Here is a 288,358-nt window from a genome sequence, read left to right on the forward strand (position 1 = left end):
TTAACCTCACTAACACCTTTTTCAGCAGAGCTGTTTTCCTTCTTACCTACACTGACAACCCTCTGCTTTAGCAACATAACACTCTTAAACTTGGAAAAGAAATTCTAATTCTAAAATTTCTCTTCAATAAGGCAAATACCACTTATGTCTTAAACATCTTTTCCAGTCACCAGCTCACTGTCACTTGAGTCCATTCTAACCAAGTCTTTCCATTAATACCAGTGGCCCTGGTTTGAATATTGTCATTAGTAAAGCTTTAGTATTATCCTTAGATATAATGCAAATTGTAGAAACAAATAAAATATAACAATATACAAGAAGTATATAGTTTAAACAATATGTTACTACAGTGCTATCATCTAATAGTTGCAAATTATAACTTGTAAACCTGTGATACACAGAGGTCCCTCCGAACAAAATTGTTAGAGCTCATTAATAAACATAACTGAGTGCCCATCTGTAAACAAGTACACAAATCAAACAACCTTGTCCTTTTCCTTTGTTTGCCAAATTTAAAATTCTTACATCCTTCATGCCTTTTCAATACCTTTTTTCCAAAGGAAAGCTTCTATACACAGTACCTTCATATTGCTATATGACTAATAAACTCTTTTTGCCACTTTACACATATAAATAAATTTAAACTATACTTCATACATTTATGTGTCTCTTTGAAATGAAAACTGAAAATTATTCCCCTCCACTTTATGTTGAAACTGACTTTTTTTTCCTCTTTTGTTTGTCTGTTTGTTTGTTTGGGGTTTTTTTGTTTCTAGAAACAATTCTGCTTGAAACACTCAAAGCACAAGGCTGTTTTCAATACAGACAGAAGCTTTGGGGAAAATTCTCTACATTTACTGAAGCCTGGTAGGGCTGGCAAAAGAAATAAGGAGCAGCTGCAAAAATTACTAATGCAGAAGGAGGCAATACATATTAAAACAATGAAGTCAAATACCTCTTCAAATTGTAGAAGTTGAGGTGAGGCAGTGATTTACCTGCACCTCCTCCAAACCAGCTCTGAGAAGTTGTGAGGGCATCACAGTCACACTGACCTGAGCTGGTAAGAAACCAGAGAGGGATGAGAGACATGAGGCTATGAAAGGGAAGCATTATCACTTTTCACTCTAGTCAAAGCACAGTCTCAAGGTGTTTAGTTACAGTAAAAAAGGTGCCAGATCATCAGAGGGAACAGACTATGATGAAAGCCATAAATTTATTTAGATTAACTGAAATTTTCAGCATTTGGCTTCAAACAGAAGAACTAAATATTTTTTCTTACAACTAATTTGTTTTGACTCTATGAAAAACATTTTCATTGCAATGAAGTTATTAAAGTCTTAGCACTTACTGTTTTGTAGTTAATATAGGAACTTTTTTCTCTCCCCCTGCTAGTTTCTCCGCAATAAATTTCTTTACACAGGTCGGCTCTTCACTCTCGTTCTCTTATTACTTCATTTAAGAGAATGATTTATTTTAAACCCCAAACCAAACATAGGATTGAAGAGTAGAGGTTAAGAAATGAAATAAAAAGAAAACAGACCTTCACCTTTCATTATGCTTGTCTTAAGTATCCGCTTTATTAAACTTACTCAGTGTTTAAGTCTGGTTTATTAAAAACCATCAATGTTTAGCTTATGCTATTTTTAAAGCAGTCTGCACTGTGTAATATTTAATAGGTTGTCCAAAACCAGTTTTTTTTTCTTGTTGTTTCAAAAGCAAACAAAGTTAGAATGCTCCAAGATATCCATTTGTATTAATTAGTTAACATTCACATAAAGCTTAACCAATATCATATCAAGTTAATTTTATAAACCAAAATCTGAAGTGTGTTTATTATATCTAATATAGCTACTCATTAAAGATATAATCTAGTTCTCTATTAGAAATCTCAGCATAGATTGACACTTACATCAGCGTTTAACCACACTTTTTATCCGTATGAAAATCTCCTTATGCTGCCAAGATCACATAAAGAATTATCTGTCAGTAGTAACCTGATTTTCTGTTCCACCCCTAAAATCTCAGCTCTTACATCAAGAATCACTTTTAATCAGCTTCACTTTAATATTTATAAAAAATATATAATATAATTATATATATATTGCACTTGTTACAATCAGTGGGAATACTGTTAAGGACTTAGTTGAGAGGAAGGTTGACTTACAGTGAATTTAGAACCAGGATTCAGCAGCAGACACTACATTTAAAATGTTACCTCTGAGCCATTGCTCCCATGATATCCACAGGGAATGCTATCATTTTGGTTATCAAGTGCTATTAGTTCTGAATCAGTGTAATCATAGCATCTCCACTGCATCATCATTTTTAGAAACAGGGAGTTTGGTATGAATCATGTGCATCTCTTATTTGGTATTGTTTTTCCCTATTTCTTAGCATGATGCAGTTTGGAAAGCTGCAGCAAGACACATGCTTCAATCCAGCCAGGAAAGTCCTGTTTTCTCTAGTCCTTATAAAATAAGAAGACTGCTTAACACATGATAAGAGCAGCTACATTTGATACAAGCAGGTCTTTCTCAGCCGTGAATAGCCAGCAGCTATGACTGTAAATACAATGGATAGCACAGGATAAATTTATTTGTCTAAACACAGCACTCTTTTAGATGCTGTAAGACATGGCTTTACTGCAGTCTGACCAAAAGCAGAGACCAATGTTTTAAACCATTGGCCCTGTTGAAGAGATACCTCAAAGAGCAGTGTCAGTCCCAGCTGAAACCTGTATCTTTGGAAGCCTGACAGCTCCTCCTGTCCTGGAGACAAGTCCCCTTAACTGCTCTCAGCCTGGAGCAGGGACCAGTCAGTCCAGTATCTGTCAGGACCCTATGGGAATTCACCAGGGTGACCACCAAGTCATCACTTGGTTCCCTGCAGCTATCCTACCTCCACCCTCAGCCACAGTCAGTCCATTGCCTACTCATTTCCCAGCTCCCAAGGGAGACCAGCAGACCCACGGCGTGGGTGGCTTGCGGCCCACACAGCTTCTCCTTCCCCAATCTGATTTAGGCTTGGCTGTGTCCAGCATCTCCATTTTGCAGGACAACTTGGTCACACAGCGACACTTCACCAAGGGCAGGGGGTTTGGGACCCACCTGAAGGACCCTCTACAGCCACCAGCAAGGACCAACACTGTCATCAGGGACAGCCAGGGGCACGATGCATGTACAGGCAAGCCCATGCACTGTCCTGTCCTGTAACTCAGCCTAATGAAGCACAGCTCGCTGAAAGTCCATTTCCCTTCCCTGTAAAAATATATCGGTATTTTGCAAAAGCAAACAAAAAAGCCCCCAAATTTGTTCCATGTCAGAATGAAAAGTGGACATTTTTAAATTCCCAGTAGATAAAGCCGTGTTTGAGCAAACCCAAATTTCTGGACCTCACAAGTTGCCACACAGCAGAGTTGTTGTTGCCCTTCAGTCAGCTCTAATTATGAACTAATTGAATGAGTTTTTGCCTCAGACATTGCTGCAAACAGCCTTGAACTACAGAGTCATAGCCAAACATCTTCATTTGAAAAGCTGCTCCTGATTCTATACTCAAACATATTGCACATCCATTTGGAATGCCCTGGAAAGCAGGTAAATAATTGAAAATTTGTAGCTCTCAAGCTTATCCTGAATCTAATGTTTAGCATCTTATAGAAATAACAGAGAAAGGAAATAAATGCAAGAAGGAGAAGTCATAAAAACAAAGCTCTAGGAGGTTCCCATGTAAGGGCACCAGAGGAGTTGAGAGGGTTGTTTTTCTTCTTCCTAATAGAGGAGCCTAAATTTAATCTCTCTTTTCATTTTCTACTTTAGTCTGTTCTTTTCCTCTCAACCTCCGTCCTCCTCCTCCTCCTTTCTTTTCCTCTAGTCTGAAATTCCATTCCCAGCCATATGTTTCTCATTGTGGTCCACCTTCCATTTTTGGTCATATAGCAAAATGTGGTTTGAAGATCCAAGAAAGTCAGAGCATGTTGACACAAGGACGTTGGATTCTAGGTTTTGTCAACACTGAGCTGAAGAGCTTTGGGCCTTGAATCAATTTTAGCCTCCTTGACCAAGGAAACCCTGCAGAGAGTCAGACTAAGATCAACGAGAACAGATTTCCAAGTGAACAGAGCCATATAAGTATATCTTGCTCAACAGGGGAGTGTTTTTTATTTTCTGTATGATCTGCCCTTGCTCCAATATTAAATTCAAACACAACTCAATTTTGCTTGGCATGCAGCTCTTTGCAACGAGACCCAAGTTTTCTTGTAGGTGATAGACAGTAATAAGACCCTTAAGACAAATTTGACTTTCAAACATCAGATGGCTTTTTCCTAGAAATTGAGATAAATAATAAACCCAAAACAACTCCAGGTTCTCTAGGTGATTTATTCCAAAAGCAACAGGGCTGGCAAGTGACAGTGTCTCACTCTTTTCCCAGATGACCTAGGGAATTTCCTGTTGAATTACTGTACTCCTAGACATCTGGGCATGTGAAGTGGGTCCACCAGCTAAAAGTCCATCCCCAACCACAGGATTCAACTGAAAACATGTGTATAAGGCTGGGTAATGGAAGAGAGTGCAGGGGAAGGAGAATTAAACTGATGTTGACATTATTTGAAATGTGCTTTAATTCATGCTCTGCCAGATAGCTGAAGATTAATCTCAAACTGTTTATTTTAATGTATCATATTTCTGACTTCCAGCTAGTTATCAGCTGGTGTAATATAAGCTTTAATTTTGGCACCACCAAGTCTTCATTGTGTTTACATTTTCACTCACACTTTCTTTGGTTCTATCATAAGCAATTTCATGATTTAATGGCACTTACTTTCCTGAATAAGAGCCGGTGTAGTTAATTTTTGGAGGCGGAAGAGGGACTTTTTATAAACTACCTATTGTCCATGTGCAGTTGCTTGCAACATTGAGAGTTTGAAAGATCCCTTAGTCATACGTCCACTTCTGAGGGAAAGTGAAAATGAAACAGAGGATTATCTGTTTTTAAATTCTGGATTAAGGATCAGGCTGATCTGAACAAATCTGAAAAGTTTTCATCATTTTTCTAGCTAACACTCCAAACTCCACATTGAAAATATGACACTTTCATTTGGCTCAAACAGAGCTATATTTTAATGCAGAAAGAACCAGGAAAACCCTGTCAATATAAAATCATAGCAACTAGAAAACAAAAAAAAAGGTATTTCGCTGAACAGAGTTACTCTAGCACAATCCAGTCTAGGAAAGAACCAGGATTGATTTATTTGATTCAAATATTTTTAATCACTTAAAAATATTGCTCCTTTAAATTAGCGTACACTTAGAAAGGCAGACCCTTGCAGATCCTGATGGCCATGGATAGGAAGTGCTCATTGCTGTCGCCTCATTGGCGGCATAGTCAAGAGCTGCATTCCCGTGTTTCCTGGGGTAGGACTGGCTTCTTGCTCCCTTCATCCTGCCAAAGGATGAGCCCAACTCTGTACTGAATTTACAACTGATGGTCTGTTTTTAGGATCTGTGGCAGGTTTCCAAGATGACATATTGGTGTGTTCAGATGCCTCTAATGAGCGGCAGCGACATGTCTAAGAGGAATTTTTATAAAACACATGTACATAAAGCTCAAGGAGTCATGTTTTACATGAGGCAGCACAGTCTGAAGATTCAGTCTTTATAACCAGGGCAATAACGCCGAAAAGTCCCAAACTACGCTCCAAGTATTACAACTTGCAAAACACTGCAGGACCTCACAAGTGTGCAGACACATAAGCAGGAGGCAAAATACATCACGACTTCTAGCCAGCTTTCTTGGCTTGAGAAAATTTCCCAGCTAGAGAAAGTTACTCTGATTCTGGAGCACACTAGAGAAATTCAAACAGGAACCATACATCTTGAAGATGCATGAAACTATAAAAGTATAGACAAAACTTTTTGTACCTATGTCTACAGATTTTATCCTCTTGGGACAATTCTCATATAGCATCTGTGGGAGAAAATGAACTGTGTAGAGGTAGTGAAAACAGAGAATGAGAAATTATAAAGAAGGCAATAAAACGAAAAGAATAGGAGACGACTCTTAGACCTCACACAGCCTCCGTTAAACAATGGGGATAAAAATCTTCCAGGAATTCAGTAAGATTTGAGAAGAAATAGAGGGACTGCTGGAACAAATGGTTGCTGGCTCCAGTTCCATTGAATGACCTTGACTGTGCACATTAGAGCTAGTTGTTACATCAGGCACTGAAATAGAGAACAGACCATAAAAACCCCTGAACATTTCCTCCCATAAGATTCCTTTGTTATAGGGCTCTTTTGTAACATTTAGTAATAATTTCCTCTCTGACAAATGTTCTTGTGCAAATTATAATGCCATTATGTTCTGATGCGAGCTTTTCCCTCGTTTCTTAGTTAATTCATCTTTATGGAAGCTCTTCAGCTGCCAGCCAGTACTGGAAAGTTATTAATTCCAAGTGACTTTAATAATGCATGGGAGCTGAGGAGAAGCTGAACAAACTCTCAAAATATTTCTTTACCAACACTTGAATGAATATTATATTTGTCCTCCAATTTCTATTCTTTGCTGGAAAACCTTCACCTGGATCTCTGCCATAGTTCATGGGTTTTTCAGCTCTGACAAGGTAGGTTGCCAGTAGGAAGCATAGGAAAGATGGGGAGTGAGTCGGCTCTTTATTCGCCATTTACATGCTAGGTTGATCATAGAAGTACTGCAAAACCTCTCCTCTGCTCTTTTCTGCACAAAAAGTGATTTTTGTTACACGTATAGCAGGGTCAAGGAAATCAGACAAAGCAAGTGAGACACAGGTGGTTGGCCACCATCAGCTATCAAAGTAAAGGGGTTTCAAGACAGCATGAACTTACAGCTCAGTTATTAAATTTCTTCTGATTGTCTAGATTACTGCTCTCACACTTTCTTCCTCTATTCTCTGGTATGTCCATAAGCCCTAGTTCACCCTCTAGGTTGCAGTTTAGTGGTGCCAAAACCTTCATAAATTATTATTCTCTCTGCTTCACTGGCCGATAACCTGTGCTTAGTCTGACTAAAAACTTGGCAAAAGGTTGTAAAATGACTGATGCACCAGAAAGACTGACCTTGGGAATACCTTTAATACGCACACAAAATGAGGTAAAAAATGTTTATAAAGTAATTTGTAGGAAAATCAGATTGCAGGAGTTACCAGATTTTTGCTTTAGATTATCTGACATTCAGTACCTGGCACCCACTCATCTGATCAAGAAGAAAGATACACTCTCATTCTGAACAACCTCAGAGGAACCCCACAACCTTACTCACCCTAAAGACAGTTTTCTGGGGAAGGGAATATTTCACTCTTTTGTAAGTTTCCAGAAAGATTCTTCTGCCTGGCTGTGAAAATCAGCATGATCTCTCTTTTCTTCTGTTTAGCTTTGTTCAAGTTTAACACAAAAAGCTTAAATTCTGTGTGGTTACTGGAACAAAATATACTGCCAAGGACTGAAACTATTAAATCTTTTCTTTTATCTGTTCCTCATGGATATCACATGCCCAGACAAATTAGATTGTTCATAACAGTCTGAGCTTAATAATATTTTCATTGTTAAAAGGAAAATACTTGTGATAACATATGTAGAGATGAACCTCTCCACAGTGATTTTATAGCATTTTTTTCCAATGAGGCTAATGAAACAGAGTTATAAAGCTGAATACTTTTAGTCTTGCAAGACATATGCATTTGCAGTGATACTATGTTTAGAAGCTTGCTCAGGCACTTCAAATCATAAAATGATGTATTTTCTTTTCAAAAAATTAATTACACCTGAGGACAGTTTTGGATGGCTGGAGACCTGTTCAATAACATGATCAGGCAAGTGTTGCCCACTTAGTCATGCTAGAATTAATAGTCTAAGTGATAGGGTTACTACTTCTTCACGAACAGGGGCCATTACATTCAGCATCCACAAGGAACAAATAAAGCATCCCACGTGTGAAAGAGTGGGAGATGTCCCTGCCCATGGTATGGGGTTTGGAACTAGACAATTTTTAAGGCTGCTTCCAACCCAAAACATTCTATGATTCTATGTTGCATGAGCAACATGGGAATCTAATCCAGCACTTTATCTTGCTGAAGGGCAAGGACAAAACCCAGAGCATCTCAGGATCTGCTGGAATGAAGCTGTCTCTGAGGCTGCATGGCTCAGTGCCAGAAAACACAGGACCGTGTCCAAACAGATCCAATGCATTCCTTTGCAGTAAACCAACCCCACATGAAGTTCAAGCTGGACCACAGACATTCCTTGTTGGGATGTCTGAGGAAATAGGCACAGTCTTAGTAGTAGAGTAGACATAGCCTTAGTTCCGTGAGCAAGCAGAACCCTCACAAGAGGTACTATTGAAGACTAGTCAAGGACCAGCAAGTAAGAGTGGAAACGTGGTTCTTATGCAAAACTTTCCTCTGCCTGTCTCCACAGGCATCCTTCAATGCTTCTTCTCTGGCTTCTCTTCCCTTCTTTGAGCTGGCAGGAGCAATAGGAAGGAAAATGCTATTTTGTGTAACACTGTCAGCAAAGATAACCTTGTTTGTCAGCACAGGGAATTACAGCAAGTGTCTGTAACCACAGGCTGTGAACTGAAACAGCAATGAAGTGTCTGGGTTCCTGTGGCTGTGTCTCTCGTGCTCAAAACACATCTGATTGCTGCCATTGGTCATGGTGGGTGGGTAGGAAGGCAAGGTGTCCCCTCCAACAAACAAAGAACATATTGGACAGGATCACAAACGGTGGCCAGATTGAGCAGAGGACAAGACTGCAGTGTCACGCGGTGTTTCTCACCAAAATGGAGTTACATCATTAAGGTATGAATAAACTAGGTGTCTAAAGTATAACTAAAAATTGATCAAGTATGAAAAGGAAATAAGATGTTATGTTGAATTCATAGTGCATTTTAATAGATGAGACCCAAGCTGTTTTGTTTTATTTTTTCAGAGGTCCAAATAATTCAGAGAAAAATACAGTGCCTAAATGACAGGTTTTGATGAGGAGACCAGGAAGGCAGAGGGAGGAAACTAAAATGAGAAAACTTGAAATAAAATAGGTGCAAGCCACTAAAAAACATGCACTATAAGAGGTTCATATGGAATACCAAAAGCTCAAAGCTTGCCTCTCAGTTGAATTATAGTTCAATTTGGTTGACTAAAGACCACTTCTGTGTACAATTACTCCATGACTGCTGTTTGTAAGATGTCAGTGGCTGCTAGACTCCATTAGTGTGGTCTTGAAAACCTAAAGGAAAAATAATAATTGTCTTTAACATTTCTGCTATTAAACAAGCTAATAATTCAGATTCTTTTAGTAGCCATCACTCCAGCCAACTGACTAAGTTTTCTGCTGTCTTATTTGTGCAGACATGAAAACCTTCACAGCCTTACAAGAAGCAGCAGCCCTCAATCCTCAGTCACACCACAGCTAAGCAATAGCCTGACACACTGATCTATTCTTTCCTCACTGCAAACTGTGATAAGAAAGGACCATCTTGCAGTTTCTTGCTGTTTCTCTTTTTGTACAAGAAAAAAAGCCTGCCATCAACCTGCTCTCTGCTGGCAACCCAGGAGTGTAAGAGACATCTTTCTAGCAGGAGAGCTATAGTTTTTAACAATTAATACATCAGAGTGTAAATCTGAATACTCTGAAGCCACAGCCAAACAGAAAGTCTGTTTATGATATTTTCTGTGTGACATAGGAGAATTCAGGCAAATCCCAGATATATTTACAAGTTACACGAGGTTGTATCACAAGGTAACTTTGGGTTACACAAGGTTTGTTTGTCATAGTGGTATCAGCTCTTGTGCTTGGATTCATCCAATTTTTTCCATGCCATTTTAGAGTTAGAAAATCATTCCAGCATGCCGAATGATTTCATGAGGTCAGAGCAAACAAACCTCAGAGTGTAGCCACCCAAAGGAGGGAGGGAGCAGATCTACTGATGAAGAGGGTAAACTGCTCCCTCTTACCTCAAATCACAGCAACATTTGAAGCTCTGCTAGTGACCCCTGTGCCCAACATACTTTGAAAACCTTTCAATGGCAAAGTTGCTGATTGGGATCATTTTAGGATGAGTTTTATGGTATCTGGAGCAGAGAAAATACCTGTTGCCCTTGTTTAATTTTGTAATTATTTTTTTTATTAAAGCTCTAACTTTATATAGAGTTTAATATTTATAATTTAGCATTTATCTTTTAATATTTTTGAAGGGTTTCATTAAAATTTCTAAAAGACCACTTACTTTTGCTGCATAAATTAGCATGAAATTCGTTAGCTTTCCTAAAAAAAATGAAAAAATTAAAGTGTTAAATTGCATACAATAACAATTAAGTTATTTCATATCCACAAAATTACACTTTCCTAAACAAAAGGATATTTACCAGAGTAAACTCTAATTCCTTTCAAGAAAAACTAGTAACAACAACAAAAGAGATTGATGCAAATATTTTAGTAGCAGCGATATTGTTGCAGCTGTAGTGGTCTAAGGGCATAGGAGAGGAATCATTAGTAAGATGCAATATCTTTTTATTAGACTGACTGACACAGCTGTAAAACACTGACAAATCTTGGACAAAGAACACATAGCTCAGAAGAAAAAGAAAATCCAAAAATATGGTAAATCAAACATAGATGTCCTCATGCCTCATAGAGGACTTCTTCAGACAGAGCTCCACTGGGGCTTCCAGTACCGTAAGGTTTCACCCCTGCTGGGGTTCAGACATTGCACAGAACGGTGTGACAGCAGGGATCTAACTAAATACAGCTGTACCTGGGCATGCTTATCATTTTAAAAGAAACACATTGATATGTCTGTTAGAAGAGGTTATACATCAGAGCCAGGATAATGAGCTCCAGGGAACAGGCTAAGAGATGTCACTCAATGTGATTTGTTCTCCTGGAATTTTATTTATGACTGCTGTACTTAAAAGCACACTGAAGTTCTGGCCAAAGGCAGACTTAAATCTAAATTTGGATTAACCCTGACTAAAGTTTATCCTGAAGAGGATGACTTTGTATTTATACCCAAGACTCGAGTAAACTGTTTTCTCTCTCATCCTATCACTGCACTTGAGCCATGTGGAAGAAACTGAAATTTACTCATCTGCTAAGGAAGGAAAATATGTTGCAGTGATTTATATTCAGACACTCCCATTCACTTGTAATGAAATGTAGGTGCTTATTAGTGACAAAATTTTAAACCTGAAACTAAGTTCCATGCATTACGGGCATATCCAGCAGCTCAAGCACTTTGCACACTAAATCAAGGTGGCATACTACAAAACAGCAGCCAAAATCAGGACTCATTTCAGAAGAAAAATGTGATGAGGGATCACTAGTCCATCAGTTCCATCTAACATTACAGAATGTCTATTTTTGACTGGCCTTTCCTTCCTACACGTGCTTCTAGCAGGACTTGACTCCCAGTTCTCATGAGTTTTCCAGTCAGCTTGAGACACATAAATTTGTGTGTGTAAACATACAAATCCCACAATTCACATGTCATATGTTCAAAACAATTTGTTAATTTCACTTTCTTATATACATAGATACAAAAACCTCCCTATCCTGTTTACCAAAATGCTAAATTATACAGCTGCAGAGTCATTGATACAACTACATTTCTGCATTTGATTCGGACAAAGATGACAGAAGAAACAAAAGAAAAGAGTATTCTCCTGTGAAAGAGCCAAATGAAAGAAACACTTCTGAATACTAGAATTAATTTAACCCTACTTGTTTGAAATGCTCTTCACAAGCATCACAATGTTGTTTCCAAAGAAACAAACAGAATTTAGATGTTGCCCTGAAGCACATTTTTTTTCAAGTTACAAAACCAGAAGTTATTGAATGCAATTGAATGTGTAAGCTGGTCACCATGAAGACAATAGAAACCCAAAATCAGGCTAGAAATTGGGAATTCAGTTGGGAAATTCATCAACCACCCATTTCCATATAAGAAAGGAGATTCCAGAAAAGTATTTGTTAGAATATAAGCTAGATTTAGTCACAATATAAAGAGTTCTTTTAACACCATATTTCTACATTTCTTGTTGAATTGGTGAAGATAGTGTTGAACAGGAGCAGTGTCCAAGAATAAACCACTCCTCTAGAAATGCCAGGTGCTGAAATCAGCCTTTATATGTATTGACATCGAGGCAGCTTTTCAGACCACTTGACACCATGAGTGGTAAGAAAGGGTAGAATATTAAGTCTCTGATTTTTTTTTTTTTTGGTTTGGGTTTTTCTTCCAAGTTAAATAGAAAGAACAGAAAAAAAACTATTTTAAGAGAGGGAAAGAAAACATTTCCCCCCAGTTGAAAATATTTGAGCAGTATATATGACTGAAGCATTTTGACTCACATTTTGTTTTGTTGTAGTGGCCACTCAGTTGAAGAAAAATTACTTTTGTAATTTGTCAGATCATCACAAGTTTTGAAGTTTTCATCATAAAGGTGTGTATTGAAATAAGAAACTGTTCTTTTCTCTCCCCTGCCTTAGCAGGTTTAAGTACATCACAAATCTTTTTTTATTATAAAATGCTATGTCAGGGGAGAGAAAACAACAGAGGATAAACAAATAGCATCTCAATTTTGTACACACAGGTGGTTTTATATTTCAGCTGTAATATATATTAATGTAGTTTCTGTAAAGCAACATCTTAAGCATTAACAGAACTTTTCTAACAGCCTTTTCTGTCAAATAACTACAGCTGTAGTAACTTTAGGTTTTATTGTTCATGACTATGCAAAGTATGCCTGACCATCCGATAAATCTTCCTTTTTAGACTTTTGAGTTACAAAAGAAATGGTTTAACTCTGTTACCTTCTTCTTTCCTACTGAATATGTTGTAAAATACTTCAAAATGAATTATTGTGTAACTTCTCAAGCTGAAGTTTTTATGTAAATAGTCCACACACAATTTATAGCATTACTGTTTGTGTAACATTCTAGCTTATTGGCATTTGTCCTATGAATATACTGTTTTGGAAATTATGCACTAGGGTTATAAAACATTGTTTTCCCAATACACCATTTAAAAAAAATAAAACCTAAAAATCAGTCTTGAAAGACTTGTCTGGTAAAATATTTTAAATTTAAAGATCAGGGTGAACATGTACTTTCATGAGGTAAGGAAACACTAGCTCCTTATTAGAGTAATAACCTTTGCAATTGTATAGGTATCCAGTGAAGGCCACAAGGCTTTGGGACAGTAATGAATATTATTTATATTACAGAGACCTTGGAAGTATTGACCAGCTCATACTGACAGGAAAAATAGCCATGGTCTGAATAAATACAATCCAAGACAGAAAAAAATGGGCGTTGAAGGAAGCTGGACAAAGTGATGGGAATTGTCCCCACCTGCCTAACTTGCCAAGGAGAACAGACAACATCCAAATCCCAGAACAGGGTAATTGTCCTGCATACTGTTGATGCTGAGCCTTTAGTGTTTTTCATGTTGACGCATAGGAGTGTTTGATCCAAACGAGCAAACACACACAAAGCAAAAACACACGCAGAATAAAAGTTAAAAAAACCAGAAATCTTGCTTGCATGGTAACCACTAAAGGATGTTATTGCACTTCAAATCAGTCAAGCATGATTCCTTCAAATTAGCCATGAATTCGTTGTGCACTTAGTGCACACACAGCTTAAATATTTGCAACTTGTTTGAGTAGAAGCACACAGCATGTAAACATGCTCAGTAAAATATTGAATACAATTCAGAAAAAAGAGTGCTGTCTTCAGAGTGCTGTCTGTGCTCAAGAAGAGCAGAAGGCTTCTTCATTCATACAATGGCCACTTTTTTGTTTAATCCCTGAATCTTTCTTTCTCTGCATTCCCTCAAGCGTAGCTAAGGCCCCAGAAGATGAAAAATACCAGCAGTCATGCCTTCCCTCAGGAGGAGGAGGTTGTCCTTCTACTAATTCAAACCTGGACATAAAGCAATAAGAATTAAATGATTCTATATACCCAGAACAACAGGGGACTCATTTTTGTTCTGCAGCATTGTGATTTGGCCACAGACTCTGAGTGGATTGGGAAGAGATAGTGTTTTATCTTCCCAATATGTTAAAACACATATATATGACTTAAAAACACAAAAATAAATTCCAACAAACAGCGTAAATAATGGGCGCAAGAGGAGCAAAAGAAAGAGAGAAGCAACAAAAAGGCTAAACTAAACTCTACAGTAATTACAAAGGTCATTACTACCCATAAATAACTTATTAGTTTCAAAGTCATATCAATCTCATGATTATTAATGCAAGCTTTTAAAATATCAGTGATGTGGTATCACTAATTTCCATTTGTTGACTGTGTTGGACTTTTGCTTTAAATGCTCAGTACAGTCTTGATTCTGCAATGGCAACAACAAACTAGAGAAACTTTCTTCTCATTCTTAACTCCCTCCCTCCCATATCTACATTCCAGTGAAGATGGAAAGTGTCAATTTGGATTAGGTGTTTTTCTCACTACAGGATATAAATTTCATCATGACACCAGAGAACCCTATAAAACAATGAAACCATTGAAACATGTAATTCTTTAGATCCTTACTAGTAACATGTAACTTAAGCAACTTGGGCAGTGATTTTGAGCAACGTTAGAAGTCATGTGCTGAACAGAGGCTTCTTAAAACCCTTTGGCTCCAGTGACACTTTACCATCTGCACAAGGCTAGGAGGGATCAGGATTTAATTAGGAGTACAGTAGACATCAAGCCAGCATTTTAAAAGCCTTCAGGCTCTAGGCTTCCTTCGATCACCTTTCCCCCTCCAAATCTAATCCTTATGTCTCAAATTTCACAAATGCTGACACTGCATTTTCCATATCCAATAGGTCATTACACTCTCTTCACACTGTTGCTTACCTGAAATTCATAAAGAAGAGCTGCTAAGAGGATGCTACATGAAAGAGAATTACGTGATCATGTAATGAAGGAGATATAACACACAGGCATTGGAGGGAGAGTGTGTTTTTATATCATTAGGTGTCCCCAGAACACTAATTTGAATTTCTTTTGCAGCTTTCACACTATAGTGGGGAAAGATAACCTATATAAACACCAACAGAAAACAAATAATCTGAAGTAAGACTTAGAAAATCAAGTAGACTCTGCTTTACAGAATAACAATCAGCTTGTGATTCCGGTAGTAGAGGGAAAATGTTTCCCCTTGTACACTACATCAGAAACCATATTCTTTGGGATTAGATCTGTAGAAGAATCTTCAATTTTAATCCCAACCTAGCTGCATCTATTTACATTAAAAACAATTGTACTTGGTGCTCTTAAACACTTGAAGTTATCTGGCTTCTACTGATCATTGATTTATTGCATCAATACTGGCTAGGATTTCACATTTTTCTGAGACTTCGAGTGTTGAAACATTAACTGTACTTTCTGAGCAAAGCAAAGCCATCAAAGTGTCTCCAGCATCTTTAAATACTAAGTTACTCTAGGAAGTCAATTTTAAAATTTCACCATCAGACCCCCTTGTACCATATACCATACCCATGAATTCCCATTCCTCCCTGGATCTCCTAGGTGTTCTCCTACCCACACTGTGACCATCACCTCTCACCACTTTCAGCATGTCCCTGTGCCCTGTAGTATTGACTGACATGTCTGGTGCTCAGCTCAGGAGGGAAGTGATCCCAGGGTACCAAACTTATCAAAAACTAAGTCTGACCTCCTGCAACTCTTCTTGCGTCTGCCTTCATTCTCCTAGGTAAAACATGTTCTTCAGATTATACTCTTTATAGGTATCACAGAATCATAGAATGGTTTGGGTAGGAAGGGACCTTAAAGCTCATCCAATTCCAACCCCCCCTGCCATGGGCAGGGACACCTTCCACTAGACCAGGTTGCTCAGAGCCCCTTCCAGCCTGATCTCGAACACTTTCGAGGATGGGGCATCCCCAGCTTTTCTGGACATTCTTTCAAATGTGAATCTTAAGACTCTCCCAGCCTGCTGTCCTGCGTTAAAGGACTGTTTTTACAAACCCTTGCCCAGCAGCGTGGGGATTAGGCACGGGAGGCAGGAGGGCAGACAGCAGCACATCAGGCATGGCACAGCACAGCTTTCTGCTCTCTTGCTCTGCTCAGCAGGCATGTTACAGAAGCTTGCTCAAAGGCTTCTGCCTAAAAGAAAGCCACAATCAAGGTTTTTCTCTCTTTCAAAGTCAGCTGTTCTTGCTGAATCCAGACTACATGGCCTTATGCTTTCTTTGTGAGTTTTCTGTGATGGGATGCAGCCATGTAGTGCCTTCTCTGTTCACCTCTCAGAGCTTAACATCCAAATAAGCAAATTAAAGAAGTCTTCATTCTTCCCAGACATCAGAAAAAATGATATCACCTCGAGCCCACATGTAAACAGATTTCTCAAATCTTTTCAGAAATTAATCAGAATCAGTAAACACTTCATTTCCTCCCTTTAGAGAAGCCCTCTATCTTAGACTAGCAATGCTACTTCCAGTAGGAAAGGCAGCCAAACATTTTCTTGGGTTTAGTTTTTTTACTATTTTGTCTACTGAAACAGCATCCGGATGGTTTGCTCTCTCCCAGTTCAGGAATAGCAGCTCTGGTAACTGCCACAGCCCTGAGCTGCAGATTAGATACAGCCAGAGCTACTGCTACAGCAGCAGCCAAAGCAAGCTGTGCACATCCCTCAGACGTGCTTCAAGGTGCTGACTTTGAAGCAAGTGTCTGATGTGTTTTACTCACTCCAGGAGATGGGCAGAGACACAAGAGAGACAGCCTATGGGTCACATATACACAGCCCTTTCCCCTCCCACCTTCATCTCTGCAGGCAGAAATGGGGCTGGGATCAAACAGGAATAGTTCAGCTGCTAAAAATGTTGCTACAGGAGAGTTCAACAGGTATGACTGCATCTACATCTCTGAATGAGAGTTAGATTCCTAAAGAATTTACATGTTTCATTCTGATTCATGTCAGTCATTAGATTTAGTGTAAAGATATAAAAGGTGATAAACTGTGATAAGCAGAATTACACGTAAAATCTGCATGATTTCTAAAAGCTTAGCTGAGTTAGAAAAAGTAGGTTATCTGTTATTTACAGCTGTCAGCAGGAAACACAGAGCAAGATATGTGCTTGTAAACTCCTACCCTAACCATTTAAGTGCAGTGTCTTACCAGCACCTTTGTTTGAATTGACAAAGACACAATAACCTTAGTAACTTAGATTAAACACAAGCTTAGCTTAAGTCAGATACCATGTAAGATTACAGTTATGCTCCTGTTCAAATATTCCCTTGGCCAAATTACAGAGGTAAAAATTCTTTTTTTTTAACTTGTTACAAAAATCCCAAAAGGCATTCTGAAAGAGAGGAAAGAAACAAAGAGGAAAAAATGCTGAAGTTTAAGAAAATCCTTAAAGTGGAAGTAAGCAAAAGATACATTTATGAGAAGAAGAAATAATAAAATAATAATGATATTATCAATAATAATACCTCATTCCTTACAAAACCTTTACATGAGCATCCCCCTTTCAAGGTCCTCCTGGCTCAACTTCACAATCTCTGTGGAGTTGAAGCTTTTTGACACTTCTCAGAAGAGCCACTGACCTTCATCACCATCTCCCTCCCATGCTGATGGGCTGCAGGTGGCTCAGACCTCTGCAACAGGCAGTTGTTGCAAAGGGAATTTCCCTGGGAAGAGCTCATTTTTTAACCCTGCCAGATCCTTCTGCAAAGGAATTTGACCCACCACTTCCTTAGATAAGTCATACACACCTGGAGAGCACTTAAAGGGCACACAGAAACTGCAATCAAGCACCTTTCAGTGTTTATGCCACTCTCCTTAGCAGCAAGGCCAGCAATTGACAAAAAAATGACCAAAAAATGGCTTTAAACTGAAAGGGGATGGGTTTACATTAGATATTAGGAACCAATATATTACTGCGAGTGTGGTGAGACACTGGCACAGGTTGTCCAGAGAAGCTGTGGATGCCCTGGAAGTGTTCAAGGTCAGGTGGGATGGGACTTTGAGCAACCTGGTTTACTCTCTTGGGACCATGAGGAGCCCCTGGCCTGAGCTATGCCCACACAGGGTACAGGGAGAGCACTGAAGCCAAGAGATGCTGCCTTCAAAGCCAAATCTTGCTCTGCCTGAGCTCAAAACTGGCTCCATGTAACCAACAGATGTAGATGCAGTTCATGTCCCCTCTCTGACACTGACCAGCTCAGGCACTGACACAGGGCTACACTGCTGAGCAGGGACTGTGAGGGGTCCAGCTGGCTGGAGGTGTCAGCCAGCTCATAGACTGGTTTTAAATTTGGCCATGCCACATACCAGCACTTGAGCATCCTGACATCCGTCCAGGACTCCGAATCCTGTTATAATTTAGAGGCTTGTGCTGGCTCTTAGAGGGGTGAATTAAGCCAAGCTATTTTTCATTTAGAAAAATAAGGCAGCTGTGCCCATTTTCCCTTTTCTCCATTAATAAGAAGCTCCCATCCAGCTTATGAAACACCTAGGCAAATTTATGCTTCTGCTTTCCTAGACCTCCTGATTTTGGTAACAGCCTTTTTGATAATATGCAGCCCTTTAAATCTGGTCACAGCCAGGAGCAATGGTGCAATCGATGACAGATTTTCAGGAGTCAGCTGAACATGTACATGCATCCCAATATTCTTCCCATAGCTTACCACCAACAGCTTATCTGTTGCTTTCACACTGAGCCACTGGAAATTGGGACAGAACAAGGCCCTTCCACTTTACATGGAAATAATTACACAACCAGAGGATGGAGTGCAGCTCTATAAAGCAGGTGCCTGAAGGGTAGATCTAGGTTTCAATCCCTAACTCCAGTGTTTATTTTTATGTTTTTAGTATTCAAAATTCATAGGGTGAGGTATGCTGCAGCAGCAGCTCCTGACTGGATGTTAGAAAAAATCAATATGTCTTATTAGGACCAGAGTAACAGGTCACGCTTGTGAGCATCATTTCAGGTATATTTAGTAATTTAGGCATGGAGTCCTGGCTAAATACAAACCCATGTAATTTACAGTGTCTGTAAGCCAAATGAAATTTTCAAAACTCTGTTCGAGGTGGATTAAAAATCCAGTTTTTAATAAAAAAGATGTTTGCTTTTACAGAACTGGGCTCTTGGTGACTATTTCTCTGCAGCTTTCGCATGTGTGCTGAAGCAATTGGGGGGATCATGAAGCTTTCAGCAAAGTCCCTGCCACTTGTTGGCAGCTTTGCTGTGCTGGTACAAGTGCTCCAGGGCAACTAGAGGAGGAGACTCATTCAGGAAAATCAGTATTGCCTTGAGGGATCTGCTCAGGCTGTGGCACTAGATCTTAATATAAAACCCAATATATTGGAATTGCAGTGAAGGGGACTGGACTTTGGGAACTTTTGCTAGAGCAGAGTCCTGATGTAGGTTCTCCCACTCTTGTCCAAGTCAGAAGAGTGGAGAGTGGGAGAAATCTCTTGTATATAAGCATAGAAATTTCCATACTGATTTAAAGTTGTGATCTGCTTTGTCCTTTCTCTCAGATGATAGCCAGTGGGAGAGGTCTCAAAAACAAAATAAAAGTGGAAAAAAATGTCCCTGGGCAAAACACTGTGAATTAATAGCCATCAAACAAAGCAAGAAGATTTCTTATTCTTTTTCTCTTTTCAGTCCCACACTACTTTTTAATCCTGCATAACACAGCTGGGAATTTACAAAAATGCCTTAATTTCTCAATTCCTGTGAGATCCTTTTTATCGGGAATGACTTCTGAGAACATCTTTCACATACTTGTTACAACCTGCCAATACATATGAGTGTGTTCATGTGTGCATATTTTCTAAGTTTTTTAAGTGCTGTCATTGTGTTTTGTGGGATTCTGTTAAATAAGCCAAGAAAAACAGAAATAGCAGAAACCAGCTATTTAAGGACAGAATAGAAAAAAAACATCATTGATACATAAATTTGAAAAACAAGGGGAAAGGATTTATAGTTTTCTGCTGCAACTTACAGAGTCATGCACCTTGTAAGGAATATAAATATTAATATTATTAATATATTATTAATATAAATATTAATGCCACTCTTTCAGCAGAAAAATATCCCTCCCTTTACCTGTTCCTCTGGTGACTGATTGGCCACCTCCTCTCATTGCACTGTTTTAAAACTTGGGTACACTGGACACAGCCAAAGCCATAGAAAATTACCCGCATTTACTTTTCACCTGTCAAATTCTGAAAAGCAGGAACTTCGGCAGGTTCCTTCTCAACACCCATGTGGGACCACAACAACATCTCTATTTCTGAATGCAGACAGTTTCTCCCTTGTTAGAGACAATTCCTTCCTGCTATTCTTGAACAGTGGTTGAAGCCTGGGACTTGAGTATTTTATCAGCTTAAAAGTATTTTAAGGCCTACTTTTTCTTATGCTTTTGGGGGATTGTTACTGAAAAATCCTTTGCCAGGTTAAATATTTGTGTTTGGGTTTGTGAGGCCAGAGACCCAATTTGCTAATGTTTAATATTAATCCAACTCCCATAACCAAACAGAGATTAGATTGAGACACCCTCTCAGAAGTATCACAAAAATTTGCTTGTGTTTTATCTTCTTCTGTTATCATTGAGGATCATTTTCTCATACAAATTAAGACGACCAAAAAACCCCACTTGAATTTGCTGTGCTTGAATAATTTCTATAGAAAAGCCAATGTTACCCCTGAGCATTGATCAGAGAGCTCCGATGGGACTGGCAACAGTCACTGCTCTCTGTCTACTGGGAAGTTAATGCCAGATGAAAGCTTTTCTTTATCCAAAGCTCAGATGTTCAGTTAAATCATTACATATGTACATTATATTACCTATTACACACGACACAAAATATTCGCCTGATTTTAATTAGAGCCATGTTATTTGACTATCAGGGGGAAACCAGAATTAGATCAGAGTACAAAAAAGAACAGGTAACATTTAAACAACATCAGAGTTTGGCTGTAATAAGTGCCTGTCTCAGTGGTAGCGTGTAGGTCCATCCTTAATAACTTCCAGCAATTTTCACATTAAATTTCCTTACTCTAAAGAAGAAACAGTGGTAAAAAAACCCTCCAAACTGCTTTGTTTAAAATGGAACTAGACAAGCTCAAGAAACAGTATCAGTATATCAACCTTATGATAACCCATTCCATGGCTTGAGGATGTCTCATATAGATATATATACACATAGCATAAGCCAGGCTGGTTTTGCTGAAACCAATGGGCTTGCTAGAGTCACAGCAGGAAAAAAAAAAAAAGCCACATACTTTTTCTAGCTGCCAGGTGTTAAACCATCCAACAGCAACTCAGTTTCTGGATTCAGGCATTGATTATCAAAATTTTATTAATATATTTTTATATTGTGAAATAATTACTTATTCAATATCTCCCATGAGGGAAACAGCTTTCTTTTTGTTTGTACTGCCTCAGTCTGATCTCAGCCCATTTTGAAGTCAACAAGCACAGAGACTTTCATCCAATGATTGCCAAAGTGACTTTCAATCACCAGAAAAATATGTTCCCAGATTTACCTGTCTACTGCAGGGATTCCTGCTACATTTGATGTAGGGTGTGCTTTTCTTTTCCCCTACAGGTTACAGTCATTTTCATTCTGTTTAGAATTGAAGTGGTGACCAGCAATAAGTGCTAAACAATGAAGGATTACTTTTGTTAGACTGGGGATTCACAGAAAATTGTTTTACACTGCTCTGTGGAGAGCCTCAATTGAAGAAGATGAGCTGGCTTGGAAGGAAGAACATGAGAGTTAGGAGCATTTGAGCTGTTGACACCTTTTGCCTCTTCTCCTTTCTTGCTCTTTTTCCTCTTGCTTTAAAGCTCCTTCTGCAGAAGATCAAAGCGCCAACAACTGAGTTGATGTTAATGGGTTAGGCCATACCTTAAAAAATCCCTGAAATCTTTACCTCTTTTTTTCCCTGAGAAGAGTGCCCAGCTGAAAGTGTATTTGACACTATTAGCAGAAATTCCATCTGTTTTCCTAGGAAAACACTTTTCTAGCAAACCCACTACAGTATTTGTGAAATGGCCACCAAACACCACATTACACAATATCTTTGATCCTATTGCAGAGTAGGTACTCCAAAGTAGGAACTTTCCACAGGATTAAAGTAATATTGGAGACATTAGGAGTTAGTGTTTGAGTCCATCTGTAACCCTCCAGCACCAGAGCCCCTCTGCCAGCAACAACCAGACCAAACCCAGCTTTGATTTCCTGCTTTTTTTTCATTCTTATTAGGCTATAACATCATTAGATTATGTTTCTTGTCTCTAATTTGATGGACAAAGACAAGCCCAAAAAAAGAAGCAGAGCTAAGTGAAACAGGGAAACCGCTCAGGGGTCAGGACACATACAGGGAACAGCTGGATCGTGAACATGACTAGGCTGTGAGTGAGCTCATGCAGCTGTGGCTGGGGAAAGACAGCTCTGAGGCTGCCCAAAATGTCACTGCAAACAAACTCTCTCTATTCCCAGCTGAATCACAGCTGTGTGGTTAGAGCCTGTGGTGGAAATACAAGGGAATACACCAAAATGAATAGCTATGGTCATGAAATCACTGCAGCACATCCAGTTCCCCCCCACTGGAGAATACCTCAGCACTGCATCCAGAGATATTGCACATGCAGTGGGTAAACCTCTGAGTGATTTATCAAAACTTTAAGTGTTACATTTGTTTATAGAAAGGGGTAAATACTTGAAAGTTTGCAAATTCTTTCCAGTCTTATCTGAATCATCATAAACTTCCTTAAAAGGTAAGTTTGGGACTACATTTTCATGATGGGTTTCTGGGATTTTACAATCTATTCTGTTTGGAAAGGCTCAACAGCTTTGGGCCATGCTGAGACACACCTTTTCTCACTTTATTTCAAGTATTTTCAATAATTCCAAGTAATGATGTCTTGCCAGAACCTTAAATCACTGTAAATGATCAAGAAGCAAGCCCATGCCTATGTGGAATGTATATACATATAGATAAATGTACAGTTATTTGTCTTTAAAATATGTTCACCTACTTAGCAAAAGTAGATTTTCAAAATGAAAGAATAACATTTGGTGTTCTGGTTTTAAACACTTTTTATTTCCTTCAAATTAGCTGTTTTCTTCTGATGTTATTCAATGAACACAGAACCAAAACAGCTCAAATTTTACTTGTAGGATAACTAAAGGCTTTTGACTCACTTTCATGATTCCGTTACTGAATTGTTATTTTTGTTTCACTGTTAATCAGATTCTGCTCCTGGTTACCACTGAGCATGTCTGAGATAGCGCAGCCCAAGACACTCAGAACTACAGAAGTCAGGTTTGAACCCCAGCAAAGCCCACACGGGGAAAATTTGGCTGTCAGCAGATAGATTTTGGAGCTGCCATGGAGCACACTGAGAGTGCCTGGCTTGCTGTGACACACTGACTCTCTCGGGTTACAGTTCTTCTGCCCCCTCCAGACTCTGCTGATTTTCTCTCCGATTAAAATGCAATCAGTGTAACTGAAGTATTTAGGGGAAAAAAATTGAGGGATGGCAAAACCTCAGTAGTGTTGGGTCATATTTAACTGGTACTGACTGAGAGAAGTCAACGAATCTCTGCAGCGCAAATAGTATTGAAAGAAACGTAGGGAGAAACTGAGCCTCTGTCACTTTTAAATTAATAACTTTTCGTTATTAATTATGAAAACGAGCTTGGCTGCTGAGCGAACATGTCATTTGGAGAAATAGGGCTTGAAGGACTGGCAGTGCAGTTTGTCTGTAGATAAAAACAGTTTGCAGTTTGTCTGATAGACTAAAACACAGCATAAATAACCACGGCAATGCCAGCCTTCAGCACCATCACAAACTATTTATCAGCAAACTGCATTTAACTGAATGAGCAGTTTTTCTTGTGGATAGGCCACCTCTCAAAGCAGAGACTAATTCTGCTGATGGATTTTCCCTACCTCTGCAAAAAAGGCATTATATGCTTGATGGTGATACCCAGCACACCAGCGGAGTGTCGAATGATGCAAAACGTGTCAGTGCTTTGCTCCTCTTTTGCAGGCAGGGTACCTGGGTCCCAGATAGTGCTGCCAAGCACTGGCTTATTGGCAGCCCAGCAAAATACAGCATTTTCTGAGCTATTTTCACAGGATGTCACACCACTGTACGCACAAAAGGTTTCGATACATTTTGCATCTGATTCTGAGCTCAGTTATCTCAGTGTCAATTGGAAATAACTCCCATGAAGGCAATGGAGTTCCACTAATGTAAAAATAATGAGAATGGAGACTCGAGCTGAATTCTCCCTCTCCCTTATTTTCTGCCAATTACTGCCTTCTATTGGGGCATATTCTACCTTATGAGGATACAAGTTTGAGGTGGATTTCATAAACCAGCACTGCTGTGTTTTGTCTGTCACTGAGAGCAGTAGTGTGGCTCTGCAGCCCCAGCCCCATCATTCCTGCTCACCACACCAAGGTGGTATTGACTAGGGAACTCCTGGAAATTAATGGTATCAGCTGGAGAACATCTAGAAATCAATATCACCTCACACCATTCAGATAATTCGGCCTAAGAAAAAAACCCGCATACACTTTTTCCAAAGCACTGAGGTCTGGGTAAATTGTTCCCTTCACTCAGTGCTGCTCTCAGTTTGTCCCTCTGAAAAGGATTTCTCCATTTTTTTTGTGTTTCAAGACTATAGAAACGTAAAGCACTTTGGAATGAGGTTTTAGCTTGATTATCTCCCTCCTGAAAAATGTAACCAAGTGTTCTGTGGCCTGATGTGATAACAATAGATGCCACATAAGTTAAAAGGAAAAAAGGAAATAGGAGAGGAGAAAGTCACAAAAAATAAAGGGAAAATGGGAAAGAAAGGGACCATATGAACAAACTGACTGCAGTTTGCTAGTTCCTCGACAGACAAAACCAGCTTCAGCAAATACTACTTTGGATGGTTCAGTACTGTTTTCTCTCACCAGCATTTTCTGGAATGATTCTAGTGGAGTTTTACTGGTCAGACTGTCAATATATACAATGCTAATACAATAATAAACATCCAGAGTCATGACTCCAGAGCCAGGCTTTGAAAGAGGAAAGCTTTGGAAACACAATGGTTTACTGAGGGTAGTCCCCCTCCCACCTAATCCCAGTAAGCTTATTTATTTTTTCAGGGTCTTCTTATCATGGAGTATTAAAAACAACCCTTCCCCTCCAAAAAAAAAGAACCACCCAGCAACACAAAGAGGAGTGTTCTTGTAAAGACAATGTGCAGATAGCAAGAATAATATTGCTATTTTTTGCTGCTTTAAGGTCGAATGTTTGTTTCCAGCTAATCCATAATAAGTCTATTCCAATGAACTCATTCACCACATAAATGCCAGGAGACTCTTCCAACAGCATTTATGGAAATAGACCACTTTGACAATGCTCTGCTATGCTTCCTGTTATTATGAAAGCAAAATAAAGTAATTACTAAAAGCAATTAAGCCTTGATAACTCCATATTTTGGAATCACTGGATGCTTAGTTTTTTGATTTTATAGAAAAGTTTAGCCAGGAACTATATAACTGATAAGATATGGAAGTGTCCTGCTTAATGTAAGAAGAAGCTATGGGTGCCCTATCCCTGGAATTGTTCAAGGCCAGGTTGGATGGGGCTTTGAGTAACCTGGTGTAGTGGAAGTGCAGGGGGTAAGAACTTGATGGTCTTTAATGCCCCTTCCAACCCAAACTGTTCTGTGATTCTCTGAAGGGCCCATGTGAACAGAGTGTAGAGTTAAGGTGAGGCTGCTTTGAGAGGGTTAAATTTCTGTTTGGCTGTCCCTCCATCAGCCCTTTGATAAGTGCTACATGTTCTCTGAAGTTTTTCCTAGATTTAGAGCTTCTAGCTATAATTGATCAGCCATATAAAGATCACAAAAACTGCTAAAAGAAGTGTGGTATAAACAAGGGAGGAAAGTCATCCAAGACCGGGAAAGTCAGAACAACAAAATGTAGATCAATCAGCCCAGTTTTTTGCAGACTGTGGAACTAGGAAATGGGCATAAATGCTGCCCATATACCATTGCTTATATCTAGGATTTGGAAGATAATTCTTTAATTTGAGGAGGAACCAGAAAGGTGTCTTGAAAGGGCTGTATAGCCTGAGTTCCTCTAGGTGAGATTTGCTCTGGCAAACAGTGCTACATCCTCCTGATATATTACTGACATGAGGTTAAAATGAGGTAGATTTGGTAGTTTTTTAAGTGTCAGGAACTAATAATTCTCTTTGGTTTGGTAATGGAGTTTTCAGCAAGAATGTAGCACTTTTTAAGTAGGGAAAGGACGGGAGGAGAGGAAAAAACACAGCTGGTGTCCTTAGGGAAAAAAAACAGATAGTGGCAAATTTGCAGTGGGGAACTCCTTATGATGTTCTTTCATGTGGTTCTGAATCAGACAAACTCATTTACTCAGCTACTTCAGCATTTTTGGTTAGTGGGTGACCAGATCATTATGATGTAAAACATAGTTTAAGTATGTATTTCTCTTTGTTCATGATTCTTGACCCCAAATCTCACTGGACCAGGTAAAAGCTAACTCAACACATCCCAGAGAGGCAGATCTCGATAGAGCAGGTTTGTGGAAAAATCAGAATTTTCATTAAGGTAAAAAGCAATAGCATCTGTTTTGTTTTTTTTTGTTTGGTTGGTTGGTTGGTTGGTTGGTTGTTTTTTAAAAAAAAAACAAAAAAACCCAAAAGTTCTTCTCTGTGTGTTTTGCACGTGCATGTTATCTTATGCACACAAACCTGGAGCACAGCGTTTGACAGAGCTCTCTTTATAGCAGCTGCTTATGGAGAAATAGCACCAAATGAAAACCAGCACACAAAGACACCCATTAGCTCGTTCTGCAAGATTGAGAGTCCAAAAGAGACATTTGCTAAACATGGTGTGTGTTTCAGCACAGGCCTGGTGGAAACATTAAAACTGGGATCAGCAACTACCATAAACATGAGTTCCTTTAAAGCATCTGAAGACAAGCAGTTTGTTTGCTGTCAGTCCCAATGCTGGAGGTCTTTCCACAGACACGGTGTAATGCTGTGTGCTTAGATTTTGGGATAGCAGATAACTCTGAACTGCAAGAACATTGTGTCAGGATCTGGCACCGAACGAGATGCCCGTGGAGTCTGTGCCCATCAGGTAGTTTTACTGCCTTATTGTGCAGCGGCCTCACCTCTCCTTTATTTCTCTTCTTGTTTTGCTCTGGGTACATCCAGCAGCAATGTCCCTGCTGTGCTGTGGCTCTCACACTAATACAGCCCCCCTCCTTCCACCAAGCTGGTGCCCCTTGCACTGCTCTGAGATCACATACGACTCTGGGAAGTCCCGGCCTGGGAACGAGGAGTCCTGCTAGATCTAGTCTGTGAGCTCCACTGAACACCCAGGGGCATACAAGAAGCCAGGTTTGGTTCTCTTCTGCTTGATTAGCTTCTGGGAAGCCAGCTGGGAAACAGAGATGGCTCCAAGTGGGTTGTGAGCATAAAAAGTCCTGTGTTGGTTCCAAAGCATCACAGAGGTTCTGGATAATTGGTGGTTGGACGCAAACTATCAGGGATAACCTAAATCACCTGACTGGCTCACAGAAGCTCAAAGACCTAAACGTTTGGGATGCACATAGTTTGGAAATTATCAGAACCACAGAACATCCTCACAACATAGCATGGCTTCACTAGACCCTCACATCTTACTTCACCAGCAGGGGACCTCACAGCTTGGCTTGTGCTTATTGTTTTATTATTATTAACTTTATTATTACTAATATTAATTTTGTTATCATTCCTTTTATTATTATTACCTTTAATTCTGTGATGAGCAAGCAGGTATGGAGTTTATACTGCCAGCAGAAGAGCTGCAAGGTGATCCCTGAGTTCCAGGAGCACCCAGTTGTACTCCAAAGGGCCATTTCCCTGCTATAAATGCCAGAAATCAGGGGTAAAGAGGAAGGAATTTGTCCTACCACAGCAGCTCCCAGGGCAGCAATCCTCAGTGACGTACGGAGTGGAAAATATGTCAAAGCAGTTTAGCAGGAAAGCAAAAAATCATCATGAAGAGAAGGGCGGCTGAGTGACAAAAGAGTCATGAAACAAACATCCAACCACAAATAATTTGTTGGTTTTATTTGTTCATATTATCCTGCTGACACGGCATATTTTTCCCTGCTGACTGCGCTTGCCATATCAGCGCTGAAGGCTGGCAAATTTCGAGGCTCCTTTTTGTGTAACAAAAGTGATTATAATTAATAGCAATTCCTTGTGTGTCACCCATGTCTAAATGTGACATCAGTATAACGAAGAAAAAGGGACCATGAGATTAAGTAAAAAGATTAAACAAAAAAGTCTGTGTGACAGTTGACTGCATCAAATTTGGTCTAGAACAAAGAAAAGCAAAAGAAAAGGCTCACACTGGAAGCTGCATCCTGGTGCCTTTCAAAGGTGGACAAGGATTTCTCTCCTCCATGTGGGTTTTGTCTGGTATGGAAGGTCATCTGGAAGTCATGTGTGATCCTCTCAATCACTTTTTAGTCCTGGATAAGCAGGGGAAAGAACCCACTAGGATGAAGTAAAGCACAATAAAGCAATTAAGACCATAAAGGGCCATTTAAAAAGAACCTTAAAAGTTTTGTTCCACAGAACTCTTAGAGTTTACAAAAATGTAAAGGACCCCTTGAAAACATTAGGTTGCCTGCTGCTTTTTGTTTAGGAATCTCCATCCAGCCATCACAGGAAAGATACACAGCCTCTTGGACGTCTCCCTAACAATTCTCATTTTAGGTAATGTAAATAACATTTTTTACATTAACATCTTATTTATGTAGAATCTTCTGTCAAAGCAGATGTCCTACAGCTGTAGGTGTATAAAATACAAAGCAGGGCCGGGGGTGGGAGGGGAGGATTAATCTCTTCCTTGTACTCAGGCAACTAAGGAGGCAATTCAGTGGTGCTTTGGAAGTGTTATCAGTTAATATCACACAAGCCGGATATCGGACCCAGAGCTGAAGCTCTGTTTGCTTAAGACACAGTTTGTATCACCCATTGTCCTGCATATCATATTTTTAAGTCAAAGATGTAGAAGTCTAATTATTTTTAGAGAAGCAAAATCTTTTTTAAGGTAGAATCATAGAATCACAGAATAGTTTGGCTTGGAAGGGACCATGAAGATCATCTTCTCCCAAACCCCCTGCCATGGGCAGGGAAAATGACACTAGACCAGGTTGCTCAAAGCCTCATCAAACCTGGCCTTGAACATTTCCAGGGATGGGGCATCCACAGGTGCTCTGGACAACCTGTGCCAGTACCTCCAACCTCACAGGGAAGAATTTTTTCTACTAATGCAGATTTCCCCTACTCTGCTGCCTCTACTCACAGATGTCTGGGGACCTGTACTGCTGCTCTTAACTAACCACAGAGAATCAGCTCTTCAGCTGCTCTAAATCAGCCAAGTGCCATTGTTTCCAGCAAAAATAGGATAGTTTTGCCCCAGGACTAATAACCCTTCAGAGCAAAAAAGGCATTATGAAGCAGTTAAACCCAGGAATCTGCACTATTTAATCTTACTGAAACCATTTATTAAAGGCAGATTTTAGCTCCACAACCTGTTGCTTGTTGTGCAGGAACCCTACAGTTTCTCTCACTGCCTTTTTTTTCCAGGCACTACAGACTCTGCAGCTTTGTTTTTCACCAAGTGACAGTGTCTCCTGCCAAAGGGCAGAGAAGTGCTGATGAGACAAATTGGAAAAGGTTCTCTTAGTTGTCATACCACAGCTTTTCTCTTGTCACTGACATTTGCCAGATTAAAAACTCTCAGTGGTCTACAAGAGTAATTTATAAGTGTAAAAAAATCCCAGTTCTAAACTAGCTACAGGGAAACCCTATTAAAAATCCAGGACAAAGTGTACTGCATGAGCAGAACAGTTAGATATGTGCATGCCTGGCTATTTCATGGATGGAAAAAGAAAAATTGACCCAATTACAGACTTGTCATACTCCACTTCTTTCTTCAGAGTATTGAATGTCACTTAAACCAAACCAAACAGCCAGGCTCATTTCCCGTGACAAACATCCAGGGACATCTTAAAGTCAAAACAGAAGCAACCAAAATCAGAAGGCAGAGGAAACTTTGACAAAGCTTCAGAACCTTGTCAGATGCAATTATTCAGTGACTGCACTCAAATCAATGAAAAAGAAGGGCCCCCTTTGCCACAAACAGCATTGAAAAGTTTCACAGGAGATGCTATTTGCAGCAATAGCTTAATAAAAAGCTGCCCTAGGTTTTCATGCTAAGAACAGGTGAACAAAAGCAATACTGCAAAAACCAAATGGGGTACAGAACAGCAAAATACCAACAGAAACTCTGCTAACACTAGGAAAAGACTCAAAGTGAACGGAATTTAATATCATCTCCCTCGTAATAAACTCCACTTTACTGCAATTAAAAGCTGCAAAAATCAGTTCTGTTAAAGTAATGAGAGTATTTCTTACCTTTTTCACATGGCTCCAGCTGCAAACTACTTTGGGAAAAAAAATGGACCAAACCCCTAAATATAAGGGGATTAGAAAAGCCCCAAGTGACACCCACACATAGTGCATGATTTACCCTAGCTGGAAAGTAATTTCCTAATCATCATTAGTGCATCACTGGCACTTACCAGGAATGATCTCCTTCAGGAGAAGTAGAGAACAATTCTCATCCTCTGGGACCTGTTTGTTTCACCAGGATCTCTTTTCTACTTGCTGTTCTCCGAGTGATTGGGTGGTGCTGTAAGTGTAGCCAGGGCACTAGAGATTCTGTGGATAATTTTAATAGAAGTATATTTGATAGGAATAAAATAATCTGGTTATTTGGATTTTTTCGTCATTTCTGGGAAGCCAGAATTTTATGCAATTTTATAAAACAGTTGCTGAAATGTTGGGGTGCTCCTGTAGATTAGATACATTCATTTTTGGCTTTTAAAGGATTGCATTCTTACATGCTGTTATGTTTAAGTGCTTTCAGCCTTGATTAAATCTCAAACAAAAGTAGTTTCCAGTCTGTGTTACCTATATGGTCTCTAACTCAAAACCAGAACAGCAGTCAGATGAAACTGTACAGAGATGACATTGTGGATAGCCCATCCCTGGAAGTGTTCAAGGCCAAGTTAAACAGGGCTTTGAGCAACCTTGTCTAGTGGAAGGTATCCATGCCCTTGGCAGGGGGGTTGGAACTGGGTGATTTTTAAGGTCCCTTCCAACTCAAAGCTTTCTATGGTTTCATGTGGAACATCTTCTGAAGATGTGAAGTCCTGGCACAGAAGCATACAGCAACCTAGAACCACCTCTGTCTGCTTCCATAGCCTCCTTTACTTCCTTCCGAAGATATTTGAGTTGAGTTTCCTAAAGAAAATGAATATTTGCTGTTGGTTGTCAGTGCTTCTGCAGTCCATCATTAGAAAATATGCTTTTTTTTCTGCCCTCCCGAAGTATTATGTGCATGAGGATATAGTAACTTTATTTATAACATATTGATTATAACCCCCTTCGGCAAAGCAAGAAGGTGTTATCATCGCAGAAATGACATTCCCTGACACATGGTGTTATGTGGCTCTACAAAGTCCAGCCTGTTTTGATGGTTGCAATGAATTCTACAGGAGTAAAAAAATATCAAAACATTATTAATTTTCCTTTTTAATATGCTTACCATCAGTTGTTTTATGAGACAAGCCATTCCAGTTCTCACTTAGCTTTCTACAAACTACAAGGAATTCTTATAAAACAATGCTGTCACATAGTGTCTTCGCCAAGGCTTTACAAACTGTTTTAATAAAGACTTGAATTATTAAGAGGGAGTTATGTTTTAAAGGAAATTATAATGCATATTTGTAAAGATTCTAGATCATTGCACCAGTGTGCTTTTTGAATGACTCAACAATATCCATTTCTCATCCCATATGTGTTCTTCTATATTAATGTTTGTTTTCTATATATAATGTTTATTTCTTATTCCCTAATTTGCTGTTTTACCTAATTGCACAAGATATGCAAGAAGAAACACTAATTACTAAATCAGACTCTGGCTTTTAAAAGGTTCTGGGGAAATAAACCAACAAATGGGAAGACAGGGACCTGTTTATTTTCCCTGCTCCTTGTCTGACGTGCTGCACAAAGAGTCCCAGTGTTGTAAGGGAACGTACAGAATCACATGGAACAGTGGCTCGGGCTTTTATTACTGGGGGAAGGGAGGTTGCTAATCTGTTTTCCAAACATGGAGTCTTGACAGGGAATTTGAAAGGTATTAATTGCCATATGGAAAGCACGTTCATGAATGTCTAAGAATGCTGTTGCTATGTGTACACATCATAGACTCATTTAGGTTGGAAAAGCCCTCTAAGATCATCGAGTCCAATCATTAACCCAGCACTGCCAAGTCTACCACTAAACCATCTCCCCAACTGCCACATCTACACAATTTTTTGAACGCTTCCAGGGATGATGATTCCACCACTTCCCTGGGCAGCCTGTCCTAATGCCTGTTCCACTTTTTTCTCTTGACAATTTTAATACAGTAGATGACACAACATGTGAGTTATCTGAAATATCACGCGTCATCCTTGGGACTCAGTCTGGAAAGACTGAAATGTTTTTAATCCCTTTGCTGTTGATTTGTCCTGACCGACAATTCTCTAATGTGGGGTTTCTGTCTTCATTTTCTTCTAGTTGACACTGTTTGATGACTCCCTGAAAATGCTCCCTCTAAAAGGATCTGAAGTTAAATGAATTTACTTTAGCATTCATGTTTCCCAGTGGTTAGGAGGAGCCATTTCTACTCATTTTCCATCTACTTTCAAGTGTGCTCTCCAGTTTTAAGGTGGTGGTGGGGAACCAACACCTTGTGGGATCCTTGTTTTGTCCTACACTGAAAGCAGAGGAGTGGAAAGACTGTGTAATACAGGGATGAAGTTGAGCTCCATCCAGCCACAGTGTAATCCGTATCAATGCCAAAGAACAGGCAGAGCATGCTGCCATTCGACTGCCACAATGCATCATGCAGGGTCTTCCTCTAACCAGCCATTTGGGGGCTCTCAGCTGAAAAAGGGCTTGGTGGAAACTTTGGAAAATCGTAGAAAATTTCTGAACATATTTCCTTGGAACCACAGATTGAGAGTCTTTTCTTCCCCAACAGTAAATAGCAAATTGGAAGAACAGACATTGGTTATTCATGCGGGGAATTATCCAAAGCAGCCCCTGGAAACCAGTCCTTCAGTTTGGTCTGAGGTGAAAGATACGATTATTTTTGAACTTGCCCTCAGCTCAGGCTCTTGAACAACTCCAAGCACAAGATGGCTTCTACACAGTCTCTACTGAGGACATCTCATCATTAGCTAGTTAAACATCAAGTTCTTGTCATCATTAGTGGCAGACACTCTCCCAGTGGAGAGTGCAATCAATAATGCCCTGTGGTTTTGTTTCAGCAGGATGCCAAACTTTCTGGCACTGTTTTTATAGACTCTTCCCCTTATGTTTAGAAGTTGTTGAGAAATTGCCTGCTGCTATCACTATTTTTTATTTGGGTTTTTTTGTACATGCTCATTAATATGTGGCCCTAATATTGAAGAGCAATTCTCTTGAGGATTTACTTGGTGAAGGCCAGAGATAAAGGTACTGTTAAGCTCAAAATTCAACTTAGAAAGACCCTATCCACTGCTGATCATCTCAGTACAGAAGAATGATGAAACTCGGAAGCCACTGGAAAAAGGCTGTGAAAACTGCTAAGAATACAATGGTATTTGATTGCTGGAAAAAGCTCTTGTAAGGTGTCAGAAGGTGAGGTTCATGCAAAATACAGGAAAGGCCAATAGTGCAAATATCTAATTTTTTAAAAAAGGCTGTGATACTCCCTGGCAACCTAAACACATGCTGTCAGTCATCCCATTAACTGATACACTTCAAGTGAGCACATTGGGATGAACAAAGCACTGACTTCACCAAGCAGAGGGAAAGATGGTGGAATAAATACATAGATGGACAGGGAAAAGGATAAAATGGTGAACAGTAAAACACTAGGATGAGAAAGCAGAGAGATCAATGTTTTCCTTTTCTTCTTCCCTCAGTACTCCTTCAAAAAAATAGCAAGCTTTTCTCTTAATCATCTTTTTCTCCTCATTCCCCTTCCCAATTTCAAAAGATTCATAATTAGGAGTCTCTTACAGATTTCAGTTAAGGAAGTGCCCTTTACACATCTGTACACTGAAGGATATTATTTGAATTTTATACTTCAGAAATACAATCTACGATACAATAAAACACACAGTACTCAAAAAGTGGCACAGGAGGTGATCAGTAAAAGCACAAAATATATCAGCTCAAGGTCACCTCTGATTATCTTGAGCTGGTTGGCAAAAATTCAATAGGATTCACGTTACACAGAAGGAATAAATGAAATTCAGTAAATTGCTGCAGTGAATAGACTGCTTTGCTGGCATCACCTCATGTGTTCTCTGCACTCCTCACTTGGATGGAAAGATCTTCCCAGGCCAGCACATCTCACTCACTTCTTTCTGTAACAATGGAAAGGGCAAATGGAGGATTCTGGACACCCCTGGAATGACAGGATTGTTCAATTGGAAGAGACTGCCTGAGGACATGTGGCACAGCCACCTAAGAAGTTAGATAAGGTTAAACAGTATGTTGTCCAAGCAAGTTTTTAGTATTTCCAGGGACAGGAATGCTGTACCACCTCAGGGCAGTGTCTTCCAGCACCTACCCACTCCTATTGCCAGGACAGCTTCCCTCACATCCAATGGCAATTTACCTTACGAACACTGGCGGTTCTAGTCCTTTTGCTGTGTGAGGAGTGTCTGGCTCCATCTTCTGTTTTTGAGGACATCAGCGAGATCTGCACCCCCTTCCCACTCCAAGCCTTCTCATTTCCAGACTGCAGTAATGTGGCCCCAGCTGGATTTTGCACTGCTAACTGATACTCCCTGACATAGGTTGTGGTCTGCAGCACAGACTCATAGTCTGACTCTTGATGGAGGGTTTTCATCAAAATGTGGGACTTTATGTTACTTTTCAATGCAGCATGCCTTTCTATTAATTTTATGGTTTTGAAGTTATACACCTTTTAGGAAAAATACTGGAAGGTCTTGACTTAGATAAATTTAGATTTCACTTCTTTTATTACTTTATTCCTCTACTACAAATCACAGTATTCCTCTATTTTCCTTTTCATAGGTAAACAAGAGAATGCCAAGTAAACCTGCCATTTCCCTGTCTGTTTTCATCTTATTAGTGACATCATGAGGAGAAAACATCTCCATCTGAGATGGCAACAACAGTTCAGCAATCTACCAGCTGAAAGACAGGTCACAGACAAATTGCTGACATGAGATGTGGTTGGAGGCTCCTGTGCACGACAGTGAGCAGTGCAGACTATTTTTCTTTCCACATATTTATGACTTATAATATGTCCTAGATCTTGAAGCAGGACCGTGTAGTTCTGCTGATGAACCAGGGAAATAATGCAGCTCCCTCCCTCACAACTAGTAATTTTGGATGTTTGCTTCGCATGATTCACTTGGAACTCTTTGCTGATCCTCATCATGAAAGAATTATAAAAAAAAAAAGGCAGAAATGGATCATATGTTTAAGTGTCAAAAACATTTCTACGCTTTCAGAAACAGAGAAACAAGGAAACCAGTAAAAGACACATTTGTCTACCATAAAGTGTCAAAATTTAGACAAATGCACTACAACTCGATAAACTGTAAACTCCGTTGAAGTTATGAAATAAATTTTGTGTAAGTCAACATTGCATATTATTTTCCTTTAGCAAAAGTTTTTGATAATTTCAGAGTGCTTTACTGGCATAACGCAGCTCTCAGTGTGTTTGGCATTACATTTGAAAGTTTTCATTTGTTAAAGTTTTCATGTGTTATTAAAATCACTGCTTAGATGTGGTACAGTTTGTATTAAAGGATAATATTCAAGCTAAACATACAGCTTTTTAACAGATGTTTAATTACAGCAGCTTCTCAAACTCTGAAATCACTTGTGGATCTCATGTTATTTCAGATGAAACTACTTACATACCAATGTGGCTACTTTGGCCCAGTATCTTCTCACTTTTTTGGGGCATGATGAAGTCAGCAGCACTTTTAGCCAAAAAGAGCTGGTTCCTTATTGCCAGTTTTGAGACAAGCTGACCAAAATAAACTCTAAACCAAGTGGGTAACAGATAAAACGCCCTCAAATTTTTATACTTTTTCTAAGTTCTTTACACAAAATATCACCAATTCAAAGTATAACCTCAGAACTCACCTCTTGCCTGCAGCCTTAACTTTTTCACTCTCTGCATACTCCAACAAGTTGTCCAAGTATGATTTACTCTCTTATAAATATACAAGAATGCAGTTATTTATTGTTCAACTGCTGCTTTATTATAGAAAGCTCTTGTTCTCACACTCCTCACTATCTATGTATGGGAAAGCTTCAGCTTGGAGCAGAGGTGGAAATCTTGGTTAAAAAATGTAAAATCAGTTGCTCCTAATAAACCCTTATGCACTGAAATACAGTTTTTATAATGTTATCAGGAATATCAAAGTGGATTTGGTACTTTTTGACATTATCTTAGGCTTAACAACCTCTCGTTACCAACTGTTCTCCATCTTCCTGAGATAGGTGAAGCCAAATCATAGTGAGATCAGCCATGAAACAGAAGAGGGATGGGCCAAAAGCTCCTCTCACCCTTGGTCAAATCCATCCCTTTGCAAGGAACAACCGCACTGGACTCAGTGGGACTTCCTGAAGTGCACTGGGTTCATGCTGCCCCTCTGCAGGGAGAGTAATTTAATTTCCACAGTGATACTAGTGCTGCCTTCACTGTGAATGAACCCCAAATGTGTAATTTTACATCATCACCTTGATTCTCAAAGCCTATTTTCTGGATAAAAAGATTATATATCTTAAAAAGCTTTTAACTTAAACCCCAAAAGTGAAGATGAAGGAGTGAAGAGTAGAGAGAGAGAGAAAAGACAAAAGGTTACCAATAACACACACTAAGGATTTTAAATAAATATTTTAATTCTATTATTGGCATTTACAGGTAGAAAGCATACAGTATGTTACAATTTTATCAAAATGTGAAAAATATGGATGTTACATAAGTAACAAATGTAAAAAAAGTATTTTTCTTACCTTCCCTGAAAGTAAGAAAACTATTCAGCATAGGAAAATATTGATATAAAAACACAGCTTAGGTAAAAAAAAAAATTGAAGTTTTTACACAGTACAATAGGTTCATCAGATCTGCATGAAGATGTAAAGACTTTGTGGGGTTCTATTTTACCTAAAACTTTAGGGAACTGGGGGCAACTGGTAAGCTACATTAATGAATCTACAAGTAGTTTTCCCTCATATCTGCTCCAAAATGCTAGAGTGCAGTAATTTTCTATACAATAAATAATTCTTCAAAGTTTCCATCACAGAAAATCATAGAATGTAGAAAATGCCACTCCAAGGTCACAAAGGCAAGGCAGTGCTTTAATAATAATTATGATAATACTTATTATAGTGCTTTATAATGTCGAAGCACTTCAGATGAGTTAAACTAATTAGTCCTCACACCACCCCTGTGAGGTAGGGGAGTAAGTGTTGTTCCTACCTTTCCATAGTACAGATGGGAAACCAGAATCAGGGGAGAAGCACGGACTGCAGCAGCAGCACAGTCGAGATGAGAGGCCAAGAAATGTGGGAATTGAGAGGTTTTTCCCTTGCTCTTGCTGCTGCGAGCCAGGGTGCTGGGCTGGGCTGACAAATGCCCATCACTCCCCTCCCATGGGAAGCACTGAGGGGGGCAGGAAGGGACCAGGGTTAAGTAAGCATCCCCAAAAATTCATAGAGATTCAGAAGCTCTCACACAACTTTGTCAAAAAACCAAAACAAACAAAAAAAAAAGGAAAAAGAAAAAAGAAAAAGAAACAAACAAACAAATAGACGAACTGAAAAGGAAAAAAACTCCTAAAGTGCTGACTGGCTTGAGCTGCTTCTAGCACCTCTTGTATGGAATAAGACTTACAGCACTGTTGCCAGCAATTATTCAAGCTGCTTTCATCCATAAAGTCACATGTGAGCAACTGCAGGATATGGTAACTACATTTTCTGAGACACCTTACTACTGTTATTCCTTCATTCACCATCTTTCTTCCACACACTTCTTAAGGAAAATTAAATCCTCAATACTCTTGCATCGTAAAACATGTTAGTATTTGGAGACAATATGCACATCCTTCACAATTAAAACAAAAAAAATTAGTTCATTTTCAGAACAAAGCATTATTAATTTAAGAATCACGAACCAAACAATGGGAAACAGGAAACCCCTTCCAAAGGCTGCATGCCGAATATCTGGTTTGCAAATACAATGCATGCAGGAGAAATAAATTCATCCAAGCATAATTAAATTAAAAATGTTTTTAAGTCTCTTTCAGCAGCATAATGGTTATTATTTTTAAAGTCTCCTCCATCCAAACTGGCCTGGGGTTCAGATGCTGACCTTGGCTTTTCTACAACCATATAATGGTTTGACCAGCCCCTGTGGCTTTGCACTGTGGCAATACCAGGAGATAAAGCCTATACATATTGTTCTGCTTCCCCCTCCTTGGAAACAGGCTTTATTGTACCACCTTTGCCGTCTTCACTCGCTGCTGCTGCTGCTTTTTCAGGAAGCGATGCCAAATCTTTGAAAACATCCACGTAATGCCCAAAGCCTGGGCCCCAGTTCAAGAGGTTGTCCCAGTTGAAGTTTCCTGCTTGCTGCCCCAGCTTCACGGGCAGGGAGCTCTCCCCGGCCCCGGCTGCCTGTGCCCCCACAGGCCCCCCCTCACCGCGGCGGCCGGGGTAGCGCCGGGGTTTCAGCCTGGAGCCGTAGTTGTCCTCGTCATCTGCATCAGACTCATTGACCTGGGATAACTTGGGCATTCTGGAGGTGTACGTCACAGGCTTATCCCTGTCGTACTCCATCTCCGAGCAGGTGAAGGACTCATGGGAGTCGCTGTCGGAGGAGGACTCGGGTGCGGGAATTCCATCGGCCGGGTTCCTCGTCCGGGACAGAGGCCTTCTGCAGTCCTCCTCTGAAGAGGACCGGCCGTGGTCTGCACTGCAGATGCTGGGGTTTCTGGGGCGAGGCGTGTTAAGTCTCTCCACCTCTTCAATGGACAGCCCCACCGGAGGAACAGTCTCCAGAGGGATCTGCCCAATGGGCTGCTTCAGGCGACTTCCTGGTCGGGAGCTGTGGCTCGCCATGGTCTGTGGACTCTTACTTCTCCTTCCCAGTCGAGTGGCATAGTTAAAAATGCCAGGCTGGCAGACATCGTTGTGCATCTCCAGTGGGCTCCCTTCCCTTATGGCGAGGTGCAGTTCCCTCGCTGGGCTGTGCCTGTAGAACGTTGATGATTTGGAGAAGGGTGCGGGGCTGTGCCGTGACAGGGGGTTGGGAGTAGGGCATGCTGAGTGGCTTAAAGATGTTGTCCTCAAGCCCTGCCCGTAGGCGGGCTGGTAGGTCAAGCTGCTGGCTCCCAGGGGCATGGGGGACTGCCGTGCAAAGCCCAGTGGGCTGTGCCTCTGGATGGAGAACTTGGGCGTGTGGCTCCGAAACTGCTTGTAGTGCTGGATGATGTCGGCGTCCGAGGGGGCGATGCTGCTGGCATTGTCAATGTCGTAGTGCTCGATCTCGGGCTCGGGGGATGCCAGCGGGGCGCTGGGGATCGTCTCCGTGGCGTGTGGGATGTCGGTTTCATCATAGATGAGATATGGGTTTTCTCTTTCGATGATATCGGGTTTCGGGTTCCCTTCAGGCTGTTTCCTGACAGTCATATCATCACCGTAGGGTGGGATGTTGTCAGGGTCATCAAAAGCCACGTTCTCACTCCCTTTTTTCTTCTTCTGCTTTGTTTTCTTCTCCTCTTTAGGCCCTTTTGACTTCTTTCCTCGGCACTGGTTGCAGAGGATGAGGCTGAGGACCAGCAGTGCCAGGACCGTCGCGCAGCTGCCCACGATGGCCGGCACGGCCCAGAGAGGAAGGGACAGCTCAGTGGGGTGTGGGGACGGGAGGCAGATGTGGCCACCATTGATCCCTGCTCTGCACTCGTGGCCAGGGGCACACGAGACCCCCAGGCAGGCCACCACCGTCTCGCACGTCCGTCCTGCGTATGCCTCGGGGCAGCTGCAGGTGAAGCTGGCGTGTGCTGCAGGCTCACAGCTGCCTCCGTTATGGCAGGGGCTGGAGGCACAAGCTCCCGGTGGGACGCACTGGTAGGCGTACCAGCGGTTGATGCACATCAGGTCACCCCAGCAGGGACTGCTGGCACAGATATTGGGGCCGCGGCAGCCGATCTTGACCGAGGGGTCTGTTTTGGAGAGGGTGGCGAGGCTGTGCTTGCCAGCGAAGGGAAGGCTCTCCCCGCCATACTTGATGTAGGAAATGCAGCCATCAAAGCCTAGGAGAAAAAGTAACAGTCATGTCAGGACCTGAAGACTGAATGTGCACTGTCAACAGTGCAGTACAGGCTCCACTGTTCACCAAACAAGCCAAGAATTCAAATGGTTACCAGAGAAAAACATCTAGTCTAATAGTACTTAATGTCTTGAAATTGAATTTGAACAAATATGCCTTCTAGTGACTTCATTCAATATACTGAAATGCCTTTGTTTCCTAATTTTCCCATATTTCTAAAACTTCCTATCATCTCCACAGAGAAATCTGTGTGCAGCTGGCTCGGCTGTGCTAGTACCCAACATTATCTGGATGCTTCAGCTAAACCTCCTGCCTTACTGTCTCCTACATTCATGACGATACTTTTGTGTCTCTGAATCTCAAGTGACCTTTTCCCAAACTTCCCATACCCCGGTTGTTGTGCTACTCTACAACGAATTTTAGTGCTGTGAGACCTCAGGGAGATGGAATTATCCCCAGGCTCTCCGGGGTGGTTGCATGTGAGGTCTCAGGAAAATCCAGCCTTTTGCCAATCCCATAATTCTCTGTGTTCTCCAGACTTAATTCTTTCTTCAAGGGTTTTAAGGCAGTGATACCTTATGCTGATCTCTGCTTGGACCTGTGGCAAAATGGTACACAGAGACGGGTTCCACGGGTTTACTCTGTCATGAAATAGCACACTAGAGTCATATGAGATGATATTAAAGGTTTATAATCTTCAGAATTGAAGATTTAGGTTCATGCGGGAGCCAAAGCAAAAATGATGATCACCCTGCTGCACAGTTGGTGATCCCTTGCAGCAGTGATTTGATAAACAGCAATGAGGAATTCAGCAGGTCTACCCAGGTTTGAAAATGTTATTGGACACACAGCTTCACAGCCCTGGAACTGTAACCCACGTATGTTTTTGTCTGCCTTTAACGGTACTGCAGATATTTTTGACTCTGAGTTCATGCAGAGTTTTATACCACCCCTTGTAAATCCTTGGTATGTCGTACACAATGTAATCCAATATTAAAATAAAATCAAATCATATGAATATGACATTTTGGATTGTGTGTTCTTAATGGAAGCCAGACATTCCTAATTTGTCTGCCACAGCGTTGGGCAGTGGTGAGAAGTTAGTGTCCTCAATTTTCTTTGTTCCAGCTTTCCTACAAGCCTCTGATTTTTCCATGCACATGTTGCTCATAAAACATACATGTAAAAAGGATAAAGGTCATCTCAGCATCCATATGATTTCATAACACATTTCAGACAAATTCACAATACACAAGTGTAAAGTGTGAATTTGCTCCACTCAAAAATACTTTATCTGGTCACAAATCATGAAGCCAGGAACATTTTTTGATATAAAAACTCTGTGAAATCTACATCTACATTGTCTGGACTATCTCATGTTTTGCAGCTAAAAATCACTTCCATCTTTACTTAGCACTGGGGGAATGATATCAAATATGTGTTATTGACTTCTTTTGCCAGGGTTTAAGACAGTTGCTTTAACTCTTAAGGGAGACTGATTTACTTCTTAACAGCTAGATGTTGGTCAGAGGGTGATTCCTTATTGTCCTTGTTTTCTGTTGCTCAGAAATAAATCCTATTCTTCACTTGACAACAGGATAAAGCAGGAGGAAGGTGGAGTTTCAGAAAATATTTCAGTCATAATAATAACAGGCTAAATCCTACTGTACTTACCAAACCCCTATGGAGACAAAATTTCCATTTAGCATTTTTGCCTAAATGAAAGCTTTGCCTTGGTTTTCCAGATTCTGACCCAGGTAAAGAATAGATTCTTTTTCTTCTCCATTAGGATAGTAAAATTATAGCAACTGATGTACAGACAAGCAACCAAAGCCACCTCCCCATTTCCAAAAAGCCCTGCAGATGGAGTGCCTGCTTTTGGAAACAACAAGCCTGCAGTCTGTAACCCTTACTCATTCAATTTGCAGTTTTTCTGGCAAAGGATGGATGTATACTAATTACTGATGAAGAATTATAGTACTTTGGGTAACCTTAAAGCAAACAGAGACTCTTTGTTCAAATGTGCTTATGTGCACTATATTAAAAAATCAGGTGGAACAAAAATTACCTGCAACTGTGCTCTTGAAAGGTTGGCTTGATGGAATTCCTCCCAAAGAAATGGTAAGGACATTTAGGCCCCCAAAGTCCTGAGTGGCATGGAGAATGTCTCGGCTGTGGGTCTTGTCGACTGACAGGATGGTGGCAGACCCGTTCTTCTCAAGGAGGACCGAGTGCCACTGACCATCTGCAGTGTACACCTCGGGGATGTTCCGTTCCACCTTCCCAGCAACTCCAGCATCCGATATGTAATGCACCTTCCCACCTTTTATCTGAGCAGAAGAACACATAATGGATAATTTTAACATCATATCACATAACAACTCCTATACACACATCACCATCAATACAGCTGCATGTGGCTTTGGTGTAATAGAAAGCTGGGGTGTATTTTCCTCCAAAGAATTGTTTTGTACTAAAAATGCATTAATCATTTAGTATATTTGGCCAGAATTAAATACATCACATGTAGAAACCTCTGCAGAAATATTCCAGCTATATCTTACACTCATTCCCTGCCTAATATCATAAGAGAAAAACCTATTGAGAAGCCAGCTATAGGACATGCACATGACAAAACATTTTAACCAATAAACTAATAATTCTTCCTCCTCCTTCAAGGCAAGTGTGGAAAATGCTTTGCAGAGTGAGCAGATTGTCCTTGCCCAAAAATCTTGCATCTAGTTTTCATTATGACACAATAGGAATGTATAAGGCATGGCAGGGCTTGAGTAAGAATCCCAATTAATATCTGTTTTTACTGCTAATTTGTATTTTGCAGAAAACCACTTGTATTTCAGAAAACTTCCTGAAAAGCTGCAAAGTGCCTTATTTTGGGCAAATTTTCAAATGGTGCTTACTTGAGCAAATGGCTTTAAAACTTGTGAGCTGTTAGGAAAAAAAAAGAACATTTTGGCTTTTCATCTAGGAATGACGCCTCGCAATTCTACTGAATCATGAGATGCAGGATTTCAAACCTCTTATTATAATCCCAAAATGAGATCAGTGCAAATTCTGCATTTAAGATATAGGAGCTTAAAAAGAATCCCTAAAATCCAAGCCTGCCAGTTTCTCAAATATTGCATAAATTTGGGTATGTCAGCTGATGTCCTAAGGGTGTACAGACTTGTGCAAGCTCATACACGGTGGCTCCTGTTGCAAGTTTCCTTCCATGTTCTGCATGTTAAATAAAACAACTGCTTTCCACCCTGTGTTCCTCACTGCAGCTCTGTCAGTGTGTGACCTGTAACACGAGTGTGCAGAACGTGCACACACACAGTCCAGCAAAGCCCCAGGTTTGCTGAAAGCTCTCAAAGCCTTGCATCCTTTGTTCCAGGAAAAATAATGTTCACCTGGGAAGAACTGTGAGGTGACACACCGGCTCCAAGAATGCTGCTCTCTTTTCCAGAAACTGTTAAATGTTCTGGATTCACTTCTTTAGTGATGCAAGCTGAGCACTTTGTTCATACACTTCTGAGCACTTTGTTCATACACCAGCTTTAATACAGCTGTAAGACCACGCTCATGTCTTGGCAGCAGCCTGAATGAATGCATCTAGCACGTATTCATTTATGAACACAATAATTTGGATTATTTGAAAATGGATTCTTTGAGGGCCTCTTTGACAAAGCTGCCCTCAGAGACGATGCTTTTGTTACTGGCAAACACAAGTGGCATATGTTAAACTATCACACATCCCAAAGGAAATCCTACATTTCGAAATGCAGCAACAAAGATTATTGTAAAATATTAAACACTGTTTTCCATAATCATTTATAAAAAGATTAACTGAGTCGAATATATACACATATTTATGTCTGCAGCCTGTAACTGGATCGTTAGTCTTATCTTGTCTTTTATGCTCCATAAAAATACCTCCTTGTATTTTGGTCTTTATGTAAACAGAAAGAAATACACCATATCAGACAACACCCTCCAAGTTTAAGGGAAGACTGAGCACAGCATGGCAACTTTTAATTCCACTTTAGAAAAGAACTGTAGAATTATTTACCTGTCAACAACTGATATTTTCCATACTGATTTATGACTCTTGATTTCTGTTTCTTTAAAATTGCATGTGACTAAGGCTAACAGACTCACAAATAACATACGAGGGGCATTTGGAAAAGAAAATTTCCAGAGACAGGACTGGTCCATAAATTCTTCGAGCAGGAAAAAATAAGGAATGTTCTTCTTGGTTCCTTGAAGCAGAACATATTTCTAAATTTGAAACAAATGCTGATAGTATTGAGAAACACCCATTTCTGGGTTTTATTTAAATGGCTGAGCAACTGAAAAGTAAAATATAATGAAAAGAACGAACCACTAAAGCAAACATATTCCTAACTACAAGGATGATTCGGCTGTACTAATATTCCAAGTCCCATTTACTGAACAAATTGTTTTTCATTTGTCTTAAAACTGAGCACTATCCCTTACAGATCTATAGCTCACTGAATGAGATATCACTTAAAAGGGTTATGTTCTCATTAATTCCTGCAACTTGATATGTGCATAGAACCACAGAATGGCTTAGGTTGGAAGGGACCTTAAAGATCATCCAGTTCCATCTCCTCTGCCATAAGCAGGGACACCTTCCACTAGACCAGGTTGCTCAGAGCTCCATCCAACCTGGACTTGAATACCTCCAGCAATGGGGCATCCACAATTTCTTGGGACAATCTGTGCCAGTGTCTCACCACTCTCACATATGAGTATGTTAGCTGTAATCTGTAATCCACATTCTCTACCCTTACAATTCATAGATTTTAGAACTCCATTTATGCTAATTTAATCTGATTTCAGATGAGATTTCCAGATAAAGTAAGACAGGCAATTTCACCTTTAACCTGCTGTATTTATCCCATTATTTCTAATTGAATTACCTACAATGTGTATTTGTAGGAAAATAAGACGTGACAAGGAGCTTTAGTAATAAGGAAACCCCCACATTCTTCCTTGCTGAGGGTTTTGGAGGAAGCATTTTCCACCTGCATTTGACCATTATTAATGTAACCTGCAAAGGTTTGTATCTGTCTTGCATTAAGGATCCTTTTATATCATAAGGCCCTCTGTTGGGTTCTTTGTGAGGAGTTTATATCCATCATTTAGTGACTCAAGTGCTCACAGTCTCAGTGGGTCTCATTTATTATCACTTCTCTGATTTTACCCCAATCCCAGCTACACCAAAACTAATTAACTACAAGAGGAAAAATGTGGAGGCATGGAAGCAGCTACAGAACTTGTAGCTTTTCCCTAGCACAATTTAATATCAAAACCACATGGTAGGTCTTCTCTGAGTGCTCATACTGTGGATAATAAGCGTATTAAAAGACCCAAAACCCAAGTGATAAAATTATCTGTTTTGAAGACTGACAAGAGCTGTAAACAGAAGCCTCTAAAGGTCAACTTTTGTGCCAGAGGTGGACTGAGATGTCATGGAGATCTTCATGTGGGGTGGCTTCACTGGTGTCTTCGGCCACCACTGAGCAAAGTACTTGTTGTGATACCTACTCGGGGTACAAACAGCAGTGCAGAAGCCACACTGTACTAACTACAGTTAAATTACTACAGTTTTACTAACTAGCATCATCTAGGATTTTTTTGGCAATAACCAGCACGCTGATGTTACCTCTCCTTCCTCAAACTTCTGCATCTGTTACGAGGCAAACTTCTGCTCTTTGCCCTTGCACAGCTGGGTCTGGGACTTGACACCCTCTGTTTGCTTGTATAACTTCACCAATATTAACAATGATCAGAGTGTTTGCATAAACACAGCACTAGTGCTTTCAGACAGGAAAGGTAACTCTCTTTTTTTTTTAATAATGCTTATAGAGCTCACCTAGCAAATGCTACTGGGAGAAAAAGGTTTTTTGTCTCCAAAACTCAGAATAATGAGATCTTATCTGCTAATATGACCGAGGCAGAAAATTCTTATGAAATGATGTGGTAAAAGCGTATGCCAGAGAAGTAGTGCAGACTTGCTTCTTAAACAGAGCCGATGTGTGAGGAAAGCTCCGTACCTCTGATCAGGCAGGTAGAGAATATCCATGGGGCTGCAGCTTAGAAAGTGTGAATTTCTGTATGAATTTCTTTAGAAGTCCGGGAAAAAAAAACTTGGAAAGCCTTAGAGCAGTCAAGGAAACTTGGAGCTTACACCAACCCAATAAAGGGGCTTGCCAACATCACTGCTGTACTCATTTAGAGTTATGAGTAAATGGACTGAGTCATAGCCAGGAACTGAACCATCGCTTTCTCTTGAGAAAGGTAACTCGTGCAGCAATAAGCTCTTTGATAGAAAAAAAAAAAAAGCAAACCAAAACAGTGTGGCATTTGAAGCATTAATTCAGCTATGTATCTCAAAATAATTTGATATTGACACTGGTCTATGAGTAACCTCATGAATTCAAGTTATCCTTCACTTCCTAATTTGATAAGCATGAGCCATGTTAGTAGGAATTAATGAAAACTTTTTGGCAATTGTTTGCTAGCTTAAGGAGGGCCTGGGTTCAAGGCTCAAAAAGTCAGATGATAAAAGGCCAATAGTGAAATGATTTGTTCTGTAAAGTGTAATGATGATAATAACCATGGCAATGAGTAACATTCTTGCTGCCTTAAAATGGTCACTATTTGGAGTCTAGACAAAACTGATTAGACACAAAACCATCAAGATCTTCTGATACCTTGGCAAATAGCAAGGGAATTGTTGAGAAGATGAATGATACTGGAGCAGTGCCGAGACTCAGTTAAAGGCCCAATATTTTTTAAAAGAAACAGCAAGAGAAATGGAAAAACACGATTTTGATCCCTCTGCATGAGGCAGGCCAATTAAACCAAACTCAGCATTAGCCGTAATCTTACCTTCAGGGTAGTGAAGTTGCTGCTTTCTTGGACGTGAAGTAAAACACCGTTCTCACTTCTTGTCCTGAACTTCACTTCCAAGTGTTCCACATTCGGGGGTCCCACACCGGTGCCTCGAGCTCCCAGTCTCATCACGTAGTCTCGCTTCTTATTTGGGCTCATGTGGTAGTCGAGTCGTCCTTTGCCTTCCAGTGATAAGGCAGTGTCAGCAGTGATATCTGGGATAAGGACAGGGACGTACTGAGTATGCAGCTCATTACAGCTCTAGCCATCCTGCCTCGTAATGACCATTTTGTCTCAGAGCACAGATCAAGTTCAGAGCAGGTCAGGTGGGAGAGCAGGACTGAATGGCAATTGCAGCCCCTCTGTTCTTTGGCTTCAACCAGAATGTGTATTTGAGAGTGGGAGTGTGCGAGTAATTTACTGCTGCTATCAGTCAATAGTAAATTAAAACTCGCTAGGGAACAAGTGAGGGAGTAGGGAAAAAAATCTGGCTCTCGGAACTGCAATTCCTTCCCAGGGATGTTACTGTTTCCATTACTGCAAGTAGAGTTTCATGATATATTGAACTCTAAGCTCTTCAGGGCAGAGATAATAACTTTCTATTTGTTATGGCATAAAAAAGTGAATAAAAAATGGCAGAGCATTGACTACCAAATGCTGCTAAAATTATGGCTGAATTCTTTTGTAAAACGGCATAATAAAAACATATAAATCAGCTAAACAACAATGGGACATGTAAGAAAACAAAGCCCAGTCATTATACTACAACTACACGGAAATAAATCTCTTTGCTCTCCTAGACGATCTCATACTGATTTACAGAGCTATTCCTACGAGAGTTAATAACCCTAGAGTGTAAATGCCTTGTTTTCATTTACATTTACAATATTTTCTTGCATATAATCTATGGTCGATTTGATTAAAAGGACTTTAGTTTGGAGAGGCCATAAGCATATGAACACAACATTTACATGAAGGGGTTTTCACTTACCCTCTTACCTCCCCCTAGCAGACAAATCCCTCCTATGGGATACCTTTATTTTAGTTACGAATTATACATTATTGGGAACCAGTAGTTTTAAATGAGTGCAAGTTACCTTGAAATGTGATATACAGACCAGAAAAAAATATGCATTTAAATTGCTGCTATTTTTAGTTCGTGAAAGGACAATAGTCCATTGTGGACTTTTCCTTCAAAATTATTTAAGAGGCTAGCATGCTGCTTGTTTCCATTCTTTTATAAAATTCATTATCCCATGGCCCTGAAAAGAAACTCCTAACGGCATTTGGTTAAGTCATAGTTAGGTGTACATTTAAGAGGAAGACAGTAAAGCCTCCTCCGTACATTTTTCACAGTGCTTTCCTGTCAGTCCATCCTTGCAGTGACACTGCTGCCACGACCAATGATCGACACAGGTACCACCATGTTGGCAGGGACTGGTTGTGCAAGCACCTTCCAGTCTGGGACACCTGAAAGAAATCAGAGAAGTAGATGTTGAAGAATATGTGCATAAACTAGCAGAGAAAACATGCTGGGAAGCATCCTGCATTTGAATGGTACTCCTTTTCTTCCCCCCAGAGATGCAAAAATCGCTCTTTCCCCCATCCCTGGAAGTGTTCAAGGTCATGTTGGATGGGACTGTGAGCAATCTGGTCTAGTGGAAGGTGTCCCTGCCTATGACAGTGGAGTTGGAATGAGATGATCTTTAAGGTTCCTTCCAACCCACACCATTCTGTGATTCCAAGAATCTCCACAGACAGTTCCTGTTTCAAAGCAGATCCCAATTTTCAGTTTCAAGTTGTAACAGTCTTACAAAAGAGAAAAGAATTCATTGACAGCCAAACTCCTGTTTCTGTTATGCCAGAGAGCAGAACCTCTTTTAGGTGCTTTTTATGCTGCAGACTGCCAGAGACTCTGTTTCACAATGAGCAGCACAAACCTGGGTGTTGAAAGAGGAAGGGTGAGCTAGGAAATTTGGACGGAGGACTGACATTATTGCTACGACTGTGACTTCAAACACTGCACTGGAAAAAACAATAGAATCAGATAGTTCATCATTTATGAAAAACTACTCTGAGGATATGAGAGAAATTCAGTGATACTTGAGAGGCAAAGTGGTAGAACAGACATTGTGGATTAAAAGGAAATAAAGGGGACTAGAAAGTTAGCAAACAGTATGAGTACAGTCAAAACCAGGTGGAATTTATAAAGAAACCCAAGAACAGGGTTACTCAATTTCAGCCTGCAAAGCAACTTTAATAATCACTGGCAATAGAAATGTAATGATGTTGCTTTTTTGAAGCCTCTGTAATCTTTTGTGAACCTTTCATCCAAATTCCCTTTCTTCCTATATTTTTCCCACTTCACAATATATTCTACAGTAATTTTTTTTACAAGAATCTCTGACAGTGGCTGAATGGGATAGCATCTGACTTTCATGACAGCTTCCTTTATTGTAAACATGGTCCATTTGATACCACATATAGCAGACGTACTGATCTAAGATTCCTTGAGCTGCCAGAGCCTGGCTGGGCTCCAGGGGACGTCCGTTGACTGCAAACTCCATTATACAGCCCACAAAATCATGGCTTTCCACCTGTCCTCTCCTTTGAAGGATGGGCTCTATGGACCTGATGCCACCAACAGTAACTCGATTTGGTTGTACATCCAGAGTCCTATAAAAGAGTTGGAAAAATAACTAATCAGTATCAGACATTAAGACAGCGATGACAACCCATAAACTGCAACCATCAGCTACAGTCTGAGAATAAAGTTCCTCTTCCAAAATTTCTATTTTACACTTAGAAGTGGACACAGAGAGATCAAAAGCACTTGAACTAACAGTTGAAATAGATATGACTCCAAATTCACATTCAGTTATTGCAAGTCAAAATTTCTATTTCAAGTACATAATAACAGTGTGCTTGAGATCATAATGAATAAAGCTTTTTACCCAATTATCATTTAGATTGTAGATGATATTGAAATAGCTGGAAGAAAGACTCATTGTTTTACAAAGATATAGCACCTCTGCTAGCAGGGAAAACGTGTGTGACAGAAAATATGATTGTGATTATTGTAAGAAATTAGCCAAAGTGATTGGGATAGAAGTTATTGTTATCACCAAAGATGCAACAGAAAGGCTATGTAATTAGTTACAATAAACACCAGAAAAAAAGTTTGGTTTTTTACTGACAAGTGTTTGCAAACTGAAAACTGTAAAAGACAACACCTGGAAATTACTGAAAACAATGACAAAGTAACTACTCCCAGTATTTTTTTAAAGACAGCAGTAATCATGTGATATTGTTTCTTACAACTCTATAAGAAATGAGAGGTGAAGTTTAAAAAAAGAAATAAATACATGACCCCAAATCATTAGGCAATAGATCTTACTCCCTTTTACACCACAGTGCAGACTACCCATGCCCACACATTTCTTGAGTGCCACCACAGCCTGGGGACAGAGATGGAGTCAAGAACTGAGGATTTCTGAGCAAACCCTTTGTTATGATCAAACTCCATGCAGAAATGTAGCCTGAACCAGCAAGCAGCAGCACACAAAGAAAATTTAATTTGCTTCTGCAAAGATGGAAGAAAATGACACTTGGGAGCCTTATCATTACTCCAAATTTCTCTGGCTTTACAGGGAGATTTCTTTTTAATTTTACTTTTAATTTTACTAAAAAAAAATCCAAAAACCAAACTAACCCCACAAAATGAAGAATTATTTACCAGTCAGTTGAAACAGCAACATTGCTAACAGTGCAGTAGCCTGGTTCCTGATCCTCAGAGCAGGAATCCACAGTCAGGGATGCTGCCTGCAAAAGGCACACACACAAATATGCTGAATATTATACAGTTGTAGTCCCCAACCACAATAAATATTTATGCTTAAAGATGTTATATCAGGGACTTGGCTAGAACGGAGCACTTGTACCAGCACAGCAAACACCGAGGTGTGGATTACTAACAGAGAGGGTGCCAATGTCTGCTTCATACAGACAGTCAACCAAAAACCAAGTTTTCAGATTTGGGTAGAGTTTCTTTGGTATTTGTTTGCTTTACTCCTTGAAACTGCAGTTATTTTGGCTCGAACCATATCCTACTCTTGATATGGTTAAGATAATCTGAACAGAAAGCTGCTCCCTCCAAACACAAAGGGCGTTCCTTCAGGGGTCTGACCGTGACATTAAACATATTGCTTGAACTTGATAAGAAGCATGTTCCAAAAGCTGGGAGTACAAACACTGAGGTTACTCGTTAAAAATAATAACCTACCACTCAAGAGAACTCAAAAACTAACACAAAGTGGACCGGGGTAAGGTAACCCTTAGGCTGACAGGTCATGAGGGACGAGGGATCTCCACTTTGATAATGGAGAAGCATTTGGACACCCACAGTGGGACCAAGTTGATGTTTAGAGAAGTACCAGGCATCATCAGTGCTTAGAGCAGTCTTACTCTATATTACTATTATTATTATCATCTCCAAGCCATCAAGTCCCAAACAATGAAGTCGCCTCAATCTGTTCCTAGGGGAAGGTGTCCCTTCCCATGGCAGGAGTTGGAATGAGATGATCTTTAAGGTTTCTTCCAAGCCAAACCATTCTATGATTCTATGATTCTATGATTACCTATCTAAATCATTTACAATAAAGCTACTCATGGTACATCTATTTGTAATCTCTATAAGTCTAACTAAAGCTGTCACTAAAATCATGAAATAACTCCTGTTGATTTAAAAAGAAGTTTTTATTTTATTCCTTATTTAGCAAAGAATTGTCTCCACAGTGATTTATTAATAACAGATGCTCTGAAAAAAGAACAAAAACCAACCCTGAAGGTTAGTTATTCCTTAAAACAAATTTGTAGAAAAATAAACATAATCTCCAAATTGTACTTATCAGCTCCTCATGTTTCAACTAGATGTGTGGTACCGTTTTACAGCAAATTTAAATCAAACGCCACCTTTAAAAATGCCTGGGTTTGTATTTTGCTTTAGATTACTCTATAGGAGCTGAGCAAGCAGCAATAGCTATCAGTATGTCATTACTCTGCAGAGGTTTTTTCTACTGCCTGCAACGAAGTTCATTAACAACAGCCTGTTGAAATCCCCACAGATTGTCCATGCTATTTCCAAATACACACTGCAGGCTGACACACTGTATTGACCAACTAAATTCATAGCTCTTAGCCCTAAATCATGCCCTACAGGACGCCTAAATTGTTCAATTTGCTATTTTTAATGAAAGCTTATCTTGAATTTCTTTCCATACATAACGAGCAAACTGCTTCTCCCAAGAAATGTCAGTCTGCAATTCCAAAGCAGATTATAGCCCTGTATAAATGAAACAATTCACGGAAAGAATAATAAGCTGGCTGCTCTGTATGCCATCACATGCATACATATTTTCCTTCAGAACATCAACAACAAAAACTGAAATGAGTTTTTTGTTCTTAGCTCAATCAGCGTAATCTCCCTAACTTACATCGCTATGCGCTGTGCAAGCCAAGCTCCAACCCCAGCTGAAGGGCAGGATATTTGAGAATATATTTTCCTTGGACCAGAGTTCATACAATTTATTTTCTAATGTTAGTCAAATGTTCCTGCTTGTTACTTAAGCATTACTCTACAGTTACCTTGCTGCATTATGAAACTTTCTATCCCGTCACTCTGCAATAGCTCAGGACTGACAACTTAATGATTTTACCAGTTTCCGATAAAATCCCACTGTGCTGTAGGAAATGACAGATTTGGAATCCTGAAGGGGGGGCTATTTTATACGGTTTTGGACACCTGGGAGACATTTTTCCTGCAGCAGAAATATCTACGACAAAGGTGATTCTTTTCACATACTGTGTTTGTAAACAGTTGACATTACTGAAAAGGTTTAAACATTAAAAAAGAACCCAACAGACAAAGATACGGATTGTCTTAAATGTTTTCTTTCAGCCTGAAGGATTCATAGCTGAAATTTTCTGTAAATAGACCTGTTTATGTTATCTCTTCTTCTATAGTCCTCTGGCATATTGACAAGTAAAACATTTTCCTGCTCTATTTTTTTCTTAAGTCTACTTTATTTATTTGCTGCAATTTTTCCTGTGTGCTCCTATACTTAGGCACTTAAATCCTATTTATAGAAATATCAGGCTACTTTAGTTACTAAAACAGGAACCTGGTGCTTTTCAAGATTAAGGTGCACCTTTGGGCTTTACCACTTGGAACCTGGGATACAAATTAAGTATCTGATACCAAGGCACATTAAACCAAAGTCATTGCTCAACATCTCAATTATCCTTCATCTTGTTTGGATACATAACTCCTACAAACATAAAAAAATTGGATTCGCAAATCCAGCTGAAGACTGGATTCCGTAGAATCCTTTATGTTGGAAAAGACCTTTAAGAGTCCAACTGTTAACCCAGCACTGTCAAGTCCACCACTAAACCATGTCCCTAAATGCCACATCTACACATCTTTTGAATACCTCCAGGGATGGTGACTCAACCACTTCCCTGGACAGACTGTTCCAATGCCTGACAACCCTTTTGGGGAAGAACTTTTTCCCAATAACCAATCTAAACCTCCCCTGCTGCAACTTGAGGCCATTTCCTCTTGTCTTGTTGCTTGTTACTTGGGAGAAGAGACCAACACCCACAATAAATGGCAATTTCGGGTCTTGCACTATGAAATGAAATGCAGTTTCAGGCTCAAGATTCTTTTATGAGAGAACAAAAAAATCATCATGTAGGAAGGTCATGAGACAACCCTGGCCCTACAAAGAAACCCAGACCACAAGGAAATACATCCCTCTGCTGTTCTTGGGACATTTGTACCAATGGACATCTCACCCTGGACCTGAAGCTCTTCGGCAACAGCACCTTTTTCTGCAGCAGTTCCTGATGGGAAGTCACTACAAGGACTTAGGGGGAGCCATGCTGGCTAGAACAGTTTATTGTTTTTTATTCCCTACATCACTTCTAGCTTGAAATATATAAAACAAAAAGTGGAGCCCCAGTCATATATTACTCTTATATGACTTTAAATTCAAACATGGGAAGAATATGGGATTCCATTTCTGTCTGAGAAGGGAACTGTTGGGCAATAGTTAGTGATTATGGATGGCAAATAGATTTGGTTTCATTTCTAACTCAAACACTGTGAAGTCAAAAAGCTTGGCTTGAATTCAAAGAGCATTTGGTTTATGTTCTGTTTTGGAAATATTAAAAAAATCAGAGAAAAGGAATAGAAAACATTTACTGGAGAAAAAACGAAGGCAGGAGAGGGGTCAGAGTACTAGGCATATGGCAATCAGTTGTCCCAGTCCAGTTTTTGGCAGAGTTTCCTCCCCTCAGATACTTTCGGGGGGACAAAAAGAAAAGTAACTTCCCTCCTTCCCCCAAAAAAATTCTCATAACATAGCACCTTTTAACTTTGTACACATATGCTACAGAGGAAAACCAGGTTTTCAGTCTGATGAGATTGCTAAAATCTCTGAATTAGCTCAAGGAGGTCAGGGAAGCCTGGAATTTTAAGTTTGTCTGCTTCTATTTTCCAAATGTGGAGAAAAATTATTTTGAGGTTTTTTGTAGTTACTATGGTTAATTAGCATTCCCTGATAATCATCCCTGTAATCTGCACCAGTTAATTAGCCTCATGCGTCGTCATCTATTTCATTAATTATTCCTAGTTCTCATTTTTCACACTGAGAGGTAAGGGCACTGCACATGTTTTTTTAATTATACTTTATCTTCATCATACTAAACAAACACCGTAGGGCTTTGAGTCAGCTAGAATAAGACAGAAAGGAGGGAAGTTTATCCCAAAGCTGGAGGTTCTGCTAGCAGACACAACGTTACTGATTTTACGTTCCTTGAGTGCACAGAGAAGCCAAAGTGATTTGGCTGAACTTGTCTTAAATCCTCATTTTAGCATTTCTTACCATTCCAGCCCTCCTGGCAATGACCGTGTGGAATTGTCCATCAGACACCCTCTTAGCTGTGGTAAGCTTGTATGTGCCACTGCCAAGGTTGTAGGAAAATCTCAGCCTTTCTTCTACTATTTCCAGGGCCAGAAACTCTGCCTTCTCTCCAGTTTGGTTATCGTAGTTATACAACAACAAGGCATTACTTTTTATAGTGGCAAACTTTATATAGATGTAATTATTGTTTGGATCCATACTGGGAAACTCCATGTACGACAACTCTTCAAATCCATAGCTGTTCAGTTCACAATGATTACCAAAAACACCTGTAAAATAAAAAGCAAAATCTGGAATCAGAGGGTTTTTTCCATCACTAAGCATTCTCCCAGGAACAAAGTATAGATGTGCTCTCAACATGGTTGTGATACACAACTACTTTAAGGAACTCCAATGTATGATTAAAAACATACACTTTGAACAGAAGAATGCTGTTATCCAGAGGTGGGTGTTGACGTACATATATTAAACTTAAAAATCAAGCTACAAAGGACAGATACGTCTACTGAAAAGCAAAGTACATTTCACTGAGTTCTCTGGTTTCTTTAGAAATCAACAAAACAAGTCAGTTTGACAGTTATGTCAGACATGTTAATTACAATCAGGCATTTATTAATCCAGTTATGGAAATGAATTTGCAAATTGAGTTTATTTTTCTTTCTCCAGCTGTTATCTGAACTGTTTTCTCACTGGATGGTTCATTTTTTAGACTTCCGATAAAAGCATATGCGTGATTTAAACATTATGCCTTCTTATGTTTTTATTGATGTAAAGATTTTGGTGCATTCTACATCTTTCTTTTCAGATCTCTGTCACATAATTTCCCTTGATTTTTTTTTACTGCAGTAACAATAAGAAAAAAATCCTGATTTAATTTATGAATATTAGCTACATTTACAATGAACTCAGGAAATTAATAAACCCTGAGGAAGTGTAAAATAAAGGAAATAAAAGAGAATAAAGAAGTTATTCCACATGTTAATAGAAAAACTTATCCAGCATTAGCTACAAATGCATATTGAGAACGATATGTTTTTGAGAGGGTTTTCAACAACCTTAAAACACTGTAAAAGATTTCTCAGGTTTCTCTGTTTTTTTTATTAATCTGTTGCATTTACTTTCATACTTTTCCATATGAGCAATGAAAATTCTGGATTAATCTGCATTCAGAATCAATCTTGTTGCAGTTGTATCACGATACCTTAAAATATCTGTGTTGCCTTATGTTTTAGTTGGGTTCATTCCACAAACCAAATCTGGGATAATTAAATTCTAAAAATTATTAAACTATTTTGGCACTACTACATGCTTCTCCGATGGAAAATACTGACATTATATACAGCGGTCTTACTCTTCAGCTCTCCTAAAAATGTCTGTTATTCATCAGGAGAGCTTTGTTATCATCATACCTCCTCCTTCAGACTGAACTTTGGGATATCCTTGGTGGGAAGGTCCTTTAGCCCCGATCAAACTGTGGCTGAGCTAAGTTCCTCCTTTAGGAAGTCACTGGTCTTGATTTAAAGATTTGAAGCACCCATTCTGCTTTTGGTCAGTTATCTGTCTCTATCTATCTATCTATCTATCTATCTATCTATCTATCTATCTATCTATCTATCTATCTATCCATCTATCTCTCCTTTCTTATTTTTAGGCACTGAGTAGTTTGGCTGGATCTTGTTATGTTTCTGTGTCAGAGGGAAAGAAGCCATTACTAGCAATGACAAAATAAATACTTGTAGCGATCACATCACTTTCTAATTTCCTTTTAAAGACAAGTGAGTTAATCAAACCTATACATGCAGTTTTTCCAAACCTTGAATCATTTCCAAACCAGAAATCATTTATGCGGGTAAAAATAAATAGCAATTTGAGAAATATGAATAGGGCAAGGGGAGATGAAGAGGAGAGAAGGAGGAAGGTACTCACCAAATGGGCAGTGGCAGTAATACCCCTCCAACCCACTTTGGCAGGACCCACCATTGAAACAGGGGTTGCACTCACAGTAGTTGACAGTGGAGTCACACGTTTTCCCTGTGATTAGGGAATAAAAGCAATTTCCAGGTCAGAGTATTCAGGGCAATAGGGAAGTCAGGCTGGTATGTAGGTCACAAGGTTATGAACCAATCCTGAACATATGGCCAGGAGAGAAGGTGCCAAAGACTGGCTGTGGGATGGAGAGACGAAACACAGACAGGATGCTGGGCTGCTCCCAGCCCAGGCACAGGCATAATATGTGGGTTGGAGATACTTACTTTACTTTTCAAGTGTCTCATTGTAATTATATCATATAGGTGTATTGTTTTTCTAACTGAATTCAATTTTTTTTTTTTATCAACTGGTGTCCATAAAAGAGAGATCACGACATTAAAGGCAATGCTGAACTAAAAAATTGTAAAAATGTATCTTTTTTTCTCCCTGTTGAGTGCAAGGTACTCATTAGTGCAAAGGAGATAGAGAGCCCTTGTTGGACACTCTACAGGGCATGCTGAATACAGGCTGCTATTGTACATTACATGATTTTTCTTATTTTCCCCCATCAATTAAAATCTCCTTCCTGACTTGGAGGGGGAACAGTTCTCTGGAGCTAAAACAAGCTCTCCTGGACACAGTCCTTTCCTAAGCAGACATTGTCGCATGCGGTAAATATTATTCCTCAGAGAATAAACTGAAATCACATAATTCATTTCAGCAAGGAAGGGAAACAAGAGAAAAAGTGAAGATTTTAACAGATGCCGAATACGGGTACAGGGATTCTTTGTATAAAAATAAAATCTTCTTTGTATGGAAACATTAACTACAAAATTATTGATCTTCATTTCTAAGGTTTTCATTGCTTGGTTTTGATCAGTTTAGCAGCACTTCCACTACATCTCACTCTTGGAACCCATCTCCCTTCTGTCAACAGTGCCTGTGCTCAGCAAAAACTTCAAAATATCATCATGTTTCTCCCTCCTGTTTAACTGCAAAAACTGGCAAAACCAGTTAAACTCTTTCAGACCTGTCCTTGAACTTCCTCTCAGCCAGGATATATATATAAAGCAAGGGCTAAGACTGCCTTAACATTCTTATTGCATTGATAATGAATTATTTTATTTCTTACATTATATATATATGTTTAAGTTAAAAGTACAAGATGAGCTTGCATAGAGGGTGTCCATCCTTATATGTCACATACGTCTTATAATTTTACATCTTACATGACAGGAATGCACAATATGCAGTCCTTAAGCATTGCTGGTCCCTGAAACTGTAGAAAATCAGGACTGTGCTATATGCACTCTGCTATCTTTTTCAGAATTTCACAACTTGAGCCACCTAATAAAGAAAACTTCTTTTTTTACCCTTCCTTTACTTTTCTGCTTAACCTACAGTTTGCAAGCAGTTCTTCCGTGTGAGCAGCAGCTCTCCATGTGTGACTGCAAGTGGGATGGAAATGGAGCACTGGAGGATTCCTGTGGTTAATACGTAACTTGTAGATTCACCATAAATCCAGGAAACTTTTCCAGTGTCTGAATCTAATTATGCTTTGGGGGTATTTATTTATATTTTATTCTCTAATGGGCATGACTGAAGGATGAGCTAACTTTTTATGTTAGATTTTGCTGTTCTCTTTGTTTTAAAATTATGGTCCACAGTACAGCTCTTTGACTTACTGAGGAGAACACACTGCAGGAGTTAGGAAGACGTGCTTAAAATACTCAGTGATGTTGCTTAATTTTCACAAAAATCAAGTGTAGCTCATAAGGCTTACTGATATTTTTGCAGTTCAATCTAACTAAGTACTCTTCTTTTTCTCAGCTAACATTAAAGCTGACACATTTGCTGAGTCAGCAAGAGAATATGGATGTTTATTTTAGTTGCACATATTTTAACCAGTGAATAAGAGCATCTTCATCATGTTTAACTATTGTTTAAAGAATTCATGAAACCAATAAAAGTGAGTTTAGAATAACAGAATTATAGAACCATAGAATGGTTTGGGTTGGAAGGGACCTTAAAGATCATCCAGTTGCTGCCTCCTGCCACGGGCAGGGACATCTTCCATCAGACCAGGTTGCTCAGAGCTCCATCCAACCTGGCCTCGAACCCTTCCAGGGATGGGGCATCTACAGCTTCTCTGGGCAACTTGTGCCAGTGTCTCACTATCCCCGTTGTAATAAAATTCCTTCTTTTATATAGTCTAAATCTGCCCTCTTTTAGTTTAAAACCATTAACCCTTGTCCTGTTGCTACAGGTCCTGTTTGCATTTATTCCTACTGTTTTGATGCAGGAGAAGATGAATACTCTGGTTTTATTTGGACAGCATAAAGAATTAGGCTAATCATATATGCTTGATTAGTGTTTTAGTGTATCCAATCAAGCAAGGTGAAGGAAACATCTCAGTCCATGTTTTGGGAACCAGGGAGATCCCAAACCAGGGTCACTCCATAGCCCTCCAGTTCAGATGAAAATTGCATTAGTTGAGTTTATAGATTGCTTCTCAGCTGAAATGCTGAAAGATACAGGATATTTACTTCTGTGTCAAAAAGATCTTTTTCTGAAGACCTTGAAAATTAGGAGAATGCTGGATAATTGATAACAGACAGCATTCAACCTTTATCATTCATCACCTCCAGCTGATGATATCATATGCAGGGCTTATGCAAAAATCTAATTTCCTCAGATTTTTTTTTTAATTTAAAAAAATCTAATTTCCTCAGATTTTTTTTTTTTATTTAAAAATGCACTAGGAACAGATACCAGCTGAATGCTCTTGGGTTAAATTTCAGCTGATTTGAGAATTTTAGTTTTTGTGGTTTTCTGTGTCCATCTTTTAAAGTGGTTGTTCTAATATTCTAATCTCGCATTTGAAACAACTTCACAAACCTACATTCCTTCATCTTAATGAATCTTGGAAAACAGGAAATGAAGGGTTCAAAGGAAGGGCAGACAACTACTGTAAATCACAAAGCATATTCCCTCCAGAAAGTGATTATTTTAAAAACAAAACCTGATCATCATTAAGAGATGTAATTATAACAGATTGCTTAAACCCTAATGATGTTGCTCTGAGGTAATCAGTCTTTATAATCCTATCCAGTGAAAAGAATGACATTACCTTTGCAGTATGATGAAGTCAAATGCAGCTGACAAAACATAATAAATCAAGGTTTTCCTTGACTCTCAGTTTTCAGGTACGCCATTATAAAGGTCTACAGCTCATGTACTCTAATTTACAGTGAACAGAAAGTCTGTCTCAGAAAATACTAATTTCTACTTGTATATAGTACCATGTAAATATTATTTTTTTTACCGACCATGAAAATTCAATTATGTGACCGTGTTTTCATTCCAAGAGAAGCAGCAAAGCTATGTATATGGTGAAGTGAATTAAAAATCTCTTTTTTTTTTTAAATTTGTTGTTGTTGAGGCACTCAGGGTTTATAATAATGAAGAAACAGTTTCAGGCTTTATTTTTACATTCACTGTGGTTATCTTTAATCATATATGAATCAGGATTAAGAGCCCAAGCAGCCGTGTTCTAATTCTGTTGGCAGGATAATAATGACATAATAGCCTCTATGTCAAGCATTCTCAAACAATGTGTATTCTGACATTTGTTTGCAGAAGCTATTGAATATTAAATTTGCAGAATTTCAAATATGCTTTTGCAGAACATAAATGTCTAAACATACTGCATGCTAATTGTGATCTTTTCTAATAAGCTCCGTTGATACTAAACTCCAAAGATATTTTGGTTTTTAATTACACTGGTGCCATTTCTTTTCCGTCTTGATCAATTAGTCTCAGGACACTTTAATAAATCTTGATTCTGTAATATCCAACCGATTAAAAAAGATCTGACTCCCAAATAGAAATGTCTGCCCCGGTGGCAGTCTATTTTAAGGTTATCTGTGTTGACAAGGAGTTTAAGAAAGCTCCTATCAGATGCCACATTTAATTCACAGCGTGAAAGAAATCCAGCACTTCAAACTCTAAATCTCTCATCACATTTTCTTGGTAAAAATATTCATCTTTTTTTTGAGCTTGTCACACGTAGATCTTGATTTTTTGCTGACATAAGGGTTGGACATTAAGATATGAGCTTTAATACCAAAAGAAATCAGCTGGATGTTTCATTAATGTTTTAAATTATAGTCTAGAGGCATATACTGTAGTATGCTGCTGGAGATAATGAAGTATTTGGCTTCATTGCAACAGCAAACATATGCCCATGTAATCTCCAGTGCTAATGACCTACAGAGTTAGAGGGCATAGGTGCCCTTAGAATTTTTTTGCCAAGCTCTTGGCAAAGTAATTTGATGCACTAATACAATATGAGATAAAATTCTGGATTGGTAACTTAATCAGAACTGCTTGTTAATTAACAGCAATTGCTCCTGACCTGAGGCTCAGGAGTACAATTTGTGAGGTTCATGCGAAAGATCATCAATGTCCTTGATATTGCACTATGTACCCACTGCTGTAGCTGTGATTTAAATTAAGTATTTAAACATTTATTTTGAAATCGATTAACTTTCTTCTCCACATTATATCCTGTACTGATCTGGTTTAAGGAAAAAAAACCCAAAGGGACAATGGATACTCTGATCACTCCATGGGCTACAGGTGAGTTTTGGTGGCATTGGTGGCAAGCCCCAACACCCACACCATAATGAATCCAGCTGTGTTGCCCTGGGGCATCTGCAATACAGAAATATTCCTTTGAAAAAGCATAAGTAATCTCTGGTTAGATTTTTTTTCTGACTTCTACAAAAAGTGGCCATAACACTGGTTAAGATTGTTCAGACCTTCCTTAAATATCATACTCATGGCAGAAGCAAAGACCAGCCTGTTTTTACAATGCTGCTGTGTTTGAGTTTATTAAATATTAGAGAAAAAATACTTGGAAGAGGTAGAAATGCCACAGATATTTCTGTGTTTAGCGAAAAAAAAATAACAAAGAGACATTTACGGAACATACGGGTTGATCATTTTGCCTGAATTCTGGTTTTTCCTATATCCTTCATCTGTTTTCTGTCATGTATGACTGTAAGCAATTTCAGGAAGAGGCTGTTTTCTTGCTTACAACACTTCTAGCAGATTTGAAATTCTAACACAACATGCATAACAATAACATGAACAGAAAAATCATACTTAAGCACTGGAAATGGTTTCTACACATTTAATAAATTTAAATAGCTCTTGTAAAATCCTTTCTGTTCCAATGCATATCAGGTAAGCGTGATTTGCCTGAGGACAGAGCTAAAATAAAATAATACTGTGAGCACCTGGTCTTCTGCGTTTTCATAGCTATTAATACACCATTTTGCATGACCTCTTCATCTACTGGGGATGCTCATATTCAGAAAAACTTGTGCTAAAAAGGTGCATTTCCACCCTCTTTCCAACCCTTCCGGCTTGTAAGGTATACAGAAGTAAAAGCGTACCTGTATATCCGGTTTTACAAACGCAGTTGAAGCTTCCTGGGAAGTTCTGGCAGGCGGCACCATTTTTGCACGGGTTGGAAAGGCACTCGTTAACATCCCTCTCACAAGCCATGCCAGTGAACCCCTCTGGGCAGCTGCATGAGAAGCCTCCCACCAAGTTGTGGCACGTCCCATCGTTGTGGCAGGGGGAAGGGAGGCACTCATTGATGTCGGTCTCACACAGACTCCCATCGTACCCCGGCATGCACCGGCACACAAAGGGCCGGAGGGGCTCGTTGGCCACAATGATGACGGGGATGCTCTCGTGGGTCTTCAGAGCTGGGCCCACTGCCAGCCTCCTCAGGCAGCTCCCTCCATTCTGGCAGGGGCTCTGCAGGCACCAGTCGTGGTCCACAGCCTCAACCCGCACCCCGCTCTGGCGGAAGAGGACATCCTTGATGCTCTCAAAGAAAGTGGCCACGCCGCTGGGATTCACGTACTGGTTGTTGCCACGCTTGATGGCTGCCATCAGGAAGGTGTGGTTGCTCTCCTCGTAGAGCCCATAGAGCTGGATGGCAGTGCCCAGCCCCGTCAGCTGGGAGCTGGCAATGCGCAGGAAGTGGAGGTAGTGGTTTGTCAGGAAGTCCCGCACGCTGTGGGCGCTCAGGCGAAGGAGGATGCTGTTCTCAATGGTGGTGTTGCTGAAACCCGTGAAGAAGATCCGGACGCTGCTGGTGACAGCACCATGTAACCCATCATTGCTGAGGACAGCCAGGTCAAATGTGCCATCTGTGGACCTTGCCTGCGAGTGCAGCTCACAGGTACCTCCGGGAATGCTGAAGAGGCTGGTGACTCCTGAGGTGAGGGAGCACTGGAAGCTGTCTAGCACATCTGGATCCTGTGGCTTTACGTTGCCCAAAATTCCACCCGGGAAGAGGTTGCCGTAATAGTGAACAAAGATTTCTACCGTTCTGGGCTGAGATGGGTTGTCGTTTTGGTCTATTACCTTGATATGCACAGTTCCCGTGGAAGACATTTGAGGGACACCAGAGTCTCTCGTAATCACTGACAGGTAGAAATCGCTGATTTGCTCCCTGTCAATCTCCCTTGTCGTTGTCAGAACGCCAGCAGTGCTGAGGCTGAAGTAGCTGGTTGCAGGACCAGTGCTGAGCAAGTAATACGTAAAAGGACCTTGGTTGGGAGGAAGATCAGGGTCTGATGACTGAAGCGTCATCACAAGAGTTCCTGCACGGTTATTCTCCATGACTTCTCCTTGGCTGGCGGACAAGGTAGGGCCGTTGTCGTTGATATCTTCCAAAGTTACCAACAGTGAGGCACTTCCTGTAGCAGACGGTGTTCCCGAATCAATGGCCAGCACAGACAGGTTGTAGACAGGCAGCGTTTCTCGATCCAGCTCTGCGGTGACTGTCACCTGTCCCGTCTGTGGGTTGATGGAAAAGGCGCTGTTGTCATTGCCAGAGCCAATGAAATAGGAAAACCTGCTCCAGCTAGGGACAGAATCTGAATCAAAGGCACTAACAAACGTGACATGGGTGCCTGGAGGAACACCCTCGCTGATTTGTATATTGTAGGTTCCTAAGGTAAAAACAGGAGGATCGTTGGCATCCAGTATAGTGATATTAACAGTTACTTCATCTATGTCTGCACCACGAATGCTCCCCAAATTTTTTGCAAGGACTTTCAAAGAGATTCGTTCTTCTTTTTCTCTGTCAAGAGGTCCTGAAACATATATCTGGCCACTCTTCTTATCTATTTGGAAGCCCTTCTTTCTGCTGTTGCCAAAGATAAGGTAGTGGACTTCTCCATCAGTTCCCATATCACGATCACTTGCAAAAACTTCACCTATGACAGTACCTTTGGAGGCTGCCTCTGAAACCTCGAAATAATAAAGCTTGGACACAAAACGGGGCACATATTCATTTGTCCCTTCTAACTGGATGTTGACACTAGCAAAGCTGCACCTCTCTTCATCTGGAACATTGAAAGCCTTTACTGTTAAATGGTAACTCTGCTTTGTTTCATAATCTAAAAATCCCTGGGTGGTGATTGTTCCCGTATTGGGGTCAATGACAAAGAGGTCACTGTCTGAGGACTGAATGGCATATGCAATCACAGCGTTAGGTCCAGAGTCAGCATCAGTGGCGTTTAAACAAATAACAGTTGTCCCACTGGGGGCATTTTCTAACACGTTGGGAAAGTAGTCCTCAGGGCTGAATGCTGGAGAATTATCATTCACATCAATGACATTAACAGTGACACTGCAGTAGCCTGTTCTGGACACCCATCCTCCATCCATGGCAGTAACAACCAGCTCATGCTTTTGGCATAACTCAAAATCAAGTGGTTTTGCTAGTGTCAGTGTACCGGTAGTTGTATTGATAGCAAAGAGTCCAGCTTCATTTCCAGAGGAAATATTATATCTAACTAATCCATTCATAGCAGCATCTCTGTCTCGTGCTGAAACTGTCCTGATCACCGTTCCAACAGAGTGACTCTCTGGGACAGTAACACTCATACGGCTCTGGGAAAACTCAGGTGTATGGTAATTTTCTTCTGTTACTACTATTTCAACAGATACCTCGGATGAGAGTGGAGGATTACCTTTGTCCTTGGCTTTCACTTTAAACAGGAAGTTTTTGTTCAAATCAGCCATTAGTGAAGATGACACAGAAATCCATCCTGTACTCCTGTCCAGCCTGAATTTATTAGTTTTGCCCTCCTCAGAGATAAAGTACTCCACCTCAGAATTCAAGCCAAAGTCCTTGTCATCCACGGCAGTAACTTTGATTAAGTTTGTGCCAACCCTCACATTCTTAGTAACAGGAGTGAAATATTTCTGAGCAAGGAACAGCGGTGCGTTGTCATTGCTGTCCACTACGTTAATGGTGACAGTTGTCTCACTCATTAATGGGGGACTGCCTCGATCTGAAGATGTAACGATGAAGCTGTGCCTATTGATGTTGACGTTGCTTGAACGGCTGGAGTTTTGGTACCTTAAGTACTGCTTGTTGAAAATTTCCCCCGTGGTTGCATTAATGCGGAAAAACTCAGACTGGGATTTTATGAAGTAGAACACTTGGCCATTTGACCCTTCATCTGGATCAGTGGCTGAAACTTGGGTGACCTTTAACCCAATCCCAGGAAGCTCGGGGCACTCCAGGTAATAGGATGGCTTTGTAAATCGTGGGGCATTGTCATTGACATCCATGACAAATATGGTGACATCCGTGCTCACAGTCCACCCAGAGTCATGTGCAGAGACCCTGATCCTGTAGCGGTCAGTGTCCTCCCTGTTCAGTGGTCTGCTGATGGTGATGTCCCCAGTGCTGGGATTTATGGTAAATGGGAGACTCGTATCCCTTATGGAGTACCTACTGATAGCATTCACCCCAATGTCTTCATCTGATGTTGTGACCCGGGTTACTGTAAAACCCAGAGGTGCATTTTCAGGGACAGAAGCAGTGAATATCTGGGAAAACCTTGGAGCATTGTCATTTTCATCCAAAATATTAATGATAACTTTGACAGTTGTGCTCTGGAGCGGAGTGCCTTTATCTGAAGCTTTTATGGTTAGTATGTATTGAGACAGCTTCTCCCTGTCCAAGGGTCTGACACTCCTGATCTCACCAGTGGCTCGATTGATACTGAAGCTATTTTCAGTATTGCCCTCAATTATTTCATAATTAAGCTGTCCATTTAGACCACTGTCCCTGTCCACAGCAGCCACTGTCAGTATCTTCCGTGGGGACAGGTTCTCCACTATTTCTGCAATGAAGGGATCTTGCTCAAACTCTGGCGCGTTATCATTGACGTCTATCACCGTTACTTCCAATTTTTTGTATGAGGAAAAGGGAGGAAAGCCCATATCTCTGGCCTCAATCCACATCACGTATTTCTGTATGGCTTCAAAATCCAAAGCCCGCCTGACAGAAAGCTGTCCTGTCACCTGGTCGACCAGGAAAGTGCTGCCCAGGTTACCACTGGCGATGTAGTAAGACAAGGAACCTCCTCTGGCTGAAGATCCGGAGATAGTGGTGACAACTGTACCAACTGCTTGGTTTTCAGGGAATGTTAAGGTCTCCTGATCCGCCTGAACATGAGGGAATTCAGCTTTGTTCACGAACCTCACAGTGACAGTGGTAGAGTCTGTCTTGGGGTACCGGCCGCCATCCCTCACGTGAACAGAAATGGTGACTTCGGACTCTCCCTCCAGTGGGTTTGCAGCCAGGATTGCCCCCCTCACTGAATCAATGTGGAATTTCTCTGAGTTTTTCCCAACAAGGGAATAATGGAGCTCGGCATTGGATCCGACATCTGCATCAGTGACAGTCACAGCAAACACAAAGGAACCTGAAATGGAGAACAAAGCTAGGTCAGTCCTTTAATGAATGCACCGATTGCGGGAAATGTGATGCCAGATTTTCTCTGGAAGCATATCCTGGAGCAGCATGCTCTTCCTTACACTGCTCCAAAAATGAACTTCCTTTTTCACAAGATGGTAAGTTCAACAAGGGGCAGGTGATTTTTTGAGTGTGCAAGACACGCAAGCAAGCAAAAAATGTGGGTTCAAAAAACAGGACTCTGCATTCAGACAGATGGATGTACTGATCTCAGTGACTGCACTCGAAAATGAACCTGCAACCTTTTGGAAGCCTATCATCCTACTACTTCTAGAACACTGACACTACGAAAGCCATAAACCTAATAAGATTTAATGCTACTTTGATTTTTTTGTATTATTCATATTTTATTTATCCATGCAAAAAAACCCCACCAAAACTGGAATTCAAGGACTATTAAGGTTACATGAGTGAGCAGGTAGACATTTATCCTACACACCCGCCTTCCCTTGTAGTCCCTTCTCTTCCTATTCCCCAGGTGCTGGTCCTTTCTCCCCACTAGCCTCTTACTTCTAAGGGTATTCCAAGGACAGCAACTAACAGCACTGCACTTTTAAAAGCATGCTGGCCCTCTGAGAAAGGGGTAAAATAGAAATACAAAACTATTGCACACGGTTACAGTAACATGAATACATTCAGACATTTCAGGTCTTCTGAATTTTTGCTTCACAATGAGCTTGACTATATTGGCACCATTTGCATTAACCTCTCCATTTGTCCATCTGCAAGGAGAATCCAGAGTGTCCTTTCTCACTGGACTTCACAGATCTAATGCACAGCACACCTTTCAAATTTGACACTGTCCAACCAATTGGCACAACACTCTGTTGATGCTTTACTGGTCCTATAATTTAGAAATTACTCACTCCTGTATAAAAATCATGTTATTTTCAACCTCTTAAGGCAAAATCATTTACAGACAGGAATGACTTTGACAGCACCCCTTTAAACCACACTTCATGTCACTATTTGTCATGTGCAGTGATTTGCACTTCAGGGGCAGGAATATTTAGACAAGAACAGTATTCAAACCCATGTGAGAAATGAGACAGGAAGAAATGAAGATTTGTTGCTTCAGTTATGTAAATTATATTATTAATTATTATTACTAGTTTCCCCTTTTAAACTCGATTAAAAAAATAACAAGGAAATGAAGATTTTTCTTTCAAAATTTACACAAGATATTCTGTGATTGGAATAAAAGCAAAAGTCATGGTCAAGTTATGTGAGTTTGCTCTTTTTTTTTTTCTGAGAAAGGTATTTCAGATGCTACATTCAACTGCACTAAAGATGTTGTTTGGGCTTTAGTGGATGCCATGCCTGCTAGCAACACCATTATCAACAGCCTCTCAAAATAATGTGAAAAGATATTAATATTTCCTTTTAAAAGAATAAAAAAGTGCATTTATCCCTAGATTTCTGCTAAGTTAATAATAGAGTAAACATAGCTTAGGCTTTCTATATGTTTCTAGTTATGAGAGATTTCATACAAAAAGTATCCAAAAAGATATGGCCAGAAAACATCACTTCAACCTATGTGTACTCCTCACTACAAGCATTTTAAGAAACATCCCAAAAAGAACCAGACAAAGGCACTGTGCCCTATTCAGAATACGCAAAGATTCACCAGTGCAATAATAAAATAATTTCATAATGTTGTTCTGGAAACAGGGAAGAATTGTAAACAAATTCATTCTTCCATAAAAAGGAGAAGTATTTGCAATTGTTTTAAATTTAGAGAGAAAACCAAGACATGGAAATAAGCCTTTTTTTTTTCTTTTAAAGGAAAATTTGTTTTGTAAACCATTTGTCTTGGAATCCTCTTTGCAGGCATCACATATCCATGTATGTGTAAGCACGTGAAAACACAACGTTGCCAACTTCCACAGTCAACCTCTCCAACTGCAATTGGGTGAATTTGTGGCAATAAAGTGATAAGATTATAAAATCCTTTTACTGTTCCGAGATAGTAGAGGTCCTGGTATTAGTTCATTTTAAACCTTGGAAAAAATTCGCAAAATAGGAGAATCTTTCACTAAATTCTCTCCATCTTCCTGCAAATATACATATTCTCCTTTCTTTCCTCTTGAAATGCCAATTCAGCAAATAGAAAATATTAGTATTTTTGACTTACCCATTGGTAATGTATTTATTTATTAGGCTTGTTTAAATATAAACTAAATCAGAAATTAACTGTTGAGTGAAGTCACGTTAATTTGTGTGTAGGCTTCATAAAAGGAAGGTTTCTGCGTGGCTTCACTTTTATTTTATTTTACCTCACCGCTTGGCTCAAGCGAAAGCAACATAGTTAACATCTGTGATACAGACACAGCCTTTCTAAAAGAAGTTGTCAAAATCCTCTTTAAAAATTTCTCAGGGCAGAAAAAGAACATCAACACACAGAAGAGACTTTCTGAAATAAAAAGAGGCCATAGTCTTCCTAACCCTGGTAAAATAATTTAATCACTTGTTAGAGTGGGTGCTCATTTACACTATATCTGCTTTACATAACTATAGGAACATAACTGAATTTAGACGGCAGGAACACACTAAAAAAAGATTGCTAAAATGTAGGTGATATATTGAGCCTTGATATTCCTCTTTTCCCATGCAAGATGAAGATAATACCAGGAAAACAGTTGCAGAGGAACATCTCAGAAACATACCCTGTGGCACAACTTTGCATTTCATTAACATGTTGCCCAGAGAAGTTATGGATGCCCCACCTCTGGAAGTGTTCAAGGCCAGGTTGGATGGGGCAACCTGGTCTTGTGGAAGGTGTCCCTGCCCATGGCAGGGCAGTTGGAATGAGATGATCTTCAAGGTCCCTGCCAACCCAAACCATTCTATATTTACACAATCTGAAGTATCCCAAGCAGTGCCACTCATCAGGTTACCTGAGGTGGTAGGTGATGGGATGTGGGTGACGTAGGGATGGTGTTGAAATTTGGGTGGGTTGTCGTTCACATCAGCAACAGAGACGAGCACACTGGTGGAACTGGAGAGAGCCCTGGGGAAGCCCCCATCACTCGCCACCACCACCAAAGTGTAGTTCTCCCTTGTCTCTCGATCGAGGAGGGCACTGGTGATGATTTGTCCTGTAGATGGGTTGATTGTGAATTGTGAATTGCCACCAGAAAGCCTATAGCTGTTTGAAAGGAAAAACAAGGAAGAAAAATTTGATTATTATTTCAAAGTAACCATTTGCTATATTCTTCAGACCACCATGCTGATGGGCATCAATAGACAGTCAGATTTGCTTCTGACTGTGTATCTGTCTTCACTTTTTTACTCTTCCATATTTCAAGGCCTGTCAGAAATGACATTTCTGGGGATTTCCAAGCATAGTGCTTAACACAGATTTCTAATACATAAGTAGCTGATTGGGTCCTTTGATATTTGGAGATATCATCAGACGGATTCTCAAAACTGCCTGCTGGAGTACTGATTTCCCCGAGCTAACGCAGTAAGCGTTACTCCAAACAGCTGACACACCTCTTAACTGAATCTGCAGCGTGTAACTAGAAAAAATATTATTTTCTGAAATGAAAGTATGACAGTTTTACAAAATAAAATGAGGATTTAAAATTCATATTGTTTCCTGATACTAAGCCAAGTTTTGCTGTTCAATATTTCAATGTTAATTCATAGTAATACATTGCAAATTACTAACAGAGCTACATTAATAGAGACTAACTGGGATAAGAATTTAACCCTTGGCTGGTGTATATGTATGTGCCCACATCCTTGAGTGCGTGCAACAGTGTGATTTGACAAGAACTGACTGTGTGCTTATTGCAGGGCTATCTCTGGCTTCCTAGCACAGCGAGTTTGTTCCTTCTCTTGGAATGCTTATCCAGTTTTTGTTCATACAGAATGAATCTCAAAGATATGGTGGAGCAGTGGGCTGTATTTTTAAAGGTAATTGATTAATATTACATTTTTTTATTAATTCAGATAACAGATTTTTGACAAAACAATGGAAACAAAAAATAGCTGAAATGAACAATTCTCACATTCAACATCATAACCCAACACAGCTGTGGTTTGCATTGCTCCTTCAGAGAAGCACAGTAGCAACTTTTTTGAGGTATATGATTCTATGAAAGATTCAGAAGAAAGTGGCTTTAATGAAAGAGATTAATATTCCTATCTTCACCTCTTTAAAATCAGCACAGGTTATGACAGCAATAACACAGCACAGAAGCTGTACCAAGAGGATTGAGAGCCAGCCTGTGTAATAAGCTGTGGCAACTTCTCATGTTCAGTCATTAATCTCTGCACAATGCCACGAGCATACTTTAATTGCCTAATTATGATATTATATGATGGCCATATGTAATTATTCTCCAGCCATAGCAATGTGCATCTAAAATGGAAAGAATGTGCACAAAGCCTAAAGCACCACTTAAATCTCCCTAAATAGCAGCAGCACAGGCACATTTCATCTGTGATTTGCAATGATTTAACCCTGCATGAGGTGTTACAGAAGACAGAGACTTTCTCTTCTGTATTTCCACATATATATAATGGCTGAAACTTCAGCACGGGAAAGATACTATGAAAATCTTTAAAAAACCCCAAAGAAATAATAAAGAAACTAAATTTTTCATAAGATATTCTGAATTATATCTGAGTATGACTGCATGCAAACCAACTGGACACTGTGTGTCTCAATAAAACTAGAAAAAAAATCCAAACTCTACCCAAAAAAACCCAACCCAAACCAAAAACTGCCTGCAACTCTAATGGTGACAACAGGTATAAAAGGAATTTGATCTAAGCACTTAAATTCTGGCCTTTTGACTATTTGTCTGTGCTGACCCCTCTTATCTACACTATCTTTAACAAGACAGCTCAAGTGTGCATTGCCATTCACAACCTCATCACCCTCCTTTCATGACTCCACAGGTTATCACCAGAAATAAGAGGAAAAGAGTCAGTATATATGGACAGGTAACAGTTTTGCACATTAACCACTTCTTGCAAAACACAGAACATTTTTTGACTTTACATGAAAATATTAGCTAAGGATTGTGCACTCTTGGAAACCAAAGGTTTCATTTTGAAACAGAGTCTAAAAAGACTGAAAAGGAATTCTAAATGTTCAACACCTCTGACAAGATGACCTTATGTTCTGGTTCTTCTGGCTTTCACCAGTTTTGTAATACCAGTCATATTTTAAGATCTACTTTAAATGCTGAATCTGGACAAATTCTGTCCAAGAAAAACAAAGTCTATTCCTGAGTCGAAAGAGTGTAAAACAAAACCTGAAAACAATTTTTTAATAGCTACTTATGAAGGGAAAAAGTATTTTTATCAACTAATTCTATGATGAGGTACTGAGTGAATGACAAAGACTAATGGTAGAGATACTAAAGAAATTCAAGCACAGTAAAGAAATCTGAGAGCACTCTGATAATTTCTGATTACGGGACACAATCATTACAATCATTCATGCTTTGCACGGAATTCTTTTTTCTAAAGGAGCTGCCAGAAATAGTTTCTTAGACTAAGATGGAATAAAATTAAAAGCTTCATTGTTTCACAATTTAAAAAATGGTAATTCTGGATGATTTTCAAATTATCTAAAGATTCCTAAACATCAAGTTTCTATTTTTGGCTTGTAACTAGTTTGAAAGAAAATATTAGAGTATTTTATAGACATTGCTTTGCCATAACATAGTTCTGTTTTATTTTACTTCCTTTCTTTAGGGGAAAAGTGACAACCACAGTGGCATTCTTATGCTCTTTGAAGAATGAACTCAGGTGAACTAACAAAAAAGTAAATACAGAATCTGCTTTTATATCCTGTTTTGTAAGTTTGGAATCAGTGATGTTTGCAGCCACAACAGTTAAATGTGATAAGGTTACCTATGTGTCCTTCTGATTAATAACTAATACAAATCTGCTTTGCATTCCATTTTGCAACATATCAGTCCTCAGTGGAAAAATCTTAGGTTTGTCACTGCCACTCAGTATCCTCATTACTGTTGTCTGTGACACTGGGAATGGCCAGTGTTCAGCCCAGCGCCCAGCTAAGTTCCATCAACTGAGCTCAGCAAAAGAGCTGGAATTTAGAGCAAAAATGCCAAATTCTAGCTTTTTACTGTTTTTCTGAATGTCATATGCCTCACCGTGTGCAATTTTCATGTTAAACTGAAGACATTAGTTGACCAAAAATTTACTCAAGGAGCCTGTTGGTTTTTAGTGAAAATTGTTCACTACATGAAAAGGTGTGAATGCAGCAGCAAGGCAGGTAGTGGGTGCAGGTGCTAGTTAAGCTCGTTTGCTTTTCACTTAGTAAAAAATTAAAATAACCCTGCAACTCTACTTGTGCTTAATATAATTCTAAAAGCCTAAACAATAAAAAGACAGATTTGCCAAAATAATTTAGTTACACATATACATCCGTTCTACTGTGTCTTACAGCTTTAAGGCATGTTGGTGTTAGACACCTACCTAATAACAGCATTTGTAGAAGCATCAGCATCCGAGGAGTTTACGAGCAAAATATCTGTCCCTGTAGGAGCATCCTCCAGAACAGTGGCAGAGTACATGTTAAAGGCGAACGTGGGGACATTGTCATTGACATCATCCACTGTGACAGCAATGGTTCCAGTGCCAGTGAGGGCAGGAGATCCTGCGGGAAATGGGGATAAAAGTGCCAGAGGTTACAAATACCAGCATGCTAATCGAAGGTCTGCCAGCCCTGATTTAGAGCTGAGCACTCGAGCATGTCACAGTTCACAGAGCAAGAAAGTCAGTTCACCATAGAGGACAGGGTCAGGTTTGTTTCAAAGTCATCTTGACATAAAGTACAAGTTGTGAAAGATGAAAAAAAAAGTTGTTATTCTTCTTGCTCCATCTAATTTCAGAAATATTTTGTAATACAAGCTCAGTGGAAAAAGATGGTCTTGGAACTGCTCAGCAGCCTTCCTGTAACAATTAGGACCAGTTTGAAGATGTGGTTGACTTTCCTATTTCTCTGCGAGAAGACCTTCAAAGGTGGCACACTGACAGATGTGAAGATTCCAGCCCTCAATTTATTTATCCGCAGAACAAATAGAGTGGAAACTGTGGCAAAACACAGATTTCCGCACGGCTTTTCCACTGCCGGTTGCACCCCTGACCCGGGGAGACCTTTTCGGAGTGGGTGAGAGGGTTGCACAGTCTCCAGCCCTGTTCAGACTCATTTTCTCCATAGAAGCAACCATCTATAGCAGCAAATAATGCTCACTCTGATGGGATACTGGCTTACGGGAAATTGGACTGAACTTATTTAACCTACGGCTTTCATCCTCCTCGTTATTCTAAACTTAACTCCGATGAGCAGCAATGAGCAAGAAATAGCATGTTTATTCATGTGCAATCTCTCTGTATTTATTCTCTTAAGCTTTTCCTTTGTCAAATCCAAAAAAAGACAATGAAGAGTTTTACAAGTTCATGTTAGTTTTGTCAGTCCATTACATTTCTTTTCAGCCAAGAATCAGAAAGACATCTTTTGCTAACCAAATTCTTCACTGAGGGTCCCTGAAAAAAAGAGACTATTCCTTTCTTTAATACATGGGAAGGAGAAGGAACAAGTGATAGCAGAGAATAAACGCATGAGTTATGGCCCCTTTTACTCAAAAGACAGATGATGACCATGCCTGTTTTACCCAAAATTGCATCTCTTTCCCCTTCAATCTCAAACCAGATACAATTTAACATTTGCTGGACTGGGAAAAAAGAGACAATAATGAAATGCTTTGGGCCAGATAGTGGTCGAGTCCTTGCTGTGAGGCAAACATATTACATGGAGCTGTCATTTGACGGAACACAGGCAGCCCTGTGTGACCGCCCTCGTCCTTCCAACCCAGCAGATGATTGGGTCACTGCTATCCAAGGTTATTGCTGGACCCAACCTTCGGGCTGGGAAGGAGGCAGGCTCTGCTCTTGGGTCTCATCTGCTCCTGGCAAGGGCTCCAAACACAAAACTCTTATATAAAAGAAGAAATAACGACCCATTTTCCCACATGTTAACCCTTGCAGGTTGAAGAAGCACCACACTGCATTGCTGGGAAGAAGTTGTGAGCAGCTTCTGCATGGGAAGGAGGCTTTCCACCACAAAATGCTTCACAGCAACTTGGTTTAATGTGCAAATGGGCTGAATGACAGAGCTTCCAATTGAAAGGTGTTATAAATATCACCAGGCTGAATTTGAAGCATGCCGATCAGACGGGAAAGATCGCGATGCCGAGGAAAGAGTGCGCGAGCCACAAGTGTAGGTTTCACATCATGGCCGCACACAATAGAGGCCTTTCTCTGCTCGAGTCTGAGGTAATTCATTCTGCCAATTAATACACTTTCAGCCAGGAGGGTTACATTAAGGCAATAAGTCTGACTCATTTTTTAGCCCTTTTTTTTTCCCCTCCCCATTTTGTCATTTAGCCAAACACATATAGATAGAAAATCCTGCAGAAGTTTTCCTGATTGCTGAAATATTGCCTGTGAAGTGTTTATTATTACTGCACTAAACGAAAGAGAGTCCTCGGCGGTGTTTGCTGCGTGTGTCATCAAGCTCTGGCCTTCCAAACACATTTTACTGACATTCATCTCAGAGTTAATGAAATGAAAGGTTGAAGGCTGTTAAGTTTCACAGGTGATTAAACAATTTATACATAATTCAGAAATTAATCTTGGGTAAGTCACATTCAAAGAGCATCAGTAATGCAATTCAGTCTGGAAAAGAAAGCTAGCTCACAGCTAAAACCTGAAACTCCTTGTTTTAAATGTATTTGCTGTGACAAAGCCAATGCTGGAAAATTCACGCTATCAATTTAGTCACAAAAATGAATGGAAGTGGCAGCAACTCCATAGGTAACCCAAGGCTGGGGTGATGGGACTGGCTCCAGCACAGCTCTGCAGGCTGACCCAGAGCTTGGGCTTGGTGCTGCACCAGCTACGCTCACAGGGCTGATGGAAAGGGGAGAATGGGAAGAACATGTTCACATCTGCTGGCAAAGTACCGTGTGGACAGACATCAACAGCAAAATGCTGGGTTTGTTCTTCCTTCTGCATGGCTACTGAATCTTTGGTCAGTTAATGAAAACAGCCAAAAGAGATGCCAGATGTAATAGCTCCTTGTGGACTATAGATATTATCCTGCTCAGGATCACACTGACATTAGCAGCTTTTGACCCAACTATTTGACTCCCACCAGCCCTGGCTCTCTTTCCTCTTCAAGGAATCTGAATTTGAAGGGTACCAAACAAACAAACACTCCAAGCGTCAAACCCCAGCCCTTGCCTCAGCCCCCTATATATTCCATGCCCTCATTCTCCGATTCCACTTCCTGCCTGGAAGTGTCTACAAGGCACCATATAGTGCAGTATGGGCACATATGTATCAGCCTCAAAGTGAATAAACCAGCCATGGTTGAGTGCCATACTAACAAAATTAGCTGGGGTAACATAAGTAACCCAGATCTCATTCAATGCTAGCTTGTGGCTGCATAGTGCTCACAGAAACATTCCGCAAGTCCTATATAAATTCAGCTGTTTGTAACATCCCAAGACACTGCTCTCCAATTCAAACCCCCAAACCTTTCTCATCTTACTTAGATGGAAAAACTCACGTATTTACACTGGTTTCCTGTCTGTGTAGTTATCCAAATACGCTTTTTTTCCCCTTAAGTAAAATATCACGTCCACAAATTTACCCCTTTATTCTATTACACCAAAAAATAAAGTTGCAATTTTACAGAGAGTCCTCAAAGTTTTTATTCACTTGAAATTAAAAGACTAGCTCACATTTCTGCAGTTACTGAGAAATATAAGAAGAGGAAATTACAAATGAATAATTTCAAATGGAAAAGAAATAGCTCAGCGCCAAATTCTACCATCCTCAGTGAACTTCCAGTGAAAGTTGTGCTTGCATAAGGACCACAGAATTTGGCCCTTGGTAATAAGCAGGTTTCATAAAATGTACATGTCATATTTGTGGTGAGAGAACTAGTTTCCATGGTCAGGCTGAGTTCCCAGATTTCTTAGTTATGCTTCGATAGCAAATCTTCCCCAAGTCAGTTATCTTATTATGCTACAGCATCAGCCCTTATTTTCTTCAAACTGCACTTAATATTTTGCATAAATAAGTGTGGTAAATTTTGTGTAAATTCTGCAATATTAGCCAAACACTCAAGATGACCCCAAACTGTTTTTACTAAACCAGGCATGTTACAACCTATCTAAAATTGTTGTACACAGCCACACAAGCCTTTGAGTACTCTTACAAACAGCCCTGAGAGCTAAAGCCACAAAGAAACATACACTTTTCCCTTAGTGAACTTGCATTAAAATTTCTATAATCTTTCATGATAGTCTGAACTATTTCTCAGAAGCAGCAACTATTTCTTTGTCAGACACTCCTCATTTAGAGTATTTCTGTAGTGCAATACTACTAGTAGGTTTTTTTTTCCAGATCCCAAAATACCATATCTCACAGAGGGTCAGGATACACGTTGGAAAAAAAAAAATTCTAGAAGGACGGAGGAGTGAAAGAACCATCAAATGATGAATAACTAGAGACCATAAAGTTAACTACATGAACTAAATGGGAGAGATCAGATTGACTGTTTCTGTTCAGTGCATATCAAACCTTTAAAATTTAAAAGACTATGACATTAATGCATTTTTATTATTACGAATATCCCATCTCTGTGTAGAGTGGTCTGTTTCTGTGAACTGAACAGCTTATTTTCTAGGTGACAGCAGTACATATATATTAAGCAGACGGTCCTACAAATGTCCAAATGTCATTGTTGACATAAAGATTAACCTGGGATAGTGTCAAAATAGTAACACTGAGTTCAGGAGGAAAATTGCTTCCCACGGATGTTCTTCCAAAAATTTCAGCTTTTTTGCTTACATCTGCAAGTAAACATGTGTCTGGGGATGAAGAGAAGGAGCAGACCTTGGGAGCCTGCTCCCCAGAGGCCCACGGTGGAGGGTGAGTTACAGGGGGAGGTTATGAGAGGCCACCTTAGGCTTGGCCAGTGCTGGGCTGTGGTCCCTGTCTCTGCACAGGACATTTGAGGAAGTGACATGAAGAAACAGCATGGGGAACATGGGTCAGGCAGGCAGGAGTACGGGGCAGGATCTCTCTTGTCCCAGCAAGATGGGACTGGCAAAGAACTATGAGCAGGTTTCCTACCCCATTCACCAATGCTTGTTTGTGGCTTATCACCACAGAAAATATTATGATATTTGTAATTTGTCAGTTTAGAAGTTATAACAAGCCCTTTCAATGTTTTTCTCTCTCCGTCCAGGAGAAGGGGGACGAAAAATAATGGCCATGTGCAGCAACACAAGTAGAAGAAAGGAAACAAAATGCAGGAAGGTGAGAGAGAGAGGGAGGGAGAAATACCATTTAAACTGACAATTTGTACTTTTCCGCATCTGGATAACCAGCAAAGAGAGGACAATAAACCTTTTTGGATGAACTCATCGTAAGTCACTCATTCCCCTAACTGGTGCTAATGCTTCCAAGCTACAAAGTCTTCCACAAGGGATGCAAAGACTGCTTTCACTTTCACCTTGGTCTACACATGCACCTTGGAAGAAGAGAGCACCACGTGCTACCTTCATCCACCTTGTCCCGAGGAATGGGGAAGGTAAGATGTTTTGGCTGCCTGTAATCCCAAACACATGGCACCGTCTGCTCCGGTACATGTTCAGCTCTCCACACTGCAGTAGGACACCAGGATGAGTGGGGAATGATCAGAGTACATAGACTGAAGTAGTAAGAGAAAACCATGGAAGGAAACTTGCGAAGGAACTTAGGTTTTTCAACAAAGCTCAGGAAAAGATGATGCTATTGGAAATTATCTCGGCTGTGTGGTACTGTGTGGCTCACAGCAGAAATTAGAAATAGGAGAACGTGTTCAGCACACCATCCACATATTGTTTGAAGCTTTAATGGCTTCTGGGTCCTGTCTGCACCATGGTTAGCAGAGCAGATAGTAAAATGATCATTCAGAAAACAGGAACTCAAAGGCTTTCACCAGCATTAAAATATCAAAATTATATGCTAGAAAACTAACAACAAACTTAAGCAAAAAACCCAGATACACTTCACCAAAATGAAAAAAAAAAAGGATTAAAATTAAATAAAATGAATCTAAATGACTAATCAAGACTCATACTGCAGGCAGTTTACCATGTTTTGCGGTAAATTAAACACATCATTATCCCGAAAATTGGAAACGATTTAACAGAAATGGAATTTTTGCCTCACTGAAACGTGTTGCTTTGCAACAAAGCGGATTTCACTTCTCCAGTCAAACACTCAGTGAATGAGTCCCAGGACTAGGAGTTGTATGTGTTATTACAGAGCATTAACTTTTTCCCTCAAGTAAACAAGGCCTTTCTCACAATAAAGTGGCCAATCTTTCTAAATGCATTTAAATGCAAACAGAGTGTGCTGAGCCTCACACAACTGGTGAGTTTTAAAATAAATATGAGGCTAGATTAAATGAAAATGCAACTAGCTTCCATTACACTTTGAATTTTTAGTGCACACGAGGCTTGATTTGGAACATGGCTGACTTTAACTTATTTTCTAAGAATACAAAAGTAACTGTGCATGTGAAATGAGAAAAAGAAGTAGTTCTTTTTACAAGATTGCACCACAAATATTCATCCTGGCTGGGTATGTTGACTGTGCTTTGTTTTCTTCTTACTCAATTTTTCACCACAGGCTTCCATGTTAAGTCTTAAAAAAACTGGTGAGTCTAGATTATTTTGAGACAAAAGCTGAAATAAGTAGCTAATAAAAAAAGATAATAACAAGTTTAGAAGAAAGCCCTGCTCTCTCAGTTCAGTAGGTGACTGGTGAATGAGACCATGCAGGAACTCAGATTTTCAAAATTTCTGAGTGTGTCAAATCAGAGTTTTTCTCATATTTAGGTACAAAGTAGCAGTTGTTGCCAAAGGTGATTTAACAGAACTTCTACTTCAAACCCCAAGGGAATAGATAGACAACTGGGACAGATCTGTACTTTTGCAAGGACTATATAACAAGAAAAAAAAAAGGATTTTCCATACTGCACCAGATATTATAAAAGTCAGTATCATCCCTCATCCGGCAGTCTAACTAAGCTGGGAGAAAGCAGAACTAGATTTGAGAACATAAAACATCAAAAGTAAAGAAAAAATAAAACTAATCACTAGACCGGAGTTCAACTTTGCTCAAGCAATGACATGTCCACTCTGATGCACGTGCACAAACACAGATGCTCACACCTGTTTGGAGAGTGTAAAAGAAAACCTTGTCCCAAATAGTGATGCAAGATTGGATCTCTCATCTGGTTTTATCCACATGGGTTTTAAATTTGGATACCAAAATACTGGCTTCATCCTATGAATTCATTAAGCTCTGGAGCTTCACAACAGGGACAACATTACATTGGAGTACATTTAATATGCTGTTGAAAGGATGGGACTTGCAGGCACACAGAGGCAGTTTCAAGTCCTCTGGTGTATATATACATTTTCCTATCCTCGTTCTCTTCCTCTGACCAGGAGGAGTTACCTGCAGCTGTTTACCCAGAGAGAGGAAAAAAATGCTGTAGCACTGTTACAGAGCTGGACTTACTGTAAGGAGACACAGACTGAGAACAAAACACATGCAATAAAGCAAAAGTATAGTATATATTTATCACAACTTCAGGCTGTTCCACATAATAATCTCTTGGCACATACGTGTTATCATAAATATCATTTACACATCTGAAAGGTGGTAGGTAATATATTCCTCCTGTTCATAATTTTTTCCCAGGGTTGCTTTTGTCTAGTAAATTTTAAAATGTACAAAGGAAAGGTTTAGAAGATGCCTGCTCTGCTGCTCATGGTGTAAGCTGGATACAGGGATGCTGACATAAGCAGATGGCAGTGAGAGCCTCATGGCCTTCAGGTTTCCTTCTCCTTCCACGAAAAGCACAAGCATTAATTCCAGGTGCCATAAACCCCTTGACACACACTTGTCATCTATTAACATCAAAGGTACAGGTCATCAGAGATGGTGCTCAGAAATGACACACAGGTACCACAGGTTTCTTAGCCAGAAATGCATTTATTTCCAGAGCAAGAAGTTGCCTTCTACCAAATACATTTCAAAAAAAGAACATTTACAGAAAACGCTGAATATAATGTTCATACCAACACCTAGCAAATGACTGGTTATAACAGTGCAAAGAAGAAATTCTTTCCTATGAGGGTGGTGAGACACTGGCACAGGTTGTCCAGAAAAGTTGTAGATTCCTCATCCCTGGAAGTGTGCAAGGCCAGTTTGGATGGGGCTTGGAGCAACCTGGTCTAGTGGAAGGTGTCCCTGCTTGATGAGCCTTAAGGTCCCTTCCAACCCAAACCATTTTATGATCTGTGCCCATGTGGGAGGGTGGGCATAGCCACGTGCTCCACCAAGGCCTCTTGTGAGCCAAGTGAGATTTCAAGAAAGAGGAACTGCAACCTAAAAGAAAGGCAGAGCCATTTAAGAAAATATTTTCTTAAAACCACAAAATTACTCCTCCTTGTTATAAGTTATTGCTGTAAACAAAAAAAAAAACAGAAAAGCTGGCTCCTGCAGGGACTGCTGACTACGGCAAATTTTTGACGGCTTGTGACTCCTGAATATCCCACAGCGAAATTCCTGTAATGCACAATTTTGAATTACGCTTTAAAAACACCCTGTATAAATAGAGAAGATTAACCAGCAGGATAACTGCTCAGACCATATGTGCATGTTTTACTTGTTTTATCCTTGCAATTAAGGCTTCCTGAAATTGTATTTGAAGATTGAGTTAGTAGGCTTACAATTTATAAGGTGTAACACTTAATTTAAAAAATGGTTTAAGATCACCAAGACTGGGAAAATCTCAGTATTTCTCAAAGGCTGATGAACTGCACAGCATAACAACTACTCTAGGTATTCTTCTGCAAAAGAGATTACATTCAGTCAAATCATTAGCACCTTCAAAAGGGAATTTCATAGAAAAAAGATGTAGGCAAAAGGACAGTAATTTAAAATTAATTTTCATTTAAAAGTTCCAAACTAATCAGAGAAAGAGGGATGAATGAAGAAATAAGAGAGAAAGTGTAACACCTGAAAATTTACAAACAGAAAATCTTTTCTTCTCTGAAAATTTTGATTGTTTACCAAATCTTACATATTAAGCATTATTTTCTAGTTTGTCTCCCAAACATGAATAAATGTATCTGAACCTTTTTTTCCAAAGACATATACCTCCCAAACTAGTTTGACTTGGTTTAAAAGCTGAAGTTCTATGCATTATTTTAACCTGACTGAAAATCTTTCATTGTTTTCACAGTTATTTCAACTTGAGCTGGCCAACCTGAGCCCTTTGCCAACCTTTCACTTGGATTTAGTCCAGAGACTCTCACTGGACTATTTTGAAAATAGTGATCTAATAATGAAAGTTTAAGACCAAACAGAAGACTAAATCCCTGAAATGGTATTCTGGGGTTGTATTGTGCATCTCATAGGGCAGTTCTCTGAAGGGATGGGCTAAAGTCCTGTTGCCGTGGTATTTTGGTGCTGAAAAAAATCTCCGGAGCAGTTAATTAGGGGTGAGATAAGAAAGGGTTTATTATCCCAAGGCAAAGATGTTACAAGACACACACAGGCCGTGCCTGAGATGTTACATTTTATAATACCATCCATCCAATCCCAGATGTGTCCACCCTGTGGCTTTTACTCTGGTCTGCCCCAGGTCCACCCCCTGAAAATGGGCCTGGGGTGCATTTCGGGACCCTCTGTTCATCCCCTCAGAGCACAAAGGGTACATAGTTACCTAATTCTTGACCCTGTTCTGTGGTTTAGGCCCTGATATGCTGTTCTGCCTACAAATCTGGGCCTTGCCTTGACAAAAGACTAAACAGTTCTACTGGTTTCAGGAGTAGGATTGATATAGGGAGCATAGAATGGGGTAAGAGGGTTAAGGAATGTGTAAACAAGGGTGCTAGAGGGAAAGGGAAAGGGACAAGGGACAAAGGGGGGGGGGTTGCTGCTTTTAAAACCTACTTATAAAACTTAAAAGGCTTACCAATATTAGAAAAATAAAAAAACCATTAGGGGCTTAAGGCATCAGTCCTCATCTCCTTTGGGGAGTAAATGTGTCATATCATATAGACATAGATACACTCTCTTCCCTGACAATTACTCTTTAGGGGACATCAGACTGACTTTGACATAAACCCAGTGTTTGGAGCTTTTGCCTTCTAGAGAAAAATTTATCAGTGCTAACAGTTTCTAGGCTCTGTGGTAGGGTAAGACCCTGCTATTAGATTCCCACAACATGCCACCCTCAATTCTCCTCTTTCCTGATTTTAGATGACGGTAAGACAACATGAACACTATGAACTCATTGATGAGTGTCGCCATTTCAGTTCTCCTGCTGCACGATTTAGAAATTAATTAAGAAGTCATGCAGAACTACTAAAACAATAGTTTTAGGACCAGTATTAAAAGAGCAAAAATAATAAAACTAGTAAAATAGCAAACCAGTAAAACTAGTCTCAAATAGATAGCACTGACATGAGGAAGAGCTTTCATAAGGACAAGGAAATAAATGGAGCTGGGACAGAACCCAAAATTCATTTTGAAACAGCTGTGCCATAAAACAAGACCATAGAAGAGAGTAATCATTCTGTAAACTGCTAAGCAGCAAGGTAAGCACACATCAGCTTCATTTAGCTCACTGAAGCCTGAAGTGATGGGTATATTTAGACATTGTACAGACAGCATGGAGGACAGGATACTTCTAACTGAAATTTGTGAGTTGCTTGTTTGTTTTGACAGTACCAAAATTTAACAAGAGCTAAATTAGTTTTAAAAATAATAATCATTCTTTTCAGGCAACATTTTTTTACACTGTAGACTCCATGTTAAGCAGACATACAGTGTCTGCTAAGAAAACAGGATGAGTACAAATGTCTTCAAGCCAGTCACATAAATCTCACATAGTGTTGAGTCTCAAGACTTTCTTAACATTACGAAAAAATACAGCTGTCCTTTAGTTGTCACCCCAAACAGGGAAACATTTTCAAATGTGTTAAAAAACAATACAGCTACATTGTCAGGTTTCATTTGATTTTAGGATTGAAGGGAACCAAAAGCCTAGCTCAGAAGAGAATTCCTGAAAAGGATATAACCTCCCTATTTGGTTGCCCTCCTACATTCTTGAAGGAAAGAATGCATAAGTTGGAGACCAACATTTCCTAAAGAAAAAACATATGGTTGTTTTTCATCCAAGTCAGGGATGTATACAAAGAACAGCTAACTAAATATAATAATCAGTCCACTGATTCATTTCTTTCAGGACTATTTATCTAAATCAGTAAATAGATTATTTAAGAAAATAAAATAAAAAAAAAAACACAGGAACACAGCTTCTAATTAGAAACATCACATTTTGAGTTTGGTTATATTGTGGCAACATGCCATTCTGACCAACCAAATCAAGAGATGGTGGCTGCAGTTTATTTAAACAGTAGTCCTGGGCAGTGAGCAGGTTTCCAGATGTGCTATCCACATCCCTGCAATCAATAAATAAAAGGAGGAGGACCGTTGGAATGCTAACATTTGTCCAGAAAATTGCTCAAAGAGTTAAAGACACGGATGATAAAAGCAGCTGCACCAGTTCTTGTCATGCTGCCAGAGTTGAATGTTTACCCAGTGCTGCGTCCCCTCCAGATGGGGTGAAAAAAAATCCATAGAAAGTCTCTTTTCCCAACCATTTTGCCATGAAGAAAGGTAGAGCAAAGCAGACCAGATTTATGTGGTAGAAAGAGACCCATGAAGACACATTCAGACAGTTGTGTATAGGTTTCTCAGTGCTTATATTAGCAGACATTCTGGGGGAGCATCTGCAATCCAAACACTACCCTGTTATTCCACAGTCCATCATTTTGCCTGTCGCTATATTTATAATTCATGCACTCTGGTCTTACAGCTTGTGCTGCAAGAGGGGCTCTGAAATGGGATGGCTAAATTTTGGGGTTGAATTATGTTTTATTTGTCGACCAAAGTCACAGGTGTACAGTTCTGGAAGATGCTGAATGCTCCTAGTGATGGACGCTTTGCACGTCCTCATAAATCCCTGCTGCTTGGAGTAGCAGTCTAGTGTCCAAGACCTAGCAGTAGTGAGAGCAGGGTAGAAGTGCAGAAGTGAGGGAAGAGTGATGATAAACTCAGGTTGAAATCAGAAACCTTCGTGCAGACTTGTCCTGTGGAAACTGGGCACAAAGCAGGCTGCATGGCCACAAATCACTGAGCCAAGCGCCAGAAAATGTTTTGTCAGTCTTTTCCCTCCCCCAGGGCAGAGGGAAGACCCTTTGCCGACCCAGGATCTACCCTGAGGACCAGGCGGAGGATTAGCAGGAAAGGCCAAGGAATAGTTGGGCCAGAGCCAGGACAATGCATATATCATGATTGACTTCTCTGGGCCCGAGGGGAGCTCTTGCTTGGGAAAGCATTTCTTCAACAACTGCCCGAATTTCCATTGCTGGAGCATGTGGTCCCACCAGTGGTCCCCCACCTGACCTGCTCAGCATGTTTATGAGCAGCTCAGCTCTTAATAACTCAACAATTCTTCTCACATGCCCAGGATGGAGATCTGGGCTCTGAAAGAGCACATCTGTGCATAGTCAAAAAGCGCAGAGATCTCTGAGCCGGTGCAGGCACTGCATCCCATGCAGCCCTTCTGGTTCCACACTTTACCATGTCCTAATCCTTCACTGGCTATTGGACTCAGTGTATCTACTGCCAATACATGCTATAAAACCTATAAGGTGTATTGGACTGACACCTTGAGATAAAAATAATCAAAAATTAAAGATCATCCTTCTTCCCTCAACTTCCCCTACACAGTCTAAGGTAGCACTGCAACAACCTACAGTCACAACTTGATGAAGTGAAAATAAACACAAGAAATGTAAGAAATCCTTGATTATGGATAAGGAGATCAGGAAGACCACCAAAACTAAGTTGGGAATCCATTAGTTCTTGTGTCTAAAGGTGCTTCTAACTAATGTATTGTGTCTGCTTCCTGGAAAGAACAGGAAGAGTTGGCATAGACGTCTGTAGGAGCAGGATATCATGTTTGAATAGTTTAAACCAGCCAGTGTAGCCTACAAAAATTGAGATGCAGAGCCTAAGAAAGGTGGGAAGTGGATTGGACAGACAGAATTTTGTTCTTGATGTGCCACCCAGACTTTTCCACAGTTAACTGCATCTGGATGCGTACCATGATTTTTATCTGTAAAAAAACCCACAACCTTAAGTATGATGCACCATATATGGCAAGACTGTTGCTTGGGCTGCGAAAGACAACTTGAAAGAATGTTTATTACAGCAAATAAAAGCCAACCTCAAAGTGCAAAGGATAATAACCTTTTCCTTGACTCATTTTCAAAGATAATATGGACGTGGAGAATTTCAGACAAGTCTCCTTTCTTCAACAATTTGGCAGGTACAGTCTCCCTACAGAAGAACACTACCTGTTTTGCATTTGTGTTTCTGGATTAATTGTGTCTATGTAAAATCCTTCTTTCTAAGAATTATCAAACCAACACAAACTAAGACACTAAAGAAGTAGTTACATCAGACAAAGAGCTTGACATGCCTATGGGAGTTTCTTTTATAAACATTTAAGAGCCACTCAAGAACATAAATACTCAAAACATTGTTCTTATCCATTTCAAGGTTGTGTCATTGACATCTTTTTGCTAATATGGCAAGAAATACCTCAGTTAATGAAACAGGCACTGAGTAGCAACAGTCAGTGTGGTACCACCTGGATATCTACTGTGCCTATGGCTCATATCCCGCTTCCATGAAACCAAGGTAACTTCTGACATTGACTTCTACTGAAGACTTCTACTTTCCTGTGATGTTTTAGCTTAGATAAATCACAGCTAATATAGTTTTCAAGGTATTCTTTGATGGCATGAATTTAGAGGAAGTCTTCAGTGTAATCACAAGATGATAACTAACATTATTCACTGGGTTGGTGGAAAACTATCTCAAATCACACCATATGTGGATTAGTCAGATTGTAAACTCAAGCACATTAAAATTTTAGCCTAAAGTTACTACTGAACAGCTGCTTCTGAACACACTAGTGCTTTTTAACACTGATAGGAGGGTGTAATACCTTGCGAGTTAGCTTTATAAGAATACAGCAAATGTAAAAAAGAAGCACCATACAGTGTTTAATCAGTGTAATATCTACATGTTTAAGCACAGGAAATCATTAAACATGCTGCTGTTCTTGTCAGCCACTTTATGGCAAAGGTCCCATGCACACTTCATGTATTAACATCTCCCCAGAGATCTCCCGACACAACTAAATATTTTCATTTGGGACTGCTGGATTTAACTGTTGGTTAAATCTCCTGGATTTCATATTTTTTTTAGGAACCACAGTCTAGGACAAGAGTATGCTCTTGCCAGACTCGTGGCTTATATGTGGTGTGAGCTGTGGGCTAGAGCAGACTTTGCTCCCCTCTCTCTTCCAAGAAGGACAATAATTGTTGGCTGCACGACACCCTTTATCAGTTCAGCCTTTAGGTACACTGTATGTACAGTGAATACATTTTGTACAGTCTTCACTGACTTCTGCCAGCTTGGACTGAGAGAACAAACAGACATCAAGGATCTGCTATCCCTCACAAATCCAGCCACAGCTTCTGAAGGAACATACGGATGTTCAAGCCCAAGCAAGTCCAAGTCACAAGTGAGCATTTTGCGGCTTTAGCATAATGGAAAGCCAGTGCAAAAACCATAAAGCATACAGTATCTCTAGCCAAAGTACAAGACAAATGATATGTCAAGTCCTAAAATTGTGTTTCTCAGCTTCAGCTGAGACTGTGGAATACCTGAGCACTGCTGCAATAGGAAAATATAAACCATAGATACTGTCACTGACACAAGATACTGCACAGAGTATGGCAGAAACTAAAACTGTATTCACTTGTCAACAAGTCGGGTTTGGTTCTATTTTTACTATTAGAAAGTAAGAACAAGTTCTGCAGTAAATTAAATCCATCAAACCATGGGAGACTGGAGATCAGTTCAGAATATGATGCAGGATGTCTTTGTTATTAATATTCATACTAAAATCTGAACCCAAAATTTTGTGCTTGGACACCTCAAGTGAAAGTAATTAATTTTTGTAACAAGACTTTACATCCTGTTTTAAAATGAGGGAACTTGGAATACATTTGGCATTGTGGAGCAAATGTAAGACAGGATGCTAAGCAAAGTAGAAAATGAAAATGTTGAAATGTAAGTTCTCATTACTTTTCAGGGGTAAGATTTCAGTAATATTAACTCAGTAGTCCATAGTTGTTTTCTGACTGTTCATTTGATCTCTCTGCTCATTTCTGATGCCAACATCATATTGCTGTTTCTATTGGGTTTTTTGTTGCCATCCATGACTTAGGCAGGATCACTTACTGCTGCAGGGCAAAAATCAGCCTATCTAAATCTTTACTGAGTACTATTGATAGCAGACAACTGGAGATAAGAATAAAATCCTGATTTCCAGAGACCAAATTCCCTTTGACATCAGGTGAGCCCAGGTCTCCCCACAGAGATCTCCATTCAACTCAGCTATGAATCTCTATCCAGTTAAGTTTCAGACCATCATGAAAACATCTCTTGTCTCCACAGAGTGCAATTTCTTCAACAAGATCTCAGTAGAGGAGACTTTTTGTTTGCCTTACCTGCATCAGCCGCTGTGATCAGTAGCATGTACTGCTCCTTTGCCTCCCGGTCCAGGCTCCGGACCAAGCGCAGTTCTCCACTGCCCGAGAGAGTAAAGGCTCCTTCCTCATTGCCAGCCACCAGCACATAAGTCAGCTTGCTGTTCAGGCCCTGATCATCATCCCTTGCTACAACCTACAAAAGCAATGCAAACAAAAGAAATATCAAGGACTGATGAGTACAGCATCTGTAAAATTTTATTGGCGTAGAGGAAATATTCTCTTTGATAATAATCCAAATTATCAGAATCCAAATGCTTTATGTATAAATTAGCTGTAATTGTAAAAAATTACTTAACACGGTGGTGATGGACTTAAAAGAATAGTTTGAAAATACGAAATAGTTGATTACTTATTTTTCTCAAGTAAAACTGTTTCACAGTAAAACTGTGTTGGGGCTCAGTGAAAACCACCGATAACATGGTTTAGGCTGAGCTCCATATGAAAACAAGCACTGCACGTCCTGCTGTCTGAATCCATTTAGTGCTCTCTCAGTGTTTGGCATAGAGCCTCATCCCATGTAGGCAATGATCAGATTGAGAGATTTGTTGCATAAAAGTTGGGAATGAGATGAGAGACAGAGTAAACTCTTAAAGTCTCAGTGAAGGCGGGAGTGTAGGTAGGGAGAACACAAACAGAACTACAAAGCACAACAGAAACTTTTGGTAAAAAAAACCCATGCATACAAACAAAAAGAAAAGGAAGCCAAGGACTGCAAGTTTGATTACAGGCAAGAGGTAACTTTTTAATTGTCTTGCCACGGTTTAATTTTGGAGGAACAACACTGTTCATTAATACCATCTAGGCATGCTATTAATTGTCAGGGATACATATTTATTGCTGAACGTACTCACCTGAAGAATAACTTTTGGGAGCATCTCTAAATTCTCAGCAACATTCACAGAGTAGGGAGAAAGTTCAAACGTGGGGATAAAATCATTGACATCCTTCAGAATAATATTGACTGTTGTAGTGTCAGTCCTTGGGCTGCTCCCACGGTCAGCTGACTGAACAGTCAGTGTATAGGAAGGCTTCTTCTCTCTATCCAAAGGCTTGGCAACTGTTATCACCCCCGTCACAGAATCGATACGAAACTCATTATTGGCATCTCCACTCATGATGGCATAACGGACCTGCCCATTTGTCCCTTCATCTCCATCCGTAGCAAACACCTGGATTAAATCCGTCCCTGTCAAAGTATTTTCCTCCACCTCTACTTTATAAAGCTTTTGGGCAAAAAGCGGGTTATTGTCATTAATGTCCAGGACTATAACCACCACATCCACAGACGAAGAAAGGGATGGCTGGCCCTTGTCTGTGGCTACCACAGTCAGGGTGTAGTTGGATACAGCTTCTCTGTCGAGCTCCCCGGTCAGCCTCACTTCCCCATCGATAGTGCCAATGCTGAATTTGTTTCCCAGAGGCCGGAGCAGACTGTATTCAATGTAGCTGTTGGGACCACTGTCAGGATCGGTTGCCTGTGCTTTGAACACAACTGTATCTATCGGCGTGTTTTCCGGGACGTAGGTCAGCTTAGGGGAGATAAAGGTTGGAGGGCTGTCATTCACATCCAGCAGAATAATTGAAACTTGGGCTGTGCTTGTGTACCTGGAGGCAGCGAGAGGGGCCATGTCGTGGACTTGCACGACAAGGCTGTAGAAAGACTGGCTTTCCCGATCCAAAGGCTGCCTGATGCTCAGCATCCCGCTGTTGTCAATGTCGAACTGCCCCGCGCTGTCCCCCGATGCGATGCTGAAGGACAGCTGAGAGTTGGAGCCTGGTTGGGTAAGGAGGGAAAAAGGTAGATATCATAACTTCATCCCTCTGACCTAGACACGAATGTTTCTGGCCTCATTTCCATAGGAAATTTTCCTTCATTTTCCTATGGAAATGAGTACTGTGTGATGGCGTTGACTGTTGAGCCTCCTCATTACCATTTTTGAATCCATCTGCTAATTTCAGCCAAGTGTCACAGTGGAGCAGAAGTCTTTGAAATGATTATTTTCTGACAAGAGTTCAAAAGAGAGAGAGAGGGAAGGATGTTAATTGAAGAGGCCGCAGAGGGAGCGGTCATCAGGGTTCATCTCTGCATTTCATTCAGCAGGATTGCATGGTGGCACCATGTGTAATTTCCCCCATCTACAATGGTTAGGGATAAAGGGTTTGAAGGCTTTCCTTTGGAAACCAAGACTCAGTAGTTCAGCTGCTCATTGAACATCTGTTTTCCTCGTTTTCCCCGTTTTCCCCAGTTCAACTAAGCAACATTATTATTAATGTAATTATTTCATGAATTCTTCCACTCAATTAAAAAAAGCCACAACCAGAAACTCCCAAGCCTAACTGGAGCAAGCCAAGAATGAATACTGGGGAAAGGTATGCTTCCCATATATGGCATGGTATTCCAAAATATCAGATGAACAGCCCTCATCTCATGATCGAAACATAAGTGGCAATTATGGTCAAGGGAGAGATTTATCATTCCAGTAAGGGAAACACACTCTGAGTCTTGACAAGGCTGTGAAATATCCTTAAATATGCCATACAGGAAACAAACGTGTGTTACTGCTTCAATTCCAGAGTTCACTCTAAACTACTAATTTTTGGGAACATCTAATTGTGAAATTGAGTTTTCTCTCATCTATCTTACTCCTATTTTAATTAATCTCAAAAATTTCTTTTTCTTGCTTTGAGCATTCAGGACTGTGAGTTCGAATCAGGAGATTACCAGACCATTACTTACTAATTTACCCCTTAGATTTGCTTTTTCATGCACAGAAACCAAGCTGCCCACTTAAGTAACTGATTGCTGTGCCTTTTGTAATTTTTACTCAGAAGCTCTTTTCTCTCTGACTGAATTGCTGTGATAATAAAATTATTCCTGCATGAGATTTATTAATCTCTGCTGTTTATTATGTTCGGATTGGGAAATCTACTCTTGTCTTTCCCCAGTGGCTACTCTAATTGGCATCTTTCTCTCTCTCTTTTTTTCTTGTAGGAACTTAATTATAATATGAATAGAATCAAACATGAAAGACAAAATATTTGAATGCAATTAAAGAAATTAATACATTTATATGTCAAATATTAGTGTTTTTCCATTACTTTGATCAAGTGAAGGATGGTGAAAGTTTAATTCTAGTCTGGTTTTTGTTCAGTTGTATTTTCAAATGACTGAAAATGGATGAAAGTCTTGATTTCAATAAAATACTTTGTGGCAATTTTTTCAGTTTTTGGAGATGGGTGGGATTTTGATCCTACAGAAGAAAATTACTTTTAAAAATACTGTCTTTTTTCCCCCCAGTGTTTCCTACAGTGTTTATTCCTATAAAATTTACTCTTGCTCTTCTTTATCTCACCTCTGTGAACCTTTTCATTCCCTGTCCATTATTCCCATAGTTTTCCTTGCTGGTAATGCTTATATATATTAAACTATGGTGCAGAAGTTACCTAAATATCAGTGGAGCCAGGACTGTCACTTAATGAACTATTCTTTTTTTAAACACAGCATGCCAAGCTGGCACTGTGCACCTTGTCCATCCCCCCTTTCAAGGTTTGGAGCTGTTTTTTTCTTAGGGAGAATGCAGGGATATCCTCTTTGTTGAACTTTGGGTTTATTTAATCTGAGGGTTAATCTGATAAAACTCTGAAAGGACAGACATGGAGTCACCAATTTCATGATAATGCTCTTTTAAAGGGTTTTGTTTCTATTTTTATTTATTTACTAATGAGACTAAACAAAAAATCCTACTTCCCCCTGCCATTCTATAAATACCTGTAGAGATTGTCTGGGAAATGACACAGGGTTTTGCCTACAGGAATATCTTGCCATACTTTTTAACAAACAGACAAGCATATCCTTTCTTCTGAGATTTTTCCTGCTAATTCTATGTGGAAAAAAAATAAAATCTAAATCATAAAATGAACGTGTTTAAGATAACTGATTTCTTTATTGCTCTGTAAATATCCAAGAGCTGTAGCTGATATTTACTATGAATCTGTATATGAAACAGTCCAAGCAGAGATAAACAGCTACTGTTTCCCAAGGGGTGTGTTGAACAAGAAAATGAAAATTGGACCCGTTTCACTATCACCATGTTTCTGTCTTTTATCAGTGTTTATCCTAAAACAACAGGCATATCTCATTATAAAACAATGTATTTTCAGAGCTCCTTCAAACTATGGGATCATGTAACATAAATAATCAACAAAATTATAGTTCTATTGAGTGCATTATCGGTGAGTCACAGGGGGAAGAGTATAATGCTAGCTATTTCTGTACTCTAGATTAATATAAGACAACACAAGATAACAAGTTTGGGCTTGAAACAGAAACAATAGATCATAACATTTGCTGAAGTTACAGTCTTATGGGAGAACTCAAACTGGCACGCTCTTGGAATGATATTTCTGCCCTATTAATTTTAAATCCAGTCAGTTAGAAAAGTAAGTGTGCCAAAAAATATATAAGGCAAGACATCTGACTTCTCATTGCATTGCTCCTCATATACTCATTTGCCTCCCTGATAATTGAGTGTATGATGAATGTAAAATGATATGTCAGTGCTATGATATAGTTCCCATTCACGGCGTGCAGATGGAAATTAATGTATGAGGTGCAAGAGAAAAGGAAAACAGACCCATAATGGTGAAGTGAAATTAACTTCCAAAAAGATCTGAAACCAAGCCTTGCACTCCTAATGGGAGAATAAGAAATAAAGGAGGAGATAGACACAAATCCATTTATCTCCAGGTCTGAAGGAACAATCCCTTCCCTGGTATGCATGATGCAAGTACAAGTTCCTCCTCCAACTTATGATTAGTTTACATAAAATAAAAGCTTTAATGAGAGTGGTGAGAGATCCATGCAAGAATAGCCAGTATCACCAAGGTATAATTTCTGACTTGTTGGCTTATCTTATGGAATCTCTTCTCGCTCACTTCCTCAGCTTGATCTCAAAACCAGTTGCACAATTTTACCATGGAAAGTTCTATCTATCAGCACAAAATTTATCTCCCCACAAAAATGTTTGAGTTCAGCAACTCAGCATTTCCTGAAAAAAAAACAGTTTTATTGAATAATCTTGACTGGCTCAGTCATTTCACGTGCACAAATTCCTCGAAGCATGTAGGTGCTTTGTGCCTGAAGCACATTTCAGCGCGAGACACTTCCATGGGCTTTGTTGAGCCCTGTCAAATTGAGAGGGGACAAGGTTGCTCAACGTGTCACAAAAATAACCTTCACCTGTAAAGTCACCATGAGGGTTATGAACAGTTTTGTATTAAGTCACACTGACTAATGTCTGTGGACACTTCAGAAAATGCAGTACTCTATGGAATGATGTTTATGGTCACGTTCTATAATCATTCTTGCTTGGGCACAAATTGGCAAAATGGTTAAGCCAGCTATAAAGATTGTACCTTTTACACCCCAACACATTAACACCTTCTAGATGCCATAAATAATCCCATGATTAAAGCTCATTTTAATGAGAAATTTTCCCATAATCTCTTTTAATCAGATTTTTAACCTCCAGTATCAACACCCTGTAGATGACATTTCTCTTCACAATACACTTAAAATTTACAGGACATTCAAAATGACTTCAGATAACACCTCATATTATCACAACGTTATTTAGAATATATTATAAACTTTCAGAAGAGAAGTCTACAGGAAATCTTATGTCTAATTTAAATGTGCAACACAAACATCAGGGGAGAAATTATTCTGTTCAACAGCTGTAACATTCTCTAAGTGAAATACAGCTCTGCAGAAGCAGTTAAAAAGCAGTATTTGAATGTATTTTTAATTTATCATAAAAAAAGTTAAGGAAGAAAACACCCACTTACACTTAATATAAAATATGAGAAAAATAATTTCTTTTTATACAGTACACTGTGAATTTAAGCATATGACAGAAACCTAAGGGTAGCCCTAAGCTCCCCTTTCAAACAAGTCTTCTAATACATTGCTAAGGTGAAACAAGTGTTTATCATCAGAGATACAGAACATGAGGAAAATCCTACCATCATCCGCATCGGTGACACTGAAGTTGAGGATGGTGGAGCCTGGGGACAGGTTCTCCATCACAGATGTGCTGTATGAGGCCATGCTGAACACCGGCGGGTTGTCGTTGATGTCCAGGATGTTGAAGTACACTCGGATGGCTGTGAATTGGCCTCCCCCGTCCTCTGCGCGGACGGTAAGGATGTAGTACTGCTGTGCTTCGTAGTCCAGCGCACGAGTCAGGTTGAAGACCCCAGTGACAGGATTGAGGAAGAAGATGCCCTCTTCATCATCCTCACTTACGGTGTACGTGATCTCCCCATTGACACCGGAGTCGTCGTCAGTGGCTAGAATGGCTGCCACTAAGGAACCTGCATGGCACGACAGGACAGCACCATCAGGCACTCTGGGGCAGTAAGAGCCAGCTCATCATCAAGCATGAGAGGCATCCTCCAGTAGAAATTCAAACCTTAGTATTTATTGTATGACTGACTTACAAAAGGTTTTTCAAAGCTGAAAGGAACATCATATTCTTGCTTTAAAGGTCTACTAAAAAACCCCCAAGAAATGCCCAGGGACGTTTGCTTTTATCTTTAAATGGTATCAACTGGGGCAAAAATACCTTTTCTCCTGATAGGTATTGTCTTTCTAGGACTCAAAGGACCTTCTCATTCCTCTGAAACCTTCTAGATATTTCTTTCTAAATGCAGAAACCTAGATATCAGTACATACCACATATCCCAGCTCTACATTTAAGCAGTGCCTTCGCAGGGTAACTGTGGTTAGAAAACTAGAAACCTTATAGGGGTTCATTCTTTGCTGTTTTCTGAAATTCAACTCCTTGTGAATCTGTGCCATTGTTTTCATTTCTGCATAGCTGCCCTTGCACGACTGACTAAAGTTTGGAAATCAAGTGTCACGTTTTAGTATTTCGAACACTAATTATAATTAAGATCAGCTCATTTCCAGGAAAATCGATAATTTAATTTCTTTTCCGTGGAACCAGATGAACTACGTGCGTTACAGCACAGTAAGCTATTTTTGAGCAACGTGATAATGAAAACTTCTTGTATCATTAGAATGAAGAATAGTGCTACAACCCCCTTTAATCCACCTGGATATGCTGGTATCATTGACACCCATTTCATAACCTCAAGCTTTAATGTTTCTTTAACTGCAAGGGGAACAGGGATTACTGTGTGGGATAGAGATAGGAACCTCCAAGGGTTCCTCTCTCTATTCCAGAGCTATCCAAGGGCTCATGGTCCTTCCCCTTTGGGTGAGCCTACTCTGGGACTGCTGGAGAATGGAACAGGAGAAGATGAAGTACTTCAAGTACAAAATCAGCCTATTTCTTCTTTTGCCATCCCCGACTGCTAAGCTGGGTATAAGGCACTAATGTACACTCCATACATGATTAACGAGAGAAGCCTCATCTTAATGTGGAGGGAATTAGGATTGCCTATTCCAGGGTTGTTCCTGCTAAAAGAGACCAAGCCTCAAGACTGAGCAACAAGAGAAAAGAGCATGGCTGAGGATCTACAACCAAACCACCCCATGCTACACAGATGTCTCAGTTACTTCCAGATCAGATTCCTGAGGCACAGCTGATTGCATTGTAATCCTTAAATGCAAACCACCATCAAATTTTGGGACAGGGACTGTGGGGCAGAGTGGAAAAGTTGGAGGCATAAGGGTAATCTTGGTTGTCCCAAACTGAGACTCCTATGCCTATGAAAGCCTTAATAAAAGCTGGAAAGCTATCACCATGTCATTTGCATCTCCTTTGTTTATTCATATTTTAAAATAAGCTTCTAAGATGTTGCAGTTACTAATACTGGCAGATACCACTTTTGTATTAGCAGTCTGTATAAAATCTTGGAAATATAAATAGAGTACTTTTGTTGCAAATAATATTCATTTCTCATCTGGAGACATGTAATAGAGCACAGTTTTTGAAAGCTTTATTTGATGTAAATATATTCTAGCTTACAACCCAACTTTTAAGCATCAAAACACTCTTGCATGTGAAACGAGCTTTAAAAGAAGGAAACAACTGAAGAGGTCAGTGATCATATTTCCATTTCCTATTTACCTGGAGTGGCATCTTCTGGGATGTCAAAGGAATACACTGGCTTGGAGAATTTGGGGATGTGGTCATTGACGTCGCTAACAGTGATGTTTATCCTCATGTCTGAGGACTGCAGGCCGTCATCGGCACGGACCAGCAGGGAGTACTTGGAGCGGCGCTCCCGGTCCAGGCGCTTGGTGGCGATCAGTTCTCCTGACTCGGGGTCAATGTGGAAGCTGTCATCCGCACCACTGATAATAGTGTACGTCACCAGGGCATTGGCTCCCTAAGGAAAAACAGAAGTGGTCAAATCAAGTTATTCGCCAGGAAAACCACATCATAACTTTCAGTAAGACAAGAATCGTTCCAGTAACTGCACTTGGCGAATATTTTTCAGAATGGTTTCCTTTAATAAAGAGCCTTCCTGCCCAGTCCCTGCTTCAGTTCCACAGTAAAGACACATACGTTCACAGTTTTTATTTATGAGATGTGAACTGATGAGATTGCCCAGATATTTTTTGCTCCACTTTTCATAAAAGGATCACATCCAATCAGTACCACAAAGATCTGATATCTGTTTTAATTTCAAGCCAGCATCACCGAGCAGTGTAACATCTTAACAAGGATCAATGTTTATTCTTGTTTTATGTTTGAAGGTTAAATTAAATCCCTGGTAGTGGGATCAGCTCTGCATTCCTCGCTCTCTGGAGGCGAGATGGAGAAGGCAGGAGAGGGAGGACCTGGGGCAGCCACGCAGCAGTTCCCCCAGCCAGCACATGGCAAGAGCTGCAGCTCCCGGTCAGGAAACACTCATGAGGGTTGTGCTTGCAGCAGCCCCTCAAAGGTCAGTTTCTGCAAGGAAATACATTTACCCCTGTAAATAAAAAGCCCCCAAGTGACAAATCATGTGTCATTAAAATCACACTTCTGATCTTTTGGGTTGTGCTGGAAGTCAAAAGCTTTTGGGTCAAAAAATCTCACTTGTCCTTGGAAAAAAAGGATTCATGTGGACTTTGATCATTTGGTTGAAAGGAAAATTAGGGAAAAATAATGTTATGTAGAAAAATGTCACGTTCTTTTTTTTCCAAGACAGACTAAGGGCTCTAAAGCTGGTGACATGTAACATGGGATACATGTACCTATAGTCTGTGTGCTGATGATGCCTGACAATGTGTTTTGGTGGGTGAGCAGATATCTACTGTGCCCTCCTCTGGTGCCAGGCCAGAACTAAAGGTGTCACAGCTGAAATCTGCTGCTGGCACAGAAGTGGCACTTCTGAGTTGAACAACAGATCAAAGAGATCAGGGAGAGAGAAATTCTATAACTGTTCCAAATGCTCTTGCCTAAAAAAGCAAATTAACAGAGATAAACACCTGCTTGTATTTGTGAGAGGAGAGACAAGTGTTAGTTACCTGACCTTACCAGACTGCCAAACTTTCTCTCTAGGGTGTTGTTTCAAAGAGTTGGACTGAGCTAACTGATAAAATGAAATTTAGAAAGAAAACAGGCTTGTGCAGGTGTCCAGCCCTGACGAGCTGCATGCAGCACTTCAGCTGTGTGCTCAGGTGTACGTAGGGGATGTCACACGCTTTCCTCCAATTGTGTGGCTTAGCAAAAACATCTGATCAGAATTTCAGATTTCAGGTCAGAGGTGACCACATTCTTCACCCCTTGTTTGACCAGCCAGAGTCCTTCTAAGAGAGTGTAGCTATAACCACAGCCACCTGCAATACTGGTTTATACACAACCTAGGTGAGAAGCAAAACAAAACATAGATATGTAAAACCTACTAAAAAGAGAAATTTCCTATCAACAAGCGACTTTAAAAAGTGTTAGAAGCTGCTGATATTGTTAAAGCTTTTGGTATCACTTAGCACCTAAAGAATGTCTTTATATCTTTTCTCGGATCTCTATGATGCCCTTATAGCAGACAAGGATCTGAAATTTGCTGCCTTCATACTATCATTATAAAATATTACTAAGAGATGTTCTTGTACACCTCTCAGCCATGTAAGGGTTCTGACATCCTTTGGAAGCGAAATCTTTGATTCTGAAAGTGTGAATGTCACGTGAATGTCTGAAAGCGTAACGTCGCAGGAAGATGATATGAAAAACAAAGAGCATTCACTGTGCCCTCAGCTTTAGAGAAGGGGGGAAAAAAGGCAAGTATCTTGACCCTAAACTGCACACAGCTAAGAAAACTTCAGCTCTTCATAATGAGTTTGAGTTACAAATGTTCTGGCAGGGAAACTGAAATCCTTCCTTTTTATAGAAAAGATTGACTAGATTCTCTCTGAGGTAACAAATCGCTTCCCAGTGGACAGAGTGCTTCAGGATGGATAATACATGAGACACAATCTAGGAATTGTCAAAAAGAGGCTGGAGCATTGCTAAAATCTTAGATATACTTGCCATACCATACCAGAGAGTGGTAGTTCAATATTTATTTCTTCCTAAAATAAATACAAACAGCTAGAATTTTTGTTACAGATGTGCATCTGTCCAAAATCCTGGGTTTTGTCAGTATATAAGGCTACTCCCAGAAAATAAAGGGAAGAACAAAAAATTCATGATCACATTTGTACCATTCCTATGGGTGTTCCAGTGGTTCCCTCTGCAGTAGTAAGATTAAGTACACCAATTAACAGTCACAGGAAGACTAACCAAGCTAACACAAAAAAGGGCAGGAATAAAATTCTCTTGAGGAGGTTGAATTACCCTATTATTTGAATGCAAGAACTGCTCATTGTTGTCAAGTGTAACCCTGTACTTTAATGACAACACAAACTTCTTTGCATGTTCACATTGACTTTTTAGTCCTTTTCCTTGTGGAAAGAATCAGCTGAAATAAATGAAAACAATATCATTAACATTTTCATAACTTACTTTCTAAAATAAATGAATGCATCAATAGCACTGTAGTTTCTTAATAGCACCTTAGTTTTGCAGCGCCCTCACAGTAATGAATCTAACTGGGCAAAACTATTTTGCAAAGAGGTTCACATACGGAGCACATATTTTAGCATTATTTCATTTCCACTCTTTTTGGTAAAATAAAACCTTCTTTAGGAAAGGATAATATTGATATTATTTAGATCTAGTCAAAAGGAAAGCAGGCATTACCAAAAGTTTTCTTGTTCTCCAAGGTTTGTCTCACATTAATTTTATTGCACACCTTGCAACTGGGCTCAACTACAACATTTTGGCTTCAAAGTTAGTTTAGATCTCAAGTTGTGGTCTTAAACTGAACATCAATAACTCTTTATCACACACTGGGCAGTTGAGCACCTTCGCCACATCACTGGGTACTGTGTGTGATGAGACTTGTAACAACACCATCTAAACCCAAAATGTGGGGCACGTTTTGGCATTGAGATGTTACGAAAACATTAACTCACTCTATACAAACCAGTGAGCAGCCTTCAAGTAACAGAGTAGTTGTCTCACTGGCTCGTGTGGTTATGCCTCTGTGTGACTCCATGATACTGAACAGAGTTTGGTGAATGACTGCAATGATTCCTGAGGCAAAGCTCTCACAAAGAGATGAAGGGAACAGGTAAAAACGTATTTCCAGCACTTTTAGTACCAATATTCAAATACAAACCCATGCTCCTACCTCATCAGCATCCATGGCTGTCAGCTGCAATATTTTAGATCCATCTCCTATATTCTCTTCTACAGTCAGATCGAGCATATCTGTGGGGAATACTGGTGGGTTGTCATTGATATCCTGAAGTGTTATTTCAACCTGTAAAAAGCAGGAATCAGAAAAAAGCTGTGTGAGCCCTAAGTGCTGATTGGACCTGAATGTTACAAATCACGTAATTCAGAAAGAAATTAGGTAAATTGTTCTTAATCACGTGAATTAGCGCATTCCCAAATCACACCAACAACAGGAAAAGCCCCTCCAGATATTAAAATTCCACGTTGTTATAAAATACTCATAGGAAAGCCTCTAACATAAATAAAGTTAATTTGACTTGTTGATAGCAACTGATTTTAAATGGTCCTAGTCTAGTTTATATTGGAAAAGATCCACTGATAGACTGTCATTGTAATCCTCAAAGTCGGCCCCTGGAGAGTAGCTGCCAAGTGCCGGGGCAGGAGATCGCTCAACCATTAAATGCTGCCTGACATAAAGATGAGGTGGTGTAAAATTCTCTCTGAAATGTTTATATATTGGCAACTCTCTGTTCCGAGAGAGGAAAAAACACCCTTGCACTTAATATATTTTATAAAAAATAATCTGTTTTTCTCTCTCTCTCAAAGCTCTCCCCTAATTGCAAACATAAACGTTACTTTAGAAGCACCCACAAGCATCTACTCTCCTTGCCTATCCACAGCTCAACTAATGTTCTTTTCACATGCCATATTTGTGTGCTTTTCCAAATAATAATGATAGTTCCTGAAAGGTTGTTGTGTGATCATTATTCCTAGTTTTTCATAAGCAAGATTGCTGCCCTGTTGATGCTAATTTAAAAAGATGCAGAGTTACGTTTTCCTGCGTTGCTGGGTATGGAACGTAATATTCCAAAATAGAAAAAGAAGACACAGCTGTTTTACATTTATCATAAAAAAAAAAAAGGCTTGTTTTGGACCCAAAATACTGAACCAAACTCTGAAGACCCTCTAAGGAGAAAAGGGCTAGATGAAGGAACTCTTACCAAGGAACAGAGAAAGGCAGAGAGAGAGCTGTTGCACAGGAAGGGAGGCAAAGGGATGGATGACTTAAAGATACCTAGACTGACAGACAGAATATTATTTCCACTTCAATATCTGCCATGCTGTTATACACAAGGGTTCTCCCTGCACTTAGTTGAAAATAGATGTGTTGGGCTGCTCTGGATACAACCAACACAGACACTTTTGGTGATCTGAAGTCTAGGATTCTATTATTTCTAGTCCCCTGTCTTAACATTTTCTTTTTTTTTCTGTTTTCATACAGACCACCAGTTGCCAAGACATTCTGACTTGATCACCAGGACGATCCCAAAGACAAGCACTTCAGTGACAGAGTCTTGGCCGTCCCTGCAGAACAACTGAGTCACCTGGTCTCACTTGCAGCATCTCTCCCCAAGCACTCAGTGGCTGCTCACCAAGGTATTGGTTCTCTGTGGGCTTCCTGAAACCACATTCCAAAGGATGCTCCATCTTTGGTCCTCCCAAAGGCAAACGTTTTAGAAAGTCTCACACCAGAGCTAGACTTTGTAACAGAATAGGTTTGTTGTGTTGTACTGCTGTCTGTCATCAAAGATACTGAAAATCTAAATTGCTGTAGACACGTAAATATTCTGAGGGTGTATTTGATCCTAGCACACCAGTCTCTTTTACCTCAGAGGAAGTTTTGAAGGCAGAGAAGGCTACAAGGAGCTCAGCTATTTCCCTGATAAGCACTTTTGCACCAACAGAATTTCTTCAGAGGGGTAGAGAGCTTTAGACTATTGAGAACACATACTGGTTTGTGGTCAGTATATACACCACATAAGGAGACACTTTCCACCTGGGGATCTAAGCCAATCTGTCACCTCAAGTAAGTGAGCCTTTTTTCTTTTAATTTTTAATTTTTTTTTTCAGTCTGTATTCAGTATTTATGCCCACAGTTGGCTACCGTTACTGTCGGCTTGTCAGAACTTTCCCACAGCATTACAAAGAACTACCTTTAAAAACAGAGATATAATGTTAGTACAATATTAATATTATAGCTATATGTGCTGGAAGTGGAGACAAAACAGTAGTCTTTTATAGAAGGTCATTATTTATTTATCCCATATTTAATCCCTTTGACCATTCACAAATGGTACAAAAAACAATTCATGGCCTGAGACAGATTAACCTAGAAGGTTTTATCATTAACTTTAAAGGAGCACTGACCAGAGCATCACAAGCAATGCCTGACAACTAACTAATGAGACACAAACTTTCAGGGAATAAACCAGCCTAGGTTAGTTTTCAAGGAGACTCCTGCATCTGGGTGACAATGAATCAGAGAAATGGGAGAGGTGTGGTAGAAATTAATGACAGATGAAGGATTTTGCCAGCTCTCCTTGCCAAGAGGGCCCTGCCCCATGAACTGGTACAGCACACTCTGCCTGCTCTCGTCCTCAAAGAACAGCATTTCCTCAGATAGGGTTTCAAGGTAAAGCAGCTGCACAGCTCTGTAATTTATTTATTCATACCATACATGTCATTCACAGCTAATGTTTCAGCTGCGGGTGACATTTCAGCACCAGAACCCATTTTCATGATGAGAGATCACCCGTTGTACAAATCACATGAAAAATATATGACAACTTCTGGGGGGTTTGGGATGGGAGTTGTGCATTGCCTACAGCCTGCATAATGTGGAATAGTGAGAATCCAAGGATACAGATGGTTAAGGGTTGTGGGACAAATAAATTAATTATAAAATCAGATTCCAGAGAACCGAAAAAAAAGGAGAAGAATAATAGAGCTAATTTTATTCTGAAAAATCAGTTCACAAGTAAACAAAGACATTGTATTTTATACTGAAGATGTGCTTTAGATGGTGGAAAAATAAGGAATTCTCAAATAAAGAAGAGACATTTTTAGAAAAGACCACAACTTCTTTAAAGAGCATTTACACCATGATTTACTATTTATCCACAGGGCTTAGATAACGTGTATTGCTCCATAATTCCCCATTGGCTAAGTCTAATTAGCATCCATGTTTAAAGCCATCTTTTTACTTCTGTTATAATTTACTACTTCAGCTTACACACAGTACCGCAAAAACTAAGTAATAAAATCCTTGGATGCACTTGTTTGCAGAAATTTCACTTAAGTAATCACAGAATGGTTTGGGTTGGAAGGGACCTTAAAGATCATCTTGTTCCAACTCCCTGCCATGGAGAGGGACACCTTCCACTAGACCAAGTTGCTCAGGGCCCAATCCAACCTGGCCCAATGTATTTATGAAAAAGATTTGAGAAAAATCTTCACATTTTCCCCAAAACAAGAGTCCATTAAGCTTCATTTCAGAAAATACACATCCTGGGTGAGATTGGATGTAAAGTGAATGTCCAGTCTTCTGTCTGGGAGTTAGAAAATTAATTTAACTTTGAAATTATTTCAGAAGTTCTGACACCAAGCAGAGGCCCATAGGAGAACCACAACCACAAAGTCTTTTATGCCACAGGGCACTGGAAGATTGCAGCATATCTTATCACATCTTCAACAGGGAAAAAAAAAGTCCACAAAGCTTTAATCAAAGATCTAAACTAAACCTCTTCCCAACTAACTTCTTCTTTCTAATCCCATACTACATTTGCCTAGAGATATCAATATGTGTCATTTGGATTTCTGAAATATATGGTTTGATTAATATCATATGCTACCCATTAATAGTTATGTTCAATCCTGTCTTGGACTTAATGAAGGCAAGACAAGGTGGTCATGACAGTATTACCTGTTTGTACCACAGGAATCATGTTCAAAAGGGTCTACAGATCACATGCTATGCTCTCAGCTTGCACTGATGGCAGACCAACAACAACAACAAGTATAAGAATAAATATTTAGGAAACCAAAGGCCTCAAAACCTCAAATACACAACAGGAAAAAAGACAAAGAGAGCTGAAGAGAGTTGTCCAAGCCTTGGAAGGAAGGAACCATCATCTGCCAGTGCCTATAGAACTGTAGGAAGCAACACGCCCAGGCTACACCAAAAGTGATAATCATCACCCCCTTCTCCAAATCTATCCAACGTGGGGATTAATCTTGCCTGACCTCAAACCCAGCAGTCAATGCAACTCTAGGATACCAATCAGGGACACAAACCAGTCACCTGAGCCACTCACCTTGGACTACTCAAAGTACTGTACTATGGACAGACTCCAAAAAAAAATTCTGCAACTTTCCGTCTGACAAATCCTCAATTCCCATTTATATCAACAGCATCTTTAAAATAGGACCCAAAAGTTCTTACTGCCACTCAAAGGACTCAAATAGAATAAAATACAGCAGCAGCAAAGGTAGTGAAGAGTGTTTGCACCTTTTTAATTCTCTAACTTGCTCCCTCCAGTGGTCCACGAACTGATGGGGGCTTTGCTCCTCTGAACAGCCTTGAATTTCTGCAGAAGCCATGGGAACATACATAGTTACAGACCCTTCTAAATCTGTTAACACTATGATGGAAAAACTATTAATAGATTCAAAATATTGCCTTGGTTTGTTTCTTCAATGGAAAATAAAAAAATCAGAAAGCTTCTATCCACATGCATGTAAATCTCCACAAAATTATCCTAATTTTGTACAAATTCTAGTATAGGGCTTTTCTTTCACACATTTAATGAATCTAGAAAAATGACTGAAAATTAAAGCTTTCCTTCACAGTTCATTCTTCAGAAAAATACATGTTGCTTATTAACTAAGCCTTGTAAAATAAATACAATAATTTTACATATCCACTTCTAAGCAAACTCTCTTTGGGTGGGTTTTTTTGTTTGTTTGTGTGCTTGTTTAATGTTTGATTCCAGCTATATAAAACTAAGATGCAAAAACACAGACATACAACAAACCACAGAGATCAGCAATAGAAAGTCAAAACAATACCATAAATTTCCCTGTGTGTGAATGAAATTTCTCCTTCACAGGCTTAATAACATTCTTACAATAATGCTGTGTCCCTGTCACTGTTACAGATAGCCAACCCATGCTGCAGCCTGTTGTCACAGACATTTTCAAAGCAGAGGAAGTATTAATTACCTTGATCTTATTAAGATTCTTATTTGCTGCTCAAATTAGCCTCTTGTGGCTTTTTTTCCTTCACAAACAAATTCAGAACAGATTGAGGCAGGGCAGCACTCATCTCAAACAGTTCTGCCTCAATTTAACTGTAGATGTAAGAAAAGTAGTTCTTTTCTCCATTCAGACAAACCTCAAGTCTTAACAGATATAAGGAATCACACCAAAACCTCAACTATTAAAGTACACCGATCTATTTAAGCATTTAGAGGACACAAACCTGAACACAGGAAGTCACTGGGAAACTCACTGTTCTATCAAAATGTTGCCTTTACTTTGAAGAAAGTAGAAAATACTCTCCTTGAATTAATTGATAGCACTTACGAGGAGTGTCTGTGAAAGGGACTCTTTCATCTCATCACACAGAGTGATGCTGCAGTGTAAAGTATTTGATAGCTTCATACTTTGCACATGGTTCTGAAAACAATTTATTCTATGCAGGCAAGGAGAAATTCCATTATGATAGAAATAAAAAAAAGTATTTTTTGGGTTAACCAATGAGTTGCATTTGAATAAACTATTCTTAAGCTTATTCAAAATAATTTGTTGAATTAAGTTGCTAGAAGATGAAGTGTCACATCTTAGAGCAAAAACACCAATCCACTTCAGAAATACTTGTACGCCAGATGATTGGTCCTGAACAGGCTAGACAAATTCCATGCTCAGTATAAAAAGCTTAAAATGAGAGTTTTATTTTGGAACAAGAAATTATTTTAGTGACCAAAGTTACTGGGTTTATGAGCTACCAAAGTATGTAAAAGAAAACATCGCACTGGAAGGTACTGTGCCAAATTCTATCCAAACATAACACCTTTTATAAACCAATGGGTTCATTTGGCCAGAACTTATCCTTCTGCTTTATTACAGTTAATAACATTTAATTTCCTTTTATTTCAAGGTGAGGAGGCCTTACAGACAGAATACTTTTCTGAAGTTCTTCTATCTATTGAATGAAAATGAGGGAAGAAAAAGGATGACACAGGAAACGTGAGTGAGTTCATGTGGCAGCAGCAAGTTTCCCTGGGAGTCCCAAAATGCAAGCAGTAATTGTTGCTTGGGGCCACCCCATCCATGGCACACATTCAGTCTGAGATCTATAGATAGAGCACAATCTAAGAAGAAAAGAACTCCCAGATGTCTCACATGTTCGACACTTCTTCAAACAGTATTTGATTAAAGATTAAACAGAGCGGAAAGGCAACAGCTTTTCTTTCAATTTATATGTCGTTGAGTCATTCTTCTTCCCTTTGCTTGCTGCCCTGATGTTCACTGCCTCTCTCAAGAGACACCATCTAACAATCTCCAGGCAGCATGATCACACCACCCTGAAGACTTTTGTTCATGCTTAAGTCATTCTATGATCCTTCATCTTACAAAAATTATGGAGTTTATTCTTCTTTGCTGGAGATCATGGCAGTGCATTATCAATATGAAGAGAATAAAAGTGAAAGGATTTTATTTCCTCCTCCCTTGATAAATACTCTAAATAATATCATTCAGGATGATAAAAGGAAAGAATTCAGCTATTAATTTATCCCGTCCATGTAACTGACTGAATAACCTGGCCAACACTAGTAATTTTATTTCCTGCCTCCATCACTTCAGCCTTTTTCTTCATTAAGCAAACAATGCTTCACTAATCCTGAAAAATACACATGCATGTGTAGATTCCTTTTTTTATTGATGTGAGTAATCACACTGGCTACTCACATCAGTGAACTTATGGTTATACTAAGTGCTTGAGGACTAGTGCATGCGTGCTTCTTCCAAACTGTAAGGTCAAGGAAAAGGAAAGATTTAGCATCTGAGTACAATGCATTTCTGGAAGTGCATTTCCAGAAAGAAAAAAAGAAAAATCCTCTTTAAAAAAATAAATTTATATATATATATATTCCTAAAAAATAAAATTTCTAATAATGATAAAACCCCATAAGCTATCTTGAATCAGTTTCCCACCTTGCTCTGAAATACTGGGAAACAGTAAGGGGGGGGGGGGGGGGAAATTATAATTTAAAATTACTTGAATACCCAATAACAGCAGAGCTCAGGAAGGTGAAAAACCTGAATTACAGATCCATGCGCATTTACAATTTCCACAACAAGATGGAAAGCCCATTTATAAAGAAAATGTCGTGGGACAAGGCAATAGCTTTTGCTGAGGCTGAAGCTGAATGAGGTATCTGAATATCCCATTTTCCGGGAGGCAAACAATCCCAGCACACGCTAGCACAATAAAAATCACATTAGTCTATTGTGCTGCAGGCCAGCAAACCTGTTAAATAGAAATACAAAGTTGTTAAGAATCCCACTATTAACAGGGAGAAGATTGCAGCTGGGGAGAAAATGTGGGGAAAAAATGCTAAAAAGGCACTGTTTGGAGACCAAAAAAAGGCCAAGTTTGAGCATCCAGGGGCAGCAGCAGTCACTTGATCTTTGAGATTTGGGGTAACACCTTTGGAAGAAATCAGTGTAGTGAATACTTTCCAAACTCCTTTTTTCATGCGAAATCCTTAATTTTAGGTGATGATGACAATTGCTTAGGCAATAGATGGATGTGTCAGCAATCAGACCTTAGACACTGAGGATCTCTCCATGCAAGGACAACAAGGCACAAGACCAAATTTCCAGGTCTGAGCTCAAGAGTACCTTAATGAAAGACAGGATGTGAAACCTGTCCTGGGCTACCCCACTGGCCATTCCAGTAACTCCAAAGCAAATAAAATATTGAGCCAATACAAGACAACAGTCTGAGCCAAATTAGAATAGGGATTATATAGAAATACTTCCTTTTCTTCACAGAATCAGGAATTACTACTGACTACAAGCCTTGAAATTGCTTGGAAACTTAGGGCTCAGTGTATTTTGGAAACATGTTTCACTTTCTCCATTAAACAAACATGCATGGAGCCTTATAAATCTTACTATGATATGCTGGAATTTCCCAGGTAATTTTAATCCGTGGCCTCTAATTCTGGTATTTTAACACCACATAACTTTCCTGGAGTTAATATCATATGGTAAAGTTTAGTAAGGTGATTTGATGTTTTGCAACCAAGTCACTTTTATAAAGCATCAATATAAAATGGTAGGAGATCAGAGTGCTTTCAAGAATTCAGTTATTTAACTGACACTATCAGAAAAATCGTAAAATCATAGAATAGTTTGGGTTAGAAAGCACCTTGAAAGATCATCTAGTCCAGCTCCTCTTCAATGAGCAAGGACATCTTCACCTAGATCAGGTTGCTCAAAGCCCAATCCAACTTGGCCTTGAATGTCCCCAGGGATGGGACATCCAGCATCTCTCTGGGCAACCTGTGCCACTGTTTCACTATCCTCATTGTGGAAAACTTCTTCCTTATATTAGTCTAAATCAGGTGTAAATCTGCTTTCATCATCATTTAAAATTAAAAATTAAAAATTAAAAAGAAGCTGATTTCTTCTGTTGTCTCTTTGAAATATTGATCTTAGTGCTGCAAAAAAAAGGTGCAGTAATTTGTTTCGTTTTCTCTCCCTTTTTTTCTCCCTGTTAAGGTGACCACTGGGAATTGCACTGCCTGGAGTCTTGATTAAATGTTTCACTGCATCCAGAACACTTCATCATGCAGCATAGCCAAAATCTATTATGGTTTGCAAGTGACTCATGCTTTAGCTATGAAAACCATAATAAAGAACATTTTACATAAAAATGCCCAAAAGGTTGGTAATTTAATCCTGATTCTAAGTAGGTATGCAAGGTCTCTGCATCCAGCCTGTGCAGACAATAAGGCATTGTCTGGAAATGCGTTACCTACTGTGGTTACATCTAACTTTTCACCAAAGTCCAGATGAAAGACACTGAAAAGAAACATTCTTGTCCCCAGCAAAAGGCCACTAGCCAGGACAGGACATTGGTACTTTCAAGCCAGAAGAGAAAAAAAAGTTTTTCTAAAGCGAAAGAGTGAAAGCAAGCCATGCTGCCATCCCTGCTCTTTCTGAACTCAATATTTTAAAGTAATTTAAGTGCTACATCATTTTCTACTCTCTCAAAAGAGGCACAGTCTCACATGCAACAGAGGGAATTAAAACTGGGTTAAGGTAAGCACTACTCAAACCTTGGCTAATTTGAGAGGGTAACAGCACACTGCCTTTAAAACACACATCAAAACATACAGAATCATACACCCGGAAATCCAGTATAATCCAACTTCACAGTTAATGAGAGATAAACATCCAATTGGTACAAGGGATAAAAATGATAAGAAATGCCACAAGCAATCCTGTTTTTCCACCCTTCCCTACTAAAACCATAATGAAATAAGGTTACTTTGTCAGTACTGCTAAATGAGTAACATGCCAATATTCATACAGTTTAAAAAAGATATTGATTGTGTGAATATGTTATTTTGAACTCCATTTCAACAGGACCAATTAACATAGAAGGACCTCTCCCAGGTCTGCCCAGAAATTTCAATCCAGTGGGACCACGGCATAGCTGAGCTGGCACTAAGGACCATGAGCTGACCTAAAAGCACATGGCACCCGTGTGTGGCACATATATCTGACAAAGGCCTGGCTGCTGTACAGCCCACCTGGTCAGAGCAGGCACAGGGACAGAGACGTGCCAGAGATGCTGCATGTCCCCTCTCCCACCCAGTAACAAACCCTATTCCAAATACCTGCCAAACCAACACAAACACTTGGCAAACACTCGCTAGTGAGGTTTTTCTTCTTAGGATTTTTTTTTTTAAATACTCAGTATACATTTGGGAACCATTTAGTTTATAACTTTGCATTTAATTAAATGAGGTCTACTGCCATGTAATAAGAAATGGATTGAATTGGTAAGAACATTTTAGTCCATGCCAAAAAAAAAAAAAAAAAAAAAAAGGATAAAGTCAGAAAACTCAAGTATTGGCAGTTCAAGAATGGGAATGTCACACCTCTACACTAAAAAAATCACCTAATTAAACTTACAGGTGTGACATTTAAGACACACATACTCATCGAGACAATAGGATAAATCCATTCCATTGCTGAAGCATGCCCAAACAGCAAAAGAAAGGATCTTTACCCAGATACATGGTAGTAAAAGCTTTGCTACAGGCAATTAAGAAAGCACAGATTCTTCTTCTCAGAGTGGAAAGGAATTAAAGATATAGGACTGAATACCGACTGATGTTCTGCAGTGTTACGGGAGTTTTACAAGTAGCACCTTTCTGAGAAGAAATCCTATATGAATCTAAACAGATTTCAGCCAATAAAACACATAAGGCCAAAGTGTTACGTTCCAGTTTCACATTTAGAAGAACAGAGACATTTTACAGAAATGCCTAAAGGTTTTTCTAAAACAGGCTGCTAAGCAGGGAAGTGTGGGGGCTAGAAATTCCAAGTATTTCTGCATCCTCCTACAAATTTCAGGGAAATGCCCTCCTCACCATATTCCTCATTTGCAGGCCACAGGCTTATTGAGCAGCTTCACATCTGCTCCTGCAGCATCAGGGAGGGTCCTTTCCCTGTGGCCACAGGCCACTTGAGGCCAGAAAGGCTTTTTTATGTGGTCACAGATGGACATTTTCATGTGGGTACCCTCAGCAGAGCCAGCTGACAGTCAAGGCTATGGTGGCAGGGTCATGAACTTCAACTTACTGGGCACACCAGCCCTCCTTTATCCACTTTTCTCCCATATATCAGAATTTTTATTTAGGCAGCTTTATCTTCATGCAGATCTTACCCCACTTATCTTTTTGGTCCCCCATGACTATGCAACCTTTACTACTATTATCCTTCTAGATAATAGTAAACTGCCGCACTGTTTATTAGACCTGGACAAAAAAGACAGTCTTATATGCCTCCAAAACCTAGCTTTTCTGCCCAACAAAATTCAACTGGTCTATATCACCTCTTCTTGAAAAAATTGCTGTTTCTAGTGATGAGGTTTTGCAGTAAAGCCCTTCTTGAAGCTGAATAAAGAAAACTATACTGCATCATCAACAAATGTGAAGATTCAAATTTATATATAACTGCAAGTTTTGATTTCCAGAAATATTCTGAATAGCTGAATAATACTTTCTGTTTTCTGGGCTTTTTTGGCCTGGAAATGTGGAAGGTGACTGAAGCTCAGTTTGCAAAATTCTTCATGTCAGCCAACAATTTTAGTTTCCCTCACTTATTTTTTGAATTTTCTTACTCAGCTGTTGGACTTTGGATTTGACACAGCAAATTCAGAAAATCAAGCATTAAAGACTAAATAAAAGGTACATTTCAAATTTACCATTTCATCATATCTGTAAATATATACATGAACCTTGTGCACTGAAGAAAAACAAAGTGAAAAACCCCAGGCATTCACAGAAACTGTTGGAGTAACTGGAACAGTGTGCTTATGTGGGATTCTTACAGTCATCTTCCTTAATAAAGGATATGAAGTGTTTTATTTGAGCATAAATTCAGAGATTTGACTTTTATTGGTTTTTAAATATCCGCTACATCTTCCCTAGATGTAGAACCTACATCAAACTATGAAGTTACGCTCTCTGGCCCCTGCAGTCAATAATGAGAACTTTAAATAGTCCAAATCCTATACTGACATATTACATCTCTCTCCCCCAATACCCATGACTTCACACCACAGCCAATCTCTCTTTGTTCTCAATGTGTTTAAAGAGGACACCTTAAGGGAATAGAGACTGTAGGAATATGTATATACAACAAATGAGCAGAGTAAACTTATTTATCAGTTTCTGTGGTTAATTCCTTCCTCAAATGGTTGACTAAAATGCTTTTCAGTCCTTCTAGCCTTAGTGTAGCACTCTGTTGGGCTACCTGGGAGGAAAGGACATAGGTTAATGCCTGGTGATACAGCTTGCCCTGCAGCCCTGCCATGGGACACTCCATGACTGACCTGGGGACACTTCACAGCTACCTGCTCCCAAAGGACATTAGACAAATATGGTTTTATTGTGGACAGTCCTGAGCAAGCCCTGATTACTGAGTCAGAAATATCACCAACAGTTGACAATTATAAAACAAACACAGCTGCTAGGAGGCTACTTGGTCTACTCCAGAGACTGACCAAACCAAAGCCTCCCTTCAATCAAGTAAAAACTAAATTTGAGCTTTGATACTCTTACTAAACTTTAAAGGAAAAAAAAAAAAAAAAGAAGAAAGAAATATACTGGCATTTCTGCATATCTTAATTTTAGTGTGGCAGGAAGCAGATATACCACAAGAGAATGGTTCTCATGGTATTTCAGGCATAAGAGAAACCAAAGAACCTTTTCTTGTTCGGGTCCCTGTCTGACGTCCCCACTAAAGCTGCTCAGCTATCCTTTGTATTATAGCACGTGGGTTTTTCAACTATTATCCTAATTGTGCCAAATCTTTGATCCTTTGAAAGTTCACCACCACTGGTCATTACTACAAGTCTATGGATATCTAAAAATGTATGGGAAGAATTTTAGCAGAGCTGAGAATCAGCAGTTCCCTTCTGAGGAAGACAGAAAAAAAACCCAAATCAGAATGAAAGCTCAAGTGTAACCATGAGAGATTCAGAAATTCTTCACAGAGTTCAAGTACCCTTAAATACACAACTAAAAGATATAATTCTGTCTTTGGAAGATTGAAACTAAGCTCAATTTCTTTGTGTTTTTCCTTTGTTTTACTTCGTTTTGTGTCTTCAATAGGGTGTTTATGTTGTGGTATGTGATTTTTAGAAAATGTACAGTTTTTCTAAGGTTGCAACAATATCAGTCTTGCTGGTTTTAACTGAATCAAGAAGTTCTGTGTACTAGATGTACAAACTGGACCAACATCCATGTGGAATCGATTAGGGGATGATCATTCATTGTATGTTCACAATTGAAGCATTTCAATAGTTTTACAGACAATTGAGGGGAAAAAAGTATTTTGAGGACAAAATTTGAATGGCTTACAGTTAAATGATTATATTATATTAAAGGGTTGGAAAACAGAAACAGAGCATAGGCAAAATTTAATATAATAAACCAAAGAAAGTCATATATTGACTCTTAGTAAAAAAATAACAGCAAGAAACCTAGGCTTCGTGGAGAGATTTATGACGAGCATTTTTTCCCCTATTTTTAGTACCATTTTCCCCCTGTCCACACCTAAGATTCCTAAATTTCAGCCTGGTTTGATCCTTCCACAGGGTGTGACACAGCTTATTCTATTTCCTCAGCATAACACAGTAGAATGCCAGAGCAAAACTTTTCCGTAAAAAAGTATTTTGTAGGGACAAGTGTAATAATCCTGAAAGCTTTTTGAAAGAGCCTTCAAGCAGTGGAAAGAAGGAAACAAGGCAGGCACAGACTTCTGAATAATTAAAAAAATGGCAACAACTCAAAAGCCTCTGCTAGCTCATCGTGTTAATGGTGACAAGATAATTACCAACATAATTTCACAATGAACAGTTGGTGATAGGGCAACTGGGACAGCATTATGCCTCAAAGACATCATGGTGTGCTTTACAGGGATTTGTTTCTGTTACAAGTAATCGCACAGGAAGTAGAGATGTAAATGTTCTGTTTAAAAACATTCTATAACTGAAAATATCCACACCTATCTAGAAACATATTGTTAGAAAAGTACTATTTGTGAGAAACTTATAACAGCATTTTCTGCATTTATTGATAGTTGCCTTCTAAAAACTTCCAGCAGACTTTCTCGAACATGATTAAAGGCATCTTTGTAGTAGTAAAATATTACAGTATTTGTCTTCCAGGAGAAAAGAATAAGGGACAGAGACATAAGGTGATATGATTGGTACACTGCAGTTTATGGCAGATCTGGCTGCCAGCCAAGCCCTCATCATACCTTCTTTTCAGTGAGAATGTGACATTATCCAGAAGCTATATGGTCACTAATGACAAAGGGAGGAAGGAAACCTCTTGCAAGAAATCTCTGTCTTACTCTCAGCCCCCAAAAGCCCTGAAAAGCATGTGTATAGTGAAGTCAGTCCTTCAGAGATTTCTGTGATCAAACTATAGCACAGAAAAGCAGAGGCTGCTATTTACCTTTCCTTTATGAATCAATGGCACACTCCCTGCTGTGTGCCATTTGCTGACACGTTGTGTTTTGTCTCAAAAGAAGATATTGTTCAAAATGATGAATTACAGGTTACTGGTATATTTTAAACATCTTCCTGATAACCACTGTGGATTTTTAAAATGTATTTCTCACATCACCAAACAACACCCAACAGCTTTCTTACTTCTTGAAGCCTAGTAAGTCACAGATGCTCTCCAACCAGGCCATGGCAATTCTTTGATGCGAGATGGTATGCAACATGCTGTAAGTATTTGCAATATGCTTCAGGGAGAAAGTTACAGGTTGTGATTACAGTAACTCAGGTTAAAATAACAACAGTAAAAAGAAATGAAGGGGAAATATTTGCAACAATGCTAATTGCTGACTGGATTCGCATTCTGTTTTCAGTTACCTCAAAATCCTGAGAGATCCCAGTAAGGTTAATACCTTTCTTTGCACATATAGCAGACTAATGTACTTGGCAAACACTGTTGAGCGAATTTAAATGAGCCTACAGTACAGGCAAGTTAAAAGGGTTAATTGAAACCTCTTTGTGCAGAAATGCAAACCCCTCAAATCTGTCAAAATTAATGAGAAAGGCCAGAAGAAACATTATGGTTATCCCGTCTAGACTGCCAGAACCTACAATCTGCCTTGTATTAATAAATTCTATAGAAAATAAATTCTTTACTTAGAGGGTGGTGAGGCCCTGGCACAGGTTGCAGAGAGAAGTTGTGGATTCCCCATGCCTGGAAGTGTCCCAGGCCAGGTTGGATAGAGCTCTGAGCAACCTGATGTAGTGGAAGGTGTCCCTGCCCATGCCGGGGGAGTGTTGGAATCAGATGAGCTTTAAGGTCCCTTCCAATCCAAGCCATTTTGTGCAATCACTTCAGATCACAGCAGACAAGGTTTCCAAAAAGCTTTTCTGGTCAGTTCACAGCAGCAGACATTGCATTTCAGATCCAGCTCTGCCACCCTGATGTAAGGGCCAACAAAAGCAGAGGAAATTCTTTTATTTCTCTGGGCTTGATATCCACGTTACACTTGGATGGGAGAGCAGCTCCAAATGGCCTCCTCGTGACGGTGGCTGAGCCACACAGCTGCCTCTTCCCTCCAAACCCATTCTGCCCACGGAGCTCTTGCTGCAAACTAGGTCTGACCCTGAGCTGGGGAGAACCAGGCAGAGCAAACCCCTTTCATGTCCCCTATGATCTGCCGCCTTCAGACAGCGACACCTCTCATGTCGAGTAGCGCCGAAGCCACAATTGAGGCCTTTGATAATTATACCCTGTATTGGCTCTACAGCTTTTCCCATCTTAGTCCTTAGAGGAAAACAAGCAAAAGATAAAAAATCTTAGCAAGAAAAACCTTACAAAGCAGAATAAGCTTCCCAACACGACTTTTTGCAAGCCCAGACCCCTGGCACAGCAAGCTGGGACAAAACCAAGCAGAAGTGACCACTGAACTTGCTGGAGGGGTCCAAAAGCTCTGACATCCCTTCGGGCAGTGTTTTGGGGTCTTCAGGCATCCTGGACATTCCCACATCCAGGAGATATGAGCATCTGTTGGCACCCAGGGTAAATTCCTACCTGATGCCTCAATCTATTTCTTATTTTTCAGGTTGATGAACCTAATGAACAAGAGAAATGCAAACAGGACTCCAAATCAATCTGCTAAAGACCTAAAGTAGTTTGACACTTAGTAAGACATCTTTCTTCCATTTTTGTTAGCCAAAAGTCTTCTCCTACGTTTCTAGCAGCCCCTGGTAAAACACCCCAGACATCAGAACAGCATTAGAAAGCACCTTACAAAGTACATTATCATCATTTTCTTTGCATAAAAGATCATTAAAAAAATGCAAGTAGTTTCAAAATCATATTTGTTCACTGTATTTCAGCACGAGCTCAGTGAACTTTAAACTTTTAGTTGTTGAGCTTAGTATATGTTGTTCTTTTAAAAACTCTATTTTGCAGATTTAGGAAAGTGTGCTTCAAAACCTAATTTCCAGTATTTGCAGCTCCTTAATTTAATACACAGCCACAACATTACAAGTACATTGCTGAGCTTATAAAATAATCACAAAAAGCACATCAAATTCAGCATTGATTTTTATAATATGCGGTCATTGACCTTACTGATATTGTCTAATTAAGCTCACTTATAGCATAGTAGCTGATTGAATTTTCTGAATTATGTACAAAGACAGCTCAGCTCCTCTGATTTTTGGGTACATTCATGTATGCATCAAATTAAGAGTGATTCCATTAACACCACAAACTCGTTAATCAGTTTGACAAATAATAGCATCAGACTACACAGAAACAGAGCAGCATTTTAATTTTTTTTTCTTCTGAACTTGAGCTTATTTCCTGGTATTGAAATCATAATTAAATTACACCCAAAAATTCTGCTGCTGTAAATCCTATTGACTTCAGTAACTATGCCAGAGAGCATTATGTGAGTCATCTGCTACAAAACAGAAAACAGTAACCCCACAACAAAATAATGCCAACTGAAAAGATTTATTTTACTCTTACCACATGCCCCTTCCAATTGTGTAACTATACAATGGTTGTGATACCATCTTGTTTCTCTAAAATGTGACAAAGGAAAGGTGACTAAGTTTCAATTGGCGTGTTTTTTTCCTGTAGGACTAAAGAGCAGCTTATTTGTACAACTTATGTACCACAGCAACAAAAATTGTGTGTCTCATTTGGCACAGGGCCAGGTAATGCTTGCCAAGTGCCAAATGCTCCAGTAACCTAGATAACTTACACAGAGATGATGCGCAAGAGAAAAAACCAGGTTGTTACTGCATTTACTACCAGATACAGCCTTAAATTTCAATGGATACAGGGCAGTGCTTTAGCGTGAGTCATCCTCTCAGCAGACACTGTCGGAAAATACACCTGCACTTACAGGGTACAGTCTAAAAACAAAGAAAAAAAAAAGAGGTAAATTTAAAAACAAGAATAAATTAATACATCTGTAATTCTGTAATTACAGCATCTGCTCTTAAGCCTTCGCATCTGCTTGCATACAGCTGCTCAGCACTGCCAACAATAACCTTAAAACCATGAGCAGAGATCATCTCACAACTTCTTCAAGCCAAGCAAAAAAAATATATATATTAAGTTCATGCAGTGGGCACGAACCCACTGATGGAACTAAGCTAATAATTCACTGGACAAAGTTCAGTTTAAAAAAGGTGTGTGTAGGGCTTTATGTTTTCAAATACAAAAAGACTTGCGTGAAAATGAAGAGCTGCCTTCCAGGAGTATATTAACAAAAGGAAAAATCTCCACTAAAAAGATTTTATTATAAGTATTCATTGGATAGCAATGGTGTTTTAAAAACAAGGAATTTAATAAAATGTTCTGTTAAATGAATTTTAGTAAAAATTCACCTCAAAACAAAACGTTAATGGTCAGGACAAGAAAAAGCACCACATTTTGAAACAAAGAGAGCTGTCACCGTTAACTCTTCCTGATGAAGAAGGTTTCTGAAGGTATCAAACTAACACTTGGTTCAGAGCAAATCTTGACCAGCTCCAGGGTGATCTCAGTAGGAGTGATGGATAACTGGGTAATTTCAGTGGGCGTTTGAAATGGGACATACCTCAAAGCTGAAAAGCTACTGAATATCCTCAAAGCCTATAGAAAGCCTCAGAAAGATGCTTTCAAACAGAAGGCAAAAAAATAATTCAGTATTTAATAGAGACAGCCTGTTTATTGCCTTCTGCCATCACTGTGTGGAGCTGCATCCTGAGGGAATGGCTGTTCCCTCTCCCGGTGCTCACTGAGATTATTCCACGCCTGGTAAAAAAGGGGTTTTTATCTCAGTTTCAGTCCCAGCTCTGCCAAATACACGAGAACCAAATGGAGGAGGTCCAAATATTGTTCTAGACGTGCAATTTGTACTATTTGTGTTTTCTTGTCCTACAGAAGCAGCGGGAACACACATTTGGGGTGTAACTTCTACTTGCTAATATATCCTGTTTGTTGGAAAATGCTGCAAGATCTCTTCCATTGCTTATAACTGCACAGTTACAAATGGGCTAATATGAGTATGGGTGTATTAATGTAACAGTATTAATTAAATCTGATTTATTTAGGGGGAGTTTAATACTACTTTCCTTGGCAGAGTTTTCACCTACTTGCACACTGCAATGTGGGATTTGCAGTGTTGCCGCTTCCTGAGAGAAAAGAGAAGCACAGATCACCTGAATTACCATTCCTGACATCACCCACAGTTCATCCCCTCCTGTAGTAGCTATTGGGGCAGTGGTGATGCCACAGAAGGTACAGTTTCCTCAAACTTCACTACTTTGATTCCCCTGTCATTAATACCTATGTCCTCCATATGTCAGTAGGCAGATTAAAAACTGTCTGTCTTCTAACCATTGAAAAATTAACTAGCTCCCAGAGGCTTCCTTCACTGGCCTCATCCTCTACCTACAGTCTCCTCATAGTTTTTATTGCCCTTCTGTGCATGCTCCAACACCCTCCCTGAGCCAGCAGGCAACGCTGTGGGCGATGCAGCACCACAGCTACACGTAGTTGACATATTGTGATGTTTTACAAGAAACCTTTCAACACATGTTTCTGACAGGGGAGGTATGAGCTGTTTAATATGTCCCTTCTGGAGAGCAGTTATGTCCCACCATTGTTTCCATATCAGGATGGATTACCCCTGAAGGAGAAGCGAAGGAGGTAAGGAGGAAAGATTACCTGTTCATTCGAAAGTCATTAGCAAGAGATTTTATGTAGACCTTTTTCTAGAGGAATGCAAAAGGAGAGACATATCACCTAGAGAACCAAGGAAAGGGTTCACAGGCACCTAGAAGACAACAAGGAGATAAAAACCAGCCAACTGTGTAAAACAGACCCAATTTCCTGCAGCGAGGGAGCAACAAAGAGTTGCCACAGGGGAAAAGCTACAGATGTCACATCTTTCTATTAGAGGCGGGTCCTCCCATCTGAACACAAGCCAATAATGTGCCCCAGATGTAGGAAAGGCAAGCCACATGCTAGGGCATAAACCAGGAGTGCCATGCATATGGCATGGGAAATAAGCCTTCTGTTCTGCTATTCAGAGGCTCACCTTAGCTACAGAACTTGGATCAAATTGCAGTGCAGAAATTGCATGGATCCAAGGGAAAACAGTCAGAAAAGAGGAGCAATGATGACCACAGTCATTAAACATGACCCACAAACTGAATGATATTGAAAGAGATGAGACTCAATTTAGGAAAAGAAGACTGGGAGACAGTATATGGAAATAACCTTAAAACATGAACAGAAAGAGAATGTCTAAAAACCAGACTTAAACAGTAATAAAAGCAACTTAGGTCAGCGCCAGGAGGAAATGCTGTGGTGCTGGAAGGGAGGAGAGTCTAGGAAGGAGTAGGAGAAGCCACTGCCAGGAACAACGAAGGCACATGAGGTCCTGTCTCAGTGCTGGAAAAGGAGCAGGTTCCTCCCAGCCCTCTCTCCAGCGACACCGTAAGAGTTCAGGAAACAGTTTAGCTGAACAGGGACTACCAGCACTTGATAAGACCAATCTGGTAGAGACTTCTGTGAGAAAACAGAGAAGGTAACCAAAACGAAGCTTCAGACTGCAGCACAGCACCATCCGTGGCATACAGAACACTTGTCTGCATCCCTTTCCAATGCTGCACAATGCGAGCTTTTATTCAGGGATAGCGGAGTATCAACACCACCTTGAGCACTATCACCAATAAAAGTCAGGACTTCATACAAAAACCATCTGCATTTGATTTGCTCTTCCTGCTGCTCTGCACATCACCACCACAATTACAAACAGAAGTATTTGGCTCCACGCCTTGCCCTTTTATTGCTTCACTATGCTTCACTGCCAATCCTTATGGAAACAGAACTTGCAAAGTCATGGACTCTTATAAAAATCTTATAATACTAAAACTCTGTACAGCAAAATTTCTCCTACTCTTGGACACCGTGGGGTTTCCAGGTATTGTTTTTGTTCTCATCTCATTTTATATTTAATATAATAGCCAGAAATATGAGTCAACAATAATAAGTTGAAGAATTTTCTTTTTATTTTTCTTTTTTTTTCAATCTTAGGTATGTCCTTTCTGCTTTCCCCAGTGTACTCTGCTCTGATGATTTTATTTGTACTGCAAACTCCTTGGGGCAGAGGCAATCTGTACTGAGTATTCTTCGTTTGAGTTTACAGAAGAAGGTTGAATATTGAGTTGTGATCCTCAGTAGTACACATTGAACATTTCCTAATCATTTGACCTAAGTGTGGTCCTAGGCTAAGGCCGAGCCTACAGCCTACTAGAGTAAAAGGTCAACAACCACAGTCTTAAAATAAAGTATTATCATATTTATCAAAAGACAACAGAGCTTGCAGTAGCTCCTATTATTGCAATTCTCCTGTAAACTTAAAAAAAAAAAACAACATAGAGTGAGTAAGATAGGACATACACGGATTCAGTTTTTCCTTCTCAGGCAAACGTGCCAATTATTACACTTGTTTTGGAATCTGAAAGATAAAAGGTGTTCTCCCAGGTGTGTGCATTATAGCAAAAATTTGAATTGGAGTTAAATTAAATACTCTGTTGTTCCACAAGGTGAAAATAATCAAGGTAACTCCACAAGCTAACCGAACTAGGTTTACAGTGGTGAGGTACATAATTGTTTTTGAACACACAGGGAACAAGTGGACCTGTGCAGCATTCTGATGGCTTATGATTATGGGATACTGGGAGAAAGGAAGAGATCTGTTAATTTTCCATAAGTTTTCCATGAGATCACAAGTTCAGAGCATTCTCACAGCACCACACACATCCCAGCTAGTAATTTACTCCGAAGCACACGAGCTGCTGCTCGTCAGCTGCCTGCCATGGACTGCAAGGGGATGGGAGGAATATTAACAGCAGTTTAACATATTATAAGAACATTACAGAGTGGGGGGATAAACTAGGTCAAAAGCAAATAGCAATACAATTTGAATATTCTCCTTAGCTTCTGCCAGTGCTGCAAAACAAAGTGCACCCAGTGCCTCATGTGGTGTTCTCCACCTTTCAAATTCTGTGCCATGCAGTGTTTACTTTCCAAAAATTGTATCTTACTTGTTCAAAAGCTGGACTTCACAGCAAGAGAGGTTTTTGAGGGGTGCTTTTAAATAAATAAGAAAATTCCTACAGAGAGATACAAAAGAATTTCTGTATTCCTCACATTTTTGACTCAAGTTAAACTTAAATAATGAGAAAAAAACCTTTTAATAAAAAAGTCAAATCTCAAATAGGTAAAAACATTTTGGAGAGCACTCATACAGATTTTTTACTGAGAAAAACATTTAAGACCCAGATAAGACCCAAACAAACAGGAATGCTGTTTCTGGGAAAGGCAAGCCACCTCTGCCAGCATGATGGCCCCGAGGCAGGGTCCGCAGGCAGTGCTTCTCATCAGGACCCAGTGACACCCAGCACTTCCCTTTTATAGCCCAAATACATAAATTCCTGTTTAGAAAGGGAATTTTTCACAGCACAGAGAACTAATCATCCCCATCACCTGAAGCCTTTGAAGAAGAAAGCACAGTAGGTAAATGCTGCCATCTACACACGGCCAACTGAAGGCTGCTGTGCCAGGCTGGGCTGTGAAAATGCAGGGAAACACAGGGCTCTGCTCCCCTCCACAAACAACTACCACAGGGGCTTAAACAGCCTCTTGATGGAGCTGAAACCAGTGTTACTGGGAGAAGGCACCTCTTGGATGACTTAAGTGCCATAGGAAAAGGCAAATATTATCTAACTCTGCGTAAATCACAGATAAAGTTTGAATTTGGGACTACTGTGTCAAAAAGTCTCATCATTGAATTATCACTTTCTTTTCCTGACCCATATACACAGATTATATTTTGCAATATCTCAGCTGTCAATTAAACGTTTATATGGCACTCACAATATATTTTAAAATAACATTTCACAGCAGCTGTGTTTACAGAAGGAAATATTTTTACAAGGCTCTTAATGACAAATGTCTCCCCCTTCTGCAAGTCTGTCCTTCATTCTAATTACCCTTTCACTTTCTTGATGAAATCTGTCTCTGGTAGACAGATTATCATCTGTAAAATTCAGAGAACATTATTCATCAATTTTGGCATGCCACCTGTAAAGAACATTAGGATTTCAAGCTTCAGTTACATCTGTGACAAAACATTCCCAAAAACACAAATCATTCCTTTACCTAAGATTGAAATTTTTAACACTATTTAGGTGATAGAATACATGATGGAAGATAGCCTCTTCAACTTTTAATAGAAGAAACAGACACCAAAGTACAATCTTAAAAGAATAACTAAATAATATCTCAGGTTTGTTTGTTTTTTTTTTTTCTTTGTGGGGTTGAAATCTATTTACTTTGCCTAATGTATGTCTATATACCTGCAGGTATTTTCAAAACATGTGCTTTAAAAGCAAATATTGACACTATGTTCTACACGTTGGTCTAATATCCTTATACAATACTGACCAAACCCTGACAATAATAGATCAGAGCTCTCCCACCTTAGACTTCACAGATTTTATAAGAAACTTCACATTAGCTGAATAAAACCTGTGGCTTGCTCAATCTTTACTTAACAGCAGTGGCTTCTGAATGTGCATTACTTATTTATTTATCCACACTTTGACTTCTTTAGGTGACATCTCCTCCTCCATAGAGTTACAGTGGTACATGAATATTTTAACAGCCCTTGGTGTCTCTTACATTCAAGAAGATGCTGTGAGAAAGGTAGCCCGTTAACCAGCTTCTGCTCATGTTTTGGAAATTATGAATTTCTTTCATACCTCCCCCAATGCTGTAAAAAGTAAACCTTTTTTTTCCCATACACACATGCAGCAATTGAAGGACTGTAAATTAAAATCAAAAGAAATATTTGCTTTCATTATTAACAGAAATTATAACCAAAAAAAAAAAGATTCAGAAATGAACACAGGGGCCGGAAAAACACTGCCCTTCCTGAGACTGTGAAACACATCCTCTTAACTGAAAAAGGGATGCACATCAAGAAAGCAGCAGTGGATAAGGAATGAATCTGAAGTCTCAGCTCACTATTGTTTTTGGCAGCCCTTGTTCTTGCCAGAACAATGCAATGCCCTGGGCTGCAGAGAAAGCACGTGCCTTAACAGACCACCAGAATATCCCAGGTAAGTATTTTCTGGAGAAACATAAATGGTTGGAAGTAAGCCATTGCTTCTTCTTAAATCTACTGGAAAAGAGGAAAAGGGGGGGGGGGGGGGGGAAACATTGTCTTGTTTTGCTCATTTAAACCTACCCAGAAGGTTTATAGGACTAACAGTGATTAGTAGGGAAAAAGATAACCTGCCACACAAAAAACTGCCATTCATTACAATTCACAGCCATTCATTTGTAAACACCTTAATTTATTTTCCAGCTCAGAATACGTTTGTTCCTCTTTTGGGGCACTGCAGCTTGAATTGCAATTTATTAATTGTACTATATGATGGTTTGGCCTAAAATTTGAGTATGTCTCAGTTATTCAACCCTGCTAGGATTAGTAGTCCTAAAAGCAATGCCAAGGACTTCTGTCCTGCATTACAAACACAAAACAAGTAAGACTGGAAAAATCTGGAAATCAACTAGCTTGTTCATCCCCGTGCCCAAAGAGAGGATCAACTGTACCTGTGGAATCCCAGACAGGCACTTCTCTAACCACTCTTAAAAATAGATGCTAACAAGTATTTTACAAACTCCCTGGACATGTCTTTACAAGGCATTACTAACTTTGCTATTAAAAAGTTGTTCAAGCGACTAAGCAATCCCAAAATAGCATTTCTTTTGTTACTCAATAGAGAGATGGAGCTGCAGAAACCATTTCTTCATTGCTTTTACTGCTATGCAGCAGCAGGAGTATGATCATACTTAGAGCAAAGGTTCACCTGCTCAGGTCTTCACTAGTGAAGTAAGCAAGAGTCCAACTTCAATCGCATACAGCTATTATTTGTGAAAGATGTAATTTATGAAAAGCCCATACAGAAAAATTTCTTAAGTAAAATATATTGTTGAGGTTTGGATTTGTTTGGACATGGCAGTTCTGGGTTAATGGTTGGACTCGATGATCTTGGAGGTTTTTTCCAACTAAAATGATTCTACAATTCTATAATTCTGAGTGAAAAGGCAAGTGTAAACCCATGGAAATTTAAAAAAGCACTGGAACACATGCAAGAATAATTCTCCCTACACTTCCCCAGCTTCCAGCCATTTTCAGTTCAAGGATTTCTTGAGCAGGATGTGGTTTCTATATATTGTCCAACATTCCCTTGAACCCATGTCGACTTCTAGCACACACAATGCTTTTTGGCGGGGAGCTCTACTGCACAGCTTCATCAATTGTGTAGAGAACTACCTCCTTCCAGCTCTTCTGGAGGTCAAACGAGTTGCTAGCCTCTTATATCACTTTTTTTCTTTAAACTGACATGTATGTGCTGTTTCAAATATGGCTCTGATAGATAAAGTAGTCCTACACTCATCTTCATTTCCCTCAAGACGCAGGAAAATTATTTTGGAAACAGGAACAATGCCTCAGCAGAATTTACTAACTCTATACTGGATTAGGGTAAAGCAAACTACTCCCTGGATCTAAGAAAATGAACAAATGGATCTACCAGGTGTACAATTGTTCACTTCTGTGCTGTTCCCTGCATCCAGGGACTTGACAGAGAGATCAACCCACCACCACTTAACACCAGTGAGCAGCACCAGGAGGAATGTTGCCAAACACTGACCATGAGCAGAGCTCTAGAGGCCAAACCCTGTTTCCCAGGGGAGAAGAAGAAAAATGAAAAGAAACAAGAAGTGACAAACCCAATTGTCTCTGCCTTGCTATTTACAGAAAGGTCTTTCAATTGCAAAAACGTCTGTGTAAATCCAGTCCCAAAGCTCTGATTTTTTTCTTACATCTGCACAGATGGGTACACTCATGTATTACCTTTTGTGCTGTCTACCTCAAAAAGTAACTTAAGTCACAAATTACAATGGTTTTCTGTTGCAAATGTACATTTTTCTCTCCCCACACAGGATATTGGTAAGACAGAGGCACACATGAAGAGAGCTAACTTAATAGCTCACTCACACAAAAATGCAGTAGATTAATCTCCAGCTTTTATATTAAACAAACAGGAAAGGTTAGAAGCAAAAACAGCCAGTGCTGGAAGTTTATAGATGATGCTCGATGCTGTATTTTGCTCTTTGGGTGCTACTTCTCTCACTTCTGAGCTCTCCTGCTGGTGAAACAAGATCAGCTCTTCAATAAAAACCAGCTGGCTGAAGCTAAAGCAAGTAGTGACAAATTATATTCATATAGCCAACATCATTATAGAGGAGAAAAAAAAAATTTACCTCTCCAATATCAGCATCTGAAGGTTTTCCTTAAAACTACTGTGTTTAAGAGTATTATGGGTAAAGTACCACCACTGGATAAAGTCCCCTTTCTACCGATCATTAGTAACCGTGAAATGATGTCAGTTTGTGGCTTCTGATCTCTAGTTCCCTGCTTCTGGTAAATGAAAGGGAATCATACAAAACCAGACTACAACAGGTGACCATGTTTTGTATCACATATTTAATGCCAGAGGTCTTGCACTAGACCTTAAATGTTTTTATGAGCAGATTCTTCACGCAAATGAGTCTGTAACTGGATCTTACTGTGTTCTAACCTCTTCTGAGATTGCCCATAAGGAAAACAACTGAAATGAATAAAACCAGGCAAGGTCTTCCTACTTGTGCTGGTATTAAATAGCCCTTTAGAAAATATTTTATATCTTTGGGATACATTTTAATAAGCCTAAGAGTTCTATAGGCTGTGAAAGCTGGGGATCAGGCTGGACATCACAGTGGTCTCTTTGGTCTAAAGAATAGCCTGATGCTACTCAATGACTAATCCCCTCCTCATGGCCATGGGAGATGGGCTCCTGGGCAGCAGTCTCTGATGCACAGAAAATCCTACAGAAGTTTGGGAAAAGTAACTTATGTACTCAGAGCCCAGCTGACCCGTGTGGATATTCACAGGAGAACTATGAATAAAATACACAAGGGAAGCTTCTCCAAAATACACAAATCAATACTCAGGAGAATAAACAGTCACTTCCAGAAGGGATTTAAAAGCAGCTATCAAGCAAACTACATAAAAAATCTACGGAACTGGTAATTAATTTCATAGGTATTGAATATTATAAAGGTCACCATCTGTGCATCCAACTTCTGAGCATTTTGCAACTCTGTTGAACCATGTTCCTGGAAAACAATGGACTTGCTGCCTGACCTGCTCAGATAACCTCTCGATTCTCAGCAGTCCGTGCCTATCTCCAGTGTACAGTCAGCGGTGGCCTCAGAAACAAAGCAGACTGCTGAATAAAACAGCAAGGTGGAAAGTGTGAATTTGTGAAAGCACACCAGTGTTTTTATTTTCTCTGCACAAAGAAAATTCTATTCTCTGAGACCAAAAATGGCTCCTGCCCCCAGCACTGCCAGGGTTTTTTTAAGTTATCGCTCTGGGTCTCCAGCCATCTATCAGTGCATGTTGCAATAACCTTTACTTCTGCTGAATAATTCAATAAAGCAAAGATTTGCTATTGGCAATCTCTAATCTAAAGGAAAAACCTAAAGCTTGCATTTTGTTTATTAAAAGTCCCAGAGGGGAAAAAAAATATTATATCTCTCCTCTTTGTCCTTATTCAGGACTTTGCTTTGGGGAGCAGCAGGAGGAAATTCAATGCTGTCCAAAGTTTTGATTATGGGAAAAACAGCTGACAAAACTGCATGCCTAAGGGTTAAGATGACAGTGACAAACATGAGTTGGTGACATTGGTGATGGCAATTCGCTCTGAAAACCCTAGTAGGGTGGCAAGGGCTGCGTGGATGAAGAGAGCCCACACTGCCCAGGTTAGAAAGGACACAGTGGACTTCAAGGGCAAGATATATTTTTTTGTGCATGATTATAAACTCAATGAAAATGAAGCTCTGCTTTAAATCTTGCCTGGAGGCCAGGCCAGGCTGATATGTGCTGCAAGAGCCTGACCAGCTCATGGCTCTAATCTTACCCACCAAAGACAATTTGGCCAGTTGTTTGCCATCATTGTTTTCCTTTCCAATACCTAAACTTATTAATCTGCTGGTTCAGATCTATTAGGAGAATACCACAAGGCAGAACGGCATCACAGCCCTACAAAACCACACAGCATCAATCTCCCCTTGGTTGCACCCCGGCATGAAACCATACTGACATCATACAACCTGGAGCTTCACAGAGAGCATAAAATTTAAAACAGAAGCTGTAATAGGATATGTTTCCATTTGCTATCCCTCTATATTTAATATAGAGGATATTATCCTTCTGTCCTGTGGCAAACGCACTAGGCTGGATTTTTTTTTCATTCTTGATCTTCATCCATCGAGCAAAATGTCATTGGTGGTGACAGTACAGCTCTTGGTAAAGGGATGATGTGTTAACTTGTGCTCCCTCTGCTGCTCCTGCTGCAGCACAGCAAAACACAGCTGGATCCAACCTGAAGATCCCTAGGGTTTCTGCCCATTGCTTTAGTCCATTTCACGATTTTTTCTCACTTTTCTTTTTTAAAGAGGGAGGGATTTTAAGACAGACAGGTGAAGTATGCAAATGTAGGATTTTAAAAGAAGTGATTTCTGAGATGACAGATGCAAGTGGGAGTCTAAGTCTCTTGGGATCCCAAAGTCCTTCTGACCCTGCTGCACAGGTTTGAGGTATCCTCTCTCAAGGGGATGCAGAGTCAGTTTAAGGATGTATGAGGGACCTGCACTCACAAAAAAACACTGCTCATCCTCTGTGGTCTGCTGTTGCACCATGGCAGGCACATTCCTAACGTGGCAGTCACAGGGAGCCCGGATTTCTGCAAGGACATCTTCCCTGCAGGGCCACTGCGTCTTAGGATCAGTGGAGAGGGAAGAATAAGTATGAAATATTTAGACAAAGAGTAACCATAAAACTAATTATAGTTGTCCATTAAAATGTAAATATTGGTAACAAAGTGTAAGGAAAAAATAATTTCTCCAGAACTACAGATCACTCAACCCAAGGTACAAACAAAGCCTTTGGGGAGATGGTTTGGTCATTCATGGCTAAGCATGCTCTTGGTTACTACAAATTGAACACCACCAATCGAAACAACAAGTGGTACTAGCTAATCACCACCAGCACCACTCAGACACACAAAAAGACTACTAATATCAGTAACATTTTTCCAATTTACTCTTAATATTTTATCCAGAAGTACCTAATTGCATCAACTGTCATAAATAAACTTATTTTAGGAGAAATGCTGAGAAGGAAACGGGAGGAATGTCTCTGAAGAAGAAAGGTTGTGCAAGCACAAATACACATTCATTTGCTTGAAAACCTACATCCTGACTGCCTTGGCAAGTTCAATAATATAAATAGCGTATGTCTAACAGGTCTAGTAATGAAGCACAAATCTTCTATATATATATTTTTGCTTACTCTGGGGAAAATACTTCTCTCAGTATCTAGTATTTAAGGACTGCAGGTTGGATAGTGCTCCTTTTTCTGAGTTTGCTTGTATTTTTTTAAAAAATAACTCTGAGGTACCTCATAGCTCACGAGGTGACATGGTGATGGAGAAGGCAGGGGAGGACCTCTTCATGCTTCAAGGGAGCAGGTACAACCACAGTTCCCGCTCCCCAACCAGTATCAGCCTCGCCACCATTCTCATATACAGCCAGTACTACTGTCATTGTCACCATGAGCCTTATTCAAGTAGAAGCAGCCAAAAAGCCACAAACATGGTCAAAGTTACAGAGGTAAGATTTAAGCCTGTCAACTGCAAGGAGCGTCCACTGCAATCAGTACACAGTAAAATAAGAAGGAAGAAACTGATAGGCAACCTATCCACAACAAAATGTGAAATTCTCTTTATCCATCTTCCCTTCCTGAAGAGAAATTGTGCTGACAGGAAAGGTTGGAGGTTGTGCCTGAAGCTTCCTAATCTCTCACTTTAAACTGGATGCTGAGCCCTCGCACTGACCCTGTGATGCTTTATATTTTTTAAAGGGATGTGTATATAAATAATTTTGTTAGAAATCTATTTGGCAGTCAAAAACAAGGGAAGGAAGCCTATCATTTACTGACCATAACTTTAAAGAAGAGAGGGTGTGTGAATGTATGCTTTGATAAATCTTCCTCCCATGTATACACCCATATCAGCATTTCCTCCTCCTGCCGATTTCAGAACAAAAATGTGCAGTCTAAGTGAACTTCTATTTTATGTCACAATAACCTATCATTCAGTGGTTAACAAAGACCACTTGGAATTTATTTTTCTGAAAGACAGCTAACCAATCCCTGTAATTCAAAAAGACTTTTTCTCATCAAAGCACCACAGGATCACTGAGGAAACATTTCAGAGCTCAGCATCCAAGATGTGGGCATTATGTGCGACACAAAAGTATTCTGGAGAACTCAAGCTTCTGGTATGACACTGTATGATTCAACTTTTTGGCACACTCCCCTTACCATCATCTGAAAACCATCTGAGATAACCTCCAAAGAAGATCTGTGCAGCACTCTTCTCCCAACAAAGAACCATAATCTTCTCTTTTCTTTCTTTTATAAAACAGGACTACAAAAGAACAGCAAGGAAAAAAAAAGCCTGTTTGAAAACAAGGCAGCCAGACATCCAGCAAAAGCTTCTCATCCAAGCCTGAGGGAATCTCACAGCTGGCCACTGCCACATCTCCGAATGGCTGTGGCTTCCATCTGCTTTTACCATCATCTCCATATTCTGGCTTAGACAATAGCAACAGGTGCAAAAACATCACAACACACATGGAACAGCCTCAGGAATGTGGATGTTTTCTGGTGTAAGGGTTTAAGTAATAACACAGAAGTGCCTGATGGGTATTGAAGCTCAAAGCCACAGGATGATACGCAACCTCCCAACATAACAAAACTTTTTGATCACGATATTTGGTAAATGCAACCAAATTATCATATTCAGGCCTTGATACTGAACACAGGAAAAATATTTGGGGTGTAGGACCAGGCAGTTCCAGGGTGCTAAATAAAAACACAGTCTTAAGTTGTTTTCCTGTTTTCCACTTCAGGGTAACTACCCATCCCCCAGTTTTACCCTAGCTTTACTATTAGTAAAATGTCACCTGTTGTAACCACTTTTCCCCACAGAAGCATCCCTCCCAGAAAGACCAGACAGAGCAGGCAGCTGGGGAGGAGGAGCCCACAGCCTTTCACCTTTAGGTCATCACTTGGGGACACCAACCAGATATCAGGTCAGTGGAAACCACCACCCTCTGACACATGGGGAGAGGGGTCAGCCACAGAACACCAGTCCTTAAATTCTGGGAGGCACTACAGCTACAAGGAAGTCTTTCGTACTTGGGAGAACAGCAGAAGACAATGTTGGCATATTTTCCATAACTCAGTTGCTTAATTTCAGTAGGTTGTTTGTTGCCTTTTTCCATCATCCCTGATGTGGACACAGCAGGAACATCTGCAATCCAGGCAGTGAGGGCTGAGAGTCGAGAGAAGGGGTGGAACCACAAACATGAACTCATGCTTTGCAATTAAAAAAAGATAGATGATACCAACCTCATTCCTATATGAAAAAGACTGGTTATTACTAAAACTTTTTTCCCCTCAAGCTGAATTTATTACTTAATATTTACTTTTGAACTACGTATTTCCAAAGGATATCTAACAAAAAGTCTTGCCAAATATTTTCTATCTTGAGTTCTTGAAAGAAGACATCTCTGCAATTTCCAAACTATGGTCCCTCCTTAAAAAAAGTGACCCATGCAAAAGCAGCAGAAGTGCCAAAAGCAAACAGTGACCCAAAGAGAAAAAAAGGTGATGTTTTCCTTAAAAATGAAGAGACATGATCCATGGCTTTGAAACCTACAGGGAGAGAGGACTGGTACTCCACACACAACCAACCATGAAGAGGACAGTAATTTATCGTATTGTTGATAATGCAGCGTCAGATGGAATAACAACACAGGACCCTGACCTCTCATTCCAAGCATACATCTTAACTTGGCAAGAGTTGGTCTGGTTGTATTGTCCTGCTGATGGAGCTCAGCTTTATATAGGAGTTCTCTGCATTTTTGGCAACCATTAGCAAGTCATCGTGATTTTTCATTTTCATAAGTATGCTGTCAGGAAACAAAAACAAGCCAAAAGCCCCAGTGTCAAACTTTGTTAAGTAATGTATGCACACAGAAGAGCGCTGGGAAGCAGCTCTGGTCAGACCACCGCACTTCATCCTTGCCTTTCAGAACTTAAAGGGGGCTTACAAGGGAGATGGGGACAGACCTTTTAGCAAGGCCTATTGTGATAGGACAAGGAGTAATGGGTTTAAACTAAAGGAGGGTAGATTTAGACTGGATTTAAGGAGGAAATTCTTCACAATGAGGGTGGTGAGACACTGGCACAGGTTGCCCAGAGAGGTGGCGGATGCCCCATCCCTGGAAACATTCAAAGCCAGGTTGGATGGGGCTTTGAGCAACCTGATCTAGTGGAAAGTGTCTTTGTTCATTGCAGGGAGGGTGGACTAGATGACCTTTAAAGATCCTTTCCAACTCAAACCATTCTCTGATTCTATGACTAGAGTGCACTGGTCACTTTATGATTCTACCAGACTTACTTACTTCAGAGTATCTATCAACTTTTCTAAGAATTATCTAAGGCCCCATTTATACCTGTTATTGAATTTATAACCCAAACTTTGTTTTCTTTACTTTTTTTTTTTTTCTTTTTTTTAAAGAAGTGGCAGTAGTGGCAAGCCTTTACTTACTCTTCATTGTAGTTTTCCTCAATTATCTATTTCCAGTAAAGCCACATATTGTCTGGGCACAGCTCACCCAGGCATTCAGCTGACAGAAGGGCCCAACTAACTAGAAGGGTCCTCAGTGAACACCAGGTGACAGCCAGAGTGACAGGGGTTAACTCCTGTGGTCAGACCTCTTTTTGTGAATGATTGGTCACAAGACTCCCTTTTGCCCACTGAGCTGCTTAAAATAACTTTTCTCAATTTATATGGAGCAAAGATTAAATGACTTCAAAAGAAACTAATACTGGCAGATGAAAGGAAATAATCTTATGGATATGTGAAGGAACTAGCTGTTTCTTTGATTACTGCAGGAGAGGAGGTCCTTAGCTCCATCACTTATTAACATCCATGATTTAACAGTGTCTAAAGGCCCCCAAAGCCTATTCACACCCATCCCACAACAAACTCAGTGGTAAATGACAACCCCCCTAAGAGGAAGGTACATGCCTTTTAAAACCCAAGATGCAAACATATCCACAGGATATGAACCCTCCGTCTTCTACCGTTTATATTTTATTTATCATGTTTCCAAATCCCAGCTGCAAAGCTGAAGAGAGAGAGATGGAGTTTCTCATTAGCAAGAGCAGTAAAACCTGCGAGAGGGAGCTGTAAAATAATGTCCTACATACCTGTGTGGAAAACCCCTGGGATACCACATAAACTAGGAGCGGCTGGTATTTTTCATTTAGCTAAATATGAATATGAGTTTTCCTGATCCATCTCAATTGTACCCTTTTGTTTTACTATCCCAAGTTCATTCCTGCCTCCAAATTCTTTCTCCCTGGGGAAAGGTTATAAACTTAATCCTGAAGTTTGCTTCACACATCATTTGCAGCTTGTCAATGGGCTTTTGAATGTCGCTGTGTGAGGAATAACATTAGCTGGGGGAAGGGTCTAGAGAGTTCATTTTGCTAATGGAAAGAAGAATGATAGGACTAAAAGCAAGTTTTGTGTTTTGCTTTTTTTTAAAGCAAGTTAACAAAACGATTGCATGATCATATTTTTTTTCTGCAATATAAGTGACTATAAAAGATTTTTTTGGTCCACACTTAGTCTATTTTTCTGTTAGTATTTTTGACCTCTCAGACAGAATGTAAAGCCATTTGTTAAACTAGTTTTTTCCCCATTTGTGACTCAGTTACACGGTAGGTTTTTCTTCTGAACAAATTACCTCATGTCTCAGTTCAAAACTGATACGTTAGTAATTCGGGCTGCAGATACAATCTGCCAGGCTATGGAAAAAAACCCCTTCCTTAGAGATTTAGGTCTCAGGATGTTGCCACCTGGTAGCAGTTGCCTGATATCCCTGACTACAGAAAAATCATTAGCTGGAAGTATTGGGCTTAAGAAACAAATTCTTGCCTAAATTGTATTCTAGTTATGGGCCTTTTTTTTTTTTCAATTTGTCATTACTGAGAGCTTTTGTGTGTCTTAACAGTTTGTACTATTAAGAAATCTTCTCAAGAGTAAACTGTTCTCCACAAATATTGAATGCTTAAAGCTGTAATTCTTCTAACATCACACACACTTCCTACCAAACAAATGGGAAGTTTTTTGGCGCTCTCTCAGGAAACACCTTCCTTTAGGGGGAATTAGAAAAAAAAAGTAATCTTAATGCCCTTGCTACATGTAATTTAAGGAGGCGCACATCACATCACACAGACCAAAACCACAGCAAGTGGAATTCGGTAAAGCTCGAGGGGCTGGATTACATCGATGTGTTAAACATCAGGCTTGCTCCAGCCTTCAGGCTCACTCCTGCTCTTGGGACCACAATGAGTTGCTCAACTTACGGGAATTCCTTGGTGGGATTTGCCAAATCGCTTGGGGGTGGTTGCCCCTCTCTGCCCTCAGCACAGGCACAGTGATCCCAGGCTGGGTATGGCCTGAGGGATGCAGATACAGTCCCACTGGTGACCACCTCCACAGCTGATGGGCAGGGAGGGCAAGAGCACCCCTTGCCTTCAGAAAGTCCTTGCCCTGCACAAGGACAGAGCTGTAAACCACCCAAAGAATGCAAGCCCTGATCCAAAAGCAAGTGTGATCTGAAAGCCTATTCAAATGGATCATCTAACTATCATCATTCCCTCTCCCACAGCTGTGGCATGGCTAAAGATTACACATATAAGTCTTGTTTTTTATTCCCTCAAGCAAAGCCAAATTGTCTAGTAATTAGTATTTCCAGTTCATTGCTGGATAAAACGTTTGGTGACAATCCAAGTTATGGGGAGGAGAGGGTATGGAAGCAACACCACTGTGTGTGTCAGCAGGAACACCACCGTGGTGACCACCTCATCTCCCAAATAATTCAAAGACAGAGACACTGACAAGGAGGCTTTTTATCAATTTATAGTCCACAGCACCTAAGGATAGCGCATGAGACACACCAGAGACCAAAAACACTCCACAACGCAAGCAGCCAGACTGCTCCTCTCCGGATGGGACCACGTCAATCACAGGAAGCAGCTGCGACGCCGTCAGCTCTTTGACAAAGCAGCATGACTTCTGCCTGCTTGCCCATGCCAATTTTAGACTGGTTTACCTTCATAGGAATAATGAAACACGAGAATTGTGCTGGGCAAGACCTAAAAGCTGCTTAGATTTGTAAGGAAAGCTGCAGTGGGCCATCGTTCACAAAGCACAGCTGGGGCAACCACCCTGAGTGCCTTTGGCACTGCCACTGCCAGACCTGCAGCATCCTCCCCAAAACAGACAATACTTCAGACTGTTCTGCACTGTGTCTCCAGACAGTAGCCTCTAAGAGACAATTTACAGAGCTAAGCCTTTCTGCAGAGGAAATTGGAGCAAGACATGGTTTGTTAGCTTTCCCTTCTCCGTTTTTAAGAAAATACATTTCCCATGGAATAAATGTGAGTGTGGTTTAAAGGCAAGCTCTGTAACCATCACATTAGGACCAAACATGGAATTATGTGCAAGCCTGACAGTGATTCATTTTAGTCTTAAAAATGAACAGCATTCAATTAGAACAATTAGTGCAGAACTAGGAGGTGGTTTTTACAGCTAGAACAGAAATTCCCCAGTTCATGTTGGATCACACTCCACCAGTCCACACAGCGCCTTCAGTACAAAAGTCAGTAAAAATATAAAATGATACAAACCTAGGGGACAGCACTGGAATGAGACTCAGAAGACTCACTTTGCTGTGCCTGTGTCTTCCCATGCTACTGTTCATCTTGTCTTGTGAATGGTAAGGATTTCTGGATCATAACCTCTACTGTTTTCCATAGGTGGAAAGATCTATCAGTGCTGGCCAGCCAGCACTGCTAGTTTGCTTCCCAAGGATGGCAACAAAGCACAGCCACTCAGACAAACAAGCTGTCCCACGCTAACATTGCCAGAGAGAGTTCGTCTCCTTGAAGAGATAACACTAACAACTTAATCCAATTAACACAGCACAAAGCAAGAGTTTTTAATTCCAGGGTGCATGTGTTCTAATGCCTCCCTTGGCTTTAGCAGAAGGAAAGTTTGAACTAGATTAAAGAAAATACTCAACATTCATTTTTGCTTATCATGGAGAAAAGCAGCATATAGGGATGTACGAGCTAGCAACGGCCAAAACCAGGGATGATGTCTATCCCCAGTGCATAATGTCTTTGCTTGCTTTGAAAGAATGTTATGTTTCTCAATGATATCACTAAATTACTGCCTTGTTTTCCCTTTGAAAGATACTGTGAAGTTGTGGTCCTTAAGCAATCATTCTGATCCACTGCCAAGCCACTTAATCACTCACATGCACTCTAAATAAAAGCTGTCTAACTTACAAGAACTACATCATCTCAGTTGTCTATTCCAAATTGCAAGGAGAAGTACGTGCCTTCATTCAAATAATGCAGAGAGGAAAAAGTTGAGAAATTATACAGAGAACCAGCTTGTTCATTGCGATCATGAAATCCTAATGCAACCAATAGCAATGGGATTTTTACTTCAGAAAAATTACATTTCTGCAATATCCAACCACACAACCATTAAAAAAAGTGCCAAGCAACTTGGGAAAACTATTAGTAATAAAAGCTGAAGATAGAGAATAGATCTATTTGAGGCCTAGATTAATACAAACAATGGGAGTGATAAATCAAGAGATTCCACCCTTCCAGAGCACAAGAGGCTAGAAAAGGGTAGAAATACAAAAACCCCAGGATTTCCAAAGAGTCAGAAAGCATGGGGTGCAAAAAGGCCAGAAGTGAGGTCTCAAGCCTGAGGGCTGGAAAGAAAATGCTTTCACTCTCACTTTCTGTAGTGGGACAGAAATGAAGGTGTGACAAGCAATTGGAAGTCATGTTAACTAGGAATGTCTAGGAATGGCTTTCTACCCTACTGTCCTGTTCAAATAATTTCACTAAACAGGCACAATGGGTTGGATCTGAAATTTTTCATTTCACTTCAGACAAAAGGGCTACAACTTAAGAAATACACTGGATAACAGCCATAACGTTAGGAAACAGTTTTGGAATTAAAACGGCAGTTGCCTGCAGAAATACTAATTAGCAAGAATGAATGTTTCATTTTTTGTGCCTTCAGTTCTTCACAGATATTGTTGCATTACCTTTGTCTGTCTACAACATATAGCACCACAATTTGCCATCTTAATGCACCAGTTCTGAATTCAACGAAAGCACTTTTTTTTTTTTTTTGCTTGAATGAGTTGCAATAACATACAGCTTTCTCTGAACACTCAAACGTCATCTTCCCCTGACCTGATGTTCTTTTTTCAGTCAATTCTTTTCCTTGGTTTAGAGAGGAACTGAAATGCCGGAAAGGAACGATGTAGCTAAAGAAACGCTGCAAGCAGAAGGAGTGACCTGACAGCATCCGTTTGCCAGGACGTGCAGGTTGATGGTCCACAAATCAGCTAAAAATGGATCATCTGCCGGGCGAGGTGATAAGATTACAGATCAGACCAATTACAGTTGGAAGCTGCTTTCCAGGACTAATTGATTAAAGCACCATTAGGTCTAAGCTGAGGACAGCACTTGACCTGGCGGGTGCTACGGAGAGTATATGGGATCCATACAATTTGCCTCATGGGATCCAGGCTCACTCCTGGATCTTCAAGCTGGAAGACTCTCAGGAATAGGTACCTCCCCCAGGCAGAAGTCACTCACTGGCACAGTCCGTGCTCCAGTCCTGTTCCGCTGGTGCTCACAAGGTTACCCTGAGCTCTCATTGCACCAAGACCTTCTGATACCTGATCCTTCTCCTTCCTTTGCATCCTTTCGCCCCCACCACATTAAAAGCATAGGGACCCCCCCACTTCCATTCAGATTGAGGAGCATGGAATCACTTGCGTAGTGATGTTCCAGCACTCACAACTGCCACTTTGTGAAATACAGCACATTCATTAAAGCCATCACGTTTAGGAATCCACATTTCTGTTTGATTTTAATGATGACACTTATGACTATTAAATTATTAAATTATCCATAAATTATCCATAATTTATCCAAACCAATTCCCTACCTCTGCTTCTTTCTTTTCTTTTTCTTTTTTTTTCTTTTTTAACCTCCATTAAAACAAAGATAATGTGAAATAAGTTTTTTTCCACAGCACCATCCTCAAAGCAATTATTTTGCTGCAGAGATGCAGTCAGGAAGAATAACCTCCCGGCGGTCTCTTTGGGAAGGCAGGAACTGAGCGAAGCCTTCAGAAAGCCAATCTTTCAGCTTCCATTCTTCCCACACACATCTCAAATCATCTACTGCATTTCTTCTGCTCATTTGACTTCTAAAGCTCAAGCAAAGCGGGGATTCAGATAAAAGACAGCGGTAAAGAAAAAAAACGACCCAGCCACTTCCTATAGTGATCTTTGTGCAGCACTAACCCCGGGGTTTTTTGGATGCTGGGGAGTGTGGGTCGGTTTGCTTTCAGCCAGCATCAAAAACCATGGACTTTGCCTTGGATCGCTGTTCTGTGCCATCACAGAGAACAGTTCCAGTTCAGAGCAACTGTGTAAATTGTTTAAGGGCTGCATTGTGAATACGAACTCCAGTTTTCTAAAAAAGCAAAATTCAGCAGATGAACTTCAGAAGAGTTTAAAAGCGTAACAATTTTAAAGAATACTTTCACAAGACCAGCTAAGCAATCGACAAAACAAATTGTAAAAACAAACAATAATAAGTATTGCAATGAGCAAAAAAGGAGGTAGTACATGCCAGAGGAACATCATATATATATTTAAATAAAACAAATAGCTTTCGTATGTTTGCATATCTTGATACATATTCACTGCCCAAATGAATTAATGAAAATTTGGTTGTAAGACGAGACTATGAAGATGTACTAAACTGTATTGTCATCTATGAAGTCATAGTCACTGAAACCATGCTGAATTGTCTGAAAAATACAGAGCAATATATATATATAAAAATTCAGTTATTTGTTTGCTACTCAGACAAAAGCTTCTAGCAGATGGCTCGTACCTCCGTGCTTTCCTCTGGCCTCAGAGACTGGAAAGAAAATCCCAGCCACCATCTCTTGTCACCCTGCTCTCCAGGAGCACACCATCAGCAGACCTCATTCCCTCATTCCCTTCTTCATCACTTTTTGATAAGGAAATTATTATTTCCCAATTTCTTTCCAGCTTCCAAACAGTTTCCCAGTTCTAAATAACCTTAATTAGTTGAATGAACTGAAGAAACTTGTGATGTAGCAGAGAAGGCTGCCAAAACTCGGTTAAGTGGTTGAAACCAAAAAAAAGAAAATGGTTCTGAGCTTTTAGGTGATGATTTTTCTGCATGCAGTGGTGAAAACTTCAGGACTGGGCTATACAACCAGGTGTGGGATCCCGAGCAAGGAGAGGGATTTGGCTGCTCCCAGGGGGTACTGATACTTCGGAGTCCAGATTAAAGCCTGGACACCAAGGTAAAAGCCCTAAGGATTGGAAAGAGTCCTCTCTCAGGAAGCATTTAAGGTCCAAACTTGTTTGTTCTGGCTCTTGCCACGTTTCCTTTACCTGCAAAACCACATACAATTTCCATTTTGTTTGGTTTAAATTATTTTAACAGCTCATGAGATTAGCCTTTAATGAATTGCAACTTCTCTTGAAGTGTAGGTTTCTTAAAGGAAAAAAGTATTTAATTTGAATAACAATCTTGTACCCTGCATGCGATGCTCAAAAGGGACTAAAACCTTCCTGGGGAATAAGTTGGAAAAACCATCGCATCAAGAGGGAGACTTGGCTGGGCATGGAGTTGCTGGCACCCATGAGAGTGGGTAACAATGGTAGAGGTAGAGGGAGGGATGAGAAAGACATGAGATCAATCAGATAAAAGGAGACAAATGATGATTCAAGGTCTTGTGGGCTGTGACCGTTTTGGGAATGAGCACATGAGTGAAGGGGGGAGGAGGAAAACGTCTGGGACATGGTGGCAGAGACACAGGAGGCTTGCACAGGGAACAGAGGATGAGGCATGCATGTTTTCCTCAGAGGAGAAGGGCTGAGAAGACTGGATGATTATCTGTCTGGATGCCTATGTCAAAGTCCAGGATCCATGAAGAGGAAATAGGTGGACTGATGTATTTACATGAGCACACCTGAGCATCCAGATTATTTTTAATCACAGACTAAAAACAAAGAAGGTGTCAGAAGAAAGAAATCTTTAAAATAATAATAAGAAAACCACCTTTAGTTATTGTTCTTAGCCTGTAGTACTTACTAAGAAATCTTGGCAAACACACCTGGATTCACAGATTTCTCTTCCATAAGCCATTCTTCAGCAGTGAGAGGGTTTGAAAGGGCTGATTGAGCATCTTCTATACCCTTTCACAGTATGCATGGGGGAACATGGCACGGCTTCTTCAGTTTCTCTTAGAGCAAACTATTTCTCACTTAAGGGCAGTCCCTTTCATTATACTAATATTTCTCTACCACAACCAATCGAGTCCAAGTACAACACGTATCCACCACCAAGGAGCAGCAGACCCTCAGCCCTGGGACACTGCGGCTACTGTTCCCTTTCTGGGCTTTGTTTTCCATCTTTCCTTGTTTTTCCCCAACAAGCCATGGCACAATCACTGCTTCCCCCTCCCTAAACCCCAGCTGTCAATACCCCCTTGCTCTGCTCCTGGATATGCGAGCGCTCCAGAGTCAATCTTCCCATGAAAATCAAGTCAATGACCTGCCCTTCCCTGGTCCTTAAGAACCAAAAAACCCAAAACAAAACAAAAAAGACAGACATAATTTTTCTTCCCCTCAGTTCTCACGTGTTGTTAATGGTCACTCTAGTTGTTAGGCAATACAAAATGCATTAATTTCTCCAAAGTGAGTTCACCATGAAAGATTTAATTGTTGTTGATTAGGCATAGTTTTCTCCTTCCCCACCCCCCCCTTTTCTTTTTTGGTTGGTGAAAAAAGAAGAGCAGAATGCAAAGATATTTTTCACTCCAAGTCCACGTTAGCCTTATTATCTAATCAAGTGGAAAGGCCTTTGTCTGCCCTGGCCCAGCCAAAAATAAAAGTGCAGCAATAAAAACCTTTAAGATTTTCCTCCGTCCTTTGTCATCCCAAAAGACCCAAGTTTAGTCAATTGCTGTCACACCACTAGAAAGAAAGAGGGAAGGAAAACAGAAAAGAAAGAGAAAAGACACTGCTGTAGCTGTTTAAAAAAAGGGGGACTTTCTGAAACCCATGAAGTCTGGTACATAGAATTGCACAGTAACTTTTAAAAGATTTGCATTTAAAAGATTGAATACAGGTCGCTTCCCTGTGACCATAGAAACATCAGAAAAGGTGGAAAATTCAGTCTACTGAACTTCAAATGACTTTATTAAAGTGTCACTAATCAGAACCCAAGGACACAAAGTTTTAGTGTTTGGGCTAACAAAGTGAATAACCCTCAAAAGTCAAATGACCTTCTAAGAGCATTATTTTTAAAAAAGCCACTTGTCGACAGCAAGTTAAATAAGAAAAAATTGATTGTCTCTAAAAAATGAGTGATCCCATGCAGCTCACAAGAACACAGTTGAACTATGTCTCTGAAGCCAGGAAGATATGGCTCATGTAAAACAAAAATCTCCAAACTTTTAAAAGTTATACTACATGGACAACCAAGCACTTGCTTTTATTTAGGATGGTTTAAGATGAACTTTATATATATATGAAATATTAATTTGAATTTAACTCCCACCTGTAATGAAACACAGGGATGAGGACAAATATCTAACAAGTTTCATTAGGAAATGGTGTTTATCTGTAACAGCAGTGCCAGGACACAGGTAGACACAGAAAAAAACCCTGAAAATAAGTTACATACACATGACATCTTTCGTCGCTAATCCGAAGGTTATCTGAATCACAGCTCAATTAATATATTTATTACCCTGGGGACACCACCACTCCTATCAGATAGGCTTATCCCACTTGGTTTTGTCTCCAGTGTTACGCCAGACACTCCATGCCTAAAATTTGCTGCTCCTCCTGATACAACACCCTGCAGCTCTGGGCAGCTCTCTCAGTTCATATAGCAAGGATTCCTCTCATAAGCACCACCCATTTGAATCTTAACTCCAGCATCTTCCTTCCTTTTCGCTTATTCAAGTCTTTCTAAATGCTTCTAGTGAAAGATTTTTATATTGGTTCACCGTTGGGCTTTTTTGGTCAGTTTTGAGATTTGCTTGTTTTGCGGTTTTGTTTCTTTTGTTTCGTTTTTTAAAGGAAGCAAACAAGCTTTTCTGCCTTAGGAAAAAAAAAAGCCCGCATAGCAAAATAAAGGCTAGAGGAAATGTCTGCCCACTTGAATTCAGATAGTGTGGAAAACAAGAGAACATGGGCAGCTCCTGCTGATAAGCACACGCCAAGATCATACGAGACTGACGCTCTTGATACACAGAAGCTGATGCAGTTATGTGTCTTCACTGCTAGAACTAACTTCACTACTACCCATCTGGTTGCATTCAGCATTGCAGGAATATACCTACATATGCTTTCATCTGTTCTTTTATACCATTTCAGACCTACCTCTACTCAGTCTAAACTCAGGACTTTACCTGCTGTGGACCTACAAATACCCTGTCCCACTCTAATTAAACATCCCACCTCACAAAAATTCACATAGCAAATAACATTTGCTGTGTTGTTTATACCAGTTTATAATCATTTGGGTGTAGGAACCACCTGCTAGAAACAATCTCCAGTAATAGCACAGTATCCTGTAATATGGATTCAACAGTTTTAAAAGTTAACACTGCGCATCAGTGTCAAGTACACAGCTTTCAGAACTGAATAAGAAGATCTAGAAGGCAGCAAGAATTTAGTTTGGTTATTGAAGTATCTTCATTATGCTTCAAAATAGCATGGCACAAACAGATTGACCACACAGATGCTTATTTTTCAGTAGCGAGATTATATTCTAGTGATGTGAGCTCTTGAATGACACCAAGCAGCAAAGCAGCACAACATCCAACTGGTAGAGTTCCAATCTTTAGGAGCCCTTTAGTACCAATATGCCCCCAGTTAAAATTAATAAAAACTTGATTCAATGAAAATTAAGAATTAATAAGAACTGTTAGTTTTCCTACTGCCAAAAGAGCGTGTGAATAAAGAGAAGTGGAGAACCTTCAAGGAAGAACTTAAGAAAATTGAAGAGTGTGCTCAACCAGGAAGAAGGACAAGGAAAAAGCAATTTCAGAGGTGGAAGAAAACTGCCTTTAGACATGATCAGGGGCAACAGTGGGGTTCTCAGGCCATTAGTGACCAGGTCCCAGTGAACAGGGCAGAGGCAGGGGTTTCAAGTAACTGCCCCCCAGGATGTGCCTCTATGTGACTTACCTCTCGAACTACAGGGAAAAAATTGGCAACATCTACCCAAACCTGCCAAATACAAACGTGTAAAGCTCATTAATCTTAACTAACAGGTGACTAACATTTCTGACACATTTTGGGTGAGCTGTCACGGCACAGACTGAATAATCTCCTTAGCGTGACAAGAGTCCTGGTTGGGACTGATGCCCAGTATTGTGGGTCTTAACCAAAAGTTTATCCTTCCCTACAGTGGCCTTTTTCTGCTTCTTTGTTAATTTTCCAGGGCTATGACACCAAGCTGTGAGGATAACACCATAAGGAAAAGGCAGCAATACCTTCGTGAGTACTTTATCCTTAGGAAGATACACCATCCTTTTCAGTGGCACAGTAGGACACAAGCTCCAGCAGCAGAGTCACAGAAATATCTCAAAGGTGATGATACAATCATTATACCCATTTCCTTGCTTTCCTCTACATAATACGTAAAGCACTCTGCTGTATCTAAGATCTTCTATGCCTGATACTGCCATTTGGATTGAAATGCTTATCTACATTAAAAGGATGTCTCAAAAAATAATCCATCAACGTGGAAATTCTGTAACTGTATGAAGCCTGAAAGGAGAGAAACAATTCCTCCTCCTTTACATATACTTAGCTGACACAGGGACAGACATACATAACAAACCTGACTGCAATTCTCTCATATAGGTTCAGCTGTCACAAATGCATGCAACAGTTTATTAGTTTCTTCTTCCCACCAACAGGCATATTTTTATCCCACCAGGAATGCACATCAAACTCTGGCAAAGGGAGCAGTCTAATTAAAAATATAAGAAAAAAAAGACAATAAATTAATCCAAATGCAGACAATTCCATGCACTCTGCCTTGCATTATATTTGTCCCAGCCATAACTGAGTGGTTGGATTCAATGTCTGCCCAGGTCTCACAAAGTTCCACTGCCTTGCAGGCAAAACTCGGTAGGTGCACAAATTTTTAATGAGATATCATACCATATTTATAAAGGGAATTCATATGGGTTTATTATTAATAATAATTAGCATATTTTTTTAAAAGTTTCCTTGTTAGTAATCATTTAGCTTAGCAATTAAGGAAGTCTTAAAATATCAAATTAGCTATCATGCATAAATTCTCCAGAATTAATCCTCTGTATTATAGACAAAACAACTGGTACTTAAACAAGTATTAAAGTAACTGCAACATAACAAGTAGCTCCAAGCTATTTATTTCTTAAATGTCAGTGAACAAAGCTGAATCCTTTTCAACGGACTCATGTAAGTAATCTCACTGGAGATGAAAGTGCTTTAAACATTATTTTTTTATTAGATCGCTTCTTTCACAGGCTTAATTGATGAATATCCTTAATTTGAAGTATTTGGTAATTAGCTCGGTCAAAGACAGTGCTACATTCATTACTACCCTTACTCAACAAGAACTATTTTTGGTCTAAAAAAGCTTATATTAAAAAAAATAAATATTTCTTCTGATAGGGTAGTGTGTCCCATAAATTCTCCAAGGAGAATAAATGGATATTAAAACAGTTAAATGCTACAAGCGCTAATTCTAAATTCAGACCAAAGCAGGACCTAATTTATGGGTTTAAATTACAGGAATGAAACAAAATAAAAACACAGTGTTATCATAGGAAAAGCAATGTATTTATTATTGGAACTTGACTGTGTCTTTGATTAATGTATAGAAGCTCCACGGTTTCCTACCCTTGATTTTGTGAGATTTACAGTATAGGAACAAACCCTTATTCACTCCACTGAAAGATCAGGCAGAACTTTCAGGAGCAACAAATTATTTCCCTACTTGCAGTGAAGGTCAGATGTGATACATTATACCAAAGGTGGGTGATGTCTGTCTGAGACCAGTACAAGAAAAAAGAAATGTTGAACTGATCTGGATATGGCCACCTTGGATGGGGCTTCGAGCAACCTGGTCTACTGGAAGGTGTCCTTGTCCACGATGGGGCAGTTGGAACTGGATGGTCTTTAAGTTCCCTTCCAACCCAAACCATTCTATGATTCAAATCAACAAAAATCTTTGGTTAATTACTTGTCCTTGCAGCAGCCAAACACTCAGGTCTATTTTTTTGCCCGTGCTGTTTTCATGTCAACAGGACTACACACAGTCCCAACCTGGTTCCTCCAGGCTCCAAACAGCACCGTTGTGAATGTACCATATAAAAGGATAACAGCTAATGCACATAATCCGGGAGTAACAAAATGGGCCGAGTAAAGGAGATCTTTCTGTTCTGCCTGTAAGAAACCGCAGGGATGCCCTGCGCCGCCTGCTTACCAAAGAGATGCCAGTGAGGTTTTGCTGAGAAAAGATCTTTGGTTCTTAAAAAATTGCACTAATTCAGCAGTAAACTCACAATGAAAGGAGAATTCTCATTTGCATCAGCTTTAAACATCCATGTTCTAGTGCTACAAAGCCTATGGCTGATAAAGTACTCTTTCTCCTTAGCAATAATTATAATGAAAATGCAAAGATCTGGCAAGATATTTGCTTCTGAAATACTTTTCTATTACCATGGAGAATTTGGAATATCCACCACTGCACTGGAACAAAATGAAGATAAAGGAGCTTGAATGCTACTATTATTGTTAGGATTTTTTTCTTCTTTTTTAAAGGCTCCGTGGAATTAATCACAAAAATAAATCAAATACTGCTGCCAGTAACAGAGCAGGAAGAAGTGTTAAACAAAAACAATAAATACAAATGATTACTCACTCAAATAAAAACACACACAGATAATTAACATTTGGAAATTAACAGAAGAGTGTAAGTCCCATGGGTGCTGCCAATGACAGAGAAAACTAGAGTACAATAGCAGGAAGAAAATAGCACCTGTCTTCTAAAGTAAAGGTAGTTAGTTGGATCAGGGTTCCACCTCTTTCCCTGGGAAGGTGACATATCCCATTTCTCGCCCTGACCATGTCTCTCTCGCTCTCCTATGTGAGGCTCTCTATATTCTGCAAGAGAGACATGAGTCTTCATCCACCTCCACTGCCAGAGCTCTCAACCATGAGCCCTCCATGCCTGGGGAAACTCACTTTGCAATCAGCCAAGTGCTCATCCTCAGTGACCACTGAGGGCTGTGGACATCCTTGACTTCTCCTGGAGCCCTGGGATCCAGCTACATTCCCTCATTGCACTCGTTCCTGGACCCCATTATCCAGTCAGGCAGGCCTGCATTTGTAATGAGGGAGCGGTTGCACTACTAACTAAATTCTTAGTAACTTCCTTATTTTCTTTTGGCAGATTTCTTACAAGACAGTTAAAACCCAAATACTACAACATTTCTGGCTTCAAAATAATAGCTGTTAAACACAAAAGTTATGTTGTTAAAAATTAACAACATGAGTTTCTGTTTCATAAATGTGTCTATGAAAAAAAGATATAAGGACAGATAACAGAATTTTACAGAAAACTAAAAAAAAGAATAGATGAAGGTTCAGGACAGAGAAAATTATAAAGAAAATGGGGTTATTCTGTGGGTCTAGTTATGTCAAGGATACATTATGGTGGCCCTTCCCACTGAAGGCAAAGTCCAACCTTACAAAGGTACCCCCTCCCACCCCAAAACAGACATACAAGAAAGCAACCAAATCCTAGGAGATGTGGTGCTCCAAACCTGTTGAAAGCTTTGATACTGATGTCCAATGCAGGCCATTTTCAGAAAATAAAGCCACTGTCACTGTAAAAATTAATACAAACCAGCATGGAGTAGAATTTACATTCCTCAAAAGACAGTAAAATCCTCAAGATGAGAGACAACCAGACCACGACACCAGCATGTCGTCATCCCACCAATATTTTAGAAAGCCAGGGGAGCCAAACAAAACCTATCAGCCTGTAACACAAACACTCCCTCAAAAGTATATGTTAGTCTTGGACTCAAAGTTGTAAATTTTTCTGACAAGCTAGTCACATGCTGTAAGAGACCTAATTCCATCATCTGTCAAGATAAAACTAAATTTCAAATGCTTAGGTGTGCACAGGCTGGCACTTATGAAACCACCACTGGCTGAGTTTAATAACTTAGAGGGAGAATGACTTTTAGGGGACTCATAAGATGTGAACATTGAGCTGGAAGCTACTGACAGGCATTGACTGTGTAAACCCAAAAGGACATATTTATAAAGTAGTTTTACAAAGGATGTATCTTTCAAAACATATAAATCAAAGTCATCACATTGAAGCTACCCTAGTGTAACTTTCCCATAAGCCTATACATAACATCTGTTAAATGGATTCAAGACTACCAGAACATTACATAAACTTTTGTAGTTGTAAAGCTGTGGTGAATCACACAGCTATATCCTACTATTCTTCTTCACATGACTGGGGGAAAGAAGAATAAAATACAGCAATTTACAAAGTGCTGTCAGCTAACATAAGGAAAACTCTTCCCCAAAAGAGCAGTTTCCTAAAAATAACCATTCTCAAGACCCCTGGTTTAAGAACAGATAAATGCATCCGATGTCACTGAACAGGAGCAAAAACTGTGGTGTCCCACAATTCACGGTCTCTCCAAAACACTGGAGATTATGCAGGATTCATTCAAGAGATGCTTAATTACACATTTCAGCCTGCTGCAATCATTGCTGACCAGCAACATGGAACTACAAGTGGACAGACATTGCCAACTGCGTTGGACTGGGTGCCTTACCATCCCCTTGCTTTTTGAACAAAGTTCTCATTCCTCAGATGACACCAGTGAAAAAAAAAAAATCACACATTAGAGGGTACATCTCCAGTTTCATTACTTTTCCCAAAGCATTGAGAAACATCAAGCCAGAGCAACATCATCTGGCTTAGAATTGGTAAAAAACTTATCAGCTCCCTGGTTTTCAATTCCAGTGGTACAAAACACAGAAATCAGTGTTGGTAAACTGTTCAATATTGGTGTTGCTTTACCTGCAACCAAGGGACAGTGATGGCTTTTCTCTCCCAAAACCACCAAATTACTTGGAGCATACACAATTATATTAGGATCTTGACAGCTATCACATGGAGATTAATGTTTCTGGCTATATATAGGATATTGTGAAATATTTGCCTGTGTTTCTATTGTGCACAACAACAACAACTCCCGCTGTCTCTCTTCTACATTCTTTTATAACCATTTTATAAGCTCAGTGGGGGGGACAGAAAAAGAATTTAGTTAATCATTAAGTTTTTCTTTCTAAAAGCAAGCCATGCTGACTGTCCCAATTAATCAATGTCTGTGGGAGTCACAAAGGAAATCTAATACTCCGTTTCTGCTTCAGAATCCTTCATTCTAAACACCAGACTTCTGTTTTTTAAATGAAGAAATACACAAGCAGCCAGGTATGTGTTATAATCATATTAAAATCAATTAAGCAATTATTTCTTTTCAGTATAACTTTCTTGAATGAAAATTAAGAAACTATGAATAAATTGTCTTTCTTAAAAGGAGGAGATTGTCACATAAACTTCTTTAAGCATTTATGAACCACTGAATTTCACACACACTATTTTATACCCTTCCATCTGTATGTGAACTTGGGACCACAGAAAGGTGGGCCTGTTACCACCAACCTGCTCTCAAGCACTCTAGAAGGATTTCCTGGTTGCTATTTCCCATATAAAGAGAAACCTGCATCTGCTATGGGATTCACTACCCAAATTTAGCTAAATCTCAAATACAGTAGCTTACTTTAAGCAAGGCACACATAAACATCAAGTACCCTACCCTTGGCATAGATTGGATAAAGCAGCTAATTTTTGTCTTTTTAAAACTACACAACAGAAAGCCCTCTAAATTAATACTGGACTATACTTCCTTTTAAATATATGAGCAGTGAGCAATGCGTATGCTTACAAATTAATTTCTAGAGTTTGACTTCTTGACCAAGGCTCCTACAAAACTGCTGTCTATTAAGCTGCCCTGTAGCACACTTCACACTATAATTTATCTCTAGTTCTTTTCCTTGGAGTACTGTGCTAATGCCATTGTCCTCTATTCCTTTTTACAGAGCTACAGCCATGTAAAGAGCCTAATTATAGACTCCAGAACGTCTTGATTTCCTTATTTCCTTGGCAAAGGGCAAGCTTTTTGTTAGATGTTTAGTGTTTACTCTGTGTCACTTTCAATATAGATTTTAATTTACACAAATAGAAGGTCCTTCTTACATACTCGGGGCCTCATTTTCTGCCTGGTTATACCAATGTAAATTAAGAGTAATTTAACTAAATAAAATATAGTTACAGTGATGGAAAATTAGCATAATTCAAAAAATCAGTCCACTGTTTAGTAATAATTTCTTTTATATAATCCAGATTCTCATGCTCGTTCATCCTTTATAGAGCCAAAGCTGTAATAACAATGTTATATTTTCACAGAAAAAAAAAAAAGTAGTATTTTCCTGCTCACACAAAGAACCTTTTTTTTTTTTTTCTTAAGGGGGAATGTAGCTGGGCTGCATTTATTTTTCTATTTGTGTAGTGGTAGCCACAATTAATAATCATAATATTATGGTGTATTTATAGAAGAGACTGTTTGCACATGTGAGACCTCATGGAATCAGAAAAGCACACTGATTTTTATAGCACTGAATCTCAGAATGAAACCCTCTCTCCCTCCATGAGTTTTGGGCAGCTTTACTGCTTAAAAAAAAAAATTGTATTTCTATGTCTGTTTTAAAAACATATACATATGGGATGATCAAGGAAGGACAAAGAGTATTTAGAAAGCAATAGACCAAATAGCCCTGTTTTGGATGAAGCTTAGTTACACCATTAGGAGTACGGCTTTGCAACTAGATTTGTAATATCTTAGTTTCTATGAAAAACAACTGCAATATCTCAACCTAATGACTACAAATTGAAAAAGCTATTCAAAATGAAACTTATCTGCCCTAGCATGAAGCCTCAAGTACCATTTTTCTTTCATGTACACCAGCAAGAACATCCTGTGGATTTCCAGCTGTCACGAGCAGGAGAACATTACTGACATCATTTACAAGACAAGAATCTTAAGGTCCTCTAATGAAACTGCCTCTTTAAGACTTTGCTTTAAATAGATGCAGGAAAAAAAGGTCTTGCTTCTACTCCCTTCTCCTCAGCCCTGCCCTGATGGATGGTGTTGCTCATGGGTGGAACAGATCTGACAGACTTGGAACCACGACTTTGTCTGGTGACAGCGATTTATTTCTGCAAGCAGCTTTAAAGTTCAGACATACCATTTTTAGATAGCAGTGACCAGTTAATTTCTAGAATAATAAATAACAAATGCTAAGAAGAACTGGACTTTGCTCAGATAGAGAGTCTGCGGGACTTGCTCTTCCCCTACACATTCCTTTCCTGCAGTGGCTTGGCTTCCTCCTCCAAGCAAACTGGAGGCAGACTTTGGCACTGCCTTCTCGAAGGACAAGATATTATTGGTACCTATGTGTGTATACATACATATATCCACATGTGGTTTGTATATACAGGTATATAACTGATGTTTAGATGCACATACATCAAAAAGCATGGTAATAAACATAATAATTATAGTAATAAATGACCTGGGGACTAAGAAGACATGAAGGGGCCATGTAAGAGGAGAGCTACTACCAAGATTGGTTATGAGCAGAGGCAACCACGTGCTTTTAAGGTTTCTTGGTCCAATTTTTAGGAGCTACTTACAGCAGTGGATTGGGATTTTTCTATTAGCAGATAAGAACTGAAGGTTGGACAGCATGACATAAATCCCTGAGGACACATTATTGTTCATTTGTTACAGAAACCTAAAAGGAGGGCTCAGCTTCAGCCTTTGGCGTCCTACCGAGACAGAGTATTGACTTTACACAAGTCCTTTCCTACGCTGTAAAATGTATCAAAATAAACATATTCATGCAGTTGTCTTCCTCCCCTCTCACCCCTCTCTCGCACACAAGCTCAAAACAGTACTGTGGAGAAAAAAAAACACAATAAGAGACACCTTTATCAGCCTCAGCCATCTGTGTTCCTTTAGCCTGATCCAACAATTTTGGCAGGCATGTGTGCAGCTTGCTCCTACCCAATATCATCCTTCCCTGCAAAAAAAAGTCCCCTCCCTCTTCCTCCCCTTTCCACCAGCACGAGGGTCAGTCTGTTGATGACAGGGCTTGAAATAATAAGGTATTGGTGCATATGTTTAATTATGATCTCAACACAATCACTTAACCTTATTCTGAGTAACTCCAACCCCACTCGATAACCTGGCCCAAAAGATATACAGATGTCAAAAACCCTTACAACTCTCAGTGCTGACCATAAGAATTATCTGGAGTTAAGAAATTTATACATAAAAATAAAATAAAACAAGCTAATTCCTCGAAAGTTTGAAGCACAGCAATTAAGAGATCTGTTAGTGAAAGAAAACAGTAGACAACACTGCCATAAATTAGTTTCTAGACAATCTGACATGACCCTACTGGGGTTAAAAATCTGGATTTTCATTAAATTTGTTCACTGAAATCATAAAGGTTCAAATTCTTTTCTCAAAGCAGACGGGCATAAAAACTTTCTTAAGCAAATTTCAAAGGGAATAGAATCATGCTCAGTAAAAAGTCATTTAAATACACACAGAAATGTCAGTCTTGAAAGAATAACAGTGCAATAAACTATTAAGTTTGCCTTCTGTTTCTAAACAGCCTTGTAATTGCAACACGTCTTCAACATTTCAAGAAGCATGACATTTTGATAGACTAAAAAGATATGTTGTATTTAAAAGAACAAAGAATGAGAAATGGAGAAAACACCAGGAAACCTGAAGTGTAATATTATAGAAGAAAATCCCTATGGAAAATTCAAGCTTTAAACACATACAGTACAGATGTAAAACATAGCTCTGGCATCTTATTTATTCCTCTGAACTATTTAAGAAGAATTCTCTTAATTTATCAAAAATGATCCAAAAAGGAGTTGACATGAAAAGCCCTCAACTCAGTTCTCTCTCTAGCTCTCCAAGGAACAATTTATCTCCTGGTACACTACAGGGGAAATAGAATCACATATTTCCCCATACACAGTGCCTATGGCAAATCTACTCCTCCAGCTTGAAGTAGTGTCTCTTTTATTTTAATATACACATATGCCCTGTGATGTAAACCTGGGTTTTTTTGTCTCTCCAGCTGCTTCAGGATGCTACACATCAAATTCCTGTTTTGACAGTCAATTACCATTGCTTTGTGTAATTCAGCACTATCTAGTGTTGGATGCTTTTTAAATTAATTTGGTCCCAGTAGGATATACATTCTGTTCATAGCTTAAAAAGAGGACTACAGTTTGTGTAGGTGAAATGTCATATACATTCTTAGAACTAACACTCTTCTCCTGGATTATATTTCAAGAAATATTGCAGCTACCAAAACTGAAATGTTTGCTTTAAAACCCGAAGAGGACTAGATATAAAGCATTTGCCTAAAATCTGAAGTTAATGTTTTACTCATTCATATTTTAAACAAAAACATCTTTAAAAGGCTTCAGAAGCATTAAAAATTAATATATCTCCAAAGGTGTACTTAAGGAAAGAAATTATTTTATAACTAAAATATAACACTCACTAGCAAAACTCATTGGTTGAAAAGCGGTCTTTTGTTCATTCTTTGCTTCACAGGAGGTGTTAAACTCGCATCAGCAGCAGTATCAGGCACAGTTATGCATCAGCCCAAAGAAGCTCCATATCTGAGGCCTGGCAGAGAGCCCCTGGCAGGATTGCGGGCCCTGCTCCCAAAGACAGGACTTGCACAAGGGTGCTCCAGCACTGGTCCAGCTCTGCTCTCCAGGAGAGAACACAGGAATGAGTCATGACGCTGTGATGGAGGCCTCCAAAAGCGGTCGCTCTCATAACACAGCTCATAAATCTCCTCTTCGATCCCATCAGCAACAGACACAGTTATGCTGTGTAGTATTAAGATGCCCCATAAAAGAGAGATCCAACTAAGGGCCTGGAAATGAGTCAAAAGTAACTTGTAAAACACTAAGTCTCCAGCTCGTCAGTTTTATCAGTGCTGTTCATACAGACCTAAATAAGAACAACGACAGGAGAGCTGGAGCACCTCTCCTATGAAGACTTGCTGACAGAGTTGGGGTTGTTCAGCCTGGAGAGGAGAAGGCTCTGGGGAGACCTTTGAGCATGTAAAGGGGCTACAACAGAGTTGGAAAGGGACTTTTTACAAGGACACAAAGTGATAGGAATCTTCATCACTGATCTGGTATCACAGGTACTACGGAAGAAACAAGTGGGTTCTTCTTACTTCCCTTCTGAATCTCCTAAAAACTAACACAAAGAGTCACACTGCTCGGCTTCCCTTGCCTTTTACACATTTCTTTGCTCGTAATGGCAAGTTGAGGCTTGCCTCCTGCTTGGGAGTGTTCCAGAGAGGTACCCAATGAGAACCAAAAACAGGATAGGCAGATCCTACAGAGAAAACCACAACATTGCTTGACCCAGTTTGGTCTCTTTCCAAGCCCAACCGAGTGCCTGAAGTGAGAACTATTTTGACACGCGCCTATACATGCATATTTAGAAGAGCATAGCCAGGCATGAGGCTGGAAAATGCGAATATATGAAATCAAGAGAACTACAATTTTGTGTTAAGGCTGATGATCCTTCCCATACTTGGCCCTGTGGCACATCTCAAAGTGATTCCCATTCATTTCACTTAAAGATCTGTGAGAAAAAACCCATCTTTGTGTTTCAGTTCTATTAGAGGATCCAAATCAACTTCCCAAGTCTCTTAGGAGTTATCTTCTCTCAACATGGCTACCAGAGGGAACCTAAATTTAGCCATGGGATGATGCCACCTCTAGGCCAGAGTGTAGAGGGGGGGAAGGTAATGCACTGCAAGAAGATGCTCTTCTCCAAAAGGAGCCCCTAAAGCTCCTTCCACCCGTCTGAGTCTAAGGGGCTGCTGAATGTTTTCAACATGAGCATGTCTTTCTGTCTGTAGGTCAGGATGGCAGCATTAAGTATAGTAGAACTCTTATCCACTTATTTAAGATCACTGTGTCAGTACAAGCAACAGCCTACTAACAGTTTGTATGTATGTGCAAGCACTGCAGAGCATGAAATGCTAAGGCAAATGCTGCTTTTCATTACTTTTTGCATAGCTGTTGGCACATAAATTACCACTTCATAATAGGCTCTTTGAAATTCTTTTGCATTAACTAATACCACTCTATGTATTTTTACAGTGTGATCATGGCTATCACTTTCCATCTGTTCTACTGTCCTTTTGGTATGTTTTTGCTCTGAGGAAGTAAACAAAAATAGATCACTATAAAAACAAACCTGCCTGACAGTCTAGACTGAGGGTCTAATTAAAAAAAAGATTTATTAGAATAGAGAGAAACATCACAGTAAAACAAAGACACAGTTTCTATAACATATCTGGTATTATTCTTGGCAAAGCAAAGTCAGGCTATAAATTTACTGAAACAAATCAGTATGGTACTGATGTACCATTCTGATCTGGCATCCCTTTTCCAGACTGCAGGAATGCGTTAGGAAAACTCTTTGTTTTACTTATATTTTAGTCACCATAAATTCCTTTTCTAATTAGAACCTGAGAGCATTAGGGCTTGTCTACACACAGGTTTTGCACAGACACAATTACAGGGGTAAGAAACCCAACTGAGTTAACAGTAATGCTACTCCCTAGTCTAGACACAATTAAAACAAACTGTACCAGTAGAACTATGTCATGCTGAGGACCTGATATAAATTGAACAGGCACCTTGCTACTGGAGAGGTGGGAAGTAGCCCTTGGAGTAGAGAGTCAAAATCCAACCTCTGAAAAGACTCCGAAGAGACCATGGAAACATCTGGAGCCTCCTTCTGTCAGTCAAGAGGGTGCAAGAATCCTTTGATGAGATGCAGTCTCAGAGTTCAAGATATGCATAGGAAACAGGAAAAGACAATAGCAAAGATTTCAGACGCCACCAACCACACAGTCTTGCCCCAGTAAAGCTACTGGTGAGAACTGGAGACACCTAAAGGGTGAGTAGACTTTGGTGACCAACTTCTGGAGCTCTTCTAAATGAACAGCCACCGATTGCTTCACCTAACACTAATCCATAGAAAGAAACCTGCACTCCAACAGCTCTGGGAGTATCATTTTACATGGAAAAGGGCTCACTTATTAACATCGACAGAACCCAAGAATCATTTAGAGATTTGTATGAAGAATTTAACACTTAGTAAAAATAAGCACATGAAAATTTTGCGCTGCTTTTTTGGCTATTATTTCTCGTGTTTGCATTAGAGACATGAAAAATAATATTTTCCGTAATAAAGAATGTTGTTTTTAAAAGTCTAGTAATTTTAACATAAAAATTATGAAGTGACCTCGCACACCAAAATGCCCAGAGGTTGCTAAAATAGCAAAGAAATGAGAAATTCTAGATATTAAGAACATGTAGCAAGGTAGAATCATTTAAGAAATTAGAGAGGATGAAAAAAGAGAACGACTTTGAACCGAAACACACAAATTAGTTTTGAATAATTTTCCACATAAGGCACATTCGTCTCCCCCTTCAAGGAAAGCTTGGAGATCCTCTTTCAGATCATGCAAGTGACAGCAGTAACTTAAATAATAAATCAGCTGTAGGAAGAAAAAACACTGGCTTTGGAGCTGGGACAAGGCAGCAGATTTTCATTGTTTACGCCAACGTTTCATAAGCAGTTTCCTTTGTCAAGTAACAATTGATGTGCCATGTATCGTTTAAGAATAAACTGATTTATAAATAGTATGAATAGAAGGAGTACCCCATTGTTCTTCTTTGTCCTGGTAAATGATAAGACTTCTCTGAAGTGGGTTTCAAATTCCCTTTACTAAATTTAAAGCCTTCTGTTAGCCAGCTTGGTAAGAAAAGCAGCACCTTCAGCGTTTCGCCCCCACCAGCGCACACTTTTTTCCTCTCTCAAACGGATGTTGAGTCTAACACCACATCCCTGAAGACATACCCAGCCCAAGCATCACAAGGGATGCATCGTGCTTCCATGGCTCAGGCTGTCTTTTCTGCAATGTTTTCTGTCATTCCTGCTTAGCAGCATATTCCCCTTCTTAGTCTGGGTTTCTGGAGCTCTGCACTAGAAACCTGCAATGGAGGAGACAGGTTTGAGCACCTCCATCTCACTCCCAGGTCCAGCGAGGACCTGCAGGGTGCAGAAGGGACACAAAGCTAGCTCAGCCACAGGATGTAGGCTGGGCTGAGACAAAAAAGCTCCACATCAACTATTTACACCATGCAATCATGGCTTTATAGCCGTGGCTGCAGTTCACACTGAGTCAAGGCAAAATGTCCTATGATTTTCTTTGCAGGAGGACAAGGCCATTCATTCTGCCTGTCTTCATTAATTCCCATTTATTAAGCCAGTAGTAAGCATTGTCTAAAATCCCCACATCTTGCCTGAATGAATAATGAACACTTCCCCAGTGTGGAAGTCCAAGCTTCCCAATAGTGTGAGTCACAAAGCACTTACAAGATGCAGCTACGAACACACAAGTGCAAAAGAAAACTCAGTGTCTCATGTTTCCCTGTCAGAGAATGAAGACAATCTCCCCTCTTTTGAGAGGATATTAACATTTACAGGTAAAAAGTAAGGATCACTGATCTGCCTCTCCAAGTATTTCCATTTTCAAATCAATACCACCACTAAATCTTTCATTTAAAGTTTATATACTTTATTCATTTAAACCCTTCTTCTCCCTTCCTTGGAAAGTATGAACCTACTAAAGTATATGAAAGATGTTTAACTGAACAAGTAGTTCACCTCCCAAACTCCTACCCTCTCACTTGGCGTACATATGTCACTATATATGATAGAGATAGATAGATAGATACACACATATAGGGAACATTGGTTCCTAGCAAATCCATGGCTTCCAAGGAAGCCATCCACTGAAGGGTTAAACATGCAAACTAGAGATCCTGTCTAATTCCATTTAATCCCTGGTAACACAGCACAGAAGATGAGGTATTGTCCCTGGGTTCCTATTATTGCTGCTAGACACAAAACAGGGTACAACATACGACCACCCAAAATATCCCACAGCATAGGATCATTTTTAAGGGAGGCAGGCCTGAGTAAAGTCGTGTGGTGGACAAGTGATGCCAATATGCATTAGTCATTCTATATTAAATATAAAATCATGGTGGTGAAACCCTCAGCCCTGCCTGAAGAGGATAAAAAAGAATTTCTGTTAGAGAAACAAGAAAAAGGAGTTAAGCAACTGCTGAGGGCTTTTTCTCTAGCAAAAATACTTAGAAAAGTATAAAATGGCAAGCAGAAGGTATCCCTTCAGGACACCTATATTATTTTTTTTAATCTGAGATCAACAGTGCAACACCTAATGATTAACAGAAGAGGGGGAAAAGCTAAGACTGATCACCAAACACATTCACACAATGTCAAATCCTCTGGTTTGTCACTGTAGATTACACAGAAATTGAATGAAAGTCCAAAATAAAATTTAAAAAAGCTTTCAAATTCAATAATTATATCCAAAATTATACCATTTAGCTGTAAAATACACTGGAAGAAACACTTGGGTTTTCTTTACAAATCTCAAATATTTGGTACTTGAAAACAGCTTTACCTTACTAGTTGCACTTTTGTGACACACCCCTGCACACACACTTTTCTCTCCGTATAGTAATAACAAGCACACAAACATACACAAGATGAAAGCTACTGCTAAAATAAATAAGCAGTACACAAATTGTAAATAAATGTCTTCATTTCTAAACTTTTTTTGCTGTTGCTTCACTGAAAACTGTCCAGTTTCAAGGCATGTCAGTTGCTTTGGGCTCAGCAAGGGATTCTCAAAGTCCTGCCATTGCAAAGCTATGCCCCTGGACCCTCAGTTCGGAAAGCTCTTACATAGGATCCTGAGAGACGTGCAATCAGTGGGTCTGTAGTCTGATCCTATAGGGCAAACCCCAGGGAAGGATGAGAAATACTGGAAACAGACTTTCTATTTCAGTTAGAGCACTAAGTGGATCTTTTCAATGTATCTGATATTATTAAAAAAAAAAATTAGTGTCAGAATTTAGGGAAAAAATATTCACACCATTTCCCAAGGACAAGGATTGATTCAGTTCTGGAGAAAGTGGTTTCATGCAAGCCTGCTCCTCTTTTATGCTGCCTGATGGCAAGACAAAGCCTAGCCACTGTTTCAAAGCTGTAAATATCTTTATTTCACACCAGGTATCTGTCACCCAAACCCATTCCTCAAGTCTACATTAGTCAAAAGGCCTATTAACTTTCTAACTACTGCTGCTCTTCACCAATCTCAGACAGCAGGTTTAACACTGGGTGGCTCTCTGTGCTCAATGGTTCACTCACACGCCATGGCACAATTAAGATGATTTCTGGCATCGGGGCAGAAAGCGTGGCGGGCAGGGAAGGACAATCATGTAAGTGAAAGAAAATACACAATACTCATGCTTGTATGCCAAAAAAGTAAAAAGACAAAAAAAAAGAAAAATCTAAACCAAAACCAACAAACAAAACCAAACAAAAACAAAACTTATATTAAAGTTATCTGGCACAGAGCTGTCAGGTACAGTGGTAGTAGACCTATAAGACTTTGTCTGCACATCTGGACTGATGCTTTACAACTTAATTCTCCTGAGGGAATATAAAAATCAGCCAGTCTTCATCTTGCCATGTATACATTAAAAAAAGTTGAAGCAATTATGGACAAAAGAACACTTCAGTTTTGTAGCTGTAGATATTCTACAGGTTCATGCACATTTATTGTCCCTCATCAGTGTTCTGGTTATACCACTGTTCAAACCATCACCTTAAAAACCAGGGCTGCAATAAAACACTAAACCTTCTGAATTACACATTTGCTGTGTGGATACCTTGGCATGAGTGAGCTTTAAGGTGGGTTGCTCACTTTTGGCTATTTTTTCATGTACATCAGACTAAACCCCCAAAACACTGCCATCCACGAGAAACATGGAAAAAAAGGCTGTGTTGCTTATTCAGCATCCACTGACAGTCGGCTTGCACAAAGAATGTCACTGTGGTAGTTCATGTTCATGTGTTGGACAGCAAAAGCCATTCCAGAGAAATCCAATCAGTCAAGAGAAAGACTGCATATGGTTATGTTTTTTAAAGTTGATAGTTGATTATAATTTATAATACAATTCTAAAGAAGCACAGTAAGCTAATTACATTTGGGAGAAGACACAATTTAGAAGCTATAAAGATACAACCAGTAATAAGAAATCCTAGCTCCCAATTATGGCTCTCAATGGTCTTTACAGAATAAAACATTTGCTTTTGATTTCAGAAGTGGTTTGTATTCAACAATGTAAAATTTGTTTAAAGTTTCAATGGTTGTTCTCTTCCCTGCTCAGCAAATACTTGTATTAAATGCTTTTACAACATGCAAGATTATTGCAACCATAGGGTTGGGACTCCTTTGAGTCCTTCCCAATCAATAAAGTCTTTGCTCAGACTCAAAGTTGAAGGATTATGATCCAAATACCCACTGACAAATGCCTGACCCTCAAAACAACTGTCTGTCAAGACAAAATATGACATAATAATAAGAAAAAAATTATAAAGGTCAAATCTTTGCTAGCATGGGTACGAAGCCTGTATAACAGGAATCTTCTCATAAAGAGCAGCACTCTGAGAACAGCTGATTTTTCAGTACACTACTGCACTTCAAAATGTGATAACCAACAGCACACAGCACACACACTAGGCTTGTGCTCTCTCACACGTGCTAAGAAATCTTTGAGTTTGAACAGTGCTAAAACTCCCTGCCGGATGATTACTTGGTAGAGCATCAGTCACTGCCAGTATAGCAGAGAGGTTACATACCTACACAGATCACACTCAAACTGCAGTAAAAACAACAAAAAAGCAGCTATGAAGAGGAAGAGCTACACAAGGAAGAATTAGAAATATCACTTCTGCTAAAAATCAAACAGAAGAAAAACCACAAATCACCACATTATCCTTGGTGGCTGAAAACTAAAGCATAATTCCCCCAAGTACAGCTGGGGGTAATGCCTGGGACCCACAGGGCTATGCAGTATTGAGGTAGCATGTTCAGCTGGCAAGGGAAATGGCTCAACCACTACATGCTACCAGCATCCTCTGCTGGTTGACCCACTTAGCAGTGCCAGCCCCAAATTTCCAGGAATGGCAAGTTAAATGGCTCATGGTGAAGCATAGAAAGCAGCTCCAGGAGACGGTGCAACTCAAAACAAACACAAGACTCTCTTTCATGCCAGGCTTCTCAGAATTCCCAAAGACAGCAGGAAGGATGTAAACGATCAGCTCTGTGGCTCAGAAGACAGAGCAAATAGAACATTTGTACCTCACACATGACACCTGTTTTCCACCCTTTGCTTTTCAAGTTAGTCAGGTAGAGAACATTTAAAGACCCTTCAGTCAAGGCAAATGGCTTTGTGATAAGGAAAGCTGCCAAGTAAAACATTATGCTTTTACCACCTGTCACATCCAGAAACAGAAACAAGACCATTTTCACACTCATCAGTGAGTTAGGTAGAAAAGCAACCTAAATTGGAAGCGTGTGAGGAAACCTATCATCTCAGGGTCTTAGCCAGGCAGGGATTGCAAGAACTTCCATGACTGGAGACACTAGACAAGCTGTTCAGAGATCAATTATCTACCAGCCAGTTTTCATGGCCAATACCGACATGATGACTGCAGCGAAAGAAGTTCAATCATAATCCTGGAATTACACAGGAGTGGAAGGACAGGGAAAAAAATTACTGAATAAGCCTTTACCTCTGCTCGTTGCGTGCGAGGCAAAACCGACGACTTTTCAATGGCATAAACATCCACCAAGTAGAGACGCGCCCCTTGCTCCCTGTCCAAAATGGCAGCGGTCTGGATGACTCCAGTATGGCGCCCGATGGTGAAGAGGCGCCCAAGACTCTTATCTTCGCATCGAACGGAGACGATGTAATATTCCACCTGAGCTTCGGAGCCCCGCGGACTCGCCGCTTCGATAGATATCACGTTTGTCCCAATGGGTTCACCTTCTTTCAAGATGGTTATGTATTTTGGCTGAGTGAAAACAGGCCCGTCAACCCCCTGCAGAATTATAGTCATTTCAGTGGTGGATTTTCTCCTTTCAGGGCCAAGATCCGTGGCAGAAACTATGAGATTGTATATGAGCTGAGAAGGCACCAAAGCTGAGGCTACTCTTAAATCTCCGCTGTAGCGATCCACGATGAAAGTCTCAGTATCTCCATTAACTATTTCATATTCCACTTCTCCATTGGCACCCTCGTCAGGATCCGCAGCAATAATTGTCGTTAGGATGGAGCCGATCACAACCGAGGGGTCGGCTGCGAGGGCATTTTGTGATACGAACACGGGAACATTGTCATTTTGATCTGTCACCAAAATGGTCACGTTCTTCAGAGCGAATCGCCTGGTCTCCACAGGAACGGCCTGATCACTGGCTTTGACTGTTAACTCAAAGAGATTAGCAAACTCCCGATCTATTTCAGCGTTGGTAAATATTGTCCCTTTCACTTCATCTATGCGGAAGTGATTACCCCTTGGCATCTGCTGAATGATTGCATACGTCAGCTGCCCATTAATATCCGCATCCGGATCATGGGCAGTCACAGAAATGACAGAGCTACCAACAGGAACATTCTCAACAATCGATTTAAAGATGTCTCCTGGAGGAAAATTAGGAGGATTATCATTGAAATCTCTAACATGTATTACCACAGACATAGTAGATGACCGCGGTGGCCTTCCTTGGTCTTTCGCTGTTATATTTAGCTTATACAGAGATTGAGTCTCAAAGTCCAGTTTCTTTGCAAGAAAAATACTACCGGTGTTGGGACTGATGCTAAAGGTCCCGTGGTTGTTTGTCCCCGTAATACTATAGTGCAGGTCAGCATTGTCACCTGAATCAGAATCAGTGGCAGTGACAGATGACACAAGTTCACCAACCCTCATATTTTCCAAGACATCCACTAACAAGGTTGATTTAGGGAAGGAAGGACTGTTGTCATTTTCATCCAATACATCAATGCTCAACATGCAAGTTGAACTCAGGGAAACCTCTCCAGAGTCTACTGCTTGGATGACAAGGGAATATGACGCAGTAGCCTCATGATCTAGTTTGCCTACTAAGGTCACTTGGCCTGTGCTACTATCTATTGCAAACTGATTTTCTTCATTTCCCTTGATTACAGAGTAGTGAATCAATCCATTAACCCCTTCATCAACATCTGAGGCAGAAACTCTCAGCACCTGTGTCAGATTTGCTGCCAATTCTGATATAGTAGCTTGGTAGAGATCTTTCAAAAATTTGGGGGCATTATCATTTATGTCTTTCATGTAGATCTGTACAGTTGCCTGATCCTTTAGAGGCTTTGGCAACCCCTGATCTGTGGCTATTACTGTAAGACTAAATACTGCAGCTCCCCTCTGTCTCATAAGAGCTTCTCTGTCAAACTGATGAGTGCTTCTAATCTCCCCAGTTACTGTGTTCAGCTCAAAATCTGGCTGCAAATGCTCAAAGGAATACCTGACCTCACCATTTGGCCCGAAGTCTTTATCTACAGCATTTATTTTACCTACATATGATCCACCTCTCTGCTCCTCTTCAAAATAAAACACATAGTTAGTACTGTTGAACAGGGGCCTGTTATCATTTACATCCTCCAGAATCACAGTAACATTCACAGTAGCATTGAGTGGTTCTACTGCTCTATCAGAGGCAACAACCAGTAAAATATATCTTTCCTGAAGTTCACGGTCCAGTTCACTTTTTATATACAGCTGACCATCTGGGAATATGCCAAAGGCATCCCCAGCATTTCCTTCAATTATACTGTAAGCTATTTCACCGTTCACTCCCGAGTCTTTGTCGGAAGCCTGTACCTTAAAGAACCTGGAATTCACAGGCTCTGACTCCAAAATGGTAATTTCATAGGAAAGCTGGTCAAACACAGGTGGGTTATCATTTACATCATGGACAGAGACAGTCAGGATAAAGTTAGAGGACAGCTGCGGCACCCCCATATCCGAGGCCAGGATTTCAACCTGGTAAGACCCAGCATTTATGTCAAGTGGCCCTGTTAAGCTTATGGCACCAGTTTGTTCATTGATTGAAAACAAGCCCTTCGGGTTTTGCTTAAGGCTGTAAAGGACCACGCCGTTAACACCTTCATCAGGATCAAGAGCTTTGGCCTGGAATATGGTATGCCCAGCTTTCCAGTTTTCAACCACATTTACACTTTCCACAGCATGAATGAAGTGTGGGGAATTGTCATTTAAATCTTTGACAGTTATATTGACCAGAGCATCGCCAGTTATCGCCCCACCACTAGCAACCACCTTCAGCTGGTAAAATGCTTGCTCCTCCCTGTCAATAATACTGGCTGTGGTGATCTGCCCCGTTGCTCTGTTGATGGCAAACATGCCCCTTTGGTCACCTGTCGTAATAAGGTAACTGATGTTGGTGTTGAGGTCCATGGTGGAAGCAAAAACAGTACCTACGTGGTAACCCAGGGCAACATTTTCAAAGACAACAAAACTGTACATGCCCTGGCTGAAAACAGGTGGGTTGTCCTGGGTGTCCAAGACAGTGATGGTGACAATGGCTTGGTTCTGCGACTGAAGATGGCCACCGTCAGTGGCCACGATCTGCAGCTGGTAAGCAGTTTTTTCCTCCCTGTCGAGGGCTATTTTTGTTGTGATGACCCCTGTCTGGCCATGGACCTGAAACCTGGAGCTATCTCCAGCTGAGATACTGTAGCTGACTGTCCCATTGGGTCCCAGATCAGGATCTGTGGCAGACACCGTGGTCACGTATGTTCCAGCTGGTTCGTTCTCTTGGATATGGGCAAAATATTGAACGGGGTAAAACACGGGGCTATTGTCATTCACATCCAGGACAGTCACATTAACTCGAGCTATTGAAGAAAGGGGAGGAGTGCCTAAATCAGTGGCCAAGACCTGCAGAGAGAAGTAAGACTGCTCCTCCCGGTCCAGCTGCGAGATGGTGCTGAGCTTGCCAGAAACAGGATCCAAGCGAAAAATCTGGCGAGGGGTCACAGAGGAGGGGCCAACTGCTACCAGAGCTGGTTCAGCTTCCTGCAGGGAGAAGCGGACAGTCCCATTGTCCCCCAGGTCCCCATCAGCAGCACTCAGGACAAGGAGCTCAGTTCCTGATGGGGAGTTTTCAGTCAGGGACACCTGGTAGCCCTCGGGTTGACTGAAGTGAGGTTTGTTGTCATTGACATCCAGGATGGTCACCACGAGCTGTGCATAGGAGAACTTGGGCTGTACGCCCTGGTCACGGGCACTGATGTTAAGCACCACCTGAGAAGCAGTCTCCCGGTCCAGCCTGCTGGAGATGGATGTGCCTGCACCATGTCCGGCACTGCCGCCCTCGGGGCCAGCTGTGGTGACCAGCCCGCTGTGCTCACTGATGTGAAACCAGCCGAGCTCATTGCCCGAGACAATGCTGTATTTGAGGTTGGCATTGAGGCCCGAGTCACGGTCCGTGGCACTCAGGCCCCGCACGTAACTGCCCAGGGGCACCTCCTCACTGATGTTCACCCTGTAGACTGACTGCCCAAAGACAGGTGGGTGGTCATTAATGTCATTCACAAAGATCACCAGGCTGGCTACTGAGGAGCGGCTCACGGGAGCTGCCACGGCCCCGTCAGGAGAAAAGCCAGAAGTGGGAGACCCTGGAGGTGGCGGTGGGGCCCCATAGTTATCCGCCACTGCCACGGTAAGGTTATAGGCTGGGATGCGTTCCCGGTCCAATGCAGCCGCTACCTTTATAAGGCTGAGGTTGGGTACCTTACTGCTGTGCACCTCAAAGTGCCGCTGCTCATTTCCCGCCAGGATCGACACTGAGATGTTCCCGTTGGCCGCAGGGGAGTCGGCATCGCTCACCGTCAGCAGGGCCACCACAGTGCCAGGGGCCGCATTCTCATCCACAGAGGCAAACCGGGACGTGGCCGGGAAGTAGCGGAACTTCACCCTGGGCTCGTTGTCATTGACATCGAGCAGGCGGATGAGGGCCTCGGCCCGGCCGCTCAGCGCCGGCACTCCTCGGTCCATGGCCTGGACTGTCAGTGAGTACTCCTGTCGCACCTCATAGTCCAAGCGCTCACGGATGCGGATCACTCCGCTCTCAGGGTCCACCTCAAACGGGAGGCTGCCAGCCCCATCCCCACCACCACTGCCACTGCCATCACCTCCTTCCAGGCGGTAGCGAATGTCAGCATTGGTGCCTTCATCAGCATCAGCTGCAGTGACCTGGAGAACACTGGCCCCAACAGGTGCATCCTCAGGCACTCGTGCCTGGTAAAGCGTCTGGCTGAAGATGGGGGGGTTGTCATTGATGTCCTGGACAGTGACGTTGACCTGCAGGTACCCTCGCCGACGGGGCTCCCCCTTGTCCTCCACCTGCACCAACAGCTGGTAGGTGGGGGTGGCCTCCCGGTCCAGCCCTCCACGGGAAACCAGGTGCAAGAAAGCTCCTTCACCGCTGGGGTTGAGGGTGATGTTGAGGCGGAAGCGGCCCTCCTCATTGCCGGCCACAATCCGATAGGAGCCGTGGTCTACACCATTGGTGCCACTGTCGGCATCGGTGGCTGTGTCCAGGATAAGCTGGCGCCCGCTGCCCGTGTCCTCCTTGAAAGTCACCACGATGGACGGGTCGGGGAAGACGGGCGCGTTGTCATTGAGGTCGAGCACCAGGACGCGCACCTCGCTGGGGTAGGTGGGCTGGCTGGAGAGCACCACCAGGTCCACCACGTCGCTGGCCAGGCTCTCGCGGTCGATGGTGGCGCGGGTGTGCAGGGCGCCCGAGGTGGCGTTGATGGCGAACAGGTCGTGGTGCTCGCTCAGGCGGTAGGTGAAGCCGGGCCGGGTGGCGATGGTGCCCACCCAGGTGCCCGGCGGCTGCTCCTCCAGCACCTGGAACACCTGGCGCGGCTCGGCGGCGGCGGCGGCGCTCCCCAGCGGCGGCAGCAGCGGCAGCAGCAGCGACAGCAGCAGCGGCGGCGGAGCCCCGCGGGCGGCGGCGGCGGGGCGGCCCATGGCGACCCGGGGGCGCAGCGCCCCGAGCCGGGGGCCCGGCGCCGCCGCTGCTCCCGCCGCTCCCGCTCCCCTCCCTGCCGCCTCTCTGCTCACCCGCGGACGCTCCGCTCCGGGTGCGGACGGCAGCGGACCCGCCGCGCTCACGGGACGCTCCGGCTCTGCCTCTGCCGCCGCCGCTCCTCCCGCCGCCGCTCCGGCGCTGGGGGGCGGCCGGGGGCTCCGCGCCGCATCGCCGCTCAGCAGCCGCCGCCGCTACCGCCGGGGGCCCCGCGCCCCGCCGCTGCCCCGCGCTGGCCGCCGCCCCGCTGGCATTCCCGGGCGCTCGGCGGCGGAGCGGGTCCCGAACGCGCGGCCGACCGGACCCAACTTTGCCCGGCGCTCATGGATCCCGGCCCTCTTGACGCCCGGGGCCGGCTCCCCCCACGGGCGCCCATTGGCCGCCGCGCCGCCAGCGACCCTCCCACCGCCCGCCCCCCGCACCTGAGGGGCCGCCCCGGCGGGGACCGGGACGGCCGGGCGGGAGGGGAGGGAACTGGGTGTCCGCCCGGCAGCGCCGGGATGGAGGCGCGGGTCCCCTCCCGAAGCGCTCCCGCCTGGAGCGAGGAGGGACCGGGGACCCCCGGCCGGGATGCCCCGCGCCCCGAGGGATGTGGCGGCGGCGGGCGCGGCGCCGCCTCTCACTTTTACAGCAGTTGCTGAAGGAACTCCGTGGCCCCGTTATCCCGGGGAGATGCTCTGCCGCGCCGCTCCTCCCGCGGGCCCGGAGCGCCCTCTGCTGTCGTGCCGCGCGCGGCAGCGGTGACACACCGCAGGAATGCGCCAGTGTCCCCAGGGAACTGTCCTCGACCGACCGAAAGTCCCCAGCGTCCCCCTTCCCAAAAAGGCGGTGCGTGTAAATAACAAGGAAAGCCCCTAATCCCATCTCCCCGCGGTGCCGCTGGAAGTAAAAGTTTTGATTTGGCATGTGTTGACCTTTGAATACAAGCAGGGGTGTAAACACAAACCTGCAGACGGCAATTAAGCTGACAATGTAAATCCTGCGTGGCCACGTAGCAAATCAGCAAATGTAGAGTTTATTTATCCTTGTGAGAGAGTTAATGAACCTGGCAGTGGATTTTTCAGCGTGGAAAAGCCGGAGAAGCGAGAAAAGAGGGAGGAGAGGATAGAGGAGTGTGTGAGGATAAGGTGTCAAAGGCAGTTAGTTATCCCTTAGTCTCCTGGATATGATGAAAAAAGGGATATCAAATAAATATTAGCAGCAGTCTTGACTGGAAGCAGTTAGTAAGGAAGAAGCAGCGGTTCCTGTCCCCGGATGGTATTGCCATCTAACACAAAGAGATACTTCGGGACAACAGCTCCTGAAAATCCCTGTTTCCTTTAGAGATGGAGCCTCACATCCACGACCAGCCCCCTCCCCTGTGGATGCCGCAGCCAGCTGTGAGGGCCGGTGAGGCTGGGGAGCCTTGTGCTGCCCTCCCTCCATGGGACCCTGTGCCAGTGCTGTTGTCACGGTGAATCTTTCCTTTGGGTCACAGTATTTAGTTTTGCACTTTTCAGTGTCTGCTACCGACCCCGAGAAGGACTTTTGTCTTCAAAGTGCTCTGCTTTTCCAAGCTGCACTAGTTCAGTAGGAGATAGCAAGTTATCTACAAAAAAAAAAAAAGTGCTAACACCTCCCGCGCTCTTGGAAGGAGCTGGACAGTAAATCGATGCGACAACTAAGAACCGATCGTCAGTCCTGTCTGCCTGCCTGGATCCGTAACGCTGTTAAGGTCTGCACCAGTTCTTTGATATTTAACTCCACCTACAGGCGGGCATCGACCCTTGCCTGTAGCGAGCAATTCGCTGCGTCTTCTCGAGAGCATAGAAAGGTGACTTCTCTACTTGTATTACAAAATTGCCCCTAGTTTATAGAGTCAGCAAAAAACAACAGTAATACTAAATTCAGAAAGAAATAAGATTATAAGGGTTGGAGGGGGAGGATTACCAACATAAGTTAACATCAACCCTCACTAGAATAGATCTTCAAGCATTTCAGCACATCTTAATCACTCGAGTTTTTTCCTCTCTACATGGGATTTTTCACATCTGCTAAATTTGATCTCCAAAACAAAAATACAGCACTGAGAACCATTCTGACACCCCCTGAAAGAACTTTGATCCTTTCCCTAATGAATAGGTCAGAATGAATCATTAACCAAGTATTTTATGTGTGGAACAGGCGCAGTCTTGTTCTGACATTGTTCAGACTTTTCTGTGCCCACAGTTTGTGCTTCCCTCTGGGTTTTTCTCTCAAATCTCAAATTTAGAAATGCTGCTACACAAGTACGCAAATTCAAATACATGAAAGCACAACATCAGCCTTTTCATTGCTGTACATTTCAGGTAAGCAAAATGGCTAAAATTCAAAAAAAAAAAAAAACCAGGAGAATATCTAGACAATAGGTTTCAAAGCACCAGGTTTATGCTACTCTAGCCACTCATAAATAATGCCTGTCAATATTAGATACCAGAATTATGATGTGTGCCCCTTGCATTATAATACCAGAAAATGATACATTGCAAAATTTTGCAACCCACATGAGAATGAATCAAAAAATATCTGGGTTTTTTTGTTTACAGGCCATGTAATTTAATATTTGGAATTATATCTATGATATGATGACTGTAAATATTGACAAGTTGCTTCAGAAACAGAATTTTCTTAAGCCTTTTATAGCCATAAATGTAAAGCAGGCCTTGGTGTATTTCTAGATATGAGCCACCCACAAAAGAAAACCCCCACTCCTTAAATTCCTGAAGTGTTTCCATATATCAAAAATTGCATTTCATAGGGTTCAGAAAGTAGAGAGTTTTTAAATTAAAATGTTTACAAAAAGTTATAAAAAACTTACAGACAACTTCCAGTTACCAAAACAATTTTAGGCAAAGTTTTTTATATAACTTTCTCAATGCAGCTGTATTATATTTTTAATGTGAGCTATTTTAAATGTAGCCAAACTTAGAAGATGTTTTAAAAACAACTGTACTTTTTTCCTAAAAAAAAAAAAAATAAATTGTTTTAATGGCTAAGAAAAAGCCCATTGAAATTGAAGCGGCTGTGGTAGATTTTAAGCAACAGAAACCTGCATATACTGTCACTGGTACTGTCAGCAAGATGTATTTTAAATGAGTTAATGGAACAGTGCAATACATCCCTCAGGATCCAACCTCTTCTCTGTCGCTGCTCCGATTTTGCTTCATGAAAGATGAACAATTTGTTTATCTGAAGATTAGGATGTGACTGTCACAAACACTGGCTTATTTCTACATATCAGTGGTAAAAAGACAGTCTAGAACAGAAGAAAACAAAACCAAAACACCAAAAGACAAGTGTTTGCCAGCCATAGGGTCATCCCCAGTGTCTCCCAAGTCCAAGTCTTGCCAAGCACCTCAGATGAGACCAGGGCTGCTGCAGTGAGAACTCCCATCCTACCTTGTGGAAGAGTAGTTATGAGGAATTTGGTGGTGTTGGAAGCAGGAAAGAAATCATTCATCACCCCCAGCAGATTTTGTCACTGTTATTCATGTTGAAACAAAACAAACTTGCTGGAACAGGTTGCCCAGAAAAGCTGTAGATGCCCCATCCCTGGAAGTGTTCAAGGCCAGGTTGGATAGGGCTTTGAGCAGGCTGGTCTAGAGGAAACTGGCCCTGGAAGAGAGGTCTTAAAATTCAGGGGAACTCCCAAAATTCTTCCCTGAAGCCAAATGGAAACTTTACATGTAGATCTGTTTCCTCTTTGCAGATCTTACAGCCTGTGAGTAAATTATGACAGAGAGACCTCCTGAGCCAACTTCTAGTTCACATTGCATTATCCTAAGTTAGGAATAGCTCTGCTCATTTCAGTGTTGGTACATCAACATAAGTATGGCTTGAGTTTTAACTCCTTTTAGATTAACACAAATAAACTCAGACAGAGTTAGCTGTGCTAAGAAGCGCTGCGCCACTCATAACTTGTGAGAATGGAAATAAAGTGAAGAAAAGGTCATTTTGCACTTTTTGTCTTGCCTCCAGCTCTGTTGATAACACAGCCCAACACTTCATCAGGCTTTCACCTCCAGATACAGGGAAAGCAATCTAATCCCAACACTGTCCAGCTCACACTCCACTGCAAAGTCTTAATAATGACCTCAGTGTCCAGTGTCAACAGATCAACACATCTGGCTGTGATGTTTGATGTGTTTCCAATGCTGTTTTGCCTAAAGTGGGCAATGATGCTGCTGAAATGTTGTACTGGAAGGCACAGAAAGTACAGAAGCGAGTGGAGGGCTAATGAATGAAATGAAAAGCATTATGGGGGAATAAAAAGTTTTTAAGCAAGTTTTTTACCCTTGGTTAGCTAAATGAAAATTGAATTTGTACCTGTTATTTCACACAGCCCTCAGAGGTCTCAGGCTTACAATTGGATATCACAACAAGCAGAGAATTTTACTCTGCAGCCAGAATAGGAACTGGTTATGAATTCATCAGATCTGCCAGGTAGGTTTCTGTGTTTTGTATTTGATGAGCTGAAGGTGAGAGCACAGAAGCTCTGTTTGATGCACAGCGCTCCTGAGCAATGCGAGACTTGGCACTGGGCATTTTCATTATTTCTTGCAGGCAGTTGGAATTCTGCCCATGGCCCTAGGAAGATATTCCTGTACCCCTACCTGCAGTAATCCATTTGCTTCTCATCATCGCTGGATTGGGGAATGCTGTAGTCAGGAAATTAGGCAGGTGTCTTAAAAACAGTCTTAGTGTGTCCCAGAGATATACCAACAGGTCCCCTCTCAGTGTGAGCTGTACTCCTTGTTCCCATATACACAACTTAATGATGTATTAAAATGCATTTTGGTCTGATTTCAGCTTCCCAGTAAGAAAAGACAACCAGTAGTGCAGCTTGTCTGAGGACACAACTATTCATTTTTCTGTTTTCGTATGGTGTGTGCTGTATCTCAGTCAAACAACATTCCAAATTACTCTGAATAACTGACTTTGCATTTTGCTACACTACATACTTTGCTGTCAGCTGGTGATTTTATCAGACTTAACTTTATTTCCTTCTAGACCACTGATAGAGATCTGGAATGCTATGTGACCAAGACTATGCAGTTCCTAGCAGAGCCACTAAAACCACTTTAACAGAATGAGGATAATTCAGCAACTAATTTTTTGAGGACTATCAGTCCACTTGTGTCAGTGTATTGAACACAGACTGCTTTCTGAGTGGAGATATTTTATCGGCATTCAAACAGGATTAAGTTAAATGCTGTAAAGAATCCTTGTATCACTACTCCCAAAAACCAATCTCAAAATCAATTTTTATTAGTTAAATAAACCCCTATTTTTAAATACATTACAAAGCAGCTTGGCAGTCATTGCTTTCATTCTGTGCTTGCACACCAGAGGAGCCTTCTGTGACTGTATGATAGACAGCAGGTTAATCAGATTGTCCTCTCCAGCCTGTGTAGTAGTGATAATATTTGACTGTCTTTTAGTATTTCATTGATGTTGCTCAGGCACATGGTGTGATTCTTGGGGCTGTCCTGGTCAGGGCCAGGGGTAGAACTATGATTATCCTTGTGGGTCACTTCCAATTCATGATATTCTGTGATTCTAGAATTCTAAGAATCAAATTCCTTGACAATTGTGAACATCCTCAAAGTAGCCCAAGCGATCAGGCTTCAGATCTGTTTATCACAGGCACATTTTGGAATCTACTTTTCCCTAGAAGTGTTATTTCAGGCCCTACGTAGACTAGCACAGTAATCAGAAATTCTAGGTCGTACAATAAAATTGTGGATTTCCCATCATAAAATTTGATCACAATGGGGGGTTTTATAATCATGTTCTGTTAAATATACAGTTGCAAAGGACAAGAATTTCCCACCTTATCTTACCAGTTTGTCATTCGGTTTCTTGATTTTCTACAATATTTTCCTAGCTTTTTATCTGAAAATGAATTTGTTTTATTCCTCTGGCTCATCTGAGACATTTCTTTCTTGAGAGAGTGCAGCATCTGCTTGATGAATGAGTAAATCCAGTCTTTTTTGGTTCTCTTACCGGACTTTTTCTCTATTGGTTCCTTTTACTAATTACATTCAAAGTTTTAACACCACTTTGTATTTCAGTTAGGGACAGATAGAGTGGAAAACACCTTTGCTCCATCTTTTTCTCCCTTGATGTTACATGAATGAAATATTTCCATAATATTTTTCTCAAGATACAGTTTAGCAGTCACTGAGGCAGGATAATGTTGATTTAAATCAATAGGTATTGAACCCTTCCTTTTCATTATTATTCTGCATAAAAACGGGGGTCTGACTAGAGACAGTGAAGTGACAGGTGAGTTAAAAATCTGCTTTTCACTGGTTACAGAAGTTATGGTCAGGTATTTCTCCCTCCCCTTGCTGTATTCATGCACTTGGCTCCTACCAAGGCTACAAGGGATAAAAAAACTGAACATGGCATGTCATTTGAGTTTGACTTGTTCTGACACTAAATAATTTAGACTGGGATAGTCATAATGTATTCCTGAGAATCACATCAACCCAGCAGAATCAGACCTTGTGTGCCTGATTCAGTTCTCAGTTGCCTTCCCAGTCACACCAATGACAGCTGAATTGGACTTTTGATATTTATCACTTAATAGACTTGCTGTGCTTAGAAAAAGAACATTAAAGTGTTTTTCCAGCCATGTTTTATAGCCTAGAAATATAGGTCTGAACTTAGTAGTTTTGTTTTTCAACACCTGTCTGCAACAGCATGTTTTCTTTTTCCTTTAACAGCTAGAGCACTCAACAGTGCTCTTAACTGTATATTGTGGCTGTGGCTTTTTTTTTTTTTTTAAAATTAAGGTGATTTTTTTAGTAGCTCATGGCCTGGCTGTTTGTGAAACCCTGTTGAAGTCAGCAGCTGCCACATAAAAATGGTTTTAAAGGTTTTAAAAAGGTTTTAAAAAAACATCCGCTACAATTCAAGTGTAAAATTCAGAGTTATTTCACTCAAAGTAAGATTCCCATCAAATGAACAGATGAATCCCATCACTTCTGAACAGAAAAAGAAAGAAAAAAGCTCCCATAAAAAAAAACCACCTCACAAAAACCTCTAAACAAGTACAAATCCTGCAGTTCCAACACAAAACTGTACTGATCTCTGGCACTTAAGGACAACTTAACTGGTTAGTAAAGAAAGAAAGAAAAGGAATCTCAAAGCAATTACTATTGCTTCTTTTTTGTTCATTTCTTTCTTTTGAGTGCTCTTATTTCTTTGTCACAAGATTTAAAATCCTAAATAGCAACAAAAGGTTTGCATCATTCTCTTTTCTATTCTCACAGAAAAACTTTCACGAATTGAGTTAGAAATTCATAAAATAACTGGGAAATACTGTAATATATGGAATGTATACATATTGTTATGGCTTGGAAAGCCAGGAATGGAGAGAATGAATTTTAAAAAAAGAAAAGGAAGGAAGGAAGGAAGAAAAGAAGGAAGGAAGGAAAGGAAGAAAAGGAAGGAAAGGAAGGAAGAAAGAAAGAAAAAGAAAGAAAGAAAGAAAGAAACAAAGAAAGAAAGAGAAAGAAAGAAGAAAAGAAAGAAAAAGAAAGAAAGAAGGAAAGAAAAAGAAAGAAAGGAAGGAATGAAGGAAGAAAGAAAAAGAAAGAAAGAAAGAAAAAGAAGGAAAAAAGAAGGATAGAAGGAAAGAAAGAAAGAAAGAAAGAAAGAAAGAAAGAAAGAAAGAAAGAAAGAAAGAAAGAAAGAAAGAAAGAAAGAAAGAAAGAAAGAAAGAGAAAGAAAGAAAGAAGAAAGAAAGAAAGAAAGTAAGTAAGAAAAAAGCTTTAATTGTATTTTGTTCATAGAATGCCGCTTAGTCATAAAAAAAGCCCCTCAAAAAACCCTAACAGTGCTTTCAGCTATTTTAGACTGACAAACTTACTAAGATGGTTTTGATACTGAAACTGTAGTTTCCTGGGAGCCCACAAGGTGGTAGAGTTCAGCTGAGGAGAGAATCTATGCCCAATTACTATTGCCTGGACCGTGAACACGAAGTTAATAACTAGTTAAAAGTGCTAATTTTGCTATGACCCAGAAACTCAAATAACTATTTTTTTTTTTTTTTAGCTTTTCGTTTCTGGCTTAGTCTTGGCTTTCTGTTTGAATGAATGTGCCTCACTAATGCTGCAAGTATCTCTGTTCCATACTCTGGATGGAGTTTAATTCAGCAAGTATTGACAGTAAGACATTGGGAAAACAGATTATTTGTCTAGAATGCAGTAAATCTGTAATACAGCTTAGTACAGCTGTACACAGTTACTGCGAAGCTGCTGGACCTTTACTCAGCCTTCATTGAACAAAGCAACCTGTCTCTAAATCAGTATGCAGTAAAACAGCTCTGCAGTGCTACAAATCTGGAAGTTAAATCTGCTCTTTGGAGTCCAACAGATTTACTAGTCTCCCTGATGCTAAGTGGTGCTTTACTGACTCTCTTGTCGTGATTCCAGTTGTTCAAGAAAGAAAAATAAAGTACCTACAATATTTCAAGTGCAGTTTTTGAAGAAGTAAAGCCATTAATGTCAAAATCACTTGGAGCTCAGAAGAATAAAATTTTGGTATAAACTTGGATTACAGTGGCAGCTACTTTAGCATGGATATGATTAGAGGATAAAGCAAGAAAAGCTAGGAAAAAGTGTGTCTAGAAAGAATTTTTGGCATACAGTACCATAATTGCTATGTTTTCAAGGCCTGTCTCTACCAGTCATTGCACTGCTGATTTGAAAGCATCATGCAAAAGCAAGTCCCAGTATCCTGAAATCTTCTGGCCAGATGCTGTAGAGAAAGCCATAAAAGTCCTCCTAAACCAGCCTAAGGCTCTACCTTGGCTCTTTTGAGAAAGCTTTGCTTACTGCTGCCTATAAACTCAGATAAACGAGCTCATATTGAGCTGTTGATGCAGTGACAGCTTATTAGCCCCTGACAGTGACAGCCCCGGCTCATCACCTACTCAGACTCATCTTTACTCAAGCCAAGATGCTAATAGGTAATAAACTGTGAAGAAATAGCAGGAACTGAATTTAAGTAACGGGCAGTATCTGCATAACATTCAGAAATGTGTACTCTCTGTAGGGGGGGAAAATAAAAGCAATCACCTTCCTCAAGTTTTTTAGAAAAATATTAAGAAAAACTGTGAAGCAATACTGTACTGAGCAGTGGGAGTTGTAAGTGGTCCATAACCTTATCCTACATCTCCTTAAAGCAAATTATTATATTTCACACTTGATAAAGAAATAAAGCTCTCAGAATTAAATCAGTCTTGGAATAGCACAGAACAAGACTATTATGACTCTACTGTTAGTTTCATTTGGTGATTTACTAGGAAGACTTTTTGATACTCAAAGGAAAAACCTTAGAGCTTTTTGTCTGTGCAGAAGGTGAAATACATCATGTTTTATGTTAATTAAACATTTAATTTTTCACTGGTGAAGTAACTAAGGTAGAACTTTACTTTTACAGAAATTGCCAGTAATATTAAAATTCTAACATATTTTGAAGGGACCCTAAGGGTAGGGCATAGTCACTTTATATCACTACTTAATGTCATCCTGAAAACTACTTTCATTACTCTAAGATGAAATATAGCAAACTAAGTGCTGAATGGGAGTTGTCAGTGGAAGCTGGAACTCACATCAGGTGAAAATAAATGAGGAATGATTACTATCGCCAGAGAGGCAGATGGAATTCTGTGGCATCCCATAATTTTGACTGCCCATGGAAGGGACATAAATGGGGACCTGGGAGGGAGTCGCTGGTGATGCTGTGGCAGTGCCACGGCCCTTCGTGTGCCAGCTCCCTACTCTCCCTGCAGGGCTGCAAACACCTCTTTCAAGGAAAACCGATGCAGGATTTCAGGAGCTTTGACCTTTGCAATAGGTCTGTTGTAGTGGGATGATGTCCACTGGGGATAACTAGGCAGTTTGCATACCTGAAACAATAGTGGACTTCCTGAGGAAGAGCCACATAACACCCTTTGCACTCACATTTTCAAGACTGGCTTCATGAAAAAGGAAAGAAATGTTTCCTTAAGGAAAGGAGTGGCTGAGCCCTGAGAAAAGTCCTGAGCAAAGATTAAGAACCACTTTCTCCTGCAACCCCCATCCTGGTTGCAGCACACACCTCACAACACATTAAATGCCAACAGCTGGTCTTGGGAACAGACATCTGAGAAGAAATAAGTAAATTCTGATTAGCCTAATATTTCTCTGGCCTTTCTATACAGAGCTGTCCCTTAAGGCATAAGAGGAATTTGATAAGACCAAGATGACAGGTTAACCTGGGGTTGGGCAAAATAAGACCTTTCTCTTGAAATGTGTTCAAAATGTTCATGACGAAGATGTCGGAGAGCTGGAGCACCTTGGATCAAATGCAGCAAGAGTTGAAACCTCCCCTGAATAGAGAGCAAAGTCCCTCCAAGGCTCTTTGATGTCCCAGGTTTCAGGTTGTTAGAAACTTTAATAATAAACCTCTCTGGTATGCATAATTTCACACAGATATATGTATGTGTGTGTGTCTGTCAGGGAATGAAACGGCAATAGGAACAGAACATGAGAAAAAGGAAAATGAACCCTGCAAGTATTTCTTTTACACCACTTCAATATTTGAAATGATCTTTGAGTGGGAATGACTAAAATTTCTGCCATGATTTTCCTTAGGGAATACGTAATTTACAGACTGCAGTATACATGGTGCATTATTTCAGAATAAAGGCTGTCTTGACTAGGTGGTAGTACAGGATCTCCTATCTTAGCAAGGGTGGGTTTTTTTTTTGTAGTCAACCTGCATTTGAGGCTAAGTTGCTTCACTTTCTTGAGGAATCACTATCCATTCCATTTGACCCATCCTCTGTTTCACAATTGTCTACTTCCATTTAATTTTGAGGTAATGAGAATGGCCACACACACACACTTAAAATGTTTCTGTCGATGTTTCTGTTATTGTGACCCTAATGAAAAGCTGAAAGCTATTCATTAGTCACCATTCCAGGGCACGGTAGGAAAGAGGCACAACACATGAAAACAAACATAACTAAACAAACTAACATACCTCATTCCTTCACACAATGCACTGAAAGTAGAGGGTCCCTTAGCCAGCCGAGTCTGCTCCCAGAGCAGGAACAGCATGTGCTTAGCCATGGGGAGGCGCTGCAGGTTTCTAAAATTGAGTATTTCTGCTTTGGCAGGAGTGTTCTTTCATCTTGTGAGCATTTATTAGGCAAACACTCATAATTACCTGTTCAATAAATCTTGTTATGAAGTAACCCAGTGTGCAACCTTAACTAAATGATTATTTGCTCTAAAAATACTTGTCTTTATAATCTGAGCCACATTTTCGAACAAATATTTAAAGACATACTAAATATTAGGAAAGCTCATATTTTCACACTGAAATAAACATTTTCATTGTTCCAGTTTTGGTGCCTCCTGAAACCATCACAGTTTATATCATAGTGTTATTGTGGTCCGGACTGGACTGGAGGTATATGTTTAAATATGAAGCATAATCATGCTTTCAGAAAGGCATGTTTGTCTGTGTGTTTATAAACAAACCTTCCTATCTGGACTTCTGTTCTCCCACGGGTGCCCCTGCCAGCCCAGCTCAGGTTTGCAGGCAGCAGGGTTTGTACCCCAGCACAAACACTGCTCAGATGACAGTACAGTGTAGGTGGGGGATGCACCCAAACAGTAATTGTCTTGTCCTCTACCTTCAAATATACTTTATAATTTCCCTGACAGAGCAATGACCTTAAAATAGGAGGCAAAGCATGGAAGGTATGCAGAAAGACCTGTGAAGGCAGAGAAGCTTTTGGTTTAGCACAGTTTCCTTGCCCTTGCCAAGGAAGAGACCAGTGTGCTGTGGACCTGGTGGCCTTGCTGTGGCTTGACACAGGCCCTGACCAAGGAACACAGAACCACAGAACGTGCTGAGTTGGAAGGGATGCAAAAGGATCATCGAGTCCAACTCCTGGCCCTGCACAGGACCATCTCCAAGAGTCACATCCTGTGCCTGACTGAGAGTATCAACCAAATGCTCCTTGAGCTCTGTCAGCCTTGATGCTGTGCCCACTGCCCTGGGGAGCCTGTTCACTGCCTGACCACCCTCTGGAGGAAGAACCTTTTTCTAATATCCAACCTAAACCTCCCTTGACACAACTTCATACCATTCCGTTGCATCCTGTAACTGGTCACCACAGAAAAGAGATCAGTGTCTGCCCCTCCTCTTCCTCAGCTCAGCTCTTGCTGAGCTTCTGCCCCCAGATTCCTGTAGCATGGAAATATCGGTGTTGGGAAGAGGGATGGAAGGCTGCTGGGGCAGAGAGCCAGATGCAGTGCCACAGCAGTGAGATAGTTCCCTTCCCTTCATTGCTGTGGAATTTCTCACCATTGAACTGTTCCTGCTGTAGGTCATGTTTTCTTAAAATTCACAAAAATTAACATGGCTTGTCCTAATGTCTGTCATTTTCCATTTTCCATTGCAGTCTGCAGGAGTAATTGTGCTTGGTTGGTGTTAGAGTGAGCTGCTGTGTTTATGTTTAGGGCCTTGCAGGGTAAATCAGTTTGGCAAGTCACTGCTTGGAGCACAGGAGGCAAACTGTTCTTGCGTGCAATCCGTGCCCACGGAGATTCTCGGGCTGTTACAAACCTGAAGTTGTATGCAGAGAATTGTACTGGGTTTGACAGTTTAGAAACGGTGTAAAACTCATTTCCTGATATTGTGCCATTAATACAGGGCTTTTTTTTTTTTTTCTTGAAGTATGTACCAAGCGGTTAAATCTTGGCAGGTCAGGTTTTCTCTCTGAGAGGAAGTGTTGCATGCTATCATCTCAAATTGAAGGTAGTACATATTTCCCACAGCATACTTTTCCTTAGTTTTGCCTCTACATATCACAGTGATCCAAAGCACTGCCAAATCCCTGGGTGAAGAGTACCCACCTTTTCTTTGGTATTCCTACCTGTAGCACGAGGGAGGGCACAGATGACTGGGATGGATGCTGGGAAGGAGAACCACAGATAACCTGAAATTGTTGGTGGGCATTTCCCAGAACAAAATGTAATTTGACAGATGTATGGACTTCTGTTTCTGTGGAATGATGTGTGCAGTTGAAAGCCCATACAGCAGTTAGTGCTAAGAGCTGTTAATACACAGCCCTAAGTCAGAATAATTTCAACAGAAGCATTTTTTTTCATCAGAAAGTGCTATTAAAAAGGTGTGTGCAATTGCATCTTTTTAATTCATCTTCCTTTCTGTTTCCTCCCTCACTATTTACCTTGTTCACAGAGATTTTAAGACCTTCAGAACAGAGACTGAACTCACTCCATATTTAAACCACTCATACCATAGTGATATCCCTCCTTCTTTGAAATCCTTTTCTTAATTACAATCCCAGGTAAAAAATTTTGATTAGAGAAAATAAATTGCAAGAATACTCTGCATCACTTGCTCAACTCTAGCTAAATGACAGAAAAAAAAAAGAAAACCGTAATGCTGTATATTGAGCTTTTGGGATTATATCATGGTTAATCAAGTTTTGTGAAATTTGAAGAATAAAACCCAAGGACTTATTCAGCTGCTTATTCTGTTGTCTTAGATCTGGCTTCCTACCAAAAGGGGTCCACAACAAAGATGTTAATGCTGCATTTCAGATCCAAGTGCCAATATCAGTATTTTTCAGAAAATAAAACTTCATTGTTAACCAAATTTATTTAAAAACAAATCAGAAGGACCTCTTTGTAATTATGTATATACCGAGCTGTTTGCAAAATCTTTTCTTTATCTGTAATCTTTCAGAGGATGTAGTAGAAAAGGGCCAGTTCCTCTGAGTTTCCCTCCTGCTCAGAGTCTAAAAGGGTTTAATTGTCTGCACAGATGTTGGTCTCAGCAGGGCACAGTAGCTCTCTGTTATTTTTTAAAAGGGGGGAAGAAAAAAAGTTAAAGATTTTTTGAAAACTCATACCCTTAGTATTTTCTTGGAGCATCTATGTGCATCCCCTTTTGCTGTCTGTGAGCATATGAAAAGAACGGACTATATTTCCAAAGGGTGCTGGACACACACAAAAACAACTTTCTGTGTCCCCCCCATCCTGCCAGCCCTGCCCAACCCCAACCCCGGGGGCTGCCCCTGACCCCCAGCCCTGGAGCTGTCCTGAGCCTGGGGAAGCCAGAAACAACGCTGTGAGGCTTTGCCTTTGGGGTAGGTGTAGTGTCCCTTCTCCAAGAGGGGACTGTACAATGCATATTTGCATGATATTTGCGTATCATTCTTAAGAGAACTTGTGGATGCCCCATCCCTGGAAGTGTTCAAGGACAGGTTGGATGGGGCTTTGACCAGCCTGATCTAGGGGAAGGTGTCCCTGCCCATGGCAGAGGTTTGGAACTAGATAGTCTTTAAGGTCCCCTCCAACCCAAACCATTCTATGGCTCCGATCATTTAAAAAAAATCAAATTGTAAGGAAGTATCTTATTTCTGTTACACGTATAGGAAGGAACCTTGAACAAGGTGAGAATGACCACCTCTCAAATGAGAAAGAAGAAAACTCTTAAGGAAATAATTCCATAAATTTGTCATATCTAATATAACACATTTTTTTAATTTAATTTTCAAAATTTTGTAAATGTCATTTTCCTTTAAATTTAATACATATTGTGACTGGAAAGTCACTTCATATATCTTCATTAATTAATATTTCACATAATTATTCATTCATTGTATGCTAGCTCTTGTTAGTTCTACCACAGTTATCTGAACCTCAATTACCACAATCTCCTTGTTTTTCAAAATAATTGTATCCCCAGAAAGCTATTAATTACATTTAAAAGCACTACCATTAGCCAAGGCCTTAATTATGCAAACATATTCAGTGTCCCCATGACACTTGGATAATCAAGGTGGTACTGTCTAAACAGCAGCCCTATGATTAGCTCTTTCTGCCCTCGGCTGAATAATCTTCCCTGCACCTGTTGTGCCCCACAAAAATAATGCAATGTCTTATAAAATAATAATAAAAACCCCTAAATGATGACTGACACCAGTTCGCTCCCCGGCTCCGTAATCCATTTTCTCCATCAGCAAAGGACGTGGTACAAGATATCAAAAGATTATTAACAGGCTTTTTAGTAGCAGAATTTTGAAAGATGAAATCTCTCCTTTCTTAGTCTGTTTTCTCTCAAATGTCTGTTTATGGATCAATTACTAAAAAAAAAATAAAAAGGTCCTCTTGTTATATGGATCAATATCCAACAAATCATTGACAGAAGGGGATCCCCATAAGGCACAATTAAATTCTGCAGCTAGCAAAATCCATGCACACCAGCTTTCTGACCACTGTCCAATGGGATATGCTGGAGGATATGCTGACTAAATGTAGCAAAATAGTAATTCACAACTGATTACTAGAACAATAGCTACAGTCCTTGATTAAGGTCTTCCCATTATCTTTGGATTATTATACTTTGCTGTAGAGCAAACTGACTCCTTTTTCACTAGGAATTACTGCCTTAGTCCATGTGCATTTCTTCGTCCCAAAATAAATTCATGGCATAAACATGATATACTGCAAACTGAACTGGTGTTTTGCTCTGTGATGATTGCTGAGATGGATTTCTGTACATGGGGTGGACTGAAGCAGGTGACTGTATTTTTGGGAAGGCTGCCGAGGCTTACCTTGCTCTGCTCTCACAGGAGGCACCGCTGGGACCCCCTGCTGCCTGCCTCGTCCTGCATCCCTTTGTTCCCGAACAAAGAAGCCTCAAGGTAAAAACAGCTCAGACCCTTGCTCTGTTATCAACATTGACTGCAAAATCAGTTCATGCTACAGAACAAATGCTGTATAAATTGCTTTCCCATTTAAGGTTAATCCCGTTGAGCCAAATTTCATCTTGGATTCTGTTATTCGGAATGCTGCATCACAGAAATGAAAACCCTTGTTGTATTCACTGCTAGGTCCATGTCACTCGATTTTTTAGAGCAGAGCTTTCTCATCATTCCTCTTAAAGGCTAAAATCGTGTCTGATATCTTGTGTCGATGTATGTCCACTTCAGACAACAAATACTTTGTTCATCATATCCTGCACAACGACTCTCTATCCTTTTTCAATGGATACCTGGCAAAACTGATTTTCTTTCTATCCTCTAAAGAACATAATTTTTTTGATTCTTATTACAAAAATGCATGATTCAGATGATGAGAGAAAGATCTTACGATTGTTAATATTGACTACCTTTTCTCCTTCCTTGGGTAAATTTGATTTTCCTAATTAGTAAAATGTTGTCAATGCTGGATGGGAACATGGGAACCTGTGAAACATTTTATAGAATTGGCTGTTACACTTAGGAATATCAAGTGCTTTCCAAGCTAATAGCATCTGGTATCAGAACCTGGAGCACAAATTATATTTGGTAATAGAGGTGGTAAGGATAACACAAAATCAATGTGTGCACTGTGAGCAGAGAGGAATGGGAGCATTGCATTGTTAAAATGTAGTAGAATGTCAGAGATTATTTGAGCATGAATTTCACTGGCATATTTACTATAATTTCTTATGTGAAGAAGATCTGGAACACTGATCTTATGCAAATTCAATTATTTCCAAGCATTTCCATATGTCCAGTTTTTATAAATTAAAAAAAATATATAGATAAGATTAATCAAGCCAAGAGCTAACCACAAAATGTTGTGTATATTCATATGTGAAATACTACAGGCAAAAGTTTCCAAATATTGAAAGATGCCTAAGATAAAATATTAATCTCGCTTCTACTGGATTCAATCTTGGCTTGATTTGAATCATTGGAAAAATTTCCAGGATTTCACCTTATGAGTATGTCCAGCAGGATCATATAATGGTCAAAATATAGTTGTAAGCCAATAAACCAGTTAGTATTAAATTTTCATGCTAATTAATAAGCAAGAAGCATGCTTTGCCCTATTTGATGCAAATACTGGACAAAACTAGCAGTATCTTAATTCATGTGTCATACGTGGACAAGAGAGGTAGCCTGGAGTGTGTCTTGCTCCACCCTGTGAGCAGTGTACTCCAAGACAGAATTATCTTTGGATGGGATCATACATTTGTAACCAGAGTTGCCCTGATTCTTTGAGCTGTCCATATCATCTGAAACCTGTGATGTTAATCCTGTAATGGTTTTCACACTGTCCATGATGAGTTAGTGAGAGATGATGACAAAATTAAGACAGTTTTATCAGTCTTGCAGAGTTATTTGTATTTGTACTCCTACTCATTTTTCCTCCTAGTTCCCTCTGGATAGCCAGCTATATCTACATGCCCCTCTTTCTTCACAGATTCAGGTGTGCTGGTTTTGTTCTGTGGCTGGCACTCACATACATTGATTTCTCCAGTGCCAAAGCTTTGACTTGCTTGTTCAAAAGCCAAACACAGTGCAGTGATGATGTTCAATCACTGAGCCAAGTTTTGAGGCTGAAGACTGGGCTTCTTCTATCTTCTCCACCTGACAGTCACAGGTACTGTAGAAGAGCCTGTGCTCCACATCCTCACCTCGTTTATTCTGTCTAAAAGGTGATTTAAGAAATTCGTTGTTCTCTTTTAAGAGTCCAAGAGTGATATACCGTCAAAATTTATGTATGGTCAGTGAAAACAGACAAAAGCCATCATTAAAGATCACAGAATCATAGAACCACTAAGGTTGGAAAAGACCTGTAAGATCTTTGAGTTCAACCATCAGTCCAGCACCACTGTGATCCCTTGGGGACATGATCCCTAAATCATGTCCCCAAGTGCCACATCTATGCATCTTTTGAATAATTCCAGGGATGGTGATTTCACCACTTGGCAGCCTGTTCCCATGCCTGACCACCCTTTCAGTGAAGAAATTGTTCTGAATATCTAATCTAAACCTCCCCTGGCAGAACTTGGGGCCATTTGGGAAACTCTGAACCTGCCAAAAACCTCTTACCAGTCTTCATGGTGCATTCGCTGTGTCCACAGCAGCGACAGTGAAGGCATTTCTTTGGATTCAGGCAGGAAGCTGGAAATGGAAATGAAAGGTTTTCGCTGCTGTCACAGCCGTTTCAGCTGGGTAATGTCTCTTGTACAGCCAGAGACTGCAGTAGTCTGTGTTTACCCAGAGAACTCTTCAATAATGTATGGTCGGCTGAGGTGCATGTTATAATTCTGTCAGGATTGAAAGAGCAGGAGACAGGGGCTGCTTTAACATCCAGAGTGTCTCAGAAACCTATGCTGTGAGAGCTTCCCAGTATGGCATTACCATCATAGCAATCCTTCCATTTTGTACCCATTACCACACCCCAAGAACGAATAAAAGAAGATAAAAGCTAAATTTTCATAAAAAGCAGCAGAGTTTGTCTGCGGCAGTCCATAAAACTCCATAATAAATAGAATGGAAGCTGAAAGAATCCAAAAAATATGCTTTTTCCAGGCATAGATCTGGCTGTCCCTGACTGTAGTTTGGCTGTTCTGACTCTGTAAGACAGAGACATGGTGTATGCTCTGTCACTGCAAAGGAAAATGTCCACTCTGGTCAGCACAAGCACGGACAGTCACCAATCTGAGATCGAAATGTTCCATCTCAGATACAAACTTCTTTAAATAATGTATTCTGCATCCCAGGGATTGGATTAAAAGTAAAGAATGCGATTAAAGGATTTCCTTTCTGTTTTTGTTGTTTCTCATTTCAGAAACAGCTGCTGAAAAAATCCCTCGGGAACAGAAAAGGAAAGAATTGCCAAATGTCAAGCTACTGGGAGCTGCTGAGGTGGCTATCAAGAGGGAATTTTGGCTTCAGTGGGAATTTCATAGATGTGAGATGAGAAATCAGGCAAGAAGTTTGCTCTACCAAGCAGGAAGGATGGTGAAGAAAAGGAATTCAGTGGTACAAGGCCTGTCTTGCTCCATTCAGTCATGAATGGCATTCAACATAAGTAATGTTATTGAAGAACCTTCCACATAATGAAGGATCTAAAATACTGGGTGGTATGAAAGCCAAAGAAGAGGAATTACACTGGACATTAGGTAAGTGCAGGATATGGCCCAAAGAACATGGGTCGATCTCCCTTGTAGAACTTGAAAGAATAATTATTGATAAAACTGAAAGATCTGAGATTTTTTTTTTTTATCTTGCAGGTCTTTCAGACTCTACTTTTAAGATTTAAAATAAAGAGCTGTAGGGTAAAGACTGCCTATCTTTGTGTCTGTATATTGGAGGTACTTGTCTGTATGGCAAACACTTTTAAAGGTCTAACTAGGTAGACCTTTTTTTGAAAAAATGGCTCTATTTTGTGCTCTATTTTTAAAGCAAAAAGTCATCACACTATTCTGCATTACAGTCTTTGCTGAAAAATATCCCTACTGCTCCCACATGAGTTCTAATATTTGCCAGGATAGCCTAGTCACACATCTACCAGAGAAGGGGAGATACTTCAAAGGAAACCTCTGGCACTCATATTAACACCATCAGAATCATAACCCTGTTCTGTCTACAGGTGTAGGTACCTTTGCTGAATCTGTTGACTCCATTTGGAGCAGAAGGATAACAGATTCCTGATATTTTTTTTCTTGGACTGTAACAGTGAGTTAAATAGATTTTTGTTTGCGGATGTCAATGACTTCTAAACAATGCCACCGTTGTGAAGGTCTGCCCTCCTCACTGCAGCTGCCTGGAGTGGCTTTCCTTTCGAGGAAACAGCTCCCAATTATCTGTCCCCTAAATGAGCATTCCTTATTTCTGAGAAGCTGTAACCTAGAGGCTGAGGTTGCATTGTTATGACAGGACAACTGTGTATTGATGTCAAGCTTGTAGGTCCCTTATCAGTTGTCTGCCCCAGCGTATTCAGTCTAGGACAAACATCGTTGAGGCGACTTCATTTACAAAAAGTCCCTGTAGTGCTCAGAAATCCCAGATGCTATCAGGGAGTATCAATAGACAGGGATATAACGTAACAAACTGAAACCTCATAGCCCCATGTGATTTTGTAACACTGAGACCTGAATTTCCCTCTGTGCAATGCAGGAGGACCCGCCAGTGACAGCCTAGGGTTTGCTCTCCAGCGGTGCTGGGGACTGGTGAGGGCTTTCTCACCGCCCACTGAGGAAGTATTTTACACTTGGTAAAACTTCACCATCATTCTCAGGGCGCCCCTAACCCAATCAACTCTCTTCTTGAAAGACAACTTTACAGCTTTAAACGGTTGGCTACCGTGGCAGAGCTGAGTTCTTTGGGGTTGGAACTAGGTGATCATTAAGGTGCCTTCCAAACCAAACCATTCTGTGGTTTTGTGGCCAAGGTCAATTCTCCAAGACCTCATTGTTAACCATTCTGTATCTAGCACACAGATGCCACTCCACAAACATGACCATGTTGAATACTACGCCGAAAGTATATTTTTGCATTTTTCCAGAATATTTTTTCATTACCACTGAGAAAAATAGGCTAAAGCCTCCAGGTATTTTGTGAAATAAAATTGTGAAATTTTATTTAGTCGGTCCATTTTTTTATACATTGATTTAAAGAACTTTGTTGTATAAATCCATTTAGGTAGAGCATAAAAATACATTTAAAAGTGAAAAATTACTTTGAAAGAGAATGTCAGAATCACCTGAAAGCACTTGAAAAAATGAATTGTGACATCTTGAAAAGAAGGTACTTCTACTTTTTTATTCTTAATATAAGACTGTTGTAGCTAATAGTTTCAGATAGAAAAAAACTCGACTCTGAATAACATTGAGGTATCCTCTATTCCTGACAGAGGACTAAAATATTTTTTCCTCATTGCCTTTAGGTGCATGAATTTACATACAACATATGCTGTACTGTGCTGGGTTTATAAGGCTGATAAAAATGATGTATGAGGGTTACATTACATTTTGAAAAGGCCGTGTGTGGAAAAATAAGCACACAGAAGGAGAAGGAGACAAAAAGGAAGTTATTATCTGTGAATACAGGCCCAGATTTGGCAAACAAAGCTCAGCCCAGAAAAAACATGTACTGCTGCATATACAGAAGCATGTGGCTTAATGGGGCTCATGTGGGCATTAGGCTGGCTTGTCAAGGAGTGCCGCCAGAAGATTGAAACTAGAGCAAAACAGGAGGCAGATATAAATCAACTTCAAAAGTGGAGTTGAAAGAAATACTAAAGAAAGACGTGTTTGTTATAGACAGAATTAAAAACTAGCATGGAGAAGTATTCCCTTGTATCGTTAGTACATGTCACTCTATACTCACAAGTGTTTCAGAGGGCTCGGAAACCCCTAGAATCACATGTGAAAATCATGTATTCCATCCCAAGTGAGGAGCAAAAAGGTAATTAATTAACCTAGTTTACTACCAGATATTCATTCAACTATTAACACAGGTTTCCTTCATGATTGCTGCTGAGCTGGGCTGTGCCAGCTGGAGTACCTAAACTCACCCCCAACAGGGATGTCCATCGCTTCCCACCCTCCAAGATCCTGAGCAATCCCCAGGAGCTTCCTAAGGGATGGTCTGGAATCAGTGGCTCTTTTTGAAACCTCTCTCAGCAGGACACTGGGGTTGACTGTTCGCATCTGTTCTTGTGTGGGTGTGAGACAGGACACACGGGGTTCCGATGCTGTAAGGCAGCGATACTCTCCAGTGCTCCCCTGACAATTTTTGGGCTGCAAACAATAGTGCTTTATGTGTGCAAGTGCTGACACAGGACACGAGGAGAGGCAGCCAGGAGAGCAGCTGCAGCTCCTCCTGTCCCGCCCAATTTCTCCCTCTCTGCTCCGCAGCCCTGTGCAGGCAAATGAAGCCCCCAAGCCCAGCCCCAGAGCTGGGTGGGCTTTGCTCGTGCCCCTCACTCACAGCGTATGAGGGACAGGGCTGTGTGTTTGCTCCCGCATGTTGGCATTCACTGCATCCCATTTTCTCCCTGCCATTTGTGCTGTTCTGATTGCAGCAGTGTGAGGTGATTTGAGAGCTCATGAAACTCCAAGAGCCCTGCAGTGTTTTAGTCCTGTGCCCTATGCCTTTGCTTTGCTGGCTGTAACCGGGAGTGACAGCTGCATTTAAATGTAAATCAATAGGGCTTTTCTTTAAGATAGTCACAGCTGGCATGTTTTTGTCCTCTAGGCCATTTCAGTATTAAAAAACCGTGGCTCTACCTGAGAACTGAGTGGCTGCAATCCCTCTTTCCAGGAGAAAGAGGAGATGTGCTGAAGGGACACGTCCCGGCAAAACCCTCATGAAGATCTTGTTTCCCTCCCAGACGCACGACTGCAGTGGAACTTCATGCTAAACAAGAAGATCCAATTTCTCTCTTTCTTTTATATCATTTGTTTGTTTTGGCTCCTCCAAAAACTTTGGAAATGGTAATCAAAGGTGTTGCAAAATCTGTCTGTGCTTCCCTACCTCAAATGGGAGTGTGCAAGAAGGAACATGACCGCCTGTCCTGTTGGCTGCAGTGCTGCCTGGCAGGTGGAAACTTGTGGCCTCATCTCCATCTCCCAGGCTCTTGTGTGGCTCAGGCATTTTTCATTCTCTTTTGAGAAGTGTAGCAGGAGCTGGGAAAAGTGGCTTGCATAGAAAGATACTGATGACTCATTTTTCAGGAGTATTACCTAGCCTGCTTTCACAGCCTTGAGCATCTCCAAGCTGACTCCTCTGGCCATGCTTCCTGGTGGCCCCTCTGAGGATGCTCTGGCTGGACACTCTGCACTAGGGCATGGTTGAACCTGCCTCTCTGGTTTGAAACAAGGGATGACAGGGCAAGGCACAGGAAGCACAGCAAGCTCAGGCAGAGACAGCAAAGAATAAACAGGGAGGTGTGAAATCTGTGTTAGTCTGAAAAAAATCCCAAAGAGCAGCCCTCATAAACCTGGTGGTAAATCCATACTTACTCAGGTGCCACTTAACTGTTACCATTTCACTCCTTCTTACACAGAATCCTTTTACACCCCCCTCCCCCATACATATCCAGATTATCAGCAGCTCCCAGATGCAATTCCCTGAAGTCAGTGCTGGCTGCTGGGGGCAGGTCTCGGGATGGAGGGAATTGAGCACCACTGATTCAATTAGCCTCCTGTGACTCATGGCTCAGAGAAGTGCCAGGAATTGATGGGCTTGGGAAAGTACTTATTTTTTTTTCTAATCAGGAAGGAGCAAATCCCAGGAAGCCCAACAGAGCATATGAACATCAAAGAATCCAAGAAAGCCAAGTCCCTGTACTGTGGAGGCGAGCCCAAGCAGCCTAGCAGGACTCAGTGGAACCAAGAAAACCTCATGTTATTTTCAACATCTGCATAATCCAGTAAAACAATAAATTATTTGTCACCTGGTTGCAAGGAGATGATTTGAAAGTTGAGGTCTAGGAAGTTGTTGGCAAGCTTACAGCTTTCCAATTTACTTTTTTTTTTCTTTGAAGTATGTGACTCCAAATATTGAAGGAACATGTAAAAAACAAAAGCAAATGAATAAATGTAGTTCTTATTTTTATACAACTGCTCTGTTTTGCAAATCATAGACAAAGCATTGATTATCTGTCTGTTGTCAGTGTAGTTTTGTTGAATTGCAATAGATTATATTATTTCCAGGCTAAGAATATTCTTTTCTTTGCCTATCAACAAACACCTCTCTTATTGCAACAGAAGCTATGGATCTTGTATTCATACTGCAGCAGACAAGATAATGAAGAAGTCATTATCAGAAATTGTCATTTTTGTAGCTTCAGCTATTGTGTCATAATCAAGTTTAGCAATGTCTCTATTTCCCCCAGAAAAGGAAAATCAACTGTCATAGGTCTGGGAAATAAGTGTTTGCTTCTAGACTAGGAATAGAAAAAAAAAATCAGAGTAAGCCTGATTTATAAAGATGAGTAGCATAGGAAAATAAATATTGCTAGGGTGAATTACAGAGCCAGAAGTTTTGATGTGGTGGTGATGAATTTCTTTCTTCCTAAGTGTTTTAACTGAGGTCAAAGGTAGGACAAGAGGTTTAAAGTGAGCACAAAAAAAAGTGAGCTACCAAGTGTCTACCCCACTTTTTGGCTTTGTTGTGTGCATTGGTTGGTTTAGAAGGGGACAGCTGTAGAGAAGTCAGAATCTATGACTACTCACATCAGCCAAAAGATTGGTTCACCACCACTAAACACTATCGTAATTTCATTTTTATTACTTTAACTCAAATGACAGATAGATAAAATAAGATTTGTGAGAGTAGTTTGCTTTATCTAACACCCATCCCTGCAAAAAAAAAAAAACCAAACAAACCAAAACCAAACAAACCAAAAACCCAAATAGTAAAGACACTACCATCAACAATTTCACCAGCTGCACTGTAATTTCAGAGCATTCATTTTCCCCGGGTATTCTGACAGCTTGTTTTGAGATCATTAAGAGTAAATCTGAGGTTACCTGTGATAATGAATGATTCTAAGGAAAAAACTAAATACAACAAACCCAACAGACTGGAACAGCAAAGGTGTCTCACTGAGAAAGAGGGCAGTAGCTATGAAGGTAAAAAAAGTGTTCATTTTCCTTTGGTTTGAATTGATTTTTTTCTGGTTAAGAAGTAGAATAGAACATACTCCTTTTGTTTTCTGTGACTTCACAAAGATTCAAGAAGAATTAAGATTGTGAAAAGAAGACCTGGTGATCTCGAGATAATTTGTTTCAAATAACTATGAAATTGAAGAGCGTAAAAAACAATTACAGTCACCCAGAATGGAGATGGGAGCAGTTCTGTTCAGCTTGGTGCTCTTCAATAATGCTGGTGTTAAAATGACACTCAGGGTGAGCCACGTGGATGCTTTCTCCTCAGCTTCCCCTCTCTGTCAGACCTAGATGTTTCTAGACATCCACCTGCATTCCTGCTTTTATAACTGGCTATTACCCCAATAAACACAGTCCTTGTCATAGTTTATTGCTGACAGGCCTCACAAGTATTTTCATTGACATTATCACAAACATAGGCCAAACACCTGTAGAGTCCAAAAACAGCGTTGAAGTTGATTTTTGTTGTAGTAGTTATGATTAGGGGAAACAGCTAATTCAGTTGTTCTTATGTACTTCACAAAGATTAGCAGTACCTCTTGGTGTCTCAGCTGGTTTTTTAACTGTTGTGAAGATCAGCAGGTTTATGAATAGAAAACATTCATAAAACACGTTGGTCTTGCCCTCGTTCAGAACCTAGAATGGACTGCTGCTGTCTCCATGCTGCTTGATTTGTTGCACGCTCAGTCACACGCTCAAGTCCTTGGATGACCCCAAATGCAGCAGCTCGTGTTTGACAAATTTGGATGTATCAAATGTGACACAAGTAAATGATACACCTACATCTTCACAGATGGGAAACCACTACAGTGATAAGCATGCTGAAGGACAGAGGAGAGATCAGTGTACAGTTTTATTTTTGCACTGCAGGGTCCTCCCTTAGCCACCAGATCCACACCAAAGAGGAATCACACTGCACAGACTTTAATGGGTTTCCAGCAACCAAGAAGGTCATTCTCCATCCAACAGACCTTGGAGTTGGCGTCTCACATCCTACTGATGCCACAGCAGGTTCTGACTACCAACATGCTACTGCTTAACCCTACTATTTATTACGTGGAACAAATAAAAGCCAGGAATGTAAACTGAGGGAGAGTGACATAAGGAGAAGACATGACTGGAAGCAAATATGCTTCTAAAGGCTATTGGATGGTGCTAGATTTATTAACTTGTACTTTAAGTTTTTCTGCCAAAATGACATTTGGCAAAAGAGGATTGTTTAAGTTACTGAGTGAGTACAGCATGACAATATCAGTTTCAAAAAGACTTCTGAAGAGCAGCTCACTAGTTTTTCAGTTGTGCTGCCATGGCTTTTTTGTTTATTTTCTGACACCAGGCTGCATTTGATCTGTTTGGTTTGGGTCATTCATTTTATGACATAATAATTAATACTGATTGCTAGCAAAATACATTATCAGGAGGAAGTGTGATCAAAAGGTAGGTACAAAATTAGGACCCTGGAGAACAGCATCATCTTCCTTGCAGAGACAAAACCAAAGCCTGATCACATCACCTCTATTTACCACTGTTCCCTAATCTGATTTTTTTGCTTAACTTTTCACAGAAGACGTCTTCTCAGAGACAGTAAATGACACCTAAAACAGGTCCCAGCTTCAGCTGGAGTTTTCAGAATATCACTCATCTTAATGCAACCCCAACAGTATCCTTGTCCCAATTCTAAAGCTGGACAGCAGAGTCCTGGCTCAGATGTCACACAAAGGCAGGACTAAAAGTTCTGAAGTACATGGAATAATAAGTTATGGGACTGCTTGGTGCAGAAGCTCTTAATTAAGAGAAGGCTGTGCAGACTGTTTAGGAAATTCAGGTATGTCGGAAATAAATCAGATGGAACAAGATGATTAAGGCTGAGGGAGCTCAGCAGTCTGGAAGAGCAGAGGAAATAAGACCCATAATAGACTGAAGGTATGTGCTATTGAAGGTAAAAGTAAATAAATAAAAGGTTCTTCCACTGATTTTTAAAGCATGTTTTTAAGATTTCAATTAAACAAGTAAAAAAAAATAAAGGGGCACAAAGAACAAGAAAAGGCATTGTAGCCTTAAAAAAAAAAAAAAGAAGAATGAAAGCTCTTAGAATTGCTGGAATTCAAGTTAAAGTGTAGTGACAGAGCCTTAAATTCTCTAGAAACCACTAAAATTTTTTCAGTATAATCTAGGAAGGAGAAATTTTCCTTCGCAACTAAAACAAAGATTAATTTTCTGAAGGAAGGAGACCTTATAACAAGCAAGGAGAATTAGAGTGGTTTCAAGGAAGAGAAATCACGCGTTTCTGCTTGTGATAGCAAAGTGGAGCAGAATACTGAGTAGCAGCCAACACTCTTCATGAGGTTAAACCATTTCTGGAATGTCATGGTGTCTCAGGAGAAATTTTGAAAAAACATATTATTTGTAATATTATTTTATTTTTCAAAGTATTATTATTTAAACTGTAAAAAGAAAAATAGTCATGTTAGATATGTATACCAAAAAAGAATGAGAAATGGGAAGAAAGGTCAGGTTTTACTCATGCCAAATACTGCCTGCACAAATAGAAGATCCTTAAAATTCTAATTATCCAAATCATTTTGATATGGATGTGGAATAGTGAATGACTTCGGAAGCCACATTTACAAAGAAAGCCTAACAAACACAAAATAGAGCCTGATAAACCTCAAGTTACCTGAAAGAGATTGGGGATGGCAAAACTTAACCTGCCCAGCCAAGTTGTTGAAGGTCTTTGTTCAGGCTGCCATCGTCTTATTCTGGAAAACACTTAGTAGGGCACATTTAATGCCTAGAATTATTTTTTTGCTTAAAAATAATACAGAATTAGGTAGTTTCTTCAATTTTTCTTTCCAATCTTCTTTTGGACATATTTAACCCCTGACTAGTGTAGTGTATATAATAGGAGTCGGCAGATTTTTGACTAATATCTTCCAATCAAAGAAGTCTTTCACAGAAGGGAGAGTGTTTGTTACTTTTGGAACTGGCAAAGGCCAGTAGGTAAGATGCAGGGACTGCCAGCAGTAGGGTTTCCTGCCAGACAGAACAGGGAGAAGAAGGGGAATGAGGAAAATGGTGTTCCCTGGCAATGATTCTTGTATTTCCAACAGTGGATAGAGCAGGCCACCATCTTCAAACCTTTGTAGGGTCAGTGGCAGGGGTCAGCAGGGTGGCCAAGATCTCCTTCGTCCATATCACATTAGGTATCCATTTTCCTCAGCATTTACAACCCTAGAATTGTTAAGGTTGGAAAAGGCCAAGAAGATTAGGAGGTCCAACAATTGTTTGCCCATCAATTCTGCAGCAGCAGAGCACAGGCAAAGAATCCAACTGCTTGGATCTCTGCCTGTTTGCCACAGTGAATATCCATGGATGGCATGGGTTAGCTTTATATCCTTTGATCACAATACAGTGAGATATTATTCCCCTTGTAGATAACATCTGGGGCTACAGTAAAATCTGTTGTCATAGATTCACATGCTCATGAGGTGACTCGTTTGCTTCCCTCCTAGAGACTGCTGCCTCATCCAAGGTCACTGCAGCTCCCTCTGACTACTTAATTATATCATTTTTACCCTCTCTTCAGAAAGGAGTTACTTTGTTGTGGCCCTGGTTTCACAGGGAAACACTGCTTCAATAATGAATGAGTCCCAAGATAAAAAACACCAAGAGTTTTATTTTCTGACTGTCAATTAAGGCAGATATGCAAATCTTAATTCATAAGAACATTTAGCATTTTTTCTATGCAACAATGGGTTTTGTAAAAGAATTCCTCAGATGTGAAAAGCTGGCAAATATGAGCCTGGTAACAATTATTTCATTATGACTTTCACTAATGGCAAGATGCAGCAGAGGGCTTTTCTAACCTGTACATATCTGTATCTATTTATTGAGAACTTAACTCTAAACAGAAAAGAAGCTGCAAATCAGAAACAAGCCCACATAATACTAGCCCATACAAACAGTGCTCAACTGAAGGAAAACAAATTTTTCAATTTGAAAAGCATTCCTTAAAATTGATGCATTAGCAGATAGAAACTCTACTGTCCAGAATTCAGGTTAGGTAATGAGCATCAAAGTGTCTTCACTGGCAGACTTCCTGAGAAGTTTTATGCAGTTTGAATATTATGAGAGTTGTTCCAAGTTTCTCCAGAGATTTAATTACATATAAAAAACAAAGCCAGCATGTAGAGAAAACCACTCGAGGTAGGGTGAAATTTGTGCAGTATTTTCTTCAGAAAGTATTTCCGCAAACAAAGGAAGTAAAATAAACATGCAACTTCCAGGCAGTTGAGATTGCTTTGTAGAGCCTAAAAAAACTGGCTTGAGGGGAGCACCTTCTGCTACAGACAAAAGACTTAATTCACCATAGCTATGGGAAGAGCTCTCTTTCCCAAAGAAAAGATCTAATAACCCCTATAAAGAGAGCCATATTGTGATGCTGTAACCTGATTAGAGGGAAAGAGGGCCTTTGTGTCTTTTAGCCTTTGCTCTAACAGGAAAACAAGGTGTTCTGCAATAAATAGGAAACCTTTTTCTAAAGCTTTACGGTCCTCTGTGCTATCTTACTAAGTACCCTATATACTACTCACCTCAAAAATCCACAATGAAAGTGAAGTGATTCTTCTCTTTTCAAAAGTCAGGCTGGTTGAGAAAGCAGGGTTAGAAATGAGAAAGCCAAGAAGCTGCTCTTTTGAAGCAAGCAAATGCTTATTTTTAAAGTAATTGCTATGTTTTTGGGGCACAAGGAGATGGGAATGTACCTTGCAGCAGGATGAATGCATTCAGGTCAGCCCAAAAAAAGCCCTTTAGTGAGCACACAGGGGCAGGGGTGACTGCTCTGAGTGACTGAGAGTCCCTTACCTTATGCAGGAGATTACTAAAAGAAAACATACAGAAGAAAACTAAGCAGAATAAAGGAGGAAATAAAGGTGGTAAGCTGAGAATGTGACTATTTTTGTGTTGATAAGCTTGCTGAGAGTGCTTTGGATTGGAAGGGACATTGAAGATCATCCAGTTCTAACCCCCCTGCCATGGGGAGGGACACCTTCTGCTAGACCTAGTTCCTCAGAGTCCCATCCAACCTGCCTTTCAACACTTCCAGGGACGGGGCATCCACAACTTCTCTGGGTAACCTGTTCCAGTACCTCACCACTCTCATAGTAAAATTTTTCCTAATATCTAATCTAAACCTCTCTCTTTCAGAGAATGCAAGGATGCCCTAGTGGAGGGGTGGTTTACATTTGCCATGTTTTAAAGGAGATACATGCTCACTTAGTGGTTGATGGAACTTGCCCCAAGACATTGAAAAGTTTAACATGATTTTAAAAATAGCATTTATTTTTATTGAAAGATCAAAACTTTTTTTTTAACATACCCCCTAGTTAAGAAAATAACAAGCATGAAAGGGAGCTGTTGCATTTCAGAGTGTAAACCTAGGAAAAAAATTGTCCTTTGGGAGACCAGTTCAACTAAGTAGCTGTGTGATGCAGGATTCTTAACTCCCTCCTCTAATGCAGTTCATACCAACCACTTTTAAAGAAAATTAGAGCTGATGGACTATCATGTTTAGTCTCTGTGACTCCTGGGAGCCAATTTGTGTTATACTATGTAAGCTTCTGTACAATTGCAGACAGTAGTAATGCTGTACCTGGTAGCTGCCTGTTGTTTAAATGAAGAGGGATGAGATCTATTAGAGATCTGGTTTGATTTCATAAAGAGGTGGTATATTTGCCTGAAAGAAAAGAATTCCCTATATTCTGCCTTTTTCAACTGCTTTTAGGATAAGAGGGAAAATAGAAGACTGTAAGGAAAGAGCTGAAAAGTCAGGATAACACTTGGCTAAGCCATGATTTGCTCGGACTTACACAACAGCAGCCCTGAGTTTCCTAGTGAGGTGCTCTCCTATATGAAGATTTGAGGACCATCTCTGGGATGAGCAGGTGAATTGAGAAGCTGGGGACAGAAAGAGAAGGAATCAGGGCAAGGGGACCTCACTGCATTTCATTTGTAGGTGGCTTAAAAGTGAGTATACCCCTGGTTTCTTGAGAAACCTTGAGGGACATCAGGAGCTTGTTGTGGATGGGCTGTTAGAAATACAAGTTATCCTTGTGCACGCTTTTTCTCCAAGCACTGCCTAAGGGTGGCACATGATCCGGAATAAACAGGGGAAGGTTTATAAGCCCTGTGAATCATCAAGGCACAGGCCCTGCTCCTTGCTACCAGAACCCAGCTTTCCACACAGAGGCAGGTCAGGGAGCCCTGGGACAAGAAAGGCTGATGCACAACTCTTCGTGAGGGTTTTTTATGGGCTCGCTTTGGATTTGGCAGAAAAAGAATGTTCTTTAGGTGAGTCAGACTTTCTTAGTGCATTTCTGCTAAGTCCCTTTTCTGGTAAAATTCTCGCTTTCTAGCAGTAAAGTTGTTGTTCAGGGGACAGGCTTGTCTGGTGGGGGAGTGCATGTCTGTCTATTGCAATAACAATATGTCCCTGCCAGTATTTGTAGAGATGGATATTTTTCTACCCTCTAGACATCAAAGCAACCAACCCACATATTTCCAGCTGGAGAGAAGGGAGTGGAAAGAATAAGCTTTGAGAGAGATATAGGTTCTGCTGTCTTTTGATTCTTGAATGCATGTAATACCTACATGATTCACGAGTGTCAGAAAAGAGGTTCACTAGAAGGAGAAGCTCCCATGAATAATAGCCTGTGATCATTCTGTCTAATAGGCCCCAATGCCTCTGTTTTAGAGAAAGGTCTGAAAAGCTGAATTTAGTGTGTTTTTTTCCCATGAGTATCAAAGGACGTGGAAAAAAAAATACATCCAGTGCGTCATCCTCAGCCTTGACTTGCAACCAAGCTTTTTTCCCCCTGAAATTAAACAAAGTGAGTGGTCTGGATCAACGTGCGACCAACAGACAATCTTTACAATTTACCTTCTGAAGGTGACAATTGCTTCATAAGCTAGTGTAAAGCATTTGCCTGGCTTTGCTGACATTTAGAATAGAGAAGTATAGATCATAGAATTATTATAGAATCATAGAATGGTTTGGGTTAGAAGGGACCTTAGAGATCATCTCATTCCAATCCCCTGTCATGGGCAAGGAAGCTTCCAGTAGACCTGGTTACTCAGAGCTCCATCCAACCTGGCCTTGAATGCTTCCAGGGATGGAGCATTCACAGCTTCTCTGGGCTTCTCTGTTCCAAATACATATAAACTAAACCTCTAAATTTGACTATAAACAGGAATATTAAAGTTATGTATTATTTCCTTGCACTGAATGAGATTTGCCAAGTATTCAGGCATGTTCATAGAGATGATATAAGTAAAAACAAGCACTCAAATTCATGCCATCCTCATTCAGACCCTCCAAAGCATGTTAAAGGAAGAGATATCAAGCAGTTAGGGAATTTGGGGTAATACCAGAAGGGAGCAGCTTGAAGAAAATGAGGTCATTCAACAGTACTTCTAGTAAAATGGATTATGATGGGTTTGTGTTTTCCACAGATAATGAAGAAATTTTGACACAAAGTTAATTACAAAAAATAGAACTTTAATGGCTAATTGCTACCCATGTAGGCTGAAAAATGGCAAAGCCTCCCAGTTTCACTATTGATAAGCTGCATTCAAGATCCTGAATTATGACAGCAGTCTAGAGAATGAAGCACTTGCAAATAGCTTATCACTTTGAGAAGCCCTCTCTGCACCCAAGTTTAGCTGGTTAATTTTGCCCTTGTGCCTAATCTACCCAAACATCCCCACATCAACAGCCAGCTCATTAATCATGTGTCCTGCTTTGTTTTCTTCTCATTTGATATCACAGCAGGGCATTTTTCTCAGCAAAATAATCTGAGTAAACAACAATATTTCCCGGGTTGAAATCTCTGCCCTTGGAATGAGCTTCTGACAGGCATGTCAGATGTAAAGCAAACCCAAAAAGGGGGGGGTTGGGAACGGATGAGCATGGCACCTCCTCCTTTTGCGGAAGTGGCCTTGCTTGGGAAAGGGGAGGGAGTTGTAAAATGCTCATTATAAATACCATAAATATTTATTCCAGAGCTAAGGTAAGGAGCTATTACCTTCCTGAAATACACTGTTGCACTTGTGAATGTCGTACCAATAAAGCAATAACTCTCAAGGAAAGGCAGTGTTTGCCCTTTTAGGCTCTGCACCTCTTCTCAGCAGTCAAAGCGATAAGAAGATCAGCTGCTCTTGCTGTTGTATTGCCTTAAGGTATCCCCGATAATATTATAAATATATGAACTACAGCAAACCCCACAAATTTCTGCCAGTAACATCAGGATCATCTTTCTCTGTGAATATTGTTTCTTATCTGCTCTCTCTCAACTGTTCCTCATGCTACCAAACACAGGCAACAAATACATGTTCTTGTGCACAGTGAGATTGAGGGGATGAAGCACAAGACCTAAAACCACCCGTATAATTCATTCTGTTTCAGTCACACAAATGCCTCAGCCCCATGCATCCTCCAAAAAGTAAAATCCTACCTCAGCTAGTTCACTAAAGGGCACTGCCACATCCTTAACTAGTTGAAACTGGTGTATCAGCTACTTGATACCTCTGGAAACTGTCAGAAGGCAGAAAGGACAGCTCCTATCAGGCATCTCTGACACACTGCAGCAATCCAAATCTAGCGAGTCATGGCTGCATTTTGGATTAAATGGTGAGAAACTTTTTTCCCCACTGCTCAGGCATTAGAACCAGCTCTTAAAGCTGGGGATAATAATGGGCATAATAATAATGGGCATAACAGTTCTTCTCAATGGTAGAAACCAGTGAATTTCCCTCCACTTTGGGAATTCCCTGTGTCCAGTATAGCTTTTAGACTGAGGGAGATTTTTTTTCTCTGAGCAGCATTAACTGCTTTAAATCCCACTTTTGCTCTGGATTGGAAAAACTTGATTTTGTTTAATAGAGAGGAAATGCTGAGGAATGAAAGGAGAAAAAAAAAAGAGGACTGCACTAATAATTTCTGGGTAATTAAACTGGCATGGTCACTGGAGCACAAGGTAGATGAGGGCTAATTCTAACTCTAAACCATTACCAAAACCTATTCCCCACAGTGGCAGGAAGTCAATGATGTAAGTGGAATTTCCTACAGCCTAAGAAACAGGATAATGGAGGTTGACATGCAAATATCTGGAATTACCCTAATGTCAAATAAGAACTTAGGTTTAGCCATGGGTTTATAAGTAGGATTCTTATTCCTTTTATAAAATTTTTTTCCCTGCTATTATAAGTGGAGCTATCATGTTATCTTGGAAGCAATAAGGCCTTTAATATCACATTTTGGTTTGTATTAACCATTAATGTTGCTATTTGATCTGGTTGGAACTCAACATATTCATTTCGCAAAAGCTTTTGTGAACTAAAAGATTGAAGCAGCTATAGCATTTTCAGTTATTAAGTACAACACATTCTATGTCTCTTTTAGTGTCCAGCAGTGGCCTGTCCATTTGCTATCAGAGTAGTCTGACAGACTGAATTTTTTACCCTGTACTTCCCTCTTGCATTGTAAGAGAAATAAGGACAGTAAGGAGGTGGGTGAGTACACCAGGCAAGAACGGACTGACTTGTTCCAAGAAGAGCACCAGAAAGAGCCATCACAGCTGAAAAGTCCAGTTTACCAAGGAAATTAGAGTGAAAATTTGGCCTCTGCTCCTGGGGCAACATACTAAAATGATGTTTTCACCCTGGATTTCTGGCAAAGCCACAGCTGATGCCATACACACATCTCAAAATATCAGAGTTTTGTGTGGTGACTGAAGACATTAAACCCTATGATATTCACAATGTGTATCACAGCTCAAACATTTCTTGTACACACTTTAATACTATCAGACATCTTTCCTTGGGAATGGCTATGACATATGGAGGCAAATTCATTTTGGAAGAAGCAGTAAAACATTCAGAAAGAAAATGTGTTAAAAGCAGAAGGAGGGTGGGCTTTTCTTAAAAACCACAATTTAAAACCTCTTCTTCAGACACATTTAAAAAAAAAGTCGCAAGTTTAATTGCCATGGCTCTATTTTACACAGACTGCATTTATGTATAACAGTTATGATTGCTGCCTGCTGATGGATTAATCTTTGCTCAAGCACTGCTTCTTTTTTTTTTTTCTTTTTAAGCCTTGCAGCTGCCTCTGCAAGTGCTCCTCATCCTGACCTGCCTTGCTCTGTGCCTGTAGCCCATCAGCCAGGAAAACCCTGATGCTGGGTGAAGTCTCTGCAATATGAAGCAAGCAAATCCACAACCTTAAGGATTTCATCACCAGAGCTTTCTGGACTTGCAGCCCAGAGGAAATGATGACTTCCAAGGGCTGGAAGAGAATTGGTCATTTGTAGTTAGAGGGAAAGAAAGCAACTCCAAAAACATCCTCTGACCTTCAAATGCCAAGAAGAAAGATGAGTTTTGTGTGAGATGTTGGCTATTCTATAGCCATATGGGATGTGGTGCAGCTGATCTCCATCACAGAGAGGTGCTGATGGAGGAGGGGGAATATACAGGACAGTGAGAATTTCAACAAGAGATAGTCTATTAATTCAGCATGAATTCCCAGGAGGGGAACACTGCAAACACGACCCTGTTGGACTTCATGTATCAGCAGGAAATAAGTGCGAAATTTGTTTTTACCTGATTTTGACATTTCGTATTTTTCAGAAGTACAGCTGTTCTTTCAGATGGGGGAAAAATATATCTGGCTTGCAACTACCTTTATTTCTCTTGCTGCCAGTATCCCTCTACCACAGCCAACTAGGACCTCTTGCTGTTTCCCACATCTGTATCTCGTGGATTCCACCAACAGGGAAAAATTAGACTCCTTAGGCAAGTGACTTTTTCCCAACTAATTTTTTATCTGTCCCTGGACACACACAATGTGCTAGGATGCATTCCCAGACAAAGCCATCAGATGGACCTTGAAAGACCATTTAAGTGCATCAAGTCAAAATAACTTGCAGCTATCTGTGCTTAGGAGCATGGTCTGAATATGCATCTATGAATACCTTGAAAAAATGATACAAGAACTAAGGTTTGAAGCTTCAGCTTGCTATATAAAACAGAGTTAGCAAGAACAGTTGGTTATATGCCAAGCTGCATTCTGCAAGTTATTTTTCTGGGTGTTGTTCCCTGTTCCATTAAGGATCACTAAGAAGCAGTGGCCATAGGTATATTTAGTATGTACTACTTATAAGAAAATAATGCTGCACTGACACATTTCAATGACCTAGCAACTGTAAAATACATTATTGCACAAACGTAATGATATCCAATATAATTGTTCTCCCCTCTTTTTAAGGGGCAAAATTTCCACATAGTGTGTCAGAGAACGACAGAAAATAAAGACATGAGTAACAGATCACTATTTTGCATCTCCTCTGAAACATAACACCTATGGAAACGTGATTCCATCGTGCTGGAGCACTGGCTGAAGATTTAGTACAGAAAGGGAAGTATCACCTCTTAAATCACCAAAGCCACTTATTTTAACACTTAAGTTTTCTTTGGAAGTTTCCCAAAGGCAAAGTAGCCCTGAAAGCCTCATGACTTAAAGATGTGGCAAGATCACAGCCTGAGATACTATAGCTGCAACATCAATGACTCTCCTTAGCCATCACCTCTCCTTAGGTGACATGCATGCTATAGCATGTGGGAGTGCAGGGGGCCATTTTCTGTATGTCTTTCCCGTTAGTTCAGCCAGATTTAAAACAAAACCTGATCTTTGACAGCAGACTCCTTTTCCAATCTGAATACCATGAAATAACTTCCGATAGTAACGTGTTTCCTATGATGCTTTTCTCGTAGACCTAATGTAGGAAACACTGCACCAACTGATTTTAAAGCAAGTGAAGCTTCACAATCATGGTCTAACAGATCTTAACATGGTTAATGCTCAGTGCTTGACCAGCCTTTAGAGGACTTTTAAATTAAAGTGCATAAAGAAACCAAAGTTCCAAGTGTGAGACAGGAAACCAAAAAGGGCAGTGTAAGTGGAGAAGTTCGTGCTCAGAACAGAACAGGCAAGGATGAATTTTTTCCGTGGGATAAAGTACAGACTTGCCAGCAATGTCATCATAATGCAAAACAAAGCTCTGGAAGTTTATTGCACTGAAAATAAACAAAACAGCAAACACAATGTGTTTTATTTCATAATCTCTGGTATCCTCCTCCTCCAGGGATCAAATCCACATCTGGTGTAAAATATAATTTGATTATCACAACTGAAATTTTGCATCTGTCCTTTTATGCTCAGGAATGTTTTCAGGGTACATGCTACCTAATATCTGATGCAACCCTCACTGGCACCCACACTTGGATCACTAGCAGCTGTATAAATTCAGAGCAACACAGCACAGAACACAACCATTTTCTCTATCTTTTTAGTGTTTGGCCTTTTTAAGAGACTTTCATAGCACAACTCCTGTATTTGGAGTCTGGCAGGAAAACAGCTCTGGGCAGGTGTAAAGGAAGCTTGGACTGGATCAGGAGAAATATGGCCAAGAAAGGAAATGAGTTCAGTCTGGAAAAGAAATTAGGACAAGGACATAGAGATCAGTAGGGCCAGAAGTGGGGCTGAAGCAGAAAACAAATGGAAGGGGAAGCCCAGAAAGGATGCAGCAGAGATGATGAGAGGGTGAAGAGGAAACACACATGTAGGGGGAGTAATTAGGTGACTGCGGTAATGAAAAGGAAACAGAAAATCCAAAACAACTTGGGAAAGATGTAAAACTTTTTTTTTTCTTTCCTCTCAGGAAGAAGCTGAAAGCTCTTCTTGTTAAGAAAAGGAATAAACTACATATAAAACAGACTATCTGAAACTTTCTGTGCATATGAAATTTTTATGAAATTGTCCTTATTTGCAGCCTCTGGTCTGAGATGTTTCATCTTTAATGACACAAATGTGAGAATCATACAGGCTTTAGTCTTATAATCTATTGTTAACAAGTACCTTTCAAACACTAGATAGATGCTGCTCTCTTGGGTAAAGAACTGAACCATCACTCCCCAAGCACCTAAGGAAAGGCTTGTTTTTAATTTGAAAATAAGCTTCTTCACTAGAGTATGCTTTGTGCTTCTGAGGAGTACATTTGATGCTGAAATATCTTCCTTCCAGAATCATTACAGTATTCTAAGAAATTATTACCTTACAAGTTTTTGTTCATAAAAATCAGGAGGCAATGGGGCAAAATGACAATTTAAAAAGAAAATACCAGCATTTAAATTCAATTCGGGGTTTTATAAGGTGTCTCTTAGCTTTTCAAGAGCACAAAGATTGTCTCAAGTTTCCATTTTCAGCTCAAAATTAACTTCAAAATAAGGATAATAATCATCCTCCTGGTTCTGATCAATTGTACCTTGTCTCTGATGGGAGACAGAGGTGTAGGAAAACCTAAAACAGGCAATTACAAAATGCCTGCAAGGCAGCCTCTGATTTAGAGGGAGCTCCTGAAGCAAAATACTCATCTTATTGTAACTTATATATGTATGTATGTATGTATTTAATCCTTGCTATTGTTGCACTGTTAACAATCTGCATAGGGAAGAAGTGGGATAAAAATCTAAAAATCTAATCTGAGGCTAAAATGGAGAAAGCCATGTTTGAAGCTCTACCTTATAGCAAGGAGTCATTTCCAATTTATTATTCTTAAATGCCTTGTCTACAATAGGATGAAGCAGGAAAAGATAATCTGAATGAAAATTAAGTAATGTCATTTATTGCATTGATCTAAATGATGCTACATAAAAAAATAATAGTAGACTATTATAAGTGCTGACATGTCACAAGACAGAAGTTTACCATGTAAGGAACTCTTGTACAGAGATAACTCCTTCCTTAAATATAAATCCTCTGCCTCAAAATGAGAACAGTTAGAAAAAAAACAACATAATAACAGTAAGAGGACTGGCAGATTATTTAATAAGGAAAAAAATACTCTATTTTTCCCTACTCAGAACAACAAAACTGTTTCTATTGATATAAACAGTAAATAAACCTACTAGATAGCTGACCTCCAACAAGGAAAATTTCAGCCCAGTATTTATGTTCAATAGTTGTAGAAGAAATTAAAAACATGAGCACAGAGGCACTTGTCAAGTGCAAGAAGAGGTGGTCCAACCACCCACCCTCTTTTTTTACCTTGCCTAGAGCTGCCTCTCAAGACATAGTTACTAATTACATCAGTTCACAGCCTCACTGGTGAGAGGAGGCATAACTGCACTGGAGGCAAATGGTCTACACCTATTTTTACATGTAATAGATAGATGTTCATTAAGTTTTGGTGATATTGAGGAGAGTTCTGCAGCAAGAGCTATAGTTGATTTCAAATACAGGTATTTTTATCAGAGTACCTTCCTGATGATTACCAGCCTCAAAAGATGCTGTTTTATCCAGGTATTTTCTCCAAACAAGGTTGCCATTATTCCCAGAGAGCACTCATAGGAAGTCTGCAGATGATTATCTTGTACACAGAAGTATTTTGACATTTTATCAGATTAACTGGATATGTCTACTTGAGCTTTTTTTTTTTTTAAATTAGGGTTCTGAGACGTAACCATAAATAGGGTAACATGAGCACCCAGTGGCTCATTCCAGGGTGAAGGGACTGCAACTTTAAAACAACCCTCCTCTATTAGGTCCAATAATGAACTCTGATAAATAAACCCATTACATAGACACATAGATAATAATTTGGTAGCTATCCAGCACCATTCTCCCCAAAGTAACAGCAGTGCCAGCTCCAGAGTACCTGAGTAATGGTGATGTTCAACCTCCCTTGTCCCGATGAGGTGGCTGACCTGAGCCAGGAGCACTGCACGCACCTTTAGGAGCAGCAGAAACATACAGTATTGTGTATTTTTGCATTTTTGATGAGAGCAGAGGGTCTTCAGGGACCTCTCACAAAGCTGATGCAAGCAGCAAGCTGGGGAGAGAGGTACAGGCAAATAGCATCATCTGGAAAGAGCACCTGGGTAACCTGACAGCACCGATGTCTGAGGCAGCAGCAGCAGCACAGACCCCAAGGTAACTTGTGGGGTGCCTCAGAGAAGCCAGAAGCTTCTCCAGGGGAAAACTGCAAGTTCAAGAGAACTCGGCAGTCATAAAAATAACTTGATGCCAGCTATCTAAGAAAACAGGCTTTGCACCGAGCAGATTAAATCCTGGTTGAGTTTTCTGTTGTATGTGCTTAAGAAAGGAATTTGATACAGCTTTATTGTCTATAAATATACACAAGGCATAAATAGGAGGCTTGATTTGTGATAGTGCTAAGCACAAATATAAAGCAGGCTTTGGAAAAACAGTGTTTTGGACACAACTATATTCACAGATATTTCTGAAACCGTGCACTTAGAAGCTGCCACAGCAGAGCAGACTGCAGGGGTTCACCCAGAGGCAGGCAGATGCTTTGGGGCAGGGACATCAGACAGACCAATATCCACATATTAGCTGCCCCATGCAGACCTACCTGATAAGAAACCATTTTGCTGAAGCTGGAGGAGCTACACACACATAGGCACACAAAAAAACCCATGTCAGAGCTAAGCTACCTGACTGAACGTACCCCCCACAGGAAGTTGACACAAGGTGGTAGGGCTGCAAAAGCAAACGTGCAGCAGAGTAGAAAGGGGTCCTACAAAAAGCCCTGCATGGCAGCAAGGTAGGCTTCTTAGCAGGTTTTCCTTTGAGGGAAAGGACCCTTTGTGTTAATGCAGAACAATTAGCTGGGAAAGGCTGGTTCAGAGCCGCAGAAGGCGACAGCTGCTGTGGCAGCCCAGGGGCTGAAGGCGCAGACACAAAGTGGCCTGGCTGCATCCCTGCAGCTCGCCTCAGGGCTTTCAGGGAGGGTTTTGTCTCTTTAGTGCCTTGTACAGAGCACTGACATAAAGCCAATTATTACATGGGTTCTTTTGTCAATTTTCCTGTATGCTTTCAGGGAAAGAAAGGAAAGAAAAGAAATCCAGTTATTAAAACTGTACCATTTTCTGCAGCTGAAGAGCTTTACTTAGCAGAGACCAAGTAGTTTTGTTTTCACTTCCCTTGTTAGAGAAACCAATTGGAAATCATTAGTGAAAATATTAGCAGGAAAAGCTAATGGGTTTAGTCATTCATATACATCAGTCACCGGATATTTCACAAACTGCTACCTGGAGCACTGTTAATGTAATTTCCAATACTTGATTTGATGTTGTCAGCCCCTTTAGATTCTCACAAGATAGTGAACAGCAGCAGCTCCAACTGCACCGGTTGGTGAGGGCTGAGCCTCCAGTTTTCCCCTCCTGCCCTTCTTTACAACCTACCACTCTCCTCTCTGACTAAACACTGCCAAAAGAAGGATAAGGATAAAGCTCAAACCAGAGCATTCTCCAGGAGTATTTGGAGACCCAGCTGCTGTAGCAGCATCCCCCCTCTAATGTCTGGGGACTTTGTCACAATTAGCAGTGCTAACTTACACCATACTGGGATACAAAGGATCCCTGGACAGGAGTGAAAAGTCTATGCTGGAATAAATACTAGGGATGCAATCACAGAGTGGTTTGCTCACCTTTCCTTCTACATGACTGCTGCTAGAAACAGCCCTTTCACTATGCATACAGATGTTCAGAGACAGGCCACATCACTTTTGTGTTATGATAGGTTTTCCTTCTACATGTTTTCTTAATCCCATGATTAATCTAATCAGATGGGTTTTGGTAAAAGCAAGAAGAACTTCAAATGTGTGCACTCAATGCCCTGCCGCTGTTTCCCGGGGCTGGGGATGAGCACACGTGGAGGCAGTTTACTTGCTACTGGTTTCCTTTCAATCCTCTGGGAATTACACCTGCATCTTACATTTAATGAGATGTTCGCATGAGAATAAAGAGCTTTGCCAGAATTAAAAATAGATAAACAGTTTTCCTAGATATAATTTTCAAGGAATTTAAGAGTAAATCCCAAGCAATTAACTCATGATAATTTTAATTTCCCTATCCAACACAAGACCCTATAGATGTTAAAGACCCTGATTCCTTATGAAACCATCAAGGGATAATTTCTCTGAAATGAGAGTGATTGGTCTGCTTTCATGTATATTATTTAATTCACCACAAGATTTAACATGCAATTTATTGCTATGAAATACAAAATCTATGACACAGGTTTCTTACTGTTGTGCTTTAGAATGCCACTTGCATGTAAAGAAAATATAATGTATTTTTCTCTAACTCACTAGAGATTTCCATATACACTCCAGTCTGAACTGACTGCACAATTAAAATTAATTTAGAAGAGCCAAAAAATTCTTTTTTTTTTTAATCAGCAAAACAAATGCATCTGAAACATGCTTTTCAAAGAACATTTTTCCTCTTTTATCCTGTGTACTCTGTGCATAATCTGTATTCAAGATGTAGGATATTTTTCTGTGCCTCGGGATGCATTTGAGGTATTTTTAAAGTAATTATGCATTATTATGGGATAGGAAATGGTAGTTTCCTCTCTTGGAGCTGTCTGGAATTCTCAGTTGAAACATTACAGTATCTTTAAGTCATTACTGGTCTGATCTGAAAGATCATCTGTTTCCCTCAATAGTACAGCCTCAAACACTACTCCAACAATGTGCTTTTTATTTTCAAAATTCATCAGCACTTGTATTTTTTTCTTCAAGTCATCTTCATTGATTTCAGAGGGCAGGTCATTGCCTGCAGCAGCTTATCACCAGTATGTTAAAGGCAAAATTCATTCTCTGATGCACAAGCTATTGAAGGACTTCACTGCTGCCTGATGGCAAAAATGCTGGAATGGAGCATTACACAACAGACTGTAGGTTGAGTGAACACCATCTCCTCTGACAATGAGCCCCACACTCACTATGTGTCCTAGAGCTGAGCAGAATTGGGGATGTTATAGTCCCAGACAGGTGAGAGCCAGCTCCCCCTTTAGCTATCCAGTTCAGAAGGCAGGTGAGGAAACAAGGAAATACATTTGTAGCATTATTTTGGGACTGCAGTCTGTATGGTCTCTATCTGACAGAGCAGACAGGAAGGTTGCTTTGCTGTCTAAGCATTTGAAATCCAGACTGTTATCCTAATCACATACATTTTTAAAAATCCACTGGCTTCTCATAGGCAAATTCATGGTAACAGGAATAAAAGGAAAAAAACCCTAAGCTAATAAAATATATTAATTTTGACTATTTCACTAAGCATTACTAATTAATCCACTCAACAGTCCCGTGGGATATATCACTGCAATATTCCATGGGTAATTTGTCAGTACATCTCTGCTTTTCTCCAATTGTCTGTCGCATTCCCAGAAGCAATTGGACTTCAGCTTGGACGTTTATTGATAATTCACCCCTATCTGTAGAATAATGACAAAAGGGACCAAAGAGTTCCACTTCAGGAACATCTCTATTTCTTCAAGTTCACAGTCCTAAAACCCTTTCCTTATTATACTGAGGAGGCAAATGGACTTGAATTTCTGTTGAAAGTTAAAAGTATAGGAAGCCTGGTGTCTTGCAGCATTAGAAGCTATTCAAATGCAAGAACAAAATCAGACCTTTAAAGTACTGATGTTAAGTCTGTTTCACAGACATAATCCTGCCTTCACTGAGATTTCTTTCATGATTAGGAGCCTGAAGGAGTGAGTCCAATGTATGCATGAGTTGCAATCCAAACTCTCTGTTCTCCGGAGTTCCCACAGCAAACCTGCCCTGTGGATTCCATGTCATGCAAGACAAAGAGAAGTATTGTAGCTCATGTAAATAGTTACATCAGACTTGATAAGTCAGGCAATGCTATTTTCTTATGGACCAGCAACATGGGGTTTTACCTAGTTCCCTTAATGGAGACTTTTCCTAGAAAAAACTCCGTGTTATTTGGCAGACGCTGCTAACAGTATCCCAGCTAATTAGCTTAAGCAAAGGAGCTATAGTTATCTTGATCAAGTAATATAAAAAGCATCTACTGTTTTAATCAAAGATTCTGAACACTAAGTAAGCTTTCTAATTTACCATTTGTTGATTCCAAACCAACATGCTCGCTCTGATATGGGTGCAACTGGGGATCCAAGGAACCTCAGTGACATTCAGCATTAGGCTACTTGTCAGCACAGAGGGGAGCCCAGTTTGCATCTCCCAGATTCAGGGCAGCTTCCCAACCTGATTGTCTCCAGCAGGAGCCTGATTTTGCAAAAGCCATTATTTTATTGTTGTTCTTCTAGCTCAATTCCGAGGAGATTCCAGCATGCAGATTGCAGCTTCATTGAAACACCCTTATAATTCATACTTGGAGGACTAGTTTGAAGCCCTCAGGATGCCAAAAGGAAGACTGGGCTATTCATCAGCACCTTCTGGTATTATTCTTTCCAGCAGTTGCATAAGTAATGAATGAGCAATAGCTCCATATGGAAACTCATAAAAGGGAGAGCGATGGGGTGGGGGTGAAACTATTGCACCAAAACCTCGCTCTCTCTGGAGGAGGATCAGTGCTGGAGCTGGAAAGCAGTTTACATCTAAGTCTGACCTTCCAACCTTTTGCTGTGCTGGCTACATCAAAGAAAGATGCTGTATCTATGATGATTTACACAAATAATCAAATCTCTAAATTTGCTGGGGTTTTCTCCCTTTCATGTTTTGCCTTTGATGTTGCAGCCTCCCTATGCAGGTGCAATAACAGCCTTGGCCAAAGGAATGGTTTGAGAGTATTGCATTATAGCTGAATGTCCCAGCTCTGATGAGGCCCTGCAGGAAGACATGACATGAAGAGTCATATGATAACCTACACAGGATATGGGAAATATTTCTAGACCTACTCAGGAGACCAGGTATTTACAATTGTCTGCTCCTTGCTGTTGTCTAGAGGTTCACATGACAGTTGGAAAACAGAAGCTCATGGCTGGAAAACAACTCATAAGACTGTCCCATGCCAATTCTCTTCCCCTCCCATCCAGTTTGCTCTTACCAAACTGCTAATGACATCATTACATGATTTAAAATAATGTTGAATAATAAACATAGCAAAAACAGACTGCTAATTTTGCAATATATTTACTGCCAAGTAAAGTTACTTTAGCTCAGAGAAATATTGAAAGGCAAGATGTGAACAATAGGAAATAGTACAGCATGTAGGGGGCTGGTTCAGATACCCCAGTGAAAGCCTAAAGAGCTAAGTTATAAAGACATTTATATATATTTTATGTTCAGTTTCTATCTGCCAGCAGTCCTTTGGGAGTTCATCTTTGTTCTGAGGTTTTCATAGACTAGTTAGAACATGCATTATTTATTAGACATGTAAATCATGAATAGTAATCTCAATTAATTAAGTATAATTGTTCCAGACAAACAATAAATTTGTCTAAAAATTGGTCTAACATCTTCATATTTTACACTGAAGACAGACATTATGATTTCCTATTCTTTACGTAAAATGGAAAACAGGGCTTAGAACAGCTAACTCAATGTTTTGGTGGGTTTTTTTAAAGTTCTCAAGAATAATAAATAACCTGTAACCTATGTTTAAGAACTGATAAGAACACAAATTTGGGGTTGTTGTCTCAAAAGAAACATCAGTTGGATTTGCTTTACGCTCCTAGACTTAGGAATTTCTATTTATCCAATCAAAATAGCATCATTTAGGTGTAAGGAAATTGTCACTTAGCAAATATTACTAAATGCATAAACGACACCATATACAATTAATAAAAATAACCTACCAGAAGCATCCCCCCGATGTCAGCACACTGTTCTACAGGAAGTAGGAAGCAATAACTTTTACATTCCTTTTAACAACTTACATCTGTCTATGTAATTTGCTTTCATTATAAAAAAATTAATTACCTGGGATTTTCATTACAACTGTATTTTAAACTTTCTCTGTAAGGCACGTGAGTTTGGATTTTTTGTTTTACAGATGCAGTCCAAAAGCACTCCTCATGAGCATCCTTAGCAAGAGGAGCTCCACAGTTCTCTGGCCACAGAGGATCACAGTGCTCAGCTAATATAGACAATAGGAATCCCCTCAGAGTTTCTAATTATCAGTAATGTGCTGCCAAAACCAAAAGAACAGAAATGCATCACCATTAATGGATTTTATAGAACTTCAGTTTTTACAGCAATTTTCTTGCTATAGTGGGATTCTGCTCATGACTGATTTTAGCCAACTTCCAGTATGATTTGATTACATTGAGTAATGTTTCATTAATTTCAGTTCTAAAGCTATGCAAAAGTAAATCAGCAAAAGATGCAGTGTCCATAGGTGGGAGACTCAGTCACTTAGGACTGCTGGTTGCACCTTTGGGGTTACATTTCTTGATTCATCAATACTTCCCTGTAACATTATTGCATAACATACAGATCTGATGCAGCATCCAATGTACACCAGCTCCCAACAGCAGTCAGTTATTTCCTTTTTCCTCTAAATTAATCCACTTTGATAACAGCTTTACATAGAGCTCATATGTAAAATATGTTGTCTGAAGCCAATTTTTCTTGCTTTTCTTTTTCCTTGCAAAGGCTTTTTTCTTTATCAAAACCATTGAAAACCAACTGTCCTTGCCTCTTCCTTCATGCTTTTAATTATTCTCCTTGTTTAAGTCTGCAGGAGCATGGGATGGCAAACCTAGTCCTAGATGTACTCAGATTTTCAGGAATAAGAGGTGAAAATAGACAATTAGTTTATGCCACAGTCCAGAAAAAACACCATCTCACCCAAATGCATATGATACAACATAAGAGTTTTCCTCCCTAAGCCTCACTCAGTAAAGCAAAAAAGGTTTCCTATGGTTGTTCTTAAAATGTATGGGGGATAAATTGCATTGAAATATCCTACAAAGTACCAATTCAGTTCACGCTTCTGATTTCACAGGATGCCCAACTGCACAGCCCAGTGTCCTTAAACTACTTCTCAGAATATTTAAGACATTTCCCACCACTTCTTGTTTGTTCCCTTCAAAGAATGCTCCATTTCATTTCTTCTCCCTCTCTAGCAGAGCCCCTAATGTTCCCTTTGTTTGCCTTCCCTCCACACCATCCTCCTTGAATTAGCCTGAAATCCTGCTGAAAGCCATCAGCTGTGGAAATTGCAGCAGGATCAAGTGGTAGCAGGAGACCACTGTACAGCATTGCTGGCAACATGCTGCTGGACCCCCTGTTACATCCCATCTCAGTCCTCTATCCTGGCACCCAAGTAGAACTGAGAAGGGAAGAATGCTGTTAGCCAACAAAACAGGAAATCAAAGAAAGGTTCTTCACCTCGCATTGAAGTCCATTGGTCACAACTGCAGGCCAGCAGTGCTCAGTGCCACCTGCTTTCTTGCAGAAGTGCTTAGTGCATGTGTGGAAAGGCTGGGGAATGAGGGGCTCAAGCTCATACACAGAGGGGAAATGTCACCTCTTCACATCCTGGAAAGTAGCTTCCAAAAAGAGGGATGTTTGCAGCACACACAACATAATGTCCAAATGTCCATTGCAATCCTACTACTCTTCACAAGGGTTTCAGTCTTGGAGCCAGGAGCACCAGAAGTGTTGCTGTATATTTCTTTTAATAAACAATTTCATCAGACCAAATCAATATCTTTCAATAGCTGAAAAATACTGTTGGCTTAGTAGCTCAGATGTCTTTTCCTGGTGTGTTTCCTATGTTATTCTCTCAAGGTCAAAAAACATCAGCAGTAGTAGAGATAAACCCAAGTGTCCAACAGAGTTCTAAATCAAGTTCAGCTGCTACCCTCTAATATATTTGCTACTAACATTAAAACAATCCAGCAAGAACTCCTTCTACAAGTCACTTAAGTCTGTGTCATTTCTACTCCTTTTATTTTGACTGAACTCGGAGAAGGCACACACAAGATAAAACATATTAGGTTCAGTTTTTGTAAAGTCTTTGAAGCAATTATGGAGCCGTAGAAGTGTAACACTCAGTAATAAGTCAGACAAGGCCAAGGGGAATGAACGTTCTACTAATAGCAAATGTTGAAGGGACTGGAAAATAGGCAGAGCTTTGGTACATTTTATTTTACTACACAATACAGAACTCATCATCAATATTCCCTGTGTAGCACTACAATTCACACTGCAGTGCAGATGGTTCCCATATTTTAAATTGTAATTTAATTACACTTTTCATGATCATACTGTATTTGAACTTGACAGAATTACTATCATGTTTATGCAAATACTTTATTGAAGAAATATAGCTTTAATAACCTAGTGCCTTCTCTTAATTATCTTTTATTCTTATACATATTTTGAATCATTATAAAAATACCAATTATGTACAGAACTTAAGCCTTGGAAATTTATATTTATATTTACATTTACAATAAGGGCTTTGTTACATTTCTTTAATTTTATACTCTGGTTTACTAAAACTGTTTCGTTACTTAACGTCATAAGGTCAAGAGATGTTGGAATCAGCAGAAAGAAAATGAAGAAGCAATAAATCTTTCCTGTATCAGTGAAACCCTGTATTTAATCTTTTTTGCATTTTGACTGCAACCTTAAAAATTATTACACAACCTAAGAATCATCATGGTGGGTTAAGTAAATGTTGAATGGGCCTGCAGAACACAGCCTTCAGACCGGGACCAGCCCATCCTCATCTTTTCTCAGAAGTCTTTATAAAAATCTTACAATTACATAAATTATCTCTCTTACTCTTCTTCTACCACTACTGTGCCTTTTAGCTTCTTTCTTTTTCCTCATATGTAGTCACAAGAGATATTTCTCAAGGTATAAAACAGCTTTGAGTCTCACTAAATACCTATTGCTGTATTGCAACAAACAATACAAAATTCATCCTCTTCTAGTACTAGAACTTGCTTCCTCGAGAAAAAGTAGTTTACAACAGATAATTTCACATGTTTTCTATTTCGTCTTACTTTCTTGCTAAAGGAAAATAAACTCACCTTCTCCTTTTCAACCAGTCCCAAGAGCATCACTAGATATTAGATGTTCTCTGTCAAAAGCTCCCCTCCACACACAAACACAACCTTTTTTAACCCTTTGCCCTAGGTGCACTATTTATGCATCATTGCTCAAAATTCTTGATTGCAGGACTTATGTCTTTCACCTGGAATGGTGAGTGGAGCCCAGGGGAGTTAAAATCCTTAAAAAGACAGGGTGGAAAGGGCTTTTAGTTTTGGGTTGGGGCTGTTTTTGTTGCTTTAGGGGGAAGGAGGTGGGCTTTTTTGGTTGTTTGTGGTTTTTGTTTTTTTCTTCTTACTCTTGAGGAATCTCTCCTGTATTGGGGCTATATTGATTCTTAGCATTTGATAGTCTTGTTAGTGAGAAATTCTATCTGTTAGTTGCTTAATAATGTTCTGAATACTTAAAAGAAACAAACTAACAACAAACCAAAATCAAAGCAGGGCTTTTGTATAGGGCTTTACTTTGGCTTTGTGGTTACAGATAAGCATTTTCTGCTTCAGCTACAGCTGGGCTTTGGGGCAGGGTGCTTGTGGGGAGTGAGTGGGATGCTGTGATGAGAGCATTCTTCATCAGAAACATGGGTTCAAGTCTCTCTTATATTTCTCCCTCTCTACATTTGCTCTAGACTCCCAGGCTGATGTGAAGAAACATGGGGAGAAAGCATTGAAGGCTTGAAAAACCTCAGAAGAGTGCTACTCCTCTTGTCAAAGCAGCCTTAATAAAGACAAAAACACCCTAGTAGGAAGAGCAGGTCCTTCCCTTGCTCTGTTCCCAGGACTGCTAGAAAGGAAGCAAATAGGAAGATGATTTCGTATGTTAGTGTCTATGTCCCAGCCTTTAGAGGAGGAAATCTTTTCTTCAGAAGATTTGTCACTCACATTGCAAGGAATCATCACTAAATAAAACATTGAAAGCTTGTGGAAGATGGTCTGGAAGCCTCATTTCCAATGTGCTAGGAGAACATCTATCACAAGCTATGGTTGTGCTTATTCTATTGCAACAGATATCTGAAAGCAGCATTTATTTTCTAGTTGCCAGTAAGCTCGTTGACCTTAAAAAAACCTTTCAAGGATTTTTATTCAGGCCTCTCTATTATTTAGCTTTAAAATGTTAGTTCAGGTTTACTTTAAAAGAATATTGCTTATCAAAGCACATCAGGTTTTGAAGTTTTCCTGAGTAAAGCAGTCTCTTGAAAACAATATTGACTGTAATTGGCATGTTACTGGAAGGTCAAAATATAAAATACTGGGTTTAATGGTTTGTTTTGGTTTGTCTTTCCTATGCCCTCATTAATGCTGTTGTTTTAACACCACCTTCGGACATGTGAGTCTTCCTAGGTATTCTCATCTCTGGAGTGGTTTCATTGCTTTGCGGTCTGTCTCCACAGGCTTGTTTTGTTCATTTTTGCTCTTTAGTTATGTTTCCAACTGTTTACACTTTCATAGGCTGGTGATGACTCAGTTCTCAAGGAGTTAAAGTCCTGTTTCCTTTTTCCTGTAGTAGTGCACACACTGAAGAGTTCCAGGACTATTGCAAACGAGTGGCCATGGAGTTGGTATTTATTTTGTGACAGTTACATAGGAAATAGGAAACCAAAGGTTAAAAGTTAATTAAGGAGTCATAAAGGAGCTGGTTATACTTCTGGCTGTAGTTGCTGCTTGAGATGTACAGCGAAACTCTGAACAGAATTGCAGGTCACGACAGAGAAAAATAAATATACTGACAGAGTAACTGTATTTGCCATTGACTGGAAAACAATGACATACTTATTATATAAAAAGGGCTTTATGCATAAAAATGTGCAAATACTTTTACCCTAATACTCTCTTAAGAATATAATATGCTATTATACAGGTAGAGCAATGAACATGTCCTGAAGATAAATGTGCTTTTCTTGGATGCTGAGTCATTTGGACTTTGTTTCTGCGCTCACAGCACCCCTGAGGCATATCATACCTACCTCTACAAACACACACTCTTTTGTTTACCCTAATTTCTCTTATTTACCCATTACTGAATGTTTCAATGCAATGACTACAAAATGTCAATGCTGTTTTCTGCTGCAAACTTCCATCTTCCCTACTTGGAAGACTTGGAGAACTCTGTTGTCATTAAAGACTCCACTAGATTTAAATAGTTCAGGACTTTCAGTTTCTGGAGACCTTCAGGACACACTGGTTATGAATGGCATTAACTAAAACTATCTGAAATGGCTTATTTCTACAAAAGGCTCCTTGAAGATGATGATAATTCAAAATGATTTTTTATGTCAATAAGTGGATTGCAGCCCTTTATCCTACCTAAAAGACATGTAGAGGTGGCACTTAGGGATATGGTTTAGTGGTGGCCTTTGCAGTTTTGGGTTAATGGTTGGACTCAATGATCTTTAAGGTCTTTTCCAACCTAAATGATTCCATGATTTTATCTATAGAAACTGCTGGGAGTTTTGAGAGTAGGAGGGTTTGGGGAACAGTTCTCCATGTGGGGAACCTTCACTGGCACAATAGAAATCCATCCAAAAGTCTCTGGCTGTTTCTGGAACCTTCATCTTCAGTTCTCAGAGTCCAGCACGCAGCCCTGACTCAATACACACATCAACACCAACCATTTCTGCACACCTCTCATTGCCTTTGCAACTTCAGCTTCTCATTCGATTTGCACATTTCGGTCCCACATTTTTGTTTGTTACTTGAGACAAATTCTTAACTTTTCTCATATAGTTCACTTTTGCACCTCGTGATTACCCAGTAGATTTTGAGGCTGGTTTATCTGAAAGGTGGCAGCTTTTAGACTGCAAATCTGATGTGGTAGGTCAGAAGTAATTACCAGGCAAGCAGTCCCCTTGTTGAGCTGAAATTGAGCTCGTGATCCCTTTTTTATGTTGTTGTTGTTGTATTGAATACATCTGTGGCCTCTACTGTTTTTATTTTTTCCCCTCTCATATAACATATTTACTTTGCTGCAGTATTTGTCCTTTGGGGATGGCAGCAGACAGATTTCTGTGGGTGGCACAGGAGCAAATCAGAGGATGTAAACAAAACGCAAAGCAAATAAACAGTTTAAATACACAGAGCACCAAGGGTTGCCTAAAGATAGACAACTGGTGGCTGGCGTTTGTGAGGCTTTTCAAATACTCCAAATCTATGAACTGTCTCTCCTGAGCCAACCTACTCAGCAAAGCTATTTAGTGCACAGTAATTGGCTTTGTTAACTCCTTGTATTGATTAACTTCACTGTTTTTACAGTGATGTGTGGATTTTGGTCCAATCCTGCACATGTGTGTGTCTGACTTTATTCAGGCAATTACAGTAAGAACAGCTGCTCCTGTTCTCCTTGTGTTTTGTTTTCCTTTGCTTCCATCTATTGAATCCCACATCAACCCCCTACCTTTGATATCTGCATCTTGTTATGACTGGCAAGAGCACTCGTGGATACAAAATAAATAGCATCTACAGTGAAAAAGAATGATTTTTTGCATCACAACATTGATGGGTTTAGTATGTTTTCTTTCCTTACATGGCAAATATATTAAACACCTCAATTTACTGCTGCTTTTCTGTGTTTTCCTAAAATGCACTCTCTTTTTTTAAAGGAGCCATATAGTGCTAATTCATCTTCTCCTCTGTTTGGGCTAATTAACTTTTCATTGCTGTTTCATTGCTTTGAACTAATTAATCGAATTCAAACTGAATTAAAAAAATAAACACAGATTATGCCAAAATGCAAATAAATTTATTCTCAGGGAGCCATAATCATGGCCACAGTTTGACAGAGGAGTATAATCATTGATTTTGATAGGACTGATATTCAGACTTCTGCTTTATGACAGAATATGGCTGCTCTAGATTTTATTTGTGCTTTTTTGGCAGTGGATTATATATTCTATAACCTCAATCAAGATCATCCAAGCCAAGACTAAAGAAACCCAGATGACTTTAAAAGAGTTTCTGTGTATGTAATACGCTTGTGTACCAATTTTACTGCACTTTCCTCCTTTCAGCCTTTTTGAATTATGGTTTAGGGAACAAACAAAAAAAATAATAAATGTGAAATAAAACACGGGAACAAAAATAAAAATTATCATACAATTTCCTCAATTGAATGTCCAATTAATAATTTTCCCAGCTTGTATTGTAATACACAGTTCTGGTTTGTTTTTACTCATGAACCTTATTTAGCTATTCTAATATCATCTTTAATTTCTTCCATTAAAAAAGTCATCTGGAAACAAAAGAGTGATCACTTGGCATTCAATCATGTAAGCAACAAAGAAAATTTGTTTGATGAGTAGCATGTTATAAAATAAAAGTTGTGACAGATTTTGTTAATCAGTTAGTCATTGGTAAAGCTACATTTTAATTAAGGTGAAAAGATCAGAGAGCAGATTAGTGCACAAGCTGAACCAATCTTCATCAAATACACAGGCTGTGTCCAATTCCTTTGGGATATAACAGGTGTTTCAATTTTGCAATAAAAATATAACTTTAAGGTTACCTTTACTGATGCAGATTTGAGTATGGCAGTACAGAGGTGTCTGAAAATTGCTCATCTCTTCAAAGAGTGCCAATTGCTGTCCTCAGCCCATCGGTATTTCATTTCTATTATCTCTGGATCTCAAGTCAAGACCTCAGAGTCTCTGTAGTGCAGCTTAGCATGATGAATTCTTCATCACTGAACACTTTTTAAGTGTTATTTCATCCTCTGCTGCATAGGTAAGGTCAATCCTGATTGCCAAACCAGCCAGCAGTCTGGGAGAGGGAAATACTGAGTTTCTTTGGCTGCAGCCATGGAGGTTGGAGGATAAACAGAGACTACAACAGTGATTCATCTGGTCTAGTGGAAAGTGTCCCTGCCCACAGCAAGGGGCTTGGAACAAGATGATCTCTAAGATCCCTTCCAATCCAAACCATTCTGTGATTCTGAAATTCTATGATTTTTGCCCCAGAGAAGGAAAGCAAACAAGAGGCTACCTCATAGCACCTCTTTTCCTGCCGTGGATGTTATGTCCCACATGTTGGGGAGAACTAAGCATTTTCATATGATATCAGAGGGCAAGTCAACCCTCACCTGTGAAATAATCATTGTTTGTTGCCACTGATAACTCCCATTTGGTCTCATAGATTCCTCTTTGCTATTTTCAGTTAATTTAATCTTTAATACAAGACAACATATCTGCAAAGACTCATAATTGTCTTCTTCACAAACCTTACGAGGGAATTTTTTGAGATTATTTCTGCACTGAAAAGTTGCTCCCCTCTGTGCCTAGTGCTGAGTTTGAGCTGGATTTCCACGTCATTGTATTTTGGTACTCTATTTCTCTGCTGTGTATTATAGAATTCTCTTAATTTCATGCATGAATGGCTGTAGAAAGAAGAGATAAAGTTTCAAGTCTCTTTGTTTAACCCATATGAAATAATTAAAACACATTTTTCTTCTTAGCATTCCCTTAGGGCTTAACATATTGTGAGAAACACGTCCTAAAGTGAAATGAGCTTCAAGACAAATGGTCCTGGCTTTAGTTAGAAAGTCACCTCTGGAAAGAATGCGTAGCTTTTCTTATTCACACCAGTCATTCCTTTTTAAATTCTGACACGTTAAGATAAAATTGTCACAACAGAACCTACTCTTTAAATACAAATCTCTACACTTTTATACAGGTATAAAAAACACTTCAGGGCTGCTTTGCTTTAGGTTTTGGCAGCTGTTGAAGACTCCCTTCGTCCAACTTGCTGGCAGAGCTGCAGTCCTTCAGGGCTATGACAAATTTTTTTCCCCAGCTTCATACCCCTCTCTTGGCACACACCTGCTGGTGAAAACAGAGCTCTTTTGGTCTCATCTGGCTCTCCCAGAAACCACAGACAGCAGTGGCCAGGTTGGGCTTGCCCTACCTGAGTGAACTTGCCCAAGGAGCCACAGGAGTAATTTGTCATTTCCATGCTGCCTGGCATCATTGTGCTAACCCAACACTTATAAAGAAAGAGGGTATCAAGAAATAAAACACAACTAATAGTTAAAAGTCTCTCTATCACCCTAAGGAAAGACTAAAGGACTCAGGCTGACTTTCTAGCACCAGGCTGTACATTATATCTATATATATACATTTTCCATGGCTTATTATTTATTCTGTCAAGCATTATTCAATGTAAGCAAAAATATTGCCGCTGAGCCCTGAGAAATAAATATTCTTGTTCTCCCAAGTTGGGAAAATCAAAGTGTTTTCACCCAAAATGTTACAGATACTTAATGAAGCAGCACAATTATTTTCATGCAGGACCATGAAGTCCCACAGAAAGCTGGGTTTATTTGTGTTATGGTCTCACATCTCTCAGAAATATAGGTTCACAACAAGTTGTCATTTGCTTTCTCTTACAGTATTGAGTAGGGTTGTCCTTCCCAATAAACTCAGGAAAGGCCTGTGGTGTGTCTTTCAATAAGGTAAATGAGATTCTATTAAGGAAAATAGATCTCTCTCTCTGACTGAGATCTCCCATATGTGTGTTTATGAATTCCCTCAGCTCAATTCTTTCATCAGATACATACATATTAGCCCCAGTCATGGAATGCTTATGTTCATGGAAATGCATTGAGCTCCCCAGTTCCCACAAAGACTTATAAGACTTTTGTACAGTTATGAGTACAGAAAATTACTCTAATGAGAAACCTACTTAAACTTAATTGTCTCATTTAATTGGACTGTTTAAATTGCTAATCATTTTGTAAGTATTACTTTCTAAGTTGTTTTTAGTGGGTAGTTCGCCTTTTTGTTGTTGCTGGAGGAATTCCGTAATAATTAACTGACCTAGTGGGTAATTATACCACTGAAAATAAGCTATGAGACATTTAATAAAAAGAGACTATTAACAGGATTTGAATTTATGACCTTCAAAATATGAAGCAAACACTTTATCCATGAGGTCACACAAGCTTTCACTAGTGTCTGAGGATTTATAGCCAGTAGATCAGCCACAGAAAGACTTTGCTCTCCTTCTTTGGATGTACTGAGAACGCCCTGAGAAGCCAATTAAAATAACATTAGAAGAAATATAGCAGTAGAAAAATGTTTGAGAAATCTTGCTCATCTTAAACGTCTATGCTATGGGCTGTGGAAGTCAGACCTGATGTGGTAAGGTAGCAAATGTGATGGCAAGCACAAATTTTGGGGGTCTGAGGATTTCCCCATGGGGTTCCCTATGAAGCACCAACCCGTAACACCCTTTCCTCACCTGCAACAAATGTTGTTGGTGGCATTTTAATCCTCAAACTCAGCTGATGTCTGAGTCTTTTTTGTGCCCAATTTACAGGACACAGTTTGAGATAAGAAAATTACTAAACACCTTGGCTCTCAGACAGCTTGGCAATTTGTGCCATGTTTTCTTTAGCTTTTAGGACTAAATATATTTTACTGAGTTTCTCACATAGAGTTACAACAGCTTTGCTGTATTTTCTGTGAGATATTTGGCTATGTGAAACACTGCATTACACACAGAAGCGTGACATTTATAGAAGCCACTGTTCCAGCAGCATCGATGTAAGGCAAGTGAGTCTGTTGTAGTTTCTGGTTAACAGGAATCTGGGCAGTTTCCTTGGGAGTTATCAGCTGTGCTGCATTTTAGAGAGTGAGCAGAGCACGTCCTGTGCAAACCTCGCAGGATTTGAGAAAGAATTGCCATTCTTGTTTGTGAAATCAAATGGATCTTCCCCCAAACCCATAGGTGATGGCTGCTGTCTCTTTAGGTCTTCAAATATTTTGGTATCTTGTGTGTTTGAACAGTGAGACCATGTGCTTACAGATATGTGGTGCAAGAAAATAATCTTGCAGCAGATGCCAAGAACTTGATAACTGTGAAAACACTCTAAAGCCAAGGGCTTGTTGGAAAGATCCCAGTTATTACTGCTGGCCAGAGAACTTTTACAACATCAGGTATCGAGGATGCTGTAGGATGGGGTCTGATATTTAGGAAGAAAATTCAGAAAACAAAGGTGAAGGGGAATAAAGCAAAGGTGAAGTTGGAAATAACCATTTTCAGTGCTTCTCAGGTTTGTTTGTTTCCATCCTTCACCTCGTGTACCAGAGCACAATAAAACTGAGTGTGCCTAAACAAATTCGGAATGCAGGAATACTTGAATTATTTCTTCCTGATAGTCCAAACAGTGTAATTGGGACAAATAAAGTGGAGAGACATGTCACCTAAACTCTTTTGAGTCATTAGTGATGTGCATAGCATGGTGGCATGGCTGTGAACTGCCAAAGTTTGGGCAGCCCATCCCTCATGGACACATGTCTCTGGGTGTTGTGATCATCATTACTCTTCAGAAACAACTTTGATTGGTGGGCTGGGATGGAGAATAACTATTCACTAACTAGCTTTAATTAAAAAGAATAGAGAGCATGTAATCAGATTTTTACAGTATATCTGAGTAATAACAGTTCTTGGTTTCTTGCTGATTTTCGGGGCAGAAAAGCCTACGTGCAAACAGATTTTCAAGCCCTGACTTCTAAAACAAGCAAACCCACTTTTCAGCTGTAAGAGGGAGGAATGGTCTGTGTTATCAAATACAGGTCCAGTTCAGGCAAGGTTGATGACCTCAGTCAAATATTTATTAAAGGGGAAAGAAGTATTTGTAGTGACTTGTTTATTCTAGCTCTTGCTCACACTGATAGGATTTCCTCCTCTGTGTTATCACGCTGAAACCTTCTTTGTGACTAACTTTGTCTTTTGGAAATATTTCCCGTCCACATCTGACTTTTCCTGCTTTTCATCAGTAGGAAAACAAGCAGCCCATTTCACTCGTGTGGCTTTCCCAGACCCCAGAATGAGGCAGGGTGCTGGTGATGGTGGAACAGCCCAGAGCACAAGAAGACTGACTTCTCCAGGCAAGGTGCACCTCACTTGCAGCTTGTGGCCAATCCATAATCCCAGAGGATGGCTGGAAATTCAGTAATGTTCGAACCACCACGCGTGCTAAAGATGAAACAACTAAACACTTTCATCAGTCTTGTTTGTCTCCTGAGTTATACTGTGGAACTAATTGCAAAATTGTATCTAATAAAAAAAACGAAAAGGACATGTGTTAGAGCTTTATCACAGATATATTATGACCTGTGTAGTATGAAAAGGACGCAATAAAAATTGCATTCAGGTTTGGCAATGTTTTCTCCATGTGAGATTTGAAGTAATTTTTAATATACTTGCCACCAGTAAGATAACCCTTAATACTTTCATTGTATGTTCCCCTTGGATCTGAAAGTACTGTACAAATGAGGGCAAGTACAATTATTTCTGCAATTATAAGAAGAGATTAGGAAGAAGGCAATCTGCAAAACATGCCCAGTATGATGATATGAACTAGTGACAGGCTTGGTAGAGATGTTCACCTTTACTGGCTTTTCAACACTACAGAAGATCAGATACTTGTGACAATAATGATGATAAATTGAATTGAAAGGGTTTCAAGATGATTCTATCTGTATAAATTAAGCATCACTTTTATTAAAAGAAATGGCTTATGGCTTTTGGCTTTTGCAGACCAGAATTTCTCACAAAAGAAAAGTTCTGGCTTTCTGCAGGAGAATTAGTCCTTTTCTAAAATGATGTATAAATAATTTTAAAAGTTTTCCTTGAGTATCATGTTCTCATTAGCCTCCTGTTCTTTTAAGCACAACACTCTCAACATAACACTGTCCTGATCTGAGCTTTCTGTTTCTTCTGGCCAGTGTTCATCACAGAGCAACAGCAGAAAAAGTTCCCTGTTCTACAAGAGGAAAAAAAATTTACATACTGCATGTTTTATCCTTGTTTCTTATTATAATTGTAATGCTTATTTGAACAAATGAAAGGTTATCCGTTATAAGTTAATAAAGGTAATCTTGTCTTTACTTGTTCCAAAAATGTTAAAATACATTTATAACTAATCTTCATTTCAAATAGAATTATCATTTTCTTCTTCACAGGTTCTTCCTCCTAACCAGAGTTCAGAGGATAATTATTATCATGATTTTCTTCATAAACATTGTTTCGCTCTCTGCTTACTGCTAGCAATACTATTTATCACTTATTTATTTATTTATTTATTTATTTATTTATTTTAATGGCATGAAAAGCAGTTTGATGAAAGCACGTCATTCATGACCCGTGTTCTGTCAGGGAATTATTTAAACTAGATTACTAGTGGGCTGGAAAACTCTAGGATTGGGCAAGGGAGATCTCACAGCGGGAGCTTTATACATGAGATGAAGCCAGGAGTAAGCAGTGGTAATTTGGGGCTTTTGCAATATTGTATAATGATAAAATATTGTTTTATACTCCAATTTCCTTTCTAATGCTGATCTGCAGTGGCTCCACTGACTTCCAGTAACATTTCACCACTGGTATTTTCAAACCTGAGAAGGAAGGTAGACCTTGGACTACAAACTGCTGCTCATCCATCAAGGACAATCTCAGCTGTTCTCTCAAGTGACAGCACAGAAACAACCAGAATATGATCAAGGGCTTTGCAAATAGCATTATTTTGAATCAGGTTTGCTATCCAATAATGAAAATTGAGTTTACAAGGAGCCTGGCCAGACAGTCTGCTGTCAGTGAGCAGTCAAGGTGTTAGAGGTGATGGAAAGGAGTGCTCTACGAGCCAGTAGCTACAGGATGGAAAGCCAAGGCTATTAAATTTCAGGGACCCTCTGTCTGAAGTACACTCTGTACAGACTACACTTTGTGACAAAACCTTTTCACATCCTGTGCTATTTTAAAATATATATCAAAACCTGTTAAATAACTCCAGTAGACAACAGGAAGATATCATGCTTTGAAATCAGTTTTCCCATGCTCCTTCATTCGAGCTTTCACACAAATGCCTTCCCCACCTGACCAATTAGAGGCAAAGTTTCTGCATGCCAAAGTATCCTCAAACAAGAAATACATGCCAGGTGACCTCTTAGACCATAGGTCCCCTCCCTGTGCTGCCTCCAGGGTCCTGACGCCAGCACAGCTCCACTAGACATGCAGCACTCATCACGCCTGGTCTGGCTTCATTTCTCCTATGTAGCTCCACAATCAGCACAACAAAAAAGAGCTTTCAGGGAAAAAAAAGTGACATTTTTTTTCCCTCATGGGCAGCTTACAGGGTCAACAATTTTTTTTTTAATACTGTTAACAAAAAATTTGGAATATTCATGTCTAGTCAAAAATTTAAGCTTGATGCTGTGATTTGTTACTTTACTAATCTGTGAGGGATGTTAACCCTTTACAAATGAGAATGTAGTGGAAAAAAGTAACTTATATTTTGTAATTTGAGGTGCAGCTCTCAGCTTTAAGAGGGAGAACGTGAAGAAAGTTATTGAAGGCATCACACAGATTCACCAACATTCATTTGTGTTAAAGTGTTACTTCTACTGTGCTGGTTTACTGTGTTTTGAACAGATGCCCCTTCCAGCTAATAGACAGGGAACTGTGGTATTGTTCCCAGCCACTTGCCCGGTGGTGGAGACCTGCAGGGCCTCAAGACCGTGGGAGTCTAGGCCAGGGCTACTCTGGCTTCTTGGCAACATTTTTCCACTTAATCCCACTGATTTCAGCTTTAATCCTGAGGTATCATTCCCATTTCAGCACTGTTTATATCTGTTTATATGAGTATTCTGGAGCTGATTTAATCTAAACACAGAGAGCTCAAGGCTGTCCAGACCTATAAAAGGAAATAAATAAACTCCTTTGAAGATGGGAATTGTAAAAAGAACACTTTTGTTTGGTCTTTATTTAGCTTCAAGGAAATTAAATTCATGTCGTAGGAGCTAGTTTGTTTGTTCCTAATTAACTAGAAAAACTTTGCGTGTGCAGTGCAGAAAAGAAAACCTTGGCACTACTCAGACTCTGTGCCTTATGTAATTTGTTTTGATTTATTTCTCAGTAGCTTTTATAAGGTTGTGTTCACTAAATGAAGTATCAGAACAACTTTAAAAAAATAATGAAAACAAAATGCATTTGAAAATATAAATTATCATAAGGTTAAGTAAATATCTATGCAGCTATATAAAGGATATGAGAAGTATGAAATATGAGCAGGTGAAAAGTCTAATATAAGACAGGGAACAAGCTTAGGGATAAGCCTTTGAATTGAAGTTGATGTATCCATGAGTAGATGGTAGGTCGGGAATGGAAATACAGGTTTTTTGTTTCAGTGTTTAAGGAAAAAAAGATAATTGCCACCTTTCCCATGATCAACTAAATGAAACACAGTATGAGGAATCCCCAGGAAGAAGGGATGAGGCAGGTCCTCATTTTGCTCATCATGCTTCTAAAGCAATCCTGTTGGATGAGCATCTCCCTCGCTGGGAAGACACAGTCAAAATAATGCCAAAAGTCCCTGTATTTTTATTTTAGGGTCTATTGACTTAGGAAGAAGCTGAGAAAAACACTAAATTTTGGTTTTGTAGCTGGAACGGTGTCCATAATTTTCCTTTACAGGAAACATGCCCTGCAAGGCAGGTGATCAAAGCAGCTGGCCATTGCTACCAGCAATAACTGGAAGTTTCTGTGGCAGCAAAGGAATGACTGCACAGGAGATGTGAGGAATGCCACAGAGTCACAGGTCAACCTTTAATGGCTGGTGGAGCCCAGAGTGAGATTCCTGTGATTCCTCCTTCGTGATGACTTTGTCTGATAAAGAGAGATGGAGTGGGGCATGCTCAGAGACAGGCTGAGCAACCTGTTTAATGGTAAAGCTTGAATAGAATAGCCAGAGTTGGAAGTCAGTGTGAGTTAACCAGGGAAAGCAAAATGTGGTAAATCAGAGCATAAAATAAGCCACACAGAGGACCTGTGAAAAGCCTTGCATTATAGATGTATATAAAGTAACAAAAATTAACACATAGCCCCAAACTATGGCTTGTTTTGGTTTTTTGTTTTGCAATTTTTGGTAATTGCATTACTACTACAATAATTTCATTATATAAACACAATAATTTCATTATATAAACACCATTGGTGTTAAAATATACATTACATTGCAGCGTCCCTTAAATAATAATAAATGGTTGATCATTATTTATTTAAATCATCTTTCCAGGCCACTTTCTTTTGAAGTAGGGAGCCTGAATTTCAAAACAGAGCATTAAACATTAAAATAGAGTCAGGTGGTCAGATCAAAATACAAAGCCTGGGAACAGATGCATCTCAAAATCCTAGTCCAAGGTGTTTTACACAAAATTTTGTTACAAAGAAAAAAGATAACTACCTATTTATGTGAGGCTAAGAACTGCTTTTTGGCCTGGTTAATGTTGTATCAAATTAACCAATTTCTTACTTGTCCAGTCAAAATTCTAGGCCAGTACAACACAGGTGGCCTCTGTGTAATAGCGGCAAAACTATGATCTGAACTCCAAATGCCAAAAGACATCCCTAGGAAACATGATTTACAGTTTTTCATCCTTCAAAACATTTTTTTTTCCTTTCAGAAAATCTTTTTTTATTTGTGATTAAAAAAAAAAAAGTTATAAGTCATGGCTAAGAAAATATTCTGAAAACTTTGGATTAACTGTGTCCCCAGATTCCTACACCACAGATAGATAAAGGAGTAAATAAAATAAAAGGTGACATTGGATCTCAAGTTCCCAGCTTATCAGACAGTTGGGTACAGACAGATCTTATCGAAGCATTAGTCTCTGAAGAAAATAACTCTGCTTTCTAGTGTGCATCGGGCAGAGAGACTGAATTAAAAAGGACCTTCTCCATTTCACCACTTAAAATGATACCTTAATTTGTAGTGGTTTTGAAGGTTAAAAACAAAGCCAATAATTACTTCATTTAATATCTTATCACAAGGATACCATTCCTGATGAGTACATTTTCTTACATTTTCTTGAGAAAATGGTCTAAAATACCCGAAAAAGTAGTGATGCTCTGGGGCCTTGGAGTGGTTGTTTTGTATTAAGAGTTTTCCACAGTAACTGATAAAGACATTTCTGATAATAAAACTTAATTTTTACCAAGAAATCTAGTATTCTGCTTGGTTATTCTCCTCTGTGGAAAAGTTGGATGGTGCTTTGAGGAACCTGGTCTAGTGTAAGGTGTGCCTGCCCACAGCAGGAGGGTTGGAACTAGATGTTCTTTAAGGTCCCTTCCAAACCAAATCATTCAGATATCTTGGAAAAAATCTTCAATACAATGATAAATAAAATCCCAAGGAATATTTTAGATACTGAAGGAATCCCTAAGTGAGATGTTATACCTCCTGTTGCGGGGACCCATAGGTAGGTCCATGATGGGCTCTCTGAAGTGCAAACAGTCTTTGTGCATGGTCCTTGTACTGATGGAACCTTCTGGGCAGCAGTGAGGGCACACATACAGTGAAGGATGGCCTTTAGAAATCTGGAAGACAAGGAGGCCAGTTTTATCTTCTGTTAAGTTTTCATATCACAATAAAGCTGAAGAAAATTTATTCTTCTCACCTATTTATGTGTGTAGAAGCACAGAGAGCCTTAGGTGGGAAGTTGTATTTTAGTATCAAATTTGTGCTGGAATAGATGGGCTGTATGTGGTGTAGTGACTTAGTGACTACTTTTATTCATGCTTTCCAGAAATAAAAATTCTAATGGCAAGATGCAGCCACTTTGCCTTGTTTTTCCTGGTTGCCTTTGGGAAGAATAGTGCTACATAACAGATGGCAATACTTCAGTAAATTTTGGGTTATTTCAATAAAACCATTTGAAATTCATGGCGTGCCATACGTTGAGGTAGGTACTGTCACCAGCTCAGAAGTGACAAACTTCATGCATGACTTTAACCCATTTGACAGTATTCAATGGGAACAAAAGAAGCTGGGGAGGAGAGAAAAGTGGGTTTTGTTGTTCTTTGTTGAAATACCTGCTTGGTAAAGTCTTACTCATTAGAAATTGTGGGTTTTCAATGATTTTTAAGTTGATGCTTCAGTGATGGCCAAAAAACCCATAGACAAATGCAGTCAAGCAGCAACAGAATTGCACTGTGAAGACATTTTCTAACACACTCCTCTGGTTATGAACACTGCCAATGCCAGTGGAAATAAAAGCAAGGAGAAAAAACATGACTCATTACATGTGTCCCTGCTTATGTGGCCCTTAGATGCCCCTTTTATGTTTTACTAATGGGAGCATTGAGATGCAAAGTACTAGATCAGCACAGAAAAAGGTTTAAATAAAATAAAAAACCCATACAACAAGTAAATGGACCTAATGGGTAATTTTTACAGCACTCTGAAAGTTTCTAGAAATGCAGGATTGATTTTATGGTCAGTTGTGTGGAAAGCTGGTGAAACAGAAACGTTGCACATCAGTCAAATACTGTAACAGTCATGATTCAGTTCCAGTGGAGAACCTCCCCTCCCAAACAAGCCAAAAACTCAGGACAACAACAAACAGAAGGAAATTGGGATTCAGTCCCAGAAAGGAAACATCTAAATTTGAGAAGGGAAAAAAAAATAATTGTACAGCAGGTTTTGACACAACCGACTTAGGATGTAAATTTGTCAGCAGGCGCACACAGATCGTGCCATCTGAAGAGTGGGAATGACTCAGACGAAATCAAGCTGACTGCAAGGACAACAAAAAGGAGCAAGAGCTTTGTCCACACAGTCTGGTCATGTGCAGCTTTCAGGAGAAGTATAGCTTTTGCTGGTACTACCATGCACATGTGAAAGGCAAGTTTTAATATTTCAATCAATGACTTGGTAAAATTATAGAATCAGAGAATCACAGAGCGATTTGAGATGGAAGGGACCTTACAGATCATATAGTTCAACCCCACTGCCATGGACAGGGACGCCTTCTACTTCACCAGGTTGCTCAGAGCTCCATCCAGCCTAGCCTTGAATGTTTCTGGGAGCACAGCATCCACTACTGTGTCAGTGTCTCACCAACCTCATTGCAAAAAATTTCTTCCTTGTATCTAGTCTAAATCTGCCCTATTATCCCCTTTTATTCCCTATTCTACCTTGAATTCCAGAGCTCAAATGAATATGTCTTGTAATTTGTTATTTTTGCAAGTGGAAGCAGAAAGCTCTCCATCTTTCCTGCCTTGCACACAGACCCCAGTGCACCAGCCTCTACCAGAGATGGCTCAGCAGCTGCTCAGGCTGGGAACGGGTGGAAAAATCTGCCCCCTGAAGTGGCATGTGAAATGATAACCTCAAATGCTAAAAACCTTGCTCCCACCTCCTCTGCTGCTGCAATCTCAGCCCAACGGTTACCAAACTGTTCAGCAGAAAGCAAATCAAGCCTCTGGAAGGTCAACCTGAAGACTATGACAGCCTTGTGGGTTTTATCCATGGGAGCTTAGATACATATGTCAAGAGACATGGGAGCAAAGCCAGGGATTTAAATGGCATGTAGCAATGGAACACAGAAAAAAAACCCCATTTGCAGCTCCTATCAACAACTTTCATCTTCTGCAACTGTTTGAGGAAATAGCTGGCTTCAAAACAAATTAGTGTGGGTTTAGATGGCTCTTTTTCAATTAATCTCAGGAGGAAATGGGAGAACGAGAGGTGAGGCCTCTCATTATCATTTTGACCAAAAAAAAAAAAAAAGAAAAGAAAAGAAAAGAAACTGGGGACTTTTAATATTCCAAGGTTAACAAAGATGCAAAAAAATGTAAAGGTTGAGCCCGTGGAGATTTGATATGCTATCTACTGTGAAGTGGGGTTTACCTAGGGTTTTGTATCAAGAGGCTGCTGGCAGATGAGGAAAGAAGTTGGTCTCAGCCACAAAAATTTCTGGTGAAAAGAGGGGATGGGAATTACACTCGGTTAAAAATTAAATTAATATAAAAAATTAAATTCAAGCCAATGTACAGAAAGATCTGAAAAGTAAGCTGCTAGAGGAAAAAAAAGATTAGAATTAAATCATAGACATGGCATTTATTTGGCCAGAGCAAAAGCCACATACATCAGAAATTCAAATTATATTGCTTTAATTAAACAACTGAAATTAGGTACTGGAGGGGCAGCAAAGTTGTTTCTTTAAGATATGTTCTGGATCAATAGATCAACAGATGCAAGCATTGTACTTTTATTTTCAGAGAAGATTGGACATCAGACTGCAAAACAAATGAAAGGCAAACTATACTACTACTCATTACCCTTGCTGGAGAATTTACAGCCAAAGTGGTAGCATTTTACAGCAGTGAGAAAATGTTATTATCCATGAGGTTTGTCACAGTGGGAAACCCTTTTAAGTGGTCTGTCTTTCCCCTTGTTTTTTAATTATAGGGTAGCATATGAACTTTCCCTTCCTGTTAACTGAGTATCATCTCTTACTGTAAGGACAAGAGACATCATTTACAATTCAATGTCCTGTTTGAAGGAGAGTCACCTCCATGGCTGGAAAAGAATGCATCCAGAGCATTTCCAAAGTGCAGAATGATATTAAATAAATCCCCACAGCTGCACTGGGACAGCTGGCACTGAGTGGCTGGCTGCTGCAAGAAGGGGCAAATGGCAGGATCTGCCTTCAGACAGATTTAAAACAAAACCAGGGAAGAAACATTGCTGAAATCAGCTGTTTAAAGTGAGCTAACACTGAACCAAACTTCTCCACCCGAGTGAGCTGGGAGGACAGGCAGGCATGGACCTCAACTCTTGGCCAGATGGAACTTGGCTCTCAACCAGAGCACTGTTTTAGGCCTGCTGCTCTTTGAAGACAGCTGTAGTCATGCTGGATCATCTTGTCAATTAGCTTTGCCATCTTCTAAGGTGTCCCCTTCTTACTGAAGGCCCAAGAGCATTGGTGGAGCCACATGAGAGACTTTCCAGGCTGCCACATCTTCCAGTTGGCAAGCAGAAGGCTTTAACCTCCAACTGCTCCAGTTTTAACAACCATCATGTTCCTTTTTATGGCAGGAAAAAGTATTTACGTGATGAGCTTTTCATCTGCCTAGGAAGCTTTTTTTTTTTTCTTTTAGCACATTTGTTGCTTTAAAATTTTGAGGAATTTTATTCTTCAGTGTAAATCCATTCAAATCTAAGGAGGAGGTGTGATAATAATTAGGTTTCATAGCCAAAGAAGATATTGCTGAGAGAGATGGCTCACAGAAAAACTTTAACTTTGGGAGCTAGTGAGCACTATCTCATCTCACCAGCTATCTCTGCATATCTCTGCACAGTGTGACAATCACAGAATGGTTTGGGTTCAAAGCAACTTTAAAGCTCATCTAGTTTCATCACCTCTGCCAAGGGTAGGGACACCTTCCACTATCCCACAGGTACTGAATGGCACAGGAGTTCTATCTTACCTCTCAGCCTGTGGTGTTGAAAACCTGGCTGTGACTCCTATCTGCCTTTCATCAGAGGCTTTATTTATAACTCTAAAGTAGAGGGTAGTGTGAACCACAGGGCACCACAGCTGCTGGGAAGTTGTCAGCGAGATGGGAGCAGAGTCTTCTGCTGGGACTGGGATCAGGCTTTTCTGAGACCCCCAGGACACGACACTGCTTGTACAGCTCCTTAATAAATGCTATGCAGCGGTGTTCAGCGTGGGATGTAGTGTAGCACAGGTGAGGCACTGGGCTGTCTGATTTCCCTTTAATTCCAAATCAAGAGAAATTTAAAAAAAAAAATCAACTTGCAGGCCCACATGGCTGTTATTTGAAGCCTCATCACCCTTCTGCTTCTACTTGTACTGCCAGAAGTAGTAGTAAAAGCAGCTGCTTTCTGTTCTATTTCAGCCATCAAATAGGAAAATCTGAGAGGATAGCATGTTGGACAAGGAGAGAGGAGGGGAAGGGTAAGACTAATGAACTTAGGGAGTAAAGGAAAAAAAAAAGGCAGAGAAAAGCCAAACTGAGAAGGAAAAAAATGATGTGTAAAAATTTGACTGTCCTGAAAATCAAGTAGAATGAATTTTTTGTCAGCGTGTACTTGTCAGACCAATTCAACCTTGGTGAGAGAGAGGTGAATGAATCTGCTCCAAGCTTTCATACAAGTGGAGTACACAAAGGCAAAGTGCAGCTTTCTCATACATAAGTCTATATCAAACCACAGATTATAATGCAGCAGAAACACCAGATAATCACGTACATAAGACAAAGGACTATTTCTCGAGTATTTGAAACTAGAAAAATGATTGGGTTAAAGGAGACATAGATTGAGAGTAAAGGTTTTGTATTTTCATCTTTTGTCTCTGAGCCTTTAAGATAACTCTTTTCAGCAACAACCAGCTGTGTGGTTTTGCATAGCATTTCTGGTTAATGAATTTCATATAATATAATTTCATATAATGATTATAGAATGGTTTGAGTTGGAAGGGACCTTAAAGACCACCCTCCCTACCATGGGCAGAAACACCTTCCAGTAGACCAGGCTGGTCATATCTCTTGACGAGGATTTATCTGCCTTTTTATTTTCCTCTCTTTTTCTCCCCAACAATGAAGATATGGAGCCCTCGAGGGGACTTGAAGTGACTGTGCCCCATTGTGCAAAAGGCACTGCAAATTTAGAAAGAGGGGATCTGTCTCAACATAAGAGAAAGACAAAAGGTGGAGACTGAGTAAAGAAGGTCTGGAAATGGAGCTCTGAAAATGACTGGTGGCAGCCTGTGCCCCAAAATGCTGCCCCTTGGTTCAGCTCTACCTTACACTGACATGGGCAGATCCTGAGTTCAGTGAGCATGAAGCCCAGGATGGGAAGAGATGAAGATGGTAACAGCAGAAGGTGTCTCTTCTAAATGAATTTTGAGGTATTTCCCACCTTGCAGGGATGCAAACAGATTAACACATAGTTTCCAAATGAATGCAAAAGTGCTATTTCTGTCTTTCTTGACACTCTATTCCTGCTCCTAATAACTGTTTTGCTGCCTGGCAAGGAAACTGTGCTGACTAAAGAGCTTCTGTGTGACCACAAAACCACTTCAAAGTTCAAGAAAGAAGAAAGACTGTGCATCTAGCTCACAAAGTTGCTGTAATGAAGGGTTTGCATCTTCTCTATCCAGTCTGAGGTTAGTGACTCAGGCAGGTCTAGCTGTACTAAAACACTGCAGTGGCTGAGACAGGAACAGTCACCAGCAGCCAACCCACACAGGGCTACCGCAGACTCAGCCCACTTATCTGCTGGGAGAATAATATTCCTGTGGATTGAGATGCATGAGATTTTCTTTGAGCTAAAAAGGTCAGATTCACACAGTAGAGAGCATGGCTCAGCTGAAGAGCAAGTAGAGGTGACAGCAAGCCTGTACCTGAGTGGCATCATGGAGAGGCACCACACAACCCACAGGCATCTCAGACCCCCTTCAGGAGAGCTGGACATGGAGAAAAGGGTCTGCCCCAATGCATCAATAACAAGGGTTATTGTTCCAGGGTTGTAAGCAATTGTGCCTTTGCTCAAATCACCCTAACTCCTCCTCCTTTCCCACCGTTTGCCACAGGGCAAGTGGGGTAGAACTTCCCTGTAAGAAAGAAACAGTGGCAGGAGATCCAAACAGGAGCTTCTTCCTGTATTTGCAGCCTAATTGTCGTTCACGTCAAAGGACAATAAATATATGGAGGTTCCCAAAGACCTCATGAAATTTGTATCAGCAGAGAGCTGCTTTGGGCAGCCACGAGTAAACATCTCAAAGCTATGTAGTAGCTGCATATCCTGGTTATTCTCTAGGAAACAAAACACAAACTTTCCCAGGCAGGTCTAAATGTCTATAGTAGTCTTTGGTGACAGACCTTAAGATACCTTTGTGAGGGTAAGCATTATTGCCTCTGTTTACATGGAGAAAACAGGGCACATAGGGACGCAATGCTACCCGTAGGTCTCAGAGTGAAATGTTGCCAGAAATGAGAATATAAGTCAGAACTGAGAATATAAGGTAGTTCCTGTCATTCCAGAGCTCTGCCTTCTGATTCTTGTCTCTGCAGATTAAGATCTGAGGTCAGGCATAACTTTATTATGCCAACATTTTTTTTTTCTTAGAGGAAACACAGATCAAGATTATGGATTGGGGTCAGGAGCTCTAGTGCAGATGTAATTTCTACTAGTGTGCGAAAGGCATCGTTGTGAAACACTTAACAGTCAATGTACATGTTCTGTACCTGATATGAGTGTACTCAAGGGAGAGACTGAATGATCAAGCAGCAGAACAAAGAGCAACACCTTAGCTTCACCCCAAGGCCATATAGCACAGTTACTTCCCTTCTGTCCCTACTGGCTGTGCCTGAAATGGGAATAGGATCGTCATAGAAAATCTTGCCTTCCTCAGGGGAAGTGGTGTATGGGCTTTTGCTGATTTTGGCTTGCTCTATTTTGGCATATAGGAGTTCCTGAAACAATGTCATAATTTTTATGGGAAAAGTGCAATTATTCAAAATGATGAAATAATTTTATGATATTTCTATGTCTCACTTCAAGCCCTGCTTACCAGCTACCTACTTCAAACAGCCCTTGGCAGAACTAGGTCTTCCAGAAAAATCTCAGCCTTAACTTTCACCAAAATTTCCTTCTGTGACACACAGCCTTTTCCTTGTCCTAGTTGTTTGTAGTTTGGACAGCAGTTTGTCTCCTACCACCACCTTACAGTTGAGTTTTAATGTGCTTATGCTTGCAAATTTTTTCCATTTCCTTGGGAAATCTTTGCTGTTCCACTTGCCTATCTCCTCAGCCTCAAAGTAATACTTGACAGCAATTGAAAGAAAATGAACTAATTTGTCACAATCTGTATAATTCTGCTGCTTGTCCACCATGTATGGACAATTTGTATGGAACAGATTCCAAATTGGATGTCTCAAGAAGTGAGTGAACTGGGGTTGCCTAGAATATAAAACACACCACGTTCATGTAGATGCAGAATAGATGTTGCAGTAGCTCTAGGAAAAAATGCTTTGCTCTTTTCAGGGTAATGTGCAATTCTGGCTGGCATTTTCCTCCAGGTTTTTACTAAGATAAGTGTTTGCATTTCCATTTATGTGATATTTTCCAGGTCAGTTTTTTCTTCTGCCTCTTTGCATCAGATTTTTTGATTTGTTTACTTGAGCCTAAAAAAAGCTCAACTTGTAGAGTATTCTGAAAAAGTCACCTAAACCAAACTGCTACTAAAAGAACATGCTTTTTTGTGGCTGTCTTGCTTAAGGTTATGCAGTTGTAGTGAGCAAATGCTCTGGGAAGAGTGGAAAATAGCTTCTTTTCAGTGTGTGAGGTGCTTTTTTCAAAGGCAAGTGTGATCCTTCACATATATGTACTTCTCAGTGTTGGAGCTCTGCTAATATGGCTTCTGATTAAAAAGTTTCTTGTGTTCAGACACATTATCACTCAGTAGGTAATATCGGAGAGAAATATGATTTTTTTTTTTCATTACACTGTGTTTTGACTTGAAGAAGAAAAAAGAAAAATTGATTTAGAGTCTATACAATTCCCAGGGTGGCTGATTAGAAGGGAAAGGACCCAGCAGTAACGGTACAGCCATGCCTTTGAAAGCTCAGGAGTACAAAACCAATGAAGTGTGGTGGCAAGGGCTACCCAGAAAGTCAATCGCTTTCAGATCAATACAAAATGGAAGCAAACATCACTTATGCAGAGCAGAGAAAGTGCCGTAGGTTCTGCTAGAAAATTATAAGCGTTTTAGTTTCCCAGGAAATCTCAGTTCCACTAAAATCAATTCACAGCTTAGTTTATTTACCAGATGTGAGCACACTTTCCTTCCCTGCCAATGCAACCAGTATCTCCTGGGACTTTGTCTTCTATATGTTGTTTCCTCAGTTGTAAAATCAAGTCTGTTCCAAACTGGAAAGTTACGATACAATGGATGGTAATTACACAGCCCTGGAGAATAATCAGTGAGAGGGTTTTCTTCCTTGGGGCATTTGGTTATTGTTTGGTAGAAATCCTGTTTAGCATTCCACAGTATTTATTCAGACCTTACTTCCTTTAATTTTACCAACTACGTTTAAAACAGAGCACTAGAAGCTTCAGCTTTATCTTAAAATGAAAACTTTCTGTTTTATTATAACTTAAGTCTCTTCTTAAAACACAGACTAAGTTAGGTTAGTTTTTGTTGCAGTTTTTTTGTTGATTTTTTTTTTACATCATGAGACAAAAAGGCTTTGGAAAGGAACAGAAACTGCTGTCAGTTTTCTTCTGTGGTAGCTCCCCTATGGCCCAGCATTTCTGTATTTACCTTATTATGGAGTCATTAGTGGGCTGTAAATCTCAGTGATGAGCCAGCAACCTTTCTGTGGGCAACTCACTTACCTTGAGAGTCCCATAAATTCTCAAAAAATAAGGCAGCCTTAAGGATGGTTGGGAATAGTTATAATAATCTGGATGTATGAATAGAGAGTTGGCTTATTAGATTTGCATCCTGCAACAAGATGGCAAGGGCTGGAGATGTTTTAGGTGATGGGAACCAAAGGGAAATTAGAGGGGAATGGGAGCCAGGGGACATTCCAAAATGTGCATGACAGAAGGGATGTTGCAAGATAAAGGGATACAACTGAGGGTGGGAGAAGATGACAATTTTTAATACACAGAGATCAAAGGGGAAATGGCCTTTTTTGGACGAGACAGGAACTAGTGGTCTCAGCAATGTTACAGTGAGGAGAATTCTTTGAGCCAGCTAAAAAGCACCTAATAGCAGCAGATAATGATGCACTAAACCAGATACCTGAGGAGAGGATGCCGAGCCTCTGTGAAGAAGCCAGAATACCACCTGTCAGGACCAGGCATGGATGATTTCTGTCTTGGGTCAGGGAAAAGGATGGCCCTTTGAGTCACCTTCCACCCCGGTGAGCCTGTGCACTGCAACAGGTTAGCTCAGCTCCAGGTCACACCTCCAAGCCCTTCCAGGCTCCATCACAATTGATTGTGACTCTGGTTTTGTTTTGTTTTTTTTTTCCTTTTCAAACAATTAAGCTCTTTGCCTCTGTTGAAAACCCACGGCCAATATTTCTGCTATACCAAAAGTATTGTGATGAAATAAACAATGACTTTATTTCCAAGATGCTCATGCTATTCACGTCTCACAATATAATTCCAGAAAAGTAGAAAATATTGAGATCCCTACTTGCTTTTTTTGTTGTTGTTTTTTTTTTTTTTTAAATTAAATTGGAGCATTTCTTCCCTTAACAATATCTTACATAGATTGGTTTTAGGACTTTTCTGACACTGTTTGTTCAATTTGGGCTTGTTTTCTTATCACAGTGATGTATTAAAGTCTAAATGAATACTATTTCCTTCATGTCTTTCTAGCAGCTTGTCACAAAGCATCGTTGTGCAACAGTGTCATCCACAATTTTAATGATGACATCTCATTTCAGGAGGGCGTGAGCTGAATCCCAATGAATAAATTCATGAAGTTTAACCTCTCCATGACCCCATTTCTACTGCGTTTTTTTCACATCCCGCCCCAGCTCATTAACTGTCCTGACAAAAGCAACTGAGATGAGATGTGAGTCTCACAGTTGCACTTTAAACAAAAAGAAACAGTGGGAGAAAGGAGAAAGGTGGATAGAAGTGCCATGTTAGGTCTGGAAATAATCTGCTGTACATTTGTAAGCAAGCTAATTTTCCCTCTGTATGACATGATTCGCAGCCAGAACTAGAATCTGTCCTAACATTATAATTACATTCAACCCTAACTAATTTCTTTCTAATGTACTGTGAGTGGCACCCAGCTTATTGAGATGCAGACTCTGTTCCAAGGACATCCTGTGGCTATCGAAAAAACCTCTGTCTCACACTCAATTTCAGCAGTGTTTTCACTGTCAACTATCACTATTAACACAATGTTTAGGTTCCCAAATAAGCCCATTTTTCCTCTTATTGCTCTGCCAACAGCCTCAAACCATTTTAATGCAGAGCTGGTTTGGTGCCCAAGTTACTGTTGACATTTGTCTTTGAGCATCTACTTTGTTTGTTCCTATACCCCTTGGTAAGACTTCTTAGAATCCAAAAATCATGTTTCTGAAAGTATTTATCTCAAAACAGGAGCTTATGAATCAGGAGAGTATACATTTTAATCTACGTTGTATAAATGCCCAGTGAGACTCATTGCCATGTCCCAGCCTCATACAGCGTTAAATCTGTTTGGTGAAGATTATTTTTTACAGGTTTCATGGTTTTCTTACCATGTTGTGATCTATATCTTTAGCATTAAAAACTAATAGGTAGGAATTTCAGCATGTGCAAAATTGGAATTTCCCTTTTAATTTATTTTTCCCTTCTAACATAATGGCAGGTCAATTTTAGGGGCAATTAGTTAAATTACATGGTAAAAATCTGTAGTCTATCTATAGTGTTTCATAAACATTAGCTTCTGTGAAACTACTTGTATCTCAAGTAGAAAACTTCTAATAATCTATCCCCATTTCAGTCTTCTGAAATACCTATTAACTACTTTTAGAGAATCCAATTGATTCCAATTGTAATTACATTTACAACTTTATGTTTACAATGAAAAAGAATTTAGCTGACTCCCAGAGTATCGCAATCATTGGTAGTGTCTTTAGCTTTACTTAAATACTTTAACTGGGGGAGAAATAACAGCAATTTTCTCCTGTTGTTCAACATCAGGAAAAAAGACCTTAGAGAAGCATGAGGAAAAATAAGAGTTTGTTGATTTTAGCTGAATTTATGGTGAATTGTTACTAGATGAAATCTGTTTAGACAAAACATATCCTGTTTACTGCAGGATTTTATGGGAAGCTCTCGAATTTACATGTTGATTACATGAAATGTAGGAAGTCCCTCCCAGCAGTACAATAGGAAAAAAGGGTTGTTAAAATATGAAATCATCTCAAGCTTTGTGTGGTTTACTCTCAGAGATGCAGCAAGGACCACAGCTGTTTACAGCAGGAGAGCAATCCCCACGGCTAGGAATAAAATTATCCAACCTGTGTAAAGGTTCCTTTATATAGGTGAAGTTTCCAAATCTATTCTTCATATCTACAGAGTCATATAAAGATTATTCTTGTTTTAGATTTCTAGGCTATTTGTCTTCAAGCTGGCGCAGCCTGAGTGTGATCAATAAACACAATGGAGCGGTAGAGCACATTTATCTCCTGTTCATCCTGCAGTGAGCATTTCACCTGACACTCTGCCTCGGGCATCCTTCGTCAGGCAGTGCAGCAGGGGAGGCAGATTCTCTATTGACCCTCTAAAACCTTATTGGGAACTGGTTCCCTTGAGGAGCCACGTGCACAGAGGTTTCCAACACACTCATTATCAGGAAAAGAAAACTACATCTTTGAAGGAATATTTTTTTACTGTTAGGCTCCACGTCTAGATTTTAATCATAGAATCATAGAATAATTTAGGTTGGAAAAGACCACCAAGCCCAACTGTTAACCCAGCACTGCCAAGCCCATTACTAAACTATGTCACCGAGTGCCACATCTACATGTCTTTTGAGTATCTCTGGGGATGGTGACTCCACCACTGCCCTGGACAACCTGTTCCTGCGCTTGACAACCCCTTCAGTGAGGAATTTTTTCCTAATATCCACTGATTCCCACAAAGCAAATAGTTCATTAAAAAATAAGCTGGGATCTGCCCTGATACAAGGTAGTGGCCATGTGGGCTGAGAGCTGGTTTGGTTACAGTGGCTTGGCACCTTCTTACACAAAAAGTCTCTATTTGCTCCAAGTGGACACTAATGACAAAGGATTCTCTGAAGGCGATGATGTGAGGAGAAAATGTTTTTTCGCTATTCATCAACACAAAATGATCTAAAAATGAGCCAGAGAGAACTGTTAAATGGGACAATAAAGGGAATCAAACAGGAAAACTGAGGGGAAAAGGTACTGGGAAGGGGAAAACGATGTATGGGTGTGGAGGTGGCCAACACACAGGAAGGATATGGGAACAACAGTTAGCTCAGATGCTTAATTCCTAAATATACTGTCCCTTCCTGATAAGTAGGACATCAATGGGAGTAATGGGCAAGCTAAATGGCAGAATAGCACCGTCATGTAAAAAAAAGGTATTTGGGGGGGGGGAAGCCAGATATAATGAATGTGAGACATTAAAGTGTCTTTAAAATTTCTTTATGAAGAAAAAATGTAGCTCTTCATACCCTGTGTCCCCAGTAATGATGTACACTTATACTGCCATTTACCAGCATCTTGAGGATGATATTTTTTTCTGTACTGATCCTGAAACTTCTGTCCACGCATCATTGTCATTTAACTGGTGAAGAGCCTTTAATTCAGCTGCTAAGAATGAACACTGTTATATTCAGCTCTTGTATCAGTGGCATAGACGATGTCCCTCAGGAGCTTTACAGATCGTCTTCTAGAGTTGTCTCTGCATGAACTGTAGGTCAGTGGCAGGTGTGAGTGTCCCTCTGTGACTGATATAATTGCTATAAAGGCCAGGTGTTTCAAACACCCACAGAGAAAGAATACTGACAGAAAAGCAGCAGATATCATAAGTGTGCTTTTTAAAGATTTGGGGGTGTCAAACACTTTAAAGAGTGAGGCCAGAGAAAGTAATAACTCAGAAGAGGTCCTGAAGACCTCCACCAGTCAAAGGATTAAGTGGTGATTTAACAAAGCGGTGCTTTGACAAAGAACTGAACTCAAATAGCAAGTCTATATTTAGGCACTGTGGAATGTTTTGCTGATCCCCTTTTTGCTGTTAAATTGACCTTATTGCCCACAGACACTGAGAAGTCAGCTCATCACCAGTTACTGTTGTACTCTGTTCTCCCTCTTGGTTAGCAGCCACAATGTTTATGGCAGACAACATCGAGCTGAATGAAAGGAACCTCAATTCCCAAACCCCTCCTTCGTGCCGTCAGCAGCGCTCAGTAGATACAGATTCAAAGGAATGTGAGAACAAAACTCATTCCCTAAGGATGTAGGTCAGTTTGAAGGGCTGCTATATAACTACAGGCACAATTTTCCCGGATAAATTATGGCTCGCAGTGTCACGCATAGGCTCTAATTGAGTAAAATGTACTGATCCTTTTACTCAATGGGGCTTTGTTTTCAATTAGGACACGGTTCCCCTTGGCCTTGAATTTTTCAGGGATGACTTCCGGACTAGAAGGAGAAACGCTGAAGACTGAGAAGGCAAAGGGCAAAGGAAGCCTGAGGACCCTCATTAACACTGATCTGTGCAATGCACACTCTCAAGTCTCAGTATAGATGTGGCCCTATCACTGTCTGTCCCTGTGAAAATAGCACCCAACAATCTTAATTACAGCTTTTGATACACGTGGCTGTCAAAGCACTTCACAAACTGCTTGGTAAGTCTGAGAATATTTAACTGTTTTATTTTAGCATCAGAAAGGACCATGATCACCCTACAAGTTGTTTAACTACATAACATGGGCTGTCTGCTTTCACCCCATAATTTCTGCGACAAACCCTTTTCCTTCAAAGTAAATCTTAAGAATGGAGAAACCTTCACAGATATTTATGCAGTCTTCAAAAATGATTCTTTCTTGTTCCTTTTAGAGTAAGGTAGAGACCATACTTACTTTAAGTCTTTCCTTGACCCCCTTCCTGGTCTTTTTTTCTTTTAAAACTGACCTTTGGATTTCTGTTGTCTTAGTTATTTTTTTCTGCTAGTAGTCAACTGTATAATGTAATATGTACAATTCTAAATATTATGAAAACTAGGAAATTAATTTGCAACTTCTTCCAGCATATAGCATAACCCATGCTGGGAAGAGAGCTTATTCTTAAAGAAGAAATAATGCTCAAATTCTTAAGAAAAAAATTACATTGTCAATCAAGTTTTTTTCTCTGAATGAACAGAGATTGTCACCAACTCTTCCTGCAGTTCTGAGAAAAATAAAGGCTGCAGTTTTTCTGAAGGCTGCTATACAGAAATGCTGCTGATCAGACCCTGTGCTCAAATAAATGTCAAGGTAGAAGGATCAAGGTTAATAAATGATACCAAATGAGGTTGTCAGAGGATTTCACTGTCCTTCTGGTTCCTTTTAAAGTTGTTGCAGGTGAGGTTAACAGTAATTTTCTTATTTTCAGAGGGCTTTGAAAGGGTTTAATTTTGTTTGTTTGTTCCTTTTGCTTAATTTCTTTAAACAAGATGTTCCTGGTATAGCTGTCTTCTCCAGGTTTGCCCTCTGGAGCACCGACTGTCCAGGACTGGCTGCTCATACAGTGAACAGGAGGGGACTTACAACATCAGCCTGGTTTAATTGCTGTCATCTTGCTTTTCCTGGCAGTATGAGCTGATGAGATTTGGTGAATAATGTCTCTTGTCTGACTTCCCTTAACAATGACCATAAAAGGAAAAGATACTCAATTTTTCATTGGCACTGAATGACACATACATCCTATACCACTACAGAATGACATGGTATTTCTACTAGTTGCAAGCAATTTTCAGTATCTTTCTCATTCTGGGCATTTTTGAATGTTCCATAACCAATAAATGACAGGGGAAGTCTGCAAAGGTATCAAATTAAATAAAAAATGTAATCTGTGGGCTGATTCAAGAAATTATTGTTTGAATTGAGGGTTTCATTTCTTTATAAGTGCAAAAAGTAAATCCACAGTATGTATCCAGACATTGGATCCATGCCACTGTTTGCACCACTGTTTCTGCAAGTGGGATTTGTACCAAAACATTCACAAAAATTTCAATGGGAATGACAGTGTCTGAAATCAGACCTAGAAACATATAGATTCAACTCATTGATGCCAACAGTTTATGGTAGTAGCTTTGCTCCTGGCTGAAATAACATTATATTAGATAAATAGCAGTAGAATGGGAAATAGTTTTTGCATATAGACTCATTCACCAGTATGTAGATCATTTAAAAGTTAATAGTATGGAACTTACCACTTTGTAACACATTAAGATCTTTAGAACATAAAAAATTATGAGGAAAATTTACATTTCTTTCCTCTGAAGACTCACTCTCTTTGTCTGGCTACTTTTCTGACAGATCTTCATACCCAGTGAAAGGGACTCTAAAAGCTCAGCTTGAGGCTGGAAAGGTAAACAAATAAGGTTTGACATGCAACACGAAAACAATTTTTCCCCTATGTGAATATTTAATTATTTATACCCCAGAAGGGGTAAACAGAAGGCAACCTGAGAGCCTTGACCCAGTGGTGGTGGCTGAGGGCAGCCCTTGTATCCCATCAACCACACAAGAGGTTGCATAGATAGAGAGGACTTTTTTCTAAGGGCATACAGGGATCGGATAAGAGGGAACGGCTTCAAACTGACTAAGTTTAGATTAGATATTAGGAAGAAAATCTAGACTCTGAGAGTGGTGAGGCACTGGCACAGGTTGCTCAGAGAAGTTGTGGATGCGCCATCCCTGGCAGTGCTCAAGGTCAGGTTGGACGGGGCTTGGAGCAACCAGGGCTAGTGGAAGGTGTCCCTGCCCATGTTGGAGTGGGTTGGAACAAGATGATCTTCCAACAAGGTCCCTTCCAACCCAAACCATTTCATCATATGGTCTTTTCCTCCCACAGAAAAGTCTTTGGAAACACCAGTATGAGAAAGATGCTTATGGTACTAAAATGTGGTCAAAGCCAAGCTAGAAGTGACAATATGAGGAAGGGAACTCGCCTTGTCATGGATGCAAGCAGTGCTGGCCCCCTCTGACAGGAATTGGGTGCACACCTTGGAAAAGCTTTGCTGGCTTGCTCTGCTCTGTGTCACTGGGCTTCCTCTCTGAATTCCCATCCTCTGCCACGCTGCTCACACCCTGCAACTTCCAGGCCACCTCATACTTTGGGGATCTGCTTGTGTTTCTTTGGAAACAGCTGTGATTTAGTCCACACCTTTGGAAGAAGTACATTGTCAGCTGGAAATGTCTGGTTGTTCAGAGCAACTTTTCTGTTTGGAATGGGCAAACAGAAGGTTGGAGAGAAAAGGATGAATTATTCAATGATAGAGTTTTGCTGCAGGAAGAAGTGAATTTCAAAACTTCTTCAGAGAGTGTTGTGCACTGTATGCAATACTGACAATGATGTTCAATGAATCATTTAAGAGAAATAGCAGCTAGATCTCCCTCAACTTCTACAACTGCTGAAAACTGAGCACCAAGTTGTCTCAGTTGTGAAAAAAACAGAATAATTCTCTTTTGCCGCTGCAACACACAGTATTTCATTGACTTGTAAAATACACTTACATGTACATTTTCTGTGATGTTTCCTTTTTGGTGAGGCAATTGGGAAATTATTTAACCTTGAATTTTATTTTAGGACATAAACATTTAATGACAGAGAAATATAATCTCTGTAATTCATGTTTTTGGGAAATGATACACAATTCTGCGCATATTAAACAGAAGTTTATATATAGCATTTAGAGAAAGATATACACAGTATGTTGAGCCAAAATCATGCCAAGAATATTCCAGTGAACATATGTCACACATTTATGCATTTGTAGGTTGTTTTATACTGACAGGTCAGCAGCTGCTTTACTTTGTTTCAGGGATCTCTGCCCAAGTGCTTTGTGTCACTCCTAAATTTAGTGGTACTAAAAATTTGTCCCACTGATAATAAATTCTCTAATTCAGATTGATTTTGTTAAAAAAGAAGAAAATAAAGTCAAGGAAATTCTCTACAGTTACAGTATGTTAATTCCTTTCTTTGGGAAAGAAGTGCCAATAAAATCATTAATTAGAAATGTATGTAAAAATTTGTAAATAAATACTTATTAGACTCAGTTTGCTGGCAAATAATTGTGAATTTAAAACAATTTTTCATAAAAAAAGACTTGGAAGTTTGAAATAATTTCAACAGCAACTAAAAAAAAATATTGCATGGACCTATCCAGATAAGGGTATATACTAGCCCTAAAATCATTTAGTTTCATGTTGGGGGGGATTGTTTTCACCTGCTGTAACACCTTTTCTGTACATACACTTCCAAAAGATCTTTCTAGAATAACTAGAATTACATAGCCATGCTACCAAAATCCTCTGATTGTATCTGTAATTAGATTAACAGGTAGAAACCAGATCAACTTTAAAAAGTTAGAGAGAGAGAGAGAGAGAGGGAGAGAGACACTAACTGTCTCTTCGTCTGGTGTAACTGTGCAACACAGACCACAGCTTTGCATACGCTTAATGGATATGTATTTGATGGTAGAGGTTTATACGGTGGCTTTGGCTTAGGTGGAGTCAGTGTTGGTAGCTATGATATAGCTCTTTAATGTCAGATGAGGATTCATCGCTGGTGGCACCATTTCTTGTGGATCTTTGCAGTGGGCAGCCTGGACATGGCCAGAAGTTTTGGCTGTGTGAGGCACTGGATAATGAAAAAGAGGTGTCAGCCCTTGGTGGGGTCTGGACTGCTCCGCAGAGGAGGTGTAGATGGCAGATTTTGGATGCAGGCAGTAGATTGTGGGTGCAGGCAGAGTGATGCAGTGCTGGTGTTCGCAATGAGAGTGCAATAAAGACCCATCTCCAAGGGGATCTCTTCATCTGTGGAAGGTGTCCTCTTGTTTTTCCTTCAGACAGATCATTCATCTCAAAATACTCAATGACATTGTCAACCCACCCTTTCCAAAACTTGGGCAGATGTGTGGCTCACACATTGTATTTGCACAAGTTAGGCTGTCTCCTATTCATCCCTCAGTGCTTGTAATGATTCTTTCACTAGTTTTCAACTAGTTCTATGAACAGTTTTGATATTTTGAAAGGGCAAGAATATTCTTTCTCATGGTATGATAATATGATCTTTTTATCCCATCCCTTCCAATTCTCTCTTGTACAAAATGCAGAGCTCTAATCCCTGCCTGTGGAAGGGGATTTGGAACCAGGTGATCTTTAAGGCCCCTTCCAACTCAAACCATTCTGTGATTCTATGATTCTCTTCTAGCATAAAGTTTTTTGATACCACTGCTTGTTCTAATCACCTTGTCAGATCACTTTTCTTACTTGCCCTTAGGAGATCTCAGATTCTCTGCTATGACCTCCACACTGACACTAGGAGTACTTTCGGTGAGTTGTGAGGATCCTGATGCTGAGTTCTTTTTTACCTGATGGACCTTCTCACCTCAGAAAGCCTGGAAAAGGTGGTCAGTGGAATAGAGGGGAGAAAGGGGTTGGAGGTTTCCACTCAGTAAAGGCCTTTTTTGATGATCAGTAAACATTGGAGAAATGAGACAAACTGGGAACAGGAAGGATAATTCAAAACTCTTTAGAAATGCCCATTGACAGAGGTAAGAGGCTTTACTTTCTGTAACTCCTTTAATGTGATTTCATTAAAACTCCTGTTTTAATGTGATTTCACAGAGATTTACTCAAACAGAAATGCTCTGGACCTCTGTGTCGCTCCCTGCTTCCCAACTTGTATGTTCTCACTGGAATGGAAACCATATGTTGTCATCCTAAAGGACAGGAAGGAATAAATCAGGATGATGATGATGCCAATGTTTGCACATACCAGGACAAGTTGATTTAACGCTGTTTTGTTTCCTTCTGACTTACATTTTATTCCAATCTTGTTTAGTATGAAGAGAATATGAAACTGTTCCAGAATCATCCCAAATGGAAATCGTGACAGATGGCAATAAAAAAAATTATCCATAATGTGTCCCATTTTGTTTTATGCTCATAGGGCAAGGTTATTGTTACTGCTATGGTCTTAAACTCTGTTTTATTTTTATGGCTATGATAGTAGTTAATGTTGCCTTTGCCTACCCAGCTGCCTCTACTGAATAAAATGTCTCTAACAGCTTTGTGGTTTTGTGTAGTCAACTGGTGGAGCAAACAGTGACTGCTCCAAACTGGTGGTTTAAAATCCAAAAGGAAAATAAACAGGAGCTCTTCCAATATCGGGAAAAACACCTACAGAAAAAGTGGCAAAGAGAAGGAAGCTCTTGAAAAAGCTTGAAAAAGCATATTGAACCAATGGATTCACACCTCAGCAGTGGGGTCGGGGGGGGCAGCAGCACCAGAGCATCTCTGTCGAAAAAGTCTGTGGACAAAACAGGGTTTGTGGGTTTATCATAACCAGATTTTTTTCCTCAATGAAAGGTATGCCTTTTCAGAAAGTTCCTCTTTGAGTAAAACTATTATTTTTTATTGAAAAGCAACTTTGGTACATTTATCAGTAACATCAAAGGTGTTTATACATTCAGACTGACCAGTTTCTCATAGATTTAATTATCTGACTTCTTTTTCAGTTATGTGGTGGGTTTTTTTGTTAATTGATAAAATATTTTTTAAATGTAGATATAATATATGGGTCAGAATAAATTACACTTTGTTAGATATTTTTAATTTAAGTGAAATTATACAGTGTCCTATTTACAAATATCTTTTGTACAGTCATAAACTTCTCACAAACCAGATCCAGACAGTTTACTTGCTCCATTCTGTTACTGTAGGACAAAATATCCAAGTACTCCATGAAGCAGAAGGATGCTATTGCTTAGAGGAGTTTGAAATTTTGTATGTGAAATATGTCTATTCAGGATAGGTGAAACTCTAGTGACACGACAAGGGGGAATGGCTTTAAATTGAAAGAGGGAAGGTTTAGGTTGGATATTAGGTAAAATTCCTTCACTGTGGGGGTGATGTGTGGCACTGGCAGAGTTTACCCAGAGAAGCTGTGGATGCCCCATCCCTGGCAGTGTTCAAGGTCAGGTTGGACAGGGCTTGGAGCAACCAGGGCAAGTGGAAGGTGTCCCTGCCCATGTCAGAGTGGGTTGGAACAAGATGATCTTTAAGGTCCCTTCCAACAAAACTATTCTATGATTCCAAAATAATGAGAATCACTTGCTACATGAAGCTAAGATACAACTTTGCATGATAGAAATCCCCACTCAACCAGTGTGATGGGGCCGGGTTCCCTAAGAGGGCGTTTTTTGTAGGTCACTGTTTTTTGCTCAGACACCACATGTAACAAAACAAATGCAAACAGCACACACATGTATGGGAAGTGCTCTCCAACTTCAACCAAAGTATATAAATGAAAAGGCACATAACACAGGGGTTTATTTCAAATTAAGAGGAGCTATTTCTGGGTTCAGGTGTACTCACAGCAGCAGACCCTGATATTCCCCAGTGCCCCAGCAGCAGCAGCAGCTCATTGCCCTAAAGATACTGGCACTGCTCCTGCACTCTGGGAGCCCACACAAATCCCTGCCATGCAAGAGGAAATTTTAATCCCTGACACTGGGATGGTGTCCACAGCCCCAGACAAGGCATTCTGCAGTCTTCCTGTACTATTCATTTTGCCAGTTGAAATTCACTCCTAATTTGAAAGAACTGATATAAACCAGAACTGCTGAATGAAGAGTCGTGTTACAGCGTAGTGTCAATTAATCCCTTCAGATGATTTTCTTTCAGTATTGCTCAGCCCAGATTTTAATTTCTTTCCAGCAACTCCTAATCACCAAATTGTGAGCAGAATTGCCTTTCTGAGGCAAGTAGCAACCCCATAAACTAACAATATATTTTTAAGAACACACTAATGTTCAAACATTCAGTAGTTAAAGTAGCAATTGCTTTGCTTTCCTGTAGCTAGGGGAAATTAAATCAAATTTCAGTGTGTCACCTCTAAAAACTTTTAGCTGTTTCTGTATGCAGTTTAATAAAGTGCCTAGCACCTGTCTGATATAATCCACGTGTGATTATATTGGAAATAAAACACTAAAAGTCATGAAATATGTAAGTTTAAGTGCAGATCACTTACAGAAGATGGGAAAGCAGAACTATCATTCTATCCATATCATCTTTTATACTCTCTCAGAATAAATGAACATGTGGTGAATTAGGATGTGATTCCGCTCACCTACCTCTAACACTAAAAAACACTAAAAAAGTAAACATTTAATCCAAGTCAGATGCCTTGGTTCTCTGTCACCAATGTCCCAACTTTCTCTGTAATCACAGGGACAAGTAAGCACCTTTGATGTATCATTTATGGGTATATTTTATAAATATCACTGGCCTTTAGAGGTGTCTGACTCTTTCACTTGATTACAGAGAAGACCTACAGAGGTGGTTCCAGCTGCACACCCAAGTTCTGGGTGGATGAAGACGCTTCTCAGACATATGTGGGTACAGAACATTGAATTACACACCATTTCAGAACCGCTCTCAGAAAGCAGGTCACCCATAACTGTGGTTGGCTCTATAGTTCTCATGGGTTTAAAGGAAGCTAAAATATTATCAATATTAAAAAAAAAAATCTCAATTGCAAGAGAGAGAAAAAACCCAGCTTTTAGCTGTATTTTGCCAAATCGCACTTGCTTAAGAACTGCTCCTCATATTACCTTGAAAAATGTTACTGGAAACCAGCAATGTATTTAAAAACAGAGAAAATTTTTAATTCTTTCTGTTATTACATGCTTTCTTCGGTATGTTATTCCAAGGCTCTCTTGTCTTTGCTGAACTTCTCTCATGTGCAGGAATATGAAAAAACACCCTCTAACTAGTTTAAAGTTTACCAAGATGCTGCATTTTCCTTTCAATATATTTACCCACCTTTCAGCATCTTTGTATATCTTTGGATATCTTCTTTTGTCTCTGATTTAATTCTTCCCTTTCTATCCTCTTCTTTACTTCTTTACTCCCATTTCTCTACCGTTGAGAAGTGTAAGAGTGTGAAACAACACAGTTGTTTCATGGAACTACATATTTTTGTCTCTCAATAGCATTTCAACTGTCATATTTTGTCCTCAAAATCTGCACTCATGCTACTACATGTAGCATATATTACATAGCTTTAATCAACCATATTTCAATATTATATTTACTATGGGAAATAAAGGAAATTTCCTTTCAGATCTATTGTTAATCATTATACCCCCAACTTGAAGTCTTACACAAGCATGATGCAACTGGGGTACAATTGTTGGAGAATCTAAGTAATTTATGGGCTTCAAGTATAATCTTTTATTTGATTAGTTATTCAAAACACAACCAAATCTATTCCAAGTATGTCTGAATAGCATAATGTCTGAAATTTAAACCATGACTAAGGAATGCCCTGAATTGGCAAGAGATTTTTGTTAACTACAATTTAAGTTTGTTATTTAGGGGGTTTTTTCTGATAAATACAGGTAGCTGAAATTATTTAAAATCCTATATAACTCTCTATCTCTATTTCTTGAAGTAATTCACCTTGTCTTCTGTGTCCATCTCTTCAGAGAACCAGGTACTATGGGTAGATGTGTCTCTCCAAGTAAGGCAGAACTAAGACCTTATCCTGCATGAAGGCAGTGGGAAGATAGAGGGATTCCCACTCTTCATGGCTAAACAGGGGTGAAATTATTTGACATCAAATGAAAGAATTCAGAGCTGAAGAGAGTCACCCTGTATTTTGAGATTTACACACACACAGAATACTTGGTCACAGATCAGAGCATTCCTCTGCGTGGCCCAACATGGAGACTGTATTTTAAATTACTATATTGAAATGTTAAAAATGTGACAGTTTGATCTTTGTTTGTCTAATACTGTATTATTATAAATTCACTCTTTAAAAAAACAAAACAAAACAACAAAAAAACAACAATCCAAGTGATTTTAGTTACCAGCGGTCATGAATTACGGATAAGACAAACTTGAAAGGAAGCCCTAACTTTGGGAATGTGATTGTACCTAACCTTCCTGTGGCTTCCTTTCCTGCTCTTGCTAATCACTGATATTTGAAGGTGAAAGATGCACATCATACCAAATCCCAGTGAGTTTCATATCTTTAGGCTCAATGTGATCTTTTTTTGCATGCTGTGACTCTTTCCAGCTTTTGATAAAGCTGTGCTCTGCATTTCGTTCGGCTGCTAGTGGGCCATTTGTGTGTTATTTATAACGTGACCTGCTGCATTATGGAATACACTTTGCATACAACAGACGTTCTTAACAAAATCAATAAATCTTTAGCCCTTTACAAGGTTACATTGTCTTAGTCTGCATTTGTCCCTTGAAAAAGATCTTGGGCCATGGCCAAGGCTTCTAGATCCCACTGTATAGCAAGTAGTAAACGATAATTATTTCAAAGAGAACATGAGTCTGACCAAGCCCAGGCTGTTCAGTTATCCTGGTGCTGCCACTTCTCTTCCTCTCACTGAACAAACCACGAGAACCGGGGGAAACTGAAAGGGGAAACATTAAAAACCACAGGCTTAATACAAAGGCCTTAGCAATGCTACTGTGGCTTTTGTCTTCCTGTGAACCACCCCCCCTTTGCTCTGCTGTACAAAGCAAACAGCAGTGACATTCAGCTGCTGTTCAGTGGCAGAGCAGACTGCAGCTTCAGATATTTAGGAGACAATTTGTATTCCTAGGCATCAGCTAAAAAGAAGGGTCGCTCAGCATCATTCAAACTAAAAGCCCCAAATCATGAAGCAGATCGCAGGTCTCCTCTATCTCTAGAAATCATATGTCTTTATGCCTCCTCTAGGGTTATTTCTCTCATGTGTGTGCTTCCTGCAGTAAAAAAAAAAATATTATTTTTTCCATCTTTTGATTTTTTTTCAGGCACTTGTTTGTTTTTATTTTTAGTGTCATGGGCACCATATTAATAGGTTACTTCTTCCCATTGCCTTGATTGTTTTGATCCGCTGCAATGGGAATAACATTTCAGCATCAAGGCAGGGCAGGGGCAGAAAGCTCAGTGGGTAACATCAAAGAACATTCTGTATTTTGTCGGTTTAGTGATTAGCAGTGAGATAGCTAAGGTCATAGTAGAGCTCTAGTAATTTTCAGAAGATGTGCTTGATTTGTGCTCTCTGCGAAAGTTTGCTGTCGTATTTTGTTTAGAGTGTTGTTGGACAAAAGATGATGCTGCGGAAAAAAATGTGACCAGTCCTCAGGAACTAGGAAATATCATTCTAGCAAGATTGGAAGTGCAATTCCTTATTGGCTCAGGAGCCAGGTTAAGCTTTATATGCTTATCCAAACATACTCTTTAAACTCTCTGGGTTCAGCCATTGCATTAGGTAAGATAACCAGTTTAATTACCCCTGAAGAGACAGCCAAGGTGTTGGCTGCCTGGTGCACAACATAATTTTCTCCCTGAAATTCAAGACCATGAATTGATTTTATACACAGCAGGTCTTCAAAGGGAATCATGCAAGGGGAATTTTGCCTGTGCAGGTTGCAAAAGGGCACAGATACAAGAGCCACACTTGCTCACAGATCCTTTTGGGATGGCTACTGAGCTCCAGCTCCAGCGTAACCACCTTACCAACATCCATGCAAGGCAGGAATGTTGCACTGTGATTCAGTACCTTGCCCTGTAAAGGACTTGGTGGCCTTCATGTGCAGAAAAAGGAGTGAGGACATTCTGATTTTGTCATCCGAGGTGGTATCTTTTACTGGCACCAACATTAAAAACTGTTATGAAAGTCTGGGGACTTTTAGAATGAAAAATGTCATGGAAGTACTAGACTTTTTGCCTTCTTTTACTGCATGCACACCTAATGTGTTGTGCCAGCACAAGTCCTGGTATGCAAAATAAGACATACCTACTCAAAAATCTTTCTTTGAATAGTTGATATCTGTCTAATAAAAGGGAAGAAAAACAAAAGATGCAAAACATCTATTGCTGAATATGAATTTTGCATCCAGCAATGAAATTTTATGGATTGCCAGCCAAAGCAGTCCTAGAAGAACACACCTGCAACAACTGGCTCTCGGCCTGCTGGCAAGTCAGTGTTCCAAACATTCCAAACTCTGACTACAGTCAAGGGACTCCTGATCTGCTAGGAAGATGAGCATGGGAAAGGAAAGAAACTTTATTCACCGAATGCATTATTTGTCCTGAGTTATTTTCTCGTCTCTCTTTCTGACAAGGAAATCAATTACCCTGTGAAATAAACTTCCACCAGAGCATCACTGCTTGTCACACTCAGTCTAGAAAGAGAATACACTTTCTTACCCGTAGTAATGAACCACTTTGTTAATTAGCTGGCTTGACTTTATTGAGTTCTGAGCACTAGATACCGTTTTTGGTGTTCCTCTGGCAGGAAGGGATAAAAAGGCTGATTTTGCATAGAAAAGTTTGCACACACAGGAGGACAAGTGAAAATGAGCTTGATGCACTATCTGTTTCTGTTAATTCTTGTTGCCTATTAAAATAAATGTCCCATTTCTCTATGCTTCCACATCTGTTTGGGAACAAATGCTTTCTCATTTACAGTTTTCCTGAAGAGATTAAATGGTCGCTTTCTCCATTTACTGAGGGCAAGAATACTTTATGAACCTTAAAAAATCAGCTGTTATTTGATCAACTGCTGCTGCTGAATGGACACTGCCCATTGCAGCCTCACTGTGGGCACTGATGTAATTTGACCTTCCTGACTTTTTGTTCGAGCTCCTCTGTAATCATTCTGTTCTGATGATTCAATCCTAGAGAGCCATATGTATTTTTTCCCAACTTAAACATACTTTGAAAAGATGTTGATCTCTTCCTTCAGGTTGCTTTATTGCAAAAATGTATTAATGTGGGTCAGCATCCTGCTGGCTGCTGCTACGATGGATGAAGTCTCCTGATGAATTATTGTACTTCGATGTGTCAATGATTTCAGAGAAGGTTATCAAATAAAAGTCAGGGTATTTTCCAGGTATTCAACCAGGATATTTTCATCTATCTGTACCCAGGGTATTCTCATTCCCTATCAATCCCCAACTTCTGGAATTCCCCCAGAACAATGTACTCTGAAGCAGTGACCAAAGAGGACTAAAATGCCCTTTAAACTGTAAAAGTTCTCACCTTGCAAAGGCGATGGTGCCAAGGTGAAAACAATGCCAGGTCCTCTAGCAGACATCACATGAAGGAAGGATGGGAGCCTAGCTCTGCCTGGGACCATCAACAATGCCAAGCAGGGCCAATTCCCATCACCATTTAATCAAAGTAGCTTACTCCCCAAAGCAGGTACTTTATTTAGAGAAGAGCTGTTGCTTTGATTTATATGGCAACTGGAAGCTGCTGTTAATTTCCAACAGCTTTCTCTTGTGCCTCAAAGTTTCAAAGCCCTGACATATTTGCATATATATTAGGGAGGATACAGCAATGGTTCTTTTATGAGTACACCCTAGCATTTTATTGCATATTGCAGGTGATCATTCTGAAAGGGAAAAATGAGTTTGCTGCCACATTTCTTGTGATATCTCCCAGAATACATTACAGATCTTAATTGACAGCATTATTTCAAAATGCCCACAGACTTGGGCTGTTTTATAGGTCTATAAAACCAAATCATTATTCTCTGTTGTTGAATTTAAGAAAATTTTATTGGTGTCTGATAAACTGGTTTACAGCTACATCTTGGAAAGGAAAACAAAGGACTGACAGTGTTCAGAGGAAATAAAATTTATTAGAAAATGAAGATATTACTTGAATTATGCCTTCCAGCTCATTATCTTTTTCTTTTTTTTTTCCTCAAGTTTGATGAATAACTGTTGCAAGTGTGGAATTTTAGAAACATCATTAGCATAAAGAAAAGAACAGAACTGGTCACTATTTGGTTTTTGGTGGTTGCATTGGACAATAAGAATACAGAAATTAATTTAATTTATTATGTAAGACCTTTGTATCTAAGGCTACTTGCACAGTCAAACTCAGCATATGCATTTTGGTGAAAATGATAAATATTTTGCCACTGTTTTTCAGTACTGTGTTTGACAATTTGTGTCCCCAGGCTCTTATCAAAATGCCAGGATATAGTCATTACTCCTAATTCCCATGTGTATTATAACTAAAGGGAAATATCTTTGACTTAGTATCTGTTATCCTCTGCAACCATGTGCCCATTATGGATGCACCAGAGAGGAAAGCACACTCACTTTTGCTTTTTAAAGTAGAGTGTAGATTTATTGATAACAAATACAGCTGTGGCATTTAGGTCTCCCTTACATTCAAGTACAACCACCACTGTGGGAAGATGAAAAATTACTTTAAAGAAAGATTATTTTAATCCCAAAGTAAGTACTAGTCTTAATGAACTCTTCTGGTGGAAGTAGCACAGATTTCTTACTTCATAGAAGGTGAATTATGCAAATAAAAATGAAGGAGCTGGATGTTCCAGAGAGCGAACCTCTGAGTACATATTGCTCCATAAAATTACCAAGCCTCAGTCTAATTAATTCTGCAAGCTGGCTGGATTTTTCATCTAACCAGCCAGAGCAGATACCATGGAGACTTGAAGTAGGTTCCAGTAATCACCAAAGAGTTCACAGCTCTTTCTGGTTTGCTCCACATTACTCTCGTTCAGGGAGTCTATAAACCCCCTCAGCCCAGCTTCACTCTACTCCCTGGCTGGGTGATCCAGTGTGGTGATGCCTTCAGGGACACAGGGAGGTGTGGGATGTGCTCCCTCACTGCCCCCAGGCTGGGGGCACAGCCCAGCACCCCTGGGGCATCTGTGCCCCACGGAGCTGCAGAATTTATATTGAAAACTTCAGGAACTATTTTTAACTGCTAGGATTGTTCATGAACTGTATATGTAACTCTAAAACATGAGAATTCATGTGGTGCAGTACTAAGTTTCACTCTGAAGGTCACGTGCTGTGGTGAATTCTTAAGTGTTTTGGTAACTTCTTGTCTGTGTCTCTCCAAAAAAAGCCCTCTAAAAAGCCAAAATAGAGAATGCTTGAGATGACAACTACAACTCTCCCTTCTACCTTAAACTGGCTCCTAAAAGCTTGCTTTCTGTTTTTCCCAAAACAAGCATAGTTTTCTTTTTCTCAGAACACCACGGTAATCGAATCGTGCTTGTGCCCTGCTAACAACAAACACATTTAAGCATGACAGATCGCTGTAGCTTAGCAAAGCTCTGTCTATGCTCCAAATCCATACGTGCCAATTTTGCATAGCAAAGAGTGTGCACTTTTTCCCGCTGTTGAGAGCACTTAAACTCATCGGTCTGAGGAAATGCTTTGGTTGTTGTTTGATTTATACTTGCAATTTTGCAAGTACATTGAATTTTCAAATTTAGCATACGTGCCCAGAAATACTCTCAAAACTACATGTTAATGTATTTAATGTAATGGTCCAAACCTCTCTCAGTCCTTTAAATTAATACTGAAGAAGGAATATAAATCATTAACAAATGTTTCATAAAAATCAACCTTAATAAAGTCAGATTCTGTTCTGGAACTAGGATGCCAGTAACAAAGCCAATAATAGACAGGCCCCCTTTCCACCACATCAACAAACACATACGTGTTTGCTCTGTACTTGCCGCCTGCATTTTCTGTTCCTGCAGTGGTAGACTGAAGAAAAATATGCAAAAGCCCTCTCCAGCTGGAGACAACCATGGAGTAGCTGATGTTGTTACAAGCAGGAAAAGGTTATGGCTGACCCATAAATAAGCCACTTTCTGGTGGAAGATGTGAATTCTTGTTGAGGCTTAGCTACTGCAGAGACAAGCAGTCAGGGCTCAGCTCGGCAGTTTACATTGAAAGCTCCAAGGCTTCTCCTCAGAAATCCCAAAACAAAGAAACTTTTAATGCCTCTCTGCAGCCCTCCTGGAGGTTCATGGGGAGCAGAAGCCACTTTACATCTCCCAGGCTTCCTTCCTTGGTAGTCACGAGGAGTGTGACAGTGCATCATACCCTGGAAGTAGCAGAGCCTGTCTCCTCCTGGCCAGCTGTACAGCTGCTCCTCATGTGTCTGAGTCATCCCATCCTTTTTTTGGGGAACTTCAGATTATGTAAGATACTGATGTTACATGTATATCACGTTGTGTAGGGTTGTAAGTACTGAAGCATGACCATTGGAGCTGGAAAACAATGCCAAAAGCAATGAAACACCACATTTCTGAGAGCTTTACAAAACAAAATGCTTAACACTCCTGTCTCATGTTTCAACTATTTTCCCACAAAAAAACCCCCTCCTTTCTTTCTGCCCCGAGAGAGAGAAAATTATTTCTGAGAAAATGTTTTTCTTCTTAGCAATTGTCATCAAATGTTTGCCTGGACAAAATATTTGTAAAAGTCTGTATTCCTTTCCAAAAAGGAACTCCTGTGTAACAACAAATAAAAACAGAGTCATTTTACCAAGACTTAGCTATTAGCTCCTTTGAAATCTCAGAAATCTTGCACCAAATTGCAAAATTAAGGTTTCAGACTTTGAATAGCTCTGCCAGGAGCTCAATTTTTAAGCATTTTTCTGTCTTGGATAAGTGGGAGTGACTCCTACTGAGAGGACCAAACTCATGGCTGGCAACAACAGCATCCTGTCGGAGCAGCTGGGAAGCACTGCTGCCCCTGGCTCTGCTTCCTGTCAGCAGCACCTTGTGGCAGGTTTGTGTTCAAGCTGGGACATCTTCATGAAATCCCCATCCCAAATTTCTGGGCTTTTCTTTACCCAGGGTCTTACCCGGCCCTCGGAGTGAGCTTGTCTTTTCCAACGACCCTTTCAATTACATTGCTAATAACTATCGGATGTGGGGGGTTTATTACCATTTTTGTCTTTTGAGACAAGACCTGTGTATACATTCTGGGCAAAGATTAGTTTTCAGAAATTTCCTGGACTTAAAAAAAGAAAAAAAAAAAAGAGGAATTGCAGAAGTCTGAAGATTAGACCTTTTTTTACTTGTGCCGATGAATCGATTCATATCAATAACATGCTGATTTATTTAAACAGTGTTCCAGACTGCTTGTCTTTCTTGGAAATCAGTTTCTGCCTGTTTGCTTTTTACTCTTAATTCCCCATACCAAAGAAGAGTTGTATAAATCTTCTTGCCTGTCCATCTGAGTCCTGATTAACCACACCAACCAACTCCCTTCAGAACAGAGAAACACCCATTTGTGATTGTTGGCAATTCTCTGTCATCAGGGCTACAGAGATGGTCTCTACATTTCTTCTGCAAGAGAAAAATCCAGCTTTTCCTGCTGTAATTTAATTCCCGGTGGGTGGGATATTCAGAAAGAAGAAGTGCAGCTATCAGTCAGTCAGCCTGCCCAAATCTTTCCAAGGTCATTACAGACTTGGCTGTGGCAGTAGCTGTAGAGGTTGCACCATGTTCTTCCCTTACAGGTTTCAGATACAGTTCCCTAAGCTGCTATGAGCTTTGTTAGCAAACTCCTCCTTTAGACAAGCATTATTATTATTATAATTATTATTATTATTATTATTATTATTATTATTATTATTTCCTGAGTGGAAATTTCTAAATGTCTCTTCAAAGCCAAACGAAAACGAGGTTGAGTTTAATACCTGGAATTGTCCTAGTCAAAATAAGCTAATAAATTAAATGTTTTGATTGTTTTAATGTTAAAAAGGAGTCTAATACTGACACTGAACTCTTTAAACCCAGTTCTTGTGTTACCAGGAAAGTCCACACAAGTTTTTTAAACAATACTTGACTTTATAAAGAAAACTAACTTAGGCTATTTTTATTCACAGCAAGTCTATCAAATGTAATGCTATTTCACAATTTTTAATAGCATTGTTAATTATATTGAAACCCTTCAGAGGTTTTCTGCTGTTATAAAAAATGTTGTATATTAATATGTTATGTGTATATTTCAGTCTAATATCATATTCCATAAGTTTTATGATGGTTATTTTTGCTGGTACAAAAGCCCTGAATTGTTCCATAAGTCACTCTCTATAAGAAGCTGCTGGATACAAAGCAGCAAGAAAATAATAGCTTGGGTTTGGCAGGTCTTAAATTTAACAAATAAGTCTTTAAACTAGTCAGGGACTCAGGGAATACTGTATTTCTCTTTCTGTTTTCAAAGGAGAACTTGGGTCAGTCAGAAGTCCTTTTTAATCCTTCCAAGGCAGAATAATTAATAGTTCAAGGGCAAAAAAATGTTCAGTTGTTTGCAGTCATTCGCTGTTAGAGCAGCTTTAGTTTCTGTCAGCATTTCTGTTAGCTTTTCTTTAAGCTGGAGGCTTGTAATTTTGAATAACACTCGTCCTGGCCTGAAACTCAGCAATATATGTGTATTAATCAGGGGACTTTGGATATTTACCTGCTTCTTTGCCACATAGCAAGAGTTATGACCCCTTAGATCCACTAAAGAAAAAGCTGGCTATCTTAAGGGGAAAATGCATGTCTATCTCCAGAGAAAGCAGAAACACAGAGTAATTTGGAAAGAGAGAACAATGAGAGACCTCATGAAAATCTAAATCATCAGATTTATTTCTTGAGGCCAAAACAATCTGCAATCTTTTTTGTTCTTTCCCTTCCACAAGGGAGATATAGGAAAAACTGTTCTCAGGTTAGAAACATAGTGTCTAGTGAATTTGGGATTTATTTTCTCCCTACATTTAAGTTCAGTGTTTGGGGGAACTTCAGGCAGTTCTGGCTTGGAGGCAGTGGGGTGATCACAGAGGAACTTGGCTGACAAGAGTGGGATGAACCACTGAAAGGAATTGAAAGAGGGCAGGTATAGATTAGTTATTAAGAAGAAATTCTTAACAACTATTATTACTGTGAGGATGGTGAGGCCCTGGCACAAGTTGCCCAGAGAAGCTGTGGATGTCCCATCCCTGGAAGTCCTCAAGGCCAGGTTGGATTTGGAACAACTTGGTCTAGTGGGAGGATCCCTGCCCATGGTAGGGGGTGAAACAAGATGGTCTGTAAGGTCCCTTCCAACCCAAACTATTCTGTGGTTCTACAGTATTTAATCTTTCTCCATGACAGTACAGCTCCCAAGATTAAAGATATTTCAGAACACACCACAAAAGAAACACAAATTATTATTATAATCACTTTGTAGTTTTTCTCTGTAAAACTATCCTGCCAGATGTGTTAAATGCTATTTATCATTTCACTTTCATATCGCAGACATACAGTTAGATCAAAGCAACTTTCTGAACACAGGATAACAGCAGTTAGTCTTTAATTAATAAAATAGTGACATTAACTCTTAGATATTAAGCTATTTCTAACTTTGATGCAGCTCATCTACAGGACATATGTTTTATTGCTGGTAAAAAATAGTCTGCATCCTCATAGACCATAAATGAGTGTGGCTACAGATTCCAGTTGTTTTTAATAGATCTCAGGTCTATCACACCCAATGTTGTTTCCTTTTGGATATATGAACCTGCCATCTCTTTTTTTTCTTGTTGAAACCAGCTCTATCACACATATGAGAAATGAACTCTCCCAAACCAGTACATTATAAAGGTGAGAAATTATCAGACGCAATTCCCATGATGAACTAGAAGGGTTTGAGAGAAGGTCCAGATGGAGGGTGTCTTTAAAAGTGGAAAGATGAATTACTGTTAAGGCAGACCACAAGACACACAGGACAACCAAGGAATAGGGAAAGGACAGAAAGCTGGAGAGAGACATTTACAGACTATAAAGGGGAAAAAAAATATTTACCTTAATAAAACTGCCACAAATTAATCTTGTTAGCAAAAAGCTTTAGATAATAAAAATTCCGCTTTTCTAGCATGTGACGAAAAGCAAAGCTGTCCCTGTTTTTGCCTGGTACCCTGCTAGCCCTACCTTTTCCTATGTTTGCTCCTTGTAGCATGTCAAATGCTTGTCACTGAAAACACTGTCATTTCTATGGGAAATGCAACGTACCATGACTAAGGTTATAAACTGCTGAGCAAACAGAAAGGACATAAAATGGATAAGAGGGGGGAAAAAAGAGAGAACCTGCTGTTAAATAATCCTTCAAACACTGTTCTGAACAATTTGACCAGATTAATAAGCTTTTCTCATAATAATCCCTTATAAAATGAGATGTGTAGGAACTGGGAACATCCGTTTGTCCTGTCTTAAGCAAGGGACAGAGGCAGCTGATTAGGAAGAAGTGATTTTGGATTCATCGACTTACAAATATTTGGGCCTATACTCAACCAACCACAAGGAAAAACTTAATTTCCTACCTTGGAAATGTAGACTTTATCACAAAAAAAAAAAAAAGCATAGGGAAAAAGATTTAGATACACAGATTCTGATGCTGCCATTCTTCTGTGTGTTTCTAAGAGTTCACCAGGACCTGAAAATATTCAGCAAAGTTTTATACTAAGCTTCATTCTCTCTCTTTTCTTTTTCTGTGAGAATATATATTTCAAGCCACAGGTGCGTTTCTAGGATATAAACTCAGTCTAGGTTTCACACCTAATATATGTTTTCCAAGTCACCAGGTGAAAGCACTTCTGCTTGCGGCCACCCACTGATTAGCAAGAGCATCCCTCGAGTGGTATATTGCCCCTGTAAGAATGTAGGACACAGGCACACAAGTCTAATTGAAAGCATGGAGGAATCATTTTCTCTCTGAATTGTGGGGCAATTGTCATTTCTGTCATGGACAAAGCTTTCTGTTGCTGGGAAATCAAAACTGTTGTAGTTGCTCAAGGACAAACAGCTTATGTTGACTTTATTTTTACCCCCACTCAGAACAGAGCATGTATCTCTCCCCCTCGAAGGCAGGGTTCCCTCTGAGCCTTCACATGGAGAATTAAGCCTTGGAAAGGTCTCAGCTCAGCTTACACTCGGCTCCTGTGATCGACGGGAACAGAAAACCTGCTTTAAAATAACAGCACAGGAAGCTACTGTGGTGTTCTCCAAGTAACCTACAGCACTGTAAAGCAAGCCATAAATCTGCTAGCAGGTCCTGCACAGATCTAGCTTTCTTAGCAAGAGAGTGCATAACCATATAACATGAGGGGCAAGCACACACATCTCTCCTTTCACCACCTGAAACCCTGATAGCTGTTTCATTCATAAAGCCTCCGTTGTGGGGGCTTTGCCCTCCTGGGGATTTGAAGCTGCAACAAGTGCTGAGGACTTGATAAGGAAATACTTGTCTGTTCAGGACCTTATACCTTTCAGAATTACAGCAGGTAGGACTGACAGCACTTGAAAAGTTGCAAACCTGCTGTTTGATAGCTGAAGAATGTGTCCTGTAGTTGTCCAAGGATTTGGGGGAGATTTCCCCATGGTTGTACCCATTACCAGACTAGGCATGAGACACAAAACTTCTCTTCCTTACCCCCAAAAAAATGAAAGGTACAGGTTGAGAAGGCTGACAAGCTGTAGGCTGGTGCCTTTGGCCCGTTTTCACAGAAAGCCTGGGCTTGTCTTGCATTGCTGTTAACAGCAGCTTTAACTGGAAATGTGTTTGCATGGTTCTGAGCAACAGACGTGGCAGGGCTCAGCAGCTTCCAGGTCAGAGAAACAACTATTTTTAAATATGTTTAACATTACTGTTGGGCATGTGATTATCTTCTGAAGTTTACAGATTTTCAGTTCTTTACACCTAATTCTTTGCAACTTGTCTGCTGATGCCGTGTGAAACAAGCTCTTTAAATGTGTCTGCAGTGCCAGGCACTTCTGAGACACGTGCAAGGCTACCTCTGACCCTTGGCACACACTTTCCATCTTCTCTGCTGAACTAATAGCATATTTTGTTCAGATAAACTGCTGCATCCTGAAATAAGAATCCAGACTCTTAATTTGAAATCTTGGAGAAACTCAGATCTGATAGATGCTGAGTGAATAATGCAGAGAATCATAGAATGGTTTGAGTTTGAAGGGACATTAAAGATCATCCAGTTCCAATCCCCTGGCCATGGGCAGGGACACCTTCCACTCGATCAGTTTGCTCAAAGTCCCACCCATCCTGGCCTTCAATTCTTCCAATGGCAGTTTGATTTGCATAGTGCAGCAAACTAGGTCTGGATCCTATTTATTTCTCCTTATTTTCCCAGTTCTCCTTTTGTAATTTTTTTGTCATCCTTTAATAGAGCTTGCAGCTTCTTTCTCTGCTTGCATTTTATTACAAACAGCATGAGGGTTGCCACTTTAAAATACTTTGTCTGGTGTTAAACTCAGGAAGGAAAAATAATCTACTTTATCTTCACCTGGGCACAGAGGTATCTAAGCCATTACAGTGAGAGTACAAGGTAATTTTCATTGGGGTGGTGAATAGCTTCACTCCCTGCTGAGCAGCAGAAAGATGCTATTTCTGAACCTCTCACATTCTGATTCTTGTTTTGATTTTCTTTGGAAGAAAACTTCAGCAGTCAGTTCCCATCCAGGCCTTGTTTCTTCAGGAAGAGGCACACCTTCTGTTCCTGCATACTGCCATCATGTGTGTTGCACATGTTTGCTGCAGCTGAACATGACTACATGTGAGGGGAAGTCTTGCTCCACCAGACTGTTCTTCCTGGAGAAGATCCATTTCACCTGCATACAGGATGGTGAGGTGTCCCTGTTTATGAAGTTGGGGGTTTATTCAAATGTAATTTCAGACACTGACATGCCCTGAGGTGCGCATTATCCTGACAGGAGTCAAGGTCAGGCACGGGCTCAGCGTGCCAGCAAAGCAGATGTTTAATCGAAGCCATATAAAATATTTACAGGGAAGCTGCAGCTGTTGGTGAAGTGCAGCACATGACACGTCATTTGACATGAAAGGTTTAAGGAAAATCCTGAGATGTGACCTGGCAACGGCTTAAAATAAATAATCTGTCAGGAATCTAGTTTTTCTCCTTCTTAAAGCCAGGTTGGATTCAATCTGTCTAAACCAAAATTCACTTTGCCAGGCTCCTCGGTACTTCTGCCACAAGCAGGAATGATGATAGTTCCCTCAAAGTCTCTTTTGATCCACATTTCACAGCTCATCTGAAGCTGAAGGCATTACTTTTCTGGCAGTTCCCAACAGAGCACGCCTGGATGGCACTGGCTTCCACTTCTGACTTTTAATGCTGCATGTGCTTAAGTCAATAACCACTTTTTTTTCTGACATAGTGTGTGATGATAAAGACGTGGGAGGAAATGTAACCTGGACTTCATGCAATAAAAGCAGATGGCTTGTGACTTTCCCTCTTGACTCTGAAAACTATTTATTACCTGCTTATTAAGTGAAAGAAAAAATTCCTCTTTCCGTGTAAACTGGAAAATCCTCATGGTATCCTCTTCTTTTTGCTCTTAATGTTTCAGCTAGCAACTTGCTCAGAATTTCACACAGTGAATTGTTCTTCCAGCTCCGTGCGGGCAACAGCTGGGGATCCAATGCCACTGCAAAGCCTCCTCTGCTCCTTCCAAAGAACTGAATGTCTGCAAAGGATGTTCAGCACTTTGCTTGGTTGAACCCCTTTTTAAAAAGAGTGGTGCTCTCATTATTGCGTGCCCAGTGATTCATGTACAGACAAATTATCAAGATAATAAAACTGACACTTGGAAATAATTTTTCTTTAAGTTAGAGGGGAATTAAAAGCACAGGTACAACCCTTTGTGAGTAGTTGTGTTTGTGGAGCAGCTAATTAAGCACAGTCCTTCTCATTTAGTCTGACCTGCTCATAGGGAGAAACAGTGACCTGGTTGGAGCTGAGGCCAGAAATCCCACTGATTTTTGTTAGGCGGGGATCCTACTTTCCATGTATAAGTGCAGGTGCAGGTATTTGCAGACTTAGACCCTTGGGTTGGGTTTTTGATGCATTTATATTACATTTTTCCCCCAGGAGCCTTATAAGCAGGGCAAAACCCACTTTCACAGCCAAGTCTTTATTCTTTGTATAGGATTAACTTCTAGTTAACAGGGAATATGTTTAAAGTTACTTTCTTTTGAAAACTGAACAAAGAAACAGAGGGGTTGGGTTGGGTCTGAAACTTCGTTGTTTGAAAAAAAATAAAATTAAAAAAGAAAATTTAATCAATATCTGGGATTTTGAGAAACCCTGAATGGACTTGGATTCCCTATCTTATTTAACTTTTTTGCTTTTAATTCAAGTAGAGTTTGTTCTTCCCTCCCCATGGCAGAGAGGGTGTAACTTGATGATTTTTAAGGTCCTTTCCAACACAAATCATTCTATGATTCTTCTGAAGTTCATTTATAAAAGTATTCGTATGACGAAACCCGCATCTTTTCAATGCAGAGTGAAATAAGCATCATATATGAGCAAATACATACAGTTCTCTCTTTTGATACCTACCTTTACCCTATCTCAAAAAAATTACAGATTTTGCCAGTGTTTAATAACAAAAAACATCCTCCTGCCCCTAGTCACCCTTTAAATCTTTAAGAGCAGGTAGGTGTAAGAACACAAAAAGGATTCTTTTTAAAGATGTGCAGAAAGACTTAATTCCTGCTGAAATATCTATTCCTCTTGAAGATCTGGCACTGAGTGAGTTTTACCTGCTAGCAGTAGAGACCAGCAGGCTGCTTTTACTGGGCTAGTACCTAGATAGTCATATGCATATCAAGATGTCTCTTTGCCTCAGATTAAGCTGAAATGCCACATATGACCCACGTGGATCTGACCAGGATATACTTTGTTCGCCCAAGAATGCTCCATAGAGCAATTACCTGCATCTTTATTTCCCCCCAGGGAAACTCATGTGAAATGTAAATCTAATAAGCCAATCATTTTTGGCTTTGGATGTCTATCAACATACAGCAGTTCAGAGGATTACCCAGAGATATTTTTTGCATCACGGTTGCCAAGCTTTGGAATGGGCTGCCCAGGGAGGCACTGGACTCACTGTACCTGGAAGTGTTCAAGAAATGGCTCGACGTGGCTCTTAGAGCCATGGTTTAGTTGACAGGGTGGTGTTCTGTCAAAGGTTGGACTTGATGATCATGGAGGTCTTTTCCAACCTTAATGATTCTACTATTCTATGATTATGGACAGTAATCCATGCTTTTATTAGGATTTTTTGATCCTACAGCCTTACAGCACTTACAATATTGAGCAAACATTAGTTTCACTAAATCTGTCTGTTTATCTACGAAGTCTGCCAACTTCCCCAGAGTAAATGGCTTCCCCCTCAGTCTTGGAGAATTATACTGAACTGTGCCAATGGACAGCAGAAAGGAGAGTGAACGGGATAAGCAGTACAGGGAGGAGAGGACAAATCACACCTGGTCTTGTCTTGCACTTTCCTGGGTGAAAGGAAATATTTGCACTGTGTAGCCCACACCTATTTAATTAAAGTTCAAAGCTTGAAAACTATGCCTTGCTTTTACATACCTCTGTAGGGAGAGCCGAAACAGTGGCAATGGTATGGGGGAGCATGGGCCTGGGATGTGGGAGACAAACAAAACCCAGCAAAGATACCACTTACAGAGCCAAACTTAACCAAACCAAATGAAAATGGTCCTTAATTTTCCAGGATATAGGACTCAACTGCAGTAATTTATCACTTAGCTGAGGTTTTGCACTTTTAAATTTCTAGCAGACCTATTGAATTTAAGAGAAAGGTTGCTGGAAAAATTCTTACTCCCTCTTCAACTGAGTAAAACAGACACTTTTGCATGGTAATGGAGCATGTTGAACACCAAGGACCAGAAGAACAGAAGGGTGTGAAAGCAAAAAAATCATTGAATTAAGACAGCATAATCATATGCTTTAAAAGATTAGCTGAATTTAAGTCCTGGGCAAACTTCCATTGTATTTTGAAGCTTTTACTGTTTCTAGGTGAAACTAAAAGAAAATTACATTAAACCTGTAACTGCTATGCTTTCCACTTATTTTGTACACTTCTTTTCACACAGTTCTGATATTTTTACTCCTAGTCTTCTCTCACAAAAGCAACAGCACTATGCAGACTCTTAACAGTCTTCAGAGAACACAGATATTGCACCCAGATAATTCTTTTGCCGAGTTGTCTGCTGCAGGCAAGAGAATGATTTTTATGCATTTATGTATTAGCATATTTTCAAGGTGGTATAAAGTGCCTTTATAGAACCCCAGAAATAAGAAAATGTCTTAGATGGTCTGGGGTATATTATAGTATCTTTTTTTCTCCAAGTAAACATAATTTTCTTTCTCAGTGCAAAAAGGTGCATAATAAAGCTTTATTAGCTCAAAGTCAAGAGCTGAAGGAATAATAAATAAAATAAACCCATCAATATAGCAATCTACAAGTCATTTGGTTGCTTTGCATGTATTTTAAAGCATTCTTGTCCGGAGCCGTAATGTGAATGATGTCCTGTTTGCATGACTTGTTATAGAAAATTTATATTCTGCTATATACTATCGTGTGCACCTGAATGTGGCATTTGCAAGCAAATGTGCAGTTGTTAGCAAAAATAACAAAGTTTTCTCTCTTAGAGGATGAGAAACTACCCTTAGTTAAACCTGGGCATCATGACCTCAGCTCTCACTGTCGGGAAGAGAAGGTGATGAAGCCACAGGCTTCCTGAGCGTGGAAGCACGTAAATGCAAATTCCTTTGTGTGAAAGTGAAAAGGGACTTTTAATAGAAAACCTTCCACATGCATTTATTGAAGGATTAGAAAAAATATTTTAACTCTCCTCCTCACCTTCACACTACAAAGAGCCTTGTCCCCGTGAAAAAAATAAGTATGGAATGCACTTTTCTCCCATTAAGTAGGGAAGGGAGAGCAGAAACCCACCCAGCACTGACTTCACTGCTGGAGAAACCCCTTTTAAAAGCTTCAAAAGTATGGAATATGGACCAATTTTCAGGTAATTTTTACAGAAGTCTTAAAGAGAACATTGTTTATACTTCTGTATAGATACCTGTGGAGAAGTAAAGGGGTTCAATGAGAAAGGAACTACAGGGTAGGAGAATCCTTCCACAGGCCAGTGATCCACAGCTGTAGTGGTAATGAATATGATTTTTTTTAAAAATATTGAGTTTTAGCTAAAGTTATGGGCCTGATTCAGGAGTTAGAGGGTGAAATTCCCAGGTATATTTCTGTATCACATCTATTATGGCCTGAAGCACCTGTTGGGCCCAAAATGGGTAGCAAAATGAGTTCCTGTCAAGGTAATTCAGCTTTTGCTGATCTCAAACTCTCCATCTTTTCCCACCTGCACCCTCTCACCTCCAGCTGTACCTCCACACTGAAAATTTTGTGTTCTATCAGGTGGCTGTGCAGAGAATGCAGTCAGTACTCTGATCCTGCTGAAATCTACTGTTTTCCTATAGGTCTGATTTTCAGCTGGGTTTGTGAGCTGATCCCGTTTGTCACATAATCATGCAAGTGGAACTGCTGAGACAGGGCTGGTGATGGAAAGGTATGGCCAGGATTAGAGAGGAGAGTGGAAGGGCCTCTTTCAACAAAAGCTTGAACTACAAAACTGTGCCTTTAGGACCCCCCTATCTACTCTCTGGATTATTTTCCAAGAGAGCTTGGACCTAGGTCCAAGATGAGGGATTATAGAATCATGGAATCGTTTAGATTAGAAAAGACCTCCAAGATCATCAAGTCCAGCTGTTAACCCAGCACTGCCAAGTCCACCACTGAACCATGCCCCTAAGTGTCTTTTATATCCCTCCAGCGATGGTGACTCCATCACTTCCCTGGGCAGCCTCTCTCAATGCCTGACAACCCTTTCTGTGAAGAAATGTTTCCTAATATCCAGTCTAAATCTGATCCATGTGTCAGTGCAACCACCACTGGTTGACCCTTTTTGGAGGATGGCTGTGCTGTGTGCGCAGTAAACACCAGTTGTGTTTTCTTTTCTGTGTTTAAGTAGCTTGACAGCCATCCAGGTTTACTGTAAAAATAGTACATCTCATATTGTGCAGATCCTTCTTGCATGTGCATTGGATTCCTTGACCTGTCTTAAAATGTAGTAGGGCTATAATATTTTAAAGTGAAAATGTGGAAGCCTGGGGAGTCTGACCTGAGCCAGAGGGGTTGTTAAAGAAACAAAGGAAGGATGGAGTGGGTAGATCATTACCAAATAGCCCAGCTATATGGTTCCTGCTTCCCTAATGAGCCTGACAGCATGCACTGCCACCTCTCTCTTCTTATGTAAAGCTAATCCCTTGCCCTCTCTGACAGCCAGTATTTACATTTGTGAATGAATCCATCTTCCCACACCACCGCTTGGAAGAGAGCAGGAGATAGGACCAACAACACTGTTCTCCCAGGGCAGCATCTGCCCCTTGTCGAGGTGTTTCTCACCTAGAGATCTGGAGGAATAAATGGCAGGGTGACAAGAAGACCAATGGGTGTGTGGTCTGACTGAACTGATTCCAAATGAGAACTTAGCCTAACCCCCTCTCAAGCCCCAGGGAAAGTGCACAATGTTGGTGGAGACTGGTTTTCTTCCAACATCTCTCTTCCACAGTGCCATCACGTTGAGACCACACTGCAGGGGCTGTAAGGCAGGGACACTGCTCCTCTCCTCTATCCCTTGGCCATCCATCCCTACAGCTCACATGGTTGGGTTTGGGGTAGGTTAGGGAGCCAAGCAAGCCCAAACCTAATCTTTTCCAAGGAAAGATTCAGGTTTTGATGTCTGAGCTGCCCATGGCACAACTGCTCATGAGGAGCAGACTGGTGTGGGCAGGGAAGAGAGGGACTGTGTGGTGAGGGATAAGGGTTTGTTTGAAGTATCACCAGACCTCACTCTCGTGTACTATTTGAATCAGGCAGTTGTGGTTTCTGGGGAGGAGACAATGTGAAAAGTAATGAGACTTTGTGTTACATTCTCACTGAATGACAACCGACTCATTGATTTGACTAATTTGCTGGGAATGATCCTGCAAATGCATTTTTTATAGGAGGATGAAGGCAAGAAGTCATTACCCCAGCATTGGATCTCACGGTAATTGCTAAATATGCTGAGGCAGGGGAGAAAAAGGTGGGAACATATGCGCTGTATTCCTTTGTTTCTATGAATAAGGCGTTATACCCCTGCAAAGGCACAGAAACCAAGGAGGGAAATGACAGCCCTTCCTGCAGCACACAGCGGGGAGCCCCGCGCCTGCCGCTCGCCTATTGTGAGCCTCCCAAAGAGGGGCTTGTCCTGCCGAAATGCCAGGCGTTTCTGGAGCTAAGGTTATCCTCGGAGCGGAATACATAAATAAGAGATTACTTGCCAGCGCTGCAGCCAGGCCCGGGTTGTAGGAAGTGTTTGTTTTTGTTTCTGTCACTAGGCAGCGGGGAACCCTTCGCCTTTGTTCTGGAGGTCATGCTGCTGGAGATGGCAAATATTGACATACATGGAGGTAGTTTTCATTTTCACATGTTTCTTGTTACCTCTTGCAGCTATGTGATTTGGCTTTTCTGTGCTCTTGCTTTCCAATGTCTTTTTTTTTCTTTTATTTTTTTTTGTCCACCCTCTTTGAATGTTTCCTAGCACTGATGAAACCGTCCTGGGTTGCAAATGACATGACAAAAGTGCACAGACCTATTACAGCCTCAGAACCTTTGGCATAACTTGTCCAAATGACCTGAGAGCTTCAGCTCCTGCCCTGTGTGATAAGGACTGGGGTCTGCATGCCAGAGGCATTCATTAACAGGAGTGACAAGGATTCTCCTGCAGAAACTGCACTTCCCTTCTGCCCCTTTTGCAGTTGTCATTTCAGCTCAAGATCCAGAAATGTTGCCAGGTGCTTCATCTCATTTCTGCTTATGCTGTTACCTGGCTGGTGCTTAAATGGAGAAACAAAGAAACAATTTTTTCAAGGTTATCAGACATAAAAAGGAAAGGAGGGATACATAGAGAAAAGCATCTTACCCAATATACCCTTTTCTTCTCTATAGCTTTGTTGCTTCAGTTAATTTTCTGTGTTGCACTCTAATGCAACCAATGATTTTTATCTCTTACTGGTCATGGAAAATACTTGTTTCTGTTACTGATCAGATCCCAAATTCAGGATATTGTCACACAAACCAACCCACTCTACCCACTGAGGTAGAGTTATTTTCCAGGAAGAAAAATAGCCACATTAGGAAATTCTGGTAATGACTGCATAAAATCTGTGATACAAAACAAGGAAATGCAGAAACAGACAACAAAAATCATCCCCATACCATGACCACAATTTTTTAAAATCCTAGTAGATTTTCTCTTACTCACAATGGAAAAACAGGAAATCGTATTTTACCATTGAAATATTTGCATTACTCTCTACATACCATGTAATGGGGCTCACTTAAAAATTTGACACTCTACAAAGAAAACACTTAGCTTTTTGAATCAAAAATGCAGTCATTAATAAAGGGATAACAGAAAAACCACTGAATTTCTGAGGCAATTGCTCAGTCTTTTGAGTAACTTGTACGTTTGATAGGGGCTGCTAAACCCCACATTATCTTATTATGGCAATCTTATTATGGCTGCATTGTTCATATTGATGGTAATGCCAAATATTATCACTCATGGGGGGAGCTTTCAGTTCCATGAGTCCCTTGTCTCCTGTTTCTGCTACATAATTTTGCTTTCCTAATGCTATGCATGGACAAATATCCCTTGCACTGACACATCCTGTGCAGATAAATCCTTTTTTTCCCCCAAAGATTCCCAGTATTTCTGAAGCATCTCAGTAACTGTGATGCCTTTTCAAAAAAGCAATTTTGGAAATGATTGCCTTTGCAACGCTCATTTCAAGTTTGCTGTGAACAAAAGATAGAGCATTTGGCTGATATGTAGACTGATTTAGCTTCTCAGCCCATTTCTGTATGAATATCCAATTACCCCTTTGAGCTCCTGTAGTGATGAGGGAGGGGAAGGCAGGAGGTACTCTCATCATGTTCCAATTATGATTCTTCCACTATCTTTTCCCCTTCTGAAAATTCCAGCTTGGAAAGGAGTCATTACTGAGCTGATCATGATAGCATGTATTTTTTAATAAATATGCTCAGAGCAGTTTGGATGAATAACGCTCGAGTGATAAAGGATTGCCTCATAGGTAGCTGTGTGATTAGCCATTGACCTCATGTGTGGTTTCTGTCCCACCTGGGTGATTGAAGCATCTGAAGAAGGAACAGGGAGCTCTGATTATAAATTACACTTTCTGATCAAAACTGCTGGACTGATAATAACTCATCGTGCAATCCATGAAACATTCAGATTTCACAAACCCCTCATGATTAGAGTCCTCACAGAGAAATGGCAACATGCCTGAATCACTTATAATTTTAATTTGTGAACATAATCATAAATCAAAGTTCTCTTCACTGGAGGGCCTTGCCCCCTTTCTGCTTGTTTGGTGCAATTTTGTTCAGTGGGAGGTGAGGCCAAGCATTGGTTTGGGGAGAGACCTGCCTGTAGAAAGCAAGGGATGTTGGCCTTCACAGGCTCAATATCGAAGCTGTTCATCAGAAGGTCAACATCCTCCATCTGCAAACAGTATCCAAGGTCAGGTCTCTGATGCCAAAACATACCTAATCCAACAGCATCCTTTTCTTCCAGTTCTTTGAAGCTGGGGGTTTACAGGCCTGACCAAATGCTGACACAGCATCTCTGGCTGCTGCCACTCTAACTTTGTCATGTCTAGGAAAAGAGGTAAATCTATGGGTGCCAGGGGAAAGCAAAGCTACTATATGTCCTTAATAGTCTTCTGGTTTATGTAATCCTCCTTCAGAGCAGGGCATCTCGATAAACAGTGATTGCCATCCTCAGAAACGTAATTTCCAATAAACCTCTCTACTGAATGAGGATTGTAGCTCAATAAGTCTTAAAACCCCAAATTAATATTGACACTGCCCTCATCCTCTCATCTGATGATTTATTTCAGCTTTCCCCAGTGGGATGAACTCTCCCATAAGAAAGGAGATTTGATACAGGACATAAAGTCTGATTTCCATCGCAATGGCTCCTGCCCCAAACCAATGGCAGAACAATTCAATTTTGCCATGAGTAGTTTCTCTTGCTGTGGTTGCAGACATGTGTTGTTGCCCCAAGGAAGAGATGTGCCCCCACAGCCTCACGTGGGCTGTGCATCCTGCCTTCAAAGGGGAGTCCCTGATCATCACTGTGGGGAGAGGGAGAAAGAGGAGGGACATGCTCACCACAGCACTACAAACAAGGTCCCATATGATCCTTGTCAGTTTAAAAGACTTTAAATCCATTAAAGTTTAATCTGACAAACAGTCCTCTACCATTCATAACAGAGGGATGAACGAGCAATTCTCGTGGACTACTTTGTATTTGATAATGGGATAAATAAAAAGCAAGAGCAATTTACTCCATAGAATCATAGAACATTTTGGGTTGGAAAGGATCTTAAAAGATCATCTCACTCCAACACCCCTGAAATGGTCAAGGACACCTTCTACTAGACCAGATTGGTCAAAGCCTTATCCAGCGTGGCCTTGGCTTCAGTTTTCTTTATTTAAAAAAAAAAAAGAAGGTGAAAAATAGAAAAGAAAGATGGTTTGGTGTATACAGAGGGATGAAGCCTAATACAACATACAGTGCTCTACCAAATCTGTGCTTAGTGCTCTGGTTTTTTTTTTTCAGTGGCATTATAGCACTGAATTATTTATCAAACAGATAAACAGTATGTACATGTATATTTAATGTAGAAATTATCATCCATTTACAGAGGGGTTTTAAATTAACACATGGGAGAGGCTCCTTCCTTGGGTGTTTGCACTCCTCTATAGCAGCTGTCCTTCCTCAGCCTGTGAAACCCATTCTATTTTTGAAAATATTCCTCTAGGTTTCGATGCTGTTGAGCAGGGTTCATAACCAGTTAGCCTGAAATGGCCTGATCCCAGGATCCAGAGGGAAGACAGACTTGTCATATGACATGACAACTCAAGCAACCAAGCCGTTGCTTAGCTACCCTACAAAGCAATCCAACTTTTCCAAGTTTTCCAGCATCAGCATCTCCTCAGCTAAATTCTTACTATACTTCAGGGATCTGCCACTGGCACACACTGCAGTCATTTCATTGAAGTCTGGGTGTAGACATTTTTAAAATACCAAGCTGAAGTTCTTGAAATGAGGGTCTTTTCAGTGTATTGTTTGCCTTTTGAGAAAGATCAGGCCTTTGCAAATTTAATTTACTGTTTTCCCAAAGCTGAAAAGTGTTTTCCCCTGCCTACAAACTACAACTTGATTATCAGAACCTGGCTTCCTCATCCACTCAGCATAAACATGGTATTCCTCTTAGAGAGTGAAACAAGTCTTTTCTTCACAAAGACTTGGTTTGAGTTATTCTGGGCAGCTCTCAAGAGGGGGAAAAATAATGATAACAAAAGATTTAACTACAGTTTGCAGCACTGTAGTCAGGGAAAGAATTGCAGTGTTACAACTAAATATTTATAGCAGAACACTTGCTAAAAAGCTCCATACAGTAAATAATTACCATACTGCTTCAGTCAGGACTTCTCTGATGCAAGCCAGGCACAGCCCGCTCCTGCTAGTGGATGGGAAAAAAACATCCCATTTATGTGCTCCAAAATCACTGCAGGTACAGTATCCTAAAGACACCTGCCCCATCCCTGATACCACCACCAATCTCTGATTTTAAAGCCCTGGCAACTGGTGTTGACCAGGACATCCCCCTGCTTCATTTTCTGTTCTCTTACCGGACAAATCTACTTTTAATTCTTCAGATATCCAAAACAATCTACTTATCTAAGCCTGCAAAACTTTCATCTGAGGATCAAAAATATCCTGGTGCATCGGGAATAATGAATTTACCCTGTAGGATAATGTATTTTAATCCTTTAGTGAGCCAGCTCTCCTCCCATTTCTAAACCAGGGAGGCCTCTTGGCAATCTGAAAGACTTGAAAGACTTGATTCTCTCCTGCATTAATGCACACACATATTATCACTAATTGTTTAGTCTCTCTTTAATCTATTTAAATGCATAATATAGACTTCAAACATATTATTCTATTTCCATTTCAAATTGCATATGAGTCATTAAGCAGAAAGATTTACTCACGGCTAGTTTTAAAACGTTGATATGATGGCCAGATTCTACCAGAGTGTTAGCTGGAGATAATTACCTTTTCACCTGAGTGCTAGTGGTGGATACCTCTCACAGGGAAAATGCTCAGGTTGGGCTTTCTGTTTTCCTTTCTCTCCTTTTTTCCTCCTTTACATTATATTAGAGAGGTTGAACTCATTAAACTTAGGTATTTGTACCTGACACATGAAGTTATTGTTCCTGTACAAGTGTCTTAAGCCTTATGAAACCATATCCAAATATTCTTATGAGAAATCAAGTTTGCCATTATTTGGCTTATACAAGACCTCAGTAGCTTTGGCCAAGTATCCCAGATCTGAGTGTTTAGAGGAGCAGCACTGACCTGACACCTGTGAAGAGGAGCAGAAAGGAGGCACGGATGGCCTGTTGGTCGGATGAACTCGTTAAAGTTTGGTCTTTGTGGATAAGTGATTATTTTATCAGAAAGAAATAAGTGAGCAGTGAAACCATATCAGGTGTGCCTAGAATTGAGCCAGAAAGAAAAGTTATTTGGGAAAGAAAATGTGTGTAAGTATGGACCTGAGGCAGCTCCTAGGTAAAGGTTAAAAACACAGAGAAAGAAAAACAGGCATATAATGGAGTCAAAGTCTTAAGTAATGATCACAGACTTGTAGTTTTATCTCTTATAAAGTCCCAGGGCATATAAACAAGGCAATTCAAAATGGTTGACAACTCAGGGGTCATGGATGGAGTAAGCTCTCTTTGTGTTAGATGGATCCTGGAACTTTTTCTGAAATGGAGGGGTTTTGTTTTTTGAGAGTTTTGAAAAGAAAAAATTCTAGCATGAGGTCGTTTTTGATTGTGTTTATTTGTATTTACAATTCACATCAGCTCAGTGAAACTCATCTTAATGTCCATAGGAGGCAGGACAAATAACACCATATTTCAACTATCAGCTGTCTCAAGAGAATTTACCTTATTAATGATGATGATAACTTCAATTTTTCTCTTGAGAGTCTTTGAAAGGAGGTGATTGATACAGTTGGAGAACAGTGACAAGTAACTTCTATAATTGAACCAATAAACTACATTTCAGCTCTTAAAAGCCCTGGGGACTGTGATATATATAGTGAAAATTCTCTGATTCGTCCTGTGAAACAGTGCCAGTAGATTTAATGGAAAAAAGAAAATACTGAATGCATTCTCAATGTGCCCATTGTCACTCACAGCACCATGGGGCACCCCCACAAGGCACTGTCAGGAGAAAGCCAGATGACAGCTCAGAGACCAGAGAGCAAAGACCAAGAGGCAAATTCCTTTTCTAAGCTTCTTTTTCTCATAGAACTGGATTTTTTTTAAGTATTATTTTATTTTATTTCCTCTCCCTGGCACAGCCACTGATTTGCCATTACAATCAAGACAAACTGTATGCATCATCAGGAGATCTGGACAACATCTTTTATACAGATGTAGCAGTCAGACATTACTTGTGCAGTTAAAGCTGCCACAGATGGTTGTTTTTATTGGTAGCTAATGGGAGATTTTTCCAAGCTACTTATAAACATGGCTGCATGGAAAAAGTATTATGGAGGAACAAGGCCATGCTATTTATAGGGTGCATCTGCTGAAACGGTGCATTCTGTGATAAAAACTCTTTGAGAAAATTGGCTGAATCCACAACAGCATCTCTTCTCGAGGATGGAGTATTTGATCAATTCTGCATGTAGAAACAATAAAATATCATTGGAGATCACACATCATCAGTTCAGTGATGCAGTTTGGTCTTCAAAGTGGATCTTGTGGATCTCATAGCTAACAGCTAATTTGCTATTAAACTGCAGGATAAAACATTTAGCTGATGTATACATATTAAAATTTCTTTATATATAAGGAAATTATTTAGCATAAGTAAGACATATTTGCAGAACAATCCTTTCGCTTTGGCATCAGGTCTATGTTGGCTTCAATAAACCCTCCCATTGAATAAATTTCGAAGATCATCAGGAGTTAGGTCTACGGATTAGTTTTGGTTATAAAATTTCAATGTTCTGCTGTCTTGACATACGCCAGCTTTTCTGCTGCAACTGCTTCACCTCCTAATAGAGTGTGAGGAAGTAAAGCTGGGCACAAATAGTGTTGATTCAACGAATTTGCAGCCTGCTTAAAGAACTCGGCTCTACCCTAACAGGATTTTATGGGAAACAAAAGAAGAAGGGAAAATGGGTTCTCTGACAGAATAGAAATCCTCTGGTTCTGCTAATGCCAAACTTATCTCAGTGCCACATGAATATGTCCCAGTGACACTTAAGTAAGAACTGAGATCAGATTGGTTCCACATTCGGTGAAAGGAAACCCGTCGAGCACCATTAAATCACTGCAATGACCTCCAAATGAAAAGATTTTGTGTGGGTGTAAGTGGAGAAAAATCCTGTAACTAGTTTTATTTTGGCAATGTCAAGCTTGTTTCAAATGTCTTTTAAATAGAAACACTGAGCAAAAGCAGTTCCTGGGACATCTGGAGTGGGGAGCGTTCAGGGTTGGGCTCAGACACCTCCTTCTGTCAGCAAGGGTGGGGGAGCCACTGGACTCCAAATCATATCCTTGCCCAACTCCTAATAGCACCAGAGAGCCTCTGAGAGGCTTTCTGGGCAAGGAGCTGGCAGAATCCAACTTGCCATCTTCTTCTCCCTTCCCTCAAATCAGGGAATGACCAGTGTGAGGTCAGGAGGTGAGAAAGAATCTCCAAATCCTCCTCCTTAAGCAGGACCAACAGCCCTGAAGATGCCAAGCACTTATCCCACCATTCTGTCTTGGCAAGAACACATTCGTGATTACTAATAATAAACCAACATTTTAATCTTGAGACATGCCTGGTAGAAAACAGAGGGAAAAACATTTGTGATCACACTCTCTGGGTCATCTCTGTGTTCAGCTGGTTTGAGGCAAGACTTAAAATTGTGAAATGTCAGACAGTCATAAAAAGGACAATTCTGGGTTACCTATACATGGTGTTTTGACTGGAAAACTCTTCCCCTGAGTCAACTCCCATGACAGCCCACTGGATTTCCTTCTTGATGAAGTAGTACTGTTTTGAAACAAGAAGCATAACAAAACCTTAAGCATGCTGGACATTAAATATTTTATTGTATAAATATTGTATTGTATTGCACTGCTTGATTGGAGCAAGGACACGTGGCTGAATACAAATTCTGTCTTGGGATGATTTTTGGCAAGGGTTGTTTTTTTGGTTTTCTGCTTTTCTCTTGGCTTTTGGGGCTAGAGGGTTTTTTTGGGAGATTTTTTTCTTTAGTTTTTTTTCGGGGGGGGGGGGGAATTTGTCATTTGTCTTTGGGTATCTTGTTTTAATTTTCTGAATGATACCTGCCCAAACCTGAACACTAAAAAACCAATTTTCATATTTTTAATGTTTTTCTTTCCTCACACTTAATTGTTGTATCTAGGACTTACGTTCCCTCCTTTGGGTACAGTCAGAGTAGCACAGCACAGATTTCAAAGCCAGCAAAATGCCCAACTATTTTGAAGCCTATTCTGAATTCCATGTTACCATATGGAATTGATGGTTGCTTAATTATAGATGGGATACATGTCGATCAACAGCAATTAGACACCCAGGCTGCAGCATCACTTTCTCTGGAGAGGGATGCCTGTTGTCCAGCAGGAATCCAGCACTGGTGCCAGCAATGGGAAGCATGTGTGCAACTGGTAACATTTCAAACAGGAAAGTACATCACAACTGAGTAATGAACAACTTGGTGCAGAGTTTACAATAGTATTAAACACCAGTTTAGTACATGTTCTGCCAAAATCTATGCTAAATCCATGGGAACAGAGTTAGTTTTTGCTTGGACAGCCCAATTTTGGGCTGTAAGTGTGCATTAAATCCTTGCTGGAAGAGAAACAAGTAATCTGAGCCTCAGCATGATCTCTCCTAGCTTAGCTCTCTCTCTTATTACAGTTGTTCACCCAGACTATTGCTTTGAATGTAGATGAACTTGGAAAAACTAATGAAAGCAGCAGAAAGAGGGAGAGGTGTCAAACATCGCAACAGATCTCCGAGCGGGGAGCGTCAGCTCTTCCTGTTCCTGCAGGGTCTCCTCACATTCCAACCCTTCTGCAAGTAAATTACAGTTACTTACAGTTTTCTTGTCTATTAATCAACGTCCCTTTTTCTTCATGGGTGATAATTGCTCCTGACTTTCACTATGTGAAAACCAGTGAGCCAAATCCACTGCTGGCATACACAGCGGGAATATCACTGGGAATCAGGGGCGATATGTCAGGTACACTTGCTGGTGCTGGAAGGTCCTTTGCATGGCTTTCCTCATGTACCAACACCTACACAGCACTAAACAGGGCTGCTGGGACACAATTCCTTTCCGTTTTAAATGGAAAGGTTGAGTTGTGGTGTTTTCTTGTAATTTTTATTAATTATACTTACGAGGATTGATTCAAGCGAGCTGTCAGCACAAGAAGAGCGGTGGCAGAGCTCTCCAGTACTTTCTCCAGGGATATGATGGTATTAATAATATCATCATTTTCTATTTTTTTAATCTGTTATAAAATACATGAAGCATAAGAAGAAGCTTTTGAAACACCTCTCCTCTGTCTCTGACAGTAGCTGGTAGCAGTTGCTGAGGGAAGGGACTAATTACATATTGCTCTACTTATCAGGCAATTATTTGCTGGATTTCTTTTGTATTTAAAAAATGAGGGATTTAAAGAGTAAATGCAATACATGATTACTGAGGCTAATTATGAAATGCTCAGGCAAAATGACACATGGCATCTCAGTGGGATAAATTTATAAAATGTTATGTTAGTTCCTTCTTCACCCCTCCTTGTTTCTTTCCTGAGGCCTTTTAACTTCTTTTAAACCATAGCATTTTAAATCTGTAAGAGATGTATTTTGTATATTCTGTCCAGATTAAGAATACTAGAAGGTTTAGAAGGAATTACATTATCAAACTTCAACTTAGTTTTGCAGGGCCTGTTTTTGTTTTGTGAATTTGGAAATATCTGGGCAAATCCTCTGCTATGATAAATTAAAACTGTGCAGCTAAGACAATTAATATAAGGAGAAAATATGCTCTCCATAAACTAGAAAGCTATTTGAATAGCACTACTGTTTGTTCTTCAAAGGATATATATCAAAATAATAATCTGAATCATCAATAAAGAAAAATCCTGTTTTATTCCAAACAAAAACTGGTTCTTCTTTGCTTCTGCTGTTTTCAGATGAATGAGAATGGCAAATAACCATCATGAAAAGGAGAGCTCTTCCTAAACTGTGCACCTCCTGTTCATAAATAAGGAGGGTTTCCTTACATTTTATGCCAATTCAAAGCTACATCACTGCAAGGATTGATTAACAGGGCACCACAAAAGTGGAACTACATTATATTAACATTATAATACTGTATTACTGCTTATATGCTGAAATGTCACTAATTTTTAAAGTATACAGTGCACTAGAGACACTAATCTTCCTGCAGAGTCCACCGCTAAATAAATGTATTCCAGCCCAATGTACAGTCCTCATAAATCAGCTCATTATCTCTTAGGCATCAGTATATATAATTGAAATCGGTGTCATGTTTATAACCCCTGCTCACAGAGCATGTGTGTGGAGATGGGCTAAAACCTGCTGAATAGATATTTTGACCTTAGGTGACCTTTCTTTAATCATCTTTCACACAACACAGAAGAAAATAACAGTGTTAAAGAAGAAATTAATATCATTTCAGCAAATTGTCTCCAGTAGTCTCATAAGGTCATTTATGAATTTCAATAATCATGATGGATGCCCTTTAATGTGTGCTTATTGAGAGGTCAATACTGGGATATTTTTTTACTTGTTTTTAGAGCTTCACATCATGCTGAGCAACAATTTTTTTTTTTAAAGTAATTCACAAGAGTGTAGCTTAACAGAATATGAGAAATGGAAATTTATGTCAGGAACACAGGAAAGGACTGAGCATCTCTATTACGCAGCCCAGGAGATTATGCATGCAGTACCACATCACAGAAGTGTGGAGAGAATGGAAATGCAGCAGCTTGGCACATCACCTCTACAGGAGACTCCCCCGTTGTCTCAGGTTAGCTCTCAATTCATCCAGGAGACAAAGGAAGGCCCTGAGATGAAAGTCCAAACCCACTATCACCCCCCTCCCACAGCAGGAAGAAGTTGCCAAACAACACCTAAGTGTTGTATAGCTCCGTATTGACCCCGAAGTCTTTTGAAATGAGCAAACAAACTTTGATGTGGCAGGGCAGGGGAGCAGGGGGGATCCTCCAGGAGCAGGTGATCCCTTGGCAGCTCCACTGAGGGGCACAGGGCAGGCTGGAGGACGGATGGGTGCCCAGCATGGTGAATAGACCAGCTCCAACCACGACCTTACGCACACAGCTGCAACATTTAACCCTCCGTCGCCTCTGGCAAAGGGACTGCCAGGGCAGCCACAGATGTGCATGTGGTGGGGAGGGAAGGACTGCATCAGCCTCGGGAGAGGGCAGAGCCAAGGTTTAACTCAGCCACTCCTGGTGCTTCCTGAGAAGCGATTGTAGTGTACACAGTTCTGTACTTAACACTCCCCGTGTTTCATTTTCTCAGTAGGGAAAAGTGCTGCAAGCCTTCCCAAGGTAAATAAACCACAGCCACCTTTGTTTTGCGGGCCCATGTTGTACTCAAAACCTGTGGCTTCTTCCCCCACAGCATTTTTCCCATACCTGGCCTTTTCTTTCTGGTCAGACAACAAAAACTCCCTGCAGCCCTTACCTCCCATCTCAGCTGTAACTTCCCTCACACAGCTTGGCAGAGATTCCCACTTCCAGCTCAGGTCCCTTCCACCAGCACCCAGCAGAGCTCTCTCCTCCCCACCCCTTCCAGACCCAGGAGCACACAGGTGCTTGGCTCTTCCAGAGCCTCAGGCTAACACTGCCATCCACTTCGAAGTGTCTCACTCCTGTCATGCTTGAACTCAGGGGAGACCCTCACGTGCCCTGCCCCACATGAGCTGATGTGGTCACTTCACCCCCCCCAGCCAACGACTCTCCCAATTCATCAAAGGACTCCCCACGCTCCCCACCAGCTCCATTTCTGCTATCCTCTTTTACTGCTATACTCTTTTGCTGCTTTTACAGTCATTTTGTGTTTGCAGTAGAGCACTGTCTCCCTAATAAATTTCAGTGCTGGGATGAGTTAAAAAAAAAAAATCAAATACTTGATCTGCAGAAAAATAATTAAATTCTGGATATTTTAAGTACTGTAAGTGTAGGGACAGAGGGAGAGAGACAATGAAAATGACATACTTTGGGTCTCACTGCAGAAAAAAGTCTTTATACCCAGGGCTACAGGTAATGATGACAAACACTCACCTTCTTGAGTTCCTCCCAGACTTGGACATGTTAAGACAAATCAATTCTTTATAAACCAGGCTACCTCTCTAAAATGAGAGAAGCTGTTGTGTATCTCTATCCTGATTGTCACTTAAAAATAAGAGAGACAGAAAGTTTCCAATATTCCAATATTAGGTAATTTGTTAGACAAGGATTTTACTTTTTGCATCATTTAATGATTCCTGTGTCAAGGGTGCTGTAGATTTGAATTCTGAATTTCAGTTTGAGGAAGAAAATTGTTGGCTCGTTTGACAAGACTTACTCAGTGCCTCCTGTTGACTACAAGCTATAACTGAGGGTTCCACACAGCTACAACCACTTCTGTTGAGTATGCAATGCAGGCCACTGGCCAGTATTAGGTACATGTCTGCAATTTTTTGTCTCCAGTGAAAAAGCTGAGGGAAAACCCAGATTGACTGAAACCCATAGCTAGAATTATAATTACTGCAGGTGGAGCTAAAATCTCCTCCCAGATTTCCACAAGCCACATGCCTAAGGAGGTATTTTCCATGCTGGCAAATATATGATTTTTCACATCTTGTATTTAAAAGCTCAAATAAGGACCTGCAACTATATTCATACAACATATATATTAATCCCTAGCTATCTTATTTTATGTGAATTGCTACTCCGATATTTTATGTCAGTCTTCATTGCAGTTGCCAAATCCCTCTCAGTTCATAATATTTTACCTCTGTCAAACAACAGAGGAAATCTGTGAGTAATTAAGTGCAGATTAGATGCAGCTTTGTAGAAACTGATAAATGAACTTGGCCAGAACAGCTGTGAGCCATGGAAAGATGAGTGCCTAGTCCAGCAATGAGCACATGCAGAGAAAATGTGGAGCAGAGCTGGAAACAGGATCCAGATCCATGGAGTCCTGCTGATCTCACAGCCCAGACACCTCTTCTCTACCTACTTGAGTCTATCGCTTTGGAAACGTGCACACGTGAGTATGAATTTCCTGGATCCACAGCAGTAGCCCATTCCTACCCTGTATCACAATACTCTCATAGATTCCCTGAAAGTGTTCAAGGCCAGGTTTGATGGGGCTTTGAGCAACCTGGTTTAGTGGAAAGTATTCCTGCCCAGGACAGAGGGGTTGGAACTTGAGGATCAATAAGTTGGGTCTAACCCAAACCACTCTATGATTAACACCTTTCTTTTTACAAGGGTTTTCCTGAAACCGTGGCTGAGGGAACATCAGTCATTGCTTCAGTTTCTTGCAAAAAGCAGTGACACTAAAATCCCAATTAACATAGAAATTTAGAAGAACCTCATGTCCCATGCTGATCTCCTTCACCACAGCCTCAAGCCAAGAGGGACCCAAAAATGTGATAGTTGCATTCTGGTCAGGTGAAGGAGAAATGGTCAGGAAAAACTATTCTAAAAATTCAACATCAAATGTATGGCATAATGACAGATCACGAAAATGCAAAGAACACTGAGAACACTTTTTTTTTAACCTTTGACTCATGGCAACAAAGGGGGAGGCGTTAAAGACACCCTATAAAGAGACATCAAAGGGAAGAACACGATGACCTCAGTGAAACAGCAAATTACACCACAAATCTCAGGAAGACAATGTCTGTGGTTCTTCTGAAAGAAGTTTTACTGTAAGAGCGAGGGAATCTGAGGTTAGCCATGGGAACTGGGTTTTCCAGCAGCAACCTGAGAGGTGAGGCAGGTGAGCACTTTACAGAGGGCAACCAGCTCTAATAAGCCACTGCGCTAATAAGGAGAAAACTCATTTCATCCACTATTAAATATCCATTAAGGACTTTAATTCTTGCCAGTTTGCTTGCATGAAGCAGAGTCAGTGGAGAGCTATATTTATTAAGCTTCACTATTCATTTTGCCCAAAATGGCCTTGTACCCTAAAGGGGAAGAGAAAAGCCACTGATTCAATAGATGAATGCTGTGGAAAATGTTCCAAGCTGTTTCCCTACTAATAACATAAATGTTAATGGAAATAGGCTTCCACTTAGGTTCCTTGGTCACTTAAGGGACCAAAATACTTTTCAGGCTCATCTTAAAAAGCATGAATGACTGACTTCTAAATGCTCCCCATGAAACACAGCCCATACTGACTTCCATAAGGTTTGGTACTCCTAAGCATAGCTCATGGAAAAAAAAAAAAAAAAAATAAATAATGAGGGGTCTAAGCTCTCAGAAAGACATTAAATAGCGAATGATACCCCAAATCATTCTTTCTCAAAATCTGTAGGTGCAGCTTTTATGCCAGAGGTCACATCCATGGTGTTGCAACATGGGGATTCCATCAGCATTGAGGAGCAGCTGAAGCAACATGATGGCCCTGTAGCCCCGTGTCTCCGCACCAACAGAGGAGGATGTAAATATGTGCCAGTCTCTCTTACCCCTCTCCTTCCTTTTTTCATAAGGATGATAGAAAAAAAGATCACATCTTTAGTATTTTCTAAAAAAAAAAAAGCTAAATATTTTCTTCCTTAAAATAGAACTGGGAACTAAAAATTCCCGCACCTCATGAATTTTTAAAAGCTCCTTTACCTTCAATTTGAAAGATCTCTGTCAAACCTAGATTGATGTTGTGCCAGAGGAAGCTTCTGTGCTTGCTCAGCTAAAGGCTAAGGGCTGTTTCTTATGGTGTTGGCACCCCCTCATAGCTGTGCAGAGGCACCCAGGCCAGCCAGATGAAAGCTCACTTGGCTTCTAGAAGCAGGGAAGTTGCCCCAGACAAGATGTCCTTGGCTTTTTGTCACTTCATAAGTGCATACTGAGTGTTGAGCTCCATGGCAGCATTAGCAAGAGGCTAATGTTGATTTTCCTTGGCATTCAACCCATGGTAGAGCAGCAAGAGAGGAATGTCTGGGGTGCAGGGACCTGCAGTGATACAGGGAGGTAGGGGGAAGGGAACAGAACCCAAAGTGCTGCACAGATTGTGTGAATGTGTGCAGGGTGGCACAAGGGGCTGAGATGCACCACTGCCAAATCCATGATGAGTTTTTTGAGTGTAACAACTTCTAAGGGCTGTAAAATACATTAGATTGCACTAAGTGTGTGAGTCTGGGAACAACCCCCCTCCCCAGCTGAGTCCTCACCCACAGTCTGGGGCTGTGCAAAACCAGAGCAGCAGTACATCAGTCTCTGCTTCCAAAATCCTGGTTTCCATAGGTCAGAGAACTGTGTGTCCATGTGTGGGATCTGGATAGCTGAGGACAGAGAGAGGAGGCAGCCACCTTCCAGTCAATAGGCAGCTCAAGATGTTTTCCCAATTTTGTTACACAATTCTGTGACTCCTTCCTTATTTTCAGAGAAAAAAAACTTCAAATACTTCTGTACGATCTGTCCTTAGGGTGTTTATTTCTGCTCAGACTCAGGAGGAGGACAAACTCTCTGGAACATGCAGTCCCATTCCTAAGTAAGCGGGTTTAAGAGAGTTGTGATTAGCATCAGATAATTCTGGGAGCTTATGGAAAATGAAACCTCTCAAATATTTCAGGTTTGTCTCCCGCTGATTTTGGAAAACACTCTTTACACAAACTTAGATCCTGTATCTTTAATGCATATTTTTTGCCTTTACATCAAAACCAACTAATAATGTTTCTGAAAATGTTTGAAAATTAGTTCTGCTACACCTTCTTCTTCTGATCAAAAAGCATGACAAAAAAATCACCTACAATAGCTTTCATTTAACTACTGGCACTGCATATCAGACAAGTTCTCTGCTTCCAGCAGCTACCAGTTTAACAAACTCTTTTTTTCCCTTTGGGAGAAAGTCTTGCCAACCTCAACTAAATATTTGGACTTACAGGTTGTAAAAGTTTTGTATCAGATTTATTTTTATAGCTCTAGAAGTGATCATGGCAACTTCTCAGAACAAACTCAGCATTAGAGCCCCAGCTTTGGAGAGCCTGGAATGTAAACCATGGAAGATGGAAAAAAAACAGGTTACTATGGTGGATGAGAAGTCCTGCAGACCTGTAAGTGACCCCTCAGAGTGTGGTAGGGATATTTGCCACATGGAAGAATTTCTTTTGTGACAGAGTTGATCACAATTTTTCTGACTTCACCTTCTTAAAAAATAAAAAAAAAAAAAATAAAAAATGAAAAACCAAAACAACTCAAAATATTTTGAATCATGATAAAAAAGCCCAACCTGGAAACATAAAATCTTCCATATTATCAATATTGTGGTCTCCATGGACATCCAATGTTTTCTTTATAGTGCAAAAATTTATGTTTCTAGATACAGAAATTAAAATGAAAATGCCACTTAAGTGTTCCTTTAAGGCCAAAGGTCTCCTAAACATGAATCCTTCAGA

The 288,358-nt window shown here is 40.1% G+C and overlaps 1 protein-coding gene across 1 annotated transcript; it reads right to left on the bottom strand.

The window, feature by feature from the left end:
• Positions 1-37,085: 37,085 nt before the first annotated feature.
• FAT4 (FAT atypical cadherin 4) lies at positions 37,086-166,868 on the bottom strand. Its single transcript, XM_051794431.1, has 17 exons — positions 161,433-166,868; positions 100,791-100,922; positions 97,199-97,460; positions 95,124-95,474; positions 89,951-90,873; positions 89,058-89,232; positions 73,735-73,915; positions 70,170-70,420; positions 62,873-67,222; positions 57,369-57,473; positions 55,404-55,711; positions 51,194-51,279; positions 49,954-50,133; positions 48,803-48,927; positions 47,455-47,672; positions 42,605-42,866; positions 37,086-40,519 (listed from the first exon to the last, which is right to left on the bottom strand). Exons 1-17 carry the CDS (start codon positions 166,734-166,736, stop codon positions 38,655-38,657), a joined length of 15,078 nt encoding a protein of 5,025 aa, XP_051650391.1. The 5' UTR covers positions 166,737-166,868; the 3' UTR covers positions 37,086-38,654.
• Between the last annotated feature and the right edge of the window lie 121,490 nt (positions 166,869-288,358).

Source organism: Manacus candei, unplaced genomic scaffold (genome assembly GCF_025592945.1).
Source record: "Manacus candei isolate 608988 ecotype Guabito, Panama unplaced genomic scaffold, ASM2559294v1 h1tg000039l, whole genome shotgun sequence".
NCBI classification, from domain to species: domain Eukaryota; kingdom Metazoa; phylum Chordata; class Aves; order Passeriformes; family Pipridae; genus Manacus; species Manacus candei.

Excerpts from the sequence above, each read along its gene's own strand:
- FAT4 (XM_051794431.1), bottom strand. The coding sequence starts at position 166,736 with ATGGGCCGCCCCGCCGCCGCCGCCCGCGGGGCTCCGCCGCCGCTGCTG. Across the intron at positions 50,134-51,193 it reads GTTGCTGTTTCAACTGACTG|GACTCTGGATGTACAACCAA; the intron begins GTAAATAATTCT and ends ACTCTTTTATAG. Across the intron at positions 47,673-48,802 it reads AGGAAAGCACTGTGAAAAAT|ATATCACTGCTGACACTGCC; the intron begins GTACGGAGGAGG and ends TCCTTATCCCAG.